General features: G+C 43.8%; 11 protein-coding genes and 1 long non-coding RNA gene across 24 annotated transcripts in view; 6 read left to right on the forward strand and 6 right to left on the reverse strand.

The window, feature by feature from the left end:
* Positions 1–25,792: 25,792 nt before the first annotated feature.
* On the forward strand, positions 25,793–28,764 carry sem1 (SEM1 26S proteasome subunit). Its single transcript, XM_030082367.1, has 3 exons — positions 25,793–26,029; positions 26,458–26,551; positions 28,560–28,764. The coding sequence occupies exons 1-3, from the start codon at positions 25,954–25,956 to the stop codon at positions 28,600–28,602; spliced, it is 213 nt and encodes a 70-aa protein (XP_029938227.1). The 5' UTR covers positions 25,793–25,953; the 3' UTR covers positions 28,603–28,764.
* Positions 28,765–44,707: 15,943 nt separating this feature from the next.
* On the forward strand, positions 44,708–86,324 carry slc25a13 (solute carrier family 25 member 13). The gene is made up of 18 exons (XM_030082283.1): positions 44,708–44,719; positions 45,691–45,744; positions 45,899–46,041; positions 51,513–51,628; positions 54,757–54,896; positions 59,484–59,630; positions 61,664–61,802; positions 64,744–64,837; positions 66,002–66,086; positions 67,828–67,912; positions 68,905–69,063; positions 70,801–70,853; positions 71,723–71,803; positions 76,413–76,553; positions 80,179–80,317; positions 83,928–84,086; positions 84,398–84,488; positions 86,058–86,324. The coding sequence occupies exons 1-18, from the start codon at positions 44,708–44,710 to the stop codon at positions 86,242–86,244; spliced, it is 2,025 nt and encodes a 674-aa protein (XP_029938143.1). The 3' UTR covers positions 86,245–86,324.
* Positions 86,325–87,032: 708 nt separating this feature from the next.
* LOC115381013 (uncharacterized) lies at positions 87,033–100,319 on the forward strand. Its single transcript, XR_003930384.1, has 3 exons — positions 87,033–87,145; positions 89,993–89,995; positions 100,309–100,319. It is a non-coding gene; the product is annotated as an uncharacterized LOC115381013 (long non-coding RNA).
* Positions 87,272–127,393, reverse strand: dync1i1a (dynein cytoplasmic 1 intermediate chain 1a). 7 transcript variants are annotated; one of them, XM_030082286.1, is made up of 18 exons: positions 127,107–127,393; positions 125,901–126,035; positions 125,517–125,634; positions 124,952–125,039; positions 124,682–124,687; positions 122,468–122,527; positions 122,212–122,327; positions 110,438–110,533; positions 109,002–109,173; positions 107,686–107,785; positions 107,473–107,598; positions 100,327–100,473; positions 98,808–98,921; positions 98,585–98,718; positions 98,289–98,433; positions 92,625–92,765; positions 90,010–90,135; positions 87,272–87,777 (listed from the first exon to the last, which is right to left on the reverse strand). In XM_030082286.1, the coding sequence occupies exons 2-18, from the start codon at positions 126,018–126,020 to the stop codon at positions 87,667–87,669; spliced, it is 1,920 nt and encodes a 639-aa protein (XP_029938146.1). In that variant the 5' UTR covers positions 126,021–126,035; positions 127,107–127,393; the 3' UTR covers positions 87,272–87,666. The 7 variants fall into 7 exon arrangements, with proteins under 7 accessions (XP_029938146.1, XP_029938148.1, XP_029938147.1 ...); XM_030082285.1 differs by lacking the exon at positions 124,682–124,687 and adding an exon at positions 123,762–123,803 and having other exon boundaries at positions 87,667–87,777; positions 125,517–125,631; XM_030082284.1 differs by lacking the exon at positions 124,682–124,687 and adding an exon at positions 123,762–123,803 and having other exon boundaries at positions 87,667–87,777.
* Positions 127,394–128,459: 1,066 nt separating this feature from the next.
* On the forward strand, positions 128,460–137,764 carry pdk4 (pyruvate dehydrogenase kinase, isozyme 4). 2 transcript variants are annotated; one of them, XM_030082328.1, is made up of 11 exons: positions 128,460–128,832; positions 129,186–129,327; positions 131,895–131,966; positions 133,703–133,887; positions 134,065–134,154; positions 134,610–134,687; positions 134,956–135,032; positions 135,124–135,222; positions 135,592–135,705; positions 136,188–136,301; positions 136,400–137,764. In XM_030082328.1, the coding sequence occupies exons 1-11, from the start codon at positions 128,715–128,717 to the stop codon at positions 136,532–136,534; spliced, it is 1,224 nt and encodes a 407-aa protein (XP_029938188.1). In that variant the 5' UTR covers positions 128,460–128,714; the 3' UTR covers positions 136,535–137,764. The 2 variants fall into 2 exon arrangements, 1 of the variants encoding a protein (XP_029938188.1); XR_003930380.1 differs by lacking the exons at positions 134,956–135,032; positions 135,124–135,222; positions 135,592–135,705; positions 136,188–136,301; positions 136,400–137,764 and having other exon boundaries at positions 133,703–133,913; positions 134,610–134,660.
* Positions 137,765–139,102: 1,338 nt separating this feature from the next.
* asb4 (ankyrin repeat and SOCS box containing 4) lies at positions 139,103–142,612 on the reverse strand. Its single transcript, XM_030082315.1, has 6 exons — positions 142,312–142,612; positions 141,099–141,398; positions 140,783–141,025; positions 140,458–140,705; positions 140,255–140,368; positions 139,103–139,875 (listed from the first exon to the last, which is right to left on the reverse strand). Exons 1-6 carry the CDS (start codon positions 142,610–142,612, stop codon positions 139,687–139,689), a joined length of 1,395 nt encoding a protein of 464 aa, XP_029938175.1. The 3' UTR covers positions 139,103–139,686.
* A 1,217-nt stretch (positions 142,613–143,829) lies between these two features.
* On the reverse strand, positions 143,830–186,088 carry ppp1r9a (protein phosphatase 1, regulatory subunit 9A). 2 transcript variants are annotated; one of them, XM_030082263.1, is made up of 20 exons: positions 185,585–186,088; positions 182,799–184,321; positions 171,625–171,757; positions 170,866–170,986; positions 166,861–166,965; positions 162,357–162,492; positions 157,863–158,015; positions 154,847–154,900; positions 153,844–154,073; positions 153,122–153,218; positions 152,049–152,190; positions 150,287–150,366; positions 149,497–149,620; positions 149,272–149,341; positions 148,768–148,821; positions 148,562–148,610; positions 146,924–147,043; positions 146,537–146,560; positions 146,088–146,270; positions 143,830–145,566 (listed from the first exon to the last, which is right to left on the reverse strand). In XM_030082263.1, exons 2-20 carry the CDS (start codon positions 184,185–184,187, stop codon positions 145,402–145,404), a joined length of 3,429 nt encoding a protein of 1,142 aa, XP_029938123.1. In that variant the 5' UTR covers positions 184,188–184,321; positions 185,585–186,088; the 3' UTR covers positions 143,830–145,401. The 2 variants fall into 2 exon arrangements, with proteins under 2 accessions (XP_029938123.1, XP_029938124.1); XM_030082264.1 differs by lacking the exon at positions 146,537–146,560.
* A 2,694-nt stretch (positions 186,089–188,782) lies between these two features.
* sgce (sarcoglycan, epsilon) lies at positions 188,783–199,312 on the forward strand. Of its 4 annotated transcripts, XM_030082308.1 has the most exons (13): positions 188,783–188,940; positions 190,176–190,286; positions 193,311–193,433; positions 193,668–193,825; positions 194,218–194,290; positions 195,562–195,760; positions 196,273–196,435; positions 196,537–196,751; positions 197,229–197,255; positions 197,670–197,858; positions 198,212–198,255; positions 198,906–198,943; positions 199,104–199,312. In XM_030082308.1, the coding sequence occupies exons 1-13, from the start codon at positions 188,895–188,897 to the stop codon at positions 199,152–199,154; spliced, it is 1,437 nt and encodes a 478-aa protein (XP_029938168.1). In that variant the 5' UTR covers positions 188,783–188,894; the 3' UTR covers positions 199,155–199,312. The 4 variants fall into 4 exon arrangements, with proteins under 4 accessions (XP_029938168.1, XP_029938171.1, XP_029938170.1 ...); XM_030082311.1 differs by lacking the exon at positions 190,176–190,286; XM_030082310.1 differs by lacking the exon at positions 198,906–198,943 and having other exon boundaries at positions 188,784–188,940.
* Positions 199,313–199,557: 245 nt separating this feature from the next.
* On the reverse strand, positions 199,558–210,052 carry casd1 (CAS1 domain sialic acid O acetyltransferase 1). The gene is made up of 18 exons (XM_030082275.1): positions 209,600–210,052; positions 208,317–208,413; positions 207,866–207,986; positions 207,389–207,433; positions 207,228–207,290; positions 207,055–207,099; positions 206,811–206,934; positions 206,229–206,443; positions 205,573–205,992; positions 205,244–205,333; positions 205,041–205,160; positions 204,641–204,797; positions 203,625–203,704; positions 203,412–203,513; positions 203,130–203,270; positions 202,801–202,878; positions 202,282–202,374; positions 199,558–201,986 (listed from the first exon to the last, which is right to left on the reverse strand). The coding sequence occupies exons 1-18, from the start codon at positions 209,904–209,906 to the stop codon at positions 201,717–201,719; spliced, it is 2,568 nt and encodes an 855-aa protein (XP_029938135.1). The 5' UTR covers positions 209,907–210,052; the 3' UTR covers positions 199,558–201,716.
* A 2,657-nt stretch (positions 210,053–212,709) lies between these two features.
* On the reverse strand, positions 212,710–229,768 carry col1a2 (collagen, type I, alpha 2). Of its 2 annotated transcripts, XM_030082259.1 has the most exons (51): positions 229,567–229,768; positions 227,837–227,841; positions 226,883–226,894; positions 226,476–226,511; positions 225,944–226,027; positions 225,320–225,376; positions 225,024–225,068; positions 224,847–224,900; positions 224,705–224,758; positions 224,558–224,611; positions 224,402–224,455; positions 224,039–224,092; positions 223,870–223,914; positions 223,566–223,664; positions 223,299–223,352; positions 222,958–223,056; positions 222,581–222,625; positions 222,316–222,414; positions 222,130–222,183; positions 221,919–222,026; positions 221,779–221,832; positions 221,574–221,672; positions 221,331–221,384; positions 221,120–221,218; positions 220,945–220,998; positions 220,766–220,819; positions 220,606–220,659; positions 220,332–220,385; positions 220,190–220,234; positions 220,005–220,103; positions 219,731–219,838; positions 219,571–219,624; positions 219,396–219,449; positions 217,750–217,803; positions 217,608–217,661; positions 217,408–217,515; positions 217,255–217,308; positions 216,924–216,977; positions 216,657–216,818; positions 216,467–216,574; positions 216,235–216,342; positions 216,066–216,119; positions 215,874–215,981; positions 215,723–215,776; positions 215,521–215,628; positions 215,319–215,372; positions 214,884–214,991; positions 214,503–214,746; positions 214,226–214,410; positions 213,886–214,128; positions 212,710–213,766 (listed from the first exon to the last, which is right to left on the reverse strand). In XM_030082259.1, the coding sequence occupies exons 1-51, from the start codon at positions 229,634–229,636 to the stop codon at positions 213,620–213,622; spliced, it is 4,071 nt and encodes a 1,356-aa protein (XP_029938119.1). In that variant the 5' UTR covers positions 229,637–229,768; the 3' UTR covers positions 212,710–213,619. The 2 variants fall into 2 exon arrangements, with proteins under 2 accessions (XP_029938119.1, XP_029938120.1); XM_030082260.1 differs by lacking the exon at positions 226,883–226,894.
* A 49,792-nt stretch (positions 229,769–279,560) lies between these two features.
* bet1 (Bet1 golgi vesicular membrane trafficking protein) lies at positions 279,561–282,361 on the forward strand. Its single transcript, XM_030121066.1, has 4 exons — positions 279,561–279,707; positions 279,866–279,972; positions 280,077–280,133; positions 281,646–282,361. The coding sequence occupies exons 1-4, from the start codon at positions 279,689–279,691 to the stop codon at positions 281,799–281,801; spliced, it is 339 nt and encodes a 112-aa protein (XP_029976926.1). The 5' UTR covers positions 279,561–279,688; the 3' UTR covers positions 281,802–282,361.
* Positions 282,362–282,389: 28 nt separating this feature from the next.
* The window catches only part of LOC115409788 (probable acyl-CoA dehydrogenase 6), a 14,883-nt gene continuing 11,131 nt past the window's right edge, over positions 282,390–286,141 (reverse strand). The window contains exons 4-9 of the mRNA XM_030121065.1: positions 285,871–285,977; positions 285,624–285,791; positions 285,367–285,540; positions 284,714–284,875; positions 283,476–283,626; positions 282,390–283,042 (exon numbers count right to left, since the gene is read on the reverse strand). Coding sequence (XP_029976925.1) covers positions 282,952–283,042; positions 283,476–283,626; positions 284,714–284,875; positions 285,367–285,540; positions 285,624–285,791; positions 285,871–285,977 — 853 coding nt within the window. The 3' untranslated portion in view covers positions 282,390–282,951. The remainder of the gene's footprint in view (positions 283,043–283,475; positions 283,627–284,713; positions 284,876–285,366; positions 285,541–285,623; positions 285,792–285,870; positions 285,978–286,141) is intronic.

The raw sequence follows: 286,141 nt of genomic DNA on the forward strand, positions 1-286,141 counted from the left end.
ACTTCCTAAAACAAGTGGTTGGGGCCCATTTCGTAAAGAAAACGCTGCAACACACTTTATTAACTTTAAGAAATCAATAAATCGTATCTATTTGCAGCACTTTTTTCTATATTTGTAATGTGAAGAGTGGAAGTAACCACAAATACTTTCATTAATATAAGTAATATTTTGAGATACCTTAACTTCTAATATCATAATGAAGTCTACTTTGTTCCTGAAACCACTGAGAAAACCATTTGAAACATACTGAAATAAAATTTAAATCTTTGTATCGTTGTTTACAGAATAAGTTACCTTACCCCACTTTTGTGTGAGATTTGCTTTAATTGAAGATATTTTACTCAGGTGAACGGAATAGAAAAACAACTAACAATGCAACCAAGCGGTTAAAAAAGCAATTACATCTCAGAGTAATTTTTTAAGGAGAGTACTTTGTACTTTTTTTTTTTAAGAGTTTTTAAACAACAGCACTTTGAGTGCAGTTTAAGCTATGTAACAGTAGTAATTATGTGATGCACTTTAGCACTTTAAGATCTTCGATCCCAGCAGCGGTGGTACCTTCTGAAATCCACAATATATTTGTATACTTTTTTTGCAACATTTCCTCTTATCGTTTTGCATTTCAGTCTCTTCCTGCTGCTGCTGTTGTTGCTGTGCTGCAGCATGTTATTTTAAGTGGCTGGGCTTGGCCGTGCCGCATTAAATCAGAAACGGAAATGAGCTTTGGTTATATTCTTCATATTTACATGCTCTGTATTTGTTCGTTAATATGCACTGTATCTTTTCTGAATAAGGAATTCTGAATCTGAGTTACACTTTTTGAAAATTTTCCACTGAACTCTCATTTATAACTGTATCTTGACATTATTGATTGAACTAATTTGATATATTATTCTTCCATAAAGCACTCACTCGTTCATGTTAAGCAGTAGATATAAACTGCACACACAGTTTACTGATATATTATTGTTATTGCATTGTTTTTTTTGTTTTAATTTTGTTCTCTAATGTGGTGTAATGCCTGAATTTAGACCTCTGAAGGTACTTCTGGATAAACAAAATGTCTGTATGTTCTTTAAATATGTTGAAATAAACTGTGTTTTCCCACCTACAAGAATATAGATGTCAGTCTCAGTGTCTCATTGAGTACTTTGAATCTGGTGACTTCTTGAACGTCTGGGCTGAACTTTGTATATTTTTCCATGAGGAAAACTGAACAGCCAACAGCTGATTTCCACTGATTCCATAAAGTGTAGAACCAACTTTTTATTGTTCTTCATTTGGATCATAAAGCCTTTTAATATAGAAGTATGCTAAATAAAAATATTGTGGAATAATAAGACTGTTGTGCAACACGATCTACATTTGTCAGTGCCGCCTGGTCCATCACGTCGGATGCGTCAATAACTTCAAATGGCCAAAGATGACTGTAGTATATGTTTATATAAGAAAGTGGCGGAGAGAAAATGTTACTGACGTTTGGAATTTCAAGCAAATCCTTGTGGATGTGAAAAATGATATCCTAATCCTGCCATGACTGCAGCTGGAGCATATTGGGAAAAATCAGCTCCCACTCCCCCCCCCAAAAAAAAATGAAGCCCCTATAGGCCAAATCCTCGTATTTGGAGAGAGGGGAAGAGGGAGCTGTGCACATCACTCCGCTCACCAGCAAATCATTACTAACAGGAATTATCAACCTCTATTTTAAACCCAACTGTGATGTGTGACAGAAAACGCTGAACTGACATACTTAACCGAGAAAAGCCGGCAAAGAGCGCCCGACTCTCAGCTCTCCCTGCCAATCACGGCTTCACGCAAACAGGTCACATTCTATACATTCCCGTAGGTTGGGATGGGTGGGTGGGGACTGGCTGGAGCCCGGCGCTTTAAAGCCACTTTCGGTTTCTCCTCAACACGAACGCCCTCCCATTGGCATTCAGTCACTGATGAGCCCGCCGAGCCGCAATGGAGTCGCCTGATGGAACGCCATGGCAACGGCCGACACCTGGCAAGAGTTCATCCCACCTCCTCTCTCTCTCTCTCTCTCTCTCTCTCTCTCTCTCTCTCTCCCCTCCATCATCCCCCCTTTTCCTCCTACTCCTCCCCCTAGATGCTGGAACATATTTCCCTCAGACTGACTGAAAGCCCCTGTGAACAAATAATGGGTGCACGCCAGTCTAAATAAAGTGCGGTTTATGAGTTGTGGTCAGAAATGACTCCCTCTGCCCCCCCCTCCACTCCCCCTTCTTGCTCTCTTTTTAATGTTTTGCACAAAAAAAAAAAAAAAAAACAGTTGCCAACATTTTTTTCCCCTTTTTTTTTTTTTTTTAGCCCATATGGCTGCTTGGTGATTATACAAAGCCATTTTTTCCTTTCTCACAGTGAGGCACACAGTCGAATAAAGGAGAGCGGCTCCACACCAGTAGTCTGCGAACCCATTTCGTAGAATGGAACAACGCTCCCAAGCCAAAACAAACCAGCGTGTCCCTTTTTTTTTGCCATTTTTCAGCTCCGGCTTTTCAAAAGCATGTTAGACCTCAGCCATGAATAAATCTTCTGTAGACGGCTTCAGCTCAGCTGTGTTATCAATTAATCAAATTAATCAAGACTGGAAAAAGCACAGTGAGGTCCTTGCAACTGACTGAGAAGCGAGCCACTGTTTGGTGGAAACCACAAAGGTATTAATCACATAAACCAAAGTTGGTGATGAAGGAAGATCTGTCTCTGGTGTTTCAGTTCTCTTCTCTCCTGAAATCTACTTCAACTGCTGTAAGATTTAACAAATCACTGATAGAGACCTTTAATAACTGATAAAGTTTAGGTCTTGACCAGTGTTGCACAAGCAGTTAGCTACATTGACTAGTGACTCATTGCACAGCATTGATATTGGGACACATTAGCTGAGCTGTCAGCATTGTGTCTGATTCACTCATCAAATTCTTGGAAGTGTAATGGCAGTGCACACACTTTTTGTGTTTGAACTCATTGGTAAAGTTGGTTATTTTCCGCTGTCCTCGGTCCTGTGAGGATGGTGCAGTATTCAGGAGTCAGGCAGAGACTGGCGTAACAGCTGTTCCTAAAAGAAACGGCTTTGGAAACTAATGACGAAATAAAAAGGAAAAAACAGATGAAAAAAAACAAGCAAAAAAAAAAAAGTCTGACAAAGTAATGATAAAGTTTCTGGTGAAGAGAAAAAGCTGATAACAGCAAACAAAGGGAGTAGGAGAGAGAGAGAGAGAGAGAGAGAGAGAGAGAGAGAGAGAGAGAGAGAGAGAGAGAGAGAGAGAGAGAGAGAGACAGCGAGACAGCTCCTCTATATGACAAAAGTTATGATCATTCATTTTATCAAAGTAATCAGTTACTTCCAAAAGCTACATGCTTTTCCCATCACCGGTCACAAAACATTCTGCCTTGGTTGGGTTCAGACACAAAAACTACACGATCAGGTCCGTGAAAATAAGACTGAACAGATGTAAAATACTCACTCATGGTTACATTCAGTTAAACATCCGCAGCAGTCAGTGCTTCAGTCAGTTCACACAGTCGGTCGGTTCTAAGAAAATATCTCATTTGTTTCTATTTAAAAAAATATCCTAATTATATCTTTGGTTTCACACACAGTCATGAAACTTCGATCAAGTGGTTCAGAAATCCCCCCTCCCTTTCTACACTGCCGCCTTTTTTTTTCTACAATTTCAATATTCACTTGAGCTCACCAAAAATCTGGAATTTGAATTTAGTGTGTGCAACTGAGCACCACCAGCCCACATTTATGAAACCGATCAAAGACAACAGTAGTCAATCAGTTTGACTGACCACATTCACTTCCTTTGGTTTGCATTCACCGACGTACGTTCTGAAATGATCCGTGGCTGAGATGACAGTACGGTGGTCTGCTATGTTTCAGACTGACAGCAGACTGTTCATCAATCAGTTCGGCAGAGGCTTTGATCATAACCTTTAATTCCACATGTTGGCACAATGAACATGTTTTTCAACATGGAAACTTTTTCCTCAAAGACGGAAATATTAATGATCTGAAGTGAGAGAGTGAAGTGAGAGAATACTTTCCCATCTATCTGCTCACATGGACTGTACTGTCGATCCCGAAAAGAAAACAGAGACTTTAGAAAGACAATCCAATCACACTGTGAACTTGCTCCAGGTCATTTCCTTAGTCAGCTTCCAGTTGTTCTTCAGGTCTATATCTTCCAGAAAGTTTTGGCCTCCAGAATTAATAATCATGGTTTATCCCGAAACATCGTTCTCATCTGAGCTGAGCGTTTCAGCTCTAAGACATCAAGGTTTGACAGGTTCTGCATTTCCATGTTCTCGGGAGGGAGCATTTCCACCGCTGGCTCTCACATTTGCAGACTTTCTCATAAGATGCTTTTTTCTATTGCAGCCCTTCATGTCTTGCAATTTTTTTCTGATTTCCAGATTTATTTGCTTTAATTCTCCAATATGTTTGGCAATCACAGTTCTCATCAAACTTGATGTTGCGCTTGGGGCACATTAGCCCTCAATCCACACACAAACTCCTCAACAAGGCTTAATACACACAGATCTCGCACGTGATATCACTCAAGGCGTGACTCTCAGGTGACGATCAGCTCCTTGTTCACAAAACTAAAAGTGCAGTCTATTTGCGAGAGCATGCAAGTGAACACACTTAATTTGGAATCTTAGTCAATGAGGCCCACGGGTGACGCAGAGACCTCCATTAGACTCCAGGATGAGATAATAAAATTCTGGTACAGTTAGTGATCTTACAAATATCAACACAGCAGTTAGGTAACAACAGCAACCATCAACAAACATTCTGGAAATAACATAATATATCAAACTATATTATGCTTTAATACACTACATGATGCCATATTATGCCTTGACATATCATATTGTACAGCAAGCCAAATACACTAAGCTACATTATATCCTTTGTAAACTGCTCAATGTCTGCAATCCTCATCAGAGAAACTTTTATTTTTAAATATAAAAAACTGTTTGTATTAATCAAACAATATAATTTGCGTTACAACCTGATAGAGCAAGACTAGCTACAAATACTTGGTTTAGCAACCTGTGAGCAGTGACTGTCAGCGCTCTGATGTGGCGTTAAACCGAAGGTCTGGGATCTTTTACATGCATCATTTTAACCCCCTAAAACCAAAATGAGGAGTCCAAGCGATGCCAGTTGGAAAACCCAGATGGCTGCCGCAGTAAAATAAAACCAGGATGGTATTTTTAAACATGTCTACCCAAAAACGATTCCTTCCCTTTCAACAACTCCCTGTTAGATTTGAAATCCAGCACACGCCGCTTTCCCTCCAGCCTTCTAATGTTTCTGCAGTGAAGCATGTGGCCATCACCGTATTATGTATGCTAAATTGCCAGAGCTATAGGAGGTATGGAGTAAAAGTGAGAGCGAGAACGCGGCAAAGAAACACAGGTTGGTTGCTCATAAAACTGAGAGACACAGTAATAATTTTTAATAGTGCAATAGAATTCCAGTAGGTGCTCACGCTGCTCTCGCCATAATCACATTTATGCATGCACGCAAGGTGGAAAAAAGCCTATTTCTTAGTCAATTATGATAGCATGGTTTTAACAATGACTATATAACCTACCCACCTTCCAGACACAAGCAGAAAAACTGTGAAGCCGTGTGGCGTGTCTGTATATATAGGTGAATATAACCAGCATGATTTTAAACCAATAGCCAACATATTAACATATTAGTCCACCTTCACAGGGCTGTAGAATAAAACTGGTTTTCACCTCCTTTATTGCAGATTTATATTTTTTTTCCCCAGATAGCGTGAATCAACTAAATTAGTGTCTTATATTGTCGTCAACAGGCAGCAGTCACTCTAAAGCTTTAGAGGAGGCTGAAGTGTTAATGAACATTTAAGAGTAATTATCTGTGTGAGCCCTCCACATGCCCTCTATTTGCACGATTACTCCAAACCACAACACGCTCTCCTCCTTGCGAAGAGCAGAACATTTGCATGATCCGGCTATACGGTGCAATAAAGCAGACACGGCTATGATATCACTGAATTCCGTTCAATAATCTCAAGGCAGTCTCGTCTCGGATCACGTAGGCGTTCACAAGAAGAGTGTTGGGCTGTTCATGAATCCGTCTTTCTTTGTGGGAACAATTATTAGGTAGGCTGTCATTTCTGTAAAGTGGACGGTCATTTATTTGTCCATTCACTAAGAAAATTAATGCAGTTCTCAGAAAAAGAATGAAAAAAAAAAAAAAAAAACAACCCTCCCTTCACAGTGCTGAATAGACGGGCTGGGATAAGGTGTGAATGACAAGTGTGGAGTGGACAGAATACCTCACACACACAACTGCAAACAATAGTCTTTGTGTTTGCCTGAGGAAGACAAACAGGTGGCAAGGAGTTTGTGCGTGACAAGCTGCATCAATGTCACACTAAAGGATGGGAAAAAACAAAATGTCCGATCTTTGTGTCCCCGGGATAAGTCGATTATCTTAGAATTTTCACTCCAAAAAAGCTGGGGATGATGGGAAAAACAGGATAATTCACAAATCTCATAAAATCACAAGGTATCTGTAGAACGAATGTTGAAAGTTGAATGTTTACATTAAAATCGTCTGCTCATTTTGAGCGGGATGGCAGAAGAAGATCTCAGAAAAGTTGCATCGTGGGCCATCCCATGGCTCCTTGTTGCGTAACCTCCGCCGCTCTTGTACCAACAGTCTGGAGGGCGAGGAGACGGACTGCTGGCGCTTTGCGAGAGGAATGTCGTACCATTCTTGTCTCAAGCAGGATTCGAGCAGCTCTGCAGTTTCAAGTCCTGAGGTTTAAGTTTTTATGATGCGCCAAATACTTTCTTTTGGTTAAAAAGTCTGGACTGCAGACACACAGTGACTCACAATGATTCCTGCAAGCGTTCCACGGCTCATGCGATGATTTCCAGGACAGAATGGAGCTTGTTCTGCGCTGCAGCGCTGCCTGAGGGCCCAGAGACCTCTGGCCTCGTCCATTGTGTGCTGACATTTTTCCAGATTCTCTGAATCATTTGATATGATGTACATCAGTCCACACTCTTACAATATAAACATGTAGTTTAGGTTGGTGCGAAATATTATGCACAAAACATCATTTTTGGGGAAGTTACTTAAAAAAAGTTGCTTAATTTCAGTAACTGCTGTAAGAAAATCAGTGAAGCTACTTTAAAAATAAAGCATTTCATTCATTTCACTGGACCAAAAAAAATCTGTAAGTATGAGCAATAGTATTAGTTTAACAGTGATTTTTTTTAAGCCTCTGCTTAACACACATCCTAGAATTATGAGCAGAAAACCTGTTCAACCATGTTGCCAACCACACACTGTAACCCCTCTGAAAAAAGAAAGAAAAAAAAAAAAAAACGCGTCGGGGAATAATTACAGCGCACAGTCAGCATACATCAACACCTAACGGGTGCAAGTGATTTTTATCACAACAACAGTTACCGTAACACTAACTCACGGCACTTCTGGGATTTACAAGCTCTCAGTTGCAAAACTAAACAAGTCGGCTTCGACGTAACCACCTTAAAATGGCCGTCGTAAATTATCTCACATTAACAGGCACTCCTGGTTGCGGAACGGTGTTGCTCCTCTGCTGTAAGAAGAATGATGTCCTGTAAGGATCACAGGACAAACGTTGCTCTGTCTGCTTGATTATAACAAATAAATACTACCGGGAGAGCGATGCGTCTTCCGTGAGAGCGTGTACGGACCGTTTCACCAGGATGTATTCATGAAGGGGAGCAAAGAAACTTGGAAGTGTCAATCTCTCCGTGAGCAGCAGGGTAGCCGTGGTTAAGTTGCAGAGCTGAGTTGACTCGCTCATTCAAAACTGTGTTTTACAGCATTGACACGCACTCCTGACAAGCAGGTAAAACGCTGCCTAATAAATTTCGCTTTCGTTTTTTTTTTAATGCCTTCTTTTGAGGTAGCCTAATTAACCAGGCGCTACACGCACTCCCCAATGACATATGTCCCGGCCGGGGCCAAAAATAACACCGCCGTGCCCGAGCGAGGGGCTGGAGGACGAAGCAGGAGAAGGTGAGTGCTTTGTTTTGTGTTGAAGTTGCATGCTTAAGCATCAAAGTGCTGCTGCACGCAACGCGTCTCTCTGCTCCGCCCTTTTTTTTTTCTGTTCCGAGGGCCAAAGTCTCTCAGATTTTCGATTCAAGTGTGGCTCCACATTTGCATTAAGAGTGCAGACCTGGGTCTGTGGCGGAATCTCCCAGAGGAGTGCTTCAGAGGCCGAGGCCCCCGGGCGACGAGAGGAGCATGCCTCTCCGAGAGCGAGGTCAGGGCACAGCCACCTGCAGGAGGCGGAGGAGGCAGGGAGGGAAAACAAGCAGCAGTGTGAGGTGGGGGGGGGGGGGGGGGGGGGGGGGGGTGATGGCAAATTGTGATGAGTAAAATAAAGACAGTTCCTTTTTTTATGCAGAGGTGGATGAGGTGAACAAAGCAGAACTCACAAGTGCAAACGCAAATGACTCTGCAGCAAGGTGAAGAAACACGCAATAAGTTACCACATAAAGAGCAACGTGTGCATCCATGCACTCCTGCAGCAATTCCCACCTTTTCTCTGTATTTTCAGCCTTTAGTCAGATCTCAACATTTCTTCAGAAGGTTGGCAAACACTGAGATTTTCACTGTTTTTATTGGTGCTACTGTTTTATGCAGCAGCAGTTTTCAATTGTAGTGCTCCTGAATAAACATATGTCTATGTAAACACCGAGCACACGCAAAACAATGTCAGCATTCATCTGGGAGCTGTGTATCTCACTACCAGATGAATTTATATCCTGGATTTAATCTCCTCTTTAGGTCTGCTCTCTGCTGCTTTTCACCTAATAGCTTAGCCGGGTATCTGGCTTTCCCGGTAATTAAACGCTCCGCTGTGTTTACCTATTTGTTACCTGCTGTTTAAGAGAGCATTTTGTTGCAGTGACAAGGATGAAGCAAAAACACTGAAGTTGTGGTCCATAAAACAAAAACAATGAGCTGAAAAAAAGAACAATAAAATGCTCCACAGAGGCTGTAACATGGTCGCACAGTGCAGCTTCAGTTAGAGCTGCTGCTGCTACCGAGTCCCATAAAATGTCATTAGCTTTGTGTAATTATAATTATTAAAAAATTTGACAGTAAAGATGGAAATGGCTTCTTAAAAATGGTTGAAACATGAGATCGATATGGTATTACGCTGTGGATATAAACTGAAACATCGACCACAAACACAAGAGCCAAGAACTGAATTGCTGCCCTTTTTAACCAAAGAGTGATAATTGTTTCCTTAAAGTCTTGATACAAGCACGGTTTTAGGAAAGGGCTGTTTAATAATACTTTTCCGACCCCGAAAAGTCAGCAATTTCACCTTTTCTATGCTCCTTGTTATTCAGCAAAAGCCCAAAAAAAACTTCAGATCCCGAATAACTGCTGCTCTTTTGAAGCCAAAAGCTAATTGATATTTTTCCACAAACAGCATCCAGTAAAGTTCTCTAACGGCCTTAAACCTCAATCACTGCATTCGCCCTCGACTAGACATGACATCACGGCAACAGGTAGCCCAGTTTGTTCCACGGGTCTTTAATCATTAAGATTGCCATCATAATGGGTGAGTGGGCCACTGCTTCACAAAAGAAGGCTCCTCTGTGTGGAGGAGTCAGATAAGGTATGTCTCCGCTTGAAGTAGTCTGGAAACACAAAAGAGAACAGTGTTTCCATGATGTTGATGATCCCAGATGCGATGATGCTTAAAAGCTATTGGTATTTTGATTAGTGGATTATTGGATTGCCATATCCAACAAAAAATTACGATGGCAAAGATTTTTTATTGCTGAGCTTCCTGCGGTGCGGTGAGAGAAAAAAAAAAAACACAGATGGCTCCCAGACTGAGACGTCCAACGACAATCAACAGCTATAGATTCAAACCATCACCAATAAGCAGACCCCTGCCAAAACACAATCAGCTCCCTGTCAACACATTCGCTGCGCCCCCTTCCTGGTGTTTCTGTCCTGCGCCCTCTCTTCCCTCGCCCCGTGCGCTGGATGCCTCAGTGTCAGCCACACCAGTTATTCCCTTAATCCTAAACAGATTGGCTTCCGCCACAGAAGAAAAACCCTCAGTCTGGCCGTCTCCTCGGCGCTCGCTCCGCAGAAAAAGCCCATTAATCGGCAGCACATGGCGACAGGTTATGGAACGGATTACGAGCCCCCGCGACGTATGTGGTCCGCAGGCCGCTCCGACGGCTGCGCGGTGGCGTTCGGGGACACGCTCCCGACGAGGAGACAGAATTGATCGGCGCTTGTTCTCACTTTTACAGCCGCCCGGTCCACAGGGGGAGGGGGACAGTTGTCAGTCATTCCTAATAGTTGCTCCCCTCAACAGCGGAGTCAATGGCTTTCTCCCTGATGTGAACACTGCATAGAAACTCATGCGGCGTGCTGAACGTGTAATTATCAAACTTGGAGCTGCTTATTAAGATGAGAAAGAGGACAAGGCGATTGTGTTCCTTTTTTATTTTTTTGTTTCTCGGCACAATGGAGTAAGTGGAGGTCTGTGAAATCATGGTGAGGAAGAGGGATCTGAGAGGAGGAGGACAAGAGAGGGAGAGGGAGGAGGCAGAAAGAGGGAGAGAGAGAGCGAGAGAGAGAGAGAGACGTGGAGAGATCCAGATAAAGGAAAAGGAGACAATAAAGCACACACATACATGAAGAGACGCGCGCACATACACACAGTCACAAAAACATAATGGTGAGGTAACCACAGCCTTCTTTCTTCCTCCGCTGTGCCAGTAGGTGGTATGTATGAACAAGCGTGTCTATGTGTGTGTGCGGCCCAGAGAGGGGTGGGCGAGGTCTCAGAAGCACAGCTGCACGGCCCGCTCCGTCTCTATCATTTCTACAGCACCAGTCTGCCAGGGGTGAAAAGTGACCAAAATTATCCAAGAATTTTGTGGTGAACAGTGTGGATGTGTGTGCGTGCGTGTGTTTGTGTGTGTGTGGGAGAGGGTGTCCTAATTCAGGAGGGAGGGGTGAAAATTACACCTCTGCCAACAGGTCCTGAGAGTGGATCATCCACCGGGTGGTGGTTGCAAAGCCCTCTGAAAAATGGAAGATGGCGAGTGTGAGAGTGGTTTTTCTGTGGGTTGCATGAAAGCCTGAACGGTGTCAGATCATTTGTTTGCTCGTTCGTCAACAGATATCAGACTCAGGCCAAGTATGCAACTGTGGTGCATCTATCCTCCATACACTCCCACATTTAAAGAGGTGACCAGTCAGCTAAAGGTGACTTCTTTGTTTGTTTGTTCTTTGAAACAAACCCATTTATCCTGCCACTGAATCAAAAAAAAAAACAGACAGTCAAACTTTTAAGTTTAATTTTTTTTTTTTTTTGTACTTTACTATTTTGTTTTATTATTTTTCATGTTTCTCTTATAGACTTCATCCCATTCCAATCAATCATTTGTTTTTGTATTCCATCCATTTATTAACCTTTAATATTATTCTGGTGTTTAAAATCCAGTTTGATCTCATTTACCAGCAAACTTTAGCCAGTGTATTATTTATTGTACAAAGGTGCATCTTAAAGAAATAAAATCCAGTGGAAAACATTGGTTCTGCTATAATTTTATTCACTCAGTGAAACTCGTGTAGATTTGAGATTTATTGCACAGAAACTGACTTTTGGTTTGTTTTATTCTGATTTTTTTTTTTGTAGCTGAGGGCATCACTGGCTCTGTCCTTGTGCTGAAGTGTATTTAGGCAAGATGCTGATTCTCAAATGGCTCTCAGTGGTGTGTGAGCACCTTGCATGGCAGTCGTGTGTGTGAATAGATGAATGTGATTAATCATGAAGAGTATGATCCGACTGCTCAAAGTAAAATCACCCTTTACTATCAGAGTAGTGAAGATCGCCAGCTTCCTGCGTTTCTTTGAAGTCTTTACATTATTTCCTGTAGTCTTAATGGGTTTTCTCTATGTCCCATGGAGATGCATAAGTGTGTTTGTCTGTTTATCTCTCTGACTCGTTGCAACCACAATTTGGGTAACTGTGTAGTTGGATCAATGAATTTTATATAATTGCATGAAAACCAAAATGCAGTGTGAAATCTTTAATAAGATCAGTTTCCTATCTCTTAACTGGAGGCAAAACATCACCAGTTCATGTGTTATGAGTCTTGAAAAGCTCACAAAAAAATTCACTTGTCAATGATATTCTGCTGAATCAAGCTTTATTCATCTTTATTTCAATATTGTTCTGAAATTCTCATAGTGTCAGTCATCTGTACTGTGAACTGTACTAAACTGCATGAAAAGTTTCAATCGAATTGATGAATACACACTAATGAAATTCATATTGAAGGAATGAAACATCAGTCTCAGTAGGACAGATAGTCAAATGCAGAAAAGCTAAAGAGTTTTTTTTCTAATAAGCAACTGAGGCTCTGTGCAGTTTTCCGACTTCTTGCTGTATTTGCAATCGCACGTGACGGGCCATGAGGTCCGAGTGTGTGTAGGCCTGTGTCTGTGCACGTAAACAATAGGGCTGCTTCATAGATGCCACTACAAGCAGCCCGAGGCCATAAAAGACGTCGGCCCAACAACAGCTCACTCAGACTCCTTGGCCTCGCGCCCGTTATCTTCCTCCGACCGGCCGGCCAGAACTGCTCTGTGTTCTCTGGCCTTTTACAAGAGCTAATGAATAGACTCAACAGCCGAACGTGTGAGTGCTTTAAAAGCCATTCAGGGCATACCACAACGCTGAAAGGGCTACTTATCTGGCGAACAGTTAAGATTTTGCTAAGTCCACACCTTTTTAGAGGAATTAATCTAAAATCTAACTGTACTTGAACGTGCGAGGAGAAATACTTGCTGTCTTTGCAGATGATGGTCCTGTTTCATTTAGATGTTGCTTCAAAAAAAAAAAAGTCAAATAAGTCCAAATTTGATAGGATGATCTACCGTTTTCATAATGAAATCCCACTGATATTTTCAACCTTTATGCTCTTCAGTGTCAAGCAATCAAATGTAATTAACGTGACAGTACTTTTAAATTTCCAGTAGTTTTATAAAAGCCCAGCTGAATCAGTGGGATTTTTATTTCATTAGAGCCGGGGGCTGCGCACCTCTCCACACCACTGCTGCTGCCGCTGCTGTGTACAGTGTGACATGATAATACCCCGAATGTTTTTATACGCTTATTATTCAGAGCTGTGAATGTTCACATGATGGGGGAGGAGAGGCGTTTCACCATGCAGGTCATTTGAAACTCTTCATTGTCTCCTCACAGAGTTCAAAGTATTTTTCAAAATGTGCACTTTTACACACATGAGAGGGTTTCAGGAAAAAATCTGCTGTTCAACATCTGCACGTGCTCGTGTTCATAGTGTTTGTGAATTGATTGAGAGGCTTTATGAAATAAACACCAATGATAAAACAGCACTAAAAAAACTATTTTAAGGTATGTGTGTGTAACAAGATGTTTAGTATTGGTTGTTTTAAAGTTCTTCATAAATAAAGTTGAGAGTTGAGTAGCAGAGGATTTTGAGAGCGACAGTCTGATGTGTAGATCTTCATATCTGAACCTGTAACTGCTGTGCCTGTTAAACTTGTGGCTTCGCATTGCAGCTTATCCAATCAACCTCACATTTATTTCACAATCAATTCTCAAAACTCATGTTTTAATCAGAAATATTACTAGTCCCAAATTGTATTCCAATTTGAACTGAATTCTTGTAGATCACGAAATAAGGCACCATGGGAAACACTCTCTCTCCACCCCCTTCTGGTTCCTTCAGAGAATTTCACCGTGTTCATGTCAAATCTTTGGTCAACAGCTGCGCAGAAAGCATGCAGCTAATGTTGATTATACAGTGATTAAAAGACCAGGTTATCTTCAACAATCTTTCTGTGAAGGTGGATGAGTCCCATTTACTAATGAGCCACAAGTTTTACTTGAAATGACTTCTACACAGTTTGAACTTTTGGGGAAAAACCTTGTTTTTGTCTAGAAGGGATGGTGGAAAGCATCCAGTGCGGCCCTGGCCTGCCCTTTGTTTCCCCTTTTGCGTGTGTCGAGATCTGAGAACCTCCTACACGATCCCAGACTGCCTTGCTCTTGATCAAAGGTACCGTGTGTTATTCGGAGGGTCTGAAACGATGATAAAGGGGCTCCTGTTACAATTAGTGGGAAGTTGTGCTTTTTTCACCACAGTGCCCCCCCACCCCCACTCCCGGTCCCTGTGTCGTAGGCGCACTGGTCAGATCTCTCTGGACATGAGAGCACTGGCTCTGACCTCTGCTTGACAGTAATGATCGCACATTGACCCCACGCTTTTTTGTTTTAGTAGCAATGATGACCCGGCATGTATTTTTAGCATGACTAAGCACGATATAATGCAGATTCCTGGATGATACGATACACAAAACACCATTTGTACAGCTAGCAACAGGGCTGTTAAAGACTTTACTTATGCTGAATGATAGATTTTCATGACCACGTTGATCTGTTTCATGTATTCTATTGTCCTAACCTTCACTCCATGTACTGCAGCACTTCGCAGTTTCAAACCCTACTATCCCATATGCTTTCATGGGAACGTGTCCTTTTCCCCCCACGGCCCCCCCACCCCCTCCCCTGCCCGCTTCCCCCCATCCACTTCCTGCTATCTCCAGGGCCAATCTAAAGCTCCGCTATTACGAGTCATGTACTGGGTGTGTTGGCGGCCGATTTAGAACATCAACACCATCAATCAACCAGGCAATGGGGCCAACCAGCTGGCTGAACCGTCCTGTCCCAGCGCCGGACGATTTGTCATCCGACGAGGCCAACTTGCGTTCATGTAACTACACCCAAACCTTTCTCCACTCCGTCTCACCCCGTGCTAAAAACCTCTCCTGATGACTTTTTGACTCGCCCGCTCAAGCGCTTCCTTGAAGCCTTGATGTTTCAATTCACCACCTCTTCTTCTCCAAAAGCTTTACATTTTTTTCTTCTTTCTTTCTGTCAATTTGAGGGTAATTGAACACTTAAAGCCATGAGACAAAGCTACTTTCGGTTCTTTTTTTCAGCTGGGCTGCTGCCGTTCACAGGGGAGCAGCAGTCTGTTTTATTCGGCCATTACTTCTGCTGGGAAAATTAACTGCGCATTGGTCATTGTAAATGTTTCCCCCTTTAGCTTTATGTGGGCTCATGAAGGTGTGTCATTATCCACAAATCTATAGTCCACAAAGAAACAAACAAATAAGCGAGGCAGTGGAGAAACCATGAGTCACCGTTCTATAAAATAACGAATATACTCACATAAAACTACGCAGAGATTTCATTTTATGTATGCTTCCTGTATACGTGAGCAATAATAATAGAGTAGAACAGACTTTATACGTCTATAAAAATCATAGACATGGTCGATAAAAAAAGCAGGGTTTTCCCAAACTAATAAAACATCAGGGAGAATTAGGTTTAGAATTCATGCTATGGGCTAATATGCAAAATAGAAAGACACTGCTATTTCTATGTTTGAGAAATAGATTAATAATTTGAAAGAACTCATGAAGACCAAAAAAATATATGAATTGTTGCTGCTCTGCATGCTACGAATGACTTTCATAAATTCAAAAATATCCACTAACAATGATGTCATGGATTCCCTGTACACACACACACTCACACACACACACACAGAGTAAGTGCCCAGCCTTCCCTGTCTTGCCTCATGTTTTTCTTCATTGCTCTCATTCTCCAGCCAGCTGAGAGACCCCTGGGGGCACAGCAGGGGCCTTAGAGTTGTCCAAACACCCCAAATGAAGGTCTGGGGAAGTTCCTCGCTCTTTTGTCTTTGCAATCTCTGCCAAGGGAACAAGTGCAGCACAGTGCGCCGGCCGGGGAGCGTGTCGGCCGGGGTCACGGCGTGTCTGCTCGGCAGTCCCTCGCAGTCACGCCACCAAGCCCTCCCCTCCAGCGCCCCGGTGTCCCGCGCGGCCAGACGGTCGGCCGCAGCTGCACAACTGGCTGCCCTTTACCAAGTTCAATCAGCCAAGGTCACCAACAATCAACCAGTGATGATGCACATCTGTGTGTGTGTGTGGGCAGGAAGGTATGCAGCAGCGAGCCCTCTCTGAATTCCTTTAACAACATGGTAATGCATCTCCCACCAAGCGCACACTTGTGCATGTGAGCGAGCAACTGTCACGCGCACACACAAAAACAAACACGAATCATGCCGTGGCCTGCTAGACAGCAAAAGCTGGGTCAAATTTAAATGATCAGCTTTCAAGACTGTGAAAGGGATTAACAAGAGTCTGCAGCAAATCACGTTCGACACTTCTAAATTTCAGCGTGCAAATGATCTCTGCTAAGCAGAAACATGCACCAAAAACAGGCCTGCTTTCAACATGGTCGCACGCAACTTTATTTGCCTGTAAATAATTTTCCGACATCCCATTCAAGAATCGGAGTGTTTGATTTCAGTTTTATGAGAGCATGTTTTACAAATGCAACACAGGCCTGAGAGTAACTGTACCTGGCAGTCAGTCCTGAAAAAAAGCTTTCCTCACCTTCACTCGGCACTAATGAGCTCAGAAACAGCTTCGATTCCGAGCCAAAATACTGCAGATTACTTTCAGGGTACGGCAACTGAAAGCAGATTGCATGACAAAGTGTAAAAATGGCTCCAAGCATGTTCAGGTTCATTATTTGCAGAGAGCATTCTGCTACTTTAATCCAAAAAACAAGCGGAGCTGTTCATTGCAACATTTCTGGCATTTTGATCTTCCTGCATTTATTCACAGACCTGCAGTTGCTACTTTTGTGGGGCCTTTTGGATACCTGGAAGAAGAATGTGTTTAAGGCCATAGGGGGAGCGATTGGATGAAATTATAACAACCATAAATTGGACCCTTGGCATCGGCCTTTCTTTGAAAAGTCTTAATGACAAATCACCACTTTCCCTTTCACCTCCTAATGTTTCATCTGGGCTCTACCCAGGGTGCTCTGCTCCGATCCCGCAGCGCCACATCATTGGCTGAGCTGCTTAAGCCTTGCCCATGGCCAAATTCTCAAGAAAACTGTTTTTGGGTTTATGTGCCTGCTTGGACATCAGCACTAAAGTGACTTTTTTACTCTCACCACTAGCTGTTAGTGCAATTTGGAAGTGCCGACTGGCAGAGTATATGGGAACTGTGGTGCTTTGTTGAACGTGAAGACAGATTTTAGAAACTAAATCATTTAGGAATGTACATATATAGGAATCAAACTACAGATATACTACAAGTCATGCTTGTAAAGTATTATCATTAGCTTGAGTTGCAACATTTATGTCACTTAGTTTTTTCACGTTTTCCCTTAAAAGTTATGAAACAATTATGAACAGACATACTGTGAATATTTGCATGAGAATTATTGAAGGAGAAGAATCAATTAAAAATGATAATGAATACACAAAAGGAAGGATGGCAGATTTAAGTGCCCACTCTTGCATGCTTCCTTCTATGTTTTTTCATCACACAACTCAGTCCATGTTGTAACTTCAGTTGTGCTGCAAATCTCAGCTGCTTGACATTGTTTGATTATTATATACATATAAGGATAAATGGGCAAGCAAAGACAAACATGTATGAATTCAATCTGATTTAAAGGCGTCGCCTATTCACAATATTTAATTTCCAATCCATAGCATCTCCCTTGTAGGTAGCACTGCAGTAGTTTGTTATTATGCAAATTAAAAAACAGCAGGATAATGTTTTTGTGGTGGCTCTGATAAGATGCTAATGATTTCATTTTTATTTATTTCACAGCTCCTCACCTCAGAGCAGAAGAAAGGACTTTAATTTAAAGACCGAAGCTGAATGAAAGGCCAGCTGACCACCAGCAGTCCCTGTCTGCAGCCTCGCCATGAGGGTCTAACTACTTAATAAGTGGCTGTCCCAGGTTTCCTGGACATAGTCCAGACAGGCAGAGGCCCCGTCCGAACGGACGCCCAAAAGCATAAGTAGGGCTTCATTTATCAATCAGACCAATCACAGACTTTTCTGGGGCTACGGACGGCCACATGTTGGGGATTAGCCTGGTGGAATTCGGTACGACCAAATTGTGGGGAGTTAGTCAGGTAGAGATTACAGCAAATCAACAATTTAAAGAGCTGGATTACACTTCGGTTGCAGCTGGATCGACGTGCTGTCGCGATCAATGTAAGGTTAAGACACCTTGAAGTGGGGCACGCTAACATGACAGCAACCGAAAGATAAATGCAAAACTACTGTACAAGGATCAGAGTCAGATGACCTACAATATTCGGTTTTCTTACACGGCACATAGACGTTTCTCATCCATTTTAATAACTCGTACAGCGCTCTGACAGTGTTGCGAATAAAATGCAGGATAACTACAACTACTTTTATTTATACCCAGAAAGAGCGATAAGAACAACAGCTTTACTAGATGTGTAATGTTGTGATTCATGGAATGTAAGGTGTTTTTCAGAGGAAGTGAAGTCTTCCAAGTTTTCAGTTCCTAATGCATACACATGAAGACAAACATGAATCTGTCATGATTTCTTCACCGCGTCCACGGCGCTAATTCAGAAGCGTAAGCACCGTGACATCAACTGCATTACAAATTAGACTCATCTGAAGGCTTGGAGTAGATAATTATTGTTACCCAGCCAGCACACAGGCTGCGAGCCGCGCAACTGTTTTAGAAGCCGATGGAGAGGGATGAGCCGTCACCGTCACCTCTGGCATGTTGTGTCACCCCCGCTCATCGCCATCTCCGCACACGGATGACAGATGAGGCTCTGACAGGTGTCGGACGCGGAGCAGAGCAGGTCTTGTCAGTCATTCGCGGAACCCCCTGCTGCGCGGGACACGCACACTCTGACATACCATGACTGTAACTAGAGGGTGAGGGTGGTGTGTCTGCCTGAGTGTGTGATAGACGGAGAAACGGAAAATGACCGAGGGAAGGGAAAGAGAGAAAAATGGGAGCGAAGAGAGACGAGTGACGATGAGGGCTGCAACAAACAGCACGTATTGATCATCTTGAAACACGAGGCAGAAGACGGAACTGAAGAAGTGCATGAAAACAAGGGAGGATGCAATCTTACGTTCATGGGCATGCAACATCTGTCCTACCTCTTAGCGTAGGGTCGCGGGACGCTGTAGCCGGGCGGAGTATGGGCAAAGGCAGGGTGCACGCTCTGGTCTGGTCACCAGTCAAACACAAACAGAAAGAAAATGTGATATTCTCACTGTGGGCCACGAGTAATGAAGATCTTGTGTTACATCACAGTACAATCCACGTACCGCAGGCCAAAGGTTCAATAAGTCAAAAGACTTAACATTTAGGATTACATCTTAATATCTGACTTTGCCTAAATGATGACAACTCCGCTATTATATCAATGCATCGATACGAACTCATTATGTACATTCCTTTATAATTTATCTGTAATTTATTTGCAGCAGTCAATGAAATTGGTTTCAATTCACCATGCGCCACAGCCAAAGAAATTAACCATGATTTTACACAGAGGACAGCTTAAGCTAATGACTTAGTGTCAGCATGAGGATAGACTTTGCAGATAATGGGTACTTCCAATAAGAGTGCTTTTCACAGAGGGGGTTATCACCTATGGTAAGAGTGTGTGAGTGCTTTTCACATACAGTACAGGTCTGCGGCTTTGGGCCATGGGCACAGAGGTAGTACACTATTAGCGCACATTACTGAAAATAAATTAGCATGTAATTTTATGATTTTATTAAATGATATTTTGGGGGTCCAGAAGTAAAGCTGCCATAATTGTAAGTGAAAGTGTTTGGAGTGCTGAGCTTATCATGCATTTATGCAAAGAAATTTCAAATCTAAAATGGGCTGCAAAGCCTGCGAGTAGCATTTCTGCCACATCAGGAAATCAGAAAAATGTCCCAGGGCATGCAAATAGTTTCTGATAATCTCAGCAGTACAGGTAATATACTGTTTATTCCTATAGACACTCCTGATCCACCAAATAGAGGTATCATTGTTCCTCAACTCCAGATTTCAACTCGGGGCTCAGGCAAATCGGAGCTAGACCCCCCATATTTCATTTCTCCCTCGCTGATAGCATTTATCAGCAGTGTCCTGATAAAAACAAAATATGCAACTTAAGCCTGAGCAGGGCTTAGCCGCCGAGGTGGACAGGATTACCTGGAGGCTCGCCGGGACAGGCATCAGATTGTACTGTCATAAAGGGCCATTAGCCTCCTGGCAAACTGTACCTCAAGCCCAAGATGACAGAGCTTTTCAAGACGGACAGGGGGGAAAATATGAAACTTAAATTCGTCGTGACAGACATCTCAATGAATGAGAGCGCCGGGAAAAAAAAAAAAAAAAAAAGATCTGTGAAGCAAAACAAACACAAAATGTCCCTTTCTTTTGAATTTTTTGTCTTCATTTTGTCCCCACGGGAGCTTAATTGATTTTATGACCACGTTTCTGCATGAAATAATGAACATCCGCTGTTCCCTACTGGATGCAAGTATTTATATGAAAAAGAGAGACATGGTTTCTACACAACACACAATGGAGTAGACTTACTGACTGGCTGGGCTTAAATTTAATACAGGTTCTTGACAGACATATCCTGGAAGCACACTGCCCTCTCTGCAGATTTACTAGGAGCAGAGCTTACATGTTTTTGGTCCTGGATTTGCCTCATTAATTTGGCTAGTTAAGTCTTCATAATCCACGATGATCACTTACTTGTACGTCTCATGGCATTTCTTTAAGATCATATGTCCTATTACTGGCCTTGCTTCAATAATCCGCAGCTTTGACATAAATGCAAAGACAAACATCCCTCTCTAAGGTGTGTGTTTGCTCAATCTTGAGGCGCACCATAGGAAGCGTCTATTTTAAAGCAAGGAAAAAATGACAATGAAGAATAATTACATGGGGAGTGTGGGGGAAGTGCTGAGGAGAACTGCATACAGGCTAGTACAGCGCGAAACACCGCAGCAGACAGTCAGATGACACTTTTTCAAACATTTTGGAAGAAGAGGTCTCTTCTTGTGTTATTCGTTGGTGATGATCTGGACTATTTGAACACACACACGCAGCTTTCTTCTCCCATAAATCTCCACACATTTCCCCCTCAAGGCCATATCATGAGTCAGAGCCGTGATAAAGAGCAAGGCAGGAGCTTATGGGGAAGTGGGGCGGAGGGGGGCACTGGCTTCAGCCGGAGTCTTCCTCTGTCTGCTGTGTCTCTTTCAGTGTGTGTTTAGCCGCTGCCGACCCGTCCTTTCCCAGAGGGCTTTGTGAAAGGACAGAAATGTGATGCTGCTACTCAGACACAAGTCGCAGAGGCCACGATGTATCTCTCCTCTATAACCACCCGCCCCTCCACCTCCATCTATTTTCCCCTCGGTACAGAGACTTCAGGCGCCAGGCACGGTGTAACTGCAGTCTGAGGTATGCTGGGCGGACGCGCCGGCCACTTCCCAGGATTTCACCTGCACCCGAGACTGAGTGACACGGGAGCCAGAATCAGCTATACCTCAGGGAGGGCGGCTCAAAGCAACACAGGGCATCATTCATAAATCGAGTGCTCCATGACTGAAGACATGAATGAACTTGTCTTCTTATTTATTGTGTTAGCCTGTGTGACACCGAATAAGCTCATCATTTTAATTTTCCCTTCTTTAAAAAGGGACATATGAATGTCAGCTTACACTCTGGATACAACTAGCAGGGGGGGATGGGGCTTTCTCACCAAACAGATCTTCAAAAGCAGAATAGACAAATATAAATCAAATATATTCATTTTAAACTTAAAAAAAAGCTAGAGAAATCCCCACCATTTATTGCCCTCTAGTCATATAGCAAGAAGGACCTTTATGTGAGGATGCAGTTTGCATGTTCAACCAGTGCTTGCATAGGATTTTTCCAAGTACTTGTTTCCACCCACAGTCCAAAAAGATGCTTTGGAGGCTAATATGAGAGCTTAAACTGTCTGCTGATGTGCCCAGCGACAGACTAGTGACCTCTCTGCGGTGTCCTACTATTGGAGCACAGGTGTTGGCATCCATAGACAATAAAAAGTTATTAGAGGTGTTTACATTAAAACTAGGACTCAGAAAGCTACAGACAAGCAACTGCTACAAATTTTGCTATCATTACATTGACACTGATTTCTACAAATGTGTTTTTGTGAGAAAAACAGATGTTTGCGACTTTGCTGATCTGCTTTTTAAACCATGATTTCCTGTGAAATATCACAATAAATACAGGGAAACTTATGCTGATTATACTGATGGTGTTCGCGTTCAGTCCGTGAGGGCAAGCAGCAACTGAAGAAGTGTCATGTCCACATGTGACAACTATTAAAATGATCAATGACTCATTTGAAATCATTTCAAAGCTACAACAACAAACAGTGTTGGTTTGAGCTTCCAAATTGCAAGGAGCTGTTTTTTTTTGGGGACAATAAACTTTTGACGATAAGCAAAAACAGACACTTGAACACATCACATTGAGCGTAAGGTATTTTTTAAATGTAATTTTTGACACATTTCATTTCAACAATTTTACCCTTAAAATACTAAATAGAAGATGATCATCCACTTAATCTGGAGAGAAAAATTCAACCTCATGATTATCAACAGGCAAAAAGTTATTGTTCCTCCATTGAATATTTCAATTGAATTTCTTTTGTCGTCATGAATTCATTTTAATTTGAGAACAATCATAACGCCCTGCTTTAAATGATGCTTCATACGTAATCCCTGTGACTTGCATTTCCCTTCCCGGCTGAGCTGACACTAATAAAAAGCAGGGTATTAACTCCCTACACTTCTCCGTGTCTTGTTCCTTTCCCCTCCGAATGTTGTGGCATTGTCATGTGTAAAAGCTTAGGATGATTACAAAATAATTTGAAAATGGAATAAGTATGCAGAGCCTTAGTTGAGGTTTGCTCCATCTGTCAACATATGACAGCTGCAAAGCAATTTTCATTGTGGTATGAGTGGTTTTGTGGTAAATGTGTGTTCTCATTTATCTAAAATACATCCTAAGCTGTGGCTGCTGCTTCATTATTTGAGCAGGCTGCACGGGTTACAATGTGCATTTGTTCCTAAATGAAAAATCTTTGCTGAAATTTGACTGACTTGAGTACATATGTTTTGAGGAAAAGGAGGCTGCTGGAGGCTTTTGTGGTGGAGTCGGAGAGAGAGAGAGTGTCTAGGAGAGAGAAACATTTTGAGAGGGAGAACAAAAAAGAGAGAGAGTACGTTGAATCGCAATTTTTGATGAGTCTGTGTACAACAAAGAGGTACAATAACAGCCTTTCACAACAGTGACTTTGCATTAGCCAGTGGAATGTGGGGAAATTATAAGTCACCTGAATCAATTGAGAAAAGTATGCTTTACAGCCCAAACATCTCATTTGCGCTTCACGTTTCATTGCGTCGACCCCTTTTTCGTGGTTGACAACACTATTATGAAATTTAGGTTTGGAACCATTGACATTTGTGCATGGGTTGTAAACCCTGACGTCATACCGTGGTGGAGTGGTTAGTTCTCTCAACTCACAGTAAGAATGTCCACAGTTTGACTGATTTGACTTTGAGGATTTTGCAGGTTCTTCCTGTTTTCTCGCCAGGTACATGTCTGAAGGTTATTTGTGAGAATATGGGCCCTATTGGTTAGCAGTCTCACCATAGCAAGAATGTTGTGGGTTTGAGTCCATTTTACTCTGGAGATTGCATGTTTTCTCAGTGCATTTAAGATTTTTTTTTTTTTTTTAATTTAAATGGGTAAACTTGTTTCCTCCTTCAGTCCAGAAACATGCATTTGAGTGTAAAGGGTGACTAAATACCCATAGGTGTGAGTGTGTGTGTGATCTGTCTCTGTGCTTTTCTTGAGATAAACTGGAATCCTGTCCAGGATGCTGCCTTCACCAGCAGGACAGCTGGGATCGACTCCAGCATTCAACCAGATACAACAAGAATGTGCATTCATGCTGTTTAATTTCCATATTTTAGTGTGTTGGATACTGAGGGGTAAAGTTTCTCAGAATATCTTAAAGAGTATACTATTAGCAAAAGGCTAGTTTGTGACATTTTACACCTGTAATGTGTGTTTGTTTTTATGTCCGCGATGCAATGTTCTGCAAGTGAAGCTATGTTTGATTACAAGAATTTTTACACAGTGAGTGTGACTTCTAATGTGGTTAGTGACTTCCTCTTGGTGTGTGTTTCACTGGCAGGCTGTTAAATAACAAGGGCTATGATTCCTGGGGTCCTGTGGCGCATGAGGTAGAGGTTCATCCACTAAACCCTGCTCAACTCGCTGACTGAGTTATTGCCAAAGCGCCCCACCAGCCTGCTACAATATGTTTATGGATACAACATGTTTTATTGTCACAACTGCAGTTCATAAAAATGCATCTCATAAAGGTTTGGTACACCATGAATTCAGTGGTTTGCATGTTCTCCCTTTGGGTGTCTGGGTGTTCCCTGAGTGAGTCAACCTGTAGTCAGTATGTGTGAAGCAAATTTGTAGAACTGGATTATATAACATATTATACATGTACAAACACATCACATACATTGCAAAAGTGAAAGAAACTGCTGTCTTCATGTGAGAAATATATGACCTATGTAGCACCATATTTTGAAGCAGTGTCATTTATCCACTTTCTCAAGTTTCAGTACTGCTCATTAGTATTACCTACTCTTCCAGCCATGCTGAGCTAACACATTTGCTATACTGTCTGCAACCAAATGTTTGCTGTTTGGCTTTCTCCCAAATCACATCCAAAAACTACATGTACTTCTGCAATGATCTCTTTACATCTAGTGGTTTTAGCAACTTCAATCTGAAGAGATGGGAGAGTTTACTTGCTGTTTCTGCAACATGGGAATGACACTAATTGTGCTCTCAGCCCTAATTTTTCCATCCTGAAAACTTTTGGCACAATTACTGACAGCGTTCCCAAAAAACGCTTATAAGAAGTTAATTGTGAATATGTTACAATCACAGCTATTAATAGCAGTACTAGAAACTTCTTTTTTTCTTTTTAGATTTTAACAACAGCAACATTTTGAGATACATTATAATTTTAAGCAGCATCTAACCTAACAAAAGATTCAACAACCTGGCCTGGAATCAAAGCACCACCGCTTTGTTCACTTATATGATGGAAATGACCATCAGGAAATAATAGCTTCATAGGTCAACACATCCTTAGTGAATGAAGACACAGCTGCCTCATGGTGTCTCAGACATTCTTATGAATATGTTGTCAACCACGTGTGAAACATTGCTTAAACTTTCTGTGTTGTTAATCAATAACAAACACAAACATGTACTCATCCAAAAAGACTCCATTTCACATGCTGTGCTCTGCAAAATCACTAAAATCACAGCGAATGCCCAAATCCTGCTTTGCTGTTATTTATCAAGAGTTTATTTTTCAGCGGGTGGCTGTGGCTCAGTTGGTAGAGGCTAGAGCAGTCGTGTTACAAGAGGTAAAGAGTTAATCTTTCACGTTTTGGGGTTTTTAATAATTACATTTGGTTGACCGTTCAACTTTTGTTGCCTCAAGTCATATATTAGTTGAATAAAAATTGAAACAAATTTGTGATGTTAAAATTCAAAGAAACACAGCAAAGTTTGTATGGTATTTATACAACAATAATTATATGTGAAGAGGCTGTATAAAAAGTAGGAAGAGACTGTTCATATAAATATCTCACCTTGCCATCTTGCCATGCGTAGAAATCGAAGGGTTGCGCCAGCTGGCAGCTGCGTTTTTCTGCGCAGTTTTCACTGTCGCGCAGTCCCGACCCGCTCCAACCACCCGACTTCCCATGATCCCCCGCGCGAAGCAGCCATTCATTAACACATAGCAACACGGAGCTTAGCTGCTAACATGTCAGACAAAAAACAGACCGTGGACCTGGGCTTACTGGAGGAGGACGACGAGTTCGAAGAATTCCCCGCCGAGGGTAAATAATACGCGCGGTTTCAGCGCGCGTTTTGATATTTAATGAGTCTAACGTTCTAGTTTTTATGGTCGGCCGCACAACAGTGACTCAGCTAGCTTAGCTCAAGTAGCTTTAGCATTGACTGCATCCGCGGTGTTAAAGATCATTTAACCTAACAGTTTAGAGTTCCTGTCTTTTAAATCTTTTTTTAACTATTCTATTATTCTGTGTTACGTCCTGTTACTTTATCCACTGTGTCCTTAATCTTTTGTCAGCTAACATACAAATAAGTAAACAAGCTAAATGAGGACATTGTGTTGACAAGATCCATGGGCGTATTGTTTTCATTATTTGACGTGCTTATTTCTTTAACAGCGAGAGCTTTGCCTGTTTTAATAATTATAAATGATAATATTACTGATAATTGTTGGTCATATGTTCATGTAAAGATTGGACGGGGCTGGATGAAGACGAAGATGCTCATGTGTGGGAGGACAACTGGGACGATGACAATGTAGAGGACGATTTCTCAAATCAGCTGAGGTAAACTAAACACACACTTCAAACTACTGCCAATACTGCATAGGTCGACTTTCAGACTGTCAGGACGTCCATGAAATGATCATATCTAGAGCAGCTGGTACCGTAAAGGAATAACAATGTATCTAAATGGGATGTGCCCTTTATACAAATGTAAAGTGCTTAAAATGTATAGTGATCCTCTATGTCAGTGTTTCCTAGTCCTGAAGGGCCCCCTGTCCAGCATGGTTAGCTGTTTCCGTCTTCCAACATAACTAATTCAAATGGTCTGCTTGTCATTAAGCTCTGCAGAATGTGTTGGAAGAGAGAAACATGTAAAACATGCTGGATGGGAGGGTCCTGAGGACCAGGATTGGGAAACACTGCTCTATGTCGACAGATCTGTCGATCATGCTGCACATTCTATCAGAGTTCTGGTACTATGTACATAAATCTCATACAAGCATGCTCAGTGCTTTAGTCACACGTTGAATTTCAACTGGATTTCACTTATATTGCACTTTCCCTCTGCTTAAGCAGTCCTTAAAGTGCTTTATATTGGTCATCACATTCACCCATTCATATACATAAATGGAGGCACTTGTTATGCAAGGTGCTCAGTCCATCGATTTTTGGGTTCATTGTCTTGCTAAAGGACACTTCAATATGTGGATAGGTAAGGGGTTGAACCTGCAACCTTCTGATTGAGAGAAGGTCCGCTCTACTAACCAGACCAATTTTTTTTCCCCTAAAAGTTTATTGGTTGGCCATGTGTTGAAGGTGCTGAATGTAATTATTTTTAGAAAAGTATTAAGGAAGTGCCCTCATTCGTGGTGCAGCCATGTTCAAGCTAACATTTACCTATAAAGTTAACATGCTAGTCCTGTTAAATTTGCACGATGTGTAGTTTTCAACATAATTGCACGCATTGTCAGGTAAATTAATGGCAATATGTGCTGGTGTGATCATTTTATTATCAACGACAAAAACTTATGAAATATAAGAAATTTTCAAATAGCCGCAGGAACTCTATTGTTCACTTTTTTTCTGTCATTCAACGTTCAGACATTATTATTCAGGTTACCCACAAATTAAATAACACTAAAGCTGTCCTTTTGCAGGAGTCCATTTTTATGAAAAACAAATTTTATATTCATGAGGAAGTAAAAACAGACGAGGGCTATAATTCAAATTACTTATAAATTGTGCCTTCCTAGTTTGCAAGTTGAAGACTTGCAGAGTGAGGAACTACTCGCATATGTTGAAGAACAAATGACTGGCATTCCACTCATTTTTTTATCTGTGCTAATGACTTAAATGATAATGAAGTTCAAGTTTACTGAATATAAAATGCATTTGGTCAAATTTTTTGACATGTTTAAATTGAAAGCAAAAGGTTGGACATCAGCAAGTTTCTCTCTCTGTTTTTTTTTTTTTTTTTTTTTTTTTTTTTACTGCAGCAGCTAAGTTTGTCTTTGCCTATATTTTTTTATGTCCATTATGTTGTCTTTATTGTGCTTTGCTTCAATGTTTTCTATTGAAGCATTAATAGTCTCCCTCTGCCTGTTTCACCGTCACACATTTCAAGTGTATCATAAATGCCTCAGAAATTCAAACATACAGATGTATTGTTTGTCCTGGGTTTAACAGGGTTTGTAAAACTCGGAACGTTTTTGAAGCTCCCACTCACTCTCAGCGAATAATCAATAAGTGCTGATGGATACGTTGCTGCTTTGTTTTTATTTGAGTACTCTTCTCAGAGTAATATGCTATTGTTTTATTTGGCCCAATTATGATAGGCATACTGTTGAGTCGTTCCTTAAAGATATCATTACAGTGAAAGGGCAATGCCACCATATATATGTAATCATCAAATCCATAGCTGCATGCATTATGCAATATTTATATATTTTTCACTCCCATCTCTTAATGGTTCTTACAATCAATAGCAGAGGGTACTTATGCCTCAGCCACCCACCTGTAATCATCTCTTCTGACTTGATCTTTCCATTTTTCCTTTTCCTCCCTGCAGAGCGGAGCTCGAAAAACATGGTTACAAGATGGAGACGTCGTAGTGGATGACAAGGCCCCTCTTGTGTTCTGTGACATTGGATATGGACATTTCTATCTGAGTATTGCCGGCTGACCACAACTCCTCAAGACCCGATTCGAGGATGTTATTGTTTCTTTTTTTGTAAGAAATGTGGATGGAAGTAAACCGTTTAGACAAAACTGTCCTTTTGGTCGTTTTCACTGGTTCATCACACTGCAAACACTTCGGTGGTTTTAGTTATAGATGTTAAAAAGAAAAATGTTTGTGTGTTTATGATGCATTTTGTAGCTCAGTTTATATTATTCAGTCTGATCCACAGGTTTTTCCTAAACCTGAACAAATCAGTTAGATTTCTTCTCAAAATAATTAAACCATTCGGAGGGCTGAACGAGCTCTCTATAGTAAATGAATACATCATGATTGCCTTAGGTCCAATTCAGACTGTAAACCCAATGGCTAAATGATGCTTGAATGGTCATCAGTACAAATTCAGCCGCTTCGTCTTGTCCCGGGATTGCGCTTGTTCTTTGGTACATACGCTAAATCCTTTTTTGCCATTATGTCGGTATAATGGAAGATGACTCAGGGTTTGGCTAAAATCTCGGCAAATTACAGTCTTTGTAAGAGCTGTTGATCTCCTCAGAAGCACACCTGCCAAGTCAACACAATCTACCTGTAATGGGCAGCTTGTTACTGCCCTCTGACACGGTGCGTTTATTTTGGACTCCATGAATTTTGCATGATATTACTCAGGTTCAAGTGCTCAACAGATATTCACGATCATTTTGTAGCAAGCGCTACTTTTATGAAAGGCTCTGTTTATTGGAACTGTCAAAGTGATGTCTGCATGATAGAGGAAGAGCGAACAAAAGTGTACACAAGAGAAAATGGAGACGCACAGAAGAAGTACACACAATGCAAACAAGTATGTGTGTGTGTGAGTGGTCCATGCTACACACATAGAGAGGCAGTTCCTCTGCACTGTGCTGTATAACAGCCCCCTTCCCTCCCAGCCCCACAGCGCTGGGCCGAGTCCCTGAAGGAGAGATTATCCACTGCCGTGTTTGTCAGAGACGGGGAGGGGGTCTCAGCATGGGGCCTCCCAGCCTGCTTTGCCTGGGCCTGCCCCTACTGCCAGCCAGGCCCTTCTCTTCCGCTTGGCACAGCGGGGACTCTCGTACTGAACCAGAGGCCAATTTATCCCCACCACACTCCCCCGGCAAAATGATTTCTCTCAGTGTTTTGCCGACTCTCGGTCCCAGGGTCCTAATGAGGTGAAATGGATGCCAGTAAGACCAAGGCTGCGAGAGCCGCTTTCATCCTGAAAACAATATCCATCCTCCACCTCGAGAAGTGGAAAGGCACCTGAAAACAGCTCGCCAAGTACTGTGTTTATGCTCATTTTCTGTTTTTGTACGATAATGCAGCTTATTGCAACTGTTTCTAATTTTACACATTCCATATCTGTTTTGGTGCGTTTGCTGACTTTATGGATTGTAACTTTATTGCCAGAACTTGCCATAACATTAGAGGAGGAAGCATTGAAATGGGCTTCACAAAGGTTAAACAAGCGGCTTAGTTTCATATTTTAAATAGTCACAGTACAGTAAAGTAAGCTGCTTCATACATATTTACAAATATTTGCAGAGTGAATTCATCCCGTGTTGACTTTATCGATTTTTCATCAAGCATTTTATCTGATCAAAACTCAATCTTAACATGATGAACTCACTGAAGACGGAAGATTAGGGTTTTATTGCATCACAATTTAAATAAAACAGGGAAAAGTGAAGACACAGCATTAACAATCCCCTGAAATCCATCAAATTGATCCTCGGAGAGTAACAGGTGGAACTTCATACATTTGATCAGATCAGCTCTCCGTTTCTCTCTGAATGTGTGGGATATGCTCCGATGCTGAGATCTAAAAAAAATCCTGCAAACCTTTGGAGAAAGTTTTTGGCAACCAAGAGAAAATATACCCAATAGCAGATGTTTTTATGTAATCTCAGTAATCGATCGATTCGCCCTGCATCTGCTGGTTGTAAAGAACGGGGAGACAATTAGAAAGCAATCGGGAGAGCTGTCCAAAAAATACTTGGAAGTTAATGATGTAAACACTTTTAATGTGTGAATAAACCTGTAATATGAAACAATACAACTTACAAAAACAATAAACAGCAATTCATTAGCCAAAAAGAGACACAATTCACCAAGTAGTCCATCATTTGACAATGTTTTTATTGCATTTCTGTCCAGGGATGACAGGTTTTATTTAAAAAAAAGGACCCTAATTACAGTTTCCAAGCACTGGACACAAGTTTGAAAAGTGATACTGGTACTGATTTTGCATCTTCACATATAATGTTCCTTGTTTTTTATTACATCAACATTTATTCTTATTTTGTAATTTTCATGTTAAATGCTTAAATCAAGTGCACCAGCAGGGAGGAAGCTGTGCTGGCAAAGGGAGAAAACACAACAGCAACATGCATTTAAATTTTTTGCATAAATATTTTTGATTTTTTTTTAAGTTTTTTTTATTTTTAATTACTCTCATATTTTAATCATTATTATTGTGAAAGAAAATGAAGAAAATATGCAAGTTACCAAATATGCTGACCCGACCAGTTCAGGGTGAAACAAAGAGCGGGTTTTATGGAATAATATGTTCAGAGAAGTAGTCACAGCAACAGTCAACACCTTGTTGGGAGACTAAAATGACCGTGGAGGGAATATCAGAAACTGAAGTTGCCTCACTGCCTGTTGTACTGATCTGTGTGATGTTTTTATCAGAGCATTTAAATCTGAACAGATCGCAGATGATGTATGGGAAGTTGTCCTTAAGAAGAATGACAGCGCCGAGTTTGAGACTGGAAGATGAGATTCAAATCCCATAAAGACCAAGTCAGGAAGCGGATTAGGTTGGATTAGATGTTGACCCTGGCATGGGGCAGCTGGAAGATGACCACCGTATTCAGCTAAATGTTTGTCCTCAAAAGCAAATGTTGTGGAACTGAAATTTCTTTCAAGTATTCGAATATTAACTTCTTTAATTGTTTTGAGAAATCCAGTCACTAAAAAGTCAAATTATGGTTTAAAATACATTTCATAGTTTCAGTATATATTAACAAATCTTTCCAAACCCTGCTGATGTATGGTATGCATCATATTATATAAAATTAATTCACCGATATTGTTGATGTCTGAATATTTGCAATAATCAGAATGGTTTCCGGGCCGTGAACTTTAATTTCCAAGCACTATTTGTTGTTTTGTGTCAGGCTGGAGTTGGAAAGAGAGGCTCTACAGCGGGTCACACTCAGACTTTGGCAGTGAAGCTTGGAAAAAGTGGAAGTGGAAATCTGCTTGCTCAGGTCATGCATTTAAATGTTGGCAACTGAAAGCACACTGACAAGCATCTGACAGTCACTTGTTTTCTTCTGGGAGGGTTCAAAATCCCTGTTTACTACAAGTTATTATCCCAATCAGCTGTGTGTCACAGCCCAGCGGCTCTCCCGGGTGCTCGGCTCCAGCTGCTCATGACATCCATACATGAAGGAGACGTATCGTCGCCGCATACTGCAGGAAATAAAGGGACTGCATGCGCTCATCAGGCAAAGTCAGAGAGCTCGTAGACGTACGATATGTTTATGAGCGTGGAACTGAGAGCCCGGGGCCACATGATTATTCTAAGGGTTGTGAAGTCAGTGAGGTGAGAGAATCGGTAAGTGAGAGCGACAGAGGAGGACTTGTGACCATTTTGTTTGTGCTGAGAGCGTAAGATTGGTCCCTTGTGTCTGACGCTGTGAGGGCCTCTGCAGCTCCTCCATATTCAGCCCCACATAGATCGGCGAGCTTTTCAGGGCCTTCTGCTCGTGCTTCTCTGATTCCATTCAGTCGAGACTTTAATTTGCGCGAGCGCCACTTTTTTTTTTCACGTTTCTTTGTGACCCGCATGATTCACCTTGACTCGGACGGCTCACAGTCACATCGCCTGATATTGACAGATGCAAGGGTTCAATAACAACATGCGGTGCAAATAGTTCAGCATTAAATTGCTGTATTTAAAATATTTAAAGCAGAGTATTTTTCAGTGTCTCGGTCTTGTTTAGCCTTCACACTGAAATTCAAGTTGTGTCGCTAATGAAGTCCAGAACCGTATTTTGAACTCGGCGGCAAATTCTGTTTAAAAAAAAAAAAAAGCTTCCTGAATGCTCAGACTCTTCAAAAAAGCATTTTCTTATTTGCAAATCGTTTTTTTTTTCCCCTCGGCCCACGCAGTTCTGAGACCACATGCAAGAGAGCAGCCAATGGAACTGTGGCGAGGACTATTTCATAACTCCTCATGTTGGGAGATGGCAGATCCATTGTTCTCCAGGCCCACGAGCCTGTGGGCGAGAGTCCCTGCTGCGTCTACACTGAAGAAACACACTAGCCACCCAGGCTATATTTTCCTCTCTTTTCTGCAGACACTGGAGGCTACTGTGACCATTCCAGCTCTCTCTCCCTCACTCTCTCTCTCTCTCTCTCCCACTGCTACAGGCCCTGCTCTCACTGCTTCTCCCCTCTTCAGTCTCTTCGCCAGTGAACCGGGGTGAAGATGAAGCTGTCGCTGCACAGCTTGGAAGTATGCAGCTGCTGCTATAATAGCCCTAATTGCACGTTTCTTTTGTTGGGCCGAAATTAGCGATGGGGCTACAATGCTACTACTAAACCCCCCCTAAAAAAAAAAAAAAAAAAAAACTCCAAGTAAAGATGGCGGGGTGAGTGTTAAAAAAAAAAAAAAAAAAAAGGGAGCTCAGGGGTGCGTTCACCAGTGAGACTGCCAACCCACTGCCGAATGGCCCACACCTGCACGCTCGCACCCCCGCTAAAGTAAACACAGATAATAAGGTATAATTACTTTAGAAAATAATAACGAGGAGCAACCCTCAAGACCCCCCTTCTCCCAGTGACAAAGGGCTGCCTGTTTATTGTGGGGGGTGAAAAAAAGCCCCAGAGGACGCCGGCGAGTGCCCTATCAAAAGACCTGAGGACCCGACTGAGGGTCCCTTATAGGACAGCCATCAGTGTCAAGGAGGACCGGGGCTTTTAAGTCTCCGCTGCACTAAACTGCCCCAATTAACCAGTGCGGACTGACCATGGGCGACTTTTGTAGCTCCATTCATTCTCATCAAAACGATCCTGTGTTGTTCTGATTCATTTCCCCGCAGGATCAGAGGAGGCTCACAACACCTACCAACAACTGTGCCCAAAAAAAGAGCATGCTATGTGAAACTTAAAAAGCAAAGAGGAAGTGGAAAGTGTGTTAGTGCAGTAAATATTAGTGACAGGTCAGTTTTTCATAGTAAATAACTCAAAAATGAACTGGTTCGTTTAATAATTTCCCCATTTGACAATGACTTTGTCTTGAGCGCATCTTGGCTCAGAGCAGTCGTCAGACAGGAAGTTACGGACTGCAGCCAAAAATATTCTGGCACACAACCCAGCATGAAATGGCTAATTGATGTTTACTGCCCTATTTACAGTGTTTGCACTTAACTAAGATAACTGGATTGGATGGTGACAATCTTAGCCCCTTGATAAATTATTCTATTTTTGAGATATAATGTTCATAAAAAAAACTCAGTAATCAAATAGCGTAATCTAATGATCAACCATGTTAAACACTGGAAAAATGAAGTCTTTACTTTAAGAATGAACACCAAGCGCTGCTTCTGCAAACGCTTATGCGGCTCCACCTAGTTACACGGACAACCAAACAGATGCAGTATCCGGGTTACACGTTAATACTTTAACCCACACACGTGTGTATTTTATGCCACCACAACTCATCTGAGAATGACGATAAACTCATCTGAGCATGTGAACATGACACTGGGTGGTTGAGACAGTGTGGGATCACGCCACGGCCTCACTGTCACTTAAACCCGTCCGGATCCTGATCCAATCTGACGTGTTGGCACACAAAAAGAAACAGATGGGTATGTTTCAGTTTAACGCTATCCCTATAAAAACATAAGAGGCCGGTTTGATGTCAGGACAGATTATGAGGGTCCCGTTTCGGTGGAGCGGTTTATGACATGATCCATCTCACAGGAGTCTGGCAGACATGAAGGTGAAAACCTTCGATATTCGACGACTCCGCGAGGCCAAAACTGCACACAGTAACTGTTCAAAATTGAGTTAAGGCCAAAATCTGACATTCTGACATCTTCAGTTCATCATGTGAAAATTAGAACTGGGTATAATATTAATTATAAAGCTGACCTGGAACCTGGATATGCTTTAAAATAACACACACGAGTAAAGTAGCAACTCTTGTGAACTGTTTTGCATGTGTTTGACAGAGATATAGTTGAGTCCAGCACTTTTATCAACACAAAGGGGGGATAATGGCTGCTGTGATTAAGGGTCTAATGTAAAGTGAATCAGTGTTGCATGTGAGTCATCCTCGTGCCGTCATTAAACCATAATGTGCAACCGAGCCGAATGGCCCTGCGAGCATGGCAGCGTGTTTTTAACTGTGATGTCTGTGGCAACAACACTCCCCCGCTGTGTTTCCTTCCCGTTTGTCGACGATACCTGGCAATTAGGGAGTTTGTTTTCTATTTATACTTCAAAATTTTAACCCTCTCCCCTCCCGAACCTTGAATATTTGCGCGCGTCGGCTCAGCCGTCCACCTGTCCTGCTGCACTCAAAACCACTGGACAGTGAAGGAAGAGGAATTAAAAGGAGAGGTGGGTGTGAGGGGGACAATTTAGACACTAGAGAGGCTTTTTCTGCCAAAGTAATAAAGCATGCTTGAAGTTATTATCATCTGCGGCGAATTATCAGACCCCTGATAATTGCAATTAATCAATCATCTGGCTCACTCATGCACTCATGAAACTCAGCGTTCATGTACCCCCCCCCCCCCCCCCCCCCCCCACAAATACCACTGACCGGCAGAGAAAAATTAATGTGAAGCATCATTTCATTGAATTTCTCACAGTCTGTATCAACAATAAGAAACAATCGCACAATAAGTCCGTTGGTGACCTTTGACATCGCACAACGCGACCGAAGTAAACACAAAAAAGGTTCCAGGACAAATTCAGCACCTCACATCGCATCAATCATTTTCACCACATTCGACCAGAAACCTCACCACTTCACTGTGTGGCCGAGTGCTAAACAATAGCATGTGTTTAAAAAGAGGGTGCAGTGACAGACCAACTCATAAAATAGAACATAACAGTCTTTTTTTCCTCTCTCTTTAGTGTCTTTGCTTTTCATCACTCTCTCTTTTCCTCCTTCCTTTGCACACACACACACACACACACACACACACGCACGTCTGGAAATGCTGGGCGGGAGGCCTTGGCCCCGCCGTAGTCAACTGGTCCCAGTCCCAACAAGGAAACAATTAATCATGTGTGAGCGGCTGTCTGAGTGTCTGCTCTCTGGACAACAACAACACTCGGCTATTTATCTCCCCTCAAGGCAGGACAGCCAGCCAGCGCACCATGCAAGCATGCACTCTCTCATCCTCTCTCTCTCTCACACACACACTCACACTCACACAGATGTGCAAGAAGACCACAGAAGAGCCCGCAGTTCTCCACACACACACACACACTGCATGTGCGATCATGTACACATGCATGAATGCGCACAGTTCACATTAATGCAAGCACACGGACACGGTCAACAGATGTAAAGTGCATTTGGCAAAGCGTGCACGCACACAAACACACACACAAACACACGGGTGCTTGCTGCTTTGTCATCCTGGCCAGAAGATGGATGTCAGCACTTCCTAATGGTCATGTTGACATCTTCAGAGGCTACAGGCTGCGTCGAATCCCCGAGATCAAAGGGAGACAAACAACCCAACTTTCTTTCATAATTCATTAGAGAGATGCCTTTTACCTCGGCTGCCTTTGATATTTCAAACTCTGCCCGCTGTTCATTACGCAAAAAACAGAATGGAAGGACGAGGGTATTTTACTTGCACTCTTCTTGGATGATGGAGCAAAGTCGAGCCGACAGTCATTTCATTTCAGGAAATTTAGTCCTTTTTCATTTAACTCTTGGTCTTCCGACATGGCAAGTTATGTTAGGAGTGAGTTAAAACAGGCGAGGCTTAGTGAGCTGAAGTAGGAAATTTGTCGTTTATTCCTCGGTGCTACATGGCCCTCAGACTTGGGGGGGGTGGTTGGCTTGTGTGTGTCGGTGGTTGAATGTGTGGTTTAATGCAAGCAGCGATCAAGCGTGTAGGCAAACACAATCTTTGTTAGTCTGAGAGTGTGCGCCTGTGCTCATGAGCTGGTGTGCGCATCTGTATATGGTGGTGGGGGGGCGCAAGCGTCTAAACCTCAAGTTGAAGCAAACAAAGAAGCCGGTGTGTGTTTCAGGATGGGGCATCTGGATGGCATCAGGGGAGCCTGGTAGATTAGTAGTGACACAGGTTACTCCCAAGGTCCCTGGCGAGAAACACATCGCTGTAGTCCGCAGCAGAAAGGAAGCTTTGAAGTGCTACTGCATAAAACAACGCATCTGCCTCCAAGTGTTTTCATGCACCCAGTATTTTTGATTATACCACCCACCTCTTCTTCAGAATAAGTTTGCACTTCATAGGTGGACCATCGCTACGAGAATCCCAACAAGGAGAGAAAAGCTGCAGAAATATCTGCACATGTAGCCACTCACATTGTTTTTCTCTCATTATATCACTGTATGCAGATGATGTGGATTTTATGCATGATCAAGTTCTTTGAATATGAGTAACAGCATGCAAAGTCTGACACTTTGGAGGAAAAAATTTTGGCCATCTTAGTTTGAGTTAAATTAATCTGTCAAATTGTTTCACATCTCAGAGAAAGTTTATCTATTTTATTACTCTGCTTGAACAGATTTCACTAAACGTGATTCTATTCTACTTTTCTCCATGATTTTGAATTTTTGCTTCCAGCAAAGATCACTTCAAACTGGCTTGTCACTTGTTTTAACCTCTTTGATGCTTATTTAGAGACTTATTGAAAGCACCATAGTTTATTGTAACAGATTTCCAGACTGAAGATGCAGGTGGTGACGAATTGGTTGAATTTCAGCAGCGAGAAGAACCTCTGAAATAGAAGGCTGCAATGGAATTCACAGTGTATTTTATAAAGTGCAGCCGGGTGAAACATTTTTATGACCCACTTCAAACTAGGATTCAAAAGATCAAAATCATGACCTGTGCCATTGTGCTAATGATTAACCTTATTAACCTTCCTGAGTAAACTGTATTACAATAACAATAGTTATGGTGTGTGAGCGTGTGTGCACATGTGGGGAAACGCATTACTTACAGCACTACATAAAAAGACATTGTAAGTCAATAAAATTTGGTTCTTAATTGAACCTTTCACTTCTTATTTAAGCCTTATTAACAGTATCTTTACTTCTATTCCTCTTTTTTGCCCCCTCTGCAGGGTGGCCGCATCCAGACAAGTTGTCAAAACCCCGATCGTCAAATAAGTGGCACGAAATTAAATTTTTCAGTGTCAGTTCTGCAAACTTAAATAGTTCCTGAAACATTTTTTCTGCTTTTCTTGAAAAAAAAAAGAAAAAGTCATTATCTTGATTTGTCCTCTGAACTCACAACACGTTTTAATTTAACAGCTTGTTACTTTTATTGGATTAATTGTTTTGAATTCTTGTCGCTCATTTCGGGGTGAGAGTGCTTATATTCAGATATTTTTTCATGCAGGAGTGTTTTTAATTTTAATGTGAGTGGTGTTAAAGGGGAAAATTTAGGAATTTAGCTTCAACTTGTGGGGTCAGAAGAACACCGACACATCTACACAGTTTTATAACAATCTGAGCTTAAAGGAAACTACATAACATTTTAAAGGGCACATGTTGTAAATTTTCTACAAATACATAAACAGTTGTATGTTATATTTTATTGACATATATACAAGCAGACATGTACGCATTATCTAAAAACTAATATACAATATCAAATGAGAAATTGGTTGGCTCTCTCTAAGTTAAAGCCATCCAGCTGTAAGAACCTTTAAAGCTCTCAAATGAAAACTTTAAATTGTCTTTGTTTCCTATCTGAGGTGTGAAGAGGCGTGTTGGGGTTTTATGGGTGTTTTGTTATATTTCTTGGCAGAAAACAGCAACTTCTTATAACACTTTTTTTTTTTTGCCAAGCTTCTATAGGTGTTGTATTGCCCTCCGCATCACAGCCACCATAGAAAGCTAGTGATTGCAAAGGAAAGGATTTTTCTTTCCAGCTTTTTATTGTATTCTTTGAAAGAAAACAAACAGCTAAACAAGTAATGAGCTTACATAAAAAGGAAACATAACTTTGAGAAAATAATCTGAATGAGCTGAAAATAATTAACACCACTCTTCATGTTATAGTATAAAACTTCCTGCTCCAGCTTCGGCTTTTTGACAGACGTGACCATCATTCTCTCACTCTCTCCTCCTACAGTCCAGGTGGCAGCTTGACAGGAAGAGGAACCGGAAAGGACTTAAAGATTTGCTGCTGCTCTCATTCTTCTTCAAAGAGGAACGCCCCTCTGATAATTTCCCACAATGCTTCTTGCACGGAGGCCTCTTGTGATCACTGCTTATGAGAAAGAGCAGGAATCTGACAGACAACTGCATCAAGAAGGGGGAGGACAGAAAAAGAGTTCAGCCTCCTTGTTTTTTTTTTTTTTTTTGTAACTTGTAGCCCTCCTTCGCTGGTCCTGGCTGCTCTGCTTGTGCGGGAAGCATCTGGGTTCATTTATCCCCACGCAGGCATCCTGCAGGACCCCTGTGCCCTCTCAGGTTGCAGGGTCTGAGTGTGCGCCAGTGTGGGTCCTTGTTGTTGTGAGAGAGCGGAGCTCGAGGGCTGCCCACTGGCCGGTCTGGACCATCTCAAAGCTCCCATCCACCCCTTTCCCCCTGCCTCGCCCTCCCAGATGCCCCCGGGCATGGTTAGTGTAGGGCTTCATCCGAACTGAAAGATACAAAGCAGATTCATTCAGAAGCTGCGGCGAAGACAGTCCGCCCGAAGGTTCAGAGAGAACGGCAGTGACAGATGGAAAATGAATGCATGCGCGCGTGATTTGGTCGGGCTACCCATGAAATCAGTGCGTTTCACGTTTGCGAAAGTAGATGGGGGAAATTTGCATAATGAGATGCACGCCACTTATACATCCGCGATGTGTGTGCAGGAAATGCACTCCCACGTCTCCGGGCTGCAGGTGGAGGGACTTGAGGAATCCGCCGAGCCGCGCCGTTTGATTCAGCCCTCTGCCGTCCACTACATGGCCAATGTCAGTCCGGGTTATCAGGCGGCACAGCTGAATGGAAGCAGAGCGAGCGCGGCTGCTTACTTAAAGTCATTGAGAAGTTATTCAAACACCCAGTTATTATGGTGTAAACAAAGACGGCTTGTCACACACTATTACAGATATGGTGTTTACAAGAATGCCACTTTAATGCAGTGCATGTTATGTATGATAATTAGGAAATAGTGTTTGACAACCTGATTGGGGCATGGTAAGTAGATTATAAGACAGTGTTTTGTTGTTAGTCGGACGGCGCAGCATACAGAGTGAAGTCTGAGTGAATCATTTTCTTCAAACAGGGTCGCTATACGATTGATAAAGAAGGCACATCAAAGCTGCTCGACGTATTATATAACACAAAAAACACATATGGTCAAACTAGAGATCTATAGGATTCACAACTCCGGGAAGTGTGAAGCATAAAGGTGCTTTATGCATTGCACAATGGATTGTTTTTATCTCAAAGTTTTCATTTTTCAAATGTTGAGCACGAACGACTCCAGAGTGATTCTTTGTTCTTAGATGAACCATAGTTAATTAGAGGGGAAGTAAAGTGGTTATAATTAAGCGGTTGCAAGTTTACAGCCACGGTGTCCATCAGCCGTCATTCTAATGTGTCTTTAAATAAGACGTGAGTTAGGTCAGGGCCACCCAACAAGAAAATACCATTTGATTCGCCAGCGAAACAGTATAACATACTTTGAAAAGCAAGTTGGTTCAGTGCAGTACTTGGTTTGAATAAATTAAAGCATGAGAGCACAATACTGTCCTTCCACCTCATTATATATCGAATTAACTAAATTTATGCTAGAATAACACTAATACTTGCTCCATTCCAAAGCAGCTCTCAGCAGGGGAGCATCAGTTGTTTTAAGCTGGAAATGGTTACTTCATCACCAGGTTGGTGGTTTGATTCCCCCTCTTCCCCTATCCAGGCTGTTCTCAGTGGAGGTTGGGTCTCTTGCACGGCAACCGTTGCCATTCGTGTGTGAGTGTGTTTAAGAAAGGGTGAATTTGACCAACAGTGTAAAACACGTTTGATGAAAAGGTGAAAATACACTTTAATGTAAATGAGTAAGTGAGATTTTTTAATCATTCAAGATACACCATTTAAAAAATTTCAGTGAGTGATTACATCTCTTTATACACTGTGTAACACCAAAGTCCTACTGTATATACAACACTCAGCGCACAAGCCTCGAGTATAAATCAGTCTGCATAGCTTAAATTCAACTATTTTAGATAATTGTTTGTAGAACAGATTAGAAAAACAGTAAATTGAGTCCACTTATATATTGCGTTTCCACTGACTGATAGCCTCTAAAGCAGGAGAGAGCTGCCATGCAAGGTGCTCACAAGATGAATGGATATATGAATATATTGCTCTTTGATTTGAAAATTAATTATAGTGGATCAGATGAAAGATTTTGTGACAATCAGTTCAACTTTCACTGCTTGTTTCTTGTTGCACACTGGATATCACTCCCAGGCTGTCAGAAATGTTCGTTTCCTTTATACTGCGTACATTTCAGGATCATGCAGCACAATAATGCAACGCAGAGCAACTTCCTATTGACTCATATGTTCTCCATTTGTCCTCCGAAAATTTGTTTTGACACGTGTCTGATTAATACACTCCTCAGTGTGTTTTTATTGTTTGGATTTCACAAGTTTTGTGTCTCCAGTGCATATATTGTAAAATGGCATCAGGGGCTCTTAAAAGTGACTGAGGAAACTATCTGGAGCCGTGGAAAACAGGACAAAGGCTCTGCCTCAGGCTGCCTCTTATTCCAGGTAAAACCCTTGTACAAATTTGAATCTCATTACCATTTCATGAATACATCTTTACGAACCCATTAGGCATTTCCTGCCTAAATCTAGAGCAAGAACTCACATTCAACCAAAAAAAAAAAAAAAAAGAAAAAAGAAAAGAAAGAGGAAGGAAGAAGAATAAAGCCCCAGCAAGAACATTACTGTAAAGCTGTTTTAGCTCTTTCAGTCCACTTAAGAAGAGGCAGGAAAAAAGAAAGATGTGAGTGACTGACAGATGATAGCAATAAAAGTAAGAACAAACTGGCCATTTTACTGCGGTAGGGCCATTTGAGAAGGGATTATTAACTTGTCAGCATTTCAAACTGAGACACAACTTTTTCTCCTCCAAAACACGTCCCCACGTCTCCGTTACTTTTATTAGAAAGCCTTTAAACCTTTTGACCCCTAAGGGCCTCCATTATTGGCTGTTAATAGTTACGCATGGGTCAGTGGGGAGACCCTAAGTGCCCTATTAATCATTTGTTTAGGGCTTGAGCCTATTTTCGAAGCTCCGTGTTTAGCGTGGGCTAAAAATAGAAGGAGGCAGATTAAGACAGCCGTACGCCACTCATCACTCAAGCTGTCAGGACACGTGGGCCTTTGGGGACGTGAGCAGGAGACCCCTAAAGCCAGGGAAGTTCAGAGGTTGCGGGGTTTATTATTACCCTCTGCTTTTTAGCGACTGACACAATCGTCGTTGGTTTGATTGCCAAAAATAGAGAACGACTTTAAAATGCCTCTCGCAACATGACAAGCAATCATCATTTCACCGAGTGTAATTTTTAAAGAATTTTTCCATGTAAACAGTCGAGAGTTTCATGTCTAAGCTGCCAGGCACTGGAGTTTACATGCATCAAGTAAACTTTGCGGTTCATGAATAATACAAAAGCCAAGCAAATGCTACTACATGCTTCCTACACTAAATGCCACAAGTAAGAGAGTTGTTTTGCTGGCAGATTGACAGTGACTGGAAATAAATGTCACTAGATCAAATCATTAATCTTGTCAAATATTGTCATATGACAGGAGAAAATACAGGTGTGGAGATGGCATTGCCTGATAAAACATTACTTACAGCCATTTTTCCAATAAGCGATGGACCCAGTGCTGTCAATATTTGGAGGGGATGCGAGGTATGCCCTGGTGAAGGCCATTTTGCAAGGAGCAGAGAGCCTGCTGGGAAAAATACAGTGGTTCATGCTGGGTCTCCGGGAAGCTGAAAAGCCACCGGCAAAAAGCTATGAATTATTTTGAGCGCAAAATACATTTTCTTTGAAGACTGTCGGGCCATTAGAGCCCTTTTGCTCCCTTTTAAATTGTTTTTATGCTGTGAGTAATGTTAACCTTTGCTTTTGTAGTCATGAAATTCTCTCTGTACCTTTTCCCTCCTGGCACAAAACACAGATGGGCTGGAAAAGCTGGAAATAAAGTATAGGAACCATTTACTTTGAGGAAAGAAGAGGCGTGAGGAAGGAACTCAGGTTTTCACAGTGATGTCTACACACTTCTGTTCTTTAGTTGTGAATCAATGTGCATTAAAAATAGTATTTATACTAAAGTCTATACTAAAAAAATGCTGTGCTCATGGATGGCAACAAAATATTTATTCTTTTCTTTTAAATAGCTGCTTTCTACAGATTAGAGTGGAACGAATGTCAGTCATCAAACCCAGAGCACCTGCAGAGACAGGCTCAGGTAGAATATGCAAACTCCACCCTGGACAGCATAAATCCAAGTCAAAGCCACAATCTTGCTGTAAGACAACATTTGCACGCTGGCTTTTGCCATTTTACAGTACATTTATCCATGATTATTTTTTAAATGAAAATGACTACATGCACAAACAAAACCAAGTGGAAAATATATTTACCTGATCTTCAGTAAAAGTAGTACAACAAAAAATCTAAAAGCTTCAAAAAAGGTCATGGTGTCTAATCATGCATGCAATATGCCACACAGGTAAGGACAATAAATATGCAATCACTGTAAATGTGGAATATAAATCTTTCTATAGATCATAATAAGGGAATAAGAAGTGCAACATCATGTGAGGAAGTACTGATACATGATCTCCTTTCAAATATCAAGAAAAAAACATGTTTGGAATTACATTTACTGACACATTACTGGTCACTTGTGCAAAAGCGTAAGCTGTGAGAGTATTCTTATCTCAACTCCACACTTGAAGAGGTCACTCATCACTTGAAACATTTCAGTCTCTAACATAAATATCTGGAGCTCCAGCATGTGAGAGGCATTCATGCAGTCATATTAGCACCACTAATGCATAAGGAGGAATTAGTAGTTATGCCAACCAGCAGGAAATATGAATAGCATAATAACATTTAACTTTGAGGGGAAAACCATCAATTTATAGTAAGTACAATATTAATGTTGATGTTTTAATGTATGAGTTAAATTGAAGTTTGCGCTATTGCCTCAATGAAAAGATCAATACAGGATGGACATTTCTGTGTGGAGTTTGCATGTTCTCCCTGAGAGTCGTGGGTTTCCTCCGAGTGCTCTGGTTTCCTACCACAGTCCAAAATACAAACTGTGAGGTTAATCGGTGACCATAAATTGCCCTTTCATGTGAATGTGAGTGTGTGGTCCGTTTCTCCTGGACAGGATAAATGTGGGATGGGAGATGAATGGATGGATTAATGAAATCCATAATCAAACACACATGGTGTAGGATGTATAGATTTTTATTTCTTTAATTGCTCTTCAATAGGCATGTGTGTTGTGATAAAGCAAGTTTACAGTCAAATGTTGTCAGGCCTGATTTTACACACTCCACAGCAGATCAATGAATGGATGTGACATCCTGGTACAAGCCGGACCAGCTAACCTGTAGTGCCCTCCGCACCACGTGCACAGCTGATCCGCTTTCATCCTCCTTTCACTGCACCGGCGCGTGATCTCCATGGGAACGTCGTCACGCAGGAGGAAGTGAGCGCAGCCTACCTGAGGGACCGTGAGCTTTGAGCATGGCAGCGAAGGTAAGTGACCGGCGGAAAGTTGTCCTCGGCTCTCAGAGAGGAGCTGCCGTCTGTCTCCCTGCCCGCCGCTCGCGCGCGGCTGTGTCTGCTCCGGTGCCCCCGCCCGCACGTGCGCCCGGAGGGCTCGCTCTCTGCCGGTTAGCTGCTAAGAGGATGTGTCCAGAGTTTAACACTGACCACACGGCAATGACATTGAGGCTTTAGTTAGCTAGTTAATGATCATAAGTCTTAAACTGCGCGAGCTGTCGTTTCAGTCATGATGCAAAATGCACCAATGACGCTTTTCCCCCCTCTTTTTCTCTTGAAACAGCCTCTTTCAGACCCCATATCCAGTGAAGTTAAAGCTCAGGAACAGGTGTCATTAACCTAACCTTGGTTAGCATGGTGCTACCTGTCAGAAACTACCTGTAGGAGAAGCTCAGGAGCAGGTGAACATGGCTGCAGAGGGCAGATCTGACACACAGTTTCTACAAAGCCATCAACAGCCCAGACCTGGTGCAAAAGTGAAGCATCCCATTGACAAATTAACACTTTAAGCAGTCATTATGTGTTATAATTTTTATTACAGTAAACTGGATATAAATGTGTCTGTACAAGTCTCACCTCTGTCGTGTAATCGCAGATTTCTGTCCTATAGAATCAGCAGCAGAAAAGAAAATATTCACAATAAATAAGCATGCTCTAGAGGATTAATGATGAGAATGAAATGTGATTCTGTATTGCTGAGTAACTTTGCATAGCTGCATTAAGTGTTAAACAGAAAGAAGAAAAATAATCAAATTTCCTAATAGTTTGGCTCAGCGATTAAAGGTCACCAGGAAGCATAACTTTCTTTATTGGATGTATGCCACCATGTTGCTCAAATGACACATCAACACCCCCCCACAATATGTTATATTGCAAGTGTGGTATCGATACAGAGTGGGTGACTGTGTTTACATGTCTCAAACTGTTCGCTCATTGTTTTGCAGGCACTTCTGCCTCGGCGGGCCGACCCAGCTGAGCTGAGAGCCATCTTTGAAAAGGTGGAATTTTACTTTCACTGTTCTGTTTTTTTCCTTTTGTGTTTCTCCTCTCATCAAACCAGCATTCCGCCCTCTGTTCGATTCACGATTGTTTCTTTTTCCTTTATGAAGTTCTAAAGCCCAGCGTGTGTCCTTCTCTTATTCCTCTTTACAGTATGCCAGCGTAAAGAAGAATGATGAGCACTTTATGTCGCCGCAGGACTTTGTAAACCGGTTCCTCCATGCCCACGTAGACATCCGTTTGTCAGACGAGGCCACAACTCTGCTTGCTGGAGTGGTGGACCAGAAGAAAGATGGGTTGGTGTTACATTTTCTATATTTTTCAATATTGATTTTTACCTCTTGCATATGGCATGAACGTAAATACATTTTTTTTTTTTTTTTAAATGGTCTTTGGATCTGTGAGGGTTTACTGACATATTCCTCTTTTCACAGTGTATGAGATGAGATACTGTGGCGAAAATTACAAAATAAATTTCTGAAATCACTGTTTGCTGATGGCCTGACAGTGAAAAAGAGATGCATCCAACCATTGACTCAGGCATCATTATATGGATTAAGTACATGGATTAAGTATCTCTTTAATCCTGTAACTATTATCCTAGAGTTATTTAGCATTTTATAAACAAACCCTGACTTAATCCTTTGGTGTAAGAATTGCACAGAGGGATGTTCATACATGAATTATATTATAAAGGGACATCAAACTGCAGAGGCTCCTTTCAGGTGTTCCTTTCTTTGTAGATACACCCCCAATTTCACACTTAGTCCTCCCCCCATCCCCACCGTCCCTGTTTTTTTTTTTTTTTTTTACATTAATATGTATGTATTTAATGACACATAATGATGGGTAATAAAATGTTAGGGTAAGTCAAAAAAGATTAAAAAAAAACTACTCACATCGCCATGGTAACCACCTGTGCTTCTACAAAGAGCAAAGTGCACCACATGGTTGCGTAGTTCCATGTTATTACAGCTGCTTTAAGGTGTGTGTGTGCGCACACGCACGCGTAGAATGAGATGGAATGGTGGGGGTTTTGGGATTTTGAAAAAGACACACACGCGCACGCACACACACGCGCACATACACACACAAAATGCACACATGCACTGTAATTGCCCATGCTATTCAGGAGCACTCCGTCGCATTGTGCAGCTTTGGAGCAGGATAAATGGTGGCCGTGGCATCGGGGTAAATCTATTAGGAACCCATGGCCCAGGCTTTGTATCTAAACCTCATTTCGGTTTTGTGAAGGGGAATGGAAATGATATGGGGGCAAAACAGGAAAAAAAGTCATTTTTTTTTTCAAAACTCCTTTCTGAAAAATAATGCTTCGACCTCAGTTGTGATGTGATTTTTTTTGTTTTTTTGTTGTTGTTTTTTTTTACAGTCCACACTATGAAAAAAAAAAAGCCTTATTATGCACACACTAGTGTTGCGATGCTTTGTTTGCCTCCTGGATGTCCGATTCATAAATAATTTGATGAGACAAACAGTCTGCAAGATTACTGCGTGGATATGTGTCCAAAGTGCAAAACAAGAAGATATAGAAAGCGGAGATATGGAAACATCGGCGGCGTCGGTTCGAGCTGAAAACACAAATGCATTGTTTTTCAAGCGCCTCTGTCGTGCAAACCCCATGAAAAGAACGAGAAGCAAGACAAAACAAACCACTTTAGTAGCTGCATTTCCATCCAGCTCAGCCTGTCTCATGCAAATACGCTCGCCAACAGCACTTTCTGGTTGGTATATGAGTGCAGTATATTTGAAGCCAGTGCGCCTGCTGCTGTTTTTGCCAGGTAGGGCTCCATTTCAGCGAGATGAGTCTGGGGTAATAGATTTAGCAGGGGGTCGGGTGGCAGAGAGCACGCTCGCTTACTATTGTGTTGGAGTCTATCTGTGAGAAAAAAAACATTTTTTTTTTTTGCTTGGATGCCAGTGTGTGTTTCAGAGCAAGTGTGTTAGCGGCTGGGTCTGTGTGTGCGCGGCGATGTAAACAGTGAAAATGCATTTGTCTGCCTCCCCCTCTGTGACTGTGTAAATCAGCGGATATAGTGACAGTCCTAACAATCTGTTATGTGGAAATCACTTTTCTCCCTCTTATTCGTGCCGCTCCCGGCGAGATGGAAAGACAGATAGACGGATAGATGAAGAGAGATGGAGAGACGGAGCTCTGGAGGGTGGAGATGCTTCAATTTCCGAGCACCAAACATGTTTGTGCATGTGTGTGTGCTGACATGCACAGCTAGAAGATAGCATAAAGATTTTCCTCCAGCTTATTCGTGTCCTGCCTTTTTCACGTTCGACTTTCTTTACATTCCTCCCCCTCTGATCGTGACTTCCTTTACACTCACATATTATAATGCACTCTGAGCTCCATCCATTTCTTTTGACTTTTTCAGACTCCCTGCCTTTTCCCCCTGACTTCTTCTCCCTGATATTTTGATAGAAGCATCTGTTCAAGTGTGAAGAAAAACCCTCTTTCCCCCATAGACTCTTGAAGATTTAAAAAAAAAAAACTTTGTTAAGGGAGCGTGCTGGGAAAATAGCAGTCTGTTTGCTGCTGTGGGCATTCTGGACTCGGACTGGTGGGTGTCCACTCTCAGAGCAGAACAGATACTGGCAGCTACCGCTCACCTGTGTATGCGCACAGCGCGAGCGTGTGTGTGTGTTTTCTCTGTTTTTGTGTGTGTTTGCGTATGTCTGTGAGCAAGCACGCTCCAGGTGGGTGGATAGCTGTCAGTAACAATGCCACGATGCCAGGGACAGGGGATTATTGAAGCCCCTCCAGGCCCCTCTTTCCCACTACTATCAGCCTGGGAGAGCTGTCTTTCCATCAGCCGGGCCAAAGCAACACCGTGCATTTATGTTACTTGGTTTTTCGGTCCGCAGGAGTGTGTTTAGGTGCCCTCAAAGAGCAGACCGAGGTCAGAGCTGTGTGACGAAGATGAGATGGAAACAAGCAGATGTATGTCAGATTTATCACAGATGGGTTTGACTGCGCTCCTTAAAAAATGGCTTCTGTAAAGTATTATTGTTGCAAAACAGGCGTAAGAGATACCATCGGCTTAAGATCTGTAGGAAATTCAGAGGTAGCCCGCAACAGTTGTACCCTTTTGGCATTATACTGGAGTTTTTTTCTTATTGTAATTCACCTTTCTTACATTGCATGACATCCTTTTCACGAGTGTGTTTCAATAAAACAAATACCAGTTTAAAACTCCCCTTACACCCTGATTACCAGGACTCCTTTGCAAAAATGGCTACCACCCCCGTCTTTTACATGTCATAGATATGTATTTTCCTGTTTAAGCGCCGAACAAATCCTGTGCAGCAAAGTAAAGCAAAGGAAGACGCCGTGGCACGGTATCATATTCTCCTCGTCTCAGAAGTTCATCCCAGGCTGCAAACAGGGATCGGGCAGCCCTGGACACGTGCCATGGCAGTTGATGGTTGGGAGATGCTGTCGGCTGATTTGATTATTGAGTGTCTCATCGGGGTTTCGTCTGCATTGCAAAAAAGACGACGCCCCCCACCCTCCCCCTTCTCACGGTAATCATTTTGCAGCCGTCATGGCGCTGCTAATCAACCATCATAAGCTTCATCCCCAGCTTCAGAGGTTGTGTGTGGACGCTCGCGAGCGCATGGAATGTTTCTCGTCTGCGTTGCGGAGATGCCCCCTGGATCTCGTCTGGACTTAACCCCGATCTAAACCATCGTCCAATCTCTCCGTGATGAACACTCCTCTCAGTTACACTAATATGCTGATTATCCATGTCTGGGCAAACACAGACGGGACGACCGGCGTGCATGTAAATTGATTCGTGTTGAAAAGGAGAAAAATATGATTTTCCCTGCGTTTTGTCTGGAATCACGTAGGTTTTGTGAGTCTCTGCAGTGCAGTCTGTACCTCCTTTATTAGCCTCTCTTCGGAACAATTCCAGCGTGTACTATACATGTGTCACATGGGAATGATCTTAGCTGGAGAGTTTGATAATACTCCAGCGGTGTGAGCAGCGATGGTATTGGCTTTGTTTTTAACACTGGATCCACGGTCACAGCAGTGCACCTTTGTGCCCCCTTCCACCTATACTTGCCATCAGCAGGGCCCTGCTCTTAAGAACTGCCTGCTTAGTTAATAAAACAATTAGGCTCGCCTTTGAATCAATGACAGCTGATTTTGTTTGCCACTGAGTGGAACTGTATGTTCACTTTTGTTCCTTTTCCATACTTCAATTCGTCCCTCTGCAGCCCCGTTTTCCAACGAACATTTCTATAGCCGTAGCTGCACCATCAGTTCAGTATGTAATATGTCATTTTATTGAAAGCAGGTATTAATCTGGGCCTTTTGTATTCACTGCTTTGCCTTCCTGGGTTTTTATTCATGTTTTGAATGGAGTGTTCGTGAAACCCACTTATAGACTACACTCAGAACTTTTCATAGCTGGTAAGCTAAGCTCAGATTTATGGAATGTATGTTCAAATAAAAAAAATGGTGAATTCTCTCAAGGTTATTTCAAAGAGCAGTAACTTTGTCTGTTCTGCTTTTGATCTTCTTACTTCTCCTCGTTTCTTATATACAGTTTCTCTGGACGTGAGCGTGCGTTGAATAGGTTGCACAAAAAGCACCCACGAGCGAAAACGATGACAAACAAACACATCTAAATATCAACAGTCACATAATTAATTACAGAAACCAGGAAACTGTAATCATTGCACCCCTCCACCCCCCCTCCTCTTCCTCCTCCTCTTCACCACGCTCCCTCTTTCTGAAATTAAAATAGGTTTAATAGATGGATGCTCGGGGACCGCTCATTAGCACTGACCCCTCCTGTAATTATCAGATCCATTTGTGAAATTCATAATGGACTTATGGCAACTGTGAACCAGGGCCTAAATAAAGGCAAGACTGCGTGGTCCAGTTCTCCACTGCAGGATTCTCCCAGGGGGGGCTCTCAGCCAGTTCTCACAGCGTTTGTTCTTTTTGCAGTTGTTGATTGTGTGCGCGCACATTTGCGTTACTGTGCGAAATCAGAACATACAAACAAATGGATTCAACAAAGCACATTAGAAAACGAACTTCCACTTTTAACTTAAGATAAAGTTCAACATATATTTTAAACCTTTTGCCGGATTCACCATCGCCGTGTATTACATTTATATCGAATTAATTTATTTGTCCCAACTCCTTCTACGCCTGTCTGCTTGTTTAAAGTGGCACGCTAAAATCTGAAGCTTCATATTTAACCTTGTGTGTGTGTGTGTGTGACTGGGTGTGTGTGTGTGTAGACTTGGACCTCTCCGTACCAGCTGCCAGCTCAGACCGGGAACACACACTGAGCTTTTTAAAATGTTTTATTTTTTTGCTGTCACACTCGATGAGTTTATGACATTGCATATGGAATAACAGACTACCGGATAAAAGGCCTCTCGAATTACGTGTTGCGCAGATTGATAGGTTGTCTCAGTGTGCCGGTTTGCCACTGTGTGGCTGTAATTACAATCGAGTCTGTAGTTTAATGCAGTGTTAAAATAACTTGTTTTTTATTCAATATTTCATCTCATTGGTGTAATTTAGTTTTTAAGTCTTCATTATGGCTAATCGAATAGCAAAGGCTTGATGATCACACGTGCAGCTTTATGAAACATTTATCCAGGGAACCTTAAACACTTTAACCACAGTGAGGGAAAGAGCTCAGATAACAGGCTTGTACCTGTCGTTCACCGCTCTGCCTATCCTCTCACTGTCCGCTCTTCTCTCCTCCAGCCTAATCTCCTTCCAGGAGTTTGTGGCGTTCGAGTCGGTGCTGTGCGCCCCAGACTCCCTCTTCATGGTCGCCTTCCTGCTGTTTGATAAGGCAGGAGATGGAGTGACCACTTTTGGTAAGTAGCTCTGCCTGTAATTCACAGCTTTAGAGTATATTTTACATATAGAGCTTCCCATTGAAACGTGTGCGTGCAAAGCAGTGACTGCAGTAGGTGTTCTTTAAAATATTTATTGTAATGCATGTTTTGAAATAATGCTATTGTGTCTTGTGGTTTACTCTTTCTGAAAGCGCTGTTTTTTTTTTTTACTTTTAGATACAGCAGGCCTATTAATGAGTGTTTTCATCATATTTCTGTTTAGATTATCATTTAACCTTCTGTCTTTTTTTCTGAATCATTCTGTTGATGCACATTCTCTTAAAATACCTGTGTGGAGAACATGTAAATTTGCCACCGTGGGACAAGTAATGTTTACTGCTTTTTTTCCCCCTTCTTCTTCTTCTTTTGAATAGTTTCTGAACTTGTGTGCTGACCAAAAGTAATTAGGTGCATTCTTAAACGACGGGACAACTTCTCAAACGATTCTCTCGTAATAATATCAGTTAAGCTGAAATGAAAGTTCGCCGAACGTCGCATCTGTTGCTGTGCAACTGACATTCAGCGAAAGACTGACTGAGACAGAACAGTGAAAACGTCCCCCTTGCAAAATCACGTTCAAAAGTTTTTTTTTTCCTCAAGTCCTGTTCTGTTCAGGTCAGACCTGTAAGCTGTCGTCCGTTACTTCCACAAACAAACACAGTGTGGTGTCGTGTCTTGTTTGCGGCGATGAGGTGAGGTGTGGAGGTGTAGGGGAGTTGGTGGTAGCTGGAGGATGCTGATGACAGTGGGGGTTGGGGGTGGGGGTGGGGGTGAGGGTGGGCGGCCATGTGTGTGCATGATTGGCACCATTACTCTGATGCCTGGAAGCTCCGAGGTGAAAAAGGGACGACATTTGTACCCGTTGCTCATTTCACATTTGCCTAATTGATTTAAACAAGTCTAATGCCAGCCTTCTGTAGGTGTGCGAGGCGTTGGCGCATTAGGCCTGATTTGAAATGCGGCGCACACATCCCGCTCGCAAACATGGAAGAGTAAGTGAATTTCATTTTAATTGTTGCTGTCGACAGGGTGCAAGATCATTGCGGGTGATTATATATGCACATATGTAAATTTTCATATTTAAAAGGATCAATTAGAGTGACGTTGTCTTGGTGGCAATTAAAAGGTCTGCTGTTTTTCTGCGTCTCCCAAAGGTTAATGAATAACCCAAAGCCTGTGAGTTATGAGACCTGCGTACAAGTGGAAAATTGCATGAAAAACATAACACACATCACGCAACGCGCAAACACTGACGGCAGTGTCTGCCACTTGCGTCGGGCTACCATTTCACCCAAAGCAAATAACTTGTGACTGAGATTATAGAGTTGTCAAAGTTACTTTATTGTGATGCATAACAGAATTCGCTCTTGTTCTCCCGCACTTGCTATTTAAAAAAAAAAAAAAAAAAACTTTTCCAGCCGTTTGATCAGACGGCCCCGCCAGGGCACAACAATTAAGAAAACCCCTTCTTTATTACCTATTAAAAACGCGGCTCGTGTTGCATTAAAAGCCTTATTTGTTTTCACATGTAATAAATGTCTTTACTCTGATTTCTTTTTATTTCATTTTTTCTGTAAAGCCATTTTTATTTGATAATAACCTGAGCAGCTTTTCTGTTAAGTGCAGGCGGCACACGGCTCTTGCATTTTTAGCACGTAAAAAATAAATGCATAATTTGGTGGAATGTCGAGTTCATAAAAATTGTAGCATGGCGTATGAAATGCAATGTTGTAGCTCAGCCAGGAAGACAAAAAAAAAAAAAAAGAGAGCAAGCTCAAAGAGGACTGAGTGTTGACAGGTCCATAAAAGCCGATAATATAAACGCCACACTCTGGAGCAGCCTCTCCTTTAAAGAATTAAAGACTGTATATTTATTGCCTCATTAAAGTGTAAAAAAAAAAAAAAACAACAACACGCAAGCTGTCTTCCTTCAGAAGGTAAGATGGAGCTGAGGTAAATATCACCTTTCTCCCTCTCTATTTCCCTCCCTGTCTGTAAAAAAAAAAAAAGAAAAAAAAAAGAAAAGTTTCTTTCCTCCTTTCCTTTCTCCACTCCTTCAGCACAGCCTGTTTGGTAATAAGAAACAGGTCGCTCTATTGGTTTGTTTTTGTTTCTTTAGTAAGGCTGTAATTTAGGACTCATGTTCAGTGTCTCCCCACTCCACTGGCTGTAGAGGCTTAGAGGGTTCAGGCAGAGGAACAGAAGTGAGAAGAAAAGGCTTTTCCTCCTCAGTATTGAGCCGAAACAGCTCCGACGAGCTCTGCCATGTGTCATTCAGGAGTGATTTAGAGAAAGTTAAGTCTCAATCAGAACAGAATTGCGTTCTGGAGATTGATGTTGACATTTTTTCATGTTTCTCTTTCTATGCAGAATCAAATAATTCCTAATGTTAACCACAAGACGGGAAACACATATGCTATTTGTTAAGGCTGGACTCAGAAGTCTTTGTACCAACATATTTTAGGTCTTAATTAGAAGTACAAACCGAAGCAGGAATTTGGTAATTGTTTGTTTTGAAAACAGCAGTGTAAAGGAGTGGAACATCACAGAGGCTTTTATTGCCGGTGAAGGACTCATCCACGGTTAACGTACGACTATCCGTCTTCATTTTGATTCCTTAATTGGTAAAAGATTTTGGAGAAAAGCTGTTTTGTTTCAGCCCTATTCCTTTCTGATTTCTGTTTGAACCGTCAATATTTTACAGACGAGAACGCAAACGTGTGAAAGTGATATCAGGCCAAGTAGATTCACCAAAGAAACTTTAATTTGCTTGAAGCTTGAATCCATCAGCAAACCTGAGCATTGGTCAGATGCTCGTCTCCTACTTTGCCTCTATTTTGAAGATTGCAGCTTTAGTTTTCCAGCGTTGGTAATAGTTTTTAGTGGGAATTCCTTCATCCATCTTCGCTGGTTGACGAGATTAGTTTGAATCACGCCGAGGACGACTGAAACTAATCCATAGATGACTCTGTTTCAGTGATAAAATGCACTATTATCTGGACTATTTATCTGATGTTATACATCTGTTTTGTTACATTAGTGATGATTTTATGCAATAAATAAAAGTGAATGTCTCTGTTAAGCACTTGATTTCTTTCCCTCTGCAGAGGAGGTGAAGCAGGTCTTCAGCCAGACGACCATCCACCAGCACATCCCCTTCAACTGGGACTGTGAGTTCATTCGCCTGCACTTCGGCTCGCAGAGAGACAAGCAGCTCAACTACGGCGAGTTCACCCAGTTTCTCCTGGTAGGTCTTTATGTCGATCGTCTGCTTTCTTTTTGTTTCACGTGCTAAGCTGATGTGAAAATGCATACTTTGTTCTGTTTTTTTCTCCTTTCTGTCTTTGACCCTTGACTTTATTTTCCATCAGTTATCAACCATAAATCTGCATAGGGCGTTTTATGCACCTGCACACCTTGCCGTATCTTCAGATTTTACATATAGGCTGTGCACAGAGTCCTGTCATCATGTCGGTGTGTTGCATGTTTGTCAAAGCTGTATAAAACTAATTCATTCGCACAGTCACATGTGTTTTTTGCTGTTCCTATCCCTCCGACGCACACCCCTCCATATTGTCCACATTAGTCATTAATGAAACACTGGAGTGTATGCTGGAGGTTTTTTTCTGCATTTGTTTTCCATTAGCTGACGTACATCTAGCACCGCTCCCTGCTACCTTTTCTTTTAGCAGGTAGAGACACATTTCTGCCGCCATAAATAGTTGGAATATTCCTAGTGTATTTGTGGTGTGTGAGCCATTTTCCAATATGATGTCTAGACTTAAATCAGGCCCTGAGCAGCGAGAGGTGGTGGGGCGGGTGGGAGAGCCGTGCCAAGTTTGCATCCACACTCACCATGTATCTGAATGAGCTTTTTATATTACGCTTAACTTAGACCAGATGGCTGACACACAGTGGGCAGCAGCACATGGATATTGGGACATTGTTGTATGCGCGTAAAGGTGTCTGTCTCCACACACATATGCGCCTTTCCCAAGTGCGGCGCATGCATCGTGCTTATTTCCTCTCATGTGTGAGCAGTAGCATGTGAGCTTTGTGTGTCTGTGTTTATGTCGGTGTTTGTGTATTTGTGGATATTTTGTTTTTGCCTGTGTGCGCAGGGCTGCAGCTGTGTGGCGTTGCGGCCAGTAGTTGCTGTACTTCGCATTGACAACATGCCCGTTTCTCCCCCAGTCAGTCAACTCAGTGGTTTCCAGCTCCTCGCAGCAGCGGGCCACCAGCCAGCCGCACTCATTGCTCAACTATGAAATGCACATTTCCTGCTCATGCCGTCTGCGTTTGATCATTTTGCTCAGGGCATTAGATAAACGCCTCAGTGAATGACAGAAAAGAGTGAATTTCTGTTCCTGCGGGATGCTTCTCTGTATAGGTAAGTGTAGGTGTTTGGCAGATATTAGTCAAGTTTTGTTTTAAATATTTCAACACAGAGCTTATTTGATATTGTCAAAAAAACACATATATTTCCTCCCAATTTAAACATAATTTGCTTATATTGTTGTGTCCTATTCCTTCAGCCTATTATTACGTACACCAGTGAATCAGTTTGCAAAAAAGAAACATGAACTAGATGCTTTTATAGTTCCTACATTTTTACCATCGTTCCAATATTTGTCAATTAGTGCATTTAAAATAAACACCGTCACTGTAAAACTCCAACACCAAGCAGCTCATCATCTATTGCTTCAGATCCTAGCACCCTGCCTTCCCCTCAAAATGTTCCCATCCTTTATTCTCCCCACTTCCTGCCATACGTTGCATGTGTTTATTGTGTTTTTCTGCCATTGTAACCACGCCGCTGCCAGATGCTCACAAGATGGGATTATCGGGGAAAACGTTTGCGCCGCATATTTCTCACAAGGGCTCTCTCTGGCCAATTACTGTCTTGATGGAAGCCAGAGATTCTCACCAATTACATGCATTTTTCCCGTCTCACGCGTGGAAGCGGGCCAAGGCTCGGCTCGCGCTGTCAGCGCAGTGTTGTCTCTGGCAGTGGCATTACCGATGTCCAGAGAAGTGGCACATGGTGGCACATAGTAACGCGCATTATGAATTCTGGCAAGTAAAGGGCTTGAATTACGTGGAGGGGACACAACACATGTCCCACTTCTTCCCCCGAGCACTCAAAAAAAAAAAAAAAAAAAAAAAGTGAATTGTTGGCATTGCTCACATTTTAAAAGCCCCAATTATATGTTTGACTCTACCAAGAATCAGTGGGCAGCCCTTAACATCACTGGCACACATGTAAATGGGCAGTTTTGCTTGTGCTTCTCCTTGTAATAACTTTAGCCTGGTGCTGATGAGAAGCAGGGGTGGGGGGGGGGGGGGGGGGGGGGGGGGGGGGCGGAAGGGAAACAGTCTTGCTCCAGTAAAATCTATTGTTTTAGTTTTGAAGAGGAGAGGGAATGGATTCATGCCCATTGAGGAAAAAGGGAAAAAAAAAAAAAAAAAAAACCTGAAGTGGCATGTCATGTGTTTTTATTCTCGTCCAAGGACAATTAAAGTGACTGCGAATGCCTCAGCGGTCTCTTGCTGGCCCTCTTAAGCCCCCAGCTTTATGTCTCCTGCCTCCTGCGCTCCTCTCGCAAATAAAAACCACGTTCCCCCCCAAAGTACTCCTACAGTTGCAACAGGTTCGGATTTTTGGGAGGCTGAGACTGTAAACTTCTCCATTGCCTGGACCACGGTTGTTTTGTTGCCGTGTGCGGTCGGCGTGTGGCTTTTCAGGCTGTTGACTCCTCCGTAGAACCGGGATCTAATGTTTTTCCTCCGTTTACAGATGGACGCAAACACGCTGACGAATGCTTCCACTTAAACAATATGCCCAGTGTCCTGCACGCACAGCAGAGTCCCTCCTTCACTTCATTGTCTTGTTTAGATTTTAGATATTCCTCTCCGCCTTTCCTCTCGCCGGAGTGTTTTGACCTACTCACAGCCGACTGCAGAAGTGAGTCACGGTACCGAGGATGCTGACACTAAAACATCTCACCTTATTTACTTTGGAAGTGTTTACATGTGTCTATCTCTCTTCATTTCCTTGGTTTCCACTCACTCATACACTCGCCGCAGCTCCCGCTGTGCTCATAGGTGATACTGACACACGGCTGCTACATTTGTTGTTTTTTTTTTTTTTTTTTTTTTTTTTTTTTTTTTGCAAATCTGCCTCTTTTGTTGCAATGTCTATTCTTACTCCCCTCCGGTCTCCACTCAGCTTTGTGTAAATGTCACTCTTCCCCAGTCGTTTCTCTTGGGCGCCTCGAATTTGGAGTTCGATCAGTTATGCTGTCAGAGAAATATCACTCAAATTCAACACAACAATAAATCATAGTCTCATAGGGTTTTGTGTTGTGGTAATACCACTTTTTTAGAGTTCCATTTACAACAATAACATCTGAATCAATCAATTGAATAGTGCCACACATGTTCGGGATTTAATCAGTCCCCCAGCAGTGCGTTTTGTCCCACATGTGTGGCTTGAAAAAAAAAGCCTATTCTTCTCGAACAAATTGATTATCTTTTATTTTGAACTTGTTTGTTGTACTCAAACTCTTTGCCAGCACTTACTTTAAGAAAACATTTTCCCTAACAGGATTCTGCACCACATTCTCCTCTGGGTCTATTATTTCTGAGCCTGGGGATGTTTATCAGCTTGTGTGTATAATAAAAACACCCCGTATTTCATCCCTATAATGTCCCTCTGATGAACTATCATATATTTTTATCAGCTGATAAATGCTCTTCACATATTGAGCTAGTGTTGGATGCACTCAATATAAGAAGACAGTGAAGTAAGTAAATATAGTTTCTTGATCCCTTGTTGGGAACTTCTCTACATGTAACCCATCTTACCCATAGTTAACCCAAAATACACACCCAGTGCCCGGGGAGCTTTTTTGGGGGAGAAAGGTCTCATGCAAGGGGATTCGCCCATTCGAAAAGTTTATAGCCTATAGTTTTTAAGATTATTAACATATAAACAATACACCTTCATGTTTTTGAAGCTAACAGTGGCCATTGGTATGATTTTTCTAATTGAAAAATTGAAACATACATGGTTAAATATGCTTATTTATTTTAACAAGTCTTTTAAACACCATGCACAAACGATCACCATGCACATGAGTTTCATGATCTTTTTTGTTTTGTTTTGTTTTTGCTTGAATTCTGTCTTCTTGGATTTTTAAGTGACGCTGCGTTGATTTTGATTGTCTTGCGCCGTCTTTGTCCTTTGCCATTTGTGCGTTCCTTGCTGACAGGCTCGGGAAGCCCCCCGATAGCAGCGGTTTGTTTACAGCGTCTCTCTGTAGACTTGTGGTTGCAGGTACCGATAATGGCTGCTAATTTCAAAGGCCTTGTGGGATCTGTCCCCACCGCAGCCCGCCGCTGTCCCCGCGGACCTTTTGTGTGCGTGCGTGCGTGCGTGCGTGCGTCTTGAACATGTGTGTATGTTGCACGAAGAGAGACAAAGTGAGCAGTTGGGTGATTACCTGGCCTGCCTGCGCGTGCATGTCCGCACGTCGTATGTGTGTGTGTTTTCGTGTGCTCCTCCCCGGAGTGAGTTTAATGTGGATTTTGGGGAGAGTGTGAAAAGCCCAAGCGAAGCCCGACTGGTTCCCCTCGGCACCGTGGGGGCCCATCACAGCACACACTTTATTATTTTTTTTTTTTATCCATGTGTGTTTATGTGTGTGGATTTCTGATTTATAAAGGCACCTCAATGAGCTGCATGGTTCACATATGTGTGTAATAATGCCCTTTTATTATATGATCCAACACCTCGGTTGCCCTTCTCTCTTTCTGCCTCCCGGCTCCGCAGGAGATGCAGCTGGAACACGCGCGACAAGCTTTCATCCAGCGGGACCAAGCCCACAGCGGCTCCATCTCCGCGCTGGACTTCAGGGACATCATGGTGACCATTCGGCCGCACATGCTCACACCCTTTGTAGAGGAATGCCTCGTTGCGGTGGGTTTTTTTGTTTGTTTGTTTGTTTATTTTTTTGTTTGGCTCAGTGGTTTTCCTATCTATGTATTTAACTGCCGAGCCAAAGTGTGAGTGGTTAAAAGAGTGAAGCAGTAGTTTTGCTGTCACCCAGCAGCCACAGCTCTACATCATAATATGTCAGAAATTGTACGCTGTGTCTCAGATGGACCTAGATGATGTGTTAAAGTCATTTGTTACAGCTTAGCTGCAATGCTATGCTTAATTTAGATTTATATGTCTTCAGTAATTACTTTTTTACAGTGCTGTGATACAGGAAACCAGTTAGTAAAGGACAAAACTAAATAAAACACAATTGTGGAATATAAGATAATCTACACAAGTTAATTTCAGAAATGATTTCGCATCCGGAATATGAAACAGATTTCTAATCTGACTTCATCGAACGAGCCTAGCAGTCTGTTATTACAGTGTTTTCCATAAAAGAGGTTAAGTCACCATAAATTTCTGGTCTCTTCTCCTCACTGTTTCTCCCACACTCCCACAACAAAAGCAGCGGATTTCTCTTTTCCTCATTCTTCTTTTTCCTCCGCACCTTTTTCTGTTACCTCCCATCTGTCCTCTCGCCTCTTCCTTCCTTTTAATTTTTTTTTTCTCTCCATCTCTCTCAACCGCTGCTCTTTCTCTCCCTCCCTCCCTCCCCCATGTCTCTGTCTCTCTCCCAACGTGTCATTAAATCTAACCTCTCCGGCAGTGTCAAAGCCAAGCAGGCCAGCTGAATGGGGAGATAGAGACAGAGATAGATGGAGACTGGAGCTTTACAGTCCATCATCTTTGTGTGTCTGTATGTGTGTGTTTAGGTGTGGGCTCTATTTGTTTGGAGCACCGAGATGTTTGTCTCTCTTTTTTTTTTTTTTTTTTGTGCGTCTTCTCTTGTCTTTGTGTGTGTTAGTGTTTTTGTTGCGCGTGTGCGCGTCTTGTGTCTGTATCCATGTCTTGCCCCATTTCATAAACACCTTGTAGACTCTGTCATTTTCTCTGCTGTGTTTACCTCACCGACCAGACATCTTGGTGTGCTGTTAGTAAACTCTGTCACGCACACTCGTACATGCACACAGACACACACACACACACACAAACATATATCTATCCGAAACCTCATAAAACACGGCGTACACATTAAAGACGGCGTTGTGGCAGAACACAAACAGTGAAACGGCAACCTTTAATTCACTCACCAAACATGGCAAATGATCAGCGCCACAATCTTTTCACCAAAATATTGTTCTCCTCTTGCCCTCAGTGAAAGACTCTGTCTTGGATATCGTGGGAAGATCCGTGTCTATAGGCTCACAGATATGAACAGATACAAAAGTGTAAAGTGTCTTTTTCTGTCAGGGCAGTTTCACCCAAACCAGAGCTTCCCTCTCTTGGTGCAGAGGCAGTGAGCCTCAAGCAGCGTTTCTCACTGTGTCTGTAAAGCAAACAGTGCCATCTAGTGAAAGGAAGCTCAAATTTTCTATTGGCTCTAGCCTGAAGGCAGGACTCCCGCTCTGACCTAAACTGCCTAAGACAGGCAGTGGCGTTCGTGAAACATACTTTCAGATTTTTTTTTCATATAATAGAAACCATTTAGAGCTGCTTCTGTAATACTTTGAGAAACCCGTTGGATAGAGATGGGATCATGGTTTACATAAAAGAGTTTGTGGGCCGTCTGGAATGTCCTTGAGAGCCCAGCATCTATTTTTAAGTCCTTACCTTTTTTCTACTTTCTGTTTTTTTTTTCTTTACTGTTTCCTCCACCTCATAAAGAAAGTTAATTAAACAGCCTGTGAGTGAACACCATGTGATGGAAAAAAAGCAGTGGCTGCAGCTAGTTTATTTTTCCCAACAGAGAAAAGAGGAGGATTGCTGATTAACTGGCGTTGGTCAGGGTTTCCTCCTGATCTGTTATGTTCAGCATATTTTTTTTTTTTGGCCATTTTTCGTTGCATATCATTAATGTATGTAGTGTTCTCCGTTGCCTCGCCGAATGATCCGTTTTCCCACTTTGCCAGGTTGCAGGGGGCAGCACATCTCATCAGGTCAGCTTCTCTTACTTCAATGGCTTCAACTCGCTGCTGAACAACATGGAGCTGATAAGAAAGATCTTCAGCACGCTGGCCGGCCACCGTCGAGGTGTGGAAGTCACCAAAGGTAATTATGGACAAAAAGAACGCCAGCGCCAAAGCGTACACAGAAGTATATAGACTATGGGAGCCACAAGCTCGTTGCCCATTGCAGGAAAACAGTGTTCTCACATGCACAAAGGATTACAAGCAGTGCTGTTGTGTGTTGATAATATAGAAGGAACTTTTTTGTTCGGTTTGTCTCCTTCCCAGTAGTGTTGAAATGGGCATGATGGATCAGACCCAGCTCTCTGCGTCCCCCTAAATCCCTGATCGAGCTCATGGCGTCAGCTGCACATCCTGGCACTGATCAGAGGAGCTCTTCATTCAGTTTTTGGACAAGGTTTTGATTCATCAAAACAATGCCTATGAATATAGTGTGTCTTATATTGATATAACTGTCTATCTAGCTATCTGTCTATCCATCTATCGATCGAACCAACAGAGTTTTTCCCCCTATTACATCATTTCATATGTCTATCTCGCATACTTAGCTGCTTTAAATCCTTATCTGCCTCGCTTCCTTGCCCCATTTGCCGTCTCTCATTCTATCTTTCAATCCTTGGCAGGTGGCCCAGGTGGCTTTCTGGTGAACCGGTTATCTTTAAGAAACTATTGTGACCCCTCTCCGCATTGCTTAGAGCCTCATGCTGCCATCTGAAGACTTATAAGCGGTGGGAATATTACACAATGTCGAGCCCCAGAACTCATACAGTCCCTCAGGCTGCTTCCACCGTACGGGAAACTGAAGCCTGGGCTTGGCTTGACCCGTGATGGCCTGAATCCATCCAGACCTCCACAACCACCACCCACCGACTCCCCACTCTGTTGCTCATTAAGGCCTCCTTGAAGACTACACTCAGTTTCATGTCCTAATGGCCCAAATCTTGTCTGCACATATACATGTTGTGTGTGTGCGTGCGTGTGTGTGTGTACGCACATGAGCAATAGACTGCTCTGTAGCATTTCAAACATAGACACAAGTATGAAAATACACTGACACAGCCAAGCCTGCACAGATGTGAAATAATCTTGATTGATTCCTTATGCGCAACAAGGCCACCGTTTTGCCTTGGAGACACAATTACAGTTCTTAACGCCTACACAGAGCTGAGCGCACGAGTGTACGAGCACCTGTGTGTGTGTGTGTGCATGCACAGAAGACCTTTGAACAATACGCCTGTTACGAAGCCAGCAGGCTGGTACCACATGGCAAACCATGACTGGGTATTTTTTTTATTTTTTATTTTTTTCTTGGACAGGTTGAGCTCCTGTGTGGTGAAATGTATTGTATATACATGCAAGTCATCTTTATTACATACTGTCAAAACCAATGACCAACGCCAGTAGAGGCCCGTCAGAAACTTTTTTTTTTTCTTTAAATATAAACACAGTGATCAAATTTATAACATTTTGCAATCTTGCTCATCAAAGGTCTCCTCGGGTTACTTTTACTGACCACTGGAATGATCCAAGTGATGATAATCATAAGTTATTGTGAGACACTCTAACATTGTATTGCTCGTATCACTTGACACAGGATCAGGTAATAGTGAAATGCTTGTTTTAGGTGCGTGTGTGTGTGTTTACTATGATTTAAATACAGATTATCCGTATTGTGATCTTTGGTCTCCCCTGACAGGTCTGTGTGTGATTAGTGGGGACCAGATACTAATAATCAAGATCAAGTTGAAGGTCCCCATCAGAGAAATCAACAGATTTTAGGGGAAGTGAATGAACATTAGTAAATATGTAATTCCGATAAGCCAGAGAAACATAATGTGTGTCGGGCGTGCTTTATGTTCTTGTGGGAGTTTACTCTCTTGTCTCACATGCTTGTGAGCATTACCTGCATGTACCCGTCGACGTGTGTGTATGTGAGAAGAGAGTGAAAGAGAGCATGCCTCAGGGGTAAGCTGAGCCTCGGCGGGGTGAAAGGCTCCAGTGTGGGACGACTTTGTCGCAACCCCTGCCTGCTGCTCTTTGAATAAAGCAGGTCAAACAATGCTGACTCCTCCACTGTAAGCCAACCTACAGTCAAGCTGTTCATTTTTCACTCAACAATGGACCACGTCTTAAGTTACGACATGCTAAAGCCGTCTCAAAGAACTCTCTAAGACCGTAACGGTCTATGACCATATTTTATTCAGTTTTCTGCAACTCGCTTTGACACTCTCAGACAGTGTTGAGATTCGGTTGCTCCGTGTCAGTTCATTCTTGTACACTTATCAAGAATGTTCTCATTTCGTGCTGTGTTTCATTTATCTGAGAGTCACAGCCAATCTGTTGAACATATCTGGCTTGGTCGCAATGCAATTTCAGTATGATTTCATTGTCAGCGCCTCCAAATTAATTTTATGCAAGAAAAAATGTGGAATTTTCTCCTGCAGGACAGTTATTGACTCAGCGTACGGGGTTGGAAAGATCTCTGGAGTTGTTTACAAGCGAAGCCATATTTGAACTTGAGTCGGACAGGCAGATTGTTGTCCTGTCTGCTGTGATGGGGATGTAATCCTGCTCTCTCAAGGTGAAAACTGAACTGGGCCTCAAAGCAAGGCTCTCCATTCACCTGTCAATTTACATTCCACAACTCTCCCCCATGATCACAAGCTTTGAGTTGGCATCTCAGAAATTTCGGAGCAGCTACCAAGGAAGACCCAGAGCCTTCGCATTTCCATGAGCCTGTCGAGGCGGATTCGGGAAAATACTTATGATGGTCTTTGTGAAACATTAAAGATCACAATTAAAGAAAAAAATATTATTTTATGTCGCATGAGGGACACGGTCTCCTTCAGGTTTTGCTTTGAGGAGAAAAAAACTCTAAGCTGGAAAAAAACCCCAAAAAAACTCCTTTCCTGCCTCTATGTCCTGAGCGGGCATATAAACAGATGTATTTCTTAGACTCTGTAGCAGAGGTGTTGCGTTCATCTTTTCAGTGAAGAACTTGAAGTGACCGTCTTTCTTTGCAGAGGAGTTCATCGTGGCGGCTCAGCGGTTTGGCCAGGTGACGCCCATGGAGGTCGACATCCTGTTTCAACTGGCGGACCTGTCAGACCCTCGCGGGTAAGACTCTCATGTCTGTGACTTCTGGTTTTGACATAACATTCATTTAGACACAGATTGGAATTATTTTTTTTACATTTATGTGTCATTTTTGACCTAAATATGCCTGCCTGAAAGTGGAGTGGGAACCACGGAACTTCTGAACACAGGCCTGCCTCTCTAACCTCTCAAATATTCCATCCTGTTAAAGAATTATGTAATCTTTTCCCAATTCATTTTGAACACTCTGTGATTGAACTGACTGACCAGCAATGGAAGGTTGAAAAAGAAAATCATAGGAATAGTGTCCGTGATGTAACAGCATGAAGTAACGGCAAGTGACAGCTGAATTCGTGTGTTTGAATTTGGAAATTGTGCGTCTCAGTGAGGGAGTTTTGTAATGTAGGACAATTACAAGCTTCTGAAAGTGTAATTTTTTTTTTGCATTGGATCAAAAGAATCCGATGTGCATCTAGTGCCAGAGAATCATCTTTCAGCCCAAAACTCCTATTTATCTTAAAAAAAAAAAAAAAAAAGGGGGGCAATTCCAACCCTTGTAATCCCTGGCACAAAACAAACTGTATATGTCTCACATTCCTCCACTTCCTTTGCGTCTGCCTCGCAGCCCGACCAGTGCGCTCATAATTTCTAACCCCAGCATGAGACACCACCTGATTATTATTTCTGGGCAATGGGATACTTTAATAGCTCTCTCCACTCTCCTTGATTGGAGATGTGAGAGATAATAGCCCCAATATTCAGAGGAAGGGTGGGGTGTGTGTGTGTGTGTGTGTGTGTGTGTGTGTGTGTGTGGTGGGGGGCTGGATTTGGCAATTCCCTGTTCTGCAAGCCTGGGAATGGTGGGACCATCAGAAAGGTGCAATGGAAAGACATCCAAAGATTAAATGACTTTGTTATACTTGGATGAAGTCATTGAGGAATAAGAGTTTTCGGTTACTTTGCGCCGGCCGTCTTCAGCCATGCCAAGCGCAGGTCTGGATTTGTGGACGCCGCAGTGTTTTCACACGGAACGATGGCAAAGTATCCATGAACTTTGAAGTAACTATAGACTTACAGCCTCAGCGTGCTCAGGTCGCACACTCGGTGATTCATGGATGAAATATTATAATCCTCCGAGAGTCATTTGAAACTTCTCACTCTCTCCTGTCTCTTTCCCTTCACCAGACGTGTTGGTTTAGTGGACATTGAGAAAATTGCTCCGCTGGAGGAAGGCGCCCTGCCCTACAACTTGGCTGAGGTCCAGAGACAGGTACAGAGTATGAAACCTTGTTGATGTGTTAAAGTTTCCTCTTCCGTGTCGGTCGGCAGTTCTTTTCCTCCTCGATGCGTTTTCTTTAAATGTCTTTAAATGCTTTAAATGTCACTGTATTAATGAATAAGATTAATGATAAAGATATCTTGTGATTGCATGCAATTAATCATCCAAATTTGTTTTGTTTAGAGCATTTGTCTTGAATTTTCACAGTAAACACGCAGAGACAATGATTGAGAGACATTCTGAATTGAAACGGGGGGGAAAAAAAAAGAGGCACCAACCCTTTTGAGCTGCTTTAAAGTGGAAAGTTTGCTCGGTCAGTCCTCATCAGCCCTTCTCATTTTCTAAAGTTCACCCTAAGGTTCAGACCAAGTTTTGCTGAGGTAACTTCCCATCATAGACGTTTCTGAGAGAAAACACGAGCAGGCCTCTCGCTGACATGTGGTCAAAAAAAAAACAAAAAAAAAAAACTGTCCACACAAAACTCAAAAATCCATGGAAATAAAGACAAGTAGAGCCATCCTCAAGACCTAATGAAAGTAAAACATGCTTCAAGTTGCAACTAATAGCTAGCTAACAAGGGCAATTTGTAACAAAGGGAAGTAAGAAAGATGAACGACCAGCCAGACAGATGAGCAGAGGATATGTTTTTTTTGTTTTGTTTTGTTTTTTTCTTTTCGTCAGGCAGTTTGTTCGGAGTTGTATTGCACGGTGGGTTCCAGTGTTACAGTGAACGCTTGGCCTGGCCATGTTGGAGCAGGCTGGGGCCAAAGGGGAGAAAGCGAAGGGGCCCAGCACTATACAGACGCCAGTCCCACCACAATGAGCCACTTTAGGCCCTTGTGGTTTGAGCTCTGGGGCTGTCCGCCAGCTAACTTGAGCTCTCTCTCCTCATCTGTTGCTACTACTCTCCATCTACACTCCTTTTTTTTTTTCAGTCCGCTTTCCTCTCTCTTTCTATCTGTGTGTGTGTGTCTGTGTGTGTGTGTGTGTGTGTGCAGTATACTTTCTGCCTGAAATGTTCTGACAGTACTGCAAAGTTTAGTCAGTCCTCAGGCAGACGGAGTGAGGAGGATGGAGTTCAGAAGAGTTGTGTGGGGTGAGCGGGGGTTTACTCTGACAGGTGAACCTGTTCATGTAGCTCCCATCCTCCTCTCTCTCTCTCTCTCTCTCTGTCTCTCTCTGTCTCTCTCTCTCTCCCCTCTCTCCAGAACAGTATTAGGTAAATTTCACAGGCACAGATGAATTTCTGTGCTATTGATCTTAGTCCAGAACATTTCCCAGCTTGGATAATGAATTTCGAATAGAGTAAATGATGGTGCAGTCCAGTGTTCACGCTCTGGTACAAATACCACCTGCACCGACTGGCGGAGCGTCGTGTTTCCATGACTACCGAGCACGTTGTCTTGGCTACAGTTGGTTTCCCCCAAGTTTTTGTGCAGCTCATCAAACCACAGACACTTTTCACTAGAATATATTTCGTGTTTATACATTCTGCACGGTCTTTAGGGTTTTTCTGTGGTATGTTCCACTCAGTGATTGAAGCCTCTTTCTGTGAGGTTTATATGAAACACATATGCATTAATATTCCAATCTGACAGTTGTTTATAAAGGTGTCGGCACAAAAACTAATGACGCAGCAAATCTCAGTTTTCCTTCAGGTACACGGTCACAAAACTTCACCCCGCTCACGTGTTAATGCCTCCGTCGTCTCTTTTCCTGTGTGCGCGGCCAGCAACTGGGCAGCGACGGCTCCCGCCCCGTCCTCGTCCAGGTGGCAGAGTCGGTCTACAGATTCACTCTTGGCTCGGTAGCAGGGGGTAAGAGTCACACCCCATTGGCTCCCTGCATACCTTCACCCCACCACCCCACCCCACCCGCTCACCTACCTGCTCGCCTGCCTACCTGCCCCCCTCCAGCCCTGTGCCGTCCTCATAAGAAAATGGTGAGAGAGAGAGGACAATGGCCCCTCTATTGCCTTTTCCCGTCCTTAGAAGAACAACAGTCGCTCCTGTTTTTGAAAAAAGAAGTGTTCAATCTCTTTCTTGTTCTCACTCCATCTCTGTCTCCTGTCTGCTCTGGCCCGTCCATGCCTCTGTGTGTGTGTGTGTGTGTGTGCCCTGGGAAAACTGTGCTGTGTGTTCCTTTGTACCTGTGTGAGCGATCAGAAGAGAGATGATGTTGGGTGGGGGTGACGGGTGGGGCCGAGGCCTTGTGTTTGGCTCCAGACACCCCACTGTTTCTCGACTTCTCCCTCCTTCCTTCCTTCCTTGATTCCTCCCTTCTCCTCCTCCCAAGGGAGACAGCTTAATAAGGAGGTGTGGGTCTGCCATCCCTTCTTCTTTCTCATCCCCTCTCTAATTAAGTCTGTCGCCTTGGGTCGGTTCTTTTTGTTTGTGTCCGCATGACAGGTCCAAGACACTGCGACTCAAAACACTTAGACGTCTTTTTTTTTTAAGCATTATCTCACAGATTCCCTTCATCCTTTTACTCCTCCGCTTCCTCTTCCTTTTCCTAAAGGGCTACTTCATCTAAATGACCATAACAATGTGTCTCAGCTGTCTGTAATAGCGCCTAAGTGTTTATTTGAGGTATTTTCTGTACCTTAAACACAATAAAAATGAAGGGAAGTTTATTTACTGTCCTCATGACGCACAAAAATTTAAAAAAGTAAATGTTTCAGTTTTAATCATGTAATATTTAAGTTGGTATGGCATCTCAGCATCAACACGCACACTTTGTCTAGAAAGGCCTTAAACTAGGTATCTTCCAGTGATGAGTGTATATTCAGGTCTGTTGTTGTTCCGTGTAGCTGTGGGTGCCACGGCAGTGTATCCCATCGACCTGGTGAAGACTCGCATGCAGAACCAGAGAAGCAGCGGCTCGCTGGTGGAAGAGCTCATGTACAAGAACAGCTTCGACTGCTTCAAGAAGGTGGTGCGCTACGAGGGCTTCTTCGGCCTTTACCGAGGTCAGTGTGCTTCACACACAGACATCCAGTGTTTATTATTCATGGTGGGAAGCTATGTATTATGGTTCCACGCTACGTATTTACTGACATTTTGAAGGATTTTTTTCTTATGTGGCCCACACTGGATTGGATGTAAATGATCAGTTCTCTACAGCACTTCTGGATATTGTTTCTCAGCTTCAAGGAAACATTCTATTTTGTGTTTATGCCATTCAGCACATACTGAAATAGATGGATTCCATCCAGAGATTTGTATTTGCAAACAGTTTCCGCTTTGGGAAAAAACACAAATTCACCGAAGGTGTTTTTAGGGAAAAGGAGCCGAGATGAGAAAGAAGGACAAAAAAAAAAAAGAAAAAAAAGAGTGAAGTACTAGGGACAATGAAAGAGAAGGGAAGCGAGAGGAGAAGAAAAGTGCAGGGTGGGCAGGAGGGCGGTGTGGGTTCACCTCTCCGCTGACCTGTCTTCTTTGAAGTGATTACTGGCTGGCTGGGGACTTTGAGAGCAGGACAATGAACGTCACACGCGAGGCCACATACCTTCAGGCCTGTGTCACGGCGTAGCCATGTCGCACGTCTAGACCTACACACTCACACAAACACACCATAGACACCGAGCAGACGCACAGGTATGCAGGCATGCAGGGGACGACTTGGGCATGCAGGTACGTACATACCAGGGCAAGACGTCGGTAATGACTACCTGCCTTGTCCTCAGAAAGTGCGGTTAGTGTGTCTGCGTGGGTATTGTCGGGGTCAGATTAAAGAAAGAACTGAAAAGAGGTCCCCTGGAACAACGGCGGGGCCCTTTCAAAATCCCATGATTTTGATTGACAGAACTGGGCTCCCGAGAGGAACCTTGAATGCTTGAGTTTCTGTGGGAAACACAAAGGCTATCAAAAGTGAAGTGGCTTCACAGACGCAGAGACAGACAGCCCCGGCTCCAGGTAGATCGCCAGACAGGTAACCCGGCCGCCAAACCGTAGTTATGTAATATAAGTTGAGGGCGCTTTCAGCCAACAACGGGCCGACTGTGGGAAGAATGTGAACTTAGCAAAATTAAATCACATCTTTTGACGAGTTTGGCTTCACTAGTATAATCTGCTGTTCTTTTGTGTGTATTCAGCTCAAAAAAGAATTTCATTTACTTTTGTATGAGGTCCAAAAAGGTCCTTTTGCCAAGTCCCAAATTGAGTATAGGATTGTTGTCGCTACGCACACAAACACACACGCACGCACGCACATGCACTACTAAATCATTAACTGTGTGTTACTTTGGAGAAATCACTGAGGGTGTGCTTCTTGCCTTGGAACTGGGTAGGGGGCCAAGTTTCATTGTGCTCGGTTGTGATTATTTTTGTTTATTTTTATCCAAGTCTGGGTTGTAATTGAGGTCTGCATAAAGTTTTGGTTGGTTTGTTTTATACTCTGCCCGTTTTCCTATTCTGGGAAGCAGTTTTGCTCTCTCGATCCTCTCTTTGCCCCTCGTTCCTCTCGCTCTCTCGTTGCTACTCTGATGTCCCCCACTCCACATCAATAGATTTCATTAGCGTCTGGGGGGGATCCTGCATGGTCGGACGCATGCAGCGGGAAGCCACACTTGATGTGGAGTGTTTGGAAGTGGTGTATGTATATACGTGAGTGTGTATGTGTGTGTGTGTGTGTAAGTGTGTGCGAGAGAGTAGGGGGTACCACAGCGCTGTTTTTTTCTAATCATCTCGTCGTTTCCTAATGATAGGTCTGGTACCACAGCTACTGGGTGTGGCGCCCGAGAAAGCCATAAAGCTCACAGTAAGTCACTGTGTTAGGAAGCATGCAGACACATGCACGTACATTCACACAGGCACACATCGACAGAGCTCTCTCTTGACCTAAATCTTGCAAATGGAGGTACGATCGTGCGACAGTGCTCTTAACACATAAGTGGATAACCTGTTAAATGCAAGAATATAATGTGTTAAGCTTTCATGTGCAATTCAGAAAAAGCTGGAGCAGTTTATAAAATGTAAATAAAAGCCAGGAGGCATTGATTTGCAATTTTCATGAACACATTTTTTGCTACACAAAAAAAAAAAAAAAAAAAAAAACCAACAACATTAACAATATAATAATGGTTGAATGTAAGACATTTTAACTTTTCACTACAGATATCTGCTCATTTTTAGTTTGGTTACTTCTCAAAAAAGTTAGGATAACTGCAACTAATGTCTAAAAAAACTGAAAAGTCCTGGGTCAAATCGGTGATTCAACAAGTTTCTCAATGTAAAATACACTTTGAATATTCCATCATCCATGGAGCTTGCCATGATTCTAATTTGGATAAAGCGTATAGGGGATGGATGAATGTTCTGGAGAATCTGGAGGAATTTCACCCGAAACTCCAGTGCTCACTTCCCTGATAATTAGAGACTTGTTACAAGAAGAGAGGCTACACAATGATGAGCATCACCTTGTCCCACCTTTTTCTGTAGATGTTGAGATGTTGCCTTCAAATTCTAAGTTTACAAATGCACATTCTGAAGTTCCAGGACATCTTGTTTTAAACATTTATGAGCTGTTTGAATGCCTCAGCTAACCATCGTAATCAGAAGGAGCATTTCACTTTCTTTTAGTGATTAACGGTACAATCCTGGTCTGAAATCCTCGCTTCTTCTCTTCAGGTGAATGACTTTGTTCGAGGAAAGACCCGACAGAAGGACGGCTCAGTTCCTCTGGCTGCTGAGATCCTGGCTGGCGGATGTGTGAGTCTCAACTTCTGATGTTTTGTTCGCCCCGTTTAACGCAAGACCTGTCTAAGTTTCTATGCAGATAATCTGAAGAAGAATAATTGATTACAGTCACATAATTGTACATTTTCAGTGAAATGCGTTTGAACAGCAGTATTAAAAGCTTTCCGAAACAGTTAAATGCAGTATCAAATGGAGAGTTTAAAATTTTCAAGATACAGCAGGTGGTCAATAAGTTCTGCAGACTAAAAACGAGAGACACTGATCTCAATTCTTATCACAGACATTTGATAATAACTGTATGCATGTCTATGTTTTATCCTTGCTAGTTTGGAAAAAAACAGGAAGAAATGTGTAAACATGGAGTCAAATACAGTCACATTTCTGATGTATGGTTAAAGCTTTGACAATCAGATAAAGTTTTAGAACAGTTATATCATGTTAACTATCGGGTGACTTGTTTATGTTGGATTTGCATCAGTAATGACATTCATTCCATTTATCGTGAGCCATCACTGCTTATAAAGAGGGAATGTATTGTTTGGACAGAAATAAGATGAACAATCGACATTGTCAGACATGCGTTATCAACACATTGACGCCCCGTGTCATTATGTAGTTGGCTTCTTTATGTATGATTAATACGGCAGTACTGGGAGTTATCTCATCATTTCTTATTGCTTCCTGATCACACCAACAGAATGAAATGTAAAGTTTAAAACTCTCACTGCCTGATCTCTTCCTGAGGTCTCTGACAGAGCACCAGGCTTATGTATTGAGTCTTGTTAACGTCTGATGTTTCAGCACATGAAATCTCTGCAACTTCTAATCTCGGCTCTTCAGAGTGCTCTGTGTTGAAGCGATGCTGCTCGACACACAGACAATCTGTACAGTATGAAGGCAGCGTATATCTCTTAACGATGTTGACCCCTTCTTTGAGTGCTGCCCCTTTGGCTGTGGGGCAGACAGACACGGACTTGTTTGGAGGCCGTTTGTTGATGGAGCCTGTAGACATCGCACATGAAAGAGTCAAACACGCACATGCTGTACATGCTCGCAGGAGTGCGTGCACGTGCAGCACACTGGAGAGCGTACGGACACATGCACGCACGCACAAACATCTATCAGGGAGGAGAGCAAGACTGACAGCAGCTGCTACCTGAGCCCCCCTCCTTCTGCAGCCCAAGAGTTACCTGCTCCCCTCCCATCGTAGGGTTTGATCACTGAGCTGTCACAGTCGACCCCCAATGCATGCAAACACATACACACACACGCACACGCACTGCGAGTCCTCCGAGGCTGGCAGCCCCGGCTTGAGAAAATGAAAGAAGGTCTTTCACTCCACCTTCTTTTGATGCCGATCACTAAAGCAAAGTATTTCAGGATACACAAGTCATTATGGGTTTAGCTCCACTCAAGCATATTCAATTGACCATATTAGTTCTGGGAATATGTTGAAGAAATGCGGTGGCACGGTGCATATGCTGCGACTTAAATCTGGATTGTAAATTCAGCTTTGTCAAAGAGTGAAATGGAAAAAGCACAGCCGCGGCAGAGAGGCAAATACACTCATAAAATGTTCTGCGCTGTCCCTGGTGTGAAAAACAGCGACTGCCTTTCTTTTTTTTTTTTTTCTCGTTCTTTTTTTATACAACCAATATGAATTGAAAAGCAGAAACATTACAGACAGAGAGAGAGAGAGAGAGAGGGGAGAGAGGATAAATGTAGAGGAGAGTGCGGATGGATGGATTTTTCCTCTTTTCCTCCATGAGCCGTCATGACAGCTCCTTTCATCCTGGCTGAGGCCCCGGTGTTAGTGCTGGCACTGCACTCTGCCTGCCACTTTATCTTACACACACACACACACACACACACACACACATACGCACACACACACGTCAAACCCTCCTGAACCCTGTTTTAGCGAGGCTCCAGCCACAGCACATGAAATCTGTTTATATCATTTGGTAGCTGTGAAAGTGTTGGTTTGGACCACAGTGTCAGCCTCACATCCACAGTCTATAAAGCAGAAGAAAGAAAGGGAAGGAGAGAAGGAGAAAGAAAGAGAGAACAGGGAAATTGCCGTCTCATAGGATTGTGCTCTGTCAGGCAAAGTTGCATATCTCAGAAAAAAAATCTCTATCACCTGCAAAATGCTGTTTCGTGGCAACTCTTCTCTTATCACCCTTAAGCACACTCCTTTCTATGGTTCACCTCCTCTTTCCTCCCCCACTCACACTCCCATCCCTCTTTCCCCCTCTAGACCTGTGGCTCAGTACCATTAAAACCCGGTGTCGGTTGCCAATTTCTAATGATTATTTGGTAAGAATGGCACGCTCCGCTTACTGAGCTGGCTGGGTGCTTATCTGGCAGTCACTGGCCTGCATTTGGAGACTTAAGTAACACAAAATACTTACTGGATCATTTATGCAAGGAGGAGCGGGGGTCGCGGCTGCATGTCAAAGTATAGTAAGGCTTTGTTGTAAATGTATTTTCGGTGCGCAAGTTTGTTTTTAATGAGTTCCTTATTCGCACATGATTAGATTTATGTAAACATCAGTGAAACTAATACACACACACACACACACACACACACACACACACACACACACACACACACACACACACACACACACACATGCCCAGCCACAAATGAAAGTGTGATTATTATCTATGGCTGGTGGTCAACGTGTTTCGCTGCTGCTAATCTCGTCTATGACTTTACACGAGTGCTTTGTTGAGACGAAGCTTTACATAGCTGTTTTTTGCAGCGTGCACTCTGACGCACGCACACGCACGGGCCAGGAGCTGCGATGCGTGCATAAAGTGCTGACATCCCGGGTTTCCACGGATCACCTTGCCTTGTAATTACCTGGGAATCATCAGAGAACCGCCGACGCCGTCACTCCGTAATCACAAGCCTCAACCTCTCCGTCTCTGTCTTGACCGTCCTTCACTTCTCTTGTTTTGACTGCCGCTCTCTCTTGTTTCTTTCTCATTAGCACTCTCTGTTTATTGTCTGATTCTCTGGACTTTCTGGAAGCCTCCCTCTCCCGATCCCGGATGTCCGGTTGTAGTTATTTTTCATTACTCTGCACTGTGGGACGTTGAACAGTACAAAAAAGCTGTGTCATCCATGAGTTCAAGTCTAATTGTTATTAGGTTTTTTTTTTTTTTTAATTATTTTTATTAACATGTCTTACATAAACAGCATCGCCTTCATCTGTAGCCTCATTACAGTTCAATTGAAGCCGCCAGTGCTGCTAAGGGCCCGAGCCACTTGCCTCTTAATGCTTGCGCTATTAGCCTGCATGTAATCAACCAGGTTATTTCCATAAAACAAGTCATAAAGACTTCGCTGTGAGATGAAGCAGCTTTGCAGCAGCAGCCTTCTTGCTATTCACGGTCTGGAAGGAAAGTTGTGGCCCTCTGTACTTTGCGATATTTACAAAGCGGGTTGCACACACCTTCAATGAGACGATTATAATCTCTTTCCCTCAGCCCCCCCTCTTCTCTTAGGCAATATATGGTAACACTTAAATGCGGGAGATTTTTGGTAAGAAGCTGCCCGCGTTGCAGATTCGATGCCTTCCCGTAAGGCATGAGACGGCGAGCACAATCCATCATTCATAACAAGGACAAATGAATGAGTGAGATGAAGGCAGAGAAACAACAACAAACAGACCAGGCCTATTTAAGACAGGGATGGTGTCATGGCAACCGATTGCTATCTAATTGCGTGTAGTTACGGTAACCACTGGCAACCGTAGCAAGGGGCTGACAATATTGGAGAAGATGAGAGAGATCATTTAACAGGAGGTCAAAGCAAGAAACAGGAAGAGAAAATACTGGAGAGACATTCAGAGGAGAAACAATGAAGAAAAAAAAAAATGCAAAAGTATGAGTCAGGAGAAACAAGGCAGACTTTTCACATAAAATCTGTGTGTGCGTTTCTGAGTAGCTTCTGGAGAGGCGGTCGTCTTCCCGGACGGTCTTGCTGCAGCTCTGTCGCGGCAGCTACCTCTTACACTTGAAAGCCCCGCTGATCAGACAAAAAAAAAAAAAAAAAAAAAAATGGCGAAGAAGCCAGCCTGAACTTGCAGAGGTGTCGTCCGCCTCCCCTCACAACTACAGGTTTGGAGGATGATGTGAAGTGAGAGGTTAGAGAGAAAAAGAGAAGTCAGAGTCCCCGCGGGGTCTGTTTGATGAAGACAAACAGCTGACAGGCTCGACTGCATCAGCTGGATTTCCTGGTACTGTCTCGTACTCTCTCCTCCTCCCCTCTGCATGTTTGTTTTCAACCTGGTTGCTGAGGCGGCAACGCTGGTTAACTGACATCACTTGTAATTTCCATACAAGTAGGTCAAACTTAACATTTTGCCTTTTTTTCTGAGTGAACATGGTATTTTGAAAGGAACATTTCAAGTTGAATTGAGGAGTTAGGAGTTGCCTTGAGGCAGCAATTAAATCTGCACAGAGCAGAGAAACAGTTATCATTGAAATTAAGTTTTTGTTTCAGGGCAATTAAAGCGTTCATGTTTGAGCAGTGTGTAAAAACTCGTTTTTTTTCTTCTTGTGGTGAAATTTATACAATCATTTTCTTTTGATTTTGCACTGGATCTAGGCTGGTGGATCTCAGGTGATCTTCACGAACCCCCTGGAGATCGTAAAGATCCGCCTGCAGGTGGCAGGAGAGATCACCACGGGGCCGAGGGTCAGCGCGCTCTCCGTCATCAGGGACCTCGGCTTCTTTGGACTTTACAAGGTGAGACCAAGCGAGAGGTGGATGTTTAGATCAGCACACATAAAGCATTTGGACAGTGGATGCTGTTTTTGCTCATTTTTTCTTTGTCCTGGTTGTTTATTATGGCAAAATCTGTTTTTTGCCGTAAATGTTGAACTTTTGAATTTATGAAGGAAAAACACTAGTTGTATACACAGGATACACAAGTTACTGATAGCACAAGGAGCAAAATACGTAAAAATAGATGCAAAATACATGAGTATGACCTGCAGAGTATGTTACAAAACAACATGTTCTCTTTTTTTAACATTTAGCTTCAAAGCTACTGGTTTTATAAAGTTGATCAAAAAGGAGTGTGGAGTTTGCATGTTCACATGACTTGAAAGTCAAATTTGTCATGTGGATTTTGCAACCATTGTACTAGAACACTAGATTTGTCAGTAACTCTGGGTTTTTTTGTCCTGAACAAAGACTGGAAGGCTGAATGCTGCTTATTAGGAGCTGATAGGGAATATCTTGCACTCATTGTTGGTCTTGTAACTCAACTTAATACAACACAACTTCATTTATATAGCACTTAACTACAACTGAACCAAAGTGCTCTACATAAATAGACAAAAAAAGCCTAAAAACATGAAGTGCCAATGATAAAATACAATGAAAACAGAAAAAAATGGCAAAAATGACAAAAGAAGCAGAGTTTCAAGCTGAGATAAAACCAAAGAAATAAAAATAGGTCTTAGATTAGTTTTAAAAATGGACAGTGCATTGTCTCATGTGCAGAGCTAATTTTCAAAGCTTTGCTGCAGCAGCAGATAAAGCTCCGTCCCCTCCGAGCCTCCATTTGGGCCTCAGTACCTCCAGGATCAGCTGATCGGCTGACCTGAGGCACTGAGCCGGAGCGTCGTGGTGAAACAGCTCAGAGAGGTAAGGCAGGCCGCGACCATTCGGGGTTTAAAGAAGGAATAAAAGAATGTTAAAGCAAAGCATTGTTTCAGCTCAGTAAATACACAACATGTTTCATTTCTGTCTCTGGGGCTGTCATCACCAGGCTTTATAAAAGTATGATATGTCTTTCTAGGACTAAGCTATGTTGGTTTAGTAATGCAGCGAGCGAGAAAGAGACGCTTTCTTGTAGCAAACTCACACAACTTGCTCATAGAAACACATATAATTCCTTCACAAAGCAGTGCAGACGACAGCCAAGGCAGAAAACAGGACGGGGACTTGCAGAGGAGACATTCATGAGAAATCAAATTTGATTTCAAGTTTGATTCATTACTGCTTGATTAATTAGCGAATGGCCATGTCGGCTCTTTTGTACATTCATCAAGCGCACAACTTCACAACAATCCATTATTTCTCATCACTGTTGTGATTAAGTAATATGTGATTTTCCTATTAACTGTTGTTCAATTATATATATTACCTTAGCTTGAATGAGCTATCATTTAAATCAATACTTCCATGTTGTCTGTTGGAGAACAAGAAAAGGTGCAATTTATGCTAAAAGCCTTATTTAACCTTAATTGCCATAATTGGCATTTTTCAGTGGCACAGGACTAAAAATTACAGTGCACTGCTGGAACATATTAGGTTTGTGTGATATTACACTGTAAAGCAAGCGTGAAGGATTATATCACAACATGGCTGTGTTTTAAAGTGTATTATCAGGCTTTAATGATTATCGCTCTGATAAGAACCCAAGGCCTCCGAGCGGCCACGGAGTGTGTTTCTGCCGCTTAGCAGTTTGACAGAAGAGCAGCGGGAATCAATGAACAAGCTGCGGCTACTACTAACATTAACTGGCTCGACAAGGACATTAGCCTCCAGGGTGAACTCGAGCATGACTAATTGAATTACATAAATAAGTCCTAACAAAGCTTGGCAGGAGCGATTCTGCTTCGACTGTAAACACAATCAACTGTGAAAATGTCAGTCTGATACCTGTGGTTGTTTTAATTACTCATGTTTTACTTAAATAAGATGATTAAATTTTTTTTTGTTATCTTTTTTTTTCCAAAGAGTCTATGTAGGTGTGTGTGTGTGTGTGTGTGTGTGTGTCAGTGTGTGTCACCTGTCAGCAGAGACGATCTGCATGTAAACCTGGCGGCTCAGTTAACAAGGCTGCGGAGGAATGCGGAGCCTCCTCCTGTCTGCGTCTACCTGCCGACCTGTCGCCGTGTTTGTGCGGTTTGTCTGCTCGGTTTGTCTGCTCGCCCCCCCCCCCCCCCCCCCCCCCCCCCGGTAATTCAGGGCCGCGTCGCCACGGCTGCTGTCTCCATCCACCTGTCTGCGAGAGCGCCGCCGAGCCGCCCGGCCGCCGGAGTGAATGCGTTTGTGCACATACTTGATTCGTGTCGGTGAGACAAAATGCACTGAGAGAGCGGCAGCGGCGGAGCTGGCGGTGGAGGAGCCGGGTGGAGGGGAGGCGGGGAGGAGACGAGCTCCAGCCTGCAAGCCCCAGACGGGCTGGCTCCGGAGGGGCTGCACCCAGGCACAGAGCTGCCTTTGTCAGGGTAATTATCCTGACGCTCACCCTGCGCTGGTGGAGCTGCCGGTTGGTAGGGCGGCTGACGCTCTAGCGCCACTGTTCCTCACAGCCCCGCCACTGAAGCCTTATATCTGTTTAACAACGGAGCGTTTTATTTCATTACATGAAGAAACCGGATAGATTCTGCCATTCGTCAAGTTTTTGCGCACTTGTTTTCTGGCTCTGCCCTGAGAGTGCATTACCCAGCCCGACAGCGGCGCCCCGATATTAAAGCTCCCAATCTCAGCCCCGATGCCGCTGCCTGTCTGTCCCGCTTCGATAGAATCTCTAAGCTTTCAGCAGCCAGGAGGGACAGGCAGACAAGAAGTGCCAGAGGTAAGAGAGAGGGAAAGAGATAGCCCAGGTATCTGACAATTGTGTGTATGTGTGTGTGTGTGTATGCGTGTGTGTGAGACGGAGAGAGGGGGAGAGAGTGTGAGTAACCAAAGGATTATCCCATAGGAGTTAAATGGAGCCTGTCCAAAACAAGGAGACTCTGACCCGCTCTTTAAACGCCTTCTGTTGACTGTACTTGCTGTGTCAAAAAGCTGGCAGAGAGCCAGCAGGTCTGAACTCCAGCAGGAAACTCTATACGCTTGATGATATAGTGTTGTTTACGGTGGCAGACAAGGAGCCATCTTCCTCAGCCAGTGTGTCTTCCTCAGCTTTTCGCTCTCTTTCTTCTTTACGTGACGGTTTTGCGTTGGAGCCCCCCCACCCCACCCCACCCCTCCGCCGCCGCCGTCACCTGCTGCTGAGGACACGGATCGTTTGCATATGCAGAGAAATGATTTATACGCCTTGTTGTGGTCAATATTTCACTCAGCCTCAAAAGTTCCAGGAGTCTTTTGGAAGCACTTTTATTGGCAGGAACATCAGTGAATGTCTGATTTGTGAAGAGTTTCATTTTGTGGTGAGAAACAGCAATCAATCTTTCCAGACAAGAGCCAGAAATCAAGATTTGACTCCCTCGAGCTCCATCGCTCTTTCTTCTTGTTCTTTGTTCTCCGGTTTGTTTATCGCTTGTCTTTGTTTTCTCGCTCTGAATGCCCAAGTTTGGAAAGTAATTCCGGTCGAAAGTGTCCTCACTGCCGCCGCCGTCTTTCTTTGCAGGGTTCCAAAGCTTGTTTTCTGCGGGACATCCCCTTCTCTGCCATCTACTTCCCTTGCTATGCCCACACCAAGGCTTACCTGACTGAAGAGGACGGGACGATAGGGCCTGGAAAGATGCTGTTCGCAGGAGCGCTGGCAGGTAAAGCTCATCTCACTAACCGCTTAAAGGGAAGTGGCTTTTTTTTAATAGTTACAGCAGATATAGAGCTACATAATTCCACATTCTGTTGCTGACGCTTGTCGTCTACTGCAGGTTTATTTTAATGGAGACTGGTCAGCCAGTTTAACAAAAAGAGAGGCTCAATGTTTTACATTTCGGCAGACTTTACTTTCTAAAAAGTCATGTGGGAACATACCTTATGAAGCCATTTTCACGATGGGCTGAATCGTCTTCTGAGAGCAGGCAGGATAACAGAGTCTGAGAGTAAAGGATGTCACAGTGGCCCGGGTGAGCGTTACCAGCCTGCAGGCTGCTCGAGCGCTGCCGTGTGGAGGAGGACGGATGAATGGAAGAAATCATCTCCCTGCTGCTTCTTGTGAAAATACATTTTTCTTTCAATGAGCTAAAAACACAGAACAATATTCACATGGTTTTAGGGACATGAAGTCGCACAACGAATCTTTGAATTTATTCATATAAGTGGCCATTTTTACTCACAGTTGTGATATAAAGCATGCATTCTGGTTTAATGTATTGTCTTTGATTTGCCTTTCTCATGTTTTTTTCATCTCTGCAGTTTGTTCCTCTTCTTACTTGCAGTCATTTTCAATCTGTCTGGCTTTCACAGTGGAGGCTTCCTTGTGTTTTCTTAGAGATCATATGGTTTTCCAGCGCAGTTCCTTGCTGCCTTTTCGAAGCTAACGTGTGCTTTGTGTTTTTCCATAACTTGAAAAACAGCATTTTGTCCTGTGAAGCATCAAGGCCCTTCCAAGTCGAAGCTCCAGTTACTGATGCGCTGCGCAGGAGTTGTGACGTCGGCGAAATAAAATCTGTCGGCCGGGCCTTGTTTTGAAAGAGTGTGAGAGCGGGGCTCCGTCCTCAGCCCTCCGCAGGCCTGCAGTAACAGTAGCAGAGCCGGAGAGTTTGGAAGCCGCTCGCCCTCCGACCGCAGGCTCCACGGCGGTAGCTGCTAATTAGAGCGCTGCTGCACGGTGATTGGGGGGACTGGGGTTTTGGAGCCGTGCTGCAGGGAAGCGCCTCCGAAAGCACGCCAGCCAGGCAGCGGGAAGGCTTTTCCAATCACCATATACTTGTCAGGCTCACAGGAACATGCAAACACGGATGCAGACAATAACATGTGTGCATTCTTTCTGCGTGTTCACATTGCCTGGTCTGTAGTTTACTCATTACGCGGAGAACAGAAGTAGCAACGCTTTCTCTGGTGACTTAACAACTTTATCCTCCGTTCAAAAAAAAATGCGGTTTATCCAGCACATAGCTGTAATACTGTATTTATCCTTTAGGAAAGCTCTAATCACAGCCCTGCAAAGGAAAAAGGCTTTCAAACATTTGCATAAAAGATTCAATATTTGTTTTGAATCCTCACAGATGTGCTTTTTTTTAGACGCAGAGGCGCAGCACAACACGGAAAAATCATAAATCCTGTAAATCCTGCACACACCCCCCCCCCCCCCCCCCTTTTTTTTTTTTTCTTTACTCCAGTTTCTCACCACAAGACTGGCAGCCTCGGCTCCCGCGCCGAAACGAGCCTCATGACTTCTGTATTCTTTTTCATTGCTTCGACACATTTATCTTCCCTCTTTCGCTCATATTTATCAGCGGTCGCAGCATTCTGGCAATTAATGCTTTCGAGTCAGCACAGGAAATTGAATTACACGCTCAGTTTGTACAGCATTATTTAGCCCGCCGCTACACTGCCCGGTAAAGAAAACACAGTGCGGGACATCTTCAGCTCACATCCGTGCTTCCTGTGAGAAACGATGAAGCAGGGGAATTTTATTGGTGTTCTCACAGCTACTGTCCAGATGATCATGAACTGCTTCCAGACCAGAAGCTTTCATAAGTTTTGCTGAACTTGTTGAATTTGCGGCGTCACTTTGTGCCGATCTGCAGTTTGCAGTCTGTACAAAGACATGAAAATGGAATTGAAATTGAGGAGACGGTCAAGAATCTTGCGATCTGGTCAGCCAGAAAATGGTTACATGATGTCAAGTGTGTGGAAAAATGAGCGTGTTGTTTCCATAAACCCGACGCTGGTGACAAATACTGAACGCAATATTAACGTGGAGTACCTTAAAATCTTCTACAGAGTCCTTGTAAATTTGAAAACACTAATTAGATGCTTTTTTAGTTGCAATTTTACAACCTAATATGATTTCATGTATTCGCTCAGCTACAGTTTAAAGGCTCATCTCATTAGGATCAACGAGAGAGTAAAGTATGAGAAATAAAGTGTCATGCATTAGATATAAGGGGTTTTTCCACTGCGTCGCCATAAACTGAGCAATTATGAGTACGTATTATTTATGGGTGTTTGTGGACATTATTTTACATGTTTAAATTTCCTATTTGAAACAGGAAGGGCATCCAAAGGGAAAGCTAGTCACGCCTACAGTGTATTTAAATGCAGTGTAATGATTTGCTGTGACGACCTCTGTGAAAGTGAACAGACGAATGGACCATCATCATTATCATAACCTTAGCTGACTCAAGCATGCCAGAATGGACACTTTTTAATGTTGATAAGAGTGTAATTTTTTCGAAATATCACTAACTTCAGCATTATATGTGTTTAAAATCTGGTAAAATGAAATACTCTAAAGATCGACCTCAGACTAAAGGTCTGGATGGTGTAATTCCATCCTGCAGATCGGGGATTGTGCCCTTAAAATCTCACTCAAATTAACTCTGAGACTCAGCACTTTGATGTAGAATTTATTAATATATTTCAAATGTAATGATGCTAATGCTCAAAGGCTGGAGAGCAACAGATGAGTAACGTCCAGATACTTAATATGGAACCCTCCTCTCCTCTCCCTCCTCTCCTCCTCTCTCCTCTCCTCCTCTCCTCTCCCCTCCCCTCCTCCTCTCTCCTCTCCTCTCAGTGCAGTGCAGGTGGTCAGTCTCCGCCGGGTGCCAGTCTGCTACCTAATGCAGAGTTGATCAGGCCTGCTGAATAGCTCGTTTGGCCGCTACAAAAACCAAGAAGCCAGAGTAAATCTTCAAGAGGGCAGTTGATGGTAATGACCGAGCCATCGATGATTGGGCCCATTCATGGCTGAAGTGGCTGGAGTGGGGCCTTGCAGTTGCTCCCTTCAGTCAGCCAGTCACTTTCGCCGGCGCGCGGGGCACAGTGTGCATTGCTCTCATTACCGTCCATTGTCTGGCCCCTTTCAAACGGCTGTAAGAAAAGTGGAAGAGAGAGGAAAGGAAGAAAAAAGGTAGAGATTAAATAATGGCCTGGATTGGTTGATGGTGAAGTGATAGGAACAGGCCCCTGCTTGTGTATGGTGTGTGTACCGCACGCGCCAGACTAACCGCAAGATGGTCAAGATCCACGGCGACGCTTTTTAAAAGAGGGAACAAAGAGCCTCAACAGCACTCTTATCACATGGCATCACGATCAGATGAAAGTTTTCAATCGGTCGCTGAGGGCTGCTTTCTAAAAATCAGCTCATTTGTTTGTTGCTGATTTTTAAAACTCTTCTCTATTTAGAATCAAACACGTCCAACTGTGCAATAAAAACGCACCGCGTCTAAATGTGTCTTTGCGTTTTCCTCGCCGCAGGCATGCCCGCAGCCTCTCTGGTGACCCCGGCAGACGTGATCAAGACCAGGCTACAGGTGGCAGCGCGGGCGGGCCAGACCACCTACAGCGGCCTGACCGACTGCTTCTGGAAGATTCTCCGAGAGGAGGGACCACGGGCTTTCTGGAAAGGAGCTGCAGGTACCTCCATGCACTGGTTTAGAAAAAAGAAAAAAAAAAAAAGAAAAACTGCAAGTTTTTGTAGACAATCTCAAACAAGAGAAACTTTGCAAGTAGTTTTATTTGGAACTTTTTTACTAAATAAATTAACACATTTGTGCGGTTGTGTTGTTTTTTACAGCCCTAACTTTTATTTCTTTTACAAAGATAAAAAGTTGTTGTGATAATTATGCAGGATACCAAAAGACTTACTTTCCTTTTCACGTGGATAAGAATTAAAACTCTGTTCCTCGGTGTGTGAGAGTTGATCCGTTTCCCACCTGTTTGTTCAGCTCGAGTGTTTCGGTCCTCGCCTCAGTTCGGAGTGACCCTGGTGACCTACGAACTTCTGCAGCGCTGGTTCTATATTGACTTTGGAGGACAGTAAGTCATTTTATATTCAAACATTTTTGCTCAAACACACTAAAACTTGTAATCTGCAGCTGATCACACATTTTTTTCTTGTCAGAATAATCCATGACCGGTTCCCAGAAATGTTTGTCACACTTCATATAGGACAGAATCGCCCTGCAAGTAAAACAAATATCGAATCAGGCAAAACAAATCTGCCAGCGGAACTAAATATAAGTGTTGGCTTGATTTCAGAGTCGAGAAACAAGTACATGTATGTCCCTGATATTTTCCTTGTTACATGATTTAAGGCGTGTAGGTTTTTGCAAGTCTGCAGTCCAGACCTGAAGGAATAGCCTCAACAAATATTCATAGTGTTTTTTTTTCCTTAAGAAACAGGATCATGCCTCAAGAACTAATATCAGTCTGAACATAAGACCAGTAAAGTTTTACTTCACAAGTTTGGCATTCATTGAATCAATATTTTCAGAAATGAGTGAAATAAAAATGCCAATACAAGCTGCAGCCGTTGGTAAAGTTTTGGAATACCGGTATAGCAGGACACAGACAAACACAGACAGCGTGCAAATTCAAATTTCTCAAATTCAGTCTTCCGAGGACTCTACAGCCTCCAGCGTCCTTTGGTCGGTCAGTTGTGATTGTCCTCATGCAGGATTTTAAAGTCTTTAAACAGCTTTTTAACAACGTAGCTGGCATCTCATTCCCTCAGTAAGATCATCCAAGTCAGTCAGTTGCAAACAATTGACATTTGTTGTTTGTTCTATCAGAATATAGACCCTCATTACAACAAACCCCCCACTTTTTCAGACCTGCCTCCCCCGGAAATGAGCCTTCAGACCAGCGCGGTGAACCCTGAACACATTAGCCGACAGGACTAAAGCCCTCACTCTCTTGCTCAGGATGTGACAATTTTCTCGAGCTGGAGAGTTTCGCCGCACCGCGATCAGGGCAGACGGCACCCATTTGACTCGTACGCGCACTCTCCCCAACGGAAACGAGCTCATTTCGCCGCTCAGAATAGGACGGTGTCAGGAATAATTCACCCCTTCCCTGCAGTTATGAAAGGTCTGGTTGGGGAGCGGAGCAGCTCCCGGCGTTTTAATGGACTGCCGAGGCCGTGTCGCACACGCACGCTCCCGTCGGGCGGCTCATTACTTCAAAACGCAGCGACCTCGTTCCCGAAGGCTCACGGTGACACAAAATCAAGTGCAGATCCAGCGAGTTCTGCGTGCGGTTTGGACCCAGACGGTCCGGGCTCCCTTTGCCGCCGTTGCTGGCGGCGAATCACAGCGCCCGGCGTGAAATCTTTGAGGGATTTGATTTAGTTCTGCTCCGAGGGTGAAAATGTTGAACTGTTCCACTTTCGATTTTGTTATTATGATGTTTATATCTGTGGCTAACAGTGTTTATCAAGATAATACTGACTCGACATTTAATATTGGTGATAATAAAACTGCGTTGTGTTGACACTCAGCACTGTGCTCGTTTTCCCTTATTACTCTACCGCCTTTTTTGTGTGTGTCACCCTTTTTCCTCCCTCTGTTTCTGGCTTCCTTCTCTCTCTCTCTCTCTCCACCACAGAAAGCCGGCTGGCTCCGAGCCCACCCCCAAGTCTCGGATCAGCCTGCCGGCGCCCAACCCCGACCACATCGGAGGCTTCAGGTTGGCCGTGGCCACATTCGCTGGCATCGAGAGCAAGTTTGGACTCCACCTCCCACGCTACACGGCGGCGACGGCCGCGGCCCCCTCCAACACAAGCACCCCCTGAACCTTAGGGACGGGGGGGGTGAGTGAGTGTAAGGGGGTTTAAGAGTTTTTTCATACTGACAAGCACTGAGAGACAGCAAGTAGTGCCATCTCTTTTTACAGTATTTATAGTTGTTTCAAGTATTTTTCTCTCATGATTAATTTATAGGAAGCCTGTGTGTCAGTGTAGAGCTCAGTGAACCAATCAGCATGATTTATTAACTCAATTCTCTGTAGGACTCATGCTGTGTTTAACGTTTGACTGACAGTGTTTTAAGTCGTCTAGTTTTGTTTTTCTTCAATACCGGTACAGAATATAGACCAAGACAGCAAAAACAGCTGCTGACTGTTGTTCTTGAAACACGGTATCATCAGCTTCATCCAGTGTCTTCCTTCTGCTGCTTCATCATTCCTACCATGTAGCTCCGAACAGGACTGTTCACTTCTGTATATATATGCAAAACTCCAAGGACATATTTTCATATCTTCACAGCTACTCGAGTCCCGGGTTGCTCTTTCAGACTCTTGTCGCTTCGATCCGACGTTTCAACGCAATTAAGACCAAAGAAAGCATGTAAAAAGTTTGGTTTCGTGTCTTTTAAATGTCTGCAGTTTTGTCATAGTGTGAGGGAAGCAGTTCAGTGTCAGAGTGTGTAGGAGTTACATATGCTGTGAGATAACGGTGCCTTACTGTACGTATGGCAGCAACATGTGTACCCAGAGTAAAGACGAGCTCACGCTAGCAAACCCAACACGACGACGCAGTTTTTCTTTCCTCCGCTTGTTCCGTCCTCGTTCGCAGACAGAAACGAGGCGGCGGTTTGTCGGCTACACTTTAATAGTGGACGTCGGGTTTCACAGGGATCACTCTGAAACACAATATATCTCTTGATCAATGTTTCACTTCATTACAGAGTTCCTCCGTTGCGGACTCAGCTCCACGCATCGCGGCGCCGTCCTCGCCACATATTTCAGGGATGTGCTGCATGCATGTTTCTTACAGAAGGAAAAAAAAAAAAAGCACAACATAGAGAGAACATGACATCTTTCTGTAAACAATACATGAAAAGTCCACTGACCCTGCTTTATCGTTACAGTAGTGCAAAGCATCGTTACAGTACACATATCTTCGTAAGGCTATAAGACTGCCACTCTTTATACACTGTAGGCTCACAAGTTGCAAGCGACACGTCACCTGAAGTCATCAAACATATAAATAAGGACGGACGGACGAGTCAGCAGAAGTCAGAAATCCACTCAACACAATTCAACGGTCTGCGTCTCCAGGAGAGGAAAACGCGAAGAAACGCAACCGATCGGACATGAAACTCGTACGGTGGAGAAAGAAAAGTGAGTGAGAAGCACATGCTACAGTGACACCGATAGAAGCTTTCCGAGTCCCTCCGCTTTGGTCCGGGAGTCCTTTTTTTTTTTCTTCTTCTTTCTATGAAGCCAGCTCCATAGGCCCCTCCTCCTCCCCGTCTGCCCGGTTTGCACGGATCTCCACCAAGGTGCGAGCGAAGCGTGCCCAGTCGTCAGTGTGGGCAACTGAGAGCTGGAAGAAACGCACACACACAGTTAAAACACTGTTTAGACACACTTATTTTTGCCCCGTTTTACAGATTTTTTTCTTCCTCTGGTGGACAAAACCCTAACCAGCTGTCTCCGAGCCTCTCCCAGTCAGTTTGAGTGACACAGAAGGAAAAGTCAGTCGGATTTCTAACTCATTAGGAATTCACAGTCTGGATCTAACAACACTTCAATCCTAAAAACCCTGAGAGCCGCGGCGGTGTTACGGCTTAAAGCTCACATTAACTGTGGCGACCGCAGGGCCGGTGCGGGGCGTCGCTCTCTGGAGGCGTCGAGCTGAAGTCGCGCGCAGTGGGAGTCGGAGTGAGCGGGACAGAAGCTGCGGCCGCCACCCAAGATGCCTGCAACCACGCTGCCGGGCTGTAATTAATCAGGAACCAGGAAGCGGGCGACAGCCATTTTGAACCCCCCCCCCCACCCCCCACCCCGTCCTCCCCTACAGAGCTGAGTCAGCCACAGCTAAAGCGTCATCCATACGGCGTCTCCGGCGTTCGCAGCTCTTTAAAAGAAGAGTGAGACTGGACGATGCCTGGTTCTAGAAAAAAAAAAAAGCATTCCTACGTCATGGAGCAGCAGCAGACCACTGACCCTGGTCTGCGTCTAGTCCACAGTCCCTCCAAACCTAATTTGTACTGAGTCAAATGAAACTGAAATAAAAGTATTTCCTGGAAAGGGCTCAGGGGTTGCCGCTGGTCCCAGGACCGCACGGCTCTGGATGAAGCCGCTGGCATCTCCTTTCACATGCGGTTCCTGGTTTTTAGCTCTACGGGGGAGTTTGTAGTGGAGTAACAACCCCCATCAACACACACACACACACACATACACGCATATTCATTTCATTATGGGGACATTACACAGGCTGCATTAATTTCCTGCAGACTAACCAACCTTAACCATAATTACTGCTTTACTTCACCAAATCGTAACCTAAAAACACATCTTCACCTAAAAATGTTAGTATTTTAATTCTATGGACACTCTCTTTGTCCCTTCAAGGAATAGTAAAGCGTCTCCACAGCAGTGTAACACTCAAGTTGTGCATGTTGGGCGTGATAAAAGTTTTTAGCCACTCAATGACTCTCTATTCTCTTGAGGCCTGAATGGAGCCTGCCGGCTCGGCCGAGCCTCCCTCCAACTCGCCGCCCAACAAAAAGAAGCTAAAATTAGCCGAGCGGCTAAGCTAACGCGCGCTCAAATGGAGAATCCTGACCAAAGCCCTCCAAACATGAGAGGACGCGGAGGCGCAGGCTGGGTGGCTGGCCGCTCTGCGGCGACCGCCAAGTCACGTGGAAGTCGTTTTACAGGGACGCCACGGACGGGGGAGGGGAGACCTCAAACATACATCCACGGCAACGCTGGGAGACGTGTTTACAAAAAGAAACCTTAAAATGGTGAGTCGGGCTTCATTCAGAGGTTTTACAGCAAAGAATACGCAGTTATAGTAGGGTTACGACCAAACCGACAAAAAAAACCCCAACAAGATTACAGTGTCATCTTAAACTGATTGGGGAAGTCTTTTTTTAGTCAAGTTTTTTAAAAAAAAAATCTGCTTTGAAAAACATAATATGATGGGGGTAAAAACAACAAAGTGACCAGCATCATCAGGAGCTGGCCTGGGCCTCAAAAAACAGTGTTTCTGGTCAAAATAGACTGAAGCCATTAGTTCAGGAAGTTTTTCCTACGTGTTCATCATGACTCAATCACTTTGGCCCACGTGACTTTTTGCTTTCTCCACCATTGTTTAGAATCAGGGGTGGGATCACCGATGGGCTCCATTTACCAGGCTTTAACACCTTCAAATCTCTCTCTACACTCTCTCAGTCCACCGCGCTACAACTTAATAGTGGTCATTGTAGTTCACTCATGCTTTTGGCACCTTTGGTGTCATTAAATCTGGATTGTTTGAAAACGGAACCCGCGAGAACCAGCGGCTCCACGCATCACAGCACCAACAGCACCGCGCTCAGCACTTTTTTCCCCCCCAGCTAAGGCAAGCTGCCAAAATATTACCGCTATACAAGAAGCACTGGAGGGCAACACTCTTTAAAATGTCACCGGTATTGTTCTGTCATCATCGGCCAACACCTGAAGGAAAAGAGCGCCCGCTCTGCGCGGTTATTACTGGCGAGTTTGATATTTGTGCAGTAAAATCTGCCTCGAGATCGACCGGATGTGAGAAGAGGGTCGCTCCTCTCACCTCTCCGGTGTCGTAGATCCAGACCCGGCCCTCCGAGTCGCCCACGGCCACCTCCTTCCCCCCAGAGGACCAGCGGACCCTGTTCAGGGCCGAGGCGCCCTCAATGGTCACGCTGGCGGTCGGCACCTGATCAGGGAACAAAACACAAGTTTTATTTTCTAAAATATCAAAATAAAATTGTCGAAAAGGTGGAGAACCACCGCATTAGAGCAGCCAGAAAAACTCATTGGAACTAAATTCTGAGTCTTTTAAAGGAAATTTAAACAGATACAAAGCCCTCTATAAAACACCTCATCTAGTTTGCCACCTGCAGGCACTGTTCAATAAGATTTATTTCCCCCTTTGTTGGAGCTGTTGTATTTTTTTTTTGTTTTTTTTTTTGTGCAATGATAATGGATGAGTGACTTTCTAAACGTCTTTAAAAAAATAAAAAAATCAACATAATTACATTTATAAAGAATGCTCACCGGGAAGTCATTTTCATTTAAAAAACCAAATGCAGTGAAGTAAAAATGTAAACTTACTTCTTTCTTAAGTCTACTGAATGACCTTTATTGCTCTCAGAGCCGTTTTTCAACGTGCTTATTGGAAAATGGACCCATTATGCCGTTAAAGTGTAATTCACAGAACAAATTTGCAACATTTATTCAAATACACAGAAGATTACAGAAACAAAGCTGTCGATTTTACTGCCTGCCGCTCGGCCGTGGACGCACGCCGGGGCTATTTACTCAATAGCTGCTCCTGTTTGCTGTTGTGGGTGAGCCGATGCTCTTTTTTAGTAAACAGCAGCACCTTCAAAAAGCCCAAAACCATCTGCGGCGTTTCCATAAACTGTTCCTGACATGTGGCAGGCGAGTCTGACAGATGTCACCAGTGGAGACAGAGGCCTTGGCATCGCGTCGCCTCGCACGCCGAGCCGCCGCGTATTTAAAGCGGCGCTAACCGCAGACCGGCTGCCATTAGCCCTGCTAGCTTCCACTGCTCCGCACAAGTGGATCTGAACTGAACGCTTTAAATTGGCTGTGTACGTCTGTGTGTGTGTGTTAGTGTGTGTGTGTGTGTGTGATGGAAATGAGAACCAGGCGCCCCACGCTGCTCCGTTAATGTCGTTATGACTGTGTGTTTTTAATATGATGCCAACAATGGAAGCCTGTTGCTATTAGACTCCACTGTGTGTGTGTGTGTGTGTGTGTGTGTGTGTGTGTGTGTGTGTGTGTGTGTGAGTGGATGTGTGCGCATGTGTTCGGTACATCCGTTTGTGCGTGTGTGTCTGTGTGTGTGTTTGTGCAAATGTTTCTCATAAAGCACATTGTTAGCCGAGTTAGGCCGCCGATAATGAACTCTTCCTCTGTCAGTGAAAAGGCTGCTGTTGAGGGAACCATGGGAAACTTGCCGTTCGCAGCGCAGAGGGACGACCCGGCGCCGCCGACCGGCGCATCGACGGCGTTAAACCCGCCGGATGACATAAGACGACGTTAACCCCTCTCTATGTGTAAAATATACCCGAAAATGAGCCCATAGAAGCGAAGGAGCACTAAGGGAGAGGAAGGGGAGCATCGGCGGAGATGCATTGAGGCTGAAGGCACTGTAGGTGTTGTATCCATGGAAACTAAGAGAGGAGGAAAGTGGAGGATCCTTTTATCCCTACTTTTACCTGAGTGATCAAAGGTTCGGCCTCACTCTGCTGCCACGGTATGATTTTCTGAATCATAGTTGGAGTTACATCTCTGCTTCTTGCGAAGAGTTTGAGAAAAAGGGAGTCGCACCTTTTCTCATCTGCTCTCTGAGAGCGATGCTGGCAGGAAGAGCTTCTCTCCAAAGAATCAGCACTGAGCCTGTGTGAGTTTCAGCTTGTACTAAACTTTTAATTAACTGCTTGTCCCCCGCTGTGGAAAACGTTCCAACATCCTCTGCTTTTAAACATGCTAACTTCTCCCCCGTGTCCAACCCGTCCGCCACATTAACCATCACTGATTACATCGAGTCTGTTTAAAAATCTGACTTCTAAGTGGGGAAAAACAGATCTCAACAGTGTGAAACTTGAAACTTTCCTCTAAGAAAGTTGGGGAATATGAGAAAGCGTATTTATCAGAGATGCACGCGGTGTGCGTCGGTCTTATTTCGCTGTATAAAAACTGAGATTCGAAAAGAATAAAAAGATTCTAACCGAATAATCTGATCTATCCCGCTGTGGCCTCGCATGCACCCACCCAAGAATAGCCGTTTCCCTGTAGCTTTGTGAAACTCAACCCAGAGCGCCAGCTTTCCTTTTTTCTTCTTCTTCTTTTTTTTTTTTGTATTATTTTCCTGGGTCTGTGGACGGAGGGCTGGGGCTCTGCGCTCGTGGTCTCTCCGCACATCTGTGTGCTCCTCTGATGGGACCCGGTGGCGGGGTCGTGAGGTTGCAGGAACGTTGGCGGGATGGGGAGATGTCAACCGGGCTGATTTAAAGTGAGGGATGTGGGAAACGCCCACATGTGGAGGGGGGGTGGGGGGCAGCGGTGGGCGGGGAAGTCCTGGGTGTTTGTTTCAGACCAGCGAAAGGCCCGGAGGACACCAAACACACATCAACGCTCCCATGACGATCTACGTTAACACACACACACACACACCTCGGTGTCGTTGTTGAGGTTCCACAGGTCCAGGCGGCCCATGCCGTCCACGGCGGCAAAGATGGCGGGGTGCACGGGCGACCACATGACGTCGTACACGTAGTCGGCGTTGTCCTCAAAGGAGTACAGAGGCTTGTTGTGCTGAAACAAAGAAAAATATCTATCAGAGTGTGTGGCGCGAAAAAAAGCTGTGTGGACGGAGCGAGGGATCGCAGCAGATGACACAGCGGAGACAGAGAGAGGAGAGCCGGAGAGGGAGAGGAGGAATGGAGAGAGGGAGCGAGAGCGTCAGACAGAGCGGCGCTGCCTCAGCCTTGGGGCCTGTCTGGGTGCAGAGCCTAATTAAAAAGCCTCGCACATTCACACAGCGCCATAAAACCGCTGGGAGAGATGAAAGGAGAGGGCCCTCCACAAGGTGTACTGTAACCTCAGCACAACAGCTGTCTGAGAGCCAGAGGAGGAACGCCGAGATGGGAAGAGATAGGAAATGGAGAGAAAGGAGGAGTGGACAATGGACGAGGAGGACAGGCGGCTTGCTGACCGAGAGGCTTTTCTGTTTGGGTGCAACTTGAATATAGATTTCAAAACCAATGTCAATGTGTATAAAGGTTACAAAACAACCCGATGCAGATTTATATAAGCTGATGTTTGTAAATATAATGAAGGATTTATTGTGTCAAGCAATGAGTGTTGAGCAACAGGTTTGACACTTCAAAAAGAAACTTGTCAGTGCTCTCTGGTGGACAAACGATGTAACACTGACTGTTTATGTTTGCTTTACTTCTTTACAAGGGACAAATCTAGGTAAGTTTGTTGATTTTGGCCAGTGCTACTGATCCAAACAATGTAATTTATTTGAAATGATGTCTTCATAAAACTGGAGTCTGGATGAGGAGCCAACAGTTTTGTGTTTATGAGGCCTGTTGTTCAATAAGACATGAAACAGCTTCGTCCATGTTAGTCATGTTCGTGTCTGCGCAGCTCTTTTCATTCTGAGCCAGCTCTCACGGCGAGGATCCTCACCGGCAGCCTGAGGCTGAGCGGAGGAGCGTCGGCTCTCCAAATCCGAGTGAAGGAGATGCGGGTCAGGGGAACAAACAAGTTCACGCTTGTTTCGTTTTTTTGCTGCGAACTGAGAATCGGTCCAACGAAGGCCAGACGGCCCGGCCTGATCACACCGACTGCGATCCTCCAGGAGAATCATGAAAGTGTGTGCAGGTAGACTGTTTGCTTTTCCAAACAAACATCACATCTGAAATCTGTCTCCTTTTAACGCCACTATAAACAGTTGTGGTGGAAATCATTCTCAGCGTTGCGTCAGATGGATTAGTTGTGTTGCAGAATCAGCCGCGTGGCCCAACATGTAAACAGAGCAGCGGCGCGGTGGATCTGAGAGCCGGCCGCTGTTTGTGATCTGTGGTAATCTACTGTTTTCATGGCAACATTTGATCAGCTCCTGGCTGTGTGTGTTGTTGCTGCCAGTTGCAGCAGATGTTGAACGTGGGAGGAGTTTGTGTGAATGTCGAAAATGTAAAAAAAAAAAAAAAAAAAAAAAGAAAGCTCTACTCTCTAGTTACAGAGTCTATTGTATACAGGGAACCGGGGAATCCCTGAACACCGTAAATCTTTTTTTCGATTCAGGTTTGATGGTATCTCAACAAATATAAGTCAATGTAAATAGCTAGAAATTTGATTGCTTTGTTTTGGTGTTTTTAAAAAAGCAGCGTCCGAGATGAAAAATGTGGACACCCCTGGTCAAGACCGCCGTCCGCCGTCGCTGTTCTCCTCGAGCTTTGTTTTTGTGGAAAGGGGTTTTCCTCTCCAGGCTCATGCCAGCTCATCAAAGTATTTCTCTGCATTTCATTGGACTTTTGTCCTCGCTGTGCTTTGTAAAACGATACGATGCTGGATAACGAAAGCTGAATTTATGACACCACTCACTAAATGTTACAGATCGACATCTTTGAAGAAGAAAGACTTGCAGGGAGCTGGAAGCGCTGTAGCAACAGTGAAGGTTTCAAAGGAAGACAACATCCGTAGATACGTTTTATCACTTTTTGTAGACATAAAGTCACTGACATCCTGCTTCAGTGTTTTTTTTTTGAGTCCTTTTGTCAAGGCTAAAACATATGATATTCTACATTAATATTCAGAATTAATTGCATATTCTGTCCACATAGCTTAAAACACACAGACAGCCTGAAACAACCAACAATCTAATCATTTCAGCAATAGTGACTGTAATCGGCCCACCATATTCCACCATATTATGGCGTTATTGGCTTTAGCACATTCAAAACGTCCCTTCTTGGTTGCCACACAGCTCTGCGTGGCCCATAAGCCCCACAGCGTACGAGTCTACCTGCACGTAAACACAACTTAACACAGATACGAGTGTCTGTGTGTGTCTGTTTGTGTGTCTGTGTGTGATTCCCAGTAACAGAGCGGCTGTCGGGATTCCTGAGGCTTACAGGCCGAGTTCCTGACAAGCGGAGAGGGCGGGCTGGCAGAGAGGAGACAGGTTGGCTGGAAGAGCAAATGAAAGAATGCAGTGTGTGTCTCTGGTTCTCCGTCTCTTTCCTTCTCTCCATCTTCCTCATTCTTGCCTCCACCCCCCCCTCCTCCTCCATCACCTTTACTCTCCCGCGCCATGGTTGTTCTGAGAGTGCACACTCTCGCACACGCACACACACACACGGCGGCGTGCAAACAAACAGAGCCGAGCCAATTTCAAGCCTCGATTGAACCTGTTTTCCAGCCGGCGAGATGACAGCAGAGGTCATTTTTACTCCATCTCGCCGTTTCAGCACTCGATCAGCCGAGCGATCCCTGTTTATGTCCTCCCTCTCCCCTGTGCCCGTCCTCCATCTCAAACAGTGCTCTATATGTAACAAAAAGCCTTTTTGCTTGGTAATGTTTGGAGGGAAAAATAAAAAAAAAACATCTTTGTTTGGCCGTAAAACCCTCGCTGAGAAAATAAATGATCATAAAGACCTTCCATGAAATTCAAAATGTAAACTGCTATTTTGTTCTCATCTACCAATTTCAGGGAAGCTGATTTAGGTAAAGAAGTCTCAAAACTAAGCTTAAAATCAAGCTTAATCCTCTTGGCGCCTCACGTGGCGTAACTGCTTGTCATTATCTCTCCTCTGCTGAGACGCCGGGAGCTCGTGGCGGTCTGAGCTGGAAATCTGTCACTGAAACACAGCTGATGTCGCCGCGCGCCGTTTTACTGGCACGAAGCCGCCGAGAAAACAGTCAGAGAGATAAGCATGTGGATCATGGTAAAACAGCTTGAGTTTCATGACCTCTTTTTGGAGGTGGCTGCTTTAAACCCAGCAGTGAGAGCCCGGATTTATTTACAATACTCCCAAGATCTTTATGTTTAGTTGACTTATTTCATTCTTTTACATCGGTACTTCTGTAGAAATTCAGAAAATAGAAGAATAAATCAAGAGTGAAAACGAGACAAATTTCGAGTGAAATGAAATTATAATCCCCAAAACACTGTCTGTGCATGTTCAGTGAGACACCTCTGAGTCTTACAACAGAAAAAAAAAGAAATCCGATCAGGCGCCAGCCCTCACCCACAACTATAAAGACCTGCTTTTACCCAGAATGCAGTCAGAGCCAGTGGATTTATTTCTAAATGTGAATGTTTTATGTTAGCTGTGAACACGAAAATGCTCATTCAAGATGACATTTTACTTTAGAGGATGTTTTATACATCCCTGACTCAGGTTACAGCCAGCCATGATATATATAAGTAGAATAACAGCCAGATCGAGGAGAATGTAAGAGCCCCTCCCCTCCCCCGACGAGGAGCACCGAAACGCTGAGCTGTTAGAAACTGAGATAGCAGATATTTTTTAGTAATCCGCAACTTTATTATCTCTCATTAACAACCACCTCGGCTGACACGCTGGCGGGCCTCTGATTAACTCCTTAAGAGAGCCGAAGTGGAATCATTACGCTCAATCCAATCACTTAGCACACGCTGGGCCTGGGGGTCAAGAGGGCAGGACGGTTCAAGTTATGCACAATCATAAACCCGGTCCCAGCTGGCGTGACGTCCTGCGCTCCCCCCGGTCGACTGCGAGTGGCTCCACTAACCACAATATTTGCACCGCTGAGAGTAAAAACATTAGCAGACTTCTGTGCGACGGCCTTTTCTGAACCGTGAGCGGAGAATCCGCGGCGTGAAAACACTCCGAAACATCTGGGATCGGAGGGTCGAGGGCAAAAAAAAAAAAAAAAAAAAACCTCAGGGGGATTTTAGGCAAGCAAAGGCGGCTTCTCAAGGTGTGCGTCTGTGTTTACACACCCGCGCGTACGCCCAGGTATTCCGCCTGGCCGCACACACCGGTACGGCTGACGCGGGGATGAGAGGCAGACGCGCATTCCTGCGGTGCCCCTCAAAGGAAAGGGAATTCCCAAATCCTGAGAAATAACACACTCGTCTGATGAAAATCCGCAGAAAATGTTTTAATGTGTGTCACGGGACTTCACGGGCAAAGACGTACGGAACGGGCTGCCAGCAAACGCGAGACAGAACTCATCAGAGCGCCGCGCAGCTCGCCACAGCCAAGTGTGAACGGCGTATAAGTGGATCCTGCATGGAGCTGACGGTGTTATGCAACATGCATTATTCAACGCACTGAAGAAGTGCACGTACTGTTGACACCCTGGTCACACTAATCTCTCTGTCCTGCACCATTGGCCTCATTCTCCACCATTTTCATTCATCAATACTTTAAAACCCTCCTGTTTTCTCTCCATTCTTCGTCCCGCACGTCTGCCTCACCCGTGGAGATCTTATGTCGTCGTGCACGTCTGGATCCTTTCTGTTTTTATTTCTCGACAGTTTTCTTCCCCCGCCTCTCAAATTGACTCGAGTTAAAAGGTTCGATAGGTAACGTTTTGCTTTAATATAAATCAATAGAACCGTGTCTCACTGCTGTAACCTGGGAGCTAATTTTTCCATTGATTTTCACTTATAAACAATCGTCCCTGCCTCTGATCAATAAAAACAGTTTTGTGAGGTTACAGTTTTGATGTTATGTAGACAGAAAATAGTTCAAATCAAAGACTGAAAAGAGATTTTATAGACAACAACGTTCACCCTTTATACAAAACTGACCCAAGTAATTTATACAGAAGCTAATCATAAAATAGAGCGTTCATTTTTAAAACTTTTAGAAAACCCTCACAAGTTGTTGTCACACCGCGTCCCCTCCCTCTGTAGAGAACTCGTGCACGTGACCCGCGGGGCGGCGGCGCTGCACCTGTTTGTTACCATTTATAGAGCGCAATTTTGTTAGCGGCTCATACCGGGGGCAGCGGCGAGCCCGGGCGGGGGGGCGGCGGCGGGGCGGACTGCGGGACGGGCTAAATTCAGGTCACAATAATCAGGGTGACTGGTTACTGCTGAATAATTTCACCACACACCTGCAGCGCCCGAACGCGATCACAGCCGCCACACACACGCACCGACACACAGATTGTAAGAGGACTGATTTTCAAAAAAAAAAAAAAAAAGAAAAAGTTCACCTTCTCTGCTAGCAGCAACCTGTCGGAGGCCAATCAACCCCACACACTTACTGATGTCCCCCCACCTCTCTCTCTCTCTCTCACACACACACACACACCCCTCCCCACTGGTACCTTGGTGCTCCAGAGTTTGACGGTCCAGTCGAAGGAGGACGTGATGAAGAGGTGGGAGAAGTCGACGGTGCCCACGGCGCTGTGGCAGCTGATGCCCGTCACGGGCCCCTGGTGGCCCTCGAACATCTCGCAGATCCCCGCCTTGCTGCCGAGCGATGAAACAATCACTATTGCTGTGGCCTCGCCGACAAGCCGAGGATAAATCAGTAATTCGGCGCCATCAGGAACTCATGAGATAAATCGCACCCACCGTGTGTGTTGAGTCATGTAAGGTGTGTGTGTGTGTTTCAGCCAACCTGCCGTGTCTGGACGCCGTGTACACCGTGCCCTCCTCGCTGCCGACCACGTAGTTGTTGACGTCTCCCGTGGGGAACGCCATGCCCGTCACCGCCACGGGTTTGGACTTGTTGTACACCAGCTCCATGGTCTCCTGCACGGCAACGCACAACCGTGTGTTCCATGCCGTATTTCGAATCAATATATGACTAAAGCAACGCACCCGAAGACGGAGGCGTTTACCTGCGGCTGGGACAGCATGTCCAGACTCCAGGAGCACATCCTGCCGTCTGTGGACACCGTGATCAGGTTGTTGGCGTTCTGGGTGCCGACCACGTTCACGCAGTACACCGGGTGCTGCGTAAACACACACACACACACAGTCAGATGAGGCGGTTCAAGGTGCCACAGTTTAACTACAGCAACATACAGATTCATAATATTATAGTACAGTTCAGTGTATTCTAGGACTCCAGTGTGACCCTGTCCTGGTCTCCGGGTGACGTCCCCGGGTCGTTTGGGACCAGGAGACGCAGACGGCTCGCATGCCAGTGTGCAGTCGCCCTTTGATGACATGTGCCGCTGTTCAAATCCACGAGTGTGTGAAGCCATTATATCATTACCGGGGCAGTAAGTGATTTGTATACCGGGCCGCACAAAGAAGGCATTCAGCAATCAGCGGCGTGCTAGCAGACGGGAGCCGGTGGCCGGAGAGGATGAGAGCGAGCGGCGGCGCTCATTACTGGAGCCTGCAGCCCGTTCGGACCTACAGTATGGATGGCATGTGTCGACATGGCTTCTGCGGCTGTGATTAGAGACGCGCTCGGGTCTTAAGCTGCCGCAAGTGTGCGTTGGGCGGTAATTTGTTGGGGGTCAGCGGGTTCATTGGAGCTGAACTGAGTTGTCCTCTCATGTCCAATCATACGCGGCGCGGTGGTGAAAACGGTTCTCCAAGCCGGGATGATCATGTAGAAGTGCTTTAGTTTAATGCAGTCAAGGGTGAAATAATGATTGAGTTCAAAATAAGTAATAATGGGGATTGTATTAAAATCGGTACATTAAGTGGAGTTAATTTACTAGTTACTTAGAAAACAAGTAATTAAAATTTTCTCTCCTATTCAGGATGTTGACTGTTCCTATGATGAAGATAGTTTTATTAAATAATACTTTTTGCACAGAGGAACTTTAAATGACAATACACACGTTTTTAAATCTCTTTTTGAGTTCATCAATCAATGTTTAAACATTTGTGAATGCACGTGCAGCTGCAAGGGGGAGACCGTTTTCAGTACACTTGCAGATCCAAGCATTTCATCTGTTTTTGCACAAAAAACAAGTTTGCAGAAATGTTGGCAATTATTATTACATTACTGCCCAAAACACTGTCATGCTAACACTCTGCTAACAGTAAATCAAGATACTGTGAAAATAAAAACCTTCAGTTAGCATATAACAGTAAATTTACACAAAATGTACAGCAGCGTCTAAATGAAATCAAAATGGATTTGGTTTGCAGTATAAAGGCTGTTACAATACTGGCAGAATATTGTGGAGGCTCTTTGATATTGAATGTGATTGAAACATTCCTCACTGGTTTCTCGGACATTTCTCCAGTCTTAAACTTTTCTAACAGTATTTCACTTTTACACAAAGCTGTTGGTACTTTCTGTTATACTGAGGCCAAACAGCTGCCGAGCATTGTGTCGCTGTGCTGCTGTGGATTTGAACCGTGGACCGTGCTGAGAGTGGAAACCAGCCTTACAGTGTGTGCAGCGGCAGACAAGGGGGTTCTCTGGACGGGGGTCCGGCGGTGGCTGCGGTTGTCCCACAGGACGATCTGTCCTGAGTACGTCCCTCCTACCACCAGATTGGGGTGAAATCTGGCGAAGCCCACCGACACCACCGGCGACTGAGGAGGAGAGAAAACCCACAGAGAGGCTTGTTGATCGGGAAAATATGATCTGGAGTTATATTCTATCATGTGTGCAACTTCGCAACCACGAAACGTCCGTCTTTGTTCTGGGAAAGGGGAGTGATCGAGTGATGGCCGACAGCGTGAACCCCGCGACGGGTGGCGGCCGGCGGGGACGCAGGCGGAGAGGGAGATGATGAGTTTGGCCGCCGTGAGGGTCCGCCGAGGAGACGATAGAGGGGTGACGCTGGGGCGGAGACCAGACAAAGAGGGGGATTGTGGTCCTTTTCCCCTCCAGCCGTTTCACATTACAGCATCAAAACCCCAGCAGCCACTGGAGCGCTCACTGTAGCCTCCATCATGACAAGCGCACCCTTGAACTCCCCCCCCCACCACCCACCCCTCCATGCAGTGTTTATTGAGTTTTGGTTCCTCTTCAGTGCTCGTCCCATATGGGCTCTTTTCTCCGTGCGACAGCTCCGGCTTCTCCCGACCCAGAGCCGGCGGAGCATCTTAACTTATGAGAAAACGTTCCGGGGGTCGTGACGGGAAAGCTGCAGGAGCGGCGACGGGACGATCGCAGACAGAGCGGAGCGTTTCGTGAAAAAGACCGTCGGCAGATCGCGGATCTGTTTCGAGAAGCTTTTCTGACAGTTTTAATGTTACAGGAAAACATTTTCTCATTAGTGGTTAGCATTCTCACACACTCCCCAGCTCAGGTTATAGTGGGCCCAGTTTCTATGCTGAGTTTGCATGTTCTCCCTCTGGGTGACCTGGAGAACAGCAGCCTGTGACCCACAGTTTTCAAACGCCAACAAATGGAAATGGAAAAAAAATAAATATGCCAATGACAATTAATCATAACTTAAAATCAGTGATATTTCTGCCTGCAGTGGCAGGACGTCTCGGTCTAAAACAGTCCGTGTTTTATTTGCCTTCCTTCAGTTTCTCTCCGCCGCTCCATCCGTGTCACCACACCATGTGCGGAGCGGCCAGCTCCAAACCCCACTCCGTTTTGAAAGGAGACTGGAAAACAAACCAGAGGGAAAGAAAACACTCCGCGCTCTTTACTTCTCTTTTTTGTGACTTCTGAGGAGTCACGGCTTCCAGAGGGAACGGCCCGGGAGTCGCTTCAGATGTCCCGACTCAAAATAAACTTGAACTTTAAGCGGTGAAAAACGAAGTCGCTCGTCAGCTGGCGAGGACGCTCGGAGAGACGGGCAGAAAGGGATCGAAGAGTTCATCTAATTATGGATTACTAAACAAAGATGACCTGAATTGACCTATTTAGATTGGTAGCTGGTATTGAACAAAGTTTTGCTAATAAATCCTCTAAAAACAATTCAACCTCTTCTCTTTTCTCTCCGGCAGAAGCCGCCATGACCCTTCTGATGCTATTAACACCATCAACACTGCAAAGTCAACATTCAAACCACAAGAATATACAGATGCAAACACAAAACATGCCTGCTCTCTGCTCTGACCCTCTGCCTGCACCGGTCCCCCCCCCCCACAAGAATAAACATCCGCACCCCACACGCATAATGAAAAAGAAGCTGAATCGGGCCGAGAGACCCCTCTATTCACTCCATATGTTAGCTCAACTATCAGTGTTCCCATCTTAAGAGGAAAATTCCCCACTAAACTCTGAGTCCCTTCTTTGAAAAAAAACCACAGGTTGTGCCATCATTCTCCCTCGTGTACTGTCAGGCTGAGTGAACGAGCTACTGAAAATTAGCCCGACTTTGTCCCGGTAATGTGCCGCCAGGCGCCTGCCGGCAGCTTCTTGGCCACCGCATGAAAGCTACTCCGCCTAAACGCTGCTAATCAAACGTCACATCGGCGCATATGTTTTGAAGCTAAATGCCTTTTTCTTAAATGCGCTGTGTGTAATTAGATGCTGAAATAAGATCAATTTGTCGCATGTTATAAAGGAAGTCTGTGATTTCGGTAAAAATGGGGGGAAACTGACTGGCCGGCTCTTAACTTACCGCTGAATTTAAATGATAGAGAGCAGGTGATGTTTTATTCTTCCTCTATCTGTTTATGAATCTATTAGAAGAAAATGATGCGAAAGCGCGGTGTTAGCTTTAGCATGAGTCGAAGCTGTTATGTTACTATTCCACTAAGCTCCTGTTTACGGGTTGAGCACATGGAACATGTCAAACTCTGCTGAAGAGTGTTGATCAGATAAAGTCTAACTCACACATTTCCCTCTAAATGTGACACTTTCCTCTTAAATAAAACGCAGCCACGCTCCCGCGTCTCTCTTCGTTTCAGGCATACCAGCCGAACACGTGCCACATCTGTCCAAACAGCGGCTCCACGATTACATCTCCCCGTCAGCCCGGACACCGAGCCCGGTGTGACATTTCATTTCCAAGCGCGCGCCGTTGGTCAGACACCTGCTAGGACGCCCCCCGCCGGCCCAGACGGCGAGGGATGTGGGGAGCGATGGATGCCGGAAGAGAAGGCAGCGGCGAGACGTTTGGGCCCCGAGATAAGCAGTGGAAGCGGCGCACTGTGAGAGTCTCCGGCAGGCCGAGCGCTCGGTTTCATTTCTCTCTTCAGGAGAGGTCTGCTCGATGTGTGTGTGTGTGTGTGTGTGTGTGTGTGTGTATCATCTACCGTATCTCACACAGCCTCCCAAGGCTAAGTGTTTCTGGCAACCCTTATTATATTAATGGGAAGTGTCCAGTGCAGGATAATCGACACGGGGCGCGCTGCGATGAAAGATGGCGCCCGGCGAGGGATTAGGCACGTTTGAAGGAATGACAGCGAGAGAAAAGAAGCTCCAGGGAGGCAAACACTCCCTCCTTTGTTGCCTCCTCTTCCCTTTCCTTCTTTCCTCGGGCGACAGGCTCTTGTTGAAGTCCACTGGAAGAAGGCGGAGAGCAGAGGACACGAGCCTGATGGGCCGCAGCAGACGACATCTCCAGTCGACCCACGCTCCATCCCTCTGCTCTCCACCTCCACCCCCACCATCTGCCTCGCCACACTCATCTGTTTTCCACTCTGCCTTATCAGGACCAGATGGATCCCGACTGTCTCCCTCTGGCATCTCCTCCAACCACCTTCTCTCCTCCCTTTCTCTCGTTTATGACACCCCACAGATTTTGTCACTGTGCGGTTTCTGGCGAGGGGAGAGAAACAGCGAGCCAGAGTCTCCATTTCAACATGGAGCGGTGGCGCGAGGAGGCGGCTCCGGGACCACAAACGGGCCTTTTTCTGCCTCCTCCGGCTCCTCTTCCTTTACTCTCCACAGTTTGTTTGCTTGGCTCATAGCTTCACTTTTTTTTTTTTTTTTTTTTTTTCTGGTTTGTGACTTTATTGGATTTGTGTTGTAAATGCAATAATGATGTAAAAAGTTTTACAAGTATATCTTTTCTGAGACAGGAATGTGAGGAGAATGTGCGACCTTGAGTGTGTGTGTGTGTGTGTGTGTGTGTGTTTTCTAGTATTTCCAATATGATATGAAGAGTCCCATTTTATCACTCCAGTGATGAAATTTCAGTTCAACTTCATGCTTTTCACGAAACGTAAGCTGGAATCTGAAGTGACTCTAGTTACCCCGCTAACAGCAAAACAATATTTTTGTTGATTGTTAAACCAAAAGCTAAAGTCAATTTTTTTCTCTGTGTAACACTCCAAAAACTGAACTGATTATAGTATTTTCGATATCGGAGAATTGCTTTTTCCCCTCTTTCTGTTCTAGAGACCTGTCCAGATTGGAAAAAAAAAAAAACCCAAATCAAATACTCATCAAGACGACCAATCTAATTTGTAGAAAACAGCTTAACACGTCTCCTAAGTTTTTTTTGTTGATAGAATTACATCAAGTTCACACTAAAACTGTGACCGACGCTGCTGCTGTCACAGTTTGTCATCCCCCGCCCCTCCGGCTTCCTCTCCCACTTTTTTTTTCTCCCCCTCAACTTTTCTGGAAGTGCCAAAGGTTCGGCGCGGCAGCCAGATATTAATAAAAATATGACTGAGCCCAATGGGATATGACAGCAGCGGCGGGGGTTGCTGCAGGGAGGCGTGTGGTTTTAGAGGGGGGTGGATACAGGAGGGGGGTTCGGCAGAGGCCGCGAGTCAAACGGGTTCTTTAATGTGGTGTGACTTTGCCCACTTGAGAGGCTGGTGTGAAGTTACAAGATTGGACCCAACTGGGACGGGGTGATGATGGGTGCAACTGGGCGGGGGGGGGGGGGCATTGGTACCAGAAGCAGCCCCCTTTCCTGGAGCGCAGGCCCAACCCACACACTGATGGATCACACACACTTCCTCCACGACGTTATAGATCAATGACTCCTCCTAGAGGGGTCATGAAACCGCCGCGGCTTCTTGAGGAGGCTGGAAATGAATCAGCGCTCTGCTCTCTAGTCAGGATTCTGTCCAGCAGCTTGCATCAGGCTACACGGAATTCAAATTAGGAAATCTTTGACACAAAACACTTGGATGTATAAAGAAAACTTCACCAATGAAAAGTTATTTTTTTCAGAATATCGCTACAGTAATTAATACCAAATACCTAAATAAACAAATATTCGTATGATTAGGATAAATTAAAAAAACTGCAGGTAGATGTTTTTGCAAGCCTTCTAGAGAGACTCCACCTACAATCTCACTTAAGATGACTTTTTACCACAGCAGCATGCCAGAGAAAGACACCAGCTCTTCACCGGACATAACCAACACATCATCAAGAGTTCCTAAAATTAGAAAGAAAAAAAAATTCATTGATGAGGTTACGTTTGTTTTTTTTGCATCATCAAGAACACTTGACAAGAAATGTATTAGTCTGACCTCAGTGAAACCTCGTCTGGAAAATGAAGCTTTAACCTGATATAATAAAGCCCCTGCTGGATCTGACCTCAACCACAAACCATAACCCACCGATACCAACCCACGCTGTCATTCTATTAAACACACACACATCCGCACACACACACACACACGCACACACACACACACACACACACACACACACACGATAATCACACCAACTTAGGCAGAAGTCTACCTATCCTTCCTCCAGACCAAAAAAAAAGGTTCATTAGCATTAAGCCCCGCCTACAAAGTCATGTACAGCAAAAAGAATGGAGTTCTCCGTTACTAAACGGGAGGCGGAATGTGAAAAGAGAAAGCGGACGATGGGAGGGGGACATGAGGGGGGCGAGGCGCCGGGCGCTGTGGTTTCCAGGGGGTTAAACAGCAGAACTTGCTCGCACATTAAAAGCCATCTGATCCGCAGCTAAGTGGAGTTGCAACTCTGTTTGCAAAAAGGCACCGCAGAGAGAACAGGAAAAAAACCCAAAAAACAGCCGTCCCCTGACTTCTCCTCTGCTCTCTCCTCTCCTCCAACCACTTCTTTTCATCCCCATCCAGCGGCGACGGGACACGTCGGACCTGAAGCTGCATTACGCTTCACTCTCATCATTTTATCTCCACTTCATCCTCCACAGTTCATCCTTGTCCGACCGCTCGCCAGCGCCGCCGGCCTTTCATGTCCCTCTGTTTGTCTGCCGGTCGTTTCTCCTTCTCCCCTCGCGAGGAGGCCGTGGCGCCGCCCCAGGCCGCACAGACGGGCTGACTGCCCCGGGGTGTGGGGCTCCAGAAAGCCCTCTGTTCACTCTCAGTCACTTTTCCTTTCTCCGTCAGCATCACTTCATATAACGCAGATCCTTCCAAATCCCCCGATGTAGACAAGTTGTCAGTGTTTAGAGAAGCGGTTTGTACATGTCTAATAGAGATCAGGAGTTCCCAATATTTCAGAGAAGGCGTTCTGCCTTTCTCCTTCCACACAGTTTACCTCTGCTGAACACATTCGAAGCGGATTTGACTCTTTTTGAAATGCGGTGCATTTTATTATCGGCCCCTCGTGTTCCCAAACGTCTACAACTCAACGCTGACGGGTCACATGCTCGGAAACCACACTGTTAATAAAGTCAGATACGCTGGGCGCATTTCGTAAGAGAAACCGCACGGAAAACCTTCAGAAAAACCTGCAGCTACACGACGCGGCGCTGTAATCGATCCGCGCGACCGCATGAATTTCAGCAGTGGCATAAAATATGGCACAGCGAGAGGAAAAAAAAGGACTGGACTTAGCTTCGTATCGAAATATTTGCACACAGCATGTGGTGTGGAGGACTGCTAGGCTCTGCGATTATTGCTCCGTGCAGAACTGAGCAGTGAACGTGTGAATTTCTGACTCTATCATCAAAAACTAAGCAGATTGTTTATAACACTGAAACAATTCCAGTTGAAGTTACCAGTTATGAGAAAAACGGTACTGATGGCATTAAACGCAGCATCAGGCTGGGTGGGCTTGCATGCACGCCGTGCCGGATTAGGAAGTGGTAGGCCACATCGCTTTACGACCGAGGCGTCTCTAACCGGCTTTCCTTGTGTTGTGGGAGTCGTGAAGGCGGTCACACCCGGTCCTCAGACCCTCCTTCCGTCCCTCTCTGCTTCATGCGTTGTCATTTTTCTATGTTCAGTAAACCCATATATTGCTTTTCCAGGAAATTTTGAAAAGTTTCTTCTACTGACAAGTCCCTTCATATTCAATCAGTTCCATAGGTGCACGATGAAAGGAGGGATCTGCAGTTTTCCAGTCAGGAAAAAGTTTGATTAATTCGGGACGGACGGAGGTTTTGAGTATGAAATCCAGACATGTAATCACGATGAAGAAAACTGTAAGATTACCTGTTCCCTCCTCGCGGATTAGATTCTCGTTCCAGTTATTCGTCCATGCATTTCACCATATTCACTGCTACACAGTGTGTTCTGACTTCCGTCGCGACTCATTCAGGATCTATTTTACATACTAATATGGAGGCGGACAGAGCCGTCTGTCTGCACTCTGTGTTCTTCACGCACATTTTTTTCCGTCCGTCTACACTAATCAGATGTTATTGGGGAAGCTCTTCACAGGAAGTTTTCAAAGAGCAGATTTGTCTGTTTCCGAGCCTGAGCTTCTCCAAGTACCTGACAGTGGAAGATGTACTCTGGCGTGGCTTTCTTAAACTTGATGTTCCACACGAGGGCGACGCCGTCCGGCTCGTGGGGGGCGTCTTCGTTGTTGTTGTAGGAAGCGACGAGCAATTCGGGATACTAAGAAGCCAAAGACACATGCAGGTTTTTTTCTCACTTTCTTGGAAAATGATCTGAAGTGTTATGATGTGGGGAGGCGGGTCTGACCTGAGGAGACCAGTCCAGACAGGTGATGACGCGGTGCTTTGACCAGTGCTCGTCGTAGAAGAGTCTGCTGAAGGACAGGCTGGAGCCGCTGCCAGAGTCCCTGGAAGCAGAGGGCAGGGAGAAAGGTCAAAGGTCACATCTTCTGTAAAGCTGATTAAAAAGACAAAAATGGAATTTATCACGGCAGCTTCGGCTCTGTTGGGACTGTTGTTTTGTTCTTCTCACCACCGTCGACGTGTTTGGTTTGCACTTGGGTAACACCAGATTCCTCCCAATGGTGCATGAGTACTCGGTGTGTGTGACTGTGAGTGTATATGAGGTGACTGATCATTTAAAGAGCGTTGAGGCTGCAGAATGTGCGTTTTACTGTTTATTTTAGCCCGCTGAAGCTATTTCAGTGTCTTCACTCTGAGCTTTTCTGAGATGCGTACCCATTCGTGACTGTGGTGGAAGATGAGGAACTTTGTCTGGATGGCACCAAAAAGCCTTTAACAGTTAGTATGTGTTAGGAAGGAAAACAAAAACCTCCAAACATCTGACATATCTGAAAATACATTCACTTATAATCTATAACTGCAGTAAAATTGAGTTTTTTAAAAAAAATCCCTCGAAAAAAAAACACCCACTTTACAGAAGTGATGAAGGGGAAAGCAGACAGTGAGAAAGCTGCTGGGCTGGCACCGCGTCTTGGTGAGTCAGTCATTTTCAGCCACCGAAGAGCACGTTCCTCGTGGTCAGGCTGGATCCTGCGCAGGCTGTTTTGTCACTGGCCGCTCCAGAAACGTGCACCGCCACGGCTCTGTGTTTGTTTTAAGCCGTCGACCCGGCGAGCGCAGACTTACCGTACCTCAGGCCGTGAGCGGTCTCCGACTGGAGCGCTAATTACCACCAAATGATGTGCTGGAGAGTGACTGAACGGTATCAACAAGGTCTGTAATCGTTTATGAGACTTCATAAATAATAAGGGAAGGAAGTGAAACGTAGGTGAAGCCGTGACACTTCAAAAGGAATCTAACAGATTGATGTAAAGAGTGGGCCTGTTTTAGACATGATCTCTGTTTGACCACTGGCCTCCTGCTCCTCTGTGGCTTCAGTGGCCACAGTTCAAGTGAGTCAGTAAAGGCAGCATTTTTCTATAATAGCAGAGCAGTATACGAAAACAGCTCTGCAGTTCTGTCTGCAACCTGGAGACTCTGATAACCTCCGTGTGGACCAAAACGCCCAGATAGCGAGGATACGGTGGCTGTCGGCTGACCCTCACAGAGTGTCACAGCGTCATAGAGGGACGAGAAGCAAAGGAGATCCTCCCAGCTCACCCCTCTTTGTCCTCGAGGTCTCGGCCGCTGTAGTCGAAGAAGATGTCTCCATCTTCAGCCAGAGCTCTCTCCATCACCCGGATGCTGCAGTCGAAGAAACTCTGAAACTCCGAGGAGTGAAGGATCTGCTGCCTCTCCTCCTCAGTCAGCTCCCGCAGCACCGGGAACGAGCCTGCTGGGAGAAACGTGGAGAAACTCATAACGCAACGATGGCGACTTCCAACTACTTTTTACCAATCCAAACATGAACCACACCTGAAATTAGACTTAATACAGCTACTAGCTGACTTTCTTGCTGCCATCATATGTTGGCATTTGAACACTGAAAAAAATCCCTTCAGACATGGGATGTGGTAGAGAGAGACGATGGGAATGACTCAGTAACATCTCTTCTGGAGATGTGACTGTGAACCGTTTCATTAATGTGGTATTTGCACTATTCACTCCACTGATGAGTCAGCAAAGCATTAAATTCAACCCAAGATGCACGTGTCTGACAAAAAACTCAAGAGGTATGTTTTTAATGACTAATTAATGTAAAAACGCCCAACAGTGAGCATTGATTTGTGACATTATATGCCCTGCTTGACATTTCCAAACCTGGCGTTGCTGTCCCGTCCGCCGCCGCCGCGGAGAAGCACAACATGCGCTTCTGACGTGGCATTAACATTCTCTTCATCTCTATCAAAACCAGAATCACATCCAGGACATAATAAACTACAAACAGCTCCTAATGCATCTTTTCTAGTAAAATCCTACAGCAACTTCATAAACAAGGGAAAAACAAAGGGCTCTGAGCGACCCGCCTGCCTTTGAAAGTAATGGCCGCGCAGCACGCCGTCCAGGTTTTGAAGTCACTGTCCCCAAGCGCACATGCCATTTTTATGCGCGCGGGCGTGCGCGGACACACGTGCGTCGACCTTTAGCCTGCCTGTTGACTTTGATCCCCCACATCCCCTTTGTATTTCCTAGGGCTTGTCAGAGAGCGAGCCAGTGAATCGAGTGGCAGAGATCAAAGGCCAGACCTTCTAATAGGCCAGGATGGAGAGGAGACGGATGACTGTGTGTGTTTATGGGTGCGTGCGTGCATACATCTGTCTATGTGTGTGTGTTTGACTCACAGTCGCTGCAGTCACGGACGACATCTGTGTATCAATAATACAGTTTAATCCTGCAAACACTCCTTTTTCTTCTTCTGATTTATTACTACATCTTTAAACACACACACACACACACACATACATTTCAAGTCAAGTGAGAGGTTTTTCATCAATGTCGATCTCACATGCCACTGACCCTCCCATCTGATACGCCTGACAGGCAGAGGGTGTCACACACCAGTGTCTGTGTTTCAAAACGACAGCGAAGGAGGGACGACGGAAGCGAAGGAGAACTTGTGTGTTTGCATAACTGCGACACAGACGAAGCGACTTTACCGTCTTTGTTTTCCCTGTTCTCGTCTTCATCCTGCTGCTCCGACTCGGGGCCCGGCTTCGCCTCCATCATCTCTTCATCCTCCTCTTCCTCCTCTACTGAAAGAGTGAAAAAAAGAGAAAAGAGAGAGAGAGAGAAAGAGAGAGCGCTCATGTTAATCAACAGCTGTTCCAATTTTCCCCGACCTCCCGCTGCGTGCAACCTCCCCCTCGTTCTTACCAAAATAATCATTCCCAGACATGCACCGGTACACCTGACATACTAACATCAGTCCAAATGGGTCTCATTTAAAAAACACACGCACACGCTGGAGTGTGGGTCTGAAGAAAAAACACACAAAAAACAAAAATGACACGAGCCTTTCTGCTGCAAAACCTCTATCACTGATAGATACAATAAAAAAACAAACACACAATCTTCTGGGAAAGAGACGTCTGTGCTAATCTCTCCCACACTTGCATGCACACACACAGTCAGCAGGAAATGTAAAACTTGTGAGCGCGCTCCTCTTTTCCTCACCTTTGACCCCAAGAAAAAAAAGACGTGCTGTGATGTGTGTGTAAAAGGGGGATTCCCTCAGTATTCGCTGCAATCAGACTCACAATTATGCTCCACTCCTTAGGATTCATAGTAAGCGTGTGTGTGTGTGTGTGTGTGTGTGTGTGTGAGCGTGTGTGTGTGTGTGTGTGTGTGTGTGTCTTGAGGTTCAAGTATGAAGGGTTACTGTCAACACAGCCACCTGCTTGTCAGCTACTGCCCCATGCTGCCGCCCTCGGGGTGTGTGTTGGTAACCCTCACCCACCTCTCCCTCTCTCTGACACACAGACGCTGAGAGTCGGGGGGCCCCTCTCTCTCTGAAGACCTCTTAACACCCTGACACCGCAGCCAGACACCTGTAGTGTGCTAACACACACACACACAGACACACACACACACACATGCACACACAATCTGGCTTTCTCTGCCTCTCACACACACACACACACACACACACGCCCGGGGCCCTCGCCTGCAGTGCCAGGGGTGGCGAGGGGTTAACTGGCAGGGTCAGGCCGACAACAGTTGCACAGTCCAGCGGGAGGAAGTGACTCCATCACCGCCGCCGACATGTCATGTCTCCCTCGCACTCACACACACACACACACAAACACACGTTTGGGGTGTGTTTAACTCAGCTGGAGTGTGGCCCGGGGCAGCGTTAAAACCGCCGAGCGAAGGGCCGCTCCGGCACCGGATGAACTGTCCGTTTGGCACTTTAAGCTTTTGATGAACTCGCTGCAGTTATTTAAAGGGGTTTTTACTGTGATTGCTGAGGTTTTTTTTATTCAACGCAGCTTATTTCATTTCGATTATATTAAATCTCTCAGTGCTTGAAACTTTAAAGCAAGCTTTTTTTTTCCTTTAATTTCCATACGGCGCTCATATGATAAATGATGAAGGCGAATCAAACGCACGGCGGCGAGGCTGCAGCGGCGGCAGCGGTGAACGGCCGGCTGTCGCCATCCAAACAGCGCTGACCCTCCAGTGTGGAGGCTGCAAGATGAGCTCCACGTGTGAGCTGCCAAAACAGACACGCCGCAAACAAAACACACATCCTGCACACCTCCGTAAACCGCCGTCTTTAATCTGCAACAGTTCCAGGTGTAAATAAGAAAAGCGGGATGAATGGGTTACGCTCAGCTCCTATCTGACTCTATTTTCGTGACCTAAGGCGACCGGCCTGGCGGTTGGAATGTGCGGCGATGGGGATGGGAGGAGCGGGAGAGAGAGACCACATGGAGGAGCGGTCAAACTCTCAACCCCGGCAAACCGCAGGGCTCTGGAGCAAGGCAGCGTGATTCGTGGCTTTATGGGCTACCTCACTGAGGCGAAGTACGAGGATACTGCTTATGTCTGTCGCCAGAAGCCATGCATCAAGCCGTTCTGTCGTCGTCCAGCACCAAAAATATCCCAGTGTTTCCCTCTGAATGGAAACTTTCCATTCGGCGTTCAAAGAGGAAGGTAAAATATTTGACTGTGATAAATGATAGTGGGAAATAGAAGAATTCAATAAACTGCTTTATGTCGAAGAAGTGCTACATGCCTTTCTGAAAGAAAAAAAAAAAATGGAGGAGGAGCAGGGAAAGGAAATCAAAAGAGACAATCTCTCGCAGTGTGAGCGTGTCCCTCGGCTGCCCTGCAAGTATCCGCACACTTTCTCCCGTCTCCACCTCATTCCAGTCACGGGATGCTTTCTCTTTCCACCTGCCGCTTAATACCTCTCCGCGCCGCGGGACAGCCAGTTAACTGGTATCCTCCCCTCCGCCGCAGACGGGGGGTCAACCTTGATGAAACTCCGCTTGGGGGCTCCCGTTCTGGCCGGCTCCACGCCCGGGGTAATGATATCCTCAGTAACCCAGGGCCACCGCGTCTGGCTGCCTCAATCTTCTCCCGGCTGCTTCCTCACGCTGTCTGGGCTCAGTCAATTCAGAACGGCCCAGCAGGTACGGCAGACACTCGCGTCCAGAGCGTTCGGTCACAAGAGCGCTCGGGCCACATGCACATAAATGTGGTAAAGTGTTCGTAAATGCAGATGCGGGCATGCTCTGAGTACGGATCCCTCGATGTGCAAAACTGTCACGGTGGGACGGAACAGGAAAGTAGAAAGTATTGAGCTCAAGTTTTCACTTTCTTTGTCGGTGTCATTTTAAACGTGTGGCCTCCTGCTATACAGTATATCACTGTACCAACAAAAGGGTGTAAAACTGTCACACTGACGCTCGGCATCAGCAGAGTAAAGCACTCACATGGCATTCCCCGCTTATTTTATCAAACATGCTAAAGGTTTTAATTGTGCATAAATTTGTGGGCTTCCAGCTGATTCTTCTTTTTGTTGTTGATTAAAGTGATGAGTGAGTAAACTCAGTGTCAGCTTCTCAGAGCCTCGGATAAAATAAATTACCGGCAGTGTCCATCTAGAAAACGAATAGTACAGAAATAAACACACACCTTGCTCCAGTGTTGAACTTAATCATGGCTTCAGTGCAACAGGAACTGGATATCCTCAGTTCACACTGGCATTACTTTAATGGGCCGACACGTGACTGAAGCCGCTCAGGTGAGAGTAACGGAATGATCTGTTTACTGAATGGAGCAAGCGCAGTCTTAATGAAGGCCGATCTACTGCTGGGAGTTTCATTAGCTTAAACATGTTGTATTATTTCACAGTAGGCAGCTACTACCGAGCATGTGGAGAAAAAGTAACTGACAGCATATAAAAACACGCTGACGTCATGCGAAACGCGTCCACTGTCTGCTGCTCCACGACAACGGCGTGTTGGCATGTGTTTAGCATGTGTTGCGTTTGATTCGGGGGGGGGGGGGGGGGGGGGGGGGGGGGGTTAAGCGTCACCTAAACATTTTATTGTGATCTAGATCCACAGCGGCCCCGGTGCAGACGTACCGCAGCGGCGTGGACGTGACTGCTACACTGAGTCACACACACACACACAAAGTTGACAGAGCTCATAAGTTTTCCGAGAGCCTCATTGTGTTAATCACAAAGAAGAGAGATATTGATACGAGGGAGAGGAGGCGGCGGATGTGAGGGGACGGACACAAAAGACAGATTTCGGTGGGGGGGGGATCCCACGCACTGGGAATAACCCAGCAGCGCTACATCCACACATACACACACACACATACATATACACACACAGTGCACAGGGGCAGTGAGGGGCTGGATGTTGAGAAGACCACAACACAAGCGCCATGCAGAGGAGTCGGAGGAGGTCAGCGTGACTTGAAAGGCTCCTCTAATGTGGCCCCAGAACAACACGCACACGCAGACTTCACATCTTCGCCCATATATAGTGAAAGAAAGACAATTCACACCCCTGCATGTTTTACAAGTGACCATAAGGCCGGGGAATTACTCTGCACCTTTCAGGCCTCCGACCTCCGGTATCTGATCATTTAATGTAATCCTTGTTATTTAAGAAACAAAATTTTAAAAAAACAGAACAAGCATGAAATAAAGTTCTAAATGAAATGCTGCAATCAGGAGCCAACAGCCTCTGTATTCACTATTTCAAACAATTAAAAAAAAAAAAATCTGATTGTGTTTCAGCTCTTCGAACCACAGCGTGATGAAATGAACTGTGTTTTTCTTTTTGTTGCAGTTTCTAGTTTTTTCATAATAGTCTTCAATAAACTCATTTGTTCCAAGGTTTGCAAGCTTTGGCATGTTAAAAAGCAACTTCACAGCATGTGACTCATGCAACCAAGTGAACAACCTGTACCGTGGAGTTACATTACATTTCCTCATCAAGGCAACAGTGTCAAGTCAAACTCAGAAAACACTTTATTCTCAGTTTGCACTTATTTGTGCTGAATTTATCCACATAACACATTTCCATGTCTATACAACACAACAATAGTAGATATAACACTCTAGGATAGTGGGTTTAGGTCATGTAAAATCTAAATGTGGGATATAATTGACCCCAGACTGGAGTTTGCTGGTGTAGAGCAATCTAAAAAGTGAAAAAGTCCCGTTTCTTTATGTGGAAAAGCTCAAACTGATCTGAGAACGGTCAAGACAGAAATGACAGAATGTAAAGGAAATACAAGACAAGACAACATGAATGTAGCCTCAAGCAAAAGAGAAATCATTTACTGTATAAAAATATCCTGAAAGTCTCCTCAGAAATAAAAATTGTTGCAAAAACATCCGGTAGGTTGAGATGATTTTTTTGTAAAATGCAAAAAAAAAAAAGCAGAGGCAGACTTTAATAATCCACTAGACCCAGTATATTAATTTTACTCAATCTTTTTTGCCATTCCATTTATCTTAATAGAAAATATATTTTAAAATTCATGGTGGTTCATCAAGCCATGATTGCCACAGTGGGGGTAAAAAGTATTCCCTGCATTCCCGCATATTAGCAGCAGGACCTGATGTGAGAGCGGTAAAGCTCAAACCCGCAGCATGATTCAGATTAATTCATCTCTTCACGACACTTCCCCAAACACTCTGTGTGTGTGTGTGTCTGTGTGTGTGTGCACGCAGCCACTGTATGCACACACATGCATGCACACACATAATCTGCTTTCATTAAGGCCGCCCATACAGGCCTTTAGGGGTCTGCGGCCGGCTTTGCTGTGTGCTGCGGGCTGCAGACTCTTTCCTTCTACTTCTTTCTCCTTCTGTGTGTCTCCACACACACACACACACACACACACACACACACACACACACACACACACACACACACACCCACCCACCCACCCTCTCTCTCTCTAGCAGTGCCACCCAGGCTTGGCCCCAACCCAGACCCACATCTTTAAACTCAGCCATCATGCCACGCCACGCCATGCCCCGAGCCCCACCGCAGGGCCCTGATTAAAACCCATGACTTCAAACTTTCCAAACTGTCAAAAGCCCAGTCAGGGAGCGACAGAGAGAAAGCGTCGGGCATAAAATACGCTCGCTTTTCAACGCGTCATCGGAGTTGGTGTTTGTGTCACTCAGAAGCAGGGCCTGTCTGGCCGTCGGTGGTCTGCGTTGAAGAATGTTCGAAAACGATGATTCCTTTAGTTTTAATGGAAAGACGTGAGCAGCCGTTTCTATATTAGTCTGAAAGTTGGATCTTCCTGAACTGAAACACAAATAAAGGCAGCACCTCACCTACATGAATCTAAAAAGGTAAAGTCATTCAGATCAATCAGGAAAAACCTTTCTCTGATGCATGTTCAGGATTAATTATGAAGCGGTTTCTCCTCCCATGATTCCATCTCTTTTGATGCTTCTGACTCAAGCCTCTGTCACTTTGGCTTGGTGAAAACTTTCAGGAGGGAATCTTGTGTGTCAAGAGTGCTCCCTGCTGGAGAGTTGAAGGACTGCATCACAGGGCGACAGGCATCAGATTTCACTTTAATAAAGCGTCAAACTGTAAACGAGGATAACCATCTGCAAATAAAAGCTTTATGTCAGTTTTGACAACAACAGAAATATAATCTAGGCTGAAGAAATCATCTAAAAGGATTCTATCTTCCAGTGTATGTGCACAGTGTGTTTGGATGCCATTTTTATTTTGTTAAAATTTAAACAATAAAAATATTAAACTCCACACAGACTCAAAGAACAAACTAAAACAATGAACCAACACGACTTTCAGCCCCGGTGCCAGTGAACCGACACCCGCTCAAATGAAAACCTCTGGAGAGCTGAAGAGATCTCAGAGTACGAGAGAGAGAGAGAGCGAGACCACCCAGGCAAATGTTAAAGGCCCGCTGTTGTTTTACACATGTATCAAGAAAAAATGCAGCAAAAGGGGGGGAAGGGCGGGGCGCGCAAGTCAAAGAGTCAAGTTCAACTAAATGCAAATGTGAAAGAGAGGAAGGTTGAAAAGAGAAAGAGGGGAAACGTGAGACTGAAGTCCGGCTCATCGCAGGCACTCATCAGATGGCAAATATTATTTTGGATGATGGCCGTTTTACCAAAGACAGAAAGAAAGCCAGAGGGAGGGAGAAGAACAAGGGGTTCATGCACCTTATTATACGGTGGTCATGGGGGAAAATTGCAATCGTCTGTGACTTGCTTGGAATACCTCTTGCACCCCAAAAAGACATGATTTCTCTCCAATATCAAGAGCCGAGGCCATTTCTGACAGTAACCGCTTGGGACTCTGCATCAATTTCACAAGTGGAACAGGAGCGAAGGCAGCGGCCTTTCCAGGGCAGCGCCGATGAAAGCCCAACTCAGCGTTGTCTTATGAAGACAGAAAGACAGAGAGGCCCATTACGTCTGCCTGCAGGGAAAACATGAGAGGAGATCATAGGAGCAGGACGCCAACTCTGATCTGAGAGTGTGTGTGTGTGTGTGTGTGTGTATTTCAACATAGCGCACGCGCATTCTCTGAAGTCCAGAAGTCGCAAGATGTAGAAACACACCTCTTACATGTATTTTCAGCAAGAAGAAATTCAGGATAAAGCAGGCGAGGACGTTCTGTCCGGGGTCCTGCGGGCTGCTGCTCGCTGCGGTTTTTCCCTCCACGTGAATTCTGCCTTTAAAAAATACACACATCCACTCACACACCCTCTGCTGGAGCTGCCTGGCTGGAACAACAATGTATCAGACAAGCACTTCCATATGTGACTGGCTACACACACACACACACACGCGTGTGTGTATACACATGTGTGTGTGTGTGTGTGTGTGTGTGTGTAACAAAAAGTACACATGCATTCAGCCACACTCCTCCCTCCTTGACCTTGACGGCTGCCCACAAGCCGATCAGTCATGTCGGTTCCACACAGGCTGGGAGTGTTGTACGCTCTGTTTTTATTTCAATGCACCGCCGCGCCGCCGGACTGCAGAGAACGCCAAAGAAAGACGCGACGCGATGCGAGTCGGCCGGGGAGACTTCAACCTCATGACTTGCAAGTTTTGGTTTTGGCCCTCAGCCCTCCCGCCAGGGTCAATAACGCTCTCCCGCCCGATGCTGTCCTTCAGGACAGAACTTAACACCATGCATCAGTTTGTGAAGGCATTAATGTCTGACACCTGCTAATAGGAGGAGTGTCATTAAGTCGATTCTACAACTTGTAGTTTGAATATATTGTATTGTTGACTGGAGCGTCTCAAACTGTATTCACAATACTTCAACTTCAAAATCATAGGTAATGTCTGTGTAAATCTCCTTTTTGATCAATCGGATGTAATGTCGAGCAGTTTCACACACAGAATATGACCTTGAACCCTTTGAGAGCTAAATATTGTTGAATTTATGACTTTGTGACGATCAAATTTATATGTCAACAGTCTTCAACTTCAATGAATAAAAATATGCACAAACATTTGATGCCAAAACCATTTTTATGGTGAATTTTGCATGAAAGCATTGAACAGTTAAATGATCATACCCTTGTCTCATTTCCTTATTTAGATTTTAAGTCTAATCTTTCAACGTTTCAGGTCAGCTGACAGAGAAATCACATTCGGACTGAAGACACGTATTTGCTAAGACAAAAGTTTGAGGCCAGGTTACAATATTGTCTCTTCAGATTAAACTCTGAATGTTTTTTTTCCTTAGGTTGTTGATGAAAATGTAACACAACCTCTTGAAACGCATTTCATACATAGTTTGTGGAAAAAGCTTCACTAAACTCTGTAATTGGAACAGTATGCAGCCGATGGCCAGGATTATTTTATAAAATTGGAGTTTAGTTTCTAAACTGCTCTATTATGGGATTAAGCGAGGCTCAGGTGATGTGCGTGTGTTAGTGTGTTTTATAACAGTCTCGATGTATATACAGCTTGTTTACTCCTGTCTATGTTTTGCACACATGTTTACATTTATAAATCTGAGCACTTGTATTTACAAAAAATGGGAACCTGTTCAGGATTAGTGTGTGGACACGGCGCTCCTCTTGCTCTTAAAAGCCATTATTAGTCCACCGAATGACAAAAGAAAGAAAGAAATTTACCAAAGAAGAGAGTTTCTGACTGACTACATACTGAGGCCGCTGAAAACTAACGAGCCGGAAAATACTGCAGAGGCAGCAGAGGCTCGGGGAACCATACACACACACTTTTTGCATGTTTTGAATGCTCAAATATTAACATAAACTCTTGACCCTGTGAACTTTTCACCGTAAGAAGGGGGTTTTCCTGCGAAACAATATCAAATTATGGACACATTCTCACAGGGTTGTCCGGCTGAATGCCGACTTCTGCTTCACTGCGAACAATTACCTTTTTAATATCAGAGCGCCTCGTCCTCCCACGGCGGCCTTTACTCCAGTTGTTTCTCTCTCTCCTCTGTTTAATCTCTGCTGACCACTCGCTTCTCGTCACCTTTTACCTTTTTCCTCTTTCTCCCTCGCCTTCGTTCGCTCGTAGTTTCACTGGCAACTTTCCACTGCAGCCAATTATGGGTCTTTAAAGGCTCCACTGAGCAAAACCAATTTACTACCAGCTGGGTCACGCTCACACTGCTCCCCGCCGCACACTTGGATATGCGTAGGGTCGCACACACAACTTCCTATTTCGCTGAAGTCTCCAGTAAACACACACACACACACACACACATCGATAAAGTGGAGTTCTCACATTTACATATACAGGCCATGTCTGGAGGTGAGGAAGATGAGCTGGACGTGGCAGGGATGAAGATTCACTGGAAGTGAGCTAATAAGTTTGTAGATTGTATATTTCTTTTTTCCCTATAAACTATACTGAAAGGTTAGAGAGATTGTCGCAATTCTCTGACTTAACCACACAAAACAGCTGCTCAACACATTCTGTTTGACCTATGGAGGGAAGGTTACTGTCACATGCACACACACACACACACACCGCGGTTGACCCTGCTTCATTTCCCCGCTCCGTCTTTACACAAAGCGTCCATCCCTCCCGACAAGCGCGTCCATTCATAGGCATTAGAGAAGCAGTAAAAAGCCGGAGTGGACCGTGACTGGGGCTAATCCGATTGCCTGGCACAATGGCCACTCGGTGCAGACTGATCAGCGAGCGGCCAATGGGAAACAGGCCGTACAGAGACGGCAACACATCGCGATTAAATGGAGGCAGATTGGTCGCGGAAATGAAAAAAAGTTATAATGATGAACCGGTTTAAATGAGAGTCACACACACAAACCTTGTGGGAGAATTAAAGTTGTGTGGAAGAGAAACACACGCAAAGTTTGATCAAACCCAAACTGAAGAAACTGGCATCCAGGCTCCCATCATGCACCCTTCAGAGCAGACGGAGGAATAACACGAGGAGGTCAGAAGTTCAGGTGGAAAAGACGCCACAAGAGAAAGAAGCTTCAAGCCAACAGCTTCTTATCGAAGCATGAAGAACTTCCTTGGCGTCCAGCCTCAGATTACCTTAAATAAAGACTGTGAACCCCCTATTCCACATCTGGTTTGAGAAAATATGACAGCGAAGCCAAAGACTGGTAGAAATAGACACCTCACCAACAAAACAAGGCCTGAGCCAGATCTGCTCCAGATATGAGAAAGACTAATAGTTTTGTTTGACAAACTACTGGGACTAAGAAGAAGAAGAAGAAGTTAATATTGAGCCACTGAACCTTTTCCTCAGACAGCCAAAAGGAGATGTGTGTAGCGTGCCCGTGTTGCAAGTTGGATTTAGCAATCAACAAAAGGAACTGGCCTGAACAAACAGAGCCGGCGATGCAGGCAGGTGCTGCCCCCCCCCCCCCTGTGGACACACGCTCTGTGGTAGTCTGTAAAGGAAGGGTCTCCTGAGGCCAAGGTCACCTCCCTGCAGACCACCACAGCTCCGCTCTGGCTCCCAGATGTTCTCACACACACACACACACATACACACACACGAACACACACCGCCTGAACATGCTCTTGGAAGTCGAAAACAAACAAATCTAAATGGACCGACGTACAGAAGCGCTGCCGGCGCTCCCCACTCGCAGTGTGCAGTTGTGTCTATGTGTGCAGCACAGGATATGCATTTTTATTTGTTCGTTGATCGCCTGCATCTAATCGTGTGGTACGTTTAGCAGCTGCTGCCTGCTTGTTAGATGCTGTCCAGGAGCGGGCATGCACCAGACTGAGATGATGCTGTTTTCTATACATGTGCTGGAACTGAGTACTGGTGCACTTGTTGAATAAATGATCTATTCTTAGGTCTGTCAAGGAAATGGTGGGGTGGGGGGTTGAAGCAGGCCATCTAAATGCTGATCAGGACAGACGTGTGTGTGTGTGTGTGTGTGTGTGTGTGTGTGTGTGTGTGTGTGTGTGTGTGTGTGTGTGTGTGCATGGTGGTTTGCCGGTGCGGGCGGAGGACTGGAATCCACACCAGACCATCTATTATAATGACAGGAAGCAGGAAGTACAACCCCTTCACAGTCACATGGCTGCCAGCTGTCTTGGCAGCTTGGAGAGGGAAGACAGAGAAGATGCTGGGGAGTGTGTGTGTGTGTGTGCGTGTGTGTGTGTGTGTGTGTGTGTGTGTGTGTGTGTGTGTGTGTGTGTGTGTGTGTGTGTGTGAGTGTCTGTGTAGAGACGTAATGGTACATGCATTCCAACACGTGAGCAAGACGTTACTGGTTTTCCAGCAGCAAAAGCAGATTTCAGCTGAACACCTCAAGCGGTCCTGGGTCCAGATCTCTGTGCACGCTGACGCGCCCCCCCCCCCCCCCCCCCCCCCCCCCCCCCCCCCCACCACTTACCACCCCCCCAGCTCGAAAAATGTTGAAATCTCCGAGCCTGAAATTGGCAGCCGCTGATGTTTTGACCATATGGATCTGTTTAGTCGCTGCAGCTCGGCCCGACTTGTAGAGACACGGATATGCACGTATGCATTTTCACATGCATGCACACATAACCTCAAGTCTTCGAGAACATGCAGCCACACACACACACACACACACACACACACACACACACACACACACACACACACACACACACACACACACACACACACACACACACAGCCACATACATCCAAAACACTTGTGTGCAACATTTTCTCACCAAAATTTGAGTGAAATTAAATAAAACGTTTCCATTTCCAAACACATTCAACCATCCACAGCTGTAACTAATGCAAACAACAGTCACTACATGTAGTGTATATGCAACAAACTGCAAAACGCTGCAATTTGTCCGGATCTGTCAAAAAATCAGAGGTCAGTTGCATCCGACAGAGTGTTACCGCTTATAGCTACAATTCAGAAGCATGGTACCTCTTCTCAGCTTCTCTCCACATGCTAGACCTTTAAATTCAGCCGTGCAAACATTCACCTTCAGACAGGTGGGCGGTGTGCGGCGTCTGGGTCTCCTTGCTGTAAGAGACCACCTCCTTAGGAAGGAAGTCCACCTGTGTGATCTTAGAGGCCCCCAGTCTCTGCATCCGGCGCCTAGAAGAGAACAAAGGACTGTTACACTGAATAAAAGCACCAAATTATCCTGTTTACTGATAAACTTTTATGCATCTTATTAACTGTTTCATGCAAACTCAAATCTTTATAAGACAGTGAGGAAGAGGAGAGAGATGTACCCGAGCTCAGAATCAGCCTGCAGCTGCAGCACAGAGGGGTCTGTGTCCCACTGCAGTGTCCTGATGTCACCGACAGGGGGAGCAAGAGAGGACATGCACGTTAACAAACACACACACACTGGAAGAAACACGCACAGGGTGGCACACAAACACAGCAGCACATATATGTGCACACACTCGCCCACAGACCACTTAACTGGAGAAGAGCTTAGCACAGAAATTCCCATCGAACTGCATGCAAAGATGGCACTGCTGATGGAAAAACGCTGAGGTAAGTGGATCCAGCGTGGGAGAGCTGCACATAGGGGGACATTAGGCTCTATCGGATGTCAATCGCAACATTTATTTAAGGATCTGTGCTCAATACTTGTGGTAGATTTCTTTGTCTGAGTTGAAACAACTAAGCAAATTTAATATAGTGAAACCCGATTCGATTCTTTTGTGTACTTTTTCAAATTATAACATAAAAGAAGCACCGATAGTATGATCTGTGTTGAGTGATTTCTTTAGGTTATATCGATGGAATACTTTGCATTCTGCATTAAACAGGAGAAGGTGGAATCTGACTGGGTCCAGCTCTGAAGGGAGAATCACCCAAAGGACACCTGGAGTGCTCAAGGTTTATATTTTCTGCAAAATATTACTTAACAATGAAAAATGATCCATCATGATAAAACTCAAATTGCACAAACAAATCATCCTGTAAGATCAATATTGAATCCAAGGTTTGTCCTGCTCTTGCTTTATTTGTCCAGACTGACACTGAGAAAATTACTAATGTGCAATTTTATGTGGGTAGTTGGGTAAATGATGCTTTCATTACGCATCTATAAGATACCTTCACATTCTGAGCCAGAACACAACAGGTGAGGGAGGGAAGGCATTTCTTCAGCCTGACACGCTGCTGCTCTGCAGTAGCAGCGATGACACCTTAAGCAGCGCTGTCAGCTCTGAAACGGCTTCTGGAGCGTTGCTCACACGAGCAGAAGTCTTTCAGCCTGGCATTAGGCGAGACAGCAGGGCATCAGACGGGACGACACGAGGGAAGAGTGGAGAAACACGGTGACGAGGAGGGGGCCGCCGCGCCGCCTGGATCGGAGGAATCACGACGGGAGCGCGTCGATACGAGCGCTGACTGCAGTGTGCGTGACGCCTCTGTGTTCAGAGTGAAGGTAACCTCGGCTAAAAATAACAAAGGTGTGTGTGTGGGTGTCTGTGTGTGTGTGTGTGTGTGTGTGTGTGTGTGGGGGGGGGGGGGGGGGGGGGTTCCTGGGTTTGACATGAAAATGCTTACCTTGAGTTCTGTGCTTGGGACTTGTTTTTAGAGAAACCTGACCTAAGGAGGGACACACACACACATACACAACCACAGATGGAGAAGCTCAAAGTGGCATGCCATCATCCAGGGTGGATCTGGGGGCGAAACTTTAGTTTTTTTTCTCCCCATTTCAGGCATTAACTAACTCACCACTTTGTAAACTCCAATTGGTAAAAGCAAAAAAAAAAGAAAAGAAATGAATCTCACATATGACACTTCATTTCCTCAGAGGGAGGGAAAGGACATCGTTTAGCCCCCAGTTCCACCCCTGGCCACACCAGAACGACACGTCACCACTGAGCCCTGAGGGCCTCGCTCACACACCGAGCCACAGTCAGCCGCCAGCAATGGGAAGCGCTTGATGACCACTCTAATGTAGACGTGGCATTCACCGTGCAGCAGACATGGGAACAAGCTGACGTGTGAGTTCTGCTGCTGATCTGATGAGCGGTGAATGCATGGACGTAGAAGTAAAGGCCGAAGCGGAGAGGTGAGGGAGTGAAGTACTGCGATCACAGGACAGAGGCGGAGCATCGGTTGGCTTTCCACTCATAAACACTCATGGGTCAAATGCAGTTTAAAGGGTCTTCAGCAGCTCCATCGTGAATTCAGCATTTACCATGTAAATTCTTAATATTTGAGATTGTGCAGCGGTGTAATGGTTAGCACCAGTACTTTCACCTCAAAGCAAGCCTATGTTGGTTTGGTTTCCACTACTCGATATTTTCACACTGACATGTTCCTCTGTGGCTGAAAGTACAGCTGAGATGCGGGGATGAATCTGAAGACCTCTGGGTTAACTACGAGAAGCAGTGGTCATCAAAACAAACTGGATGCCATGACACACAACAGAAAGCACATTTAAGACCTTCACCATCAGCAACTCCCATCCTTACCTAAACCTTTAGCGCCATTGGCAAGGAACAGAAAGAACAATACGCCATGAATCAGCTTTACAGTTTAAACCAACTCAACGGCAACTGCTTGAACCTGAATCCTAAAAATCCTGTGAAACGAGTATCTACGCACAATTTGAAAACGAGTTGTTTCTTTTTCTCCAGAAAGTGCCAGACGGAGGTGAATAAACTCCATGAACCAGGACAGACATCTGACTCTGAATGTTTGGGAAATTTCAATGTTCTTTTATTAATTGTTTCGTTGCCTACCTGCCTGCCGCTCCTCCATCAGTGGAGTCCTGGCTGCCAGTCTCACTGGGCGTGCTCACTGATTTGGATGGGGACACGGGGGTCGGGACTAAATCACCAGAACAACAAGAAACTAACATTAAAACCTGCTACAAAGAAAAACTGTGAAGAAAATGAACACAGAACAAGTGATCAGCAAATGAGTCAGACGATTCAGTATGAAATAAACTGTTGAGTCGTTTGTTTGATCTCATTTTTGAGTTTGAAGAAGGATTATAAATATCTAAAAGCTAATAATAGGAAGAGCAGTGACCCACATTTTGAGGTGTTGAGGGTGTTATTACAGTTTCAGACCACTAGAGAACAGCGGTAATTCGAAAGCTTGCAGGAGGAGGCAGACACTCCAGGGATCCAACTGGGACATTTTGGATTTGGGCGAAAGCAAAGGAAAGAAAAACTCTGCTTTTCTCCACGCATGTTTTGACGTTGCTGCTTCTGCTGCAGCTTCCTGTGTGGAAACCTTTTGCCTCATTCTAGAAGATGACAGTGACAGATTATGAGGATTATGTGTACGATTAATACAAACCTAAAGGAGGCTCTGGTGAAATGCCGATACTCTGGAGCAGGGCTTCAGTCTCCCTGCGCTTGCGGTCTAAATCTGAGTCTTCTGGGGTGGCCTCTGTCTTCTGCTGGATCTCCGTCTGCTCAGGACACACAGAAACAACACAGGCACAACGAAAACGGCCTCATTACTTATGTGCAACAACCTGAACGAAAAATCAAACCATGCACATTTTGATCCCAAAAATGTCAACACCAACCTTCTGCACACACACAGATGTTTGCAAGCATGGACACACACAGCCTCGGTCGGTTATGTATCAAGGTCTGACAGGAGTCAAACACACAGACGGCGCAGATTCGGGTGTGATGCGGTTCGAGTGCCGGCCGGGTGATTTTTTTTACTCACTTTTTTCCTTACCTCTTTCTTCTTCCTCTCCTCCTCCTTTCTTTTTTTTTCTTCCCTGATCTGGGCGAGGCGCTGTTTCTTGCGCTCAAGCTCGGCTTTTAGGTCACTTTTGTCTGACATTGTGTCCCTGTGGGGCTTAAGTGACACGACACAGGGATGAAACACGCCGCCTCGCTCTGCTGCAACATGCTATGGCTCCATGAGATCATCATACAACAGAGAGAAGTATTGATTTATGCACCAAGCCTGACCAAGGCCGCAGAAGAAAAAAATAGTGGGTGTGGCAGTGATACGACCCTAGGGGATCTGTACAATTGAAAACAGTGATGATTCTGGACTTTGACATGTGAAATGGTCACACATGTGGAACATATGTAGTTACATTCTGTTCCTATATTCAGAGTTTTGTATCTCTCCATGTCCTGCATTTAAGTGACATCTCCAAGCACCAGCACACCTGATTCAAACACATAGGTGGGACACACTCAAGGAGGTCAAAATATGTGACACACTGAGGAAATTGCACAATTCTCAGGAACTCGGGGCAACATTTAATATTAAACTACCAAATGATCAATATCTGAAGAATCTCTCAAATCAAAATAAGAGAAAAGGCACAAAGTCTGAGGGGATGATAGGTGCCGATTAACTGTAGCAGTTTATATGGATCTACATGATGTTCCAAAGATCTGAGTCAGGTGCGTTGGGGCAGGGAGCTCCAGCACATACGCACGCACCTACGCACACGTGCACAAAGCTGGATACCTGAAGACCAGGATTTGAAATACAGTCATACACACCTTTCACAGAGCATCGCACATTGTAATACTGTAATTCAATGATAAGGCGTGCAAACAGTCCCCAAGAAATATCAGCATTAAAGCCTTATTATGAAGGGGAATAAACCAAAATATGTCATATTGTAAATACACAGACATATGGAGTTACACATGAAAAGAAAGCACAAATTACACATGCATAGCAACAGAAAGGCTGTTTAAATGTCAGGACGAGTGCTAATGTTAGCAGAAAATTAATGCATTTGCAGCTAGCTAATTCCAAACATGACAGCGTTTATACAGCGATGCGTTCACGGCCCCGTCACAAATTCTGAAAAATCTCAATTCTCGTAAATATTCGGTGAAATAAATGGTCAAGATGATCAAGATCAACAACAAAACGTGGCAATTTTGTTTCCTCTCGTACCTTCTCCACTGAAAATGATGTGTCACCGGCAAAGATGCTGTCTCACTGCTGCACCTCGTCAAAAAAAAAAAAAAAAAAAGATCAACACATCCTCTACCGCTGTGTGAATGAAAGCGTCTGCAGGCCTCTGAGGGACCGGAGGGCACGATCACACCCACCAACGGGGCAAAAGAGGCATTTCTGCACAACCAAAAGGCACATAAGACAGGTGCACAGCACGCCGATACATCCCGAGGAAGAGGCGAGATGATGTTGAGGAGGAGGAGAGGAAATCCCACCTCCTTCGACACGTAAAGGACCCGGCAGAAACAACCCCACCTAGTGGCCACATGGAGAAGTGCGTCTCAGTGGAGGAAGAGGATGAACAAGTTTACTGACCCGCAGTGGTTTCTGGGTGCTTCTTATTGCAATATTGTAACATGCAACAACAACAACAAATATATATTTTTAGAAAGCACCGAAAGTTTTTCATGCATGGATGAATCCTCAGTGGATCTGCTTACCATTGACATATACATATCAGTGTGAATATAATGTTATATGTTTGACATTCACCTGTAGAACGTCCACATGGATCTGAACATACGTCAAGGGAGTTTGCCAACATGACAGAATTTTGTCAAATTTTCTTCTTTTCTTAACAAATTTCTTCACAATCACTGTTAAAACGTGGGCAAAAGTGAAGCATATAAAAAAAATAATGTATGCCTGAAAGACCATCCTTTAACACAAATTATAAACCGGAGTATGGTATCATAGATATGATACATTCCAAAGGATGGTAAAAGTGGGTTTAAGAAGCACAGTGACTGGAATTGGCAAGTTTAAAAGGATAAATCTTCAGGGAAAACAAGGAAATGCATTTCAAATTTTGGTTACAAATCCAGATCTTGGGACCACTAACAGACCTGAATTTATTGACCTATAGGTAATTTATTGAGGCTGTATGATGGACTTAATTACTAATTTGGAAATGTATACAATAAATTGATTTATAAATGAATAAGAATAAGAATAAGAATAAGAATAAGAATAAGAATAAGAATAAGAATAAGAATAAGAATAAGAATAAGAATACAATGTCACTATAATCAAAAACATCTGTTATCAGATTTTGTTGATACTCGAGAGACGCAGTTTGCACATCTGGCCGGTAGAGGGCGTTCCAAGAAAACATTCCACTGTTGAACTTCAACGTTGTGGTTGACTCCGCCCAAACTCCAGAAATCGTGAAGCTGATTGGCTAATTTTTAGATCAATCTTTTGTTGTATCCGCCCAAAGATTGACATTCTCGTCGTTGATTGGTTGATTTTCAGTGTCTGTCTCTCGTCCTCTCCGCCCCACAGCAACACTCGTCCCTCAGTGTGTGTTGGAAGTTGGCCTTGGAGGACACTAAACAACTTGAAAACATGGGAGGAAATTGCCGGAGGACAACAACGCTGCGGAGCTCCTAACCAGCCTCCCGTGAGATGCTGTGACGGGGTTTGTGCACGACTATAAGCGTCGGTCCTGCTCGCTAAACGTCGGCAATCTGGATTGTTGTTGTACCTCAGAAAAGGACAGTTTGTCCCTGATCCGCTGACCGCTGGGGTCTACAGAGGGGCAACATGAAGTTCGCTCAGTTTCTGCTCAAAAACGGCTCGGCAGCGGGCATCCCGAAGCTGGTGGAGAGGTTCTCCAAGTTCTCCCCTTCTCCACTGTCTATGAAGCAGTTCATCGACTTTGGTGAGTGTTGCGGGGTCGCATTGATGTAGCAACAGCATAATAACAACACGATCTATAGGGAACAATGTGTTGCTGCCGCACGTCGTGCACGTCGCCTCTTTGTGTGTGTGTGTGTGTGTGTGTGTGTGTGTGTGTGGTGACAGCTGATTTCGCAGCTCGGGCTGCAGATCACTGACAGACAGCTGTAACCTGCTGACATTTGCGATCCAAGGTTCACTCGCGGGCTCTTCTGAGGACGAGCCGCACGAGAATCAATGAAAGCTTGAGAAACTTTGCAGATGCATGCGTTCAGGTCACGGCCGCGTGCGCGCTCGGTAATTTCTCTCCTGATGCCGTCCCTCATGTGACTGCAGGCTCGGCCAATGCGTGTGAGAAGACCTCCTTTGTGTTCCTGCGGCAGGAGTTCCCTGTCAGGCTGGCGAACATCATGAAGGAGATCGATTTCCTCCCAGACAAGCTCCTCAGCACTCCGTCTTTAAAGCTCCTCACCAGCTGGTAGGACACGTGAAAGACAGCACAGCACCACGAGCCCAGGAGGGTCAAACTCAGATTAAACCAAGTGATAAACTCATTGTTTTCTTCAGTGTAGTGATTGAAACCCCTTCGAAATCCAGTATAATCTTAGCCTCTCATTCATTCATTCATTCATTCATTCATTCATTCATTCATTCATTCAAATTCTTCTGCAAATAAATAACATTTTTACAATGACTAAATTGTCATTTTCAAATGAAGTCATCTAAAAAATAAAAATACATATCCATAATGATTCTCTTCAGGCCTCCATTGAGAAAAAAAAAAACAAACATTTTATTTAAAATTGTCAGAATTGTCCTCATTGTAACTTTCGCTCTCTGCAAAGTGATCCAGACAGGCAGGACTGAGCTCTTTCGGTGGCCCGGTTTTGGCCCTCCAGCCTTAAATTTGACACATCTGCATGGAAGATTTCAGTTCATATTGTTGAGCTGGAGTCATTCATCTCCAGGTGTGTTATTGACATTTCGAGCAGAATATTAACATGGGGGAAGTCATTAGAACTACATCAGCTACATGCTTCGCAGCTCTTCAATCAAAGCACAGTCCAGTAAGAAAGAGCTGAGCTTCCTGACAGCCTGATGGATGAGTTTGTTTCCCGGCCCGGTGGAGTTTGCCAGTGGACTCCGGTAATTTCTGGAATGGTAAAAGACTGAGCAGGGGGGTGTGAGGGGTGGGTGGGGCCTGTGACCATGGTGACAGCTTTCTGGGTGAGTCGGGTGCTGTATAGGTCTGTGAGGGAGGGGAGAGGGGTTCCAGTTATCCCACTGCGGCTGCAGGGCTTTCCTGTCGTTGGAGGCGTCGGTGTCGTGTCAGACGGAGACGCAGCTCGTCGGGATGCTTTGGTGGAAATAATGAGAGACGATTCTCTCACTCTCTTCTGCACAGAAGAGATGACCAGAGGTCACTGAAGCACTGTATGTTCCTCATGTCAAACTAATACCTCCTGCACAACCCAGCGCTCTTGTATTCGCTGCATACTCTACAAATCCTCTGTTTACACCCGCCTCCTGTATTTGTAGGCAAACATTACTATGCTTGGAGTTTTTCCAGGTTTTTTTTTTTTTTTTTTTTTTCATTTGTGTCCCTGCCTGTTGAATAATGAATCAAATCCCATCCAGTTGCACTCTGTGCACTGTTGTGCCAGATATCTATGATCTGGGAGTATGCTTTATGAACTTTGCCTGAACCCATTGCCACTGTGGCTTGCCTCACAGTCTCTGCTACACAATGAGATAATATCCTCACATCGTGGAGCATTGTAATCTGAGTACCTTGCTTCAGTCCTACTTGAGAGTTCTAAATATCTGTTTATCTGGTACTTGCCTGTTGCACATCAGTCCCACCTTTATTTCTGTGCTTTATTTGTCGCTGCTCTTTGGGAACATATCTCACCCTGCCAGCATACGTCAGCCTGTGTCCATATTCTCATTTCAAGGTACACTGCTGACTCAGTGAACAGTACTTATCTGCTGAATGATCTTACGTGCTTAAAGCATGCTGCAGGGTGTTGTTTTTGACTGTAAGTTGATCTGCTGGAATCGTTTTCTCTCTCTCTCTGTCTCTCTCTTGTGTTGAGCTATGAGGGAAACATTTGCTGGAGGTTTGAGACCAGATTTACACTGGATTCTGCCCTCCTTTACTGTGTACATAACACAATAAGCTTGACAGACACACGCCGGCCATATAGGAACCCTGCTTGCATGACTGAAGATCTCAGCATTTTCTTTGGAGCCAAAACAGCAGCCTTGTGTCTGAGTACGTTTATGACTTTGGGTTTGTTTTTCTGCCCCAGCAGCTGCTTCCCAGTAGCATCATGGTAAATCCCACAAATTCTTTTTTGGTTTTTGGCCGCAGACTTTACCCTCACGTGTTGATAATGCTCTGTGGACAAGAGAAGTAAGGATCTGCTTAATATACAAGTCCTTCCCCCACCCCCAACTTTTCCTCTTTCTTCACAGGAACCACCTCAGCAGCTATATTTGCTCACATGGCCTCCTGCACATTCTCCTCCTGCAGCTCTTTTTGCATTGTTGATGAAGGCTGACTGGTCACACCCCGATTTTAAATAGTCTATTTAAGGAGGTGAACCTCTTCGCACGCTGTGGGCTCGTCCAGCTCTGAGGGCTGAAGGTCATTTAAGGGGCAAACTCGTTGCGTTGTAATGGTCGCCACACTGCGAGTCACCTTTCACCCAGTTTCTTCTGAAGCGTCAGACAGTGAGCTCAGTCTTCTTCATCCACCGGCCTGGATAATACATCTTTACCGCAGCTCACAGTTTTTATTGAACGAGAGAACCGTGTCATTTCAATACACTGTCTGATTGCACGGTTGTTACATTTATGTTTCAGCATATTAAAATAAGAAAGTCTGAGTTTGACACTGAGAAGTATTGTCTCTGCTTATTAAGTCACACATTTCATCACAATGCACATGCTTTTTTTTTATTATTATTATAGAGAAAGTACTGATTGTGACATATAGTAAGTAGGCAAAGTTTTTAACAGCTGTCTTTCTGTATCCATCAGGTATTCACAGAGCTTGCTGGAGCTGGTTGACTTTTTAGAAAAGGACCCGAGTGACCGGGAAGTCCTCACAAGGCAAGTTATTTACTGACATGTCCTGCCATATCCTGTAATTATATACGGTAATTACAAGTTAAGAATGTGTCTGATTTTTATGCTGCTAATCCACTAATCCAGAGCATGCCTATGGATCTGTTAACTGTTGAGCTGCGCTTCAGCTCGCCCCAAAGCGTGGTTATACTCAGCAGTGCAGACATCTGAAAAACCAGCGCTGACTGTGGAAAAAGCTGAAGTTATGTCATCCATGTTTACTTAACTTGCTGGAAAGCCTCCGAATGTTACTATCAGACTGAAAGTTATGAGATTAATCATTTTAACTTCAACAGATCAGCTCAGTTATTTCTTCTGTATGAAATCAAGCTTGTGAATCACATGACCAGCTGTGGAAGCCTCTAAAGCGGACCTCTAACTCACATTTATCTGTCCTATCTTGTTTGTTCAGCACATCCCTTTGTCTGGGTGGTTTCACTTTCTGTCAGCTACTGCTTGGTAGAAATTGAATCAAATGCAGCTTTTTCAACTTTCTAATTGACTACTATCGCTATTAAAGATGCTCTACCACCTGTCAGTGGACTCTATAGCAGTCTTTGGCAAGCCCATTCTAACCGAACCACATATATTTTCAGTTCTATAGCTAATTTAAAATCACCATAATAAGCAGTGTTTCGTTTATTCCGTGAAAGCCAGACGACCTGAGTGGATTCCGCACTGACCCAGAAAGAACATGCAAACTACATAGAAAAGTTGAGAATCAAACACGGATCTTGTTGCTGTTATATGACCACCAAACCACTCTGCCAACTCGGTTGTGTGAAATGTAAATTTGCTCAGATCATCTCTTACGGCTGTAATTGTTTTTGGATATATGCGTGCTTTGCAGGCCTGTGTGTGTTTTTCACTGCTGTAATTTCTTGGCGACTTAGAAAGTTTTAAGTTTTGCATTTTGGGTATGTATAGCTCTGTAATGTGGCTATAATGAAACAATTTGCATCGTATATGACCCATGTGAGACGCTTTGTCTGTACTGAGCATAATGTGGTGCGTTCCCATTTGGCTGAGAGGTTAGAAAAGCAAGCTTGTAACTGGAAGCTCTCTAGATCAGTGCTGATTGGTCACCTCTGTGGGTCGCTGGGTAAGGCCCTTGACCCCCCGACTGCTCAGGTTGCTTCAGCAAAAGACATCCAGGGTAAAACTTCCCAGTCAAACATGGGGAACCATGTAATCTACTGCGCCAACCCCACGAGAGAGCAGATGAAATGCACTTTCTCATGATGAGCTTCGTGTACTCTGTTGAGTGTAGTGCGTTCTCAATGCCCAGTGCCAATGTACACAAAATCCTGTGAAGAATGCAGGGCTGGGCTGTAGGGTGATTATATACCGCAGTGTAGCGTGAGACATTAACGCTTTATCTGTTATGCAGCTTTAGTGCTGTTTAAGGTAACCTCAAAGAATTTCCACTGTTCTTAAAGTCAGAGTTGTTGATAATACTTATCTGTACAATGCTGTTGAAATGCTGATATCAAACATTTATGGTAGATTTTGATATTGTCCATAGCTCTCTGTCCTAGTTGGACTCAAGTACATTTACATAGAGTAGCTTAAGCCACATTTAACTGTCCTTGGTTGCCAAAGTCTGCATTGAAATTCAAGAAAACCCATTAATTGTGACCAGTTTTGACCGTATCTTTTGTCAGTACTGTAAAATACCTGCCCTCACATCTTCACATATCTTCCCATGTCATTGTGCTCAGTTTCACACAGACTCTGGTAAACATCCGGAACCGGCACAACAACGTGGTGCCCACCATGGCTCAGGGAGTGGTGGAGTACAAGGAGGCGTTCGGTGTGGACCCCGTAACCAACCAGAACGTCCAGTACTTCCTGGACCGCTTCTACATGAGCCGCATTTCCACTCGCATGCTCATGAACCAGCACAGTCAGTATAGCACTCTGTGATTAACTGTGAGTTAATCAACAATGGCTCCAAACACTCACAGCTCATGTCATCGTGAAAAAAGGAGAGCCAGTGGAGTTCACTCTTAAAGCAGCAAAGGTTTTGTTCATATTCATGAATGACGTGTCGTAACGCAGTGAGTTTGTTTGTGTCTCGCAGCATTAATCTTTGATGGCAGTGTGAACCCGGCCCATCCCAAACACATTGGCAGTATTGACCCCACCTGCGATGTTGTGGAGGTAGTAAAAGGTAATTACTGCCATTTCCTTATGCACGCACATCCACATGTAGTACACTGTCATGCTTTATGTTAATTCCCTGCAGACTTGAGTGTTTAACTGAAGGTTAAAGGGTCTCCATGGGACAGCCAGTTTGTCCTTTCCAGTATCGAAGAGCAGGCAGTCATGCACATGTACACATGCACAGTTATCTATTGTTTCCTATTATTCGTTTGTAGAGATTAATGACTGACTTTTCATGATGTAACGGTATTGAGGCAATATATTTAGTGTAGGAAAACAATGTGTTATCACTTATCACAGTGTTTATGGCTTTAACTGACTCACCTTTGAATGATATGGAAATTGCTCGACTGTAAAAACTGAAAATATTATGTTCCCTAGTGATCATTTCCATGTTGGGACACGCTTTGTGGTTTCAATTCTGCAAAAATAATTTCTTGATGCTTTGTTTTTGATTCGCAGATGCTTATGAAACGTCCAAAATGCTGTGTGAGCAGTATTACCTGACCTCCCCTGAAATGGAGATCACAGAAGTTAACTGTAAGTTCTTGATAAAATTAGAAATCATTCTGTTGTGTGCACATGCCTGGGAGGCCTGTTTTACTTCTGAAATTGAACCATTCTAAATCCTTGTCAGACTCAGAGAGGCCTGTCTGTTAGCATTAAGCTTTCTTCAGATCGCTCAGTATCAATGCAGTGTTTTGTCGTCGGTCGTGTCTCACTGCTCAGCTAGCACATGTACTTGTTATCATGACTCCCAGCTGCACGCTCACAGTTTTCACAAATCACATCATGAAATATTTCACAGCCAAAAGCCCCGGCCAGCCGCTCCACATTGTTTACGTGCCATCGCATCTCTACCACATGCTGTTTGAGCTCTTCAAGGTAAAGTATCCACCAGACCTGACGACGACGAGCCGCAGAGTGCTCCACCGTGTGTCCTCTCGCTCATTTTGTCATTCATATTCTCCGTCAGAACGCCATGAGGGCGACAGTGGAGACTCACGAGACGAGCCTGACGCTGCCTCCGATCAAAGTTCGCGTTGCTCTGGGCGCTGAGGACCTCACTATCAAGGTAGACGAGGGCACGGCTTAAACAAATCAATAAAGGAAGCAACTGTGCACACACTGGCTGTCACCAGGGATTCCTATACGTCAGGATATACTCTGAAAGCAGCACTGTGATGTTTTGATACTGAAGCATGGGATCGTTTGGATCAGGGATGGGTGAATCCTCCAGGGCTTCAACACACCTGATAGTAACGACTGACTCATTATCAGATCTTCATCATGATGCGTTCATTAAATCCAGGCGTTTCGGAGCTCATGCAGCACTGCAGCCCTCCAGGACCAGATCCCTTTCAAACGATGAAGCTCACTTGACTTCACCCGTCCCGGCCCGACAGTAAGATGACACTCTCGGTGCCTTTTTCTGTATTTCCAGATGTCTGACAGAGGAGGAGGAGTTCCCCTCAGGAAGATCGAGCGTCTCTTCAGCTACATGTACTCCACGGCGCCCAGCCCTGTCCACGCAGACAACTCTCGTAACGCACCTCTGGTAGGGACCACGCTGTCATGTTTGCTTTCAGACGTTATATTTCAAAATCTTTTGTGTCACGTCTTTATAGATAAATATAAGTTTTAGTTTTCAAACTCTTAATGGTGCTAAATGTATAGCGTGTAAGATAATGTAGGTTCAGTGGCTTGTCCAGTGAGTCACCACTCCTCAGTTTCTGTAGCTTTCTGATAGCAGTTGTCAAATTCCTCAATGCTTGCTCTGAATCATGTCTTGAACTGAATGCATGACAAAAAGTGGACACTCACTGCACCCTCTAGTGGTATAAAATAGCAATTTAAGACAAATGGTGCTGTCTTCCAGCTGGTTAACTTGGTAACTTTTTTTTTTTAAGTTATTTTAACCAATAACATCACTGATTGGCCATAAACAGAACCTCACAAAACTGAGCATGCTGGAACACAGTAACATCTTAGTGGAAATGCAGAATATAACCTTCTTATTTCCCCTCTTGCCTCTCTCAGGCCGGTTTCGGTTACGGCCTGCCCATCTCCCGGTTGTATGCCAAGTATTTCCAGGGGGACCTGCAGCTGTACTCCATGGAGGGCTACGGCACCTCAGCTGTCATATACCTGAAGGTGAGAAACAGATGAAACTGCATAAACGTGCTTCTCAGAAGCGCGTCGGTGTGTTCAGGTTCCAGAGTGACTGATCGCCCTCTGTACTGCATCGCCAGGCGCTGTCGTCGGAGTCAGTGGAGAGACTTCCTGTGTTCAACAAGTCGGCCTTGCGGCATTACCAGTCCAGCATAGAGGCCGACGACTGGTGCATGCCCAGCAAGGAGCCCAGGAAGCTCGGGAACTCTGAGTGAACGCGCTGATGGTGACTGACTGAAAGATCAACAGCATGAAGAAGAAGGACAAACCTGTACTGTAAGAGACAGAAGGTGGCTGAAGCCTTCAACGTGTCGCTGGACTGAAAATGTATGCGTGGAACTTGGATTCCTCTTTTATGCAAAGCAGAAAGGCCATAGGATGAACACTGCTTGTTGTTGATTTCTGACATAAATTCACAGCAATAACTAATGCTAAACTGTTTTTCCTCGATCCCGATTTCACACCAGCTCCAGACTTTTTATCCTCTGCCTCAGATAATTTTTTTTAAAAAGATGACCACACGCTGCTACCTGTAACAGAAGAAGTCAAAATAATAAGCTCTCTCAATTTTTCTACTCAAAAAACAAGAAGACTAACTGCATTTAAATGTGTTTTTATGTTTAAGTACCCCATTTCACAGCTATGTACACTCTTGTATTATTGCACTCATTGTGTTTATATCAGTGCCGCAAACTGTCCAGCCAGAAGTTCAGAAGTTCACTGAAGTGTTGTCGCTCGAGTTTGTTGACTGCAGCATAAACAGAAAGGGAGCAAAGTCTGCTTATAGTGGTTTGATATCATCTGCAGTATTGCTTCACGCTGCGCTTCATTGTGCGCGTCAACAAAATTATATGTATTTTTTTCCTCTAAATCAGATGTGAGCGACTTGTGACGAACTGTGTGGAGGCCACACAACGTACACTCTGATTTAGCTGCTAGCGTCATGATTAAAGTGTTTGTAATTCTAATACGTACCTCTGAACCATTACTAATTGATTTTTATTCGAAACAGCTGCCAAGTACGAGTTTTTATTTTTGAATAATTTCAAACAAAGTTGTTTCTTTTATGAAATTTGCAACGCAGAACGTCACAGTTGATCGCTGTTTAACAATGATAGAGAAATATGTTTATTGTGCCAAACAGTAATTGATGCACAGTGCTTCAATGTTTTTTGTTTTTGTTTTCCCAAGCCATGACTGAGTTATCTGCACACAGAGTTACACTCTGAGTACAGACACATCCTCAATGAAAACTTGCAAGACGTCAGCGATATGGCATTCACACATTCAGACTCCTTTTAATTCTACATCTTTACGTTCGAGTAAAAATTATAAACTTAAAATGGAATTTTCTTCATGTTAGGTTTGATTTCTGGAATTGTCTTCAAAGTGTTATTGTATAAGTGTGTGGTTCACCACTGAAAGGACCAGTGAATGTAAAAAATAATAATAAAAAAAAGAAACATATCAAGGTTTTTTTTTCTGTTCACAACTCTGTGCTTTTGGATGATGTTTTCTCAGTGTTATTGCGGGGAATCACTTTTCTCTCAGTCGGTGATTAAACAATTAGCGCTTCGAGAGGGTGTAAACAGACGCATCTGCCGACGCTCCCCTCCGTAATGTCTCTGGAAGTTGTTTTCCTCCCGGCGCCTCCCTCTCTCCACAGCTTGTTTTAGGAAACTTTGCTTCGTCGGTCGCCGTAACACACCAGCGACTGTTGGTGGCCGGATGCCAGGGGAGGCCGAAAACAGGCCGCTCTGTTTTGTTCCCCAGCTTCATTAGCGTGTCCAATAATGTCCTGCTCTATTGTGTTTCTCTGGTCTGTCTTTTGCTTCATTCATTCTGTTTTTCTCGATTTTCATGATAAGTAGGAAAGCAGAAGAAATGCAGCTATATTCAAGGTTATAAAAATAAAAATAAAAATAGATGAGGTCAGTGTGAAGTCAAATCCAAATTCCGTGTACAGTTTTTTATGTGCTGCACTATGAACCTTTCTGGTTTATTTTAAGATCTCAGGCAGCCAAGTGCGACCCTTCAGTCATCCAGACAATGTTCTCTAGAAAAAACACCTTGTTCACATGCAGACCTGCAGCTCAACAGCTGATACTTTGTTCTCAGAATCACAAAAAAAGCTTTTATCACATTACCGAGCAGTTCTAATGTACTCATCTTCCACTGGCAAGTATAGCTAATCTGTGTGTGTGTGTGTGTGTGTGTGTGTGTGTGTGTGTGTGTGTGTCTTCCATCTATGGCAAAGAATGCTGTGACACAGGAATGTACCTTCTGACTGCAACACAACACACAGGACTGGCTCTCTGTTTGCTTTTACTTTGCCACATTATAAATGTGCTGTAATGTGCGGAAATGTGAAGTTTCTTTTAACTTCATGTACACAAAAGACACGTTTTATGGGAGAGAAAATAAAGGTCTGCTTCAGACATACTTGTCTTTGCACTGCATGACCTGTGGATAGGGGTGAAGTTCACAACCAGCCTTCATTTCGTCCTGTAAACCACAGATTTATCATGGCGGATGCTGATATGGGCTCTCACGCACTCACGTACAGAACAATGCAGATACACATACTGTATTTTACAAACGGGTATTTATTCAAAGGTTTGAAACACCTCCTTTGGAAAATAGTCATTTTCAGACTATGGGTGTTTAATACAATAATATAAATGCTGGAAACAGGAGCAGCTTCAGTCTAAATGTTGCCTGCAACGGTTAGACTAAATGTTGCCACAAAACGTGACGTTACCCGTTTGTTTTCTCTGCTTCAGCCTCTCCTTCAGTCCGTTTCAATAAAGTGCATTTTTTGTGGTGAAATGGCATTGTCGTTACCTGACTCGGTTAAATTAGACAAAACATCTTGGTGAAATAAACCGAGACCGTTACAGAGCCTGCAGTGGCGACTGCATGTCTCAGGCCTCCCACTGCTGCTGCGGCTGGAAATCTAAAGCATTTCCCAGTGTTTCTGAAAGAAGAACTGGGGAATGAATGAAAACCTGTGCATTGTTAATATCTTGTGAAGAAGTTGTGTGCCAAAGCAGCATTTTGATGCCAGTCCGTTGGAAGAAGAAGTCCTCACTGTGGAGTGGTTTATGAAGTGTTTGTTCTCAAAAGAACATGCGTCTGAGAGCATTACGGCTGGTTGCCAGGCGCGTCTGGATCCTCTTCAGATAGACTGTACAGAAAGGAAATACATTCGTGTTCAAAGCATCATCTGCTGGAGGTGAAACACCTGAAGAGAAATTTCCTTACTTCTTTCTGAATCCCATGCTCGTCTATGGATGAGAACTCAGTTAATTATTAACTTGCAACAAGCCAAACAGCTTTGTCCGCATCCATTCAGCAAGTATGTCTATCAGTACAGTATCCCCTCAGGTTCCAGTAATAGATATTTCTTCAGGGAGGAAGGCAGAGGCAGTTGTGGGACTCCTTTGTGGCAGAAGCGGCCCAGCGCTGACCTGATGGCACATCTGGAGAGGTGCAGCAGGCTGCGGGGGGCGTTGCTGCAAACCGCGAAGACTGAGTTGTAGAAATCTGTGTGTCGCTGAGGAGACAGGAGAGAACGAAGGTGATAATTATAATTATAGCTGGTGACACAGAATCCAGGATGGAAGAACACGTGTGAGACCCTGAGGGGGGAGACTTGAGAATTCTGACATTTATGAGAGTTCTAAAATCTGTGAGAGAAAGTGGTAATCCAGCTCTGCTCCTATATCACAGGTATCCTTCCGATTCAAACATTTAAAACTCATCGCCGTGTTTGACCTGAAGTGCCTTTGTTTATTTGGATCAAAAACGCATTTTCTCTATTTTATGTCCACTTTTTTGCATCACTTGTAAGTCTGCAAATCTCTTTTTGAGCAGATGATCTCATTTTGCATATTGTGTTTTTCACATGTAAAAGTGGATGCAGTGTTTTCTACCTCGTAACAGTCGTCAGGAATCGCAGTTCTCCACTTCCTCGTAGGCTTCAGACGCTCGTAGCAGTTGATCATGATTTCTACGACTCCGGGGAAGTCGTGACAGGCCTGCAACACCTGCACAAGACACATGCATGGCACAACGTGCGGCACAAAAAATCATGCCGGGACCATTTTCAATCATGTAAATAACAGCGCAAATGCACCTTGTGGAACTGTGGAGGGTAGATCCGGGCCGCGTTGTGGTTCAGCAGCAGCTGATAGCAGAGCTCCGGTATGGCCATCGGCCTGACGTCCGTCACTTTGAGGAGATACTGGATGGGGGCGCAGCCGTTGATGTCCATGGCTCGAGCGTCGGCCCCGGCCTCCAGGAGCATCTGCATCAGAACGTGGTCGCAGTTCCAGGCCGCTTTGTGAAGAGCCGTCTTATGGTCTTCCTCCTGAAGGTTGGGATCTGCAGCAGAGGCCAGAATCACAGCTGCAAAAAAAGTGCTCTCAGCGGAAAGAAAAGGCTTATCCCGGGCCTCCAACCTGCCAGGTGGTCCAGCAGAAGGCGGCAGACTAAGTGATGGTTCTCGCTGTAGAGCTGCTCTTTGGCGTCGAAGGCCCAGTACGCTGCGGTCATCAGAGGAGTCTCCTGCAGGGCGTTGACTGCATCCACAGACGCTCCGTGGGCCAAAAACAGAGCTGCCAGCTCAGGGACGCCGAACCTGGCTGCTGTGTGCAGCGGCGTGACCTCGTCGTTGTTGTGGCTGGCCATGTTGACCTTTGCACCTCCATATTAAAAGAAAAAAAGAGATGACTTTGTTGTTTTAGTGGCTCTCATTATGTATCACAGCCTTCTCACCTTTGAGGATGAGCTGCTTGGCACACTCCACAGACTCGCTGGTTATGCAGTAGTGCAGGGGCGTGTGTCCGCTCAGCGACAGGCTGTTGATCTTCGCCCCGTGGGCCAGGAGCAAGGCCACGCAGTCGCTGTTGGAGACCTCACAGGCCACGTGCAGGGGCGTCTTCCCGTTGGGCATCCTGTTGACGGCTGCACCCTTCTGAAGAAGCACCAGCGCCGTTTCCACTGCGTTGTACATCACACACACGTGGATGCCCATTGCCCAGGATGTCTCCAGTTTATAGCCCGGCAGCCAATATCCTGCAGCAGACAGGTAGGAGCTTTTTAAAGGAAGAAATGCACATTTTTTCCCTCAAATCATCCATGCAGAAGTACAAGTTACTGCAGTACAACATGTTTTTATCTAACTTGTACATGTATTTTGTGATCTTGCCCTGTGTACTCCTGGTCTGACCACTCATCAGTGCGACTTTACTGCCACCCAGTGGTTTTTAACCCAATTGACAGCAGTCCAGGAAAACAATAACACTGAACTCTTTCTCAGTCAAGAGGCACGTGAAGGAATAGCTGTGCAAACAAACAAAACAGCTATTTTGTGTTGGATTTTTTGCAATTGGTGTAAATAATAATAATACTTGACATTTCAGCTTTTAAATTGTCTGGACAACATAAACACTGAGGCCATCCCTGATTGATATATTTCCTTGGAAAATAATGATAAATATGAAAAGACAAAACACCCCATTCATGTTCCAGATTTCTTTATGCAACTCATGGTTTCAGCTGCTGGATCTGATCCCAGCTGACTCTGGGAAGGCAGATACTCAGAAATCACACACATTTAAAGCTACAGGCAATGTGGAGCCATCAATAAACCTCAAACACATGCTTTTAGACTTTGAGAGATCAGAATGCCTACACAAAACCCACGTATGCACATGAAGAACATGCAGTCCACACAGAGAGCCCCCACCCCGACTCTGAAGTCAAACCAGGGATGTTCTCACCTGAGGTAAGACAACTAACCACTACACCACCGTGACATCTGACGGGCACCTGGTTGGATCATGTGTCCAAAAAACTAGTGCCATTAACACAATTGCAGTAGCTAAAGCTGGTTCAATCGGTCATATTTAGAACGATTTTTAGAAATACGGCAATCAACTACTACGCTGTGTTTCACAGAAATGAGCATAAGACATCAAATCCTCACCTTGCTTATATGAGGCTAGAACCATGCTGGGGTCGTCCACCTCCAGCACCGCGTCGATGTCTATTTTCCCAGTGTGCAGAATCTGCAGGACCTCCTGTGCATTGTTGGTCCGCAGGGCCTCCAGGAACTGCTCCTTCAGCTGCTTGACAGCCAGCTTTCTGGGAGTCAACTCCTCCATGAAATCCCAGGGGGAACCGTCTCGCGCTGCCAAACCAGCCGGCTCAGGCTTCAATGTTGCCCACAGAGCATGAAGCAGACTGGAGACGAAGGTGAATAACGTGGTGATGAATTGCTGGAGCATCGTAAGCCCTCCATAAGAAGTCGTATGAGGGAGTAAAGTCGAAGAAGAGGTGCAACAAGCGACACGGCGGACGCTGTCAGGGGGAGAAAATAGCCTCGGAGTGAAATTAGGGAAAAGTAAAAATAGAAATAAGGGCGAGAGAGGGAGGGACTGGAGGGCGTCAGCTGGGTGACTCCCGGTCAGGTGGTGGACTGATATGTCCGCTGACTGAAAGGCACCATGCTGTGGATGGTTGGGGGGGAAAAAATAACAGGTCTTGGGCACAAGATACAAAATAAAAACTAACCTGGAGGCAGAGCAGAGTGGGCACCGGTTTTAAAAAAGTTAAAAGGAGAATCAAAACCAGAAAGCTACGGACGGTGACCGCACATTTTATTCAGTGTGACAAGCAGCTGTCCCTTCAAACGTTCCAGTGTGTGAAAAAAGACAGCAAGACAAACAAGGAGGATGAGTCATGTTTTGTCCTTCTGACACCAAACATGAGTGTGTGTGTGTGTGTGTGTGTGTGTGTGTGTGTGTGTGTGTGTGTGTGTGTGTGTGTGTGTGTGTGTGTGTGTGTGTGTGTGTGTGTGTGTGTGTGTGTGTGTGTGTGTGTGTGTGTGTGTGTGTGTGTCGTCCGGGTCTCATCATTCTGACCGGTCTCCTGATGCCAGGTGAGCTCAGTGAAGCACGTAGGGAAAAAAAAATGTAGGATCACATTTTCTGGCTCGGCCCTCGCCTTCTAGCCTTCTGCACATAGAAAACAAGGCTTCGGAGTTATTCTCGCTCCATATTGCTCTCAGTGGTTTATCATACATAGAAAAAGAGTGAAAAGAGCGCGGGGGTTATCCGAGGGAAGGTTCAAGTGTTACAAAACACTTCATAATACATCAGGAGTAGTTTATTGGAGGAGAACTGGAGCAGCACTGGTTGTGTTTGAGGACAGATCACAAGCACAATGGGAGAATACAACAGCTTCCTTCCTGTCCATGAATGATCAAACTCCAAAACCTTCATTTGATAACAATCATTTCAATTTAAATCACTTTTTTAATAAACAGTCTTAATCAAGTTTTGGCAAAAAAAAGGAAATAATTATATGAGTCTGAATAAATCATGATTAATTGTTAATAATACTCTTATCATGTATAAGTTATCATTAAATACAGGAATAAATAAATAATAAGTTTACCTACGATCTGTGATACCTGCAGTACTGTGACATTGAAACCCTGATCAATAAAGTTGTGAACGACACACCAGGCAGGGTTTTTTTTTTAAGACAAAAAGGAAAATCATTGCCAAAGAAGCCGTCGTTTTCTATCACATTTCTCTATTTCCTGTAAATCTACAGAACGATTCCTGGGAATGATGAACACAGGCGACACGTCTCTCAAGTCAGCTTCAAAATCCTAAAACAAAATCTGTTTACATAAAGAACATTTATCAGAAAATAGTATCTAACAAGTAAAATTAAAACGCTCTGAGTCTTAACTCAAACTGATTCCAGAATAAAATTAGAATTTCGTTGCATCTGTCAGGCGCAACTTCCAGTGTAACATTAAACTATAAGTACTGGTTACAGTAGTCTTTACAAGGCAGCTCCTGCACTCGCTGCGTCTCTCTTCGCTCACATATGGCAGCATTCCTAAAAAAATTATTGGAAATATTCCAGAGAGATATTGTATGGTAAAGTCTGACGTGTGAAATAATAGGAATGACTTCCAAAAGGAAATTTTGTGACTCGTTCTGCTGTATGTTCGATGCTCACACAGAAGCGGGAAGAGTTTAGAAAAAAAAGAAAATCCTCCTACTCTAGAGTTCCTAAAGGCAGCAGCGGGCTATTACTTTGTTACAGAGAGAATATAAAAAGAGGTCAAAAGCAGGATACAAGCAGAGTTAAAGCAACATTATGCATATAAGCTGGAATCTTCAGTTCATCCGTGTTGTTTTTTGTGTGGAATAGGTTCGGTTAGTTACAAACTGGATGATGACACAGTACCTGAAGTCTCTAGTCGAACGAGTCCGTTGAGTTCAGTATGTATGTCTTTTTTTTGCCGTTGATACTTTGAGAACTACGTCGGTATGGTATATGTCTGACGGGAGGAGCGCCGAGGAAACCAGATTTACAGTGTTTGCACTTCCAGTGTTTCTGCAAGTACAGAGAGGGGCTTCGTTCTCCCACTGAACCCTGGTTCTCAGTTCAGTTCCTGTGGAAATGTTCAGTGCTGCCCTCTTCAGTGGTGAAAGGAAGCAGCATGGCGACACTTAGTGGTAGGAGATGAGCATTTCCTTGTAAGTTCCACCTCTCTTCAGAGCAGCGGTGTCCACTGATCTATGCATTTGAACAGGATTTACATCAGTCTGTTGACATGGCACATCAGACATTATTGTCTTAGCATTTATCACTGTACATGTGGGTGGTCTGCATCTCTCCGGGCGGGTGACAGATGGCTCTGTAGGCGATACAGGGGAAACACGAGATGAACTCTGTACAGACCTGATCTGCATACGAATAAATAAACCCAATGTACAGCTATAAACAGCAAAATAAATAGAACCCAGTCACTTCTCAAATGGCTAAAAACAGGATGGGTGTAAAACGAGGCAAAGGTCGGGCATCTTCCTGTCATCCAACTGCACGTTTTGGTTTCGTTTGCTTGGTGAGAAAGTCGCTCAACGACCTCAGATCTGGGCGTGGCGTTCCGCTGAGCAGGCGTCCCTCAGGGCGGATTCATGGGGCCCTACCGATGTTCTCCTCTGCAAGATGCTACTTGGTGCGGCGCTACAGTATAGCAGGAGGTAAAGAATCACTCTGCTGCGTCCTTCTGCTGCTCCAGCTCTCGTTTTCGTAGCTTCTCGCGCTGTTTCTCTACTTTCTCTTGGTTCCTTCTGGCTTTCTCCATCAGAACTTTAAGGTCTTTGATCTTTTTCTTGATCACGGCACGATCCTGGGATGAAGAGACTCCGAGGGCCTGAAAAACAAATCCACGAGCACCATCAATTATTAGAAAGTTTTGTTTGTGCAGTATAGAAATAAGTAGTATAAAAGACTCTAGACCCTTTCAAAGCACAACTTTAATGATTTTTATAACTTCCAGTTAAAAAATCAGGTAGAAATGACAACTGTAGCAATGCAAATATGAAATAATAAAATTACCATGTGCATATTTCTTTCTTCAGTTTGGCTTATATTACATATAAATTCATACATCATAAAGAAGAAAAGCTCCAAAAACAAAACCAACAGATGGACTTCATTCTTTTTTTTAATTCTTGCCTCATGACTTGTTTGATTTGCCTCAACACCTTGTAAAATAAAACATAAAACCTCCAACTTTCAGAAAATTAAATGACCAATCCTCTCCACTTTCAGATGTTTGGAGATATTTTTATACCATGATAAAATAAAAAAAAACTTAGAACCAGAACACTGACAAGAACCATAAAAATGCAACATATTTAAACTACACAAACACGGTAGGTCTGATTTTACCTTGAGGTCGGTGCTGTCCAGCTGAAGCAGCTGCTCTCCATCTATGTTTTTGGCAGTGAATTCTGGGATGTGGTGTTCCAAGTTGAGGCCCATGAGCCAGCGGGCCACCTGTGGAGGGCTCCACTCCGTCACGCTGCAGTTCTGCCACTGGTGCTGCTTCGAAAACTGCGCCTCGTCCAAGATCTGCCCCAACGTCACGGCGACACAAGGAGAAAAAGTCAGAGAGAGGAGGAAGAAGAGGCAAACGGGACGACTGCTGCTACCACACGTCCAACACACGCAGGATTCACGATGAGCTGAGATGAAATGGACAGCTTCACTTGAAGCCTACATCGAGCAAGTAAAAACCAAGCTCTGCTCTTGAACCTGCCGGGTAAAGTGATGCTGCTTCACAGATGAGAGACAGACACATGGTTCATGCACAAAGAGCTTTTCAGCCTCGGTCTCACCTCGTCGTCTATCATATCCAGACTCTGAACGTCGCAGCGGAGAAAAGCAACAAAAACATGACTGGTTTGTTAACAGGGCAGGAATGAAATGAGTTCCTCCACAGCGAGCTTCAACAAGCTTGTGCATTTCAAAACAATGAGTGCAAACAAGAGTGCATCGATTTCTGTTTGCAGCTCGAATAATAAAAAAAAAGAAAAAACATGACATCCTGTAATTTTGTATCTGCGTGGGCTCAAAGCATCCTGTACCAACCAACAAGCTGTGAAATATTCACTTCGAAAGCTGGCAATCTGGGAACATTCCTCTTTTTTTTTTTTTTTTTTTTTTAAAGCTCTAACACTGTGAAACATAAAGTATCATTTTCAGAGGGAATTCTTGGGCCGTACCTCGTCTGAGGAGAGCATCAGGGTGTGTGAGCGTCCGGACAGCTTGGCCTCGCTGAGCAGGCCGCTGATTTCCACCGAACTGCTGCTGCTGGCGCTCAGATCGTCGTTCAAAGTGGGGCCCTAAGAAATTCGCAACACACCCGTCAGACCGGAGATGAGAGCCAAGAGGCTCGGAGTGAGGGTTTCAGCTGATTAGTTGAAGTGCTTCCCTGCTATTGATGTTCCTGTGAAGCGTTATTGATTACAAGCAACACGATGCTGTGCCGGTATGTTGATATGACAATTTTAATTAAGGACGAGTTACTAAAACTAACTAAAAAGTCTGGATCAGGAGTGAATGAATCAGAAAAAAATATGTTCTTTCCTTTGATAAAAAGGTAAAGCATGTTGATATATTACAGCTGATTGATTGAGTGAAAAAGAAAAGAGCATATTAAATGCTAAGAAGCCACTTTACTGCTGCAGTTGGTGGTCGGAGAGGCAGAAGGTGGAGGCGGGCCAAAATGGATTAATTTAGACTGATATAATGTGGACTTTTGGGGCACTGCAAAGCTCAGATCCACTGTTGTGCAGAATAATAATAAAAACATGGTTGTAGGGATTTGATTAATAGAGATCAAAGACTGTTATAATGAAGAAATCACATTGTAAGTGAGCTTCACTCGTTTTTCTACTGTCATTGACAATGCATAACAGAAGATTTTCAGATAGAGATGTAACGGTTTGTCTTGTGCAGCAGCTGTAAGGAGACTCAGTGCTGTCTGAGGTGAAGGTGGAGATAATCTCATAAGCTCCAAGCTGCAGTTTCTGGGCTGAAACCTTCACCGAAACCACACAACTATTAATGCACATCATTTCTGCAGTGATTTGCCTCATGATGTGCACAGAAAGCTGAGCAGGTAGACGGAGAGGAAGAAATACCAGCTGAATTTATCAAGGATCAAATATAATCTCCTTGTTAATCCTAAAGCAACCACGTCTGATATTACAGAGGATTAAAAGCGGTTGTTAAACAAATTCCTACACAGCAACAAATGCCCACGTTAACAACCTTAACCTCATAGTCTTAAGACAGTTTCTGAATTCTTTATGAATATAAGCAACTGGAATCGGGATTTACAGTAATATTTGAGCTGATGCTTACCAAAGGTTGTTAAATGGATATTTTTGCTGTGCTGCTTAATTATAAGACCGTTCATTGACTTATTTAGCAATTAAGGCAATTACAATTCAATTATCCATCTCTACAATTCATTCACTGTTAATTTTCCACCACGAAAACCCAATTTACCTCCTTAGATACCAACTTATTTCCATTGCAGTGGATTGATGCATTTATACAACGAGACATAAAGATATACAATACCAAGTAATATGAATAGGAGAAGAAGTGAGGCCATGTGAGTGACGTCTGCAAACAGCATAACACATCAACACCATGCAGAACACACAAAGCAGGCACAGTTACACAGTATTCACTGGTATAGTGTATATTCTGTATATTCTACCTTTATAAACAGATTACAACATGAATATTATGTCTTATTTAAGTAGACATAGACTGCAGAGTGAACAGAGTTTTCTAATATCTGTACTGTAAAGAGCATCGTAATTTGTCATTTTCCAAACTTCACGTACCTTGGCCTTGAGCCTCTCGGGGCTTTCCTCTGCCGACGGCTCGATGGAGCTGGGAGAAAGAAAGGAAATGTTATAGATTCCAGTGTTCGGTAAATCAAAAATCACTGAGAAAGACAGAGGATGATGAACTGCTGTTTATTTGATGGAGCCACAGAAGCAAAACAAAAACAGCACCTTAATAAACACTGCTTTATGTTCATTTTTACCTGTTTCCAGGTGAGGCTCGGGGATCTTTCACTTGTGCCTTTCTGAGCGGCGACCTGAATGAAAAGAGTTACTGGAGTGAATGTTATGTGTCAGATTTTGTTTAAACCATTCTTTTGTTTTAATAACAACCCTTGTATTCATGTCCAGAGCACTCTGACTGCATCTGAACTGAAGTGAATGTCTTGATTGTTATCCTACAAAATGCATGATGACAGTGAGGGTTATATGTATGTATGTGTATTTTGTAAAGTTCAAAATCTGACACTCACATGTACTGATGAGCTATGAAGTATTCAGACTAAACACTAAGACTTCATAATATTTACTGCTAATGTTTATGTGACGCATGTGAAACATTTGCATAGATCACTTTATAACGGTGTGCAGAGTTTCTGGTCTTCTCCTCATTCAGCTGACTTCAGATGAATGTGTTTACATTCCATGACGCTGCCAATCAAGATAATTCTCCTCAAACCACAACAACTTTGCAGACGTCCGCTCACCCGGGGTCCAGAGCTCGCCTGTGCTCCTCTCGGCTGTGTGAGGGGCTCGACTTGGCAGGAGACTGAGAACCTGTGAAGATTCAACACTGAGATTAAAACTAGGAACATTCATGAGCCGAAATGGCGAACGAAGGAATGGAAAAATCATAAATTGTCTCGACATGTAATCAGAAAGTCTGCGTGCTTTTCATTTAAACCCGATGTGCTGAGGACAGGTGTGCTCACCATGCAGCACTCTTCTGGGCGACCCCTCTGCACTGCCGGGACCCCTGAGGACCGACGCTCCTCCATCTCCAATACGAACTGAACCAGAGCGACTGTGGGCGGGGCTGGCCTGTCCTTCAGATACCTGAGGAGGGGCACAAACGTTCTGTAAGTAGAGGTCAGAAAATGACGCGAGTATTCAGAGCAGCGAATGTAACAGAGAAAGACGAGGGACGGCACACAGCCACAGAATATCTGATGTGAGCAGCCTGAGCTGCACACTAATCTGACAGAAGTCACTTGACATACTTTTACTACTCCTAATCCTTCGCCCTCTTTTCCTTGGTTTTAGTGTCCCTGCCATGTCTGATCCAGTTCTTGAGCTTTTTATCAGATCTGAACGTATTCGTGCTCTGACCGAGCTAAGTGACAGCATTAGCCAGATGAGAGCCGTTCATCCAGAAGGAGCTTGTAGCTGGGAGGGGAGGGGGGCAATACGATATGACAGAATCACGAGAACAACACACAGCAATTAATTCATTAAAAGTAGAATAAAGTGGAATGGACGGTCCTTAAACACGCTGTGGTGACAGGAAAGACATGGAAATTAAAGAGCTGGGAGTAGATTAAAATGGAAATAATGGAGCTTTGATTGATGTCGGTTTAATTAACTGCTCAGAGTTTTAACCGTAAATGTCTGTTTGGTTGTTGTACTTCACATTTTTCATTACGACTGGCACTGGGGTCCTGACTGGGTCAGAGTTCAGAGGTCCTCTCTTCACTCTGGGTGGACGGGTGTGTTGGAACAAACCTCTCCCTCCGTGGAGCTGATGCTGTCTCGGGCGACTCCTCTGTAGCTTTTCTTTTTACTGGGTGAGCAGTCCCTCAGGTCTGGAGTCACACACACAAACAATCAAGATTTAGTATAAAAGCATAAAACACACATCTCAAAAAGTTCCTGATTTCCTTTGCCATCCTGAGCTCAGTGTGGACACCCACACATCATTCTTATTAATCAATGACAAGCTGTTAAAATCTCCCCCTATACTTCATAAATGAAGCGGGCCATTGTTTTTCTGCTCCGTCCTCAGGTCCACATGGAAACGCTGTCAGAGGAAACAATCACGTAAATGAAAAAAAAAAAAAAGAAAAACCCTCTCCCACATGCTCTCCCTTTCCTTTCCACTCTGTTCCAGCTGTATTCCTGAACCCCCTCGATTTAATATTGCATAATGGGCTGCAGCGCTCACATCAGGGCCGATCCAATCACTCCGTTCACCCGCCTCCGCTGAGCGCCCTCCGCCGTGGCACACACTTTGTTCTGACAGATACTGCCACTGTGTTAAAGCCAGCGCGGCTTAAAAAAAAACACTTATAGCGAACAAAGTCAGACAGATGTGCTCAAAACGGATTACTGGGTTTGTTTCTGTCAGCAGCGGTCCAAAGTGAAACGGGAGTTAGAGGTGAAAGAGTGTCTGAAGGTGAAAGCAGCAGAGTGCAGCAGGATTTGGGATGGGCATTACAAAACACTGTGTATCTGTGTGTGTGTGTGGGGGTGGCCATTATATGTACATGCATTTTCCAGGCCAATGTGAATACAGACGCTTCTGTGGAGATCCACAATGTTCTATCCATCCATCCGAACTGGCAACAGTACTCATATTTTCACTCAACTTTTCGTTTAAACACAAGGGACTCCAGCAACTGTGAATTTTAAAGATAAAGCACTAATTCAAGGTCCTACAGCAAGACAGAACACAGACAAAACAGGTTGAGATATATACAGTACAAAGATAAAAGGTAAGAATGTGTTCATATCATTATACATGGATCACTGCATCAATCATTAGCAATGACAGACAAATCGATGAAAATTCAACTTATATCACTGTTTTCAGTCAGACTCCACATCATTTTCTCAAAACAGAACCTGGAAGGATTTTAAATTAAAATAAATAAATCATCAGAAAAATAGCTGCTCAAGTAAAGTATGGATACCTGAATAATCGACTGAAACACAGTACATAAATATTTCAGCACTTGCCACCTTATATTTCCATCAGTCTGTTTCAGTAACAACTGTCACGTCACATATATGACCCTCAACATGTTCAAAATGACACTAATGAACTGCAAACTTAAAATAATGTGTGTATCTTGCTTAAAAATGTAAAAGTGGCCACTTTTCAGAAACAAACACGGTGTGAAACTAAATAAAATTCAAAGTACGTGTTTTTCCAGACTGAGTTTCCAAATGGAGATCATATTTTCAAACAGGAACAGGTGAAGGTTCAGATAGAATCTTCTGGTTGTTATCACACTTCTCTCTCAGCAGCACTTTGACACTTGGAGGCTAAAACTGGACACGGACAGATGGAAACAGCTCAGCCGGTTCTGTCCTCCAGCACCTCCGAGACTCTAACACAAGTTTAACGGCGACAAGTCGCGACTGTCGAGCCTCCATAAAGACAGCAGACCCTTGGAACCTGTTCTAACAACTGAGTTTTTTCTTTTATTATCTCAATAGAAAAAGTTATGCGAACGTTATGAAAATGATCCCAGCGTCCACTGACCTCTGCACTGTGCGGTCGCCCTGCTGGGACTCTGCTGCTGAGCGCCGAACCGCTCCGAACTGTTGCTGCTGTTGTTGTTGTTGTTGACCTGGATGCCGTTCTGCTTCATCAGCTGCATCAGCTCCGACTCCAGCGTCGCAATCTGCGGAAAAGAGAAACCGATCCACGTTAAACAGCTGAAAGCACCCACCTGTCAGAAGAGCCACTTCTCGGCACGGAAATGAAATTATGCTATGAGGAAATGAGTTTTTACTGCATTTAAAACTAATTGAAGCCATCAGTTAAGTTTTTAAGTATTGTAGGGAAGCAGAGGAAAGAGTGTTGAACGTGAAGGACAGTCCGGCCGAGTGTCAATTCAGCTGTAAAGAAATGGCCGAGATCCAAGCACAAAACATCAGCACCATCGTTATCTTTCTGACAGTTTGTCTTTTTATCGGAGCCGATGGAGACATGCGACAAAGGTCGTCCAACTGGAAATCAAATGTCGCGGCGAGGCAACTTAGCAGCTGTCAGGCTTCAGGGAGAAAGTCAGTGTGAGTTCGAAAACAGACGAGATCACAGGTCCGGCGACACTGTTACAATACAAAGAGGGGAAAATGGTAGAAAAAGCATTGGTCATCGTGTTCACTGGTTTCCTGAAACACACTGATAACAGCCACAGAAATCCAAGAGAAGGAAAGAGGTGGGGTTTTTCACAATGAAACCAAATTTTAGATTAATCACAGAAAATGAAAATATTTCAAGCATTTTTTAGTTGTCTTGTTAGTAAATCATGAAAATCAAAAATACAGCATCTCAGAATGTTTCCAAAGTTTATTTTTCTTATATTTGGGAATTAATGTAAAAAAAAAAAAAAAGCTGGAAATTTATACAGTTCACATGTGATATTCCACATTTTTAGAATATGTATGTAGTTTCTTCATATCTTCACATGACTCCAATGAAAATGTATTCTTAGCTAAAAATATTAAGCCGATATGAAGAAAGCTGCAGGCGCAGTAGGAGCAGATAATGTCTGCAGCAGACTCGGGATGAGAGACGGACGGGAAAGGGATTAAAGAGAGATGCTTTACCCTGACTTGCAGTCCCTGGATCTCAGCCAGGTGAGCTTTCTCCGCCTCCTCCAGCCGCCTCCTCTCTGCATCCTCCTTCTGGATGAACTCCACCTCTCTGCACGGAACAGGAGGGAGGGGAGAGTTTAACGCGCTGAGTAGGTGTGTGTGATCGCACAGGAAGCCGGGATACAGTTACAGAGCGCGTGTGTGTCTGTGTGAGTGATGATGATGACGATGCCTGCCTCTCGCTCGCCTGTGCCGATAAGGGAGTGGAGGCTGTTGGAGGATATCGCCGTGTCTCATCTCGCCCCGGCGTCCACGCAGAAACGCACGGCTACACCCCTGAGAACGCTAAACGCAGCCGCTTCCCCGACGCTGGCTTCGCTTCGCCCTCGGTTGTACGCCACTGACCGATTCCTCAACCCTCGGCTACAGATCAGCTTGGAGAGCTTGTTTCATCAGTTTGCTTTCACTTGGCCTGCAGGGGCCGAGCCAATTAGAGGCAGGCAGAGTCGGAGCGGAGCGGGAGAGGCTGCGATGGGACTGACCGAGGAAATCAGAGCGCAGGAAAACAGGGGAGCTGTGCCGCATTAGAAAAGAATGGGATAAATCTGAGAGGAGGAGAGCAAATGGAGCTGCTCACAGATGCAAATGTGTGTAATATAAATCTCTTTTTTTTTTTTTCCATTGAAGAAATAATGTAACATTAATGCGGCGACCGCTCCTGACTCTGGACTCACTTCTGCTGGAAGTCCTTGATGAGCTTCTTGGCTTTGTTGTATTTCTTCTCCAGAGCCTGGTACTGGGCCTGGGCCTCCTTCAGGTGCTCGTTGACAGTGTGGCAGAGCGTCTGCGCCTCGATCCAGTAGCTCTCCAGCTTCAGCATCCTCTCCTTGTTCTCTTCGATGCTGGCTTTCAGCTGGCTCTTCTCCTTCTCCCAGCGCTGCTTTTCCCTCTCCACTGAAGCCAACTGAAAGCAGACCCAAATAACTCAATAACCTAAACAGTGCAGTCCAATTGCGTTTCAATTTGGCAATGATATACTGTTTCAGAGTAAAATTGGCGTATTTTTTTTTTTTCCCCAGAATACATAGGTTGACCTGAAAGTCAAAGCAATAGTGGGATGAAATACACAAAAGCTATTAAATCAAAGCAATTCAAAATAATAAAGTACTTCAATTTGGGGGTAATAACACAGAGCCGGTAGTCGATATTGTGCAGAAAAGGTCTTTTTTTTTAGAGCAAAGTATCTATTCAGAGCACAAATTGCACCTCTTATTCATCATATAAAAGTGGAGCTATCATTACTTTTAAAACAGCTTTTTTGGCACCGCTCAACTTGATCACACGGAGTTGGAAGCATTAATTTAGGAATTAATCAAATCAGGCCGCTAGAGTGCACAAATTATACACTTCAGACGTGAGAGTGAGGCAAACGCACAAATCTGTGCGATCAGGTTGCATTTAGCGGAATAAACAGAAACACTACCGGCTGTTTTCAACCTGAATTCAGACATTTGTAACTTTGAGTGCAAATGAAACATTTTTCTTGACACGCATTTTTCACAGAAACGGTTCACTACTAACTCTTTCCTCACTACAGAACTAACCACCAGCCAGAGCCAGCGCCCCAGCTCTCCAGCACTAATCTAACATCCACTGACAAATTGTCTGCAGCCTGACAAAACTTGTGCAATTTGTGCTCGGAGGCAGCGCCGCTCTCCGACAGCGTTCATCTCTTACCTTGTTTTTGAGCTTCTGGATCTCGGCCTCGGTCACTGTGTGTTTGATCTGGAGCTGTTGGGAGAGGAAAGGGAAAGTACAGGATAGAGAAAAAGAGAGGGCGGTCAGATCGTCAAATGCATGGCCGCACAGCCTCCCTCCACCGTCGATACGGCGTGATGGACGGAGGCAGCCGACCCAGTCCTCCAGCTCTGACAAGCTCTCTCAGACGAAAGGCGAGGAGAGCACAGAGATACAACTGCAGCCCATTTACTGTTATGTAGAAATCCATAAAAAAAAAAAGTTCCCACAAAGTCTGTATGTATGCATACATATCTTTATTTTCAACCATTTTACTCACTACAATATTTGCACATCTGCAAAATGTACAATCAGAACTACTTAAAACAGTTAGAAATGGGTAGAAGCATCACTTGAAAGTTACTGTTCAATAATAAAATGTTATTTTTTTCTTTTTACAAATATGACTAGGCTTATGTTCAAAAATCAGAAATGTTACTGGCAATAAAACAAAGCCGTCAAACACTATGATGTTAAAGCTATCATAAGAAATACTACAACAGACGACTGTCATTTAAAAGTTACAGTCCAATGTAAAGTTTCATTTTCTCAAAATTATATTTTTTGGTATTTTTATTGTAATATTTCCACATGAAATAAAATATTCAAAGGCTTTTTGTACTATTCTTGATAATGTCAGCATAGTAGTCACAAACATCAAAACTATAGTATCTTTATATATTATGATAATGAAAATAGAAATTCAAAAGATTGGGGGTATTTCCATTTATGTTCTGAGTGGAGACAAAACAGACAAAATATTGCACTTTATTATATTTCTTACATCCTATTTTGCATTCTATTTCTTATAGATGCATGTGTCCAATGCTAACAGGATGTTTTTTGGCAAAAGACTGATGATCCACCACAGCAATCATCCATTATATTCATGACATCCTGCACAGAAATCCTGGGATCTTCTAAAGGTCTCTGTCAGTTTACAGCTCAGTCATGCTCTAAGTGTAAGTTTGGCCTGCTGAGGGTGAAGAGAGATAAAGAAATGACCGACTGAATATCAGCGGATGTCAGGATAATAAAGGCGTTAAATGAGGCTTTGTGGAGCGTGCACACAGCGTCTCATTTAACGAGAGAGAATCTTCTTCAGTGTGGACGAGGTGACATTAGTGATTACTGCAGGGACCACATGAAGCCCCCTTTAATCTCCAGTGGACCGGACCAGAACAATGATACCATGAAAACACCCCCAATGACCTCCCTATGTTTTAATAAAGAGTAATAAAGAGGCACTATTGCATGACAATAAAAGTTACATTTAATTAGAATTAAAACTTCACACAAAAAAAGCACAAATTTAACAAACAAAGTCCCAAAAACTCTGATTTCCATTTGCATCATATTTTCCACTTTGAATATCGTGTTTTCCAATTTTCCCAAATGAATTTAGAATTTTCGAGAGAATTATTGCAAATAATTCATTATCAGTAAAGCATGCTACGACTGCAGTACTACTGACATGAGCTCAGTTTGGGTTTCAGCTTTCAGAGGTGGAAAAACTTCTCAAATTCTTTATTTCAGGAGAAGCATTGATATTTGTCTAAAACAGATTTTGATGGTAGCGAAACTACTGATTCAAATTCTCTATTTCAGTGAAACTCAATAAACTCAAGAGCATCAGTAAAATGTTAAAGGAATGATACTTTATGCCTTTTTTAAGACATATTCAACCTTTTTTTCAGGTGGCCATTTGGTCAGACGGACATTTTCATCATTGTTTAGTCATTACTGATGCAATTAATCTCTCTTTTCTTAACTTCTACATTTCAACTGCTATCACCAGCTGTTTGCATCCATTCACTGTTGCTCACCATTATAAGAGGTAAAGGAAAAATAATTCAGTTTTAAGAAAGTGAGGCCCAGAAACAGATATTTTATTTCAGATGAATGCAGTAAAAGCTAAAAAGCCTGCCTGATGAGACGACAAAGACAGAGTGACAAAGTAGGAATACTTAAATACTTACATGCATTTAAAACATCAGCAACCTTTATTTAAATTTCAAAGTTCAAGTTTTCTTTATCATTTTTACTCATTGCGTTTCACTCCTCGGCCTGAAACGGCCCTCGCTGCGGCCTGGTTTTTGGCCCACGGGCCGCATGTTGTACACCTCCGATGGCATCTGAGCTGTGAAGCTAAATGTTACTTGTCTCTCTCCACAATAGAGAGAGGTCAAAACACAGACGGATGAGACAAATAGGAATAAATGTGGCCGCCTGGAGAACAGGAATCACATTACCTTCTCACTCGATATCCACTGCGGAGTCTGCAGCGGAGCCGGAGCCATTTGTTAAATGTGTCACACAGCTTTTTGTGAAACCGCGCCGAGATGCTGCCGGTGCCACGGCGTAGCGGCGCTGGAGCGCACAATTAATATCCCCGGCTTCTCGGCAGCCAAAAGAACCATAAATGACCAAACCGTGAGAGAATTTATGCTCCGTTTTATGACTGTAATCTTTAAGGTGGGCTCGCTGTTGGCGACGGGAACAAATGTGCTTCAGTTCTTCTAAATGGATTGAGCGAAGAGGTGCCAAGATCATAATATGGATTTGTGTAATTTGTTAAAATATGAGATTAAACTCTCTCTTTTTTCTAGAAATTCCCCCCCCAAAAAAAACAGGAGCAATGAGGTGTAATGAGCAGAGGATTTCCTTTTGTGCTCGCACCTCTAATCACACAGATTAGGAATTAGAAGGAGTAAGCTGATCTCGGATGCTGACAAAAGGACAGAACTCTGCCAAGTGAGTCAGAGATGCTAGACTCCATTGTGCTGCTCCATCTTTTGTTGAATCTGATGAGTGTTTTCGGCGGCGGCGGCGGCGGCTCGCTGAGTGAGTGGGCTCGTTAGCAGTTCAGCCTTCAAAGCCGTCTGAGAATACGTGGTGGGCTACCCAGCAGTTGTGTAATCTCCGCTCTGGGAAACTCAGGAGTGTGTGAGTTTACCTCTCTGAACTTCTGGTAGAGCTTGGTGGCGTCCAGCTCCGACGGGGACAGGATGTCCTCGTTCTCCGGCAGGTCGAACACCTCGATGCTCTTGTCTCCGCCCGCCACCGTCGTTCCCGTCTCCTCGTCGTCGGTGGCGTATTCCCCGGTCTGCTTTAGGAGGAGACGGAAAGTCAGTCGTGGAATTCACTTCTTATGCAAGTAGGAATCAAAGTTGTGTTCTCCATCAGACCCCATCACCTTGCAGCACATTCTCAGCCATTTTCCTTAACTTATCCTTCCTTCCTTCATTTTTTTTTCTTTTTACATAAGTAATGCTATTTTAATGCTCCCAGTTACATAACATTGCAGAAAACCCACTTAGTTGCCAAAAACTTTGTCTGGATTGAATTGATTTGACAGCCTGGTGAGCAGAAACTTCTCTAAAAATCGGTGACAGGATAAGTTATCTTGACAAAATCAGAATGTCACTTTTGATGTTTTTTTTTTTTTCCCCACATTAGTCACCATCTAGCCTCAAGTACGAGGAGGTGACAGGTCAGAGCTGGTGAGGTCTCAACCTTTAGTGGAGATAAGTCAAGATGGTGGCGACTGGGGCTGAAAAACATCAAAATCACCAGAAACAACTTATTTATTAACTTCTTATTTTTTATTTGAGTTTTTTAACTGCAGTGAATTGACAACCATTGTCATGCTGCAGGTATCCACGGCTCTTTCTCCTTTCATTTGATTCTCAAAATGTTCAGTAATGAGTGCTGACATCCACCATTAGACCACTTTCTTGATTCATTCTTTGGCTGATGACCAGCAGAGCATCAGTCACTCTCTCTTCACATCACATCACCTGTCTGATCGGCCTGTGTATAAATTTCCACAATCTCCACATAAATATGCATAAAAGATGCATGTTTTACCAAAAGTTTGACCATTTTTTCATTTCATTTTTCCTCTGTAGTCCTCCTCTCATCTTCGTTGTTGAATCGAGGACTAAACCGCACGTCAGCGCTCTGTTACTCGTCTTTCTGTCTTGATTTCTCACTCATGCATTACACATGCACACTCCTCTGCTCTCATTTCCTCCCTCCGCCTCTCCCCCGCCCTGATGCCGGTGCTCAGGCTCCATTTGTTTACATGCACGGCTGCTCCATCTCCACATCGGGCGGCGCCTGCCACCAAGGTGCCATTATCCCACATTAGGGTCTCATTTGCTGAGGGAGGAGTTAAAGAGTTGAACACATGGGATTGCAGCCAAACATCGAATTGCGTTATGATCACCGTTTCCTGAGCTCATGCATAAGGAATCAGGAGGAAGAATGGACAAATTTCAGGGAAAACGTCCATTGTTACTCAGCCGGCACTCAGGATGTGATGATCCACACTAAAAATGTCTAATTTGAGTGCGAGTGGTGAAGAAAAGAGCTGTGATTGCTGGGGGATTGTGCACAGGAGCAACTGCGACAGGCTTTATCCTGGTGTATTATGTGTCTTTACAAGCTTTGACAATATTTTACTGACATAAAACACTTTCATGTAAAGGTGAGTAAAGTTCGCTGAAATTGCATATTAATCAAACTGTCTAGCTCTGATTTACAGTTCTTTTTTTTTTTTTTTTTTTCCAACACAGCATCCATCGTTCTGGGAATGACGGTCAGATATTGTGTCTAATTGTACAGTATTATCTCTCTTTTTTCTTCTCCAACATGACTGTGTTAAACTCCTCTCAGCCGTCTGATAACATGGATGTTTGCGTGTAATTAACACGGTAATCCTTCACGCCTTTGTCTCTGCCGGCCGTCCCACAGACACGAACGTGGGATGTTTGTACTTCCACTTGTCTCTTTGTTGACGCTGCCAGGACAGAAAACATCTGTCAATACAGCCGAATAATTACACGAGCGTCGCGCGGAGAACAAATGGTTCTGTTTATGATTGATGTTCTACTTTGTCTCCGCTGTTCGACTGAGTCGCTTCGACACAAACACACAGGGCCGCGCTGTCGCTGTTATTACCTTAATAATCAATCACAACAGATACAATGACAACGACTGGATGAAATGAGGAAAAGTTTCCCAACATTGTGATGTGTTTGCTCGTGTTTTCATTTCATGTGGAGTGACGTTATCAGCTCAGTGAATGAAATGAGTGTCGTGAGAGGTAACGCTTTTTAAGGATTGAGAGGAAACTGACGATATCACAGCAACTCATGGCAAAATTAAAACAACTGGAAAACAATAAAATAGTAATAATGATAATTAAAATAAAACATAGCTAGATATGTACAACAATTTTTTTTAAAAAAAGCATTGAAATTTAAACTGCCTGGTGATACTACGTTACAGTGGTCTGTCAATACTAAAGTACATTGCAACAAGTAACTATGACAAGAAGACTACAAAGTCTCTCGGGTTTCAGTTTCAGTTACGTCACAAGTTCAGTGATTTGAGACTTCATGAGCAGAAGTGAGAGTAGCTTGGTTCCTGTGTGCTAAAGAGAGCAAGCAAATGGCTGCATTGATACTCTGGGAACAGCGAACTGAGAATGCTCCAAAATGTACTAAATGACATTATTTTAAAAGAAAGGGTTATATATGTTGATATATCAAAATCTACTCAGTACACGCTAAACAAACTTTTCAGCTTGGGGTGTATGTTCTGGAACTGACAGTAGAATATCATGTTGTGTCTTTTACAGTTCAGTGTCAGTGCGATATGATGGGCGAATATACAACAATCAGGAGAGAGATAAAAGGTTTTCATTCAGGTATCCCCAGTGACGTCTGCTTAAAGCTTGAAAATCACCTCATATATGCTCAAAGTATAAACGCCTTCAAATGAAACTGTCACTCTGAGACTGAAGGCAGAGCGTGCATGTTGCGTAACGAATGTTTTCATCCTCCTCCACTTAAACCACTGACAGCGGGGATACATGCATGTTAGAACACACACGATCACGGCGCACTAATGAGCGGCGGTGTGTGTGCGTGATGTGTGTGATGCATAACTTCCTCTTGGGATCAGATTCTCATCACCAATATCGAGCCACTGTCACGTCAAACCACACGGGCCTCAGATTGAAAGATAACTCCCACCCCTGGAGCCGCCCACCTACCCACAATCCTTCTATTATTTATGGGGATATTAATATTGATGAGCTCTTTTTACTGCCCCACACATCTATGGAACGGCTTTGTAAGTGTTTACCCTACCAGTACTTATGTAGAAATTTATGGTTGCTTCATTGCCCCACAGCCACGGATTTCAAGCATATTTTTTTTACAGCTGCTCACAATCTATATGTGTGGATTAACAATTCAAATGCAATCAGCTTCTCTTATGTGTGTGTGGATTTGACGGGAGAGCTTTCATTTAGACGCTACATGATGACAAACAACAGAAAACAGGCAGTATTTAAACTGTGCAGCACGAGGTGTGTGTTTCAATAAGAGCTGGAGGTGTTATGTGTGTGCGCGTGTGTGTATGTGTATAGCCGTGATTGTCGAAGTGCCGAGATCAGCATACGAAGCTTGGAGAGCGGTTCTTTAAGCGTGAAGACTCTCGTTTCACCGTTCACCAGGAAATCAAAGACTTCAGACAGCGGTGATGAAAATGGTAGAGGAGCAGAGCCGGAGGCGTGTAAAACATAAACGTGAGCAGGACTGCCTCTGTGTGAAGACACACGCGCACGCACGCGCACACACACGCACACACGCACACACGCACACACGCACACACGCACACACACGCTCAGTCTCGTATTTCTATCCTTGTGGGGACCTTCCATTGACTCCCATTCATGTCTAGCCCCTAACCCTGACCCTTACCCTAACCCTAACCCACACCACAACAAAGCCTAACCCTAAAGAAATGTTTTTGCACTTTTACTTTTACTTTTTTCAGTAACAACAACATGGTCAAGAAAACACTGTTTCTCCTACTTAGGACCGGAAAAAGGTCCCCACAAGGCACGTTGTTCCACGTTTTGCTATCCTTGTGGGGACATTTGGCCCCAACAAGGATAGAAATACGAGAACGCACACACGCACACACGCACACACGCACACACGCACACACGCACACACACACACACACACAGTGGCAGGGTCATGAGCCGAGTGTCTGGTGGATTAACAAGCTGTGAGTAAGCAGCAGAACCACAGAAGGAAACGCTGAGTGATGGTTTCTCGGACCGGAGCTCACGAGGGATCCTCTTAGCATGTGTGCCGACGAGAGAGAGAGAAAGAGAGAGAGAGAGAGAGAGAGAGAGAGAGCGCTTTGTGCGGCAGCATCAAAGCATCCTGTCAGTCAGTTTTATGGAGTTAATAAGCTAAAACCTCCAGTCAACCCTCATGAAAAACGAGCTGAATTGCATTAAATGACATCCAGTAACACTGACTGACTTCAGTGCACGGGAGGTGTGACAAACAAGTCCTGTTATGACTTTATTTAAACTACATCATCTTATCAAGTGCACACGCGGCGACAGCGTGGTCGTTACCTCGTCGTCGTCGGCGTCGTACTGGGCGTACTGCTGCTCCAGCAGCTCTCTCTGCCGCCTCTCCTGCTCCAGGGTCTGCTGGATGAGCGTGGCCACCTCGCTCTGCTGGCCCGGGCGCTCTCGGCCGATAACAAACCTGCAACAGCACATTGTGTTATTTGAATAACAGTCCCGGAAGCGCATGCACAGGTTGAAGCAATCATGCGCCTGTTAAAGCCAATAAGTAATAAAAAAAGAAATGCAGGTACACTGAATCCTGATTCATCTGATTTTCTCTACTGAAAACACACAGTATCATAAACTGCATTCCAGTGTGAATTTCCTGTGTGTTTCAGTGAAAAGCAGCAGCCACAGCGGTCGGTCGCAGACCGGGAGCGGCAGAGGCCCACAGCCACACGGCAATGACAGCAATATTTGCTGACGTATCAGGGCAGGGCCGGGAGACGGGACGTGCATAATAATGTGAAAAGACAGTCGGCTCAGGCCAGGCGGAGCGTTATCAGCCGGGCAGAGAAAACCACAGGCCGTGCTGTGAATGCTACTATTAACTCCTGTAGTTACTCTCGGCCTAACCGCAGACGATGTCCACTACAAATGCTTAAAAGATGAGCTTTGCCTTCTTTTATTAGTTTTGCATGTTCATCTGTTATTCCATGACTATAATCTGGATAAACACATTTTTAATATTCTTATTTTCAAGTTAAAAGCATCGATCATGCATGGTCATGCACAAACTGGAATCAAAGAAAACACTTTGCCAAAACAAAGGCGAAAAAACCAATAAGACCATGAGATGGATAGAAAATTGTAAAACCCAGGCAGCAACCACAGAAACAATTATAGGAAACGATTGATTCGTCTTGTAGCGCCGAAGCAGCAAGACAATTATGTTGATTGATTAATATGACTTATCAAAGGAAATCTCAAGCCCAGCAGGAACTGTGTGTATTCTGAGCCTTTTCCAGGCTACTGTTTCTGTGTAAGTGTGTTAGAGTGAGCCGGGAAGACGGAAAAGGAGAGCAAGAGTGGATTCCAGATAGGGCCTAATCAAGTGAATTCATTTCCCCAGAGCTCTTTCATATATTTCTAAAGGCGATGTAGAAAAGGCCTTACGCTCCAGCAGAGAGGCGTATTTGATCTACATGTGAAGGAACAAGTGAAGGGCAGGACGCAGAGAACGTTTAAAAAAAAAAAAAAAAGAAAAAAAAAAAAGAAGGGAGGGAGATGGAGAGGGCCCCGGATAAGCCCAGTACTTTACTGGAGCAAGGCTTTGGACGGCGAGGAGGTGACCTGGAAACAGGCTTTTCCTCCTCACGCACAGGGACTGGGCCGCCTCCTGCTGACCTGGGACCGCCGCGCGGGACGCCGCGGCAGAAAGCTTCAGAGCAAATCTATTCAATTTGCTCTAATTGCCTCAGACGTCAGGCAGGGTGTTAATACTCAGTAATGCAGGAACTTGAGGGGACGAAATCTCAGACTTTTTTAGCCTTGACTGAAAAAGACAGTCAATACGGGTGATCCCGCGAGAGGGGTGGTGGGACGAACGCTACCGGACACGTCTCCGCCGCGTGAGGCAGCATCGGGATGACAGGCGTTTGGGGATGTCAACACAGGTTCACACACAGCAGACAGGACTGATCACACACTGTGAGGATGGACGCTCCGTTATATTTACTCCTATAATAATATATCTTTTTCTGAAGAATGTTACAAGAATGCTTCATGTGTCACAATGAGATTTAAAAAAAAAAAATCAGTCCATTAAAACATTGATTTTTTTTTTTCTGATCATCAGATATTTGATTGCTTGAAGATTTTTTTTCAAATAAAACTTAAGTTTTTTTCTCCTCACAATATCTATTCTCCAAGGTACTTCCGACCATCCTGTAAAAGATTAGTAAACCTGATCATTGAATCTCACAATTTACAAGACGCAGTAAAACGTAAGTCCACAACAAAATGGAACTAAACTCCGAGAATCAATCGAGTTGAAAGGTGTAGAAACAGTCTGGTCCTCAGTGAGGGGCAGACAGGCTAAAACCTACTCTGGGATGTTGACATCTTTGATTGGGATTTACATCTTACAGCGAGAACGGTCTGCAGACAGCCATCATCACTATAATGCAGATAAAGACAGTCTACTTCCACACCCAACTGCTTTGTTTTTTTTTCCATTGAAGAACAAAGCTGTGGTTTGTTTGTTTCCTGAAGGCACCGGTCGGGAACGCGGGTCTTATACAGGATGTTCTTGGCATTCTTCAATACTGAGAGTAGAGCAATAGCACTGGTCTTTAGAACACTGTCCACTGCAACTCTATTGGTGGAAATCGTCGATATGGCGAACTTCTCTCGCTGTACGAGTCAAGACAGCTGAAAAACTGCTCAAAGTTTATACACATCTGAACAAAGATACCATCTCAGACTTGTATTGACACACAACACGAGGGAAAAGAGACACATCAAGGACGATACAGGATAATCAACCATACCACACACAGCTATGTGTGTGTGTGTGTGTGTGTGTGTGTCTGGCGCAAAATAAGCTCTAGCAGTCATATTCATCGAGGAGCCGTCTCAGCCACTGCAGCAGTGAACAGTCGCTGGTGTGTTTTTAAATAGTTTTTTGGACAACAATGGAGCTCTGTGGCACAAAGAAGTAAGCTCTCTTTCACTTTGGTTGCAAAAACATAAACAATAACTGTTAATAGGATCAATTAGCTGGTCTTTATTTGGCTTTTTTATAGGATTTGCTGACTTCTATAAAAATATAACAATGCAGTGACTTTTTTTCCCCCCTTTAATTCTATGAAAGCTCCTCAGTGGCGAAAGTTGGATTTTCTATTTTAGACCAATTATATACAATTCATATCAGTAGTGTGAATTAATCCACGTACATTTCTAGCCAAAAATACTGCCCTGCGTTGCATGGCTAATCAGATCAACAGCGATCAACACAACCAAAAGTCATGAATTCAACAAAAAATAAATGTTTCCTACACATCCTCCGATGTGATTTATGCCAGAAGGCCTTTTACCAGAGTCGTCTGCTACTCAGAGTAAAAACCTGTACGATTTGCTGCTGGAAGTCAGGGTTAAATATAGCTAAAATAGAAAATCTAGGACAGTTGGCCATAAAACCTCTGGTGACCAGACAGAGTGAGGAGAGGATTTACCGAGGAGGAGGAGGAGGAGGAGGAGGAGGAGGAGGAGGAGGATGGGCTGGAGTGAAGGAGAGATGATGGAGGAAGACTGAAAGTGAAAGGGAACAGAGGGCAGGACGACTGAAAATTGGTCGGGGGAATAACAGCGAAGAGCAACAATTATCACTACAACCTTTGTAATTTTCATCCTTTTGGCTGAAAAATGTCTTTTTCTTATATGTCACAAGTAACTCAGGCATAAGAGGTAGTTTTTTTTTTTTTTTTTGCTGGCCATTCTCTCCATCACATTGATTTATTTTTAGCTGCTCCATGCATGGGACAGGTGCTGGATGGGATTCTTTTCAGGCTGCCTCACCTACACTATATACCCACATCCTGCTATGTGTAAAACCTCCATTGTCAATATTAGTTCAGCAAACAACACTTGTCCAGCCAGCACGTCCTCGTTTAGCCACCTGCGTTTTCCACATAACCACTGCAGCCACACTGTCAAGGGAGCGATGCCTTCAGAGCATTTAGTAACAATATAACAAATGCCTTGCTGTGTAAAAATGAATCCAATCTGAAACAAAGCGTTGCAGCGAGCGTGAAAACCAGCCAACACACAGCAGTGACTGGGGGGGGGGGGGGGGGGGGGGGGGGGGGGTGAAGAGAGGAGCTGGCGAGGACAGAAGTATTAAAGCAGAGCAATAAAGCATATCAAGAAGGAGAAAAAGGAACGCCAACATCACGAATCAATTGAAAGTCGAGATGCCAGTCTTGCAGTGGTGCCAAGGACGGCTCTGGCAATCCAAATTAAACCCTTCCTGCCATGCCATGTGTGTGTGTGTGTGCATCGCTCTAAGCAGCCCCCCCCCCTTGCCAAAAACTGCTCAACTGTCAAATACACAAGACTTTCGTCACATACTGTGTTTCTCGCCGAGTGGCTGCTAAAGGGGCTGCTTTGCAACTTTTGCACAATGACAGCAGGACTGAATGGATTCAGGATTACTCCACTTGGTATTCTGCTGAGATTTCGCCGATTGAAGAGGAATTTGAAGAGCGGAGGCCCTGCTTCGTGTCACACACTGTCGGCTTAACACACTCTGATAGTATATTGTTGTGATTTGATGAATACATAGAAAATTCTCACTCATCTTGCAATGCAGGTCTGTATTATTAGTTTTTAATGTTTTCTTTTTTTTTGAGATCTCAATCTTTTAATACTAATGTGGGTCACTAGCATCACTCTGTCCCATTTATAGAGAGACATTCACATTATATCAGTATACTGTAATGTAGATTTGAAGGCCCAAACTATGACGTTTGAATGGTTCTGCTTTCAGTTTGTGTTTGAATCTTACCGGACGACTCCAGACGTGTTCCTCAGGACGGAGGCAGCAAAGCTCTGGGTCACGCCCACCAGGCTCGTCCCGTCCACCTCCACGATCTGGTCGTTCACCTTAATCCTGACACACACGGAGAAGAAGAAGAAGAACCTTAAGCAGGGAAACAGAGCTCTGCTTCCACAGCAGACAGACAAAGTTCACACATTTCTAACCAGCACAGTCAAAAACACACAGTAAGAGTGGAAAAAAGAGACGGAAGCACTCACTCATTGCACATTTTTTGACAATTATACAGCCAAAACATCAAAATGAACCCTTTTTCACCTCTTTATATGAGGGCTGAGAAATGCATGTTGATTTTCCAAGAGGCACAAGGGGATAACAAACTGCAATCCTGTGCATGTTCACATTATTTTCAAAATTACAACAGTGCCAGACTTTCTCTGGGTCACAAATTCCCACCGTGACGGCGGCGGACTCCTGCACGACCGAGAGACAGAAGAGATGAGGCTCAAAACAAACTAGCGGGGCTAACGAGGACACGGGGGCCGGCGAGCCTTTCGCCCTGAGCCACAAAGCATCCGACATTTCAGCTCTGCTCCGCCCTCCATGGGAGGTCACGCAAGTCCGTGACCTGGAAAGGAACTCCCGATTTAGTGTTCATTATCAGGGAATCGGGAACAAATCATTTAAAACAAAAAAAAAAAAAAAAAAACTCCTCGCTAAATATTCACATTAAGTTCGCTAGAAATTTGCATAAAAAACAGACAAGGGATATTTTGAATCCAGCTTTTGAATAATTTCTGCAACATATGAATAAAACAAAAACTACTGCTCATTGTTAAGGAAAAAAAAAACCCTGCATATTGGATATTATTTCATTACTTCAAGGCAGAACATAAACATTTTAACTGCAGTTGTAATGACCCTGCTCCTGTTTTGTCCCAGGAGCAAAGAGCCTGTAAACTTTGATAAATTCTCATAGTTTAGTCACACCAGGCTTATTCAGATAGCAATATCCATAACCTAAAAAAGGGCAAACGAAGGCCTTTTAACTCGATTGTTCTCCATTTGCATGATGGAACAGTTGAAGGACCTGCAAGCCCAATTTATAAAGAATGAAAATCATAAGGTAGGGATTGTATTTTAGGGTATTTTAAGGATGCTCGTGAATAAAAGGAGCACTTGATTTACAATGGCAGCTCTATAAAGAAGAAGCACTTGAAATAGATGGATTTCATTGAGACTGATGGTCGAAGGTAACACACAAGTGAGAGAAACAGTAATTTGATGGGTTCCACTTCAAAATGCAGGGTAACTACAATTCCCAAATAAACTGTTTTCTTCCCATAAAAACTTTTAACCCTTTTTTTTGTGTAGAAATTAGATCTACACAGTACTGACCTGAACCGAAATCCCAGTGGAGACCCCATCTCAGTCTCAACATACACCAGCCCCCTCTAAGGGATTTAACACAACACTGAACACATCAAGCAGAGCTGTCTTATGGATTCATGGAGACATGTCAGTCTGACAGGCAGACAGACAGCGAGCTGGATGTCTGGCAGTGACTCACGTGAGTTTCTGACCTTCGCTGCTTCAAACGTCTTCATGCAGCTTTGTATGGCGACACCGAGACACGACAACAAGAAGACGAAGTCAGCGAATGCAAATCGACCAACCACCACGACCAACGCCACAGTCGAGTTCATCTTTCTGCCCGCCTGGGGCTCTGCCTGCGATCTACTGGACTCTCCACGGCGGTTTTGGACCACTGACTTAAAGGATGAGTCAAATCACAGGACGACGTCTGCATTTTCACAAGAAGCGACTATTCTATTGTTTCATTTCCGACCAAATTCCAGCATATGTTGTTGAAACAGGATTCAGCTGACCTGAACTTATTCACGGAGTGACTAAAAGTTTGTGGAGAGGTCAGCTGCAAATAGAGAAGTTGAAAAAGTCAACATCACTGAGAGCGAGAAGTGGAAGGGTTTCACTGCGTTTGAAGTCCCGGAGTCATCACTCCTCACTGCATGGCGGATTTGCCACAATTCAGCCCACAATTTTTCCGTGTGGAGAACTCCGCAGTAAAAATGCAGTGCTGCCAGGATTAGCACAGCCAAGTTGGACAACTATTCTGCAACTGTCCACATATATTTTCACCTATTATTTTCAAGAACTTCATGATACTTGTAAATGTGGCAAAATTTTCAAAGTACGGTATATTCCTTTTTAAAATTAAGATTTTAACTATATCCAAGAAAATTCGTCAATTGAGGAAAATGTTTGACAAACTTAGTAAAAAAGGAACTTCACTTCCTTATAAACATGGAGTTCTGGAGCCTTAATGCATATGAGATTTGTTCCATCCCGTAGAGTACAATCATCCATATTTATGCTTTATATTCCGAGTCCTCACTTTGCATTAATTTGCTTCAGTAGCATTTCTTTTCATGACTTCTTGTAATGGCTCGCTGACATTACAGATACAGACAGGAAGCAGGAATAAAGAGCCAGTTCCCAGGAGCGCTGGCTTTGAACAAGTGCCTGTAAATATATGGCATTAGCCTGACTCACGGTTCAGAAGAGCATCACCAAAAAACTTTACCTATTAGGAAAACACAGACAAGATGAGGATAGATACAGATATTTTTAAAGTATGACTATTAAAAAAAGTAAAAAAAAAAACAAAACACACATTTGTTGCCTATCATGTTTTAGTCCTTATATAAGCTACACATGGGACGTTTTAGAGGTAGAAATCCATACTAAATAAACTGATTCAACACTAAAAACAGTGATTCATATCACATGTTTCTATTCAGTTCTGTTAGAAAAGCCCTTGCTGAAAAGCTGGCCGTCCCTCCTCTGACCCCTGCGGCTGCACAGCCTCATGTGAGACGCTTCTGAGACGCTTCTGTGTGAACTGAGGTGGGCGAACGGATGCTGTCCTGTGAGCGATGATGCTAGCAGTGCTAAAAATGTAACCGAGAAGAAGACAGGTCTTGTCTTTTCAGCCACAGTCTCATTATTTATTAACTCATCGGCATCTAGGCGGGGATAAATGCAGTGAATTGGGCTCCTGTAGCATTCCAAACTGTTTTTGCGGTTTGCAGAAAAAGAGGGACGAACACGAGCTTCAGCACAGTCGTTGTCTGAGGTCTTTGACTTTGCCCGCTCACTGAGGTACTTCTTGGAAGTCGCTGAAACTGTCATCTTAGAACTGATCAGCTTTCCCGAACGCACCGATTCGTATTTGCCGCGGCTCTCCGCCTTCGTCTCCCTCTCTGCGTTTCGACTAATCTCGCCGTCATACGGCAGCAGCAGCCGCAACATAAAAGAGAAGATTAATCCCAAAAGAAAACACACCTACTGCAAACAACCCCCAGTGCATTAAAGTTTGCATGAAAAGCTTCGAGTTCTGAGCGGAGCCGCCTGTCAGGCTTTAATTTGGTTACGGGGAACCTGCACCCCACACACACACACACACACAAACACACACACCCACTCAGACATTTTCAGATCGCAGGCAGGAAACCACAACTTTCCTGCTGAGACGCTGTCATCGACTCTCTCCTTGGCTGAGTGCTCACTCTGCAGCGATCGCACTTTATAAATGCACAAAGACACACAAATGCACCATCCAGGGACGAGGATAGAAACACTGTGTGAACCATCAAGTCTGCAGAAGAACACGAGAAAAACGGCGCAAATCACAAAAAACTAGAACACCCAATGTATTGTTTTTTTGTCATACATTTCTAACACACAGACGCACACACACACAGTGCCTCTCTTGGCGGATTCAATCTGAACCCCTGCTGCTAAATCTGACAGGGACAGTGTGTGACTGTGTGTGAGCGCGGGCGCGTGGTGACTCTGCGGCGGAAACAACACAGCTGATTCACTGTCGCCCGCATCTTTTCTCCAGCGCGCCGATCTTTCAGGCCTTATTAATTTGCTGCCCTCGGAGTGACTTTCTGTGTTCGATGGCAAAAAGAAAAAAGCTGCTCTTACCTGCTGTCTCTCTCGGCGGCGCCACCCTCGATGACGGTCTTGACGAAGATGCCCAGTTTTTCCAGGCCGGCGTCCGCACCGACGCCCATCCCTATAATACTGATCCCCAGGCCGTCCTCGTCTGGAAATATCAAATAATATGGAATTAATGTGTATATTTGTGCATTTGGAGGCCAGTGATCAGAGTTCATTTTTAATCTTTGCAATAACATTAAATGAAGCCTAAAAGGCTGAAGAAAAAAAAAAGCACTAAACAGAAAAAAATATGGCAAAATAACATTAAAAATAGTTTGTATAGGGAATCGAGAGAGAGAAAGAAGCAACGTGTATGAGCTGGTAATCGTATGAATAGGAGATATCCCAGATAGGAAAATCCCCTCATCCTTTCTTATCCTGCATCAATTATTCAGAAGCTGTTACGTAACCGGGATTGGACGGAGGAATTCTGCAATGTAAAGGGACTCAAGGCGGTAAAATCTCAACAGGACAAGACAGGCGTAAAAGACGCCATATCACCCCTTTGTAGCTCCTGCTGGGGAATTAGGACAAGCTGTGCACTTTCATGCTTTTTAGTGTAATCTAAGGAGATTTCGAGTCAACTGCTATTCTGCAACAGAGAAAAACACTGGAAATGTGTTTTCAGGAGCCTAAAAATAATCCTGTGTCTTTGTTAATTGTTGAGCCGGAGATGGAAGCTCTAAGTTGTAAATCTGTGTGATGAGTGCCAGAGACCATCAGCGAAGGTCTTTTTAGACTCACCTTTCTCCAGCTCCACTGGGAAGAGTTCCAGTTTCTCCACCCTCTTCTCCAGTTCGTACTCAGCGGAGGAAGCCACAGGATCCACCTCCTCATTGCGCCGGTCGTAATCCTCATTGGAATATGTGTTGAACACCTGAAAGAAGACAAGCAAGAAGTATTAATATTTATCGCCTAATATCCCAGAGATACATGCGATTACTGATTCTATGACTTCCTGGACCGTAGATCTTTAAGGAAGCATTATGGGATGCCATAATGTAAAAGAAACAGCTCAACAGGAAAAAGGTTTGGAGATTATATAAATGAATTTCAAAAGCCAAACATGGTAACAAGCACAATTCGTGTAAACATGATTAGATAATGCTCTCATTTCAGTAGCAGTGATTACAGATAATTATGAAAATGGATGAAGAAGACCTTTATTTAGCAACCGCAAGCAGCAACGCCGACGCCACAAACTCCAGCTACAACTCAGCCTAAACTAACCTAACCGACAAAAACATGGAGGGGAGCCTGACGTGGCGAAGGAGGCCAGGAAAGCCTCTCTCCTCCGAGCTCTGTGATCCTCGTAAGAACCTCTCTCTGCAGGCAACAGTCAGCTGTCACTTCACATCTCATCCCAACCCGGCGCTCCATTGCTCCGTGCACCGAGGAGAAATAAAGAGGAGGAGAGGAAGCTCCCTCCAGCAGCGCGTGGGCTTTTGTCACATCTATAGGATGCGTCTCTGCAGCAGCGAAGAGAGAGGAGCGCCGGTACGCAAAGTGTTTACAAGGATAGGCGAACATTAATGCAAGTGCTTGAGTGACAGCGAAAGTGCGATGGCGGCTGCCTCTGAGTCTCCCGGCTGGACGGACACCTGCACACCCACACCGGCTGCAGCTGCTATTATTAAAATCTGACGCAGACATTTTGCCTCCTACGAGGAAAGGATTTCCTGAAAAGGGTCTCACGCATCCAGCAGCGCCCTGACGTCAATCACCAGAATCTTTCCCGGCTCTGCACGCCGCTCGTCTGTGGTCACACGTTCGCAGATGAGATCAATAAAGCATCGTATTGCGTCATGTGTATCGATTAAAGCCTCAAGTCAGAATGTCATCCGCAAAAGTGAGCACGTGTGCACTTTTTGTGAGTGCAGAGCAACAAAAAAAAGTTGAGGGTTTACATGTTCTAAACACCAAAAAAATATATATCCAAGTCATGAATCATGTATGAACGATGCACAATATTTAAGAGACACTGCTGGAAGAACTGCCACAGCTTTGGCACAGTGACATCGCGTGATGCTGCCTGGCTTGTTGCGTTTTGTTTTATTTTTCCATTCTCTTCGGAGCGGGATCCTCTGTGAGCTCCCATGACCTCTGTCATCAATCATTCAGCGTGATCAACTGCCCTGCATTATTAATGCTGGAATGAGCGATACACACATATAGAGACACTCACACACATTTACGTTCATGTACATTATATTTTAGGGAATCATAGCAAAATAGATGCTAATACATACACAAACACACATACATACACACACAGTGCTGGCAAATGCAAACACCAGCAGTTGTGCAACCCTGGACGTGATTCCGCCACTGGCGGTCCGTGCTAATGGCCTCTCTAAGTCATGGTGCGCTATCTACAAACACATTAGCATGTGGCCAGTCACTCCAGGGAGAAAGCAGAAAGAGAGACAGGAGGTCATGAAGGAGGATGAGAACAGATGAGGGTGGATCCATGAGGAAGGGCGAGCAAAGGCGAGATGGGGAAGGCGCAGTGATGGAGGAAGGATAAAGAAAGGCCACGAGAGGGAATTCATATAAATCTGAGAGGGAGAAGAGCTGGAAAGTCGAAGAATGGAACGGACAGCGATGGTGACCGAAAGAGGGAGTGACGGGATGAATGAGACAGCATGCACAGGGGAAATAAAAATAGACGGGTTGAAGAAAAGCGAAGGAAAAACAGAGAGGCAAAACAATAAACGGAAAGCTTTACCTCACAACACAGAGATAACCTTAGTGCTCGCCTGGTTTAAAAATAAAAGTCCTACAGGAACACGTCTCTGTCCTGTTCTCCGGTCCACTAGTTCACCAGCAAGAAACGGCCATGTTCAGCCAACGAGGTAAACAAGGATGCTCCCGAAGTAACAGCACAGCTCAAATATTCTTTAGGGAGGGATAAAGGAGCTAAAAACAAAAACCCTGCTGAAATGTAAAGGTCAGCAAGTACAGCCTATTAACCGATTCCACAATCTCTCCCAGTCACGGCTACTTCAAGCTGAGTAAAAATGTTCCAGCTTTATGTCTCAGGCAGGATGTCGAATATATTTTTGTTCAGTAACAATAATTAGATTTTGTTCTGGTAAAGAAGCAGCTTTTTGATAAGGAGGAGTTAAAAAAGAAAAGCACAGAAAAGCAGGGACAGCTTCCTTCAGCCGTGTGTGAGGCAGTGTTTAACCTTGACTGTGTGTTCGGATGCCGCTGCCCGCTGCTTTTACACTACAGTGAGGTGAAAAATGCCCACAGTGTAAAAGCAGAAGCCACCAGGCTTACATCTGTGCAGAGTCACTGCTTCGCCACATGTGGAGCGGCCATACTGGCCACTGTCCTTTTCTTAAATGCCAATGCACTGCTGCAAGACTTGGCAGAGGAGACGAAATCCGACTAGGACTGTTTCTCACATTCGAAGATATTATGGTTTATGTTATGATAAACTGTCTGTTGTGACTGTTTAGCAGTGAAGCTGTAAAAATGATGTCTTAATAAGATAATTAATAAGGGTTGTCACCATTCACGCATTAACAGCAGCACATTAAAATGCTTGCGTGATGTATTTACATTGGGGGGGTATGGTACATTATCATGATTTGTGCTTAAAGTTGTCACCAGGCGCAGTTGCTCCTGCCTTATTTACGGATGAAAAATTGATGTTTTATGCCTCCAAGGCACCTGTACCCACGCAGATGTCACTTCCCACTGCTACAGGAAGAACACTGGCTTCTGGAGCCGATTTCACACTGACCCAGCAACTTGAGCAGCGGCGGGAGAAGAGCAGCGCATCGCCGGTCGAGCATGAAATTTAACAAATCCTGATGCATCGCAAACTCTGAACCGTTTGAAAAATTGTCTTTGGGAGTAATTTCAATTTCAATTTCTACCTCCGATCACAGCGCCTAACAGAGCATCAAATAGACTGAGGCAGGCCTCCGTTTCTTTGCAAATCGTTGAAGCATTCTTCGATTAAGCTGCAAGTTTAGGAGGTAAACATCTGCAGAATATGGAACTAAAACAACTACTTTTCCATTTCTTTACTACATCATCCAAAAATCGATGGGAAAAGTCCATTATATGGTTAAACTAGACTCAAAAATGTGAAATATAAAACACCAAAACTTTTCAGGTGATCTTGAATTTCTTCCCATTTCTTTTGATACAATGATATTTTTCTTAAACCTGTGGTCACAGTTAAAGCATGTCATTGTTTTTTGGTTTATGACTTTTTGTATCCTGATGAAAATCACATCTGGCTGAGGCCCATCATTATATGCTTGATTGAAATTCAGTTTTTATCAAAGAGGCTTCACACACGCACACACGCACAAATGGAAGTCCATCTGAGCATAATGGTCTGCCTGCCCATGTGCCGCCCCTCTGGAACTGAACTGGAACAGTCTTTAGGGGGAATTTAACAAAACACACAATCATTTACATGTAAATATATTCTCCTTCAATGCTGCCCACAGTTTTTTTAAGCTTTAAAATCCCATAAAATGCTGCATTGTCACAGACTCTGTGTTACTATACTTGCTGGATTTGCTTACTGCTTGACTTTTCCCAAACTTATCTATCCTTAAATTTTTAATTTTTTGACGAGTAAAATGCACAGAACACACAGCTGTAATTCCAGTGTTGATTCAGTGCCTAGCTCCCCTCAAACTCATAAATAAGTCAGTTACGCAGCTCTATCTCTGATGTCTGAAAGACAAATGGGAAACTCCCATCGTGACTATCCGTCCTCACGATTCTGGTGTCATTCATCACTGTGTCAAACCGCATCTATTTTCATCCTCTTTTTATACTCATTCATCATCTATAAAACACTCTGATCAATACTGCCGACACCAGGCCGACAGAGATGCCCAGATCTGTACTTTTTGAGTTAGCAAACCTAAAATAACACAGCCACGGGCGGTCGAGAGCACGCCGGACAGCGGTTCCGCTTGGATGGGCAGTCTTGTTATCTTATCCCCGGGACTTGCAAGATGATGGAGAGAATCTTCTCCAACTCAGAAGTCTCTGAATACCGCTGCAGACACACTGAAGCCAGAGGTATTTGAAAAACACGAATGTTTATCAGGTAATTCATAGAAAACAACAAGAATCGGTATTAATTAAAGAGTTTATATGCATGTGATGTAAAGTCTTCAGCACGCACAACAGGGTGCACGGCCGGTCATCCATTACTGACAAGGTTAGCGGTTCGATCCCATGTTAAAGTATTGACTGGTCAACCTTGTGCGGTTGTCCGCGGCCTTTGGACAAGAAGTGAATAAACGCAGCCATTAAACACTGATGAGAGCTCAATCGAGAGTCCAGTCACTGATGGATAATATTCCTCCACCTGAGCTGGTAGGTGCTGGACTTTCTAAGTGGCTCTCCTGATGACAGGAGATTAACACGGAGGGAACAGAGCAGAGGCAGAAGAAATTTTAATGAATTAGAATGAACTCCGGAGAGCATTGCTGAGGGAGAGAGGAGACATGGAGAATATGCAGGAATCTTCAAGATATGAAGAAAATGGAGCAGTAGCAATAGCAAATGAACAGGAAGACAGTGTACTGGAGAAGGAGAAACAGAATGACTCATATGATTCATGGGTTGGATCAGCAGCACACAGTGAGGCTACTGGAGAGTGAAACAGGCAATAAGGGAGAAATAAAGAAAAGTAAATGAAAAAAAGAAGGAAAAAAAAAAAGAGCTGAAGAGCGGGTGAAGCCAGGGGTAATTTGCTGCAGGGCTGTCTGAGTCCCTGCCTAAGATATCACGGCATGGCGCCCATTCCTGGCAAAACAACCTCTGATGGTATTAAAGTGGGCCTTTGGTGCATTGGTGCCAGCGCTGTCACTCGCTCTGTGGCTTTCAGACACTGGATGCTGCCCAAGGCAATAGCAGGCTGGAAAACCCGGGAGAAATATTCCTACTGCTACCAACCCAGCAGTGGATTAACTGACTGGCACGGAAACACACACATGCAGACACACACACACACATACACAAACGCACACCAAGAACAAAATCTGATAGGTGCTGAGGAAAGCATCCAGACTCCGAGGGCAGCAGATACTTGTTGATGTGAGGAATATAGGAACGGCGTGAGACTGACAGGTGTAAAAAGCTGGAAATGAAAGTTAAAGTGGACCAAACTGAAGAAGCACAACACTATCTGCACAAAGGAAGGTGACAGTATATTGAAATTCGGTCAATTCACGGCCAATCTTTTTGTCCTCCTCGACATGCGCCTCCTCTTCTCTGAGGAAGTGGCACTGACAGCCCAGAGCCACGACTGTACAAGTCAGCGTTTCTTTTTTCGTCTTCAGACACAGCTTCCGCATACAGAACAGCAGGACAGACACACATGCTTCTCGTACCAGTAGCTCTCCTAAAAAAAAAAATTAACAAAATGCTTCTTATGAATTGTGTTTTTGATTATTTTCATTTAAAATGAGCAAACTCCGTTCATTAAACTCCGATTTGTCTGAAGCCTTTCAGAGTGCATTTCAGTGGGCGCTGCGCCAGTTCCTACCATAACTCCAACCAACAACAAACCACAGAAGAAAAAGGGCCACAAATTCAAACAAGAGGACACAGAGTATTATCATATACCGCGAGTGGGGGGCAGGGATCCGAACCGAAGTAACACAACAACATGTTGCTTGTTGCAGCCCACTTGCTATGCTATGTAATTCATCAGACTGTGATAATGACTTGGCAGAGTGTGGGACCATATTTACAAAGCATAATAATCACTCTGTGTGATCTGGACCATTGTGAACAAGGCACAGTTCCCTAAAATGGCCTTTGAGGGGGCAAAACTTATTCTGATGGTGCTATATGTCCAGGACTCACTATAAACAATGGCATTGTGATGGCGCAGCAGGCTGATCGTTCCCATGCTCAAGCTGAGAACATTGCATCACTGAGGCTTCTATTTTTTTTTTTTTTTTTTTTTACTGCAGTAAAATCTGGCAGAGTTGTAACCTCAGCACGGGACCAAAATTGAGTGAAGGTGGTTGAATTATGGATCTGCAGTCTGCCGTGCGAGCACTGACCAGCCTCAAAAACCTCAAGGAACATATCGCCTTTCCTGGATCATTAAAAATGCATCCCCCAGGGTAGATCGGGTGGCACCGAAACAAGCAAACAAAAACACGGCTGTATTAATAATGAAGCGACTAAAGCTGCACACATGCACTAATACACATACACTCAGCATCAGAGTCAACAAGAAGGAGAGAAAAAGCTTCAAAGTGACGATGATTTGCTTTTCCACCGACAGCGTGACGACAATAACAACATCATATTTCATAGAACAGACTGAGCTGAACGCATAAAAACCACCGCTGGATTGTTTATTCTGACATTCTGGCATCAATCACAGAAGTTTCACAATCAGATATACAGTAACGATTCCAGATATAAGCAAATATTTTTCAACAAGCCCCCCGAAAAAAGTTTTACTTAAAAAAAAAAAACGTGAATGTCAGTTTAACTAACCTCAGCCTCAACCACGGCTGTTGGCTGTTTGACAAAATGTCAGCAGTCACACAGCTGCTGTCACACCGTGTTTGAGACCCTCCTCTAGCTGAACCCGGCGCTCCTCCATTGAAACCAGCCACAGTTTGCATAATGAGGAAGCTGACAGCCAGACTCGTCTAACTGACTGAGCGGGGGAAACACTGAAGTTCATAAAAGCAGAAGGAACTGGGTGCTGATGGCTGCGGCGGCTGAGAGACACATGGATCTCGAAAGAGCCGTAATTGGAAAAACAGGAAGGATATCCTTTAGCAGGCATTTGTCAGCGTGACCATCTGTGATGACTTGTGTTTGTATACACTCTTATTGATTGGGAACGGGAGAACTCACAGTGTATGTCTCCACAATTGATTTGCAGCTGTTGGAGCATCCACTGCAATGCAAAGAATCTACAGAAGGAGGCCAAGTGGTGGCAATGTTTTTGCCAACGTTTCCGAATGACCTTGCCAGTCCCATGTCAGCGCGGGATCCAAAACTCAAGCAATGCCACTGCAAATATCATCACGTCGACAGACAGGCTGCTCTCCGGCCGAGTAATCCGGTCTATCAGAAAACAGTCAAAAAAGCAAAGTTCCTGGCGACAGGCCATCTAATTTGAGTCTGAGTATTAGAAGATGTTCCAGATAAGGACGCTTTCGAAATCGCACATGTTCACTGTTCATCAACAACACTGTTGGCATAACTTTCATGTACTTAGGGAAGGACAAGTCCAGAAGTCACATCCTGACAAAAAGCTGGGAGCTTCCATTGCCGTGTGCTGTATTAAGGGCGGATAAATAACCCCTTAAATCCTCAGAAGAAATACCCATCCCCTAATACTCAGCATTGGGAAGATGTAAGTTGGTATTTTCTCCTTTTTTTCAGCATCAGCAACTTTGTCTCTATGTTCTTTCATGCTCCAGTGAGGCACCAGATTAGTCTGTGGATTTGTTTTATATACTGCAGTCATAGAAGAAGAAGAAAAAAACACCCATATGGCAAAAACACTAATGTGTGTAGGTTGTTCTCTGCAACCAAATGGATGCAGAAGAATCCAATTTGCCGGTACATGCAGACCATTTAGAAGGGAACGAGTTAGGACGGAACTGCAATATACACAATAATCACCAAAAAACACAGAAAATGAATGAGAACAATCATCTTTCCTGTGCTGCAAAACAAGCCAACATCAAGTAAAAGACATCAATAAAACACACACACGCCTTGCATCTACAACATATCTGCAACAGATGAGGAGTGACACACATCCATCATATTGATTATGACTCCAAGCAGACAAATGCTGCTCAGCATTCCACTAACAGAGCTGCACCACAATCTAATGGAACAAAAAAAAAAAAAAAAAAAAGCTTTTCTCTTTGATTCAGTGAAACGCAGCATGTAGAGTGGAGCGGTTGATTACAAAACCACTCCACTGAGCATTTAACTGGTACTCAACTCATCACATCGGCCTAATTCTATTAAGATATAGCAGTGTCTTGAGTGATCAAAAAGTGTAATCAAATAATGTGACAGAGGCACAATTTATGTAGGTGAGAGATGAAGAAAACAGTGCAGCAGCATTAATGTTAGAAGACGACTTCTTTTTGTGGAAGCTCACAGAGGGGCATTAAAGAGGAAAAAAGGAGATGAAACTGTTTGAAAAGAAACTTGCAACAAGTGAGAAGTTGTTAAAAGCTTTTGGGACCAATGTGTGACCCAGGCTGAACATTTTAAATAAAAAACCTGAGAGAGCTGAACAGGGAAGCAGTGCAGCTTGAGGAGAGCGTGCAGTACATTCAAGGATCATACAATGCATTCTGTCAGCTGCGCGCATTCCCTGAATCTACTATGATGCTTACATCCGTATGTCAAACTGGAGGTACCAATGAAAAGGAATAAACAGCTGCTTGAATGAACACAGGGCCTGATTCTCTTCTGGAAGTCAGTGTCTTCTGGAAGGCACGCTGCCGTCGCCTCGGGTAGCTCAAAGCAGTAATTTCTCACTGGGTCAGTGCAACAGCGAGACTGTACAGGCGGAAGCAGCTCTGAGGCTGGGCTCACTACGCACCCACTCCGTGGCAATACTGGCAATTATTATCTCTTTATATTACAGTTTTTCCCCGAAGAAAACAAACATTTTTCAACTAATTTCAAAGGGATGTGTTCATTCTAAACACAAATATGTGAGTCTCATGATACAGAAAAAATAAGGTATTTATTTCAATAAAGAAATCACAATGTTTTCAACTTGTTGCCAAAAACTGGCTGCCATCTTTTCCCCATGCATGAAGATTAATAAATTAATTAAGCTTTCAAAGCTGGGATGTTGAAATGCTTTATCCGCTTTCCACTTTGATTTATCCTACTAAGAAATATTACACAAAGAGGAGGGAACGTTAAGTATTGGATTAAAAGACGGCAGAGGTTTTTTTTTTCTCTTTTTTTCAAACATTTTCTGCAGTCTCCTCCCACGGGGGTCAAGCCGGACTCGTGCAGGGCTGAGAAAATAGCTTTGTTTCTTTCAGTATATTGACGGACAAAAGACAGAACCCTGTTTGTCCGTTTGAAAGGAGTGGTGGTGGTGGTGGTGGGGGGGCTGTATGATGGAGAAGTGGGAGGGGTGCATGTCTAATTGTGCCGTCTCTGTAGGGGCAGGGGCGGTGTTTCTCCTGAATATTCCATATGATGAATGAGCGTCGGCTCGTTTCAAAGCAAATGGGAAAATCTTGAAATGACAGACAACAACAGAGGATCACGTTTTTTGGGGGGGCTGGTTAACATAAATGAGACAACAGGCTTTGTAGTGAAAATGAAAGCAAGAAACATGATGTCAACAGAATGTGTCAAAAAAACAATTGTCTTCAATATGTCAAGTAATATGTTTAAAGGCTCATGAATAATACGATATCTCTCTTCTCATTGCACTAAAGCAGGGTAGTTCTATACAGATTTTAAGAAAATAAATGAAAAAGCCATCATTAAAGGTGGTTTAAAAAAAGCTGGTAACATTAGAAATATGACAATAATCCTTGTGATAATGTGCTTGCCTTTATATATTTTCATGCACGTGTGTTAAGTACTGAAAAGGAAAAAGAGACTTTGGAGAGAGAGTTGGGCGTTTAGGGAACTAACATGATATTTCCTCGTCAGAATAACTAGGTTAATTGTTCTGCTGCATGATCACGTGCTAATAGGACTGATTTACACCCTTTATGCATGAACAATCTGAGTGGCACCAATACGAAGTTTAATCTCTTCACCAAGACTGTGTTTACACCCTAACACCACAGCAAATGTGAGCGTGGAACCGGCTGGAAGTCTCACAAATTCAAAATAGAAAGACAGATTCCACATATAAAAAAAGAAGAGTGAAAAAGCAATGTGAAACATGTTGTTTGCTACAACAAATGCTAAGCTCACTGATTCTAAATACTTGGGGATAAAGACTGAAAAATACTTCACATAATCTTGAAAATCCATCTTTTCAATCCACAAACAACAGTAGGCGCATTGTTTTCAACACAGCATTCAGAACAATATCAAAATACCCCAGCAAGAAAGGCAACAAACACCATGGTAAAGGTAAGTCTATTAACAGAAAAACCCCAAAGCAAGGCTCATTTGAAGCCAGAAGACTGAAATTCTTTGGAAACTAGTTTATATCGGGAGAAACAATCTTTCTAATGGGGAACAACCTCAGTTAATCACACCTTTTTATTCTCAAACTCCTTAAGTCTAACCTTCATGTGTAACACGCCAAGGTTATGCAGAGAACACACAAATAAAGGAAAGATCCAGTTTGGATATGCTGAAAATAAAACATATTTAAGAGACTTCTGAATACTTTTCAGCTTCCTGATTTAAAACAGAAAACTGCTTAAGAAAAAAAGAAGGAAACACAGTATCTCTTGTGAGGATTATGTGGGTTCAGAAACAGCATGACTAACACATGCACAGATGTTGTGCTCATAAACATGTCAAAATCCCAGAGGGCAATGCGCTGACCCCCAAGCTCTGAGTCACCAAGCTGCTACAACCTTTAGCTTCAGATCAACACCTACAATAACTGATCACTCCATCCTTTGTCTTTCCTGTGGTTGGACATGTCAAGCTGAAAAGAAAATGAAGGATTACAGAGCTCGCATTACTTTATCGGGATCAAATATCCTCTTCAAAATACAAATTACAACAGTGGATTTAACCAGACGACTAGTTCAATGGTAACTATAAATACGAGCTCGTAAAAAGAGAGCTTTTCAGCTCAATATTAGCTCTCTGTTGTTTTAACCTACTTTTGATAAGAGCTACACAAGGGCTTTTATCTTGGATTGCATTTGGTTTGTTTATACAATTTCAGCATCCACAACACTTAAGTACGGAATCCTGCTTACTGTAATGGGAGCAGTGCTGAAGCGAATCTTCCTCTTTGGCGGGATTTCCTCTTTGTTCTCTTCCGGCAGACCAGGAATCTCAGTCAGATCGCAGCCCGGGTCATAGACAATATCCTCATCGTCACCGTAGAGGTCGTCTTCTGGATCCGTGCAGCTTTCGCCCCAACCCTGGTAACAGGCGTCGCCGTCGGCATTAAAAATCACCCGTTCATTCCCAGTGTATTCCTCGTCAGGCTCCTCCATCTGGTCCTTGGGAGACTTGGGGCTCTTGTCTTCTTTTGAAGCGTCCCCATCCGCTTGGATTTCTCTTGTCGTTGTAGTTGGGGGCAGTGGATGAGTAGCAGCATTTTCAGAAGCTTTGTTGTTAATCACAGCACCATTAGTGGGTTTTGAGGTTTTGGAGTCGACTGGATTCTCTGTAACTTTTCTTGTGTCTGGGATTTTTTCCTCTTCCTCACATGAACCATTAACCTGGTTTCCATTGGTGGTGGCACCAGACAAATGGCGTCTGCCTTCCCCTGTAGAATTGCTCGCCTTGTCTCGCGATTCTTCCTCCTTCGGAGCCTCTCGTTTCGCCTCTGACGTCTCCACCCCAGGACTAGGGGTCAGCAGATCCTCGGAAGACAAAGATGAGGGTAACTTGCCGCCTATCTTATTCCGGTAGGTTCCACGAACTGGAGACTGTCGCGAATCGTCCTCGCTGACGTCGCCTCCAGGGCGGTGGAATCCATCGGGCGAGTAGAGGGCTCGCCTGCTGACTCCTCTGTAGGTAACGCTCTGGTTGTTGTGGTCGGCGTTTTCAAAAACGGCACTGAGCTGACTGACGGTCGGCGAAGACGCTTCTGTCCTGGAGCACAGTGAGTCTAAGGAGTCCGTGCTGCCTCGGTTGGACCTCGCCCCTCGCCAGTCGTCCAGGTGCTCGTGGGAACCCCTTTTGTCGCGCCCGTAGGGAAAGACCGGCGATTGGGATTGATCACGTGACTGCTGTTCGAAAAGCTTCCTGGTTTCAGAGAACTTCGCTCCGGCGCCGCCGATTCTTTCAGCTGACGACGAGTGCTGCAGTTTAATCACCGACCCATCAGCCTTGTTGATGAAGTTGGTGGGCTTCACCAGCTTTTGTGGGGATGAATCATCTTGGACCTTGGTCTTGGCTGTTGCGTTTTCTGTGCCCATTTGCATGAACATGTCCTTAATGCGGCTGACGTGGGTGCCATACTGCCGGCCCCTCGGTTGTTTAACCCGATCGAGGTCTTTGGGCTTTGAGTCCCCATCAATCCGAGGCTGGTCAAAGGCCTTCTTAAGCGCCTGAAACTCTGCCCGGTAGGCATTACGGTGGGGGGAGGCACTCCGGAGGCTGGTCCTCTCCCCCGAGGCCTCCGTCTTCAGCATGATGATGTCTTTGGATTCAGAGGAGATGTCAGCATTGCCCTGGCCTCATTAGCGCGTAGGAGTGAGGAGTCGAGTGAGATTCACTGCTCAGTTTGACCCCGCTGAAGTTATATTTCCTTCAAACCCATTCACACCTGCAGGAAAAAAAGAGAGAGAGAAAGAGAGAGAGAGAGAGATGTCAGGAAGAGCAGTTTCTCAACAGGAAAATGTCATTGAAGGAAATATTCAAGCCTGGTGGGTCAACAATGATTACCAAAACTGTTTTGTGACCTAAAATTTCTCTCCACAAGAGAGCCATGTTGGGCTCTAAAATTATGAACATTGTTGTTTTATGTGTATTGAGCTGTGCTGAACGGGGAGCATACAGTAGACACTGTAAAGAGTTGTGCATTTTCACTTAAAATGGTGCTATGCAGTAGAACATATGTCAATTTCCGACTCCTTTCTCTTTCCCGCTCCCCCTCCCTGTTGGTTCTATAGTAAGCTGTGACCCTTTAATACTAATACATCCCGCGGTTCTGTAAACCGACGCTGACATTATAGCGGTTCTAACTAAATGTCAACCTTTAAACATGGGCGTGCATGGTAGAAACAACCTTCACTCTGAAGTGAGAGTGCTGGATTGGTAACAATATGTTTGCTGATGAAACCACCAGAAATATGGTACAGCAAACAGAAAAATCAGTCACTTATCAGAATGTGATGTTTAAGTGAGGTGGGAAGCTATAGTGGGTAAATATTCCATACCTAACACCATTCATGTTTAATGCCGTTAGGAAAGGCACGCAAAAGCAGATGAAATATGACACAATAAAGCTGAGATTAAAGAAAAAGACATTCATCTGGGACACAGAAAATCCATTAGGCTAAGTTGTGCTGTAACCCTCAGCCTGGATGGGAGCTGGATGCAGCAGCAACAGCAGCCCTGACTCAACCTAAATGTCCTGCTCCAGTATTCATTATTCACCATGCTGGACTCTTGCTGCTCCTTGTTTCCACCTATGTGAAAACCCAGTTGCTTTTTTTATGATCACTGTATCAAACCGAGAGCATACAGTGATGCTTTGGAGGCTATTGCATAGAGAAGAATTTGGAAAATAGCGGAAAAAGAGGGAGATGCGGGTATAAATATGAGGCTTGAACACTGTGTCAGTGGGATCAGACAAACAGGCGCACATCAGCCACACCGCGCTGAACATGACAGCTCAGGTTTCTCCCTCCTGACACCGTTTAAACATGTATTTATTTACATTTCCCCATCTCTGCCAGAGGACCCGCACAGAGGACCGATCGCCCCCGGTTGATAGCAAAAAAAAAAGGGGACCAAGTTAACTGCTCAACACCGAGCACGGCGATGTTGCTCCACTGTTACAAAAAACAAAAGAGTCAGGACTCACATTCATGGCTCCGGCTCCGTTCGGACGCGCGGTATAAATAAACTGTAATCCGGAGAAGGGGGGTAAACTTGAGGCGGGTGCTCTCGTCGCAAATCAAAAAGCTGTCAAAAAACAGCAATTCATCTCGGCTTGCCGGCGAATAGTCCGGGACGGATCCTCCACCGCCACAGCGACGCTCGGACACACTAGAGCCGCTCCAACGCCATTGCAGGCGGCGGGTGATGCTGCCAGGCGCACAATAGGGGTGGCGGTGCGGTTTGGCAGCTCATCGCACCGGGGGCTGCTCCGCGGCGGCGTCTGCGGGGACGGAGCCGTCCGATGCACGGCCGCACGGGAACTCGGCTCGACTCCCTCGGCCGCGGCGAGAGTGGGCGATCTGCGGAGGCAGAGCCTCATGTGACAGGTGCTCAAACCTGGACCGCAGCAGCAATGGTTCGGTCCGATAATCTGCCGCGCGGAGGGGGTCTCAGTCAGGGAGCTGCAGTCTGGTTTAAATACCAACACACACACACGCATGCTGTGTGTGTGTGTGTGTGTGTGTGTGTGTGTGTGTGTGTGTGTGTGTGTGTGTGTGTGTGTGTTGTACCAGGAAGTGGTAAAAATCTGTCAAGTTTGACTGAACTAATAAACAACCAAACGTCAGTCAAATGAGAAAATACACTACGTCCATTGATTTGAATGGCAGAGGTGAAAAGATAAACAAACGAATGTGTACTTCACACTGCATTCATTTTACTTATTTACGAATTAAAGTGTGGTTGGCAAAATACTAAAGTGAAAGTACAAAGCAATGTCCTCAATGATCAGTTTCTTGCAAGCATGTGATTATCTGATCCATCCATTCATCCATGATGACACCCTGGACAGGCCTCTTGACCCCCATCAGCTCCCCGTAATGCTGTAATGCAGTACTTGGGTTCATCCCCACAGTCCAGAAGCATGCATTTGAGGTTAATTGGTGACCCTAAATATCCCCGAGGTCTGAATGTGTGTGTGTGGCCGTCTGTTCCTCACTGTGTTTGCTCTATGGTCTGGTGACCTGTACAAGGTCTACCATGTGCTCGCCCCGCTAGGATTGGCTCTCACACCCTGCTCCAAAAAATAGAGTTGTATAGAAGAAGGATGGATGGATGGAAGTATCTATATTCAAAGCACATTTTCCAGAAGATTAATAGCAATATATAAATATTGCACAGTGGTAAAGAAATGCAGAATAAACATATTGGTCAGCAAATTAAGTTGAAATTGAACATCAATTCAAAATAGCAACTTCATCTATCTTCTATGTCACTTTATCCAACCCAAACTGGCGTCGATGGAGCTGACTACGAAGGCAGGATGCTCTCTGCTCTCGAACACAGTCTGTCACACACATTCACATTCATACAATTTAGAGTCACCGGGTCGGTCAGTGTGAGAGGACACTGGAATGCTCAGAGAAAACCCACACTAAGAACACAAACTCTACACAGAAATGCCCAGACTTGAACTATAGGGATGTGCTTTACACTACAGCACCGTGCAGTCCCAGTCATGACCTATCTTTAAAGAGAGTATGATTACTTATACATAAAAACACTCACACTGAAGTAATATTTGTTACCTCCACCCCTGCTGAGTGGATAGAACTAAAATGTAATCTAAACATAATACATTGATCACTCAGTACAATAAGCGTTATTTCATATCTCCGGCAAGACCAGAGGCTTTTTTTTTTAACTTGAACATTTAACATTTTTATGCTTGCAGGGTTATCAGGTACTGTTTTAAACATGTGACCTGATCACTTAAGCTCGACAGACACCATACAGCTCAGGATTTAATTCGTGTGATAAAGAGCCGAAAAAATGGATGATTTGTCAACATTCAGACGGGAGATTATTTCCACAAACAGCACAGTTATATCATTGATTTGGATGTGTTACAGAACATTTCAATTTTTTGCCCACAAAATAGCCGATGAATTTATGTAAGACATGTCGTCATGGGGGGAAAAAAACAAAGTAATTTATTTTGAGTGAATAATTTGTTGAGAAATGTTGTAGATCAAAGCCTTCTTGATACATCTGAATGGAGTATTATAGCCTCATTTTATCTGCCGCCCACACATAATAGGTCTGAGCACGTAATCCTCTAAAATATGTGCTGTTGAACCATTTCGAATGAAAATGATTTGATGTAAAGCAGCAATGTTTTACATCTTTATTTTCTACTTAGAAGAGCACATCATTTTTAAAACTATGACCCTTGAGAGACTCAGAAGCACAGAGAGTGAATATTCAGTATCTCTCTCCAATTCACCATTTAAACAGAAACTTTTTGCAGGCTGAGCCCGGAGCTATTGACCTGAAATAAGTCTAAAGAACCAATATTATACTCATTTTCCACCCCCGGAGGCTCACGCCACCGCCTCATTGCCATGCATCACGCACAGACCTATAGCGATTGTTGTGATACATTCATACTTGGTCCAAACAGGCTATGTGAAGGTGTTGCTAAGCAACCTAAAAATAATCTTGAGGGGATAAAAGGGAGGGTGGAAGAAGAAAACAGCTACGCGCAGCACAGTGCAGAGGATGGAAGGCATCGTGTTGATCGCCACAGAAAGCCAAGAGTCTGGCTTCAAGCGTGAATTTATCAAACGCCGAGCACTCAGGACCCAGCATCAGTATGTTAGCAGGAATTAGGGGGCTTTTCTGCCAGATCAAAGAGTGGCAGATGAAATCAAGGGAGCAAGAGGGGTGAAACAGGGGTCCTGAAGCCCTTTAAGCAGACGTGAATGGGAGCCAAGGAGCCAAAACACGGCCATCTGTCAGCCTGGACTGTCTCTGCAGGGGGTCTGGACAGATTGGGTTAGACTTTCCCCAACATGCCTCTGCCCTCTTACAGCTGTGCGCTGGAGGTCAATCTTGGCCAGGCGACAGTGAATCTGTCCTCTTTAGTGTGCTGCAAAATTTGAGAAGCATCATGAGAGAGTCATTAATCCTGAAAACAGAGAAAAAAACAGCAATCACAAGAGCTGCAGAAATATCAAGGAACAAAAAGGACTAATGCATCAGAGGTCCACATCGCTCAGGAACATTTGGTAAAGGCGTGGTGCTCCTATTCGGATTCACATCATGTTTTGCTCCCTTTTTTATGAGACAACCGTGTTTTTCCACCCAGATGTTGGGCCAATGGGAAGCCGAGCTGCTTCCAGTGAAGGAAGGAGGCGGAGGGAGGAATGCTGCAGGATGCTCATGGCTGTCAAACCCGGTGGCGTTTAGAATAAGACAAAACCCGGCTTTTTCATGTAAGATCCGGGACCACCATGCTCACCATGTCCCCTGCAGCTGCCGCGGTGTGGCTGGGCGCCGGTACGTATCGACCGACCTTGGAAAAATGTGGATATTGCCAGGCGTTTGCCGATGACGCTGGTTAGCTAGCCGTTAGCTCGCCGTTAGCTGGATGCTCGTTTTTTCCAAGAGGCTGAGGAGGAGACGTGGAAAAATGGCTACCGAATGACAGCTGCGCCGCTGTAATAAGGCTGTTACTGCCGTTTTATCACTTTCTGTGCCATACCCGATTAAAGATGTTTATTTTTTTTACGTTTTTTCCGCCTGCCTGTGCTGATGTTACCCAGTTTATCTGAAAAATGATGCTCGAGTTAATCTCAAACCTGTTCAGGTAGATGACATTATTAGGAAACAGTATGTTAAATCGTCCCATTAACAGCAACATATTTGTTACATCTGCATGTCAGTGTATCATTGTAATGAGATTTTTAGGTACAGGGAATACATTTCCTTAAAATCTCAAAATAATACTCAGTGTAAGAAGCATAAACTGTAGATGCATGGAAAAGCCAAAACATAACAGCTGACATGCATTTATTTGCCAATTATCTTATTATCAAACCATTATCTGTTTTATTGGACTGGCAAAGTGGACTATAGTGATAATAGCCTGACTTGCACATGGAGTTTGCATGTTCTTGATATGTTGAATTGATTTTCCTCACTTCTCACAGTCCAGATGTGTGTTGGATCAACTGATGAACAAAACCCTGGATAAAACAACTGTAAATGAATGATTTGGTTGTTTTCATGGTAATTTAATATTTGTTTACTTGATAAAAATTTAAGAAAACAGGGATACATGCTAATTGTTGGGATGTCAGTCAAATATTACTCCTGCTCAGAAAACATCTAAAACTAGTTTAAGTTATATATGCTAATGCTCAGCAATGCTGTGTTGAAGAGTCAGATTATAAAAGAGACGGACACATTTCTCCAGGGTTAGAATACATTTCTGGCTCTCTGTGAAGCGTGCACACCTCCCTGACCATCTGGCACAGGTTTTCTCATTGTCTCTATGGTAAAACCAAAACAAATAGAAGCGGCTGTTTGTTTCCATGCAACATATTTCTGAATAAAGCATAACAGTGCAGATTTTTTTGTTAATGCCATGTGCGTATTCTGTTTTTTAATGTTCTACACTGTCCTTATATCTGTTTACATTTCATTATCAGGATTAGCAATAGGGTGTTATGTTCAAATGTCTGTTTGAGCAGCACGACTTGCTTTATCCACCCTCTTATTTGTCGATCCAGTTTTTTGCGTTGTGCATGGCTATGATACGAAAGGCAGCGCTTTGCATGAGAGAAATGTCCGCATGGAGCAATCCATGGCCTTGAAGCAGAGAACAGCCTTGTACAAAGATGGTGAGTGTGTGTGTGTGTGTGTGTGTGTGTGTGTGTGTGTGTGTGTGTGTGTGTGTGTGTGCAGTGGTGCACTTTCTGTGTGGCCCCGTTGTCCCCTCCCCCCTGTCATAACACAGTGACACGCTCAGCTGGTTCCCCATTAATACTGGCATTATTGTTTTGAGCTGTCTGCTGTCCCTCAGACTTGGCCCACTTTCTTTTGGAGCTTCGTCAGTTTAAATCGCATATAAACGCCTCACTTTCTAGGGTTAGTATTCACTCTGAATCATTAACAATTACTATGTATTTCCTTCTTTTTTTTTAACATGGTGATAGTGCTTCATAAAAGATGATTTTTTTTTAGCATTACTTTAGAGGAGGAAGTCATCTACTCACCTTGACAAGAGAGCTGGAAGATCAAACTGACTGTTTAGTTCCCATCTGAGACATGAGCCTTCGCCTTCTTTACGTTGTCGCAGCAAACACTTCCACTTCCATGGCTGAAGCTCATCACAGTCAGAATACGGGAGCCTCGGTCCAAACAGTAGCGATCCTTGTCTACGCTTCCCCGCTGAACACCAAAGGAGCACATGCATTCCTCCTGACCCAGACTACACGGGCCTCTGAAGCTGACTCGACAGAACTAAAGGACGCCCTCCTCTTGTCTCTGCCCCAGCTAGTTAGAGGCCTCGGTTAGCCGGAGCCATTAGGACAAGGGAGGGCTTCTCTCCTCCTTCATGTTGCCGATGGCGTTTTAAAACTAAGTCATCAGTCCTCATGCACAACCCAGTCCAAGGTCGGCGCAGAAAAGCATAAAATCTGGTTATCCATTTCCACCTCCCCCCTCACCCCCCAAAGGCTTGTTAGTGATTTCCTTTATTTATGAGCAACCACTGTTTCAGAAACTTTGAGTTCCAATGAACTTTAGAAGTTCTCTGCATTTATTTTGTGCCTGTGCACCGAGTAGTTAGAGGTTTAATATAGCAGCCATTGTGCAGAACTTCTCTGCCTCTGCGTTTGTAGCTAATGCAGTCAGGATAAGTGTGCAGTGGACAGTTTAGTATTAACCTTTAATTGGTGATGTATTGTGTACTGTGGGAGAGCTTCAGGCCATCAGCTCGAGACGGCCTGGAACAAAGTCGTCCCGCCGCATATAAGCAGATCTGATGCTATTAGCGGCTCTGTGGCTTGTTCAGACAGTGATCTTCATTTACACCTGCTGCGCCTCGCCAGCGGGGTTGAAGCACGGCCCAGAATGACGATCACAGGAAAGATGAGAGAGAATATTGTTAAATCTGGGTTATTGCGAACGGGTTAAAACACAGTCCACATCCCAGAGTGTGTTTTTAATCCTCACTATTCGTTGGCCATCTGGGCGTGCGCAGACGTCCCGCTCGTCTCATGTCTCAGCCTCTCTCACAGATGTTTACGCCACAGCCGACTGTTCTCTGGAATACCACAGAATGGCCGGTGTTTGACCTTGACCCGGAGAGTCTCGGAGCGGTCCTTTGTGCGGTGAGGAATTGATGAGGCCCACTGGGTCAGATAATAGAATCTGAGGTTGTGCATTCAGAGCGGGATTTTGTGGACTGACTTGAGTCATCAGAGAGAAGCTGCTCTGCTGAAACTCAATGAGGTTTTAGTTTTAGTTTTTTCTCTCTCTCCCTGAATAGCCCAGATCCAAACGCTAACAGGCACAGCAAGAAGAGCCTCTGTGTGGATTAGTCATGCCCAGGTGCTTCCCTGAAAGGTGATGTGGTGGATAGAACCTCAGGCTGTTGAAGTAACGCTGCATTTTGTGGACACTAAACACTATTGATTGCATCTGGCTGTGACTGGGCCCGAGGGGACGCTGGACATATGTGCCTGTTCAGCATCCCCGTTACTGACCCCAGTTTACCACGCATGCGGGATCGTTTTTATGATGGTACCATCCTCGCAGCTCAGCTGTGCACGGAGATAGGAGTGAGGCTATTTGACCCGCTAGATGTTGAGTTTCTCCATATATGGCCCTAATCTTCTTTGTTCTCCCCGATAACAGATAACAGCCAAACGTGCCATACTGACTTCCGCTTATCATGGATTTGAAATGTAAATCCTGCTCGATTACTCTCTTTAGGGGACTCTACTCATAAATCAGCTTCCGTTCAAACAGAGGGCTCAAGTAACGGTTAATGGGATCACACCAGTGATAGTGGAGGATTTTCTGACTTTCTGCTAATAAGTAGATTAAAGAAGGAGGTAAAAATTTGTGAGTTTTAGCAGCAGCTCGCCTGCAGGAAGGTACATATAGACACACTGCATTCCCAGGCCGTCTCCTAGCTGCTTAAATGCGTCTGGAGTTGTGTGTCTGCAGGCGACAGCAGCTCACACTGGCTTCCTATTCCTCTCGTAGCACACATCCCCACTCCCCTCCCTCCTCTTCCCCTTCTCCCTTGTACTCTCACCCTCAATCTCCCATGGTGATTAAAAATGGAGTTCCCACCCACTGTGGGAGAGAGGAGGGGAGAAAAAAAAGGGGGGGGGGCAGAGAAATGCAGCGCAGAAGTGGTGCAGCGTCTGAAAGGAGACGAGCGAAGAGAATGACGGAGATGGGTAAATCACCTGCAGCCTTACCCAACACACTCCTGTTTGAGGGACTGCCATTTTCCAAGTGATGCCCTTTACAAATAAAGACTAAATGTTTGTGTTTGAAAGGGAGTGGGACTAAACAAAGAGCCTAATGGAGTTCAAATGAGGTTAGCGAATGAAATGAACTTGGTTCTAGTTGAATGACTCTAGCAGCTTGGTTTTTCCTATATTCGAGATTAAAGTCTAATAATGTTTTTTTCCCCCCCTTCATGCTTAATTGTTTCTATATCTTATCCCTGTGTGCTGCTAATACTTTTCCTTAAAATGCAGAATGAAAGAATTCTATCATTAGCTCAGTGCCTTCTAGTCTTTTCCAGTAATTACTTCTGTCAGGTCAGTAATGACGAATAACACTCACGGAATCTAAAACGAGATCCGCTCAGAAACTTACTGTGTGTAATGTTTGCGTTTCAGTGGTCACCATCCTGTCGAGGTCGCACGCCGACCGCAACGTCTACCCGTCTGCCGGAGTGCTGTTTGTCCACGTTTTGGAACGAGAGCACTTTAAAGGGGAGTTCCCCCCTTACCCGAAGTCAGGTACAGCCCCAGCCACCTTCGCTTGTTCTGAAATCGATAACGCTGCAACATTAGTGGGCATAGTTATTGGCACAAGCGCGGGAGAAAACTCTGGAGAGCATTGTCTCTGCGTCATATTTCACTAGGAGGAAGTGTTACTGGCAACACTCACGCTCCTCGCTTAAAAGATCTAAATGCACATTACGGGCCATAACAAATCATCCAGCCGCCTCTTATTGAAATTGCCGTGTCCAGGTGATGCCAGCAACGACCCCATCACTTTCAACACCAACCTGATGGGCTTCCCGGACCGGCCGGGCTGGCTGCGCTACATCCAGAGGACGTCGCACAGCGACGGCGTGCTGTACGGTTCCCCCACCTCGGAGCACGTCGGCAAAGCCACCGTCATAGAGGTGGGTAGTCGGACCACTTGGTGCACTTCTGCTCGGTATGACAAACGAAGGAAAGATGATAATGATAAAGGAATCTGTTCAATATTTTTACTGAATCACTGAGTCCAGCTGATTTGCATGCATTTGAAAGCGGTATAGTGCCATGCCACGGTCTTAAGTCCTCAGACTTAAATTCCATCAGGTTTTGTTATGCTTTCTTTGTCCCCCATAAGCTACTGTAGAAATTCTTTTCCCAAAGGGCTTAGCTCCTCCAGCCGGGCACATGTGCCTCTATACGGCGCCTCCGCTGGGTACAGACCCTGCCTGGCGTGTTGAGCTCAGCCTCGTCCAGAGAGCCACAGCCCTATAAGCTGCACTGATCTGGGCTTAAACTTTCACCCTGTGTGTTGCAGATTACCGCCTATAACCGACGCACTTTTGAGACGGCGCGGCACAACTTGGTCATAAACATCATGGCCACGGAAGGTAAGAGGCGCCAGTTCCAGAGCTTAGAGCGGAAAACAGAGATCAGACTGTGCAGCCTCCGTGATTAAAACCCGAGGGCCACTCCGGCTGTGTGGCGGACTTCCCTCGAGAAAATGTCGCCCTTGATTACTTTATGAAGCACAACTAATCAGTCAGGCTGAAGAACCATCAGCAGAACAGGCGTGCTGCGTTATTGAGGTTTGCTGTTTAGAGTAATCTCACCACAAGACTTCTTCTGGAGCTTTCATCATCCGACACTCATCAGCAGATGGTGTTTGTCCAGTTTTGTGGGGATTTCTTCCAAGATAATGTTTTTTTTTTTTCTAAAAACAAAACACAATCATCAAGGATTTTTTTTTTGAGCAATCAGTAAGTGAATACAACTTTATGTTTTGAAAGAGGCATCTATGCAATTTACATAAACTCACATGTCAAATTCAGCTTCGACTCAGATAATCAATTATTAATCAGAGTGATCAAGCCCAGAGGCTGAACTAGAGCCAGATGCTGCGTTAGCGGGATAGTTACCAGATGGAAAGGTCCCATTTCCCAGTTTACAGAGCGTTCACATGATGATAACAATCAGGCGGCTCGGCCACATCCTGTAGCGCTGCTTATTGCTTCTGTCAGAGTCCAGAAAACTGACAAACAAGCTCAGGAGCTGTAATTCATCTCCACGCCGGATTTATGCTCAACTGTAGAGCCGCAACTTTATCTTCTGTTGATGATCACTGTTCCACCAACACCAAGCCTGTTTTGTTGAGTTGAGAGAGCGTCGTAACTGTAATCCGCCAAAACGTGCATCTAACTGGACAGTGAAAGGCCAAAATTCTACGCATCATTTGTTGAGTTGCACTGTAAACACAGCCCCATATCTGTGTGTGTCGAGTCACCACATTGTCTGTTCCCCTTCCTCTTCCACATCTGTGTGTGTGTTCGCTGGCTTGTCAACCAGTCACGGTACATACACTGCGGCCTGCAGTGAGGCGGAGGAGCGGGCGGCAGCTGCTCGCAGCATCAATATCACATCACCCTCCTTATGCTGTGAAGCCAGCCGCCATCTGGCCGCAGACGGAGGATCAGTCAGAGCAGCGGCGTCCGCGGGACAGGCCGCTGGAATCCCCGTCAGCTCTGCAGCAGTAATAAAGTCGCTGCGTTCCTCCTCCTCCTCCTCCTCCTTCACATTTACGGACTCTAATGGGTCTTGTTTTGCGGCCCGCCTCAACATCTTTCTCGTAGTTTCTGAGTACCTCTCGGCCTGTGCTCGACAGAGTTCCCCCTGCCTTACCAAGCCGAGTTTTACATCAAAAACATGAACGTGGAAGAGATGCTGGCCAGCGAGGTGCTGGGAGACTTCCTGGGCGCGGTGAAGAACGTGTGGCAGCCCGAGCGGCTCAACGCCATCAACATCACCTCCGCGCTGGACCGCGGCGGCCGCGTGCCGCTGCCCATCAACAACCTGAAGGAAGGGTGAGACTCTGGGCTTTTACTGTCTTTTTTTTCCCCTCTGCTTTCTTCTTACTCATATATATATAATTTTTTAATGTTAGAAGCCAAATGATTTTTATTCATAGTCACAGAAAGCCTTGCTTAGTGACCCTCCCCCCCCTTCCGTCCCCACTGCTGCAATTCACGCAAATTGCAGCTATTTCACAGCCCACTCACACCATTCTGACATTTTATCTAATTGGGCCCTTGGGGATCCTCCTTTCGCTCTGACTTAGACGAACACGCTCCACCGTCGGTGCTGACAGACGCTGTCAGTCGGCGCAGTTCAGAGGGGAATAGCATACATGAAGTGCCATAAGTTGCGCATCAAAGATTCATGCCGGCGTTTTGAGAGATGAAGGCGTCTAAAGGAGAAAAGCTGAGCGGAGGAGAAATGTGTCGGCTCTAACAAGCGGCGGCATAAACATGTAAAATGTGAATCCCTCATCTCTCCTCTCTCCTTCTGTGTTTTCTTCATCCTCTCTCCTTTCTAGTGTTTACGTGATGGTGGGAGCCGATGTTCCCTTCTCGTCGTGCCTGCGGGAGGTGGAGAGCCCACATAACCAGCTGCGCTGCAGTCAGGAGATGGAACCCGTCATCAGCTGCGACAAGAAGTTCAGAGCTCAGTTTCACATCGACTGGTGTAAAATCTCTCTGGTAAAGACTAGAAAAATGCACCGTAAATATATAAACATCGTTCTTTGATCACCTGGAATCGACTAGATCTTTGACCCGTCCTGAAACGACGCTTTCTCCAGGTGGACGTCAACAAAGTAGCCCCGGTTTACATCCCCCGTCCCGACCCCGGCACGGGGATCCTGCCCGAGTTCGGGGAGTACAACCCCCCGTCCGAGTCTCTGAAGAGCCGGGACTACTTCTCCGACTTCCTGGTCACCCTGGCCGTCCCCGCCGCCGTGGCACTCGTCCTCCTCTTCATCCTCGGCTACACCATGTGCTGCAGACGGGAAGGGGTGTAAGTTCGCCCGGTCTTACGTCTTTTTTAAGCCAGCACTGCACCCTGGGAAATATCTGATGAAAACCACGAAGGTGTTGAGTTTAGTAGCGTCAGTAAAGGGCCCGACTATCAGCAGCGTCAGGGAGGAAGTGGAAATCTGGACTGTGGCTGCAGCTTGTCATCACCATCCAGTAGTTTGGTCCATTTCTATTCACTTCCTCATCAATATGTCCCGGGTTTTATTCATTTATTTATTTTTTTTAGTTATTGTTGTCATGTCTTAATGTTTTCACTCAATGATCATTCATTCATTCGATCATTCATTCATTCATTCTCTGATCGTTTGCAGGCTGGGAGAGACGTGCCCCCCCCCTTCTTTTCACTCTGTTTCAATTCAAACCATCTCCACTCCGCCTCTTCGTCCAGTCATGTGTGTAGATGTTGCTTTAACTCGTAATATTAGTATTTAATTCATCCATTTTGTTTTGTTTCTAGGGAAAAAAGAAACATGCAAACACCAGAGTAAGTGTTTTACCTCTCCTGTGTTCTCCTTTATTTTGGCTCTCGTTTCTGTTCCCTCCCTCTCCTTGGTTTGCGGTTCTGTCCTTCATGTTGTCATTGATGGCCGTTTCATCTCCATTCATGCCTTCATAAGTCTGTTGGACATCCATTCATTAGGTGGGCTGCTGAAAATTTTAATGACCAGCTATAGGGAGTTATTCCAATCAGAAAGCAGTTTTTTTTTCCTCCCAGCATAACTAAATCTTGAAGAATAACAACCTGTCCTGCATCCCAAATCAAACGCAGTAAAGGAATGACAGCAGTAGGTGAGGGTGGATGTTACGTTTCTGATGTGCATGCACGAAGCCAGTGCAGAGAGAGTGCCGCACATGCCGCTGCGATACAAATTCACTGCCTCTCCCCCCCCCCCTGCAGCATCCAGCTAGTCCACCACAGCTCCATCCAGAAGTCCACCAAGGAGCTGCGCAGCATGTCTAAGAACCGAGAGATCTCCTGGCCCCTCTCCACCCTGCCCGTCTTCAACCCCGTCAGCGGCGAGGTGGTGCCGCCGATCCACCCCGACAACTACGAGACCACCAGCATGCCCCTGATGCAGACCCAGGCGTGAGTAAAAGAAGCCCGCTGGATCAACATACAACCAGCCACCATTCGTTTGTCTCTTGCCAGTGAGAAGACCCCGACACGCGAGGCTTCCAGGCATCTTGACACCCCCGTCAATTAAATTCAAAGCAGCGCCGTTTTGATTTATTCTCGTTTGCAGTTCTTTCTCATCACGCCATGTTTACAGCTAATGCCGAGGAAAGCAAGCCTACAGCTTAAGAGGTTGAGGCCGTCCCATGATTCCTCCTAATGAGCTTGAAACAGAAGAATGCGTTAATATATGCACGGCAAAGCATTCACATGATGCCGTTATACCTGAACATCTGTTCACCATGTTTGTTGTGTTTTCATTCCAGGAATCTGCAAAACCAGATTACGATACCACAGCAACGGCCCTCAGGTTAGTGTTTCCCTTTGTTTTGTCACAATCTGCCTTGTTTCATCTGCATCCCAGCTTTTAACAAATAAAAAGCTTCAATCAGCCGCTACATTATGAGCACTGACAGTTGAGGTAAATAACAGCTGCGATGGCGAGATGACGAAGTCAGCTTGGTGTTCCAAGAGTAGTCCAGGAAGCAGAAATGTCCTCGACTTAATGGATCTGCTTTGTGTGTTTTTCTATAAGAGCACAGATAAAGGAGATCCACACAGTTTTAGGCAGGTGGTCATAATGTTATGGCTGGTTGTGTACTGCATGGTCCTCAGTCACTCAGATCGTAGACGGCACCATATAATCTGTATGTATGTGCCTGTGTATTGTTCAATATGTTGTTGCATTAATGTTGACAAAAATGCATAAGTGGGAAGTAAGTGGCTTAATCAGTCTTCCTGTTTCCATTTGCAAAATTAAGTTTTAAAACTGTTTACCTCTTATTCTCTGATTCACTGCTAATGATGAATAACATGCATGTAGGTGCATGTGTCCTCCCTCAACCATCATAAAGAGTGTGAGCAGGCTTCAGACTCCTGCATGACAGCAGCATGTGAGCGCCCTCTAGCGAGCCGCATGAAGCACTAACCAGCTGCTCTCTCTGTTCACCGCTAACAAAGGAGATAATTATGTCATGTCAACATTTCGAAGGCTGGAGGTAGGCTTTTTTATTTTAATGAAGTTACTTTAAGTGGATTTTCTTTATACTCTTAATGTGATTTCAGCTCATCTGTGTAATTAAAGACCAACAGTTTAATTAAAACCTGAGAGTGAGCTCTGGAAAATGTGAGCTCATATTTTTTTCTCCTTCATTCTAGGTAAATGGTATTCCTGAGGAGAGAAAAGTGGCAGAAGCACTTAATTTATGACCAGAAGCATCAGTGCCAGAGCGGACTTTTGTTTCCATGTCACTGTCTGTTTTTTTTGTTTTTTTTTAACATTTGTGCCAAACTGCATGATTGAAAAGTTTGATTATTTTTATGCACTTACACCTTGAAGAGTAAAAAGACTGAGAACAGAGGAACTTGGTTGATCTGAAAGATACCTTAAAATATTTTGGAATACTTGTATAAAATATTTAAAATACAAATATGTTTGTATTTGCTTTGCACACAGAACTTCTTTGAAGGAAAGGGACTTTAACATTGAAAATGCTTTTGTTTTTGTGTTGATGTTGTGACATAACATGAAATACTTGGATTCTTAATGAAACAAGCCTCTAATGCGTTTTTTTTTTCCCCCTCGAAAGAAAAATGAAGCAGCTCGTTTTACGAAGGTATTATTAACAATGTTGAACAGAATAAAGGCATTTATAAATAATATGGATACATTTCTTTTAAGACATCACAAAAAAAATTACATGTAACATATTTCAAAGAGGTTCCTGCACGGGGAGTATAAATAGTTGTTGCTTTTACGCGACCGAAAAGATCAATTAAGGCCTGAAACGATTACCAATTTCACCATATGCGTGTTGTAATAGATGAGAAAAAAAAACAAACAAGTAAACTTCACACAGCAACACAAATGGCCACGTGTTGGTTCTGCCTGGTAGTCTGAATTTAACCGGTTCTCTGAGAGTCTGAGAACGTGACCTGAAGCCACACCGTCAGATAAACGACACAGGCAGCTGCACAATCTGCACACCAGTGTGACGAGGAACAGCCAAGTGGAGCCACACCCTTCCCGGTAAACAAAAAAAAAAAAGCTGCACAAATGAACGGAGTGACAAACGTCGCGATCTTCCACACGCCTGTAGCTGAAATGTGCAATTCCAAACTGAGACTTAATGCAACTTTAATCTCACGCATCGCGATGTTTTAGTATTTGTGCTGAAGTGTATTCAAGATCTCCACCGGTAGTGTCTGAAACCCATTAGATATTGTACTTGGACATAGAGATCTCGAAATAAAAGTGCTCTTTTCTAAATATCTGTGAGGATAAACAAGCGATGAGCGGCTGCCCGTTTTTTCCAAGTTAACAAAATGTACAATATTAGCTTGCGAGCAACAGTTGTGCTGAATCAGTGCATCCGCCGAGTGGTTTCTAACCCTGCGGACTGAAGAGCGAGACCCCAGACATCGCAGACGTGACTCGGTATATCCGAGCTCGTATGGAGAGTATAAGCCACTGGCGAGAGCTGTACAAGTTGAAGGCAATGAGTCTAAGAGAATCACTTGGATTGTGTGGATTAGTCCAATATAAGAGGAGTGTGTGCAACTCTGTGCTCCCGCAACAGAAAAGGCCTGAACCGAAGCTTTGCTGTGTAAAACAAACCAGTCACCCTCTCACACACAGAACGACGAGCGAGCTGCTCACAGGACAGATTAGTGTAAAAACCCCCATCATCAGGTCATCATCTTCATCTATGAGATTAATTGATGAGTATAAAATCATCTTTGTAATACTTCCTTCACAAACAGCAGTCATGGGCGCAAAGTACAAAAAAAAAAAAAAAAACAACAACCCAAAAGTATAAAATAGAAGCTTAATTTAAATCATTAAATACTGTACATATCACAGAGTATCCGAGCTACAGCAGGTGACCACAGAGCCTTTCAACAAGGCGAACATTTCTAAAATTACTCACAAAAAAAACATTAGCAAAAATATGTCAAAACATTGTCCAACATTTCTGAATTGCACTCCAATTTTTTGTTATTTTACTTTCGCCGCCACACTTTTTTTTTTTTTTGATCAATCAAGTCAGTTTTGTTGGTCCACGCGTTGCATATTTAGATATCTAACCTACTTCCGAGTCCGCAGAGAAACTGTACAAAGCCATGATGAGAGTAAAATGCGGCACGATTTTTAACTTAACTGTTGAAGAGTAGATATCTGAATATGTGGGCTGTGGATGTACCTGAGCCAAATCGCCTTCAGCTGCTACTGCCGTTTGTGTGTGTGTGTGTGTGTGTGTGTGTGTGTGTGTGTGTGTGGACGGAGTGTGTGCCCAGTGATCCCTCCCAGAGTGACGCGATGACACTAAGAAACCTCAATATTAGTGTGTTTGGCCAAATGGAAGCGACGTTGCAAGAATTCACAAAGCAAGCGCGGCGTTGTGAGATGAGGTCCGTTTTGTTTACGGGTGTGTTTTCAAATCCACAGACCAGTCGATGTAAACGTGATGGGGGGGGGGGCTTCCCCCATTCGTTATTTCAGCTTGCACTTTCCCCCTCAAAGGAAGGATAGTCCTCCTTTCCAGGCGTGTGTTTTTTTTTCTTCAGTGTGTGACTTTGTGACTTTCACAGCTGTCTCAGAGTTGGAACGCGGCTCCTGTGTGGCCGGTAAGACACTGTCCGTCTACAGATCTCCTCCTACGTCGCCTCGCTTGGCCACAAACAGGGGGGCCTGCTCCTGGATTGCATCCCTCTAGTTTGCGAGTCTCGTTAGGCCCCTCCCCCCTTCTCCTTCGCGCCGTGAAGGGTCCGTCAAGCGCCGGGCCTGACCTGGCTATCCCTTGCTAAAAGCAGCACGGCCAGACTGAGCAGCCCGACGGCGGCCAGCCTCTTCAGCAGGGTCATGCTGTCTTTGGGGATGACCACCTGGGCCAGGTCGTTGGTGATGAGGGAAACCTCGTGAGCGACGCAGACGAAGATGAAGGTGCTGACCAAGATGTTGAGCGATGGGTTTCCCGGGATCAGGACCAAAATGCCCTTCGTGTCTGCTGCCAGCCAGATGTGGTACTGACAGATGAACAGCTGGGGGAGACAAACGCACGACGCTCAGTGGAGGAATATTTGAGATTTCCCTTTTGAAACCACTGTCTGCAGATTGCATGAAGACAATCATGCCAATAAAAAGTTATACAGAAGGGCAACAGCTTTAAGAGATTGCCACAAACATGACATTGAAAGGTGTTTCCTGTGTTGGTTAACAGTGTTTTCTAAATTAAGTTAATGTTTTACTGTTTTATGGTAGCTTTGGTAAATCCCTTGCCACGCCACCCCACACACACACACACTTCTGCAGCTCCTTATCTTCTAAGCCACTTACCTCCAAGGAAATCTTTCCAAACCATGCAAAGAATGAGCTATATATAGAGCGGGCGTAGCCAGGAATGTTCCTGATTAGAATGAAGGCCAAAATCTGTAATAAAAAAACACAAAGCAGCTCTTAACAAGAAGACAACAGGCTTAACAACCAACTCTAATCTTTTGATGTGATAGGTCACAAGTTGAGTTTTTCTAAACACTCAAGTTGGAATGAGGAAAAGGCTTTCAGCTTTTTTAATGTACTACTGAAAACAACATCCCAGTGTGCACTGCTTCTTTATGGATTTTCCTCCAAGAAAGGGAACTCCCTTGTTCTACCACACGTTCTTTTATGAAGTCTGGATTATGATGTCTTCACATTAAACTGGATGCTATCAAAGGATTAGTCTCTTACTCTGGCTAAGTAGTAGGATCAACTGTTACCCAGAGCTGACTCGTGCAAGAATATCATTCCTGTAAAACCCGGTATGATTAAAAAAAAAAACAAAAAAAAAAAAAAACAGATGGTATCTAATTGTACCTGGACCACAGAGATGTATGGATGCGTCTCGTTGCACTCGCTTTTGGTTTTGCAGCTGCTGGCCCATATCGAGTAAGTCTGGAATGAAGTGGATAAAGAGGAGTTACACATCACGTTTTATCTTTAATTGGCCCTTCGAGCCAACACTGTGGTTCACAGTCGATACCAACAAAGCCTCAACTAGACACCACTTCTGTTCGACTACATTTTCCTGACTGAACGTTGCCGATACACACTTTGTACATAGTGTAAAGCAAAAAGGAATGGTGTCGATACAGTCCGGGGAAATTCAAAAGACGTGAGAGAAAAGAAATCAGAGTGAGTCTTACTATGAACGAGACCACGGACAGGAAGAGGAGCAGGTTGGAAATCTTGGCGGAGAAGAGAGCCTCTCCTTTGCCCTCCGACAGCACCTGACACTTCTGCAGTACCAGATAGATGAAGGCGAACAGCATCCCGTGGATCACCGCCTGCAGCACAACAGGACAGACAGTCAAAGTCAGAAACTCACAAGGTCCCACTTATCAAGCGTGTGCTCATTCAGGGGACATGTTTGTTTAAACTTGAAGACCAAGCATGAGCGCCTCTAGAGCGGAACACATTTGACTTACAAATCGATCCAGCTTCCATCTGAACCACCACTCGTGGACGCTCCCGTTCAGCTCGAAGAGCTGGGAGATGGGCCACACGGAGAAGATGCTTTCAAAAACACCCTGTAAGCACAGTGAGAAGACAGAAAAATACAATCACACAATCCTACTGTTTCTTATTAAAACACTCGGTCAGGCAATGCCAGTGATATAACTAACAAGCAATTCACCCACCTGTGAGAAGGCAAAAACGCAGATGAACAACAGGAGGACCAGTAACTTGGCCAGAATCCCCAGATGCCACATGCCACTGTCTGCTCAGAGAAAAAGGACATTTCATTTCACTCAGTAACATATCTGTAAACTAAATTGTTTTTGAGGGGTATTTCTATACTTCATGACTTCCGAGTCAGTGTAAATATAACAGTAAATCAGTAATTCTCAATATAATCAAACCTGCTGCAGGCCAAAATCGGAGCTAATTCACAAATTGTTGTTTAAAAAAAAGAATCTGCATTGGCCATCAAGGATTTCCTAAAGATTGACTACAACTAACTGACAATATAGAATATTTGAAGAAAAAGTTTCACTGTGTACAGTGCTACATTTCCAGCTCAGTTTCTCCTAATATATCAATAAAGTGCACTAATTGAAAGTAGAAGGTTCTTCGCTAAGGCAAAAGCGTGGACAATTACACACACACACACAAAAAAAAAGCAATTAGCTTTTCCTACATGCTTGTATTTGTACAGTTACCAAATCCTGTTTCATGTGCCTGATAAAGGGTAAAAGCAGGACAAAGCAAACACCCATTTTTATTGACATGTCACTCACTTATCACATTAATTAACTGACTTATTGTACTGGAGGGCAGTGCGTTTATGTGCAAGTAGTTAGTCTGGTATAACTTGGAGGGTGGAGCAGATCACGCTGGCTGTCTGTGTGTCAAAGGATCAATATTCAAAATAGTATGTCTAATCTTCAGAGCTATGAGTAGTCTGAGACACATATCAGATTTGAATATAAAAGGTCTAAAAAGGAGCGGTTTACTCAGAGTCAGAAGCAAACAAGGGTGAAGCAGGTTAAAGTTCCTACACTCCTGACCTAGATAACAAACTTCCTGAACACCTGAGGATTGCTGACACACGACTTTTAAAGCAGTACCTAAAACACTATTATTTTCTCAAGCCTTTCATTAAACAAGAGATTGCTTTGCTGTTTTCTTTTGAGTAAATGAATGAAACACCTACTGTTGGCCTTCTTCTGGAGGATCTGAGGCCACAGGGCCATTGTGGCATATATGACGACAAACCAGAAGGTAACCAATGGAACAAAGTAATAGAACTGGTACGGCCTGTCCATCACGACACAAAGCACCAGCACCAGGAAGTTGAGACGAAAAAGTACCTGTGAAAGACGAAGCGAAAAGGGAAAACAGAGATGACTCATCTCCCTCTGCTGCTCTGACCTTTCCTGACATTGGGAAAGCTTTCCTGACAAATATTATTCATAAAGTGCTGTGAGGACCAAGAGCTAAAAGCAGGAGTCGTTAGAAATACAGCAAAGATACTAACAGTATGTGTAGGATTAGTATATGTTTGCAGTCAATAATTACTGAAAGATTAACAGTATAGCTGACTCAACCTTTACCTGACAAACTCTATTGAGTCCAAAGTCTCCTTTGAGCCAAAAAAAGGAAAAGTGTCCGTAGCCGGTTTGAAATAGGTACGCTGCCACCAGTACACGCACGTGCATGTACACTGGAATGAACTGAAAGACACACACACAGCCATTAGGCTTTAAAACATTGCTGCAAGCAGCCCTCGTGAATCAGAGGCATATCTGGGACTCACAGCACTGGCTCCAGATATGTGGTAGATGAGAATGACCAGCTGCATCCAGCCTTTCCACTCATCTGTTTGTTCTCGGTTAAGCAGTTTGGTCTATAAAGGAAAAAAAAAAATTCATAAAAACAAATTTTTTTGTGTGATTTCACACTTTTTTGTTTACAACATAAATCTATGTTACTGAACTGAGAATGTACAATGTAAATAGTCGAGAAAATAAAGACAAAGCATTAAATGAGAAAGTGTATTTAAAAGTTTGACTGGTAGCGTTCATCCTGATTTCATATTTAGATAAGTACGCTTTTATTGTTTTTTTATGAGCTGTAGCTCCTTACCTCCTTGGTGTTCTCATTGTAAAACACTCCCAGAACAAATATGTAGATGAGAGGAATAAAGAAGGTGGAGTGTGTGTAAAACTTCTGTTCCTTCATGAACACATCTGCTCGGTCACAGAGGTAAAAATAGCCCATGATGATGCCCATCCTGCAGAGGGCCTGGAAGGGGGCCTTCAGGCCGAGGGGGGCAGCTGCGCTGGCTGGCTTCCTTTCCTCCAGGCTCTCCACGTCGGGGGGCACATGACGGCGGTGACGATTGTTGCCAAGGGCGTGAAGGACCAGGAAGACCACGGCCGAACTCAGGAAGAAACATGCCGACAGTTTCTGGAGGACGTTAGGAGGGGGCAATGTCTGACAGCAGGAGCCGTCGATGGGCCTCAGTAGCTTGTTACACACAGAGTTCATGAGGATCATCGCTCCCTGAACAGAAGACAAACAAAAAATGAACACAAAAACAAGAGTGGGGGGATTGTACAACAAGCTGAATTGAATTAGGAATCATCTGAAAAGCTTGGCTGTTCAGCTGATTTATATTGGATTTTATCAGCTTCAATGTAGAAAATAAAATTAAAAAGATTGTGTGTGTCAATTTTGTTTCTCTCCCAAAATATAGTGCCCTATTTTTCACATGTTCAGACCAATTAAAATCTTCTTACCACATCCCGAGTGCTCTCAGGCAGGTGCAAACCATCTTCTGACTGGCTGATTGTCTCCAGCGCAGCCTGCCGGGACGCAGCCAGCAGCTTGACCCGAGATCGACCGTTGCGCTTGCTGCTATTGAGCACGTCCGCTGCCGCCTCATTGTACAGCTGCAGCTGCTGGTTGGTGATCATCTTCCTTGGCTCACTCAACGCCTCCTCTTTCACAGGGTCTGCACAATGGAGGCATGGTGGAGTTTAAACACGAGAAACGGACATGTATGAAAAGCTGATCTACACACAATGTGCAATGTGTGACCGCCCTGACACTTTTAAGTTTTAATGAGACATTCAGAATTTAAAGCAGCCTGAATAGATCTCCCCAAAGCCAGACCAGCAATGCTTTCATTTGTCTTGAAAAGATGTTGACAGTGACATGGAACAGTAACACTCTGCTGACAAGCAGAGGCCTACATACGTGCGTACATCCTTGTTTGATTAACTTCATTGAAGGCACTGTATGCTTAATGAATTGCTGCAGTGAGATGACAGCTCATAAAAGGCTCGCATATTGAGGCCGGTTCTGGAGGCTGAGATCACCTTGCAGGACCCAGTAGACCTCTCCGTAGTCAGCGAGCCTCTCCAGGTGCACAGCGATGCTTGTCAGGTTGACTTTGTACTGCTGAAGGGTCTCGATGCTGCCACCGTGCAACTTTATCGACCACTGTGGCAAGAAGATTAAAAAAAGAAGATCAAGACTGACATCGTTCAGCCATCAGCATGTGTTTGTCTACTTAAAAATTCTAAAATGTGCAAACACTGTTGAGAAAGGGGTAGAACTTACTGTAGCAGCTCCAAGGACGATAACGTAAGGCTTTGTGGAAGCCTCCTGTGGGTCATTGACACTATGATCACTGAAGAGGAAGCTAAACTACGACACAGCTTCACAACCAAGGTCTGGCTTTAGTTATCAGCCCTGCAGCCCCACTGTTAACAGATCCTGGCCTCGATACTCACCCGTGGCAATGACATCAGCCGCTCCTTCATTGAATTATTGGCCTCTGGGTGCCACAGAAAGTCCTGAGGAAAATACGATAGTTTACTGCTTTGCATTTCTATCAAAGCATGTTTTCACTAAATGAGGACGCAAGGCAAAAAGTAACCCAGAAATAGCTCACCACGTTAACTGAGATACTCTTTTCTTCAAAGGAAATGTCCTCGTGCTTCAGACATAGCATACAGACAAAGAGAAAGTCTGTTAGCCAGTGTTCCTATTTATTCCCACTTCACATTAAAACCAAAAAAAAGACACCGATGTATTGTTTGATTTTACCCAATTGCTCCATTTTTGGTGTAACACAGCAATTATTGAAACATGATTATGAAAACATTTTTTCAGTATCAAAAACTTTGTGCCTTAAATGAACAAAATAATAACATTTTATAAGGTGTGTGGGTGAAAAAATGGATTTTCATTTGCCCAAATTACAAAACAAGGTTAAGGTGAAATTCTAAATCACTTAAAATCAACTGAGAAAGCATATGACCAGATGCATTCTTACAACAAAGTAACAATCCAAAGTAAATATTTGAGACTGATACACTAAACAACCTTTCTGTAAGCAATGTATGCTGAAAAAATAAAATAAAGTTACCTTAATTCCGTCCTCGCTTCGTGAAGGGTCCATAATTTTAATGAAGCCGTAAAAAAGCTGCCGGATTCGTGAATCACCAAGAAAGACCACTCGCTTTTCAGCGAGGCAGGTTTTGGCTTCACTGTAAAGGAAAAATACTAGTGAGGATTAAAAAAAACAAAAAAAAAAAAACAAGCAACAGAAGGTACTAGTTGGGCCGATTGGAATCATAGTATTTCACAAAAAGGAGAACCTGGGATCTTCTTTTGAATCATTAGGATTTCAATTTAAATTGATTGTCATTACACAAGCACATGGACATTGGGCATTGAGATATACAAAACATTAGTCTGAAAAAATTTATCTGAAGTCTTCAATTTCTTCCCAATCTTACACACACATACAATTCTTTGCAACGAACTTCAATAATTGTTGAATTACATAAAGTCTCTTTGTGGTTAGAGGGACTCACTTGCTTTTGTATTTGTGCATCATGCAGCCATAAGGCTGCCATACGTTCTCGCCCAAGAAGCGTCCTCTGGACAGCAGCCATTCACATGAGTCTCCGCCTGGAGGCAACACAGGAAAATCACCAGTGAGGCAAAACAAAAAAGCCCTTATCTTGCTTTCATTCTGTGTTTTTTTTTTTCCTCCCTAACCCATGACAGAAACCTGCTGCCTCAATAGTACTCTGGCTTTTCATTCAGCACTGTCAAAAGGACTATTCAATGCACGGCTCTGCTTGGGGCCACAGTACAAAATGAAGCCGTCAGCAATTTAGTCCAAGCAGGAATCTCTCTGGCTATTCATTTGTGTGCAAAATTAATGGAGCCATCTGCAACAGATACCACCCATAGAAACAGACGTGTGTGAAAGCTGTGCATGTAGATTCATCCTTGGCCACAGCAGCTGTTCAGTGATCAGTGTGCAGAGAGTTTTAATTGCATGAGCAAAGTCCATTCAAAGCAGCACAACTGATAAATATAAAGTATGCCCTGTAAATAAGTATCATGTATTCATAGCAAGAGTATACAAGTATTTAAGTACTGTAAGTGGTCCAGTCCACTAACTCTTCCCAATGAGGAAATGCAAATTTGCTAGAGACCAAACACAACAAGCGCACATTTTCAAAAGTCCGAAAAACCATTAAATCCGGAGAGCGTTAAGGAATGGGGATCTTGATCTCTATACCGTCTGCATATTCTAATTCAGACACGGCAAAGCAGACTGAATGAAGACAATGGACTTTGTTTATCAGTGGAGACACATGGCCAAGTCCAGTTACTCACCACTGTGGCATGTTTAATAACTACAAGAATAAATTAGGAGAGAATTTAATAACTCGGTGACTAATGTCATCAGACTCCTAGTAGTAAAAAATTAGACTGTCAACTGGAAACAATTGCAGTGCCTCGGTAGTACGAGCACGGCGTGCACTGACAGCATGTAAACACAGCTAAATGCACCGTTAGCTTGGAGCAGCTAGCCGCTGGATAAAGTCGACTGATGCTTGTCCCGTCAGCGAATTCTGCATGCTCCAGTCTTTATTTGCTCCTGGGTTTTCAGTCTCTACAGCCTCAATATTTAAAAAAAATATAATAATTTGAGAATAAACAGTGCTGTGCAGACCAGTAAGGAGGAAAGAGAAAATCCCCACAGATACAAACGGCGAGCTAGCCGCCGTTAGCACTAGCGTGTGTCAAGTGTTTGAGAGGCTGCATCCTCTCCAAGTTTAACAAACGGAAGAGCACTCACCTCCATAATACCTCGAAGCCGTGTGGAACACGAGGAGGAAAATAACTACCACCAGCGATATCAGTTTGGCATTTTTCACGGTGAAATGTTGATTTATTTCGCGTTTGCCCAGGCTATAGGCCAGGACCGCCATCTTTGCTCCTCCATGACAACAAGCAGCTGTGCAGTCTGTCGGCGGCGCTTCGCTCCCTGCACCATCTGCGAGCCCGGGCTGTTCCGGCTGTGACACTCCCTCCCTCTGCTCCGACTGCAAGAGTTGCTGCGGCTGTTCCGACTGCCCCCACGCCTCCTTCTGCTGGCCCACCATCCCTGCCAACTGTAAGCAGGTGTACACCTCCAAGACTCCTTCTGGTCGTAGTTCACAACTTTTACGAGCCTTGTTTTTCTACGTTAGAGAACCGGAGCAGGATTTCTTCTTAGTCCAGAGGACAAATGTCTAAACAAATACCGGAAGATAAAAACCTGCTAAACGTGAGAGGCACAAACTCCTGACAGAAGTCAAGTGTAAAGGAGGCTGCGTGAAACAAACAGCATACAGTTTCAGGTAGGTGGAGCCTGGCATTCCATACCGGAGTCAACTGTCATTTGTTCAAGGGCAATAAAGTTTTTTTTTATAATTTTATGGAATGCTTTGTGGCCACGTCTTTCCATCTTCTCTCCTGACAGGCATAGTTCAGTGACAGTTTGTTGAGACAACAGGGCAGTGACACCTTCATGAATAACATTTTTTCTTGATTCACACAGGTTAAGCTACTCTCCTGGCTTTGCAGGAGGATTGTCACGAGTCAATCTGTGCTCCTTTCTGTGGTTATACTCTGTGTATGCATGGGAAAATGGGTTTATTCCCATAGATTAATTAGTGATTTTAAATTGTCTGTAGATGGGAATGTGAGTGTGTGGCTGTCTGTTTTTGTCTCTTGAAACTTTTTTTTTTCTGTGGTACTTACTTTCAGACATTCTCATCACACAAAATCTTCCATCAATTTTAGGGTCAGCTGTGATGCGACTCACATCACCTCCTAAAACCTCTGCAAAGAAGGCTAGTAATTCTCTTTTGACCAGCATTTCCTTGTTCTGCCATCATCAAAAATCCAAAATATCGCATAACTTAATCTCAAGTTTCAGAAAAGTAACCCACCAGACCAGTTCATCAGCCTTGCTAGATAAAACACCTCTGTAAAAACAAAATATCAGATTTAGGGAAATCAAAACTACATCGCGGGCCCACCCGGTGGAACAGTGTTTAGTGCCTCACAGAAGGTCCCGGGTTCAAATGCTGACAGGGGCTTTGGGCCTTTATGTGTGGAGTATGCATGTTCTCCCTGTGCTTGCGTAGGTTCCGTCCGAGTACCCCGGCTTCCTCTCACGGTCCAAAAAACATGAACATTGGGTTAATTGGCGACCCTAAATTGCCCCTTGGTATGAATGTGAGAGTGCATGGTTGTTTGCCTCGATGTGTTAGCCCTGTGACAGACCGGTGAATGGTCCAGGGGGTACCTCACCCTCGCCCACATGAAGCTGAGATTGGCTCCAGCCCTCCGTAACCCTGGAAAGTACAAGTGGCTAGGAACACGAATGAATAACTACATAGCAAATAGACATGCACTTTGTGCAATATTGTCAATCAGTAGCCTCTGTGAGCATGAAAATCAGGTCTGTCAACATGTTTGAACTTTAAAGTGAAGAACCTGAGACACAGACATTTCTCTTCAACACAATGCGGAAAGACGGGTTTCAGGGGAGCACAAAAGCAAGTTTATCCAGACAATGAGACGATAAGATTTTGGGATATTTTTAGGCTGGAAAGGCCACATTTTTACATTCATTTATTTTGCTGCTAGATTCCCCAGCTGTTATTCTAACCATGTCAGTGGATATTTCAAACTTGGGGAATAAAAACATGATTAGGCTCTGGTATAGCCACAAGGTTACAGAAGCACCCCCAAATCCAGAGGTTTAAAACTCTGTGGAAATATGTTACCATTGAGCAAGGCCCTTAAACTTCAACTGCTATGTGGAAACTGAACTGTCGCCTATACTGCTTGTAGTAAAAACAAAAAAAAAACTTAAGGGAGTGCAATACAATCTGTTAAAACATGGTCAGCCAAAAAATATTACTCTGGAATAAATGTACAGTACCTCAGTGCTGTGTGAGGGTAGATGCAGTTTGCTTTATATCATTGACATTACACACCTCAAAGTGCTTCATGTCCGAATAGTGCTAAATAAGTAAACCTCCCAAGTGTTATTGCTGCTAAAAATCACAACTTGTGATTTTAGCTGTCTTGAAAATTAGCGTATGTTTTTGCCATCGTATCTGTGCAGGAGTGAAGATCAGGTACAATCTGCAGTTTTAAACATAACATGCACACAAACTCATATGCTTTTGCTTATGAATCTAGTGTATCAGAGACTTGAGAAATGGCAGGCATTGTATGTATTTTTAAAGCTTAGTGTCTGTTGGAGAAAAGAATGGTACACTGCCACCGAGTGGTGATCAGTTGGACTACAAGCTGCATGACAAGTTGATGTATTAGCTTTACACTGAACAAAACTGCTTCTACAAGTGAAAGTACCGTCAAATTATTGTTAACAAGGAGTCTTCATACTCCAGCTCCATGGGCACGCCTTACCAGAATGTATTCAAACTTATCATTACCTTTTTTTTTTTTTTTTTTTTTAAACGAGATTAGGTATAAAGCCACGGAAACTGCTGTGTTCTCACACTGAATGGTTATATTCACTCAGCACCGCAATTCAACCCTTGATCCAAATCACAGAAGTTTATTTGGATGCAAAAGCTGTATTATGCAGGAAAAAAAAAATCGACATGATAGGATGCATATTTACAAAATACAATGCACATTAGTAATCACACATTGGCATTGGACAGTGGAAAACAAAAAAATACTGTACATTGAAACTGGATGTACTGTTGAAGAGCAAGATAAAGGGGGAGGTAAATCTTGATATGGCTGTACTTCCACGATCGGAAGATGTTCATGTCAATGATGATGTTTAAATTAGTAGCCAAACTTAAACCAAAATACAGTGACACATCGTGAATGGTGTCAGCTGAAACATAAAAGCACTTAAGTCACTGCGGTGTGTGTTTTGGAACATTGGACATGCTTTATTTCAGAACTTTTCACAATTTATTTAAACATCTCACATATACAAAATAGGTACAATAGACTTTGTGGTGTCATTTTTTTTTGTTGTTGTTGAAAGAGAGAGGCCGCCTAAAAACCATTCAGAAGTGGGAGAAGTTCCTGTCAGAATGAACACTAAGGATGGGATTAAAAAGAGTGAAAAAGCCTAAACAAAAAAACAAAACAAAACAAAAAAAAAACTGATAGAAAAAAAAAAAAAAACAAAACAACAAAAGAACAGACATCAGATTTAGAAACATTCCACCTGCTTAAAATGGGAGTTATCAGGAAATGAATGCACGACTCCTCAAAGTCCAATACAAAGTAATACAGTAAAAAAGTGGTTTGCTCCACAGCTGCATTAGCACCATAGATCTCTGCTTCAAGTGAATGAGCACCTTCCGATACGGGACATAACTTGAAGCATTAGAAGTCTGAACATCTCGGTTGTGGACCCAGGTTTCGTCAATAGTATTTTCTCTAAGTACAGGCATGAGGTAGTTTAAACCTTTTTTCATGGAAATTGTGGTTTTAAACCTCCTCTTTGGAAGATATACAAAGACCACAAAGTGATGCATACTTTCAGCGTTTTTATTACACTTCTTTTATTTTTTACAAAATGATGACATGTTGTCCCACAACAAGGTGTTTTCCCGCGTCCCCTTGGGTTTCTGTATTAATTTGCATTGCACAAACGCTCCGTTCAGTCCGTTCAGTCCTCTCCGATAGTTGCCCATCTTAAGCAAGTGGATGTGCAGAGAGAAATCAGCATTTCAGTATAAAAAAAACAACACAGAAAGAAGGGCAGAGATTTTTTGTTTTTTTTCGTTCTTTCTCTCTTTTCGGTGTTAATTTATCATGAGTCTATTTATTTGAAACAGACTGGGCCAATGTCCAAACCAAACTCCTGATCAGCTCCACCAATGTCCATAGGTGCAATGTCGAGGATGGGAAGGCGAGATGGTTTATTTGTATTGTACAGAATCACTGTCTTGCTCCATGCATCAGTGTGTGTCTGCAGGAATGAAGAACCAACAACAAGGGTCAGACTTCAGAATTAGCACAGTTAGATCAAACATTGAATTGTTCTGCACTTACGAGAACGACCTACTTAAGAAACAGAAAGCGACTCACAGTGCAGCCGTCCTCCAGCACGGAGTAGGTGAAGCGGCTGTTGCCCTCAGCTCTGAGCTCCACGTCGTTGGAGCCCTGCAGCACCACGGCGCTCTTCAGGCTGCCACTGCCACCGTCCATGTAGGCAATGCTGTTCTTGCAGTAGTAGGTGATGTTCTGGCTAGCCTGGTTGGACAGCAGGCGCATGAAGGCCAGCTGGGTGGCCATGCTCTGGGGGCTGAGGGTCTCGTCGTTGTAAGTGAACTGCAAAAACGAAGAGGTATGGAGGTAACGTTACTTGGCTTGTCCTTCTGAACCCGTTTCAGTTTTCTTTAATCTTTTGCTGAGCTGCATCTCTCACCTCAGTGCCGCCATTGATGGTCTCTCCAAACCACACGTGCTTCTTGTTCTCGGTGCTTCTGTACCAGTTCTTTTTGGCAATGGTTCCAGGGACGGCATTGATGCAGGTCTCACGGGTGGTGAAGTCGCAGAAGACCTTGATGGCATCGTTGATGCAGCCCTGGTTGGGGTCAATCCAGTAGTATCCTGGATGGGACAACCAGATCGTTTTTTTTTTTTTCTGGGCTTGACGGATGATGCATTTGTATCACGGTAATGTCAGAGGACGGCAGGCTTACCGCTGCTCCAGTCGGGGTGGCTGAGCTTGATGTCGCGGCAGGTGCGGGCAGGATTCTTTCTGGATCCCTCGGGAGTGAGCAGGTTCTCAATCTGAGTGTTGAGTGACTTGATGGTGGCATCAACCTCGTAGTCCTTGGCTCTCAGAGCAGGCTGGTCGGCTCTGTACTCATCGTATCCAGAGACATCATATCCACCGCCAGAGGGGCCGGGAGGTCCGGGGGGACCGGGAGGTCCAGAGGGACCCTGAGGAGAAAAAGAGAATACATTGATATTTGCAGGAGATGGTTTGGTGGATATTGTATTAAACTTTCCATTTGATAAAAGTACTAAATGTAGTGTTCAATAAGTTGGAAAAATGATCAGTGTAAAGGTGAGCTTACAGCGGGTCCAGAGAATCCAGGGGGTCCGCGAGCACCAGGAGAGCCAATTGTGCCATGGCCGCCAGATCTGCCATCCTTACCAGGGGGTCCGTGGGGTCCAGCGGGTCCCTGAAGGGGAGAACATTTCATTATGATACAGAGTGTTGTCTGTGAGGAATCTGCATTACATGCTTCTTCAAATTAGTTTTCGTCCTGAACGTGGGTGCTTATGTTGAACGTAAGCTGTGTAAGTATGGGCCTCTTTCATCCTGTTACAATGGTACATCCCTTCTTCTCTCTTCATACCTGAATGCAACATCCCAGTGTGAAATGACGTTTTTCAATTATGCTAAAGTTTTTAATATGACTCAAAATAGCTCCGCTGACCCCTTAGTGGATCCATGTGGGAACAAAACAAAAGAAAACCATCCATATTTTGTACGTGTAGACACTCACTCTGGGTCCAGCAGGTCCGGTTGCTCCAGCAGGTCCACTGTCTCCAGATGGTCCCTGTTCGAAGAGGAAAAACCATCACTGAACGACAGAGAGACTTTTTTCCTGTACACGCGGTCTTGTAGAAAATGGTGCTGTTTCCACTTTTTTCATTGCATTTGCCCATTTCACTGCATGCTACTGTGGTTTTCAGCCAGTCACTCACAGAAGGTCCAGGCATTCCCTGCAGACCAGGATGTCCACGCAGACCCTTCATGCCTCTCTCTCCCTTGTCTCCGGCGCCTCCCTTCTCACCACGGGGTCCAGCGGGTCCCTGAAACAAACACGCACGAGGAAAAAAGGCGTGAGCATTGAGCTTCTGCAGCATGTGACAATTTTCATCAGCTCAAGTTATTAATGATACGTACAGCAGCGCCTCTAGCTCCAGCGGGGCCAGCGGGTCCTGTAGCACCTCCTGGGCCCTGAATATGAAGAGAGACCAGAGAGGGATGAAGGAATCAAGAAAAGGACATATATGGTAATTCTTGCAAGTGGAGTTGGATTCATGAGAAGATTTACACTCTCTCCACGGTTTCCTGGTCTGCCAGCAGCTCCGGTGGGTCCAGCAGCTCCTGGGGCACCAGCGAGTCCCATGGCTCCAGGAGATCCAGGCTCACCACGGTCTCCCTAAACATAAATGCACTCACAGGTCAAACTGCAGATCAGGTCTGAGCATTTTTAGGCGTGTGAAGCTTTCCGAATGAAGCCCACCTTGAATCCAGGGGCTCCAGGACGACCAGGGGGTCCATCGTTACCAGGGCTACCCTGCGAGCGGAGAAGACACACGTCCAGGTTTCACTGACTGAAGCTACAGTACATCCACATATATAGAAATGTGATGATTTAACGTCTACTTTTGATAGAAATTTTCAAATTTTACCTCACGTCCAGCCTCTCCCTGAGGTCCGGTCATACCGGGCAGACCGATGTTGCCAGCGGGTCCACGGGCTCCAGCGGGGCCAGGAGGTCCAACTCTACCAGGCTCTCCCTGGGATATGATGCAGAGATGAGATAGTTCAAGACGGGCCGCCGAAGTCTTTCACTGATTGATCTCATCAACCTCTAAAACATATTTTTTTGCGACGACGCTGTCATGAATGATGTGCTCTTACCACTCCACCAGCACCACCAGGAGAACCACGGTCACCTCTAGCGCCAGGAAGACCAACGAATCCCTGAAGTCCGAGAGGACCAGAGGTTCCAGGAGCTCCAGGTGGACCCTAAACATCAAGACAAACTCTTTAAAAATGATTCTCTATCTATCATTCATGTTGAAAGTCTTCCCGCCTAGCTGGAACTTACAGCAGGACCAGACTCTCCAGAAGGTCCCTTCTCTCCAGGTGGACCAGGTGGGCCAACCATTCCCTGTTCACCGGAAGGTCCAGCGGGACCGGAGTCACCACGGGCACCACGAGGTCCGTCTTTGCCAGAAGGTCCAGCAGCACCGGGAGGTCCAGCGATGCCCTGAGAGGTGAAGAGAAGACGAGTGAGACGGTGCGATGTGCGATGTGTGTGTGCATGCTGTGTGTTTGTCTTTACAGTGACGGTGGATATAAAATCAGAACTCACAGCAGGTCCAGCAGGGCCGACTCTGCCAGCAGCACCAGGGAAACCAGTCAGACCCTGAGGAGAAACACATAAAACAGTTATATATGTGGTTTATGTTAACCGATCGTTTGCATTTAGGAGGGACATAAAAGTGAATCTAACAACATCTCATTTAACAAAAGAAGTGGTCTAATTAACAGAATGAGGTTAAAATAAGTTAGATTGTGTTTTATTGGATGGATTGGTTTGTTTTCAAAGGTTTTATCGTTGTATCTTCAGTATATATTCAGCCTTAATGCACTCTGGGTTGTGTGACAGTGAACACTGTTTATATGTTGGTTTCAGTACTCACAGAGGGACCAGTGTCTCCACGAGCACCAGCAGGTCCAGCACCACCAGAGGGACCCTAGACATTAAAAAAAAATTAAATTAGACAGTTATTTGACAGTAGACTCATATCTCATCATGATACATAGTTTAACTGTGTGCTATGGCTGGTACTAACAGGAGGTCCAGACTGTCCAGCGGGTCCAGCAGGGCCGGAGGGACCAACTTCTCCCTTTACTCCGGAAGGTCCACGCTCTCCTCTTGCTCCAGGCTGACCATCAGCACCCTGCAGGTCGGCGTAGGATACAATGGATCAACCTCCCAATGCGTGTGTATGCATTGTATTGAACAGTTCACGGTGACTGGCAGTGTGCTTACAGGGGGTCCAGCGAATCCGGGAGCTCCGGCAGGGCCAACCTCTCCACGCTCGCCCTGCACGCAACGAGAGGCGGCGTCAGACTCCATTTGCTGAGGTTATCGAGTATTCATAATTTTTCTGAAGTCAGGCACATGTACTTACAGAGGCTCCACGGGGTCCGGCGGGTCCAGCAGGTCCAAAACCACCACTCTCTCCCTGGAAGAGAGAAAAGGAAATGCTTCTTTACTCGGTTCAATCTTTTCATAGAACAACTGATCTGACCATGCATGTGGAAGTTCAGCTAGACTAACTAATCAAAAAGTGTATGTTAGCTTATTTGGCAGCGCCCTATTCCAGGGGTCGCTGCAGCAAGTCAGAACAACATGCACCACAGACTTGACCAGGTGATGTTCTAGATGTAAGTGGGCTTTAGTCCAGGTCAAGACTCAACCCAGTGTGTTATCAGGAGAAGAAAGTACGGAACAATTTGGTAGACAGACAGATGAAAAAGTTCAAAATCCTGATTCACTGTAAAGAATCAGTCACATTTAATAGACATTTTCTTAAATTAGGTTTTTGTTGGTGTCCTGCCTCTATGGTTAGGTGAAAACTATTTAACAGAAGTGACTAAAGTTTAAAAAGTAAGAAAAAGGAAGCATTCAGTTTCACACAACTGCAGGTAATTATCAAAATTCCATGTCTGTTAAATTGATTTTGTTGCAGGTTATAGTAGAAAACAAACACAAAAAAACAAAAAACAAGATTGAAAAATATTTTTTGTTATTAAAATAGAAGAAAAGAAAATTTTCAATGAAACGAAAACTGAAACTGTATGAATGCTTTCAAAACTGATTCAACTTAAATTTGCAGAGAAAAGATTTTTTCATTTGAAAATGTATTAATCTATTATATACATAGATGGAATTCAGCTGAGGCAGAATTTTTCAGCTGGCTTGTATCAGATAAATGTGTATTTTCAGTGTTTAATTCATTCATTAATTAGCTTAATGATGTCAAATATACCTTACCAGTCACTGTAATGATCGAAGCTGCTTGATAGCTTTGACAGCATGTTGTGCTGTTGACACAGTCAAACTTGGAAGTCGACGGAGCTGTTTATGTCTTTAATTTTAACATTTAGTTGTTGGTGGACTTATCAACCCCATGAAATACGTGTGTGTTCATGTGTGTCTTCAGTCTGTGGACTAAGGGGACATTTACACAACATGCTAACGCCACCTAATATCAGATTATTTAAAATCTGAAGTTACAGAAAAAAAGACAGTAAGTCTAATAAAATGAATAAATTTAAACGTTTATAGAAAATACAAGAAAAAAACAACAAAATAAATGCAAAATCCCAAACTATTACAATTTGTTTAAAACCCTCCAGTATTACTTTGAGTTGCAGGTGTTGCAGTTCTACAGAATGGCCATGAGGGGGCGGTGTTGAGGTTGAGGTTCTGAGGTGACCCCACTTGAGGGTTATGTACTTTTGACTTCTGTCACTAAAAACTAGAAAGACTAAAGAAATGGTTCTGGCTTGATTGATCAACATTGCTCTCTCACTTCTGCAGCGACGGGCGAGAGACTCTAGTGACCGGAGGTCAGCTGTTGATGCTCGCCGCCATCTTGACAAGTGGGAGCCATTCAGAAACTGCACGCATTAAAATCCTGTATATGTGTAGTTGTAGTATTACAAGGTAATTATTATTATTATTATTATTATTATTATTTAAATATATGCTACCTGATAGTGATTCCTGTCAGTTTTTTATTTTTAAAGAATAAATAATGCAATGAGTTACCTTATCACCATTGGCTCCGGTGGGTCCGGGGGGTCCAGCAGGTCCAGGCAGACCCTGGAAAGAGAAAAGAGAGAAGAGAACTCTGAGAGGAGAACTTTGACCTCAGCTGTCTGACAAATGTCATCAAAGGTCACAGATTTTCCACGGAGTAACGTGAAGAAGAACGGGAACTTACACGAGCGCCGTCTCTGCCGGGGTTACCGTCGGGGCCGCGGTGTCCGGTCTCTCCCTGCGGGGCGGCGAGGAGAACAGTGTGAGGACGACCAATACATTCTCACTGGAGAGTTACCTCAAGTTGGTAGATTTTTTTATTTTTTTTATTTTATTTTATTTACCTTCTCTCCCTTGGGTCCAGGAGTACCAGCACCTCCGCGCTCACCGGGCATGCCACTAGGTCCCTGAGGTCCGGGACCACCAGCAGCTCCAGCAGCACCAGGCTCTCCCTGGAAACAGACGAGAAGAAACACTGTTGGTATTATTTAAAAAAAAAAAAACCCTTCAAAATGAGCCTTAAAGTAAAGTCTCTTATAGAGCCACGCTGACCGCCTGCAGGGAATTTCATCTGCAGTTGCCAACAAACATTTGGCCTCTTGAAGTTTGTTTCATTACCTTGCCACCATCAGCTCCAGGGGGTCCAGCAGGTCCACGGGTTCCAATTGCTCCCTGAGGTCCAGCAGATCCAGCAGCTCCGGGGGTTCCACGCTCTCCCTACAGTAAACCACGGAGGTCAGTCGACGCGATCATTAAGAGTGACCGCGAGTGGTGCCGCTAGAGCTCTGGACAGGCGTGCTCACCCGGGCTCCAGCAGGTCCAGACGCTCCCTGGTCTCCGGGGATGCCCTGCAGACAGACGGCAGGTCGGTCAGAGACGAACCGCACCAATACTGTTGGTAAAATGTCCGCAATTTGGTGACGGTGTGCGCGTGTGTGTTCTTACTCTGTCTCCGGGCTTGCCAGCCTCTCCAGCAGATCCGGCGGGTCCAGGCAGACCCTGGAAGAGTCAGATTGTAAATTAAACGGCAGCGAGGAAGGACGGACCAGCGTGTGTTCATGAGCGGGAATCGATCGTCAAGTTTGTGCCTCAGCTTTGCGTTCTTTTTTTTTTTTTTTTTTTTTTTTACAGCAAGATAGGTGCAAAGCTAGTTCTCGAAATGACATCCACCTGCTTGCTGAATCTGGAAATCGTACAGAAAAAGATCATGGATTCAAACCTGGAAACCGGCAGCTCCTGAAGGTCCCTGCTCTCCCTTCTCACCAGGACCGCCCTACAACACAACAGAGAGCAAAGGTTATGGCTCAGCTGTGGCTGTTATCACTGAACGACACAGGTATTGAACTGATCTCTCAGGCACCGTCTCTAAGGACACTCACAGTCAGTCCAGCGGGACCACTTGCTCCGTTGTTGCCATCGGGTCCAGGGGCTCCCTAAACAAAGGGACAGAACATGGCTGCCATGTCAGAGCGGACAGCAGCTCCTTGGTGGAATATTTGTGATGTATTTGCAGATGGTCGCGTTCCCTTTGTGCTCAAATAGAGTGTATGTGACGTACTCTCAGTCCAGTGGGGCCGGTGGCTCCCTTCTCTCCAGGCTTGCCAGGGTCACCCTGAGGAGGAAGACGAGGAGATCACGGCTTGTGATGAAGCAGTAAAACAGTCAGACGAGGACGAAGCTCCCCTGAGGCATTACCCTGATTTTTTATTTCATTCTCTTGAAAACAGACTTACGCCAGGTCCTTTGGGTCCGGGGAATCCGATGTTTCCAGGCTGGCCTCTGGGTCCAGTGGGGCCAGGAGGTCCACCGCGGCCATCTTGTCCAGAGGGACCCTGGTGGATCATGATTCATTGAGTTAATGACGGGAGCAACTGCACTTGTAACTCACGCCTGAAGGAAAGGGTCTAAAAGTTCAACTTGAGAGTAAAATACTGGTGTACTTACAGCGGGTCCCTCCTTTCCTGGGGGTCCACCACTTCCGGGGCTACCAGGCAGACCCTGTAAATCAAACATTGGACAGTCATCATTGATCCGTCCTGTTAGCGGCCTCCTTCAAGTGGCTCAATCACACTGGAAAGCACATCATTACTTTTCTAAGCAATTCGGTTGGTTTATAATGGTTTATCTTTCGAGGCGTCGGAACGCCAAGCCTGGGTCCAACAAGGCTGAACAGAAGCAAAGACTCACCCTGGCACCAGCTGGGCCGGGCTCACCAGCACGGCCAGCATCTCCAGGAGGTCCACGGGGTCCACCGGCACCAGTAGCACCGCGAGCACCGGGCATACCCTACCGGAGAGACGGTGGAGTCGCATTATGAGGTTATTAGTTCATGACACAAAAAAGTCTCTTATAGAGACTATTTCTAAGGGGATGTGCGTGTTGTTGTACTTACAATCGGTCCAGTTCTTCCCTCAGAGCCAGGCAGGCCACGGCTTCCGGGGGCGCCCTGCACAGATCACACAGCCATCAACAGGTGGGTCGTTAGCATGGCCTCCGAATGCAGCGTTTGAGGCACAGGGGTCCGATACTCACTCTGGCTCCACGGCCACCGGCAGGTCCGGTGGCGCCAACCTCACCGGTGGGTCCTCTCTTGCCCTCCTCACCCTGAGGTCCGGGGGCTCCCTGAGGTCCAGCGTTACCCTGAGGGAGGCAACAGAGAGACGAAGAGCTGTGTGTGTAGAAGACTTTAAAGGTATTGTGGTGAAGTTTCGTTTCAGGAAAGACGAGCAGAAGTTGGACTTACGGGCTCTCCTTTGGGTCCGCCGTCTCCCTTCACACCCTGAACACCAGGATCTCCCTAGAATCCAGTCAGAGGTATCGATCAGAAGAACCATCTGATGCTACATGATGGGGTCTATGCACTGTACGTCAATGCCTGCACGCTTCAAAGGTTTAGCTAAAAAATATGCTGTATTCTTTGTGTACTTACAGACAGGCCTCTTGGTCCAGTAGCACCCTGAGGTCCCTGGGGTCCAGGTCCTCCCCTGGGTCCAGGGAAGCCAGGCGCTCCAGCGATACCAGGGGCGCCCTGAACACAAGTCATCAACATCGTCACAAGAGAACTACGGAGCTCCTGTTTGGGTATTTCAGTCAGATGTACTGTATATGTGGTGTTTGACCCAGTACTACTGTCAGTGTGACCCTAGATGACCTTTGACCCACAGGTACATGTCTGGTACGGGCTGGATACTTACAGCTGCTCCCTTGGCTCCATTCAGGCCATTAGCACCAGGGTTACCCTGAGGAGGAAGCACAAGGAATCAGCCAGATGGGTCAAAAAAAAAAAAAAAAGTTAGAATAAACATTAGAAAAATGCTAAAAGAACAAGACAAAATAAATGAGGATTATATAAAAAAGTTTTTCCCCCACATTTTTTTTTTTTTTCAAAATAACAATATGTTTCTAAAGAATACTTTAAAGAAGTATTCAAGCTAAGAGCTTCTTCAAAGGGCAGTTTAGTATACTGCTCAGTGTAAAGCCTGGCATGATATTTAGAATTACTCATATATCAGCGTAGATTTGTACAAAGAGAAGAAAAATTACTGAAAGAAGAAAGTGTTTGTATGCTTACAGGGGGTCCAACGGGGCCAACGGCACCATTGGGTCCAGGCTCTCCTCTAGATCCCTGAGGTCCAGATGGGCCGTTAGCTCCAGCAGGTCCGATCTCTCCCTGAAACCATGGGAAAAACAAAAAAAAACATCAATAATTGATCATTTTGTTTTCATTTGTAATGAATCAGAACAATCACAGCTGGTGGAGCTGCTGAATGTGACTGATTCCCTCGGGGATAATGTGGACCAACATGTTTTGGGGCAGATCTCTGCACCGCCTGTATTACGACAAAGCCTCGGTTTGTGGTCCTAAACGTGAACCTTTCCACACACTGGGAAGAAGAGGCGTCACACACACACCTTGGGGCCGGGGCCACCGGGGAAGCCTGGGGGTCCAGCAGCACCGATGGGACCCTGAATAAAAGCAGAAGAGACGCGAAATCCGTCAACAGGTCAAAGTTCATTTTAAGGTCAAAGTTTTGACTGAGACCGGCGGCACTATTTGGAAACGTAGACTAGAATTCAAATTGAGTCAGAAAACATATATTGACCTGATATCCTGACTTTGTATTTTCTTCTGAGACACAGATTTAAAGCCAGTGTTTGAGAAAACTGACAAATACTCACAGCGGGGCCGGCGGGTCCAACGTTGCCATCAGCACCACGAGAACCAGCAGGGCCGGCGGGGCCGGGGCGACCTCTCTCACCGGGCAGACCACGAGATCCCTGAAGGTCGCACAGTCAGTGTTACCCACAAGCCTCGAGGTGAAACACTTTCGACTTGACTCTGATATCTTCACAGAAGGCCGATATGGCACATCTGAACACTGCACCTGTTAAACTGATTCTGTTTGGTGACTGAACTAAGAAATCCGAGCGACATTGAATGTTTTCCCAAAACTTTTACACATGAGCTGAAGTCAGAACTTACAGCCAGTCCAGGACTTCCAGCAGCTCCGGGAGCGCCGTTCTCCCCCTACAGCGGAGACAGGACGTCAGTATGGGTCGATTTATCGAAACATTTTCAGTTTTTCAAATATTAGCTCATAAAATGAATTGTAAATCATTAGAAAAGAAAAAAGACTGTGTTGATGCTTTACCTTGGGGCCAGCGGTACCAGGCTCTCCCTTACGTCCATCCAGACCATTGTAACCCTAAAACACAGAAACACAGTGATGGTTGAAGGTATGGCCATCACTTCCTGTGCAGTCCTGTAAAAACAGCGGTTCACTCCTCCATATATCGTAACGGGATTATGAAATGTGTTCTAGTATGAGCAGAAAAGGATCCACGTTGTCACCAACAATTCTGATTGTCAAGTGAATTGATACGTGGTTAAAGAAAGGACTTTCAAAGCCTTGAATGAGTCATTTTACATATTTACATCTTCTGGAAGACAGTTTTAGTACAGAGATCTGTGGAGTGGAGTCAGCTCCTTCCTTCTTTTTTAGATAGGTACTCACTCTGTGTCCTTTCATTCCTGGAAGTCCAGGAGTTCCGGGGAATCCACGAGCACCCTGCAGTTCACAAGCAAAGAACAAATTAGCTTTGCACGCTGTAACAAACGCACACTGCACTGCAGATATTGACGCCGTGTTTTTTGGCGATGCGACTCTCACCTGAGGTCCAGGAGCGCCTCTGTCGCCAGGTTTGCCGGGTCTGCCGTTGTTACCCTGAATGTTACCCAAAGACGATTTACCGTTAGAGCGGCGATGGATTACTCTGTCAAGCCAAGTGGCAACAGTTCAATCAAAATGTTTACGTACGTCTTCTCCGGATTTCCCGGGAGGTCCAGGGGGTCCACGGGCACCAACTGGGCCCTGGGAAACAAAACCAGAGAATTGGTATATACCGGATATATAAAACACACAGTGAAGAAATCTGGAGTATTTTGAAGGATCCACTCACAGTCTGTCCGGGCTCTCCGGGCTCACCAGCATGTCCTGTGTGTCCCTGAGATCCCTTTAGAAAGAAACAAGATAAAGCAGTCAGTTATGATGTAGACACAGAATATAATTTGTGATGTCATGAGATTTTGGGTATGAAAGCTGTTTATGTTGGTAAATCCTAGTAAGTTGTGCTTACAGGGGGTCCGGAAGGTCCGGGAGGTCCTCTGGGTCCCATCAAGCCCTGCAATAAAGAAATAAGTTCAGATGCCACTTTTCAAATTTATAATCTTGCATCATCCTTGTTGCAAACAGGACTGAAAGAGTCTGAATGACTTTAAATATGAGAAAGGACAGGAGACCATCATGCACTTCAGTTTGTTCTACAATAAGAGCTGTTTTCCACACACAGGGTGCGACTGTCCTGAGATGTGGGTTGCAGTGTTAAACACACTAATACATGATGTTGTGTGGGAGAAAAGGCTGAAGTCTCACCATGGGTCCGGGGCCGGGGTCGGGAGCTTTTGCACCATCATACTGAGCAGCAAAGTTCTGTAAAGAGCGAGCAAATAAGCAAGGAATTATTATGAATAGTAATAAAGTTATATGTGAGAAAAGAAAAGCAGTCACACAAATTAAACGACTTGACTGTTGGAGATTCAGAATTCCAAATTTAATGTGCTATAAACAGGCCTAACAGGCCTTTTCTAACAAATAACTACATTTTTCAACTTAGAGTTGTTTTCCCTGTTAAAAGATTGTTATAAATAAAACTGCATCTTGGGCTTTATACATGACTTTTCAGGCCTTAGGGTCAAATAGGTGCAGAGCATAAGGTGAAAGGTCATATGATCATTATGAAACGAGGCCACAAGGTCAGCAAAGGTCAATGTGTTTTGATACCACATACATGCATCACTCTTTGTGATTTAAACAAAATACAGTACAACACTCTGTCAAGACTCATTTTTTGTACTTTTGTATTTCACAGTTTTCATAATGAAAACTAATCATCACAACAACAGATTACATGACTATTTTTTTTCTGGACCAAGATGAAAATAAACCTGGATCCGAGCACATCGTCCTTTTTTTCAAGAGTAAAAACGTTAAACTTACTCCTCCGAGTCCAGGGGGACCAGGTGGGCCAGCGGGTCCAGGGAGTCCGGGTTTGCCATCTTTTCCATTTGGGCCCTTGGGACCCTGTAACACACAAGTAACATCAGTAAATCGATACACTTTTATTAATGAGCTGCTGATGTCTGTGGATTCAGTTTTAATCTCTCATGATCAAATTCTCAACTTGTTTCTTCAACTAACTGGAATATTGAAGATGGATACATTTTACACAAACTTCAATCTCTAATGAAAAAAAAAAAGATTTCCTGGAGCAGATGGAAGATCAGATGAATAAGTATCAATAGACTAAATCAATGTCTTAAATATCTATTAAATGAACGATGGTATCAATTACTGAAACTGGGGCTGTAGGTCATGTAAACAAAGGGGTGTGGCCAACCGGGGTTCAAAGGTCAGAAGACATCAACAAACTTTTTTGATGCCGAGAAGGTTTCTCAGATATGTTTGATGAAAGACTTTTGCTCCGTATCTGTGTGTCTGATAAAGGCGGCGGAGTTTCACTTCAGCTTACCCTGTCACCTCGAGGTCCTTTCTCTCCTCTGGGCCCCTGCGGCACAAAAATCACTCAGTCAGACCGACAGCGAGCAGATGGCTCGGTTTATTGGTTTAGCCTCAAAACCGTCCTGACAAAGCAGGCTGCTGCTCCTCCACTGAACGCATTACACTAAATATAACTGAGAGCAGCTCAGAATCAAGCTGTGAATGGGATTCAAATCATTTCACATTTGGTATAATCAATAAAATGTGCGAATAAACAGCCTTTCAATCTGAGGACAAGCAAATTAACACACATTTTAAAGATCAGAGCAAACATCATTAAGAGGCTCTCTGAGCTTTTCTTATTGAAATACTGCAGCATGCATCTGATAGGCCACAATCTCGGTGATAAACCACACATAAAGAACATTATGTGCTCACCTTGGCTCTACCCTAAATAGAAAAGATAATAGAAAAGAAGATAAATAAATTTAAGATTTATTCACTCAGTCTTTTCCGTTTTGCATCATTACTGTGTGTGCGTTTCAAGCATTTAGCATTATCACTAAAGTTATTGCGTATAAGCTCAATGATGAAGTGGGCATTGTAAATATATGTTAAACAATATTGTCTAAATGATTTGCAGCACATGCTCGAGCAGCTGTAGCACTGGAGAGGAGATCAAGCTGAGTAATATACATTTAAAGTAAATTATTAGCATTTGCTGAAAGATGCTGACAGGCAATTTTTTAAAGTGTTTTGAACCAGACTCTACAGCCTTTTAGCAGTAATAAAAGCTCATCGTAAAATATTGCTGCTGAAGCTACTAACACCATGCTGACTGATGTTCACTTGAAGCAATCTCAACAGATTGATAAAACCGGAGAGTAAAGCCACGGTCGGCCCACTAATCACTTGAGTTTCTTTAACAGTGTCAGGTGTCAGACATCATCTGGGTTTCACTGGTCTGAGACAAGGTTTAGCTGCTGAATCAAATCCAAATCAAGGAGCAGTTGAAGACTCCAAACTGATCCTGGGCCAGGCGTGAGGGGGCAAATCTCTCACTGCCCCCTCTCTGCTGTCCTCAGAAAGGAGTCTTTGTGCCAGGCCCCACGGGTGCCTCAGCACTGCGGTTTTAGCTTTCACTGACACAAACTTTAGCCAATAGGACCCTCACCTATTCATGGACAGGAAGGGAGAAAACTGCGAGAAATAACTCGGTTCAGGGGTAGACATTTCCCTGACACCGTTGAGATTGCTCAAATCGTCAAGAACATCCAGCCGCGGTCTTTCACGGGACGTTTCAGAGGTTTTGGAAGAATAAAAGGCAAAGTGACAAGGTAAAGCAATCTGCAGGATATAAGTGCTTTCAGGAGAGCATGCGTGTTTACTAACCGTGTCTGTGGCATTGGAGAGGTGAGGAGGAGGAAGATTCAGAGGGAGATGGGGGAGAAAGAGGAATACTCCGTTAGAACATAATAAGCACGTTTAGGGCAAAATCTGTAAATGGAAAAAGTAATTTTCATTCATCTAGATTCTTGTTCAATCGTCCGATCCTCTCTGTGTGACAGAAAGAAACTGGAAAACTTATGTTGACACTTGGCAGCTGTAAATAAAAGCTGTAAAGAGTAGATTTAGCTGTACTTTTGCACGCAAAACAAGCTGCAAAGATGAGTTCATGAGCTTTTTGTGTGTTCTGATGTACATAACCTCAGTCTAGTCTGACTCAGTGCTGGATGGGTTATAGAAATGTTCAATAAATTTCTCTGTCATAACAAAAACAATTAGAGTTCCTACAGATTCCATTGTCAAGTACCTGGATTTTTTGTCTGTCATCCAGTTCTAAAGTTTATGTCTAAAGGCCACGTCCACACGGTTTTGGAATGAAAGCAAACGCCTTCAAACTGTGTGATGAATGTAAATCTGAGTGTATGAGCATTCCAGATATTAAGACTCCAGCAGATGCCAACAGGCCTGAGCAGGTAGCTTACGCCCTTGGGACAGAAATAGTTTTCACTTGCTATAGCAGAGGAGGCAAGATCGACGTCATTTGTGATTGGGATTCTGACACGTGTCACTGAGACAATATGACTTCTGCTGCAACAAAGCTGGATTTTACGATTGGATTGTTTAAAAAATGGATTTCATTATGTTTAATGAATTTAATTTAGCTGATTCCTCACTGGTGGCTGATGTTTACATCTGTTATCTATTGTGTGCTACAGGTGAAGCTGCCTGTCCTCTTTGGGTTTGAACCCTGGCTGAGACCTCCCTGTGAACTCTCACGTGGCATGCCCGAGCTGGACCACATGGTGGCGCACCTGGACATTGAAAATGGCGTAAGACTTAATTTTACGTGATTATTTTATCTCTTTTCATCGAAAAATAATATTGTTGAGGTTTCAGTTTTAATTTATGTTTTTTTTTTAAAATTACTTCACGATTTAAATCACAATTAACTGGATTTTAAATTTGTTGGAAAGATGGTACAAGAATAAAGTTCATTTTTAAAAACTAAAATTATGGACTAAGTTTAATTGTAAATGTTAAAAGTTAAACTTTAGTTGAAGGAAACATTCATTTGTCAGGAGAAAATCCAAACGATGCCAAGTAGTTGTTTGCACATCTGGCCACCAGGGGGAGACATTTCAGCATCCTATGATAAAGCGTCATTCCCTGGGTGTCTGGATGGAACAATGTGTACAACGCCCCACAAAGCTTTTCATCCCATTTGTTAAAGAAAATCCACATCTGGCCTATTTTTTATAACTCCACATGCATTAAAAGTTTTCAAAAGACACTACGTCGACCACCTAAATGCCTTTTTTCAAAGTGAGAAAACTTTTTTTTTCTTTTCAGCAGTGCAGCTTCTGCCTTTCGGAAACTAATGAACTCATAATTTGTATCCTCGGAAAAAAAAAAGTGAAGAATCCTCTGCACGAGCTCAATCCGTTGAGTTTTATTCAGCAGTGCTTAGAGCTGTCTTCAGGATGACCTTCATGTAATTCCCAATCAAAAGCCAAGCGCGAGATCCTCAAGCAGCGGGACCCGAAAAAAAGTATCCATCACAGAAAAAAAAAAAATTAAAAAAAGAAGAAAAAAAAGAGCAGATAACTCAAACTTACATTGACATGTTGCTAGGTATGAAGTTACTGCAAGCAGCAACAGGATCCGGATATCCACAAAGCTGAGCATGTCTAAGCAGACATGCAGACTCCTTGTGCTGCTGAGCCCCTGTTTCTAACCACCTTCAGGCAGGCATACAGTTGTGGTAACACGAGTAACTCCAAACTTAGCGGAAACCTGCTGCCGTGATGCTAGAATAATAAAGTCCTATCGGGCCTATTTATACGGCAGGAGGGTCCCTCGTCTGCGTGTCAAAAGTCAGCCCACCGGCCAATGGGAGCGGAGAAACCCAATCTGACTCCCATCCCTCCGCGGCTCCCAGTCAGTCATGTGGTCCTGCATCTCCCTGCCTCCTCTGCGCGGCTCCACACGGCCGTTTGGCAAAGCTTTGGCGATGATGACGAGTGCAGCGTTTTAATTAGATCCATTCTTTTTGAGGACGTGGACAGCGTCGGGGTTTAAAAGGGAGAAGAAGGCCTGCGTTTTTTCCCTTTTTTTTACGGGCTGCAGTCGGTGTCGGTGCAGAGACTGACTGACACACGGGCGCCGGGTGTTCATCCCTGCGCGCAGTTTGAGGCTCTCGTGCGTAAAATGCGCCACTTTTTCGTGCGCGTGCATTGGCATTTTTGTGGCACGGAAAGGACCTCAAATTTTCCCCTTTCCGACGGATTGTTATGGGAAACTGTGAGGAAAATGAGCTAGGATTTTCTTCAGTTTTCACCCTCAGAGTTTAATAGGAGCGGACTTCTGTCACTTTTACGCACGGATTTGTTTCAAATATGATATTTGAGCATTGGCTTTTACTTGCTTTGCCCCCTCCAAAAAACTTACATTTTGCGTTATATGTGGTTGTTACAGCTATCAGTCACACCTCTAGGTCTAAAAGCACAAAAGCAGACCACATGCACCAAGCATTACCTCAACATTTTCCACTTTTACAAAATAAAACCCGTTCTCCTCTTACATCTGGAATTTAGCTCATGGATAACACTTTCTGATGTGTTGGAGTTGCAGCATGTATTAAAACACATGAAAAAGCTCTCTAGAATTCAGGAAAGATCCATGGGTGGAATGCAGTAGCGCACATGAAAAGCACAAATGCTATTGAAGTTTCAGACTTGGAAAAGTCATGAGTGAGTAATGATCCTGTTTCAGTCTCCCTCCTTCTCGCTCTCTCTCTCTCAGCAGCTCCTACCTGTCCACATGACCAGACATGTCATCTCTTTACCTACCACAACACTGAGCATGGCCTCCATACCTCCCTATATTGAAAGCTCACCATATATTTCAGTGAGTAAAATCCCTCTACTTCATAAAGATTCATGCTGAATATGTCTTTCAGTAGAAGGTTTATTGATGGAAAGCAAGACATCTATTAATTTAAGGCCAAGAGGGATGATTTGGGCTAATGTCAAGTTGAAGGCAGCATTGTGTCATATATATGGGGGGCAAATAGATCTTTCTCTGTGAAAAACTGTCAGAAAGTTTTCTCTCAGTAGTGATCATGCATTTCAGAATTAATTCTGAGACACTCAGTGGGATTCCCAAGTGGTTCCTGGAGGTCTCCCCTTCCAAAGCAGGACCCCCTCCTCTATGCAAGGAAAAAAAAAAGAAGCTAATTGATGTTCACTCCCAAAAACTTAACCTCAACTCTTCCCCGAGTCAAACTGGAGACACGGAGGGAAAGAGAAAAAGGAGGTGGAGCAAGAGAGATGAAATGTGTTTTAACAATGGCAGAGCTCCTGCTCAGTGCTACGTTCTCATGTAAGCCGCAGAGCCGAGGCCCGGAGCGACCAGACAGGCGGAGGAAATCAAAGATGGCGGCAAAGCTCCACATCACCATCCTTTTTTTCTCCCTGGTAAAAAATATATACATATTTGTACTTTAGAAACACGTTAGTCTTGTAAAAAGTTGCAAAACAAACATTTTGAAAGCAGACAAATCACTTATTTAGAAAGGAAAGATGCTTTTCAAATATGTAATAGCAAATCCGTAAAAACCTTCAAACACTTGAAGCTGCTTTATTCAAATCTCCTGTCAAGAAGCCTCAGTGTTCATGTAAGAAAATTAAACATCTTGTTCTGCAGTTGTACCATGGTGGTTCACTAGTTCAGCTTTTAATCAAATTGAGCTGAAATCCCAGCCTTCAGAGCTTATTGATGGTGTTTCAAACAGAAATGATCTTGTAGGAAAGTATAAAGGTTACACTCATGAATCAATTCTGCTGTTCGCAGGGGAAAAAAGCCTCTAGCCTGAGTGATTTGTCTTCAGCTTTTCTTCCTCACTGTCTCCCACAGCGCTGCCAGCCGAGGCTGCAGACAAATCCTCTCTGATGTGCTCTTCTGGGATTGTCTATGGAATTTTTTTTGGTGGCAGTCTCCTTGTGGTAATCCGGTTTGGTTGCAGGGAAGCATTGAGGTTTTCCACCTGTCAGCTATTTGATAAGGAAACAGCACTAAGATTACTGTAAAACCAGTCTATACTCTTTATTTGTACGGTATTTGGCCATATTTGATCTCTAAATACAGTTATATATAAAATGTTATAGCATTATAGATACAAACAGAAAGATTATGAACATAATTTGAGTGTAAAGATGAATACTGCATAAATCATCTAGGAAAACGCAGAAGAAAAGTTCTGCTCTGTCATAGAATATGATCAATTTGGAATGCAGCATCTTTAAAGTATAGAATCACAGTAGTCCTGCACATTGAAAGGATCCAGTTCAGGTGGCGTCTGATTAGATTGTCGCTTGGTCACCTGTGCAGGGTTACTGATGCTGGTATTCCAGCCAACTGAAGGTGAGGGCGGGATGCACTCTGGGCAGGTCACCAGGGTGCATCGATTCAGTTCAGTTCATATGGAACGAGTTTAGTGCCAATAGCATCACGGTCATCTGAGGGCAAGCACATGTGATGGTGGAATTAAAAATACCCTTTCAACATGAAGAAACCTCAGTAGATCCGGGCTCAGAGTGCAGACTGTCTGTTGTCCTGGTTATGGTGAGGGGATAGAAAGAGAGCGAGAGAGAGAGAGAGAGCATCTTGACATGTAATAATGAGACATCTCTGTATGGAGAGTGAGAAAGACAAGAAGCTGATTGCAGTAAATGTTTCCCAGCAGTCTAAATTTAATATGGCATTAACAGCCCTTTAAGATATATTTTCATGGAGTCTGATTGTTAAGAGCGTTATACCAGGAAGCCAATGGAAGCCAATAATGGAGTGATGAGATTCTCCTACTAGTTAATGCCAGTACTCTCTCTGAATTAATTAAAGACTTCCTACCCTGGCATGTGGACACCCTAATCAGGTAATTACCATTATCTAGTCTAGAATTAAGTTGCCAGGATGTTTTAGAATAACAGAGAACAGGTTAATACATTTTGGATTGAGCCAGTTAAACACAAACAGTGGAGAGGGGTCATCTGCCGAGGGGAGCTGGTTAGTATTTACTTCATTCGGTGATATCTTAAGACTTTTCCTAGATTTTCATCACAAACCTGTTCAGTTTGTTCAATAAAACCTCACAGAGGAGAAAACAGCTTTGACTTTTCTCAACTTTGTCTTTAGGGTTATCTAATGGTGTATTAAAATGAATTTGAGAGACGAAATCTGCCTCAGTCTGGATTTCCAAATGATGATTTTCTCCAGATATATAAAAGTAAAACCATGTAGCTCTCACACACACACACCCACTGAAATCTGTAGGAGAAATTCGGTGATGAAGCGGGAAAAAAAGGGGTAGCTAAAGAGATTAAATAGAAACAGTAAATACACACATCAAACATCAGAGAGACTCGATCCTGACTGAAGTAACGAGAGACAGAAGAGACGAGAAAGAAATGGAGAGTTCAGACGTACAGCCCTCTGTGATAGACACAAAGTAGCGCAGGCAGTAATTAAATGCATCACATACACACACACACACACACACACACACACACACGCACACACACACTGCAGCAGACATGCAGGGGCGGTTGGGGTTTGTAAATTACAGCCCATATTCCAGGCAGCTCTTCTCTTTTTCTGAGCTGAAGGCTTGAAACTTGCTTTCCACACAGGAACTCTGGAGGAAAAACTGAGTGCAGTGACACTTTGACCAGCAGTCTGAGGCTCGATTTGGGAAATTGGATGAACAAATCTGTGTCTTTTAGACTAGTTGCTAGTTTATAATTGTGAAGAGACTGATCAGCTGCATGAACTGCAGAATTTTCTTGGAATCGAATAAAATGAAAAAAATTTAATTCAAGTTCACCAGACTCCTGTTTATTGTGAATAATCCTCGACTTATCTCAGTACTTCTGACAGCAGCTAGAAAGCTGTCCAACAATAAACATTAACATTAAAATTAGCCTGTATTCACTGTCTAATGTTGCATTCTTACTTTTTTTAACTTTTGTTGCTACTGCTTTTCATTGCAGCAGATCATCCTGATCATGCAGCATTTTCCAGAATACAACTTCAAGCCTCTGCTGACCTGAGCACTAATCAGAAGTGTGACAGCAGAGCTACATGCACATTGATAAGTCTATATAACTTAGTAACTAGTTCTATTTTATTATACAAAGGAGCAAAAAAACCTTGATTAGTTATAAAAAGGCAACTTTTAATCCATATGTGATTGGATTGTACTTTGGACAACACCATCTTCCAGTATCACAAGCTCAATTATAAGTAAAATTTTGTCAATTTTCATCCATTTCAGTCCTTATAAGTGGTGCAATGAGAAAGCACTCCCAGACACAATCCTCCTGTTGCCTTTTTGACCTTGCAGTTGGACAGTTTCTGCAGCATCTGCCTAAAGGCTTGGCTTAAATGAAGAATTTCTGGACACCTGTGGCTTAATGAGAGAAAACTCCTTTTCTAAATTCTCATCCACACATTGTTGTTGTGACTATCACTTCTGATTAATCATACTTATACATATACTAGCTAAATATAATCATCAACCAAGAAATGCAGTTTTAACCTTGCTTTGTTGCACCAAGTGCAGGTCGTTATTTAAAGCCCATCAACAGAATCACCACTTGTTTTCTGCTAATTTTGAAATCCAGTTAGTATTCTTCAAGGCCGTGACCGGTGACAGTCTGGGATTAAAATTTAACAGTTGAAAAAAAGAGGCTAAGTTCATCTGGAGCAGCTTTCTCCTATGGAGAGGCTGCAGGCGCTCGCTCAGGTCTTGGAGCACGGTGAAAAACGCAGGCTGGGTCAAAGAATTTAACTCGCTCGCTGGCTCGACAGGCCTCGGCGAATATCAGCATGCTGAGGCCGCCGGTGTTACTGCCTGACGCTGTGGCACCCGGAGAGGAAGGAACCCGGAGAGAAGCAGTGAAAGACAAGCCCAGGTTTTCAAGTCCTCGTTTACTTTAAGTGTTTTTAAATTATATGACGCCCTGGCTGAGTGTGTGTCGTGTCTCTGCATACGGAACACTCATTCTCCTGCTTTCCTCTTTCATCGCCTCCCTCTGCCCTGACCACCGCTTCTATCTTTTTGACTCTTCTTCCCTCTCAGGCTTCGCTGCCTCCGGTTATCGTTTCCACTGGAATATATTCCTGAAGTATTTAGGCTTCGGCTGCGGAGAGGCGGGGTTATTGAGGAGCTGCTCTCAAGTCAGTTAGGGGGCAGGGGGGTGGTGGGGGGTTGTTGGGGGGCGGATGAGAGCATAAATGTGTCAGAGAGCATCAGGGAGTGGGGGGATAGGCGAGTCATGGGGAACTGTTGTTCTGTATTTTGTTAAAGCTAAAAAAATGTACTTTTTCACAAATTGAGACTATTGGAGAGAAAAAAATTCCCCTGAAAAAACTTCTCTCAGTTCAAGAGACGAAAAGAGGAGAAGGAAACGTGAGAATGACTAAAAAAAAAAAAAAAAAAAGGAAGAAGGATGAAATTCAAAGCAGGGCCCCTCCCTTGGCTGGGATCGCCACATGGTTAGTTTGCCTGCATGTCCACATGACTCACAGTCTGGTCAGCAAAGGCATAATAAACGTGACAGAAATATCCCCACACAATGTCAGCAGAGTCCACAGCAGGCAGCTAATTGCTAGATAGAGCTGGGCCGTGGTTTAAGAAGAGGAAAAAAAAGGTTCAACTCAAAAAGAAGAGAAGCAAGTGAATGTCTTTAAACTGAATGTAGATTTTCTTTTCTCTCTCTCTTTTGAAAAGTTTCATAAATATGCAAAGAGGGTGGAGCTATGGAGCTGATTTCATGTCAGAGTTTAGTCAAGGTTATGGTGGTGATGTCCAACAGCAGCATGAATTAAAAAAAAGGCTTGCAAATAATGAAGCATCCATCCATCTGTCCATCCATCCATCCATCCATCCATCCTCATTCAGTTCAGTCAGTCCCAGATGACCGTGGGTACTCAGGTTTTCTCCACAGCTCAGATCCATATGTTGAGTTTGTTTGGTGACTTTTAATTGTCCGTAGGTGTAAATCTACATCTCACACTTTGTTCACACAACTTTAGAACAGGCCTGCAGACCGCACCTGGTCTTTGGCATCTCCAATGAAAAAATATCAATCAAATGAAAATTATGTGTTTATACTCATGAAATGCAATTGATGTGCCTTTATTTTACTTCAGTTTTGTATTTAGTTCATGCCTGACCTTCACTTTGTTTTACTGATGAAAGTCAACGTTTGAATCACTACATTTTCTGACAAAACATGCAAAGAAATACAAGAACTGATGCTCAGCAGGATCGGGGTCACACCAAAAACCTTGTAACATAATTCATAGAGGAAACGTTCATATTTAGAAGAATTGAGTAGAATCAATGAAGAATTGAGAAAATCAACAGAGCACTTGCAGCCCAGGCTTTTTGATTTATAAGAACATTTACAAATGATCGGCTGCTCCATAGTGGTGCATGCTGCTGAAATTCATACAGAAACTGTCTGGAGTTGTTCACTTCCAGACACAATTCTGCTTGTTTGCTAATTAAAGCTTTCTGAAGAAATTTAAATGAAATGTGATTTTGCATGGCAGATACAAGCCTGCAGAAATCAGTCTGAGCCCAGTGCTGTGAAGCTGGTGACTAAGGGGTTAACACAGCTCCTGGTTATGGTGAGTGGAAGGGAGAGAGCTGAAATCGTTTCCATATTACCGCACACATGAGGAACACATTTAAGTGAGTTCAGCTGTCTGGAGTCCCTCTCTCTCCCTCTCTCTCTTTCTCTCTCTCTCTCTCTCTCTCTCTCTCTGCCTGGTTTGAAGCGAGTTCAGCACAGCCGTATATCATTACACATCTGGGAAAATGCACTCAGAGCCCCGGATGACACACCACAGAAGGAAGACAATGCGCTCTGTCCGTGATCATCCTTTGGGTAAAACTGGGCAGAAAAAGGATTCAAGACAAATGATTGAATGACAATAAGGAACTATACATCATAAGACACATATTTACTGATAGAAAACAACACATTTTCATGCATTTCAAGTGAGAATCGAAGACAAACTGTGAGACGACTACAGTATGAACACCAGTGGAAATCTGAAACCTCAGTTTTCTTTGGTCCTCCCATAGCCTCCCTTTATTTCTCCGCCTCTTTCGAATCGCTCTGGTTTCTGGAGTTTTATTTTGGTGTGATGGCTGTAGACTGGCTGAGCTCTCAACAGGGAGGAATCTCTGCAAGTCCTCTTTTTTTTCCAGAATGGAAAGTGTTGTTTCCCCGGGTCCAAGGCGCACAGGCCATAATAATACAGCCTCCACGACTTCAGCTCAGCCTGAATCGCTTCACCCTCAGACTTATAAAGTACTGCTGGTTTAATTTGATCTTTTTCTTACAATTCCTCCTATCTTTTTTCAGGATATGTAAACAAAAAGGAGATGGTGCTCCTGCAGGGAAAATGATTGGCAGCAAACAAGAGTTATGGAGGTGAGGTCAAAGGTGAAGGATGGAAAAAAAAAAAAGAATCTCCTCAGCCTCATTTGCCCGTCCCCTCATACCGAACCTCAAATCTACCATGTCTGCTTTAACACACAGGAAGTATTAGGAGGGAATCCCGAAAACAAGCCATCTTTTCACAACTCTATCGCCAAACATTTAACTGTTCAGGAGAATATAAAACTTGAAAAGTAAAATTTTAAAGTGGAATGACTCAACGCCCAAACATTCAGTGTGCCATGTGTGAGAATTTAATTAAAATCTTAAATACAAAATATGAGCGTAAAATCATCCAGTTTTACTCCGACGTGTTGGAAGATAAACCCCAGAATGCAGGTTCAGTCTCTGAAAGCTGCAGTCGGCCTGACAACAAGGAAGTAAAACGACTCCCCCAGACCTCCTTAAATGATTCCACAGATGGGAAGGAAGAAAACTGTTGGGTCCTGCAGAGCTCGCATCGACCTCAGGGAGCAGGAGAAAAAAGAATTTCACTTATTGTATGTTACAATATAATCGGATCGGGGCTGTTTCTTGGATTTTAGGACTAATCATATTCAGACTAATTCTGTCAGTGCTCTGCTGTTTGATGTCTTTCTAGAGCAGACCTAATGCTCTCTCTAATACAACAGTAAAAATGCAAAATAGTGAAATCTGTTCTCTATATTTGCATTATTTTTGAATGTAGGGGCAAAGCCTATGCTTGAAGCCCCTACGGCTTCTACCCGGAGGTTTTAGGCTGACACGCTGGCACAGGAATTGCATGAATAAGGTGGCTGAGGCGATCGTTTGCTTCATAGAAATATGTCCATTTATTTCCACTACTCACACATTTTACCACAGAACACGAATCATACAGCGATGGCGAGGCAGCAGCGACAGCAGTCAAAACCGTGTTTCCTCTCACGGGCAGCAACACCTGTCAGGCCGTGATTACTTCCTATTTATGGCTTCCGGTGCTAATTGGCTCCAACAATGCTCTATTTATTTAAGTATGTTTGTATATGAGTATGTTTCAAACACTAAAACCAGCAGACAGGCCTTGTATTTTCTATCTATTATCCTTGTTTCTCTAATCCAATGTGTTCAAAATGTGTATTTTCTGTGAACTGAGCGTGCCCTTAATTCAATATTTTTGGTTATTTAAATTAAAATAGAGTCAGTAAAGTGGAGACAGTCCGGTGTGGGTCCAGGTAGCCCGGCGCTCCGCTGCTCGCTGCCTTGCCTGTCTGGCCGGCGTAAGAGCTTAATGAGTGCTTGAACCGTCTGCCACCTGCTCCCAATCAAACGTCCACCTGCCACGTAAAACACCTGGTGAATGTTTCCCTGAGAGCGGTGCCGCTTTTTAAACTTCCCCGAGCTTATGGGGAGCTGACATGGCCCGAGGACAGAGAGAGGACGGCTGCCGCAGCTGAGGCAGTAACTCCTGAGGAGTCTTCCTTCTGTGATCCGTCAGGAAGAAACCGTGAGTGAGAATAGCTTTATTAGAAGACCTTTATTAGAAGTGGTAATGCTCACGCCAAATGAAGTTTAATTAAAGAAGAGACCATGGGTTGTTGGGTTGAACATATTCCACACTGCTGTGTTTGAAACACACAATCCTCCCTTGGATCTGTCCTTCTTATGTCTCTGAATTCTGTAGATTAGATCTGGAGGACTGTGATTGTAAATGAATGCTGAATGTCTAAGACAAGTCCTAACTTCCTTCTTTTCGCTCTCCATTTGATCACGGTGTCTGGGAGCAGCCTCCTGCTGCTGTGTCATTTTTTCCACCCGCTGAAGCAGTGGGAGGAGGGCAGCTGCAGGAGAACGCCGCAGCCGAGGCTGGAAGACGTCCGCTCAGCAGCGAGGAAAGGAGAGCAGCCATTTCTGAGCGCTCTATGGCACGAATGATCATTTAATCCCATTCTTGAGTGGAATGGAGCACGTAGTCAACACTATCAACATATTCTACAGACACTTCTCGCACTAGAAAAAGTAATTGAGGTTGAAGGTTTTTCAACTTAAAGTGAAAAGAACATGATTCTACATTAATTCAACACAAGCCTTAAGTACGAGGTTGTCTCACATTCATTAAATGTCTTTATAGAGATGAACTCTTACATTACATTTTAAGTATTATTAACTGAATTTCCAGAATATTGCCAGAAATATGTTTTATATGGTTCTACTAATAAGCTTTGATAAAAGTAGGTCATTGTTGAATAATTAACCCGGAGCAGAGAAAAAGGAGCATCTTTTTTGTATGAGTTTACATGTTCTTCCTGTGCATTAGTGGGTTTTCATTGCCTGGTTTTTCTCTGAGGAGAAAAAACACGTTTGTTTTTTGAAGTGACCTCAAGGCTGCATTTGTAAAGAGAAACTTCTAATCTATAAGGGGAAGAAGCAGCCTGTGAATCTCAGTCATCTCATGATGAACCAACTGCAGACAGGATCGACCCTTTAAAGAGCCATAAAAATGTGATATTCTGTACAAGGTGGTCGAATTTTAACTACACCTTATTAAGGATTTGAAAAAATTTATTCAATTTAATGACAACAACAAACACTACATCTTCATTTCTTGTTTATATAATTAGCAACATCTGAACTGTTTATGTTTTAAATGTATCTTTAATTGCAGAATATCCATTATTTAACTCTAAATGACCTTTCTCAAGCCAACAACTTATTGAACTCTTGAATCTGATTCTCGGTACATGTGCTCAGAGTCTACAATCAAAACATCTCTTTAATTTCATTCTCAAGACTTGATTTTAGTTTATTGTCTAATCATCACACCACAGGATGGACTGATAGATGTGAACTAACTGCTTGCAGCAATCAGTTCTCAATGATAAGTGGTGTTTTTTCAAATAGTGATGTCCTTATTTTTTCATTCTTTTAAATAATTGTACACACACACACACACATATGCACACACACAGAGCCAACGACACACTTTTCTTCTCTTTCTCTTTTTTGAAAGTCCTCCTCCCTCTGACTGTATTCGAGTTTCACAAGCTCCACATCATCACTTCTCCTCCTCCTCCTCTTTCCCCCCCTCCCTCACTGCCATCTTCTCAGTCTCTCTTCTTCGTCTTCCTGTCTGAATCCACGGTTCTGGATCTCGGACCAAATGTTAAGGTTTGCCTTCCAGAGAAAACACCACACGAAGTCAAACCCAGAGGAAAAAGAAGAGATAGTCAAGTTAGTTCAGAGTCTGGTTCAGAGATACTTTTAAAGCTACAGTTTGCATCGACACAAATCTCCAGTTTTTGAGTTCAGAGAAAAGGTTCAATTCCATTTATTGTAAACTGAAGAGGTCTGTTGCCACAGGAGGAGGCTGGTGTTAAGTCTCTCCTCTCTGCTGCAAGTTAAATCTGCCTGTGTCTGAAAACAAATGCCGCATTAATAACTTCCACAAAGTGCATGCTAAAGAACCCCCAGCTGTTTTACTGACACGAGGGACGTTTGAGCAAATTCAGTCAAGGTCTTAAATCTGACATGTGTGTTATGGAGTTAAATACTGATACTGTACAAAAAAACTAGTCCCTTTCACTTACTGATGACCATCTTTGTCGAGGTGTGCAAAAGGAGCAAACAAAATAACACAACTACAAACCACACAACACACAATAAATCACAGAATTAGGAATATGATCACACGTTGCATACCAAATATAAACAATGATTGCAACTCTTCATACTCTTCCTCATTTCTTGATGATAATCAGAGTTAGCAACACATCCCATCATGTGTTCAGGCCCATCAATGGATCGGGAGGAAAAAGCATCTTTAGAGCTCTTTTCCCCAGATCCTCTTGATCCCAGCTGACTGCGGGTGATGGCAGCGTGCATCAAGCCTCACATGCACAACTCTGTTCAATTTTTGTCCAGTCGACTTCAGGCAATTAATTTTGGAGAAAACCTTCCACTGAACATGACACCAGCATGCAGGAGTAGAAGGCCGACTTCATTTGGACTGTTAATGAGTGAAAATGTGGTTTGGCGCAGGAAAACCTCAGGTGTGTTCCTGCTGGGCTGCAGTAAGTGAAGGCACTGCAGTGTGTGTGAAGGTTTGTAAAGAGATTCAGTCTCCTCACACACATCCGGCCTCCTGGTGACTTGTGGTTTGTTCAGGTGACACGAAAACGGTGGGAACTGTACTGATGGATGCAAAAGAGTCCCTGGAAAGCAAATCTTTAATTAACTATTTTTAAACAGAGTGATATGCTCGAAGGAACTTCGAGGGAAATTTCCTCCATGTTCATTCTAAACCTTGTTGCGTATTTAAAAAAATGGCGACTCCAGAAATGAAGGGACGCCAGGATATACATCAGCGAATCGTTCCAAGTGAAGTGGTTTGTAGGTGCTCGTGTAGCTCAGCTTGAGATGCTTTATGTTTCCTGTAGAGTCTCTAAATACAAGGCTTTGCATGGCTGTGGGGGGAAGAGTTGCTTAAAGAAATATCTTCAGCATGACACAGGGGAAACAAGCAGTACGTATCCTGTTTGAGTGAACGAGTGTGATCAGATCACATGATACCTCGATTCTGATGTAGTGTTCGTCCTACATGACTCTGTTCAGTGCAGCGTTCTATAAGTATTCCTGATTCCTCTGATTTGAATGCATGAGAGGATGCCGCCATGTTTTTTGTATACATTCGTTAATTTAATGAAAAAAAGAAAACAGAAAGACCCTTAAAGCAGCACCTGGAATGCATTACACCCTGAAGGAGCCATGTGGCGGGCACATACGTTTTAAAGTGGCGGGGGCTGCCTTTCCCACATTACGGTCATTAGTAAAGTCTGCACCCCCCACCGGCCTCGCCGTTTCCACTGGTCCACTGACAGCACACACACCTCAGACCCCTTGGTGTCTTTTTAGGATCATATTATTTCCTCGGCTCCTGATAGTTATAGACCAGCGACTGGTGTGTGTGTGTGTGTGTGTGTGTGTGTGTGTGTGTGTGTGTGAGCATCACAAAGCAAACGACTACTGAGTCTTTTAATCTGACGGAGGTGAAGTTTGTGCTCAATAACACAGCCAGACTGTGCGTGTGTGTGTGTGCGTGTGTGCGTGTGTGTGTGTGTATGTGTGTGTGTGTGTGCTTCTGGTTCCATTTGGACCTTTGGCTGATGATGGAAGAAATTCCATGTGAGAATTACAGATGGTTTTATTTTTTTTTCCAGTTTCTTTTGTCTAGTCCCTCCCACCCCTCCTCCCTCCCTCCCTCTCTCTCTTTCTCACCGTCTCTCTCTCTCTCTCTCTCTCTCTCTCTCCCTCTCCGTCGCCCTCTTTTCTTGAGTGCTCAATGGAAAAACACCATCACAGCAATTCCAACCTCCTTTCTCCTCAAACGTTCTAACACAAAACCTGCAGACTTTCAAGCAGAATTGCACCAAACTCGTTTCTGCTCATATTCCTGGGTGGACGAGCAGACTTTGCCCATCTTCGTCTCCCATTTGTTTATGCAGCAGTGTGAGTCAGACGGTGGAGGACGAGGGAGAGAGAGAGAGAGAGAGAAGAACACGGGGCTTGGAGAGGAAAACTGGGGTTACAGAGAGAGATCGACAGGGGTGGGGGCAGTGAAGGAGGAGGTAGAGCAGGCAGCCCATGACATAGCTGAAGCATGAGTACATGCCTGTTGGCTGACGTCCACTGTGAACGTTCTGCATCTGGTTGAGATCTGCTGTCCTCGCTTTCCTCCTCAATTCCTCTTCTTTATTTCAATAAGTCCTACAGTTTAACTCAGTATTCTGTTTTTATGCCTTTGTTTTCTGCTATTGTACAGTTCTCCTGCCGTTTGACTGTTTTTTTTGTATCGTTTCTCGCTGTCAAAACGCAGACAGACAAGATAGAAAGGAGAGGAGATCTAAACCAGTTTTCCTCCTTGGAAGGAAATGATCTGCTGTTTTTCAGCTAGGCCACTGTGTTGTTACCACTTTTCATTTGTGAAAATGTTTTTTAAGCAGCATACAATCATACAAATGGTGCGAAATGAAACACTAATGAAAGATGCCTCTAACCGTTAAAATCCTAACTTGCATGAAGGAGTTATCGTTAACCGAAACTGGCTAAATCCAGGGCTTGTCTATAAAAATATTGTTTTTTTGCCTCTCTGTTGCTTTTTATCTCCCACAAAAGAATTTAGTGATACAATTATGGAGATGGCAGCTGAGCACAAAAACAATGCAGCATTACGTCCATCTCTACCATTCTTACTTTATTGTTAGAGGCTCAACAGAAAGGCCAAACATCTATGAAGGAGCTATGTACTAAAATTATGACCAGTTTTATGCACAAATCAACACACTTTGGCATCTGAGTGTCAGAACAGCAGACTAATAACATGCATAATCAAACCTTCCTGCAGGAATACCACACTATTGAGTGTTACGGCTTTGCAAGATGTTTATTTACACCTTCCCTGACCCAGACAGCTGAGCAGCAGTTTATACTGTCAGTAAAGGTTATTAGGTGAGACCTCGTGCTGAAACTTTGTGGTGGTCCCAGCTCTTATTAACTCCCAGTCATTCCAGGGTTTACATGGGCAGCTGACAGGCAGGGGCTTGTTCCTCTCTTTTCTGTGTGTCACACACACACATACATCCACACACTTTGGTTTTCTCAACTATACCCTAAGATATCCTTCGTCTTTAAGGGTTATGAAGATTTCAGTGGAAAAATAAACTGATCCATTTAACGAAGAAAGATCTTATCATCATGTCATTTCTTTAAATCGATTCAAACACACACACTCACACACACTTTAAGGCTTCAGGGCGTGTCCACGCTTCTCTGTGTTCAGTTTGTTGACCAGATGATCTCCTGCAGCCAGTCGTCACACCGGGGCGGAGACTCTACTTCTTTTTGTTTCCTCCTCCGCTGTCTTGATTTTTGTCTGCCTTTTTCTTTCTTTCTTTTTTTTTTTTCCCCCAGCTGAACTCCAAACTTCGTGATGATCAGAAAATTCTTCCACGTGTCCACTGCAGGATTTGGTTGGAGGAGGGGAAGAAAAGAGCATGCCTGAGAATCTTTCTTTTTTGTGTCTCTCGTGCTTAAAGAAAGACTTTGAAATGTGTATTTTCAGCGTATCTTCTCTCTTTTGCACACGTGGCTGGCAACCAACTGCAGACTGCACCATGAAGAATTAATATTTTATTAAACATTACAGTAATTGAAGATTGAAGAAAGGGAATTCAGGAAGAAATAGTGAAAGAAATAGAAAGAACGCAGACTCATAAGACACTTTCCCTTTTTGACAGTTTACCACAGCAAGCATGTCTTTATTGAAGTGATGATGAACTTGGGAGATGCTCTCTCCAGCACAGCTTTAGTGACCCGAGTAACCCGGGCTGGAGGGAGGAGACTGAGCGGGAGGAGAGGCGTTCTGCCCAGAGGGGGGGTTTGAGACGAGGCAGGCCCCGACTGGTGATCCACCGATCAGGAGGGAGACACGTATAGACACACACCCTCATTTTGTTTTTATATAGGTTGATAAGGCGTAACACCTAAAACTCACATACTGAGCAATTTTTTTTTTTTATTTTCAATATACTAATACATCTTGTGTAACTGTGAATGCAATGAAGAAGAAACGACTGTGAAAACTTGTTTATTGAAAGTGGAAAGGAGGTAAAGTTGATCCATCTTCTAGACTGACTTATCCACACACACACACACACGCTTCTCCAGCCCTAAAATCAGCACAGGCTCCTCAATCCAGTAAACATATTTGTTTCTGAAATAATACTTGTTGTAAAGCCAAGCCGCAGCTTTTCACAACTTACATGTTAATGCTATTTACAAACAAGTATTTTTATAATTTCTGCAAATGAAATATGGATTCACACTTACAGTGGTATGAAAACATTTGGACACCCCTGATCATTTTCAAGATTTTCCTTTATGAATCATTGGTTGTTCGGATCAGCAATCTCAGTTAAATACATCATATAGCAGACAAACACAGTGATGTTTGAGAAGTGAAATGAAGTTTGTAGGATTAACAGAAAGTGTGTAATGATTACTTAAACAGAAAAAGGCAGGTGCATAAATTTGAGCACCGCAACTGAAAAATTTCATCAATATTTAGTAGATCCTCCTTTTGCAGAAATAACAGCCTCTAAACGCTTCCGATAGCTTCCAGTGAGGGTCTGGATTCTGGTTGAAGGTATTTTTGGCCATTCTTCTTTACAAAACATCTCCAGTTCAGTCAGGTTTGATGATTTCCCAGCATGGACAGCCCGCTTTAAATCACACCACAGATTTTCAATAATATTCAGGTCTGAGGACTGAGATGGCCATTCCAGAACGTTGCAGTTGTTCCTCTGCATGAATGCCTTGGTAGAGTTTGAGCAGTGTTTCGGCTCTTTGTTGTGTTGAAGCATCCAGCCCCGGCGCAACTTCAACTTTGTCTGCAACTTCCCCAAATAAAACTGTGCGTGTGGTCTTCCATGTCCTCACTATGTTCCTCACAGTGGAAACTGACAGCTGAAATCTCTGAGCTAGCTTTGTGTATCCTTCCCCTAAACCATGATGTTGAACAATCTTTGTTTTCAGGTCATTTGAGGCTCCCATGTTACTACTCTTCAGAGGAGATGCAAAGAGGAGAACAACTTCCACCTGGCCACCTGAAATACCCTTTCTCATGATTGGCTTCACCTGTGTATAGGTCAAGGGTCCTTCGCTGTGTTTGTCTGCAATATGATGTATTTAACTGACATTGCTGATCCGAACAACCAATGATTTATAAAGGAAAATCTAGAAAATGATCAGGGGTGCCCAAACGTTTTCATACCACTTTATTTCATACATTTTATGTGCGACTGCAAATTTGTAATAATACGTTCAGGGAAAGAAAGGTCTGAGCTGAGTAGAAATGAAAGAGAGGACGTCATAAAACAGAGGAAAGAGAGATGTGACATCCTTTAAAATTAAACTGCTGTTATTTAATAAACCTTCATACTGGTCTGTAATAAAAATAATAAAAAAAGATACCCTCAGGGTCTGTTCAGTGTCTTCTATTTCACTTGAATTAAAAGAGGGATTAAATGGCTTTGAAGCAAATGACACCATGTTTTAATCTAAACATGAAAGTAATAACAGTAGGCTTTAATTTTGAGTGGAAGTCTGTTTTCCATTCAAAAATGAAACATTTTATTGATAAATCCTGAAGATTTAACTTGTAATTCTGCCAAAACCTTATCATTTGAATGAATGAATTCTATCAGTAAAGCCAAGAATAGCCTTAAAACACACACACACACACACACACACACACACACACACACACACACACACACACACACACACACACACACACACAGGTGAGTATGTCTGCTGGTTGGGGGGGGGGGGGGGGGGGGGGGGGGGGTCGTGTTTCAGTGTTTTCTTAGCTTGTGTCAGACAGGATGGCCACACTGAGCAGAGATCAGCGGTGCTTCCTCTCACTGCTCCCCAAGGTCTGCTGTGTCAACACACACACACACACACACACACACTTTTTCATCAGCATGTGGGAGAGAGTCAGGAAAGTTGTATTAATGTGTATTTATGCCACCAAAGAAATCATTTTCTCGATTTTCTTTCCTCTCTATTTCGTTTTTTTTTGCTACAAAACATCAAAAGATGAAGAAGTTTTAATGTCATCTGGTTTTTACTTTAGTTTTAAGCTACTTTATCAGTTACTATTGTAGGTTTAGTTGCTTTTTTATTACCGATACATAGTTGCTTTTATCTTTGTTGTTTTCAGCTTCATGTCGCTGTTGTTAGCACTTTGACATTTTTATGTATGCAAAGTACACTTTAAATGAAGTGCATTATTATAGCTTAATCTATGCACTAATGGAACTCGATATCTGAATGATGATAAATTCAATGTTTGCAATGGAGGGAAACTTCAAAGCACGGTATTTTCTGTCTGGTAAATCTTTCAGTGCTTTGCTGAAGCACCACATAACTTCCAGAGTGTTACAGGCCTTATATTTCACAGCAAGCGTTGAGAAAGATATGAGAAGTCACAGTAAGCTTGTAGTCTGAGCTCTAAATCTGCAGCCTGCAGCCTCACAGATCCGTCTTCTTCCAACATGTTTGGAATTTTCTTCTTCTTCTTCTTCTTCCTCCTCGTCTGTTTGCTGCTCCCTCTGTGGCACTAATTACAGATGGAAAAAGTATATAGCATCTTCCTTTTATAATCAAAAGGGTGGCACAGCTGAAATCTAAGAGGCTGAGGTGTATTCATGAGTCGTTTGCCAAGAAAAATCCAGTAAACCGTGGACCGATTCTCAAATTTGGTTCTTTAAGAGTTTGTCGAACACATTTCTTTCTGTTTTTGAGTGAAGAGGATCAGATCAGTTCCATCAACAAACACACAGTAAATACAGTTTGAATCTTTAAGTGTCACACAAAGATAACTCAAACGATTAAAGAGAAACAAAACTGCAGTGAAATGTGCTCGTTTTGCTCTAATTTTCTGTTGTTTTCCTCTCGTAATGGTGTGATGCACAGTGATGGTTTTCCTCCACACAGACTCGCAGATGACGTGGCCGGTCGGGCTCCACAGTCTCTGCATCTCAGAGCTCCAACCTATTTCTGAAAAAGAAACAGAAAAGAAAAAAGGAAAAAAAAAAGTCATAATGACAAGCCCCAGCAGCAGAGCTGGCAGCGCCGGGCCGGGCTTCCTCGCTGCCTGTGATGGAGAGCAGTCGGTGTTTAGGGAGGGACGTCTCCACGTAGAATAACATGGCATTAGAGCCAGAGACGACGGCTCGCCGGCTCTCTTTCCTCTGCGTCTCACTCTTTAAACACTCAGCTGTCTGGAGGTCATTTTCCTTCCACATTCAGCTCATCTCGCTTTTACTAACAGGAAACTTTTCAAGCTCGTTTTCATTGTTCCAGAATCTAAATGTTTTCCCATTTTCCCATTTTTTTTCTCATTCCTTTTCTTTCTTTTCTCTCTCTTTTTCTCCCCCCCCCAACTCTTGCTAGCCAGATGTGTTTCTCCTCTGCATCTCCCCCCGTCCAGGCCCCCATGATTCATTTTCCACAGACATCTTAAAAGGTCCAGTGCTCTCCCCTCCCCCACACCTCCTCCCTCTTCCCTCTCTCTCTCTCTGTGCTGAAGCTCCTGCTGCTGGACTGGATCAGCAGCGGTGGAGGAAAAACTCGGGGAAAGGAATGAAGCTCCACGGCCGAGGGGTTGGAGTGTGAGGAAGAGGAGGGGCGGGGCCGTCCTGCCCAGGTGTGTTGGTGGTATTGGTGGATAGGTAAACACACCCCCGGGCAGACGGGAAGTGTTAAAGAAGGCGAATGGGGTCTCCTTATGGGCGACATAACTTTCACTGATGGGAGGAAGGAGGGGAGCGTTGGAAGCCTGTATTTACGGTCCCTCCTCATCTTCCTCCCTTCCTCCACGCCTCCCCGTCCCACCCGGACACTCCTTCTCCTCCCTGCTCCATTCTGCGACTTTTCCAGGCTGATCATGCATCCTTGTGATTGGTGGAGAAATTTTCTTTCCGGCTGGTTTTGAGAGACATAATGAACGACAAACAGGGAAATATGGATGAAATCTGCTCATTTCACTTTATAACACAACTCAATTTTTTCACTCTTTGAAATTGTTTTATTGGACTTTTGAGAAGCTTTTGGCAGAAAAGGCTTTAGTTTTGACAGGATAAAGGATTAGAGTTATATTTGCAGCTCTTTGCTAAATACAAATTGATTTTTTTCATGTTATTTATGTGTTGTGCAATTCCAGCCTGCTCCAACGATGCAATTACCAGAAACTGATTTGATAGATTATAGATGACATTCAATAACAGTATATTGATTATTTTAGGCAGGTTCCTTCAAAGGAAATCAATGAGAGAAGTGTCAAACAATCACTTATATTTAACTTCACCTTTTTCTGTACAAAGGGAGGAAATTGAAATACCTGGAGTAAAAGAAAATACGCTCACACAGAAAGAACATGCAGTCTCAGCACAGAAAGGCCTCCAGGCTGGACTGGAAGGGATATTGTCAGGATGGAGTTAGACCTTTGTCTCATCTTGAAATAATACCATTTATATTCATCAGGTAAATCTGCAAATGCTGCTGTGCTGAGATTTCATTTTTTCCAAATATTAACTCACAACCCTCTCATCTTTCAGTTCCATTTTTCTCACTTCCTAACAACGAAACAAACAATGGCCATCATGACCTTGTTGACCTTGAAAAATTAGATTAGGAAGTGATTCTTCACTATGGGTTATAAAACATAAACGCTAAAAGAATACAAATATAATTACTTATTTACTAAAACTCTGAAGAGACGATGAGAGGTTGTGAGGAACTCTATTTAAAGTATGTCCTGATCGGATATTTAGACTTTTTCAAATTCTGACGGAAACTCAAGCTTGTTGTTTGCAAAACTGTGTAAAACTTTCACTGTGTGAAAGCGTAAGTAAGCGGTAAACACACCTGTAAACCTGTGAGCGCGCCTGCCTTGTCTTTAAGGCACGTGGCCTGTGATTGCACGTTGAGTGAATCCCCCCAATTCCAGCAGCAATAAAGGGTAAAATTGAAAGGTGGGCCACGAGGAGGAGAAACCCTCAATTACCTGCCACCTGCTCAGCAGTATATCAGGATTCCCCCGCTGGTAAAACCCTAATGTGGGGTCAAACTGGAACCTGAGCGCTCAGCTGTCAGTGAAAGGAAAGGTTCAAAAATGACTGTTTTTAATGTATTCGCTCATTGTCACGTCACTCATTATCACATGTGAAAAACGGGAGCTGTTTTCTAATATCAGCCACAAAATATGATATATATTCTCAGTTTGTGGCAAATGCAGATTATTTTTTCAGAAAATTCAAATAATCCAAACTGTCTGTTTGATATTCGTACCTTCTGTTCTATTCTGCGAGCTTACAGGGACTCCTGCTTTATTCATGTGACAGACTATCTTCAACCAGGGAGCCTCTTTGTATTAGGACGGTCAAAGTACTGTGATAAAGTCTCTCCACTGCAGGACAGGAGGGCACTGTGCTTTGAAAACATAATAAATGCAGTCCAACCTCTCTATAAACACCACGTAATACTCATGCATTACATCCTAGTACTGTTATCACGAATGTATGATGCTCATTTTTGGCTTCATTTATGAGAAAATGGCTTATATTAGGCATCAAACCGATACGCGAAATGTGAATTACACCGTGTGAAATTGCCTCATCTCCTGAACGCTGCAAACAGCAGTTAAGGAGGTTTGAAAGTTAATGACTGTTTAGTCGCAGCGCGGAGATCTCTACCAGCGCTCATCCTCACATGAACCCGGAGTCCTCTATTGTCCCGTCCAAGGTCTGCATCAGAGGAAGCCTCCTGCCACGTTGTCTCTGCTCTTTTCTCTCCCCTCCCTGTTTCTCTCTCTTTTTCTCTCCCGGCCGCCCGTCTCTTCCTCATTCCCTCAAAACACAGAACACATTCTCAACACCTTCTCACAGCATTTTAAAAGAAGCAAAACATTTGTTTGCACATCTTTCCTTTTTCACTATATTTCTTTATTTCTCCTATAGATACTGGTTGTTTTCTTTCTTTCAGTCTGTTTTTCTTTCTCTCTCTCTCTCTCTCTCTCCCTCCCTCCTTGGCAGACCTCTCTGCCGTGCTGTGTGATGTGGTGTCTGCGGGGTCAGTGCAGCTGACCTGCTTCCTGTGCTCGGCTCGCTCTAAATGCCACCTCGGTGACCACGCTGCAGTGCATGCTGGGAGCGCCGATGGTTCAGCTGCTCCTCCTCAGTCACCATCCATCCCTCCATCCTCACCACGCTCTCATGGATCAGGACTCAGACAGAAGGACTGTTGGACTGTAAACGCCTTCATCCATAAATGACTGCAGTTTCTTTTACTCTAAGTTCGGATTGAAATTTTTAAGATTAATTACGGATTTTGTTGAGGGTTCTTTCTCTTTTTGGCATTCATTATACAAACAATATCATCTCAATTTTAAAAGGTGAACCTGTTCGCTATGAGGAACAATATTTCAATCCCGACTAGTTCTCACTTTGTGGAGTTTGCATGTTGTTTCTGTGCTTGTGTTGTCGTCTTCTAATCTACTACACACACACACACACACACACACACACACACACACACACACACTTATGAGCAAAGTGGGGGCCACCAATCAGCATCAAACACAATTTTTAATGGACTGTGGGAGAAAAATTGCCGTATGTGGTGAAATTCCACGCAAACTCCACACCGAAAGGCCCAGGGTGGACATGAGCTCGCTGATACTCTCATTATGAGACGAGGATGCTAACCATGATAACACGCTGAGCCCTGGTGGGTAAGAATCATCAACCTGTGTTTGGGCTCTAGGATCAGTCACCTTCAGGTCAGCAGAGGTCAGTTCCTCTGAAGCCTGATGCAGACACACCAAGAAAACGTCTTCAGAGGACCTGATATCGAGATGGAAAAGCAGCAGCAATTATTTTGGTTTTTTTTTTAACTAGTAAAGATAAATTGAGTCTCCTAACATAAAGAGACACTTTCCTTCAATATAGAGCAGAGTGTGTTCACCAGTGTTTGGCTTCACTGTAACATTTCATTCAAACTGGACATCAGGCAGAAATGCCTTTCTGACGGGAAGCTCCAGAGAATAAAGGTTCTCAATCCTTGATATTTATGTCCATACTGTGCATTAATATCAAGCTTGTAATGGTCTCAAACTTTTTTAATAGCTTCGGGACATGAAAATGCCAATGATCGGAGAGTTAGATACGTCGTTTTCTCTGCTGGATGTGACCATAAAAAGACACATAAAAGTAAAAACTGAAAAATCCAGCGTACAGATGAGCGATCAAGGCTCTGAGTTTTGGCAGAACTGAAACAAATAGATTATATTTCAAATTATAATACACACAGTGACCATCCTGAAGACAGTATGACACAGACAACATTTTTTTTACCATTCAACCTTGTGAAAATGTAGAAATGAGTGTAAAATCTATTCTTGCTCAGACATTTCTACTCCAAGGCTCAGCCACCATTTCAGTCCATCCCTGCCTCCTCCACTGCTGCATGTCGGTAAACTGCAGCTTTCTCTACCTGCTCATTTCAACATTTAATCATATCTCAGAGAACCGGGTCGTCTCCTGCACCTCTGGCAGCAATGTGAGAGACGCTAAGAGCCCATTCGCCTCCCACAAGCCCTCTCAGGGACCGCCTCAAACATCTGTAGACTGAAGGAAAAAAGGAAAGAAAAGAAGGGGAGAGGAAAAAGTTAACAGCTTCTCCCAAAATAAATGCGGGGAATAATGCAAAGTAAGCCACAAAGTTATCAGAAGAGGAGTTTGCTTTCAGTCTTTTAAGATAGTGGGGAATAATTTGAGAGAAATGTTCAATTTTCATCTCACATGCCATCAAAAAAGGAGTTTTTGTTGAAATAAAACAATCCTCAGTATTGATTCACCTGTATGAAACACAGCAGTTTTGTTATTTTTTTTGATTATTCTCCTTTCCTTCTCTTCTCTCCGTTGCTGTGAAACTAAAAGTTTCCATACTGTAAACTCATCTGTCCAACATCAGCTCAGTTTCCTCTTCTCCTCCATGAATGAGAGAGCAGCATCCTCTTCTGGCAACAAGGCCCATAAACAGGATTCTCTCTCTCTCTCCTCTTTCAGCATGTTACAACTGTCAGAAAAACGACTGTTGAGGCGACAGCATGAATTCTATTATTCCTATTATGAAATGATGAATTTTCCATTTTCTGTAAACAGTGATGGCAAGTAGCGAAGTACAAATACTTCATTACTGTACTTAAGTAAAAATTTCAGGTATTTTTTACTTTTAGAAGTATTTATTTTTCGGACAACTTTTTACTTTTACTCCCTACATTTTGAATCCGAATATTGGTACTCCTTACATTTTCCCAAAAAGCTTGTTACTTCTTTAAATATACGCACTGCTTCCATAACGCCAGCAAACATTTTATAAGGCGTTAAGCCCCCCCCCCCCCCCCCCCCCCCCCCCCCCCCCCCAAAAAAAAAAAGGGAAGTATGAGGCATAATGACTGACTTTATCCTGTCTTCTCTGTCTGAGGGTCGGAGGTAGAATGAAGTTTGAGGAAGTGTGCGCTCAGAACAAACTTCCTTTTTTCATCTGCTCTGCTCTTGGTGGTGGTGGTGGTGGTGGTGGTGTGTGTGTGTGTGTGTGTGTGTGTGTGTGGTGGTGGTGGTGGTGGTGTGGGGGGGGTCTTGGTTAAGACCTGGTATTTTGAGTTATTATAAATCGTATTTGATGTTTTACAGAATTCTTGCAAAAAAAAAAACCCATAATCCCGTCCCTGGCTGGGGGCAGGATGATCATTACAGAGTGCTTTTGAATTCTTTATTGTATTTTGCGCATAATGCGATTAGTCGCAATTAAGAAATTTAATCATTGCCAACTCCACACCAGACTCCACTCATTTCGTCAGGTCTTCAGGATAAGACTGAACTAACTTGATGGAATGAGTGTAGTCTGGTGTGATCCTGTTCGGTTGGAACGAAAACCTGCAGCCACTCGGCCCTTTCTGGCACGAGTTTGACACACCTGATGTAGAGCGATAGAGAGGGGGCTCTCGAGTGTGTGCTGTTTAACTCAGGTTAAAAATATGTTAAAAGAAATAGTTAATTGTGAATTAAGAAAAGAGCTCTTTGAATTAATTATATTATTTTTGTTAAAAGAGACAGCTGTTTGAATTACACAGTAAATCATTGCATTTTATGTTAATCTTATTTCATTTTGATAAAAAAAATAAACGTAAATTAAAAGCAAATACATTAATGTTTTTGTTCATTATAAACATTTACAGTGTTGCATTGATGTACAGTTTAGAAACCAGGCCCTTCTAAGTTTCATAAGTCAATATTCATACAGTGTTGAAATGGTTTCTAACTTTGCAGTGAAGCGGGGAATAAAAATACTTTTTACGTTTCATAATACTTTTGAGTACATTTCAGGGCCTGTACTTTTTTACTTTTACTTGAGTAGATATGTGGACCAGTACTTTCATGTTTACCAAAGTAATTTTTTACACAGATACTTTTACTTCCAGTCAAGTAAAGAATTGGGGTACTTTTGCCATCTTTATCTGTAAACAGAAACACACATTCTTGAAGGAAGACGCAACTTCTGCCACAAATTATCCTGACATTGTCCACTGGGGGGCGCTAAAGCATCACTCACATCACAGAGGCCCCCTCAGGTGGAAACACTGTAAACCTGTGTGAGTGCATCTGTCTGACCTTTTCTTGTATTAATTGTGAAAACCTGCCTGAAATAACACAACCATCAAAAATATGACTTCAGGAAATCATTTGGCCTCTAAATTTATAAATAAGGTCACACTGTCTCTTGCAATGATTCATACCCATGTTCAAGGACAGTTTTTTAATTAGTTTTGTTAAGTTGAGTGTGTCGTGCTCTGACTGGGAGGAAACTATGTTTTACCAAGGAAAACACAGCAACAGCATCTCCTCACTGCACTATAAGAGTCAATTAGTCAATCAGTCATCAGCTGTTGGATGAGGAGTTAATACATCGACACTTCAGCTGTGCGAGTTCAGAAAAAAGGACTTAATTTATATTGAAACAAAATCAATTTATGGCCCATATTTACTTATTTATCTGATTTTGAAGATCTTATTGAGAACAATCCCGTCTAAAATAGTTTGAGTGCATAAAAAAAAAAAAAAAAATTCCAAGAAAAAAAAAATTCCAAGAAGAAGAACCATTAAATCCTCCTCTCCTCACTCTCTGACCTTGGCATCTCAGGTTCCGTCCTGTTGTGGTTCAAGTCCTACCTCACAGGCAGCTCTTTCAGAGTGTCATGGCGAGGGGAGGTGTCAAGGTCACATGGCCTATCAACAGGGGTCCTTCAGGGGTCGGTGCTTGGCCCCTTACTCTTCTCTCCGTACACCACTTCACTTGGTGCAGTGATTCGCTCCCATGGCTTCTCCCACCACTGTTATGCTGACGACACTCAGCTCTTCCTCTCTTTTCCACCTGACGACACGACAGTCTCAGCTCAGATATCAGCATGTCTGGCTGATATCTCCACCTAGATGAAGGAACGCCACCTTCAGCTAAATCTGTCTAAGACTGAACTCATGGTCTTTCCAGCTTGTCCATCTGTCCAGCCTCAGATCAGTGTCCAACTTCACTCGAGCCTACTTGTGCCCACAAACTCAACCAGAAACCTGGGTGTCATGATTGATGACCAGCTGACCTTTAAGGTTCATGTGGCCTCAGTTTCTCGGTCTTGTCGTTATGCCCTCTACAACATCAGGAAGTTCAGACCCTTCCTGACCCAACAGGCCACACAGCTTCTGGTTCAGGCTCTCGTGATATCACGCATTGACTACTCTAACTCTCTTCTGGCGGGTCTCCCTGCATGTACAGTCAAACCTCTACAGATGATCCAGAATGCAGCAGTGCGTCTGGTCTTCAACCAGCCCAAAAGAGCTCATGTCACTCCCCTGTTCATCTCCCTTCATTGGCTTCCAGTTGCAGCCAGGATCAAATTCAAATCTCTCCTCCTGTCTTACAAAACACTTACAAGGACGGAGCGGCCTACCTGGATTCCCTGATCCAGGTCTACTCTCCTTCACGCCCTCTTCGCTCTGCATGTGAGAGACGTCTGGTGCTTCCAGCCCAGCACGGCTCTAAATCTCTTGCCAGACTCTTCTCCTCTGTTGTTCCCAAATGGTGGAACGAACTTCCTAACTCTGTGCGTTCCGCCGAGTCTCTTTCTACTTTCAAGAGACAATTGAAGACTCAATTGTTCAGAGAACACCTAGGGACTTAATCCGACCCCATGTTTGGGGAAGAATAGGTCAGGTGTTCTAAAACCCAGCACTTATGTACCACTGACTAAGTTGAAAAAAAAACCCAAAAAACCAAAAAAAAAAAAAAAAAGGTGGGGTAGCGGCGCCTCTTCCGCAATTTGATGGCAACTCCCTTGACCAATCGCACTTGAAGCAATTGAAGCATTTACTAATGGTTTCTTTTTTTCTTATGTCTGTATTCTTGCTTGTGTTGTACGTCGCTTTGGACAAAAGCGTCTGCTAAATGAAATTGTAGAATTGTAGAATTGTAGAAGAAGAATCCATCTTTGTCTCTGAGATTTTCCACTCAGTAAATCTTACAATGTTCAAATCTTTGACAGTATTGTACAAGATGAACCAAAAACATTCAACGCTTTCATCTTTAAAACACCTCAAGATGTGCCCTGTCCTCGGATCTTAGCAAAGAGTTTTAAGGACATTTATGAGAAACTGCAAAGACATATTGTGATATTTCAGATTTTTTTTTTTGGTTGAACAAAACTCTGTTTTATGTAGTAACCTTGAAGATGTCAGCTCTTGTGAAAGATATAAGTGAGACAGCTTTTTGTTTTCGACCAGGTCCAGTCAGTATGTTGATCTGCCGTCGCCGTGAGGTGGATGGATATCTGACAAAGGGGAAGCGCTCACTGTAACACACACATCAGGGGGTAATTAACAAACCATCACAGGTCCACGGGTAATTCTAGTCCAGTGTGAATAGCGCCCACACATTTACACTTTAACTTGTGAACAGTATTTGGTAGAAACTGACTTTTGTGTTCAAAGAAAAAAAAATCTTCAGTCTCCGAATCATCAAAACAAATTTCAAATTAAATCAGCTGAACTCATTTTCAGTGAGATTGTCATCAATTTACATCACTTTTACCTTAAAACCACACAATTTTCACGTCTCTTTTGAGAATAACAGACTCGACTTGAAACACGAAGACAGGCTGACAAATAATAATCATTTATTTGGTGTATCATATAATTACATTCTTTAAATGAACAAGTTTTCGAATATAGTTTATTCCCAGAAGAATTTTTCAGCATAACTAAACAATAAGAGGCTTAACAACCATTTTAATAAGTATACAGGCCTTTTCTAAAGGATTCTATTTTAGCGTATCTTCATGAAAAAAATGACACATCAGAAAAAATATATTATATATAAAATATGCATTATTTCCTCTCTACTTTAATGGACCCAATCCAGCTACAGTCTCCACTAAAAGTCACATCCATATAATCCCCAGCCAGCTCTGTGAACACACTGAGACCCCCCCCCCCCCCCCCCCCCACACACACACACACACACACACACACACACACACACATCACAGATAAAGCATTTGAGTACAGAGTGACCTGACTGTCAGTCAGCAGAATAAATGTTATTCCATTTCTGTTTTCTCCTGCGGCGGCGTTCGACCCTCCTGACGCAAGAAGACTAGCAGGTCACCCCCACTGTCCGATGAATGAGTGACCTGTCAGTCCGCGTTTCACGTACTGTAATGGGACGGTAAATCATCTTGTATTCTCGACTGGACGAAAACAGTTGAGTATTGAGTGGAGATGTATCTCTTCAAGGAGGACAAAAATCAGGATGATTATCATCACTCATCTTTATGCCTTAAAGGGGAAAAAGTGTGTTATGCAAGTGAGAATATCACCGACTCATCCATTTTATCATCCACCCTGGACAGGTCAAAGGTTCATGCATATCCAACACAGGACAAAAACAGATAGAGTGAAATTACGCCAACGAGTACTTTGGAGTCAACAATTAACTTCAGACATGAGGAAACTGAAGTAGCTGATGAGAACCCACATGCTCACAGGGAGAACATGCAAACTGCACAGAAAGGATACAACTTCAAACCTGGGACCTTCTGCCTTAGAAGTCAGAGAGTAAACCACTTCTCTACTAATAAAAAAGAAAGTGAGTGAACAAGTGAATCATTTATTTTAATAAGATCTGGAAGTGTAGTGAAGACTATTTATAATGAGAAAAAGACTTGAAATGAAAACCATAAGTAGGGCAAAGTGAAGCGTCGACTGATTCACTCAGAAAAGAATATCTTCATTACTGTGTGTGGATCCCAGCAGCTGCTCACAGTAATTCAGTATTATGTGAAAAACGCAGCTTCTCAGTATGAGACAGAGCGCGCTCGGAGGCGGCGTGATGGACGGGAAGGTGACACAATATAGTTCAAAACGTTTTCATCTTTCTGATGACGGCTTCCACTTGAAAAAAGTTTGCTGAGTGTCTGAAAGGTTAGAAACTGAGACTTTAAACACCAGAATGACGCATCAGGTCGAGGAACAGGAACAAGGCTCCGCTTTTTATGATGGCTCTCTGTGTCTTTTCTTCCTCCCTCACTCGTTTCATCCCAGCTTCTATTACGCCACGACACTGACTGACTGACTCTGGTTTAATGACAGCTGTTTTCTTCCCAAATGAAATATTATTTCTCAAGGTTTTTTTCTTTATTATTAGTTGCAACAGCCTCCCTGAATGTTCCTGAAATGGCAGCTTTCTCTCGTCTGCTGTTGCCGGACAGACTTGATGTGACTTTATTGAGATACAAAAAGAAACCCCACCGGTTTGTGTCAGATCCAAAACTACAACTTTACTTTAGAAATCCTCTCCTCAGTCTGTCCTGATGGACGCCATGATTTACCAAAGGTGCCGTTCAGTCATTAAAAAAACCACCGGGAGACAGAAAAGCTTCATCTGCATGAATTAGAATTGTAAATGTTGCCAGATATTCATGTCAGCAGCCATACATAAAGATTAGTTCCAGAAAGTGTTGGATTTTAATAGACAAGCGTAACGGGGGGAGGAAGGCAGAGATCAGCGGATTGAAGACAGGTGGGCCACCAGGACACATGAATAATCAGCTGTATGATAATTACCTCAGGTAACTGTGTCCTTGATGAGAAATGAAGCATTTTTGGAGCTTTAATAACTTTAATTTAAATGATAATGTGTATCTTAATAGGTAGTCGGTTTAATTAGAAACCTCGGAAGAGAGCAGAATAAATTTCTTCCTGGCATATGACCGATCTATGAGTGTCCTAACTCTTATGGATTGGAGTTTATTTTATAATTTAATTCACCTAGATGTCTTCAGATAAATTACAGAAGAAAAATCAAATCTTGGAGTGAGGAGGAGCCCCCCCCCCAACTTCTGCTGTATGTAATAGTAAATAATCGTCTGGAAGACTCACACTTTGACCAATGTGGCCTGCAGATTACCAATGAAAACATGACTAACTCATAAATATATTCATCCCATCCTCGCAAATCAACCCCCGGGTGGAGGACGTCCACGGCCGTGTCCGGCGGCGCCCCGCCGAGAGGCTTGTGCCCCGAGCAGGCGATGCACTTCATCAGGAATGGATCTGGACCACCAGGAGGTCGACAGCTCCCACCCCCACTCCCGTCACTCTGCAGTGAAAGTGTGCAAACACTTGATTAGCCGAGTGAGGGTTCATGAGGCAGCTGGCACACGGCTGATTACTGCCTTCCCTGGCAGGAAAACTCTCCGTTCTTTTTCAGTGCCGGGGTTTGAAAATACGTTCCTGAGTGAGCTGTAAACAGGTGCTGAAGTACACTCTATCACTTGTTTATCTATAAGGTGAAGTAGGACATGAAAACGCTGTTCATTATGAGTTATTTATTTTCTAAGATCAGGTTTATCTTCTGTATTTAAAAGTAAAAGTAAAGCAGTGAGTCGATGGAAGTCAGAGTTTTACAAGTAAGCTGGTGTCAAGATGTGTAAAATATCCATTTTAACAGTTTTTTCTGCAGCTTCTTCTTTTCTCAGGATGAGTGCAGAAACACATGCTGCGCCATCTTGTGGTGCACAGTGACACTGCAGGACTAATGAGGCTTGTCGTCTGGGCAGTTTGTTGAAATTGGTCAAATTCAGAGCTATTATTTTTTTTCACAGAATTTTCAGCTTCTATTTGATTTAAAATTTTACATATTCCTAATTTAAACGTCTCGAAATTAAACTCCTCTCCATAAACAAGCAGCTTTCGCCTTTCCATTTCCCACCTCCTCTGAGGCCGTCTCCTCCAGCAGCCCCAAACCGGATAAGTCGGCCACCGAGGATGGATAAATGAACGGAGATTACCTCTCCTGCTTATCACCTCCTACAGCCAATTTCTCACTCCATCTTATAAATTTGCGATTGTGGTCCACAGCACAGTTCTGGCTACCAGCAGCGAGCCAGCTCTGCTTTGTTTGACCTCTGTTACTGACCTGAATACGGACGAAAAGGAGCCGGTGAATTACCTCTCTAATCTCAGAGAGCTGAGAAGTGCTTCATGAGTCAGCACAGACACAGTAAAGGTGGCTTCACTACAGAAAAGGAAATAAAATGTGTTTTTATGTGGTTATATTTCATATAAGATACGCTGTTTGTGTGACTTTCAGGTTATGTTACTGTCTCAACTGGTTTAGCAGAACTTCCCTGACTGTAACCCTATGGATTGTTTTCTAAATGATTTTATTAGTCTTTTATCTTCATGCCTCTCTGAATAATATTTTCCAAACTGTACTCTCAGGTCTATTGGAGTTGAATTATGAAAAATATTGCAAAAAAGCATTATCTTTTCTGTGGCTATGTGATCTAATACAAACTATTCAGAGAAGCGTCTTGTTAAAACAGTTCATACCCTTGCTTTTAATGAGCCTGCTGTTTTAAACACTTGTTGCTCTTAATCTTGATTTTTTTTTTTTGCATTTTATTTTTTTAAATTGATTTTTTTTTTTACCGAATCTTGTCTGGTTTGTTTTTCTGTCAACTGTAGTACTGTTCTTACTTTTGACTTTGTTTTTTTTTTTTTTTTTAATTTTAGGCAAAAGCACTTTGTGTTTCAGAGCCTAGGAGTGTATGTTATCAACTCTTTGAAATTATTAAAAATGAACAAAAATGGTGAAGCTTATTATATGTTTTCGATTCTGTGCACGTTTGACTGACAGTCCTCAGACTTATTCCCACAGAGGAGATGGAGGCTGTGTGTCTGGGGGAGTCCTGCGATTGAACTGTTTAACTTTCACTCACACCCCGGCGTCTGATGCATCATTCTGCTTTGTGTTTTCTAACCTCACTATCAGCCTCGCTATAACTCATCTGACCATCGATCCCCCTCAACTCTGCCATCCAGTCCTTCTATATTTAAACAGAAAGCTCGGCTGTACCTTTGAGTCTGCTTATCTGAAGACGTGGCATGAGAAGAAAAAAAAGACGAGGGTGGCATTGAAGCTGAACTTGAGATACGTCTTTGCTGCAGTAAAGAACAGAGAAAAAAAACTAAAACGAGGCAAAAAGAAAGGAGAAGATAGGAAAACGTGCGGTGGGGAGACTGCACATCTGTATTCAAAGTGTTTGCGTTTCTCCATCTAAAGGAAGAGGCAACAAAAGAGCCTCTTCCCTGATGTCTCCTCATCAGCGTCCAAAAGACACGGCTGCTTCCTGACTGATATTCTCCAACAAGCAGCATAGCAGATGACTTTTAGAAACACTTTTTTAGAAACAGACTCCTCTATCAAAGCTCAAGGCACACACGTTTTCCTCAGGTTTCAGTGGTGAATCCAATAAATACTGCTCTGCTTTGTCAGGGACATTTTAATGCTGCTTTTTATATGATTGTGTTCGGTGGGAAAATACAAAGACAAATCATCAGTCCGTCCTTCTTTTATATACTGTTTTATTCAGTTCATGGAAAACTCTAGTTAAGTGAGGGAGAAGGCAGGGAAGACACAGTTATACACATCTACAGGCAATTTAGGGTCATCAGTTAACCTCAAATGGCCAAGAAAATGAATATGGTGAAGCCAGCAGTTTATTCATGTCTGTCTTATAATTTCTATAGAATAACCAAAAATATGTGAACTATAACAACATAAATAATCATATTCCTCCTTCCTGTTCTCGTCTAAGCTGTATTTGCAAACTGTAATTACCAAAAACTGTTGAATACAATCAGGAAGACCTTTTTCTCTGATATATTGATGTAACATTTACATTTTCAAAGAAAAGTTTTTGTCTAAAAATGGCCTGTATTATTGGAATTATGGATTCAGAAATAACTATAATATGTATTAATCTAATTGTTCTTTTCAGTTTGATTATTGAATGCATGCTCTACACGTTTCCCAAAATCTCAGTACAGTTGGACATAAATAGAGAATATCTAAGCTTTTCCTCCTCAACAGATACCCAGTTTTATGAAGGGCAACAATAGATTTTCATCATTTTTGTTTAAAATCATCTATATGTGGCTTCCAGCACAGATTTTCATATACAATCACTCCTAAAACTTTTATTTTGACAATACATTTTTTTAACCCAAGCCATGATTTCCATATAAGACGTCCAGTGAAGTGGAGCTCGATCCCAAAAGGACCAGACGAACACAACGCAGGCTCATTTTTCATCTTGTGGCACTTTCTTATTGGTGGAAATCAAAAATGAGAAGGGCTACAACTTGTTGGGGGAAATCTGGAATGATGTCTGAAGGCTGAAAGATGCTGTTGGACTTTGCTTTTGTGTTTATGACTCTATGGACTCTGCAAAAAACACTTGCTTTTTACTGGCTGTGTTGCATCAGTCTTTTTTTGAACCTTGTGTCATTTGAGATTTGCTTTTTTGCTTTAGGAAAATGTGAACATGTTTGTGGGAGTTCTCAGTAAGGAAGAAATGCCTCAATTTTAAAGAGTGTGTTCTTGGAGAGCTTTCAAATCTCTATAAAAGTTGAATTTTCAATTTAGAAAGAAAAAGAAATGCCTCTCAAAAAGAGAGTTCAGACCAAAATATCACCCACAATGTAATGAGGATAGATGATGGTCCTTGGCTGAAATAACACCCCAGAATAACTTTTTTTTTTTCCCTTTTTATTTCAAAATAGGCCCCCATTTCCCAAGACTGCATAAAAGCCCTCCAACAAATGGAACAGGCACCATGCATGTGGGTTTAACATCCTCTCATCTTTTATAGGTCTGTCTGCCAGAAACACTCTTTCCACTTTCAATAACCCTCTTTCTCTGGGACTTTCTCATCTGGTTCAGAGTTTTTGTTGGAAATAATAATAATAATGAAAAAAAAAAGACAAATAATTTTCTTTTTTTGTGTGTTTGAGACATATGAAGGTTGATTATCAACAATGTCGGACAACTGACAACCAGAAATGACTTGGCTCGCCAATCTGAGGCCTTCAGATTCAAAAGAAATGAGCCAAAGATCCAAGTATATCAAATGTTGAGGAATCTTTTTCTTCAGTTTTCTATTTAGTTTATTTTCTTCACTTAGTTTCCAAATGTTGGCCAGAAAAAGAAAAAAAAAAAAAGATTTCAGGGTAATAATCAATGACAGCAGGCAAAATATTTGCTGCTTAACAGAATTAATTTCATTGTCCTCGTCTGATTACTTTAATTATGAATTAATGTGTTGGCGATAAGACCGTGCCATGGAGCCACATACAAGGAATTTGCTTGAGGGTTCCTTCTGGGCAGCTTTAACTAAAATAATAAGAAACCAGAACACTTAACCTTACAGATAGTCACATAATATTTAAATTCACACACAACAACAGCAAAAATCCCAATAATAACAATATAATAGACACACAGTATAACAACATCGGTGACCGAGTCACATGAATGTATTGAAGTGTGGCCGAGCACTGAGGTGATGGACTGAAAGTGGAGAGGGACAGTTTGAAGTCAGCGGTTTGATTGGGACTCGGTAGTGATGGGGGGGGGGGGGGGGGGGGGGGGGGGGGGGGGGGGGGTATCAGAGAGGGGAAAAAAACAGTTCTCGTGGTGAAAGGTTCTGAACCTGACGGACGACACCGATCGTCTGTGGCTTTGTCCACATGCCGCTGATGGGATCGGCTGCAGCCAATATGAGCCAAACCTGAATGAGCCGCTGAAGAACATGGACCGATGGATCGCAGTGGTGCAGTGGTTTGCCCCGCTGAATCAAGGCCAGAGTGAAGTGTAGAGATTTTTGGTAGGATGTGAAATAGGACGTGACTTCAAAACCTATATTTTGCTACTTGGAACTAAGTAATATTGAATTCAGTAAAGATTTTGGGAACGTAAACAAATAACGCTTGTTTACTAAAATCCTGCACACGGTGTGCTAAACTGCTCATTCAGACAAACTGACAGAGCTTCCAGCTTTGTGGGTTTTGCAGGTGATCTGCTAAGGATAACATAATGAGTGACAGAAGCGTTTCAGTGTGGCCTTTGCTTGCATTACGTCTTGTTTACTTGTCTTGTCTACATTTTAGGTTCATTTGCTGATGTTTTAATGCTGACGCGTGACATATTGTCCATAAACATGCACGGAGTGGGTCTGACCCCCCCACCCCCCAGCCTTGATTTAAATAAACGAAGTCTCCAGCTGAGCAGTTTGTATGTCAGCCTTGAGACTTACTCAGCCAAACAAAAGGGGAAGTTAACACAGGTTGAAAGCTTCCATCCGGAACAGTTCCTTCAAATGGAGAAAACACATAAATATTCACACTTAAATAGTTTAATTTTGAATAACAATGACTGGTTAAGAAAAGGATTTTTTTTTTTTGCCACAGTACCCATTTGTTTGCTTTCTCCCTTGAAATGTTGTGATGACTCACTGTTTGAGCTGCTGTGCAAAGGATGCTGGGAAAATACCATTTGCATGGTGCTGTCAGAGGAATTAACAAATCTGTGAGGAGAGAACCTCAAACTAATTAGTGTGTGTGTGTGTGTGTCTGTCTAAATAGAACCATCGGTGGTCATGTCCATCGCCTCCTTCCAATATTTATCAGGAAGGTCATGAGGAAATGTTTTCCATACAGAAATATATTCATGTGATCTTTGCTTCTTTGACACAGCAGGAACAAACATGTTGTGCCAGCAGATAATTAAGCTAATCCATCTTAATGCACAAGCCGCCTGTATGTCGAGCCATTGAGGGAGAATGTACCCTTTGACACGGGAGAGAGAGAGAGAGAGAGAGGGAGAGAGAGAGAGAGAGAGAGAGAGGGAGAGAGAGAGAGAGAGTTTCATATTTTACTTTAAACTAGGTGTCACTGTTGTTCTTCTCTGAATATCACTGTTGTCCATCAGAAAATTACATCTCTGAGCAGAGTTGTGAAAAAAGATTCATAAACTCAGGCTTAAGTGTGGGTTTAGACTGAGACTCAAGAATTTAGAATCCAGGAAAGTGGGTCACAATGTGAAATAATGATAAAAGCAGCAGAAGACAGACGTCTCCCACGCTCTGTCTCATGGAACAAAGGTTGTTATCAAAGAGACGGAGTCCAGACTCACACACCAGGTCGACTCCAGTCAACCCCCACAGAAAACAGCACGTGTTTCAACAAAGCGTTGAGGATCGTTTATGAGAAGATGAGTGCATCTTGTGTTCTGGCATGATTTTTTTTTAATCACTCAATTTTACTAGAGTTCATCAATTTTTTTCCCTGTTTCTTTTTGGCATAATTAAAACAAAAATGTAAAAAAAAATATTAGATAAAATACAGGGAGATGCAATAAGGTAGTTGGGCTTCTTTGAAGTCTTCACCTACTGAATTAATAACTAAAATTTGATTATTATCAATAATAAAAGTCCGGAATTAAATGATACAAGTACAAGTGAACAGCAAGAGAATGTTTAATAGCAAGTAAAAGAAAAGAAAATAACTTGCAGGAATATTCATTTAATTCAACAAATAAAACCTCGTTGAAAAAGCAGAGCTTAAAGCTATGGCATGTATCCTAAAAAATCTGAATTTTGTGAGTTATTGTAAAAACACCTTCTTACATGTCTGTCTCAAGAAAAAAAAGGATTACAAAAACAGACTTTGGAGGGGAAATATTTTCTGCGTTTGACCAGATGTACACACAAAGCACCAGGAGAGCAAAGAAGAGTTGTGTTTCTTCTATCAGGCAAATATTCTGCAGTTCAAATCTTCAGAGTCCTTTGACCTTTGATCCCCACCACTTCACTTATCAGTTACTCTGTTTTCATCGACTTTACTGATAACTCTTTTGTTTGGTGGCGAGACTGAAGAAAAATGAGGGAAGTTATACTTCAATCAATGAAATAAAAAGCATTACACTTCAGTGTTGTTCGTTGTTTTATTTTGTTTTCTATATGCTGGGAGTCAATCCCAACACAGAGAAAGAAAACCACACATGATCACATTCTTAGGCATGACAAATTAGTATCTTTAATTAACCTGGTACATTTTGCTGGGAGAAAGTAGTAATAGGATTGGTAAATACCAGATCTAAGGAACTCTGATTGTTCAGTCCAAACTAGAGAACATGCTTTAAGGTAAAAACAGAGATACAGTGTAGGCGGTAACAAAGCAGCAGACTTGCTCTGGCTCAACATTTATAAAACAGATTTTTAAAGGGCTGGTTTTAACATCATTTGATCATCTTAAACGGGAATTTAAACAGTCAATTGAGGACTTTAATAGATATTTATAACTGAGACACAAGCTCCAGAAACATCGTGTTTGGGAAAAATAATTAAAGAATAGGGCAAGGAAAAAGGACCTGCCACCTTAAAGTGTTGGGGGAGTTTGAGCTATGTTCTCTTGGGCTTTATGCCCCTGGTAGGGTCTCCCATGGTAAACAGGTCCTGGGTGATTGGTCAGACTAAGAGCAGTTCAACAGCCCCTATGACAAAGGATAAATCTAGGACCGTGGCGCAACCGGGGCCCCACCCTGGAGCCCTGGGGTCGGGGCTCCTATGTAAGTGCCTGGTGGCCGTGCCTTTGCCCACAGGGCCAGACCAGGCTTAGCCTGAAAACACGACATGGGCCCAACCTCCGCCAAGCCCATCACTGCAGGGGCTGGGTGCAGTGTGGATTGGGCGGCAGCCTACAGCAGGGTGCCCGGCGACCCGATCCCTGGAAACAAAGACTAGCTCTAGGGACATGGGATGCTACCTCGCTGTGGGGGAAGGACCCGAGCTTGTGATGGAGGTTGAGAGGTACCGGCTAGATATAGCTGGGCTCACCTCCACACACAGCCTGGGCTCTGGAAACCAATCTCTAGAGAAGGGCTGGACTCTCCACTTCTCTGGCGTTGTCCATGGTGAGAGGCCACGGGCTGGTGTGAGTTTGATTATAGCCCCACAGCTCACCCGCCATGTGTTGGAGTTCACCCCAGTGAACGAGAGGGTCACATCCCTGCACCTTCGGGTCAGGGATGGGTGCCTCACTGTTGTTTCGGCTTACGGGCCGAACTGCAGTCCAGAGTACCTGGCCTTCTTGGAGTCTTTGGGAGGGGTGCTGGACAGTGCTCCGATTGGGGACTGCATTGTTCTACCGGGGTACTTCAACGCCCACGTGGGCAACGACAGTGAGATCTGGAAGGGGGCTGATTGGGACGCACGGCCTCCCAGATCTTAACCCGAGTGGTGTTCTGTTGTTGGACTTCTGTGCTAGCCACGGCTACACCATTTTTTGAGCACAAGGGTGTCCACAAGTTCACTTGGTTCCAGGACACCCTAGGTTGGAGGTTGATGATCAACCTGTGAGTTGGATTCACTGGCAGAGGAGGAAACCGGACAGACTTGGCAGGTCAAACGTGTTGTGAGGGTCTGTTGGGAACGTCTGATGGAACCATCTGTCAGCATGGTTTTCAACTCCTACCTCCAGGAGAGCTTATCTCATATCCCAGGGGAGGTTGGGGACATTGAGTCCGAGTGGACCATGTTCTCCACCTCAATCATCAAAGCAGTGCCTCCTGAGGGGAACACAGGAGGGGAACACTGTTTTTCAGTGGAGGAGGGGAGCTGCTGACCTTGACTGGGGGTATTATCGGACAGTGGAAAGAATACTTAGGAGAACCTCCTCATTCCTGTTACCACGTCTTCCATGGAGGAAGCTGAGGCTGAGGACTCAGAGACGGACTAACCCATCCCCCAAACTGAAGTCACCGAGGTGGTCGGTAAGCTCCTCTGTGGCAAGGCACCGGGGGTGAACAAGATTCGCCCTGAGTACCTTAAGTCAGTGGATATGCAGGGACTGTCTTGGTTGACACATCTCTGTAACATTGCGTGGCAATCGGGGACAGTGCCTCTGGATTGGCAGACCAGGGTGGTCGTTCCCCTTTTCAAAAAGGGGGACCGAAGGTTAGGCTCCAATTATAGGGGGATCACACTCCTCAGCCTCCACGGGAAAGCCTATTCCAGGGTACTGGAGAGGAGGACTCAACAGTGGAACCTCGGATCCAGGATGATAAATGGATTGTGATGTTTTCATCCTGGTCGTGAAACACTGAACCAGCTCTATACCCTCCACAGGGTGCTTGAGGGTTCCTAGGAGTTCGTCCAACCAGTCCACATGTGATTAGTGGATTTGGAGAAGGCGTTCGACTGCGTTCCTCAGATTGTCTTGTGGGGGGTGCTTTGGGAGTACAGAGTCTGGGGCCCCTTTTTTTAAGGGCCTTCCGGTCTCTGTATGACCAAAGTGTTAGCTTGGTCCACGCAGTAAGTGGGACCTGTTCCTGGTGCATGTTGGATTATGGCAGGGCTGCCCTTCATCACCGGTTCTGTTTGGAAATTTTACGGACAGAATTTCTAGGCATAGCTGATGTTGTGTTCTGAACTGCGCAGTTTGGGCTGGTTGGGCTTCCATAGTACAGTGGGACATGCCTGGGGGCATTAGTTAGCGACCCCACACTTTTGTCTGTAACCTGTTGGCAACCGAGAAGTAAAGTCCTCCATGTTAACACGAAAACCATCTCTCCGTCTCATTCAGTATGTAAGTCCAAGTCTTGTTAAATCAGTATGTGACATAACAACTGGGGCCTGGAGGGCGGCATGTTTGGTAGCCACAGGATCTCATCTCTGCTTTTTGCAGATGATGTTGTCCTGTTGGCTTCATCAAACCCAGAACTGCAGCATGCACTGGGACAGTTTGCAGCTGAGTGTGAAGCGATGGGGGTGAGAATCAGCACCTCCAAATCCGCGGCCATGGTCCTCAATTGGAAGAAAGTGGTCTGCTCTCTCCGGGTTGGTGGAGAGACCTTGCCCCAAGTAGATGAGTTCAATTATCTTGGGGTTTAGTTCACGAGTGGGGGAGGAATGGAGCGTGAGATGGACAGGTGGATTAGTGCGGTGGCTGCAGTGATGCAGTTGTTGCATCGTTCCATTTTGGTGAAGATGGAGCTGAGCCGAAAGGCGAAGCTCTCGATTTACCAGTCAGTCTTTGCTCCTACCCTTACCTATGCTCATGACTTTTGGGTCATGACTGAAAGCACAAGTTCCCAGATACAAGCGGTTGAAATGAGCTTCCTTGGTAGGGTGGCTGGGTGCTCCCTTAGAGATAGGGTGAGGAGCTCAGTCACCAGGGAGGAGCTCAGAGTAGAGCCACTACTCCTCCACATCGAGAGGAACCAGCTGAGATGGCTCCGGCATCTGTTTAGGATGCCTCCTGGACACCTCCCTGGGGAGGTGTTTCAGGCATGCTGCACTGGGAGGGGGAAGACCCAGGACACGCTGGAGAGACTACGTCTCTCGACTGGCCTGGGAACGCCTCAGGATCCTCCCAGAAGAGCGGGAGGAAGTGACTGAGGACAGGGAAATCTGGGCATCTCTGCCTAGCCTGCTGACCTTGTGACCCGGTCCTGGATAAGCTGTTGAAAATGGATGGATGGATGGATGGATAATTAACCACTATAACAATCCAGTGTCAATAACACGTCTGTAACAGAATACGGAAGGCAATAACAGATGATGAATGGTAGGAAATATTCAGGTGATAAATTAACAAATAGCCAAAGCAGGAGTTTAATTGGAAGATGCAGAAGAACTATATTATTTGCATGACATCTACCATATTTAAAACAGATAAAGAGGGTGACTCATATGATTCATTTTGGAGATTTCGAAAGTCAACTTTTCGACTACCGGTACATGCGAGAAAGAAAACAACAACCTTAGTTACACTCAGACCTGACTGTCCACATACTGGAGATTTTACCTAATACTTGCTCTGATTGCAAGAACAATGTTTTTAGCCTCAGACAGACACAGTATATATTATGGTACAAATATATTTGTGTAACTATTGAAACTGGAATTATTAGATTTGGATTTAAACTGTATGCATCCATATCCGACCACCCAGGACTCTTACCTGGGATGGGAGTAATTTATTCTCATAGTTCGATGTGAACGATACAAAAAAAGGTAATTTCACTCGCCATAAATGTAGTCAATAAGCAGAAGATTTATCCTGGAGAATATGTTGTGGCAACACACAAGCTGTGGTTCAACTCATGAAAAGGCAAACATGGCCAAATTAAACAGACTGCAATAATTTTCTCAGTGTGAAATTTGCAAACAAGCCTTTTTGTGTCGCCATATGGGTCCTTCAGCGTGGTGCACACGGTGCAGTGGCGTAGAGGGGATTCACTCTCCAAACACTGCCTGAGCGCATCCTTCCTGGACGTGAATACACACACTGCGCCCAGGCCAGGCCTTCAGTGGCCACAATAAGTATTCAACAGACACAACATCGCAGGAGCTTTGACATTATGCCACATCTCCGGGGGATCATTGGGAAGCAATTCATTGCAATACTCGGCAAACTATGAATGACTTGTCAGAGCTTGTCATGCAGAGCACCTGGAATTTAAAAAGGTGTTGGAATTGAGCCCTGGTGATACTCAATTATAGCAGGACAATAGAAGCGGGAGGAAAGAGAAGTGCAGCAGAGCAAAGCTTTGGTGACATAAAGGACACAGCCGTGCATAAAACTGTGATTCAGTTTTTGGTGTGTTGGTAAGCCTTTCCAAAGGAATTCACATCAGGGCTGAGACTTTGTCTGGTTTGCTCTTTTTGCTGAGGGGGCAAAGGTTTTATTCACTGAATGTAGTAGAAAGCTGTCAGGCCTATGGTGACAATAATTCAGTGGCGTATCAGCATCACCGTCAGTTTTCCAACTTTTATCACCGCTGAAACCGAAAGACTCGAGCAAGTCTCTCCTGTAAAGACGAGGACGGCGCATAAGCAGCTTGGAAATTAACACTCTTGTCTAACCGCATCGGTATGAAAGAGCCCAACTTGGCTGCAGGAATTACAGGAGATGACAGAAATGCTTTCTCAGTATGATCAAAGACAGCAGGCTCAGTCCGCTGCTGGCTGCCTCATGACTCACTCCGCTGAAGCAGTGACTTACAAACTTCTCTCCTTCAAGTGGACATTAAGGAGACGCTAATTAGTGCTTGCTTGATATCATTACTTCTACCTTTTCATTATGGTGCATAGATAGTGACCTTGGGCAGGATCAATGCTTTGGAGATAAATATCACACCTCTCATATGAGGTGTGTAAAATCTATTTCCATGTGGACGATACTGCACTTTTGATTTTGCCAAAGCATATGGATCTATTTCATTTAGACTTTGTGTATCATACTGTAGCTGAAATATGACGATGAAGGAAAGTCATTCCACAGTTGCGCGTGATTACAAGTTTTATTGCTGCAGAGTGTAGAACATCGTAAATATTGTACTTTCCTGGTCAAACATTACTCAGAAATATGACAAATGCCCTAATAAAGTCAAAGTTTGCATTACTCATGATGAGAATAATGCTATTTAAAGTAAGACAATGCTGTAACAACAACACTTCTGGCAGTAACACACTGATTACTGATGTCTGTTAAATCATAAAGCAGTTATAAATATTACATTTCCACAAACTGTCTTAGCATCATGATATCTCTTCGCATTAGTATTATGCTAACTAAAGCTTTTTTGATGCTCTTTTGTACCTGCTTTAAAGCCCCTATTCGGTATTCGATTAGCTTATTAAACCTGTTTGCATTTTGGTAGTTTAACTCTCTCGTTTTGTCGTCTGTCCTTGTAGTTGTCATTCATCCAGAAATATCTTTCTTTTAAGAACCGCGGTCGAGCCAAGTTCTGCATCACTGCCTAAAATGATATCCCCTGAAAATACAACAGTTCAAATGGGACTGACTGACTCAAAGTGCCCTAAATAAAATGTATGCGCTACAGTCTGTTTTCCAACGTCAGCTGAATAACTGAATCGTGAGCAGTGAGTCATGAGCAGAGCTGGGGGGGGCGGGGGGTTGAAGAAGACCTTGCAGCCCAGACCGGTTGGACATTAACCCATCACTCCCATTAAAGAAAATAATACTCACCTTCTAGACAGAATATGTGGTTTATAGGAGCTGAATAGCTAATAATGATAATAATACATCTTCACCTCTTTATTAGGGCTTTTCTTCCTGCTGGAGCCACAAGACTCTAAGAATCTGTTATTGTGTTCGGATTAAGTAATAAGGGTCACAGTGGAAAATTTACATTTATCCACACTTTCAAAAAATACTTCTTTTTTTAAGAAAAATATCATTTAATTGTGACATTAAGCTAAATGGATATGTGATTAGTTTCTGTAACGACAATATGAAGGTTATAAATTGACGAGGGGGCCACGATGAAACATTTCATCACTCCTGTGTTCCAGTTTACCTCTACTAAGAAATAAACTGAAAACCCATTTCTCTGATCCGTCCCTGCAGTAATTCATTTTATCCAGATTTGCCGAAGCTCTCCGCTCCTCTCAGATCTATTGAATCAGGTCAGTTGGGTTTGTCAGGTCTCTTTGGAAGACATTTACCCATGTGGCCTTGCCGGGTCATGCTGTTCCCTTCACCGGGATGACTCGTCTCATGAGCTCCTCTGTGGACTGTGACACTCACTGAGGTGTAATCTGTGGACGCTCTGCTGTTTGTGTGGGTTGTATAAAGAGGTGAAAACTGCACCACAATCATAATGGGCAGGTACTGTTTTTTATTTTATTTTAACTCCATGCTCATAAAATTGCTCCAGTTCTGAATGGTGTTCAGCCTGCAAATGCTTCATAGCGGCTTTTAGCTTATTGTCCTCGTGATTTGCTTCTTCGTGTGTGTATTTATGGTTTCACTAACCTGCTCCCTGTACAGGGAGCTCTCTGGCTCAAGAGGGGTGAAATTGGGCCTTAACCTCAAATGTGAAGCAGTTCCAGCGACTCTGGCCTGCCTCCATTTCACTTTTTTAGGTTTTTGGAAAATGCCAGACGGCCACACCAGCAATAATTATGACCCACGCGCTCAAACTGAGAAGTGGTTTTGTCTCCTCAGCAAATATTTCAGCTTATGCATCAATAAGAACATTAAAAAAAAGTGTTTTCACCTTCTTGTTTACTTTCACATTTGCATTGGAAAAATCAGCATGGGGCTGATGGTGCAAAGCAAAATGACTTTTCAGCTTGATTGCCATCACACTGCATGGTAATTTCTGCCAGGTGTACGTTCACTTACATCCTGTTTCATCATCCTTTAAAGAAAACAGCGTGCAGCGAGTGCATCTGTGAGGCTAAAGTGAAGGACAACGTGTTCAGAAAAGCCTCTTCCTTGAGTCCAGTGCAGCTGGTGGCCATACACACTTTTAGATGACTCAGTGCAGGAAACAGCTGCAGCTGAAGTTCAATAACGTATCAATTCTGCAGACTGCGCTGCAGGGTCTCTGTGCCAATATGGTCGAGATCAACACTTTCATTCATTCATGCTTCAAATCAATAGTTTTTGTTAAACAGTTCATAGCATGCACACTGTAGATGTTTCAAGCGGGCGCTAATGATCATGTCCAGCTCACAGATGTTTGCTTTTTCTCTTCAGCAACACAAGATTACATTTTATGTGTACATTATGGACATAAACAGAAGCGCAAAAACAGGGTGGAATAATAGGAGACAAAGACCAGGAGCCATGTAATCTTCTATTCAAGGGTCGCAGAAGCAGGCAGCAGTGCAATGCGAAGCAGTCTTGAGTGACATTTATTGATTAAAGAGTCATCAGTGGGAGAGGACTAAACACCCTTGTGCACATCATAATGAGGCTGAGAACAAACTCATTCAAACCCCCCCCCCCCTCCCGTTGGGTTAAGAGCGGCGCGGTGAATCAATATCTCAAATGAACTGTAAATATTGTTGCATCAGCTGGTGTTGCTGTCAGTCAATGATCGAAGTGCAATCTGAGACAGAGAATGAAAACGCATATGTTCAAGGTTGTTTTTCTCTTCCCTTTCTGTGCTTCTGAGATAATCAAGGGAGTCGTTAAAGCGTTGATTCACACACACGCTATCAGCCTTAAGGACATTGGCACTCAAATGAGATGAGTGAATGACAACATTAGTAGAATGGAGCGACAGCTCACTTTAGTCTGAGTAATAGACTTGTTCATTAGGATTGACGGCGACCCCCTGCGGGAATTTAGCCGCCTGAGGTGGCTGTGTAGATACAATGCAAGCTTCTAATGGGATTCATTCTTCTTTCTTCCTCTGGACTCTCTTTCATTTTCCTCTTTACTTTTACCCATGCTCTACTTCTTTTAGTAGTTTGTGACCATTCTTATTAAACTATTATTTAAATGATCAATACAAGATAAACATTTTCACAATGAGAACAAACAAAACTGAGGATGTTTTAGACTTTGTGTGAAACACAAGAGAGTCGCCGTAGTTATAGAACATTGTGAAAACTAGACTTCCTGGATCGTGGCCTTCTTGGTGGACGGGCTTGTGTTGTGTGGTCTCAGAATCTCCACAGCTATACTGTTGGGACAACGCTTGAGTGGAGACAAAAACGTCCAAAAGCGCCTATCCAGGGGAAACACAACTGTTGGAAAGACAGGAAGACATTTCCACTGCATAGATTCTCTTTTAATTGGGGGGAAGCTGTAGAAAAGGTGAGGTTGAAAATAATACAAAATCTAAAAAAAATAACAAAAGTAAGCAAAGTCTAATACAAAGTTTTCAAAGCAAAATTTATAAAGAAATGTGACTTTTCAAATTAAACATTTACAGTAGAAATGAAATAAGTTACATACTGTTATGTTAGTATGTAACTTGATAATAACTGTGATATTTAAATTGACACAAGTTGAAATATTTTGTTGCCTTCAGTAAAGTAAAGTAAGTAAATATTTGTTGAACGACTCTGTGATCTGATCGGGCTCCACTCATTTCCATCATCCCAGTCTGATAAACTGAGGAAACACTGTATTTCATCTGGTTATTTCATCCTTTTTCAGGGGTGTGACACTTAAATATGTGAGATATTAAATCAAATACTTTCAGGAAACAGACAACACTCAAACTGCTCAATTAAAAATAATCTTTTTTGCATCTTGTATAGTTGACAGTGTTACAATTTTTGTTTTGTCAATCAGTTGCTAGATTTATTTGTTTATAACATTAGATGAGAGTTAAAAAGGGGATCGGCTTCTTTTTTCATCACTCAACTCTTTTCGTCTCTCCATGAGATCATCACGGAGTCAAACCAGTGACTTTACCGTCACAAGGCCACCGTCCCAACCTGCAGTGAAATAAGCAAAGACAAATCAAAGATGGCGGCGAAATAAAGTTGAATAATAAATGACAGAAGACACACACATCCAGGCAAATAAAGCCCTCCATTTAGAGAAACCGACAGAGAGCTTCTTCCCCGTCGCGACAGATGCTGCTGTGTGTTTAGAGACAGATTCTCTCTTGGCTTTTGTTTTTATTTGGAAAGAAGAGCAATCTGGCATTTTGGATGCTGCAGAGCACCATGCTTCATCTGCTTACTACACAGATTTCACCATAATTACTGGGGTCCCAGCGGTCGCAAGCCTCCCAGATCTGTGAAAAGCCAGTAAATCCTCGTCTGATTTCCAGTGAGCAGGAGTAGGGGTGGCGTCACGGTGCCGTCTCCAACCTCCCAGAAACCCTCATGATCTGCCTTTTTCTGGAGTTTTCCTTTTGTTTGATTGACTCAACGAGCACACTGGCAGGTCTGTGTGGAGATCTAACATACTCAATAATTAATAAAACCGTGGGAGACTGTTTTAAACCTGTGCAATTTGTCATAGTATTTATTCACTTCCCCTATACAAAGCAGAATTTTTAACCTCTTCGTTTAAATCATTCAAATATCACAGTATTAGCATTAACGTCTCATGTAAACACACTGAAAAATGAATGAAAGCGTTCGTGAGAATTCTGAACAGCGTTCAGGTGCAGAGCTTCCATACATTAACAATTTACAGCACAGTCCGCACAGTTCAAAGCAAAGCTAAGTGTGAGAAACAAAGTCCTTTCTCCTGAGACTAACAGTGCGGGGCACAGTAACGTCTTTTTGATCCTCTTCTCCACACATTTCTCCTCCTCCATCATCTGACTCATACATCGCCCGATTCTCCTGAGGAATCATGCTTATCAGGCTCGGAGAGAGATGCTGTTGAGCATCAGCAGCAACCAGTGAGAGGTGTAGTTCACTGATAGGTGATGTTCTAATTTTCAGCTATTTATGAGCCTGTTTTCACCAAATCACATGCATAATTCATTGACTGATGAAAAAAAATCTTAATGCCATCATAGGAACAATATGAGAACATTAAATCATGCGCAAAGCTGCAAATGCTTATCCTCTTTTACTAGTTATTTTAACAAAGAGTCAAAAGTCAAATCAGTAGTTTTTTATTGTATTTTTTATAGTTTGAGGGATTAAGAAACAAAATTCACTCTCATCAAAGGCAGCAATAATCTTGACACGAGTATCTCCAAAGCTTTGGAGTGAAAGCACAGTGCATAAATGACGTTTTTAAAGGTATTATGGGACTGAAATTTATGGGCCGCATCCAGAAAATGTGCCGACTGTCTGGCAAAATGGCAATTGCCAAGAAAATCACATACACGTTACAATGTACGGAACAAAACTGCCATTTTTTAGCACGACTGTCGAGAGACCTCATCCCATATCTCCAGAGCAGAAAGCTGCCGCCGCTGAGTCGGCTTCTGTACAGTTTTTTTTTTTTTTCTGATAAAAACAAGATTTCCTTTGAACTGTTGCTTCTTTTCTTGAAGAATTGTTTGATTTTACTCCATAAAAGTGCTGTCAGCTGTGAGATGGTTCTATTGGGATCGTAGATTGAAATGACAAAACACCATGTGAGGCTTAAAATGTTTCCCCCTCTAGAGTAAGATGTTCTTTGTTTTTTTTTTCACTAGCTGCATACAGGCGCAATTTACACTCACCAGCCTCAACATAAAATCCATCCAGAGCTCAGAAATGCCTGCTCTACATGTTATGGATTGATTGCGAATTTTCGTCTTGAGCAACAGGACAGTTTTGTGCCCAGACTCCAGATTTGTTGGGTGTCCATGAGGATGTGAACTTCAATCACACCCCAGAGGTCATGTATTGATCTTGAGGCTAAAGGCGTCGTTTAAAATTCAGAGAACCTCTTGAAATCTTCAAATATTCAGGTTGGAGTATATTTTCAACATGTGGCTGTTAGTAGATGGTATGCTTTATCGAGGGATGGTACTGGGAGCAATATTAGTCAGGTAAAGACCGACCTTTAAAGCATGCTCAGTAGGAATGAAGCCCATTTAACCAGCAGCCGGCTCATTCAGAGGAGGGATGGATTCATGCTTTTATGTTGTTCATGCCATGTTCTGAACCGATCATTTGAATGGTGCAATAAAATCATTACTTAATGTTTTTAGAGTTTCTTTTTCTGTTCTTGTTGGCATCCTGTTAATTTATGCAAGGTCTCACTTTGCACACCTGGTTTTACTCGAATCGTTATTTGAGAAACTCTTGTTTTTGATCCTCTCCAGTCTGCTTGATTTTGTCTTTTTTAATCCACAGAACAACAATTCTTTTTTTGATTAATTTTCTGTAAACATTCAAGATGAGCAATTGGTGGTTCTTAGGATGAATGTGCACAGTTTATTGTGACATATAATTATTTTCAACACATAAAACTGTCTGTCTGATTAACCTGCAATGCCGACATTGAAACAGATGTCGCATCTCAACCTCTGCAGAACACATCAAGAGCTGGAAACACAAAGTCCTCTCTGTGTGAAGGGCTGCATGCAGATTATTATACTGGTGCAATTCTGATTCCATCAGGATTAAAACCTCCTTCTAAATGTCCAAATGCCTTCCTGAACTTTAAAGAGCCCTTTGATAAATTGTATCTGCCAAGATCTACTAAGGCAGCAGAGATGTGTGTAGGCAGTTCAATCAATATCCTTTGTTTCTTTGACACTCATGTCAAGGTCACGACTCATGCATACAGACAAAGCCTTTTGGGTAAGACATAAAAGATGATGCTGTGGCATTGAAATGCATTATGGAAGATGGAAGCTTTAAGTTGTATTTATTTATAAGATATTGGATTGGAATAAATCAGCGTCATAAAAGTCATTTTTATCTGTTATATCATATTAGCTGTCTCCTGCAATATTGGCACAAGGCTCACAGAGCGATGATGTATGAAAGGATAAGGAAAGCTAATCACTGCTAAACAGCACCTCCAGGATTGTGGAAATATTGAGAAAGTCTTTTCAGTCCCATGAAGCCCAGATGGATGTGTCAGTAAGCTCTGTTATTAAACCCACAAAGAATATTTGTTTCCATCATATTTCAAAAAGACTCAAAGGAAACAATCTGTCAGCGTCTGAAAGGAACATCCTCTCATTATATTATCACGCTCTGATACCATCGACACACTAATGCAGCATCCAGGACCTGTTGGGTTTCAAAGAAGGGCGGTGGCGCGATGAGGAGTCAGAAGTTTCAGCTTTATTTAAAAAAACAATTTTTTGAGGACATTTTGCATCTTACTCAGCCCCCTTTTTTTTTAATTATCTATTTGACCCCTTTTCAGACATGTAAACTATATATAGATGGACATTGATTTATCTGTTTTGTGTATATTATGTACATATTACACATACAAACTTGCAAATAAAAGTACTTTTTATGAATATACATAAAAATAGACTTAATTATAGTGTGTGTGTGTGTGTGTGTGTGTGTGTGTGTGTGTGTGTGTGTGTGTGTGTGTGTGTGTGTGTGTGTGTGTATAAATTCATATTGGAAATAGATTTTTTTTTGTCTTCTATGTGCTAATATTTATTTCATATCATGGTTTAGAAATATCTGGAGCCAAGTGAGTAAGTTAGTAAACAAACAATCAATACGTCAAATAAATACATAAGTAAATGGTTTTTTTGTGCTCCACCTATATCTGGATTAAAGTACACCGAATTCTTAAGAGTAGGTCACTTTCTAAAGTTTTCTGCCACATTATTTAGTTTTTACAGATTAGACGCTGCTTCTTTTTCTCGTTCGCGGTTTTACTCCGGGGGGGATTGTCCTCGTCGGCCACCGTATGGTGTCGTGGCGTTAGCTGCCACAGTTCCTCCTCTCTTCCTGTCACTTTTCTTTCACTTTGTTTCGTCTTTAATCATTCCTCGAAGTCTTTCGTTCATCACAGGACCGTGTGAGCATCCGAGGCTGAAGATGAGGCGCGCCGGGCTGGGTGAGACTCAGACAACAGACCATAATTAGCCGACTAGCTAACGTTTCGGCTAGCCGGAGCTAGCTGGAGGCATGTCGGCTGTTATGTGTACAGCTCCATATCCATACAGAACTTAAACACTTTAGCATTTTCGTTTTCTTCTGTGACTCGCGGTGCAGGTGAAGGGGGGTCTGGGAACTATGTGGCCAGTGGATACAGCGTGTACGAGGAGGAAAACGAGCACTTACAGGAGGGGCTGAGAGCCAAAGTCAATGCCTTGAAAAGTGTAAGTAGCACTCCTCAAGACTAATAAAACATGTAACTATTTAGAATGTGTCACTCTGTTGTAAATGTCACTAACTGTATGATATTTCTTTATAATATTTACAGTTGTCAATTGACATCGGAACTGAGGTCAAATACCAGAATAAAATGCTGGACGATATGGTAAGTTGTTTTCTTGATAGTTAGCAATAACCAAGCACCACGTCTTTAACACGTATTTTCACTTTTATCCCCAATAATGCGATATTCAGCCTCATACCAGGTCAGAAAGAGTGTTTACTGTGTGTAAATATGGTATAACTTGATCTGTCCATCATTTTCACTGCTCAGTCTGTATGGGGTCGCATAGTGGCAGCAATCCAGGTATACCTGTCCTCTGCAAGTTCCTCCACCTTTCCCCGGGGGATGCCAAGCCGCCCCCAGACCAGCCCAGAGATATAATCTCTCCAGCAAGTCTTGGGAAGACCTTATGGTATCTTCTCAGTCAGATCAGCCTGGTAAACCTCTAATGGAAGCTACCAGGGGGGATCCTAGTCAGAAGCTCGGCCCACCTGTGGAGCAGCTCACCACTCTGGAGAAAACTCATTTTGGCCACTTTTATCCGGTCTCTCATTAATGACCATAGGTGAGCTGTGGGTTGTAAACTGACCGGTAAACAGAGCCTTTGCTTTACAGCTAAGCTCCCACTTCACCACAATATTCCCATAAAGTGACAGTACTACTGTAGCCGAATGTCCAAATCTGGATGACCTCATCCCTCCTCTCATCACTGGTGAATTAGACCTTGAAATACTTGTTTTCTCCACCTGGAGAGGACTGGCCATCCTTCTCCGTGAAATTTGGCTGTGCTGATCCCAACTGCTTCACACTTGGCAGCGAACTGAGGACATCATCATCATCCCACAAAAAAACACAGATGGTAGAATCATGTGAGAAATAGAAATCAAAAACTGGATGGAATTTTTTTTTTATCATACCATATTCATTTCTAAATCTAATATCAGTAAGTAGGACATTTCATATCCAGGAAGAAGAAAAAGGAACAAGAGACCTATATCAGCCCAGGATATGCGTTCACATATTCACCTTCTCATTTCGCACACTGTTAATGCAAAGGATGGGTGCTACAGAATTAATATTCCCTGTGCTTATTTTCACTATAGGCTGCTTCCATCATAACCGAATATTGTCATTAAAAATAAGTCCTGATATTAAATTGTCAAACTTTAAACATCTGATATGGTTTTAGGGCTTAAAAATATAGATTTTATGAATTACCTAGAGAATGTAGGATCAACATACATAGTTGATAATGTTATTGAAAGAATTAAGTATATTAAAACTTATGGAATTTTGATTGTACAAGGATTTTAGTATATTACATTAAAGAATATTCCACAAACTGCATTTTTAGATGAAGTCTTTTGTATCTTCTCCACATGATTCTTTGCTTATTTATTACATTTTTTGTTCAATCGTGCTTTGTTAAAGAGAGTCATTAACTTGGATTATAAAGTTGCTCCATGAATAATGTCATTAATGCCTCACACTGAAGTGCAGAGCTCCGAGTCGATGACTCAAGCTTCTCTCTGCAAGCTGCATCGTTATCTCGCAGGAGACGAGTGTCGTCTGCCAGCTGGACATCACAATTCTCAAATCTCTTTCCCACTTTAGGACTCGGACTTTGACTCGACAGGCGGGCTGCTGGGCGCCACGATCGGCAGAGTCAAGCAGCTGTCCAGAGGCAGCCAGACCAAACTGCTGTGCTACATGCTGCTCTTCTGCTTCTTCGTCTTCTTTGTGCTCTACTGGTTCATCAAGCTGAGGTGATGAATGGACGCTGCTGGACTCGTCCCTCCAGCTACTTCCCAGTCAGTGCCACTTCGATGCAGCTCCACTCTAGATCAACTTTTTGGTAATTTACATTTAAAAGAAAAAGGAAAAAAAAGACTTTAGATGTACCCGAGTGTCTGAGCATTTCACTTAATGGTCTTAATGTGAAACACAGATTACTTTACAGTGGTTTCTTGATGAACTTGAACAGTGAAAGTGGACTGAAATGATAATGGGAAGCGTTTTGACTGGATGTTGTTGAACAGCAGAACCCGCTTACTGGCTGATTTACCTTGATTCATAAACTGTGGGGTGAAACCTGGAAGAGCTGCAGATGAATGAATCGTCTTCAGAAAACTAACCTGAAGCTACAACCCAGTGCTAATCCTCTGAAAACAAAAGGTTGTGTTACATAACTTGCCAACCCAATAGTATGTCTTATTGTCCCTACTTTGTTGTAAAAATGTTGTTAATGTAAATAAAGAAATTTTATGCTTCGTTTGTCCAAGCACACACACGGCATTTTGTGTGAATTATGCTTTATTCTAAAAAAATAGGGAACCTCTTTCAAAAGATGACCAGTAATTACAATAACCGTTTTTGTTTAATATCAAACATTCACATTATTACATGCAAGGATCAGTTGTAAATTTGTAAGAAGAGAGTTAAAGAACCATTTTCTACTTGTGAGAAAACACTGTCGTGTTCACCTTAAATTGTGTCATACTGAATAGATTAAAGTCTTCGCATTCGTAACGGCACTTTGGTGAGTTTTTAATGTTTTTGTCTGGTAGCCAGACATTCCAGAAAAGACTGAACATTTAATTGCAAAAAAAAAAAAAAAATAACACACATTAAAAGTGCTAAATCTCTGTGTTAAACACTTGATTCACTATATGGAAACTGTAATGCAAGCTGAGGCTTCAAGCTTCATCGACAGACTGTATTACAGGACGTAGCTTATGTAAAGTATCAAACCAGAATCACTGAAAGAGCATGAAAAATGTTCCTACACCAAGTGACTGACACCTTTAAGATGCAGCAGGTCTGCCTGAATTTTAGTAAAAATCACAAAGCAGATTTAAAAATGATTAACTGCTAAATTAAAGGCATAGACGGCGGTCCTGGATGAGTTGATCCGCACGCATTACTTCTTGGGAAGGATGTCCATGTACTTGCAGATGATTCCCAGCATCACCTCGTCGGCTCCTCCTCCGATGGACATCAGCCTGCCGTCTCTGCCAACGACAAACGGCAAGTGACGCCAGACTGGGGCAAGTCGTGCGCAATATCTGCCCTGTCACTAGATGTCAGTACAGCGCAAAGTTTTAACAGACAAGCGCTGCACTGATCAAAGTGAACCAGAGGCAGCACGTTTTCTGTCTGGAGTCAAATCCAGCATCTTGCCACTCACTTCGTCAAGCGCCTGCATCTGGTGAGGCTGCTGTTGCCATGGAAACATTACAGACGCGCTGTCGGCAGCCACATTTAAAAACAGTGGGAAAGTGACTGATGCTTTGTCTCTGCCTGTGATCAGACGTTCAACATTTTTTTTTAAGTTAAGTGGTGAAGAAGCTCTGTGGAGACTAAATTCTGAACTCTATAGAATGATGTACATTTATTGTGTCTCTCAGCCTGCAGAGAAACAAAGACAGTGCGTTCTCGTCTCACCTGTAAAATCTGCTGACTGCCACGTCGCTGGTGAAGCCCATCCCTCCCCAGTACTGCAGGCAGCTGTCGCTGAGCTCCCGAGCCAAGCGGCCCCCCTTTAATTTGGCCATGGATGCCAGTTTGGTGACATCGATGCCTTTAATGTACAACGCTGCAGGAGAATAAGGAAGCGCAGGTGTATCATTCACGCAGGCGGGGGAGAGAATGGAGAAAGGTTCCGCTCAGGTGAGCGGAACACAAAGACGAAAACAGACAATGAAGAATGATCAAGACTCGAAGTCACCTGCAGCTGGCTGCCGTTCGGTGTTTTTCTCATTCAGGTCTCTTCTAAAGGAAACTAATCAATGTCTCTATTGTAGGGACCCTCTGGAGGAGCGTGTGTGGAACGCATGATTTTTCCTGTTTTAACGTGTGAGGAAGTTTGTGTGTGTGTGTGTGTGTGTGCATGTCGAACTATCCGTGCCAAACAGATGCTGCAGCTTTGCTTTCAGGGCAAACAAACTGGACTTGAACCGACACCAGCCAGATGAGTCCACTGAAAGCTTCTAATCACACCAAGAGGTTATAAACAGAACCAGGAAATCACAAGGCCTTGGACGTTTGCCCGACACATCCACCCACACACTGCTTTCATTGGGCTCACTGTGAGGAGCTGCAACATTTAGTTAAACTAAGACACTGCTGCTGTCGGCCCCGTGCCCGATGCTTTAGACGGGAAAAGTCAAGTCTGGAGTCCGTGTCTTTCTTGGTTATTGAGGTTTAAGGTTCATCTAACCTGAAGATGAAACTAAACTTCACGGTTATACAAGTGAAGCTTACATAATAAATAACGTGAGCATTTCTCATGGCGCACTGTTAATCCAGAAAGTTTCTGAAATCCGACACGTGGTAGATCTAAGTTAGTGCCATTAAAAAGTTAGAGGAATCAGAATTGGATGAAATTCTGGGTAATTCAGGCCTGTCTCTGCTTTCTGTCTCTTCACTTGAACCCAGACTGACACAACACCAGGGCCAGATGTAGACTGATCCGTTTTCCTTTCTTCTGAAGAGAAATATTTGACAGTAATTTCAGGCTGAAAGGAAAACTAGCACTGAATTTCATGAATAAATCGTCTCGGACCATCGATAACAACCGTCTTAACGGTGTAATAACAATAAAAATACTATCTGCCTCTTGCTCTACAAAGAATCCAGCTGGAGATAAACTGTTCTGTTATCAGTCTATGAAGTGACCTTACCAACGGCATGAAAGAGGAGGGCGCGCAGCAGCTCCACCTCCGTCTGAAGCTCCGCCAGCCTGAAGTGAACGGCCTGGTGGTAGAGGATGGGCTGCTGGAAGATCTTCCTCTGCCGGGTGTACTGGATGGTCTCCTGAATGATGTTGTCCATGGTGGTTAAGACTGGAGGTGTGACAGAGGAGGCAGGGCAATAATTTTATAAGCATACATTTGAAAGGCTGACTTTTGAAATACGTTTTAGTGTACAACCCTGTGCTGAGGGAAGTTTAACTGATATTGCAAATTAAAAACAAGAATAGATTTTACTGCCTATGTGGTCGTTTTTCCTGTGTGTGAGAAACATGAGGAAATCTGGCATTCCACTAGAAATATGCTGTGAGGGTTCACCCTCCCTCATTTTGAAAACTCATGTGCCAAAAAAAACCAGGAATGACGCTTGTTAATCAAAATCCTACGTAAATAATTACTTCACAGGCGATTACTGGCTCGAACTAAAAGACCTCAACTCCCCACCCTTCTGTAAATCCATATCACAAACTCGAATGTTCAGTAAAATCAGCAGTGCACGCGATAAATGTGAAGTGAGAACGCGATGGCATTTAGAAGAATAAACACAGAAATCTGATAAATGTTGACTGAGGAGGTGCGCTCACCGTTGGCGGCGGCCCACAGCCTCTCTTCCTGGAACTGAAGCATCTGATAGGTGAAGCCCATGCCTTCCTGGCCAATGACATTCTTACAGGGAACACGGACGTCATCGAAAAACACCTCGGCCGTGTCCGATGACCACATCCCGATCTTTTTAATGTTACGGGCAACGTGAACTCCTGTGGCGGGAAAGACGTCAACGACACGATCAGAAAGGTCACAGCAAATCCCCACTTCCTGCAGAGACGCAGCTGGGCCGTACCTGGCAGGTTCATGGGCAAACAGATGAGGGATTTGTTCCTGTGTGGTGGTCCGTCGCTGGTGTTGGCCAGGAGACACATCCAGTCGGCCTGGACGCCGTTGGTGGTCCACAGCTTCCCTCCATTGATCACAAACTCGTCGCCTTTCCTCACCGCCTTGGTCTTGATGCCTGAGGCAGAAGCAGTCAGGAGATGAATATGAAGCCCCGACGGAACGGAGAGAGAAGATGATCGAAAGGAAGAACGTACTGGAGACATCGGATCCAGCTCCGGCTTCACTGACGCCGAGGCAGGCCACTTTGTCCCCCAGGATGGTGGGACGGAGGAACTCCTCCTTGAGCTCAGCCGAACCAAACCTGCAGAAACACACACAAAACACACTGAATATAAGTGACGGACGCCACATTATGTTAATCTTTTGAGGATCACCAAGATTTCACTCCATTTCCAAAATCGATGCAGCAGCGTGGAGTGAAAGCTGTGTCAACCTCTTCAAAGGTGCTGGAACAAAGCATGTGTA

This window comes from Salarias fasciatus, chromosome 22 (genome assembly GCF_902148845.1).
Source record: "Salarias fasciatus chromosome 22, fSalaFa1.1, whole genome shotgun sequence".
Lineage (NCBI taxonomy): Eukaryota > Metazoa > Chordata > Actinopteri > Blenniiformes > Blenniidae > Salarias > Salarias fasciatus.

What these genes read in the sequence shown, in the direction of transcription:
- sem1 (XM_030082367.1), top strand. Translation starts at nt 25,954, where the DNA reads ATGTCAGACAAAAAACAGACCGTGGACCTGGGCTTACTGGAGGAGGAC. An exon ending in CGAAGAATTCCCCGCCGAGG is followed by an intron (nt 26,030 to 26,457) that starts GTAAATAATACG and finishes GTTCATGTAAAG; the next exon opens with ATTGGACGGGGCTGGATGAA. An exon ending in GATTTCTCAAATCAGCTGAG is followed by an intron (nt 26,552 to 28,559) that starts GTAAACTAAACA and finishes TCCTCCCTGCAG; the next exon opens with AGCGGAGCTCGAAAAACATG.
- slc25a13 (XM_030082283.1), top strand. An exon ending in TGGCTGAGGTCCAGAGACAG is followed by an intron (nt 66,087 to 67,827) that starts GTACAGAGTATG and finishes GTGCGCGGCCAG; the next exon opens with CAACTGGGCAGCGACGGCTC. An exon ending in AGAAAGCCATAAAGCTCACA is followed by an intron (nt 70,854 to 71,722) that starts GTAAGTCACTGT and finishes TCTTCTCTTCAG; the next exon opens with GTGAATGACTTTGTTCGAGG.
- dync1i1a (XM_030082284.1), bottom strand. Translation starts at nt 126,020, where the DNA reads ATGTCAGACAAAAGTGACCTAAAAGCCGAGCTTGAGCGCAAGAAACAG. An exon ending in TTCACCAGAGCCTCCTTTAG is followed by an intron (nt 125,040 to 125,516) that starts GTTTGTATTAAT and finishes CTGGTGATTTAG; the next exon opens with TCCCGACCCCCGTGTCCCCA. An exon ending in GAACAGGGAAAACAAAGACG is followed by an intron (nt 109,174 to 110,437) that starts GTAAAGTCGCTT and finishes TTCTCCCAGCAG; the next exon opens with GCTCGTTCCCGGTGCTGCGG.
- pdk4 (XM_030082328.1), top strand. Translation starts at nt 128,715, where the DNA reads ATGAAGTTCGCTCAGTTTCTGCTCAAAAACGGCTCGGCAGCGGGCATC. An exon ending in CATGCTCATGAACCAGCACA is followed by an intron (nt 133,888 to 134,064) that starts GTCAGTATAGCA and finishes TGTGTCTCGCAG; the next exon opens with CATTAATCTTTGATGGCAGT. An exon ending in CTGAGGACCTCACTATCAAG is followed by an intron (nt 135,223 to 135,591) that starts GTAGACGAGGGC and finishes CTGTATTTCCAG; the next exon opens with ATGTCTGACAGAGGAGGAGG.
- asb4 (XM_030082315.1), bottom strand. Translation starts at nt 142,612, where the DNA reads ATGCTCCAGCAATTCATCACCACGTTATTCACCTTCGTCTCCAGTCTG. An exon ending in TCTAGCCTCATATAAGCAAG is followed by an intron (nt 141,399 to 142,311) that starts GTGAGGATTTGA and finishes TGTCTGCTGCAG; the next exon opens with GATATTGGCTGCCGGGCTAT. An exon ending in CAAGCAGCTCATCCTCAAAG is followed by an intron (nt 141,026 to 141,098) that starts GTGAGAAGGCTG and finishes TTTAATATGGAG; the next exon opens with GTGCAAAGGTCAACATGGCC.
- ppp1r9a (XM_030082263.1), bottom strand. Translation starts at nt 184,187, where the DNA reads ATGCTGAAGACGGAGGCCTCGGGGGAGAGGACCAGCCTCCGGAGTGCC. An exon ending in CCCAGTGGAGCTGGAGAAAG is followed by an intron (nt 170,987 to 171,624) that starts GTGAGTCTAAAA and finishes TGATATTTCCAG; the next exon opens with ACGAGGACGGCCTGGGGATC. An exon ending in TGGATATGATAGACGACGAG is followed by an intron (nt 146,271 to 146,536) that starts GTGAGACCGAGG and finishes ACGTTGGGGCAG; the next exon opens with ATCTTGGACGAGGCGCAGTT.
- sgce (XM_030082308.1), top strand. Translation starts at nt 188,895, where the DNA reads ATGCTCACCATGTCCCCTGCAGCTGCCGCGGTGTGGCTGGGCGCCG. An exon ending in CGCGGTGTGGCTGGGCGCCG is followed by an intron (nt 188,941 to 190,175) that starts GTACGTATCGAC and finishes TTGTCGATCCAG; the next exon opens with TTTTTTGCGTTGTGCATGGC. An exon ending in CCCCTGATGCAGACCCAGGC is followed by an intron (nt 197,859 to 198,211) that starts GTGAGTAAAAGA and finishes TTTTCATTCCAG; the next exon opens with GAATCTGCAAAACCAGATTA.
- casd1 (XM_030082275.1), bottom strand. Translation starts at nt 209,906, where the DNA reads ATGGTGGGCCAGCAGAAGGAGGCGTGGGGGCAGTCGGAACAGCCGCAG. An exon ending in CCTCCAGAAGAAGGCCAACA is followed by an intron (nt 203,705 to 204,640) that starts GTAGGTGTTTCA and finishes TTCTCTGAGCAG; the next exon opens with ACAGTGGCATGTGGCATCTG. An exon ending in CATACATCTCTGTGGTCCAG is followed by an intron (nt 202,375 to 202,800) that starts GTACAATTAGAT and finishes TTTTTATTACAG; the next exon opens with ATTTTGGCCTTCATTCTAAT.
- col1a2 (XM_030082259.1), bottom strand. Translation starts at nt 229,636, where the DNA reads ATGCTCAGCTTTGTGGATATCCGGATCCTGTTGCTGCTTGCAGTAACT. An exon ending in CCGGAGAGCCCGGACAGACT is followed by an intron (nt 224,759 to 224,846) that starts GTGAGTGGATCC and finishes TTTGTTTCCCAG; the next exon opens with GGCCCAGTTGGTGCCCGTGG. An exon ending in CCGGAGCCAATGGTGATAAG is followed by an intron (nt 217,804 to 219,395) that starts GTAACTCATTGC and finishes TCTCTCTTCCAG; the next exon opens with GGAGAGAGTGGTGGTTTTGG.
- bet1 (XM_030121066.1), top strand. An exon ending in AAGTCAATGCCTTGAAAAGT is followed by an intron (nt 279,973 to 280,076) that starts GTAAGTAGCACT and finishes TAATATTTACAG; the next exon opens with TTGTCAATTGACATCGGAAC. An exon ending in ATAAAATGCTGGACGATATG is followed by an intron (nt 280,134 to 281,645) that starts GTAAGTTGTTTT and finishes TTCCCACTTTAG; the next exon opens with GACTCGGACTTTGACTCGAC.